The following is a 288,358-nucleotide window of genomic DNA, read 5'->3' as shown; positions in this document are numbered from 1 at the left end:
GCAATGTCTCTTAATTTTCAGTATGATTTGTGCTTGTAAGTACTTGTCTCTTAGAGAGATGAATTTCCGCCACTCCAAATAATTCACCTTTTGAAAGGCTCCCGATTTTACTTCTAATCATATACTCCAACTAGAGGGGGAAATATATTGCCGTGAAATATTGGGAAATTAAATGTCACAAAGACCAGATAATCAGCAACAGAACTTAATGCCATTGACTTGTAGATTCTTATATCAAAGACAGGTTTTTAATTGCTGCTTGTTAAATCCTTGGGTTTCAGACTGATATTGGAGACTGTTTCTTTGGCCTGACATCATCTTCATTTTATGCCCACCACAGCAAGTGACAGACTGTGATCCTGATATCCTGCCCTGACTCCCAGTACAAATATGGCACTGCAGTCTCCTCTTTATTTCATCAGTGTAAGTGGAGAAACTCCACTGAAATGAATGAAATTATGTCACTGCAAAAGTTGTGCAATATTAGAGGCAGTCTGAGAGCACTGCAAAGCACAAAAAGCAAGTTTTCCATAAGCTGATACACCTGCCTCACCTGGTGTTCTGCTGTATATTTATGTGTAACTCTGCCTTTCAATCAAGATTGTTATGTATAGTGGTATTTCCAAATAAAATCCTTTTCAAACTATGTGTAAATGAACTTTTAAAAGTATTCAGTTTCATGACAGAGACTTTTGCTACTGGCATGAACCAGACTTCAAATAAGACTTTACCTGAGACTCTGAGGATTTAACAAGCAGCAGTATTGGCTCAGTCTCCAAAAAAGCATTGATACAAGATGATCTGTGAAATAGAGCCACTGTCTTTGTGGTGGAACTGTGAGGCTGCTTCCAAATCTTTGTAGTGTTGCTTAAGTTTGTTTGGCATGAGCACTCTGACCTGCTGCTGTACCTTGTGGGTTGTGTACAAGCTGGGATCCTCCAAAAATGACCTTTTACTTTCCAGTGTTTGCTCATTCCGTGATCACAGAGAGTGTTGAGTGAGCATCCACAGAAGTTCAGGATGGGAACAGAAACACCAACAAACCACCAGCTGTAGTTATCCTGACAGCCCCAGATACAGCCCCTGGATCTGCTGAAGACAATCCTCTCTGCTTTCAGCTGTATTCCATATTCCATCCTGGGACAAGGGGGAATGAATGCATTGTCATGCTCCACTGGTTCCACTTTCCTCTTACACTGCACATTATTGTTGTCACCTCTGACTTTCTCTGTGTTTCCTCTGACTTCCTGCAAATTCTTTGGGGTCTGAGCATATTGTTTGGTGTTCACGTGTAATGCCATATGTGCTGCCACATGCCTGTACTGCACACTAAGCAATGTGTGTTTTGTATTCTGGTACCTCCAGCAGTGCCCTCATTTTAGCATTTAACTGTGAAATACAGCAAAAGAAAGCTTCTTATTTTGGTTGGCTCATAAATCAAGTTGTATAGATATAATCATTAAAAACAAGCATTGAATGCCTTGCAACTGTTTACCCACAATTTGGACATGACAATTTTTTCTGAACTGTGGAGAAGAGTGAAGGCAGTGCTCTTTTATGTATCTTTGGCTGTCATCCCAAATCCCCTTTTGTTGATACACAAAGATAGTGCTTGATTGCACAGATAGATTTTGTACCTTTCTTATTTGAGAGACTGAGATGATACTCTAGGAGTAAATTACTGCCTTCTGAATTTCTACTCCCAGCCACTTCTGAATTTTAGATATCCTTTCCCATTATTTCTTTTCCTATTCAATGCATTCTCCTTTTCCACAGTTATTTGATATGTTAAGCAGAGACTGGCTTAAGATGAATGGAAAGCTAATCAAATATTTACATCAGGGTGATTTGAACATATGCAGTACTAACACACTGTGTGTTTCTCACTGGTTGAATTAAAAACTTCTGTTGCAGAGGTAGTTAATTAAAGAGGTTTGCTAGATCAGCATTGATAAAACAAACAAATTTCTGGTGTCTTCCTTATATGGGGCTGTCTGTTGACTGTGTGAAGAGCTGCCCCCAGGATTGCAGCTGACAATGCAAAGGGAAAGTGCATTGCAGCTCCTCTGCAAAGGGAATTGAAAAAAATTGATGGTGGTTTTTCTATATCCCTGATGATGGGAATTCTCTCTTCTTTAATGCTGGGGGAAGATGAAAATGTCCAATGTTTAATGGTTTTCAGAGAGCTGCCATAGCAAGCAAGCTGTGAAGACAAAGCCCTCACAAGTGGTAGCTAGAACAAGATACAGTGAATTCTTTCTGTTTAGGGGATTTTTAATTTGTTTAGGATAATCAATTTACTTGAGAATTTATTCTGTGAGCAAAAAGTATTGCATAGATAAGCATTTTTATAACCTATCTGCCATATCTCAACAAGATCTAAAGATTTAAAAGCTTCACATGCATTATAAAAGTCTTGCTTATGCCTAGGCAATAATTTTTCAAATTTAAATGTCTCTGTTAATAATGTGTTTTTTACATTCCTAAAGGGCTTTAGTTCGTCTGAAGAACCAACTAACATCAGATTTCGTTTTTTAAATGGAAGACAACTATAATTTTAAAATGCAGTATTTACTTAGCTCTCATTTAACTTAAATTTGATGCATTTAGAAGCCTCCTAATTTATATTCAGGATCACCATTTCAATACCAATGATCAGAATTTCATACATATTTGTGCTCAGCAGCTACTGCATGCATACTGATGAGTCCTTTCCAAGGCATTCCTGTGGCACTAACATTTGCAAGTGCTGTGCTGCCATGGCTGTCTTGCAGGTAAAAAACTGCACATAGGCTCACTGTCCCCAGACCATTCCAGTGATATGGATGCCTCAAGTTTGAGGCATCAATACTGTCAGCCCAAATCCAAGATAAAGTAGTAAAAATGAGATGCAAAATGCAGGAGGGGGCACAGAGTCCACCCTACAAATGCCTGTGCTTGCAAGCCTGTATCTGTAAAAGCAGGCTCTTCTCTGTTTGCTGGAAACTGAAGTCGTGGCAGTTTTTGCTGCAGCTGGTTACACATATGATTGAGAAGTTTGTATTTTGTTAAACATGCTTCTCCTGAGAAGGAAAAATTCAAGGCTTCTCCCCAAAGGGAAGTTCATGTTCCACATGCCTCTGATCTTTATCAGCTACATTTAAGACAAGCAGTGAGTATCACCCCTGCCTTGGGATGAAGCAAGGTCAGCCCATTCCCCCACACACCCAGCCAGGCCGGTGGCTCTGGGTTTCACTGTCAGTGACACATCGAGCTCCTGCTGAGATCGGGGCCTGCCGTGGGAAGTGAAGCATGAGGGCACCGTGACTGCTCCCACCTCTGAGAGTTCAACCTTCTCACAGGAGGCAGAGAGGAGTAACTGTGAGCACCTCCAGCAGGAATTACTACACACAGCTAGAGAAGGGTTTCTCAGAGCCACCTGTCACAGCTTTTTGAAGCTCACACCAGAAATCAGCAGTGAGGAGCACTGAATCTAAAGCTGGATGAACTGTAAGCCACTTGTGCCCTTGCCATGACTTATGAACTGTCTGTTAAGTCTCCCTTCCCCAAACTCCACACTATTGAAGGATCTCTCTCACAGGATACTGCTTGTTAGAATTCACATTAGAATGTTTAATGCTCACCTAAAATAGAGAATAATTGCATACATTTTTTTACTGTTTCAGGCTCTGCTGTGCAGAACAAAGGCAAATCTACTCTTTAATAATGTAATTTCAGCTGCACTGTTGCATACACAGCTTTGCACTCTGTGACTCTGTTCCTCGTGGACTGATATATCCGCTTATCATTGTATCACAACTGGAATGCTTTTTAAATTCTTCTCTCTCTTTCTCTATATTCTACACAAAGAACTTAATAAAGGACATCAAGCTGCTTAGGTGGCAAAAAACATAGTCAAGATCCTTCCATTTTATTTACAGAAAACATGACTTCTTCAGCCATACTAATTTCTAATACAGAGCTAGGCTGACTGCCTGTCATTTTTGCTTTGTTTTAAAGAACGGCTGGTGAGCAGAGGCTGGTACTAGGAACTGCAATCCAACAAGTTCACTCTTACCATAAGAGTGCATATTTCCCAAGGGATGAGGAAAACCAAGCTGGGGATTTCTGCTGCCACTGCCTCCCTGTCACTCAATGTCTCCTCTCATAGCCAGAGCCACGGATGCCCCAGGATGGCTCTGCCCCAAGACTGCTGCTGTGCCACAGCAGAGAAACATGAACTGTGTGAGTGGAGCTCTGGTGTTTTGCAATTCCTGGCTGACTGTAACCACTGTGACAGGACCCTTTAGGAGTTACTATACATTGAAACACTGAAATGTTTTGTTTTGTATTTATTGCTTTGTTTTGCAGAGGACTGCCACAGTACAGACCCCAACTTGCACATTTGCTGCTAAAAGCTATTTATTACTTTCACAAGAATCTAAAAATTGACTAATAACATTGCCTGTCAACTGTCTACCTCTTTAATAAAAGTAGTTCTCCAAACATAACATTTGTCTTCAACAGCTCCTTCTACAGAAACTGTTTTGGGCAAGGGTAGGAAAGCATTTCCTGTTTTTGCTGAAGATCTTAAATTACAAAGCTTCTCCACACAAGTTTATGAGTCCTTTTTCAGCAAAGTTTCTGGATCTGTGGATTTTTTCCCTGTGGACCTTTCACAGGAAGATGGCACAAGGCAAAGGATATGGGGATCTCCTAGTGCTCATCAAAAAAAATCCTCATTTTAGCCATTTATCAGTATTCTACCAGATTTTTTCAGTCCTGTGTAGCTGCTATATAACAAATTCTAACTGCATAGTTACTTTTTCAAGCAAATTTTGCCTGTCTGTCTCAATAATTTGCTCTGTCCTTCCATTCCCTGATATGCAGCTCTGCTGACACCACACAAAATCTCATTACAAATTGCCTTGAGTAGACTGATGGGCTCTCCACAATGGTGCAGCTCATTCCTCTTCTCTGGGAGGGGATCAACGCTATTACATCTTCCATTTCTAATTCTATGTACCAGTAGGATTTATACATTGGAAAACTGGTAAAAAAAAAAAAAGTTCTATTGATCCTAACCCACAATACCACAATATGGGGTTTTAAAAAACCACTAAATAAAAGGGAAAACATCTGTACAAATTAATAAGCTCTGGATTGCAGCCTTAGTAAGAATCATGCTTGCATTTCTTTATATACCTCACTATTGTCCCATTCAGCTTTGTTTTCACTAACTCTGCCTTTTCCTTTCATTTTGTACAGTCCCTTCCCTTTTTCACATTGCACAGCTGTTCTGAATACTGCAGGAGCCTTAAATTGTGTCTCAGAGGAAATAAAAACATTCCTGTTAGATTCAGCAGAGGAGCCCTGCCAGGTAAAAGAGAGTTTCTTAATACAAGGCAACACAAATTCAGCTTTTTCCCTCACATCTGCAGTGGTAGAGATGAGCAGGCACCTGCCCACCTGCTTCAGCCTTTTTGACAGGCTGGGATAGAAAACCCCCAAAATACCTGATCATTCAGTCCTGAGTTAGAGTGCCATTCTGAATTCAAATCCAATTATTCTGCATCTATCTGTTAGCCAGACAAAATATTTTATTCTTTGCTTCAGCTTTCTCCTCTCATCTGAAGTTCTGCCCTTGTCTTTCTGGGCTTTTTGCTTTCCTGGGAGATGCCAATTCAATAGAGAGATTTTGAAGGATATGGGTCCAGCTGTCAAATAGAAGGATCAAAGCCTGAACACCTGTTTTCATCTCCTGGTTCTATCAAATGGGCACTCAATCTCTTCCCATGGCACTTAGCCAATAAGATCATCAATGGGTCACTCAAATGTCAGCATCTGAATGTGCAGAGCTGTGTATCAGCACAGCCCAGCAGGTCCCTCCTTGGCAAAATGAGATTTTGGGGAAACACAGCTTTGAGAGGACCTCAGTGCAAAGCTATCAATGTGCAAATGCCTCAGTGCAAATACTAATGTAGTTTGGAGAGGTGTAAAATAGCAATTACTGGCATGTGCTGTGAATAAGATATTCCAGTTCCACCAGCTGAAATATGCATAGATTTGGGTGCATGTTTTCCCTCGGATTTCCCTGGCTGGTTTTTCCTGGTAGTGCTTTGGCTTTTTAGCACTGCATAGGGAAACGACCTAATTACTGCTGGATTGCTCACCTTTGGTTCCACTGATAGGTTAGCTTTGTATGCCACACTTTTGCTGTAAAATATTTGCATCTCCTCTAAATGATACCTTGAGGATCTGCAAAATCAAGGTCACCAACATCCTCTTCCCTGAGCACCAGAGCTCCCTTTCTCCCTCTTGCTTTCTATCTAAGCATTCTACCATGTAAAAAGCTGAAGAAGAGACCACACAAAACAGATTTTCCTTTGCAATACAAAGCAGCCTCAATTAAAAGGAAAAAAAAAAAAGAAGAAGAGTTCTTTAATAAAGAGTTGCAGTGCTGAGTTCACAGTTGAAAAAGATCATATTTGCTACGCCTTATAGGGCATAATAAAGAGCAAAATCCCAAACATCTCCAGGTGAGGTCCCTCCTTGTGCCTTAAACTCCCATTTAGGAAGATGTAAAGGTAAGTGTGTGGCAGGCTCCACATGGATCTGGTAAGAGAGGTGTGAGAATAGGAGGGAGTGTTCCTGCTTTCTATCTCCTGATGGCCATTTTCCTAATCAACTTCTATTAACTTAGATTTTCTGAGTCCAGCCTGGGAGCTGCAGTGCTTTAAACAAGGGTTTTAGCAGCATGAGCTAAACAAAACAAGGATGAGATTTTCCAAATCATTTCATAGCACAGAGATACACAGCCAGTGTCACACTTCTCCAAGCAGGAAAGTCACTGAGTCACGGAATCACAGAAACACAGAATGGTCAGGTTGAAAGGGACCACAGTGGGACATCTGCTCCAACCTTCAAGCTCAAGCAGGGTCATCCCAGAGCACATGGCACAGGATTGTGTCCAGACCATTCTGGAGCATCTACAGTGAGGGAAACTCCACAAACTATCTGGGTCATCTGTTCAAGATATCCTGCCTGACTTTCCTTGGACCTAAATATCTCCTTTCCCTAAGCTTGGAAAAAATTTTAAATCTACCTAGTAGCATCTAAGAACCACTGCAAATCTTGTCCGTTCTACAGCTGATTGAAACCACTCAAATATGGGCTGAGTATATGGGGACAGAAACTAATGCTTTCCTAGAGTGACACCTCCCTCACAACTGGGTAGATCAGGGAATGGGAATCTGTCAGGATTTTCAGTCCAGCACCGTGCATTTCCTTTTGTCTTTTCTTCTGTTGGAAAGCACTGACTTACTTACTTACCTTTACCTGGAGGCTTAGCCTGCATTTCTCACACAAGCTTGTCTCTGTTGCCAGCGCATTTTCCACTCATAAAGATAAAGCTTGTGGGGATGAGTGGGCTGTTACAGCAGAGCTGTGCTGCAGGGTCTCCTGTGTTCTTCCAAGTGTTCTGTGGTGGGTGTTTGTTTTTACTTCTTTCAGAATCTATAATGATTCCATCCTTTCTGCTTTTTCCCCAGCGTTACCCACTGCACATGAAAGCAAAGTCAACAAGATCAGTGGAACTAATATCATACTGAGTTCCTGAGGATAAGTAATCAGAATTCAAGCCATCAGGAAACAGCCTAAAAAATAAGATGCTCCAAAATATCTGGCAACAAAAGGTCTTCACAGATACAAACAAATAGCTTTTTCCCCTCTGTGTTTTGAACACATTTTGTTTTAATCTTTGGTGGACCAATATGTAAACCCAATTATCTTTGGGGGGAAACATGGATAATAAATGGTCTGATGCCAATTAAATCCTAACATTAAGATGCTGTTAGGATGCCTCTTCTCTGACTGGAGTGAACTGGCTTCCCTGATTATACCAGGAGAGAAGCATTGTGAAAGCTTTTTATGATCTTCCTAAAAAAGCTTTATATTAAAATAGTAGTTCTGTCTGAAGTCTGGTGCAGAGGTTGGATTCTGCCCTGATTCTGAACTATATGGATATTTCTGCATTAGGATTTCTTCTGTATTTTCTCCTTGCCAGGATGGAGAGGATTTAATTTAAACTCAGGCAGTGAAGATTTTAATGCAGAATTCTGACCTGGCAAAAAAGCAGTGGAGCAGACCCATGTGATGAGAGAAGAGGGTTACAAAGTCCTGCCTTCTATTAATGGATGAATTTAAACTTCCCAGCTATTTCCAGGTTTTACTGATAGGACTTCATCCTTTCCAGACCTGAGTTAAGTGGGCCAAATCTATCTCTGGTGGAGGCCCACTAAGACTGTGGTATTGCTGTTCTGTGACTGACATGCTGCAGAATCAGATTAGGCACCAATTTCTGCAGTGCCCAAGCCCATGAACTGTCATGCTGCCACCCAGACTTACAATCCCTGCTCTCTTCAATGTAGGACTCCATTTTACAAGGGTCCTACAAATCAGCAGTTTGGCTTTTGACTGAAATGAGCAGAACATAAGCTATTTTTCTCACCAAAATTGAGTTAATTTGTACAGTACATTCATTAGCTATAGCATAGCTGCATACAAAGTATTTAATTGGTCTTTGGGATGTAGGAAGCAAAACACTGCCCAGTTGGAATACAGCTTGAAAGACATTTTCCTGATTAGGAATATAACTGAATCATGGTTCATTAGCAGATTTCTATCTGGAAATGGAATCTGGAGAGGTAGTTTCTAAATTATGTGGTTTATATTAATGCTGTCTAGCCAAACAGACAGTCTGGCTGTATCTCTGTAAGTGTTATCACGATCTCTGACAGAACAAAGCTTGAGTAGGTATCTCTTAGTAATTACTCTGCAGAGAGAGAGCTGAGCTCTTTTGCTTTTTTCTGCCTACAATTTTCTATTGAAAATGGTATCATTTTACTTAATCTTTTCTACTGCAAAGTTGGATGGAGTTTTTGATCAGCTTTTTTATGACACTTTTTTCGAAAATGAACAGCTATATTCCATTTCTTTATTGTTCCAAACTGTTTTGAATCCTTTGACAGACAAATTTATTTCTCTTTCATTATGTCTCTCCTGTAGATTACTCCTTGTTACAGCTTTTGCCCTCTTCACCACAAGAACTGGACCTGTCCTTACCCCTCTCTAAGAAATGGAGTGCAGGGGATACTCTACCCAATTATGTTTTCACAGGATTCAATCAGTCGAGCTATGCTGATTTCCACTAGCTGAGGTCTTGGATGACTATCTCTGAAATAAGCTGTCTCCTTGGTCAGAGAGATTTCAGGCATATTATTTTACATGGGTGGTTTTTCTCCAGTAAATGAGCCTTGCCTGTCTATCTTTGAAGTTTTAGTCTAAAGTGGATCATTTCCTGAACTATTCACTGTATTATCAATGCTATTTCCATTTTTAAAAAACCCTGTAAGTCTTATCAGTCCATTAACATTTGCCTTGAAATTCCAGCTAAAGCTTAGGCCAGCATGCAATTTATGAGAGGAGCTGGAATTCTGTTGCTAGATTTGTTTCCTTATTTCTTTGCTCTTCCTTAATTCCCTTGAAACCTTTCCAGGGAGAGATTTCAGTACTGCAGGATGATAAATGAAGACTCCAGGATTCCCAAGCAGAAAGACAAAGGAGGGAGCAGTTCTGTTATGCAGTTTTGTGCTTGTGCTCTTTGCCTCTCTCACCTTCTGGCCAGAGAGTATTCAGTGTCTGTGGGTCCTGCTGAAAGGATGTAGGAGATATTTGGGATATAGTGTCCTTTTTTCCTGTTCTCAGTAGCACAGGGGTCTCCTCCCCTTGGTTTTTGCCTCCTGTTGCTGCTAGATTTTGGCTCAGGAGTGGATTTTTTACTCACGTTAACAAACATGTGACAGCAAGTTCCCTTCAGTGTCTATATACAGCCTGTTCCTACTCAAGAAAAGCTAAATAAGTTGTACTTGGTTTTAACACTTTTGCCTGGGACTGCATGTTTAAAATGCTGGACAGGCTTGGCCTTGGGGCAGGTGGTGCAATGAAAAAAATGAACATTCAGCATCTTTCCAGGAGAATTTCTCCTACAGCACTGCTTATAATGAGAGCTTGCTACTCTGCTGGTTTATGCCAAGTGGAAAGGGAAATGTCAGACACTCCTGATTTAGTCTATATTGCCTTTTCACCTGTGAAGCTTATAGTATCATTCTTATTCAGCTTACTTCTCCACTTTGTGCAACCAAACTCAACTTGAAGCAATGAAATGTTTTAAATAGAAATCATTTCACTATCTACTTTTCTCCCTGAAGGTGCTGTTCAGCAGCACCAGAGACTGAACCAGCTCTGTTGGGAAGTTTGCAGTGGAACTCACCTGTGCTGGCTTAAGAACTCAAGTTCTGTTCCATAGCAATTTCTTACCAAAATCCTATTACTTCTCTGCTTAAACTTCATCATATTCATATCTGTCCTTTCTTTTCTTCCAAAAAATCCCAGAGGGTTTTAGAAGATGGAAATTTCACCATTAATGCGTTTCAGATCTCAGTTTAACTGACAAGCCATGCTTCTTAGCTCTCATCTAACTTACAGTGTTTAACTTGATAACTAAAAATAACAATCAACACTGACAGAATTTCCAAGGGTTGACAACCACCTGTGAGACTGGACCACTGAAGGCAAGCCCAAAGGCTACTGGATTCTGCAAGCTGCTCCCCAGCCAATGCTCTTTGACAAGGTTGCTATTGCTATTTTAACCTCTTTAAAAAAAAAAAAAAGAAATTCAGTATACATGCTTTATGTTATTCCCAACAGAGCTAGCTCTCCTCCAAGGCATAACAGAAGAATGGGTTTTAATAGCAAAGCTGGGCTGCAGTCAAAAACGTTGCTAAAAAAATCAGCTACAGTTCTGATTAAAGTTGCTGCCCTGCGTACCAAGGTTTACAGTTATATGGAATTGAGTTTTCAAACAGCAGAAGGTGTTTTGCTTTTCCCACCCAATTAATTTTTTGAAGCCTTCCCCTTTGAGGTCTTTTTTTTTTTTTACTCAAAGATTTTGGTGAAAGTTAACTTCAAGTGGCATCAATGGAAATCCTGCATGAAGATCTCTTGGGGATTTACAGATCTTCACAAGCTCAGCCAAACATTTCCATAAATATTGCAAGGAGGTCGCAGCAGGTGAACTCGGCAGAACCTCAGAGAAAATTTCCACAGCAAAACTCTAGCAAACATAGCTCAAACTCTAGCAAACACAGCTCATGCCCAGCTCCTCATGTGCAGCATGGCCCAAGGTTGGGGGAAGGGGGGAGCTGGTCCCCTAAATCGCTGCCATTTTGCAGCAGACTCAGAGCAGTACAGACACCTGCAGCAGGGCCTGCAGTGTGGGGGGAGCAGGGAGCTCAGTGAGGGGCTCTGTCCTCTCCAGCTTGACATTGTTCCCATGGGAAGAAACATTATCTCAACTTTCACTGTCAGCTGTGTTCTCTAATGAATGACCTCTCTGAGAAATATTCATAATCAATCTGTGTCGCATCATTCTCGCTGTCAGCCTGCTCTTCTCATGCTGGGTTTCATTCCTTCAAGGGAGCAGGAAGGTAAACTGCAGTGTGAGGTGCAGCCTTGGCAAAATCACCAGAAGGAATTTAAGTGAAGATGGAAACAGGTCCCCAGGGTGTGTGATCCATCATCTCAGCAATTCCTGCTACTGGGCTTCACAATGCTGGATGCCAGCATCTTCCCATCACCTGCCTAACATTTACCATCCCTCTGAGTGGGAAGAAAAGCAAGAAATCTTCCCTATTGCAGCCAAAGTTCAAAGCCCAGCCTATTAGCTCACATCACTGTTCATTTCATTTTACATTAATATATAATATGGCTAATGCTTCTCTGTGGATTTCTCACATGCCAGAAGAAGCAAACACATCTTTAGTTAACTAAGAGGATGCAAACAGAGTCTCAGTAAATTAATATAGAGTAGCCCTGGCTTCACTGGTACTGCCTGAGCTTATCAGAGAGCCAAATACAAGACAACACCAGCAGCATTTCCCATCCCACGTTGTGAACAACAGAACATTAATTCAGACTTAATCCAGGTTTCCTACAAGAGTCAATTCTTAAGTTGTTGTTGATCTGCAATATGTGTGTCATTCTCACAGCCTCCTAACTCTTCCTAATTTCACTTACCTGGAAAGAAGCTGCATGGCGATCTTCTTCCTATGTTCTAATTAGTTTCTATCTCTCTTACAATTATTTTACCAAAGCTCAAATTCTCATTTAAAAAATTGTCATTCCTTTCATATGCTCAGTAATTTAATTAATAACTTTAAGACCATTTTTTTGTGCCCTGGCAGTTAATTTTACTGCCGTCACAACAAAAATACTGTTGGACAACTGCATCCTGTACAGACACTCCATTTTAAGGTGGCAATTCTCACTGTTGATGTTCTTCTGTTATCAGGAACTCAACAATCTCCTCTTCCCAAAGTTTAAAGGGATGCATTTAAACATTGGGGACAAATAGTGTATTATGTGAATGGTGGAGGTCAGACACAATTTAATTATAATGAGAATTACCCTGAAGTAGAGGGTCAGATTTTTGAACAATTATTATAACACTAAATATAGACTATAATTTGGGATACTAAAGGCCAACACAGTAAAGTGGGAAAACCACAGAAATCAGTGCTACTTGTCCATATTATATGGGGAAAATGCAGTGAATTTAAGAGGGTTAAAAATAAAGCACATTATCATAAGCAGGTTTCTATAAACTGGATTTCTGTAGGCAGCTGAAGAAAAAGCACTGTAGCCAAGAGTATATGTATGACTTTGGCTATCATTCAGTCTTCTAAACACTTGGAAAGACACCAGAGAGATCTGGCAGAGAGGCACAGGATTAATTTTATTTTTCTCCCTGACAAACCTCCATGTATGTATGATAAGATTTAAGGAATAAGATGTATAAATCCCAAGTGATTATTTAAGGATATCATTTAGCCTTGTAATTACTGTGGTCTCTTAACAGCTGTTATGTTTAATTGATTGCAACGCTCCAGGGCTGGAACGATTTATCTTGGAGCTCCATCTACTGATCCGAAGGCAGCATGACTTTGTTAGGAACCATCCATCCCACAGCTTTCAGATCTGAGCTCCGGTTCAAACCTGGCTAAATCCCTCTGTGAGGAGGGACAAATAAACCTCCCTGAGAGCTGCTGGGACGCACAGTAGGAATCAATCAAAACAGGTTTAATGTGAGCTCTCTTTACAAAGAACTAAATTGTTTCATCAAATAAGTTATACCAGAGTGTTACAGAGAGACTAAGGAAAATTAAACCTGTATGAACCATAACAAGGCGTTTGGAAATAGATATATCTGAAATTCCAAACACTGAACCATAACAAGGCATTTGGAAATAGGTGACATCTGAAATTCCAAACGGAAAGAACAAACACTTTGAAATTAACTGTATCGAGACAGAGCAGTGGCTACATGCTGAGATTTGCAAATAAATTTATCTTATTGTCTCTTTATTCTAGAGAAAGGATGCCTGAGATGTGACTTGAACCTCCCTGACGTGGCACCTTGCATTGATTAGAGAAGTTCTAATAAATTCATTTGATTGCAGCAAAATGCCCAAATAAAGCAAGGTGCCCAATTGAACTCAGTCTTCTGCCATCTTGAACACAGCTCCCAGTGTTAAGAGTGGCCCCAAAAGGAATATTTATCACAGCAGTAACAGTGAAGGGATGGACAGCAGCAACACTTGGCTCCATAGCCTGGGGTGCCCTGATCAGCTCTGACTTTTATGAGGAATCCACTGCAGGAAAATGCATGGAAATGTTCTGGCTGTGCTAGCACTGCACGCAGCCTGCTGGTAACAGAGAGAAAAGGGGATGTGTGGGGTCAAAAATACTCCATTTTTTCAACAGAGAAACAATGCTACAGGCAAGTGCAGTTACACCTGACAGCAAAATGACCCAGCCAGGCATCAAGTGCACTAACCTCTGTCCAAGCTGGATTCTACTCAGAGGAATAACAATATTCAAAGAGAAAAATTAGGACAATAAAAGTCTTCTTTGGAGATTTGTTCATATAATAAAGCACAACAGAAATCTTTCTGTAGGCTTCTATTTCTATCCTGAGGTCTTTACTGGCCATTAATTAAAAATGTATTGTCTGCTTAGACAGACAAAGATCTTCTGGAGCTCAAGTAAATGATAAAGAAAATAGACTCCATATAATTAAAAAGAATTCTGAAATATGTTTAATTATGTATTTTATCCTCTCTGAAAAGCAATTTAAGTACGTTTCCTTTGCTATCAGTAATAACATTAATGAGACGATTTTCAGCTCTCTCAAGAACCCAGTAAACCAAGGGCCCCTGGGGCACAAGTTCTGTAGTCTGAAATCCAGGGTTGTGTACACAGACCTTGCATGCACAGAACAGCAGCTTCCTTTGGACATGGCTGCAATTCCTGAAGCAGTGCTTTCAACTCCATTCCCTCCAAATGTATTGTACATGTACAATTTTTTTATTATTATGCCTGATGCATTATAAACACTAAAAGCTCTGTTGATTTTACAGGTCACTGAGAATACAACCAACAACAGGACAAAGTTGTCACTGCAGCCTTTTCTTTCTCCTCACAAGTTTTGCTTTGGCTCTGTCCTTGCACTGAGAACACCCACCTAATCCATAATATTCTGCTAATTATTCCTTGCCAAGAACACTTTCATCCCTATGAAAATTCCACCTGCCACTGTGACAGAAACAAAGCATAAAAGCCTGGCATAAAGGAATAAAATCTAGCAGGAGCTGATAACATTTTCTTGACAGAACTGTCTAGTTTAGTTTGAATTTGTAGAAACAGCACTCTGCTGAGAAAGCATAAGCACCCACCTCCCCTGCAACCCATTCCATGGATTCTTTATCTAGGTCCACCCGCCACACAGAGAAATTTTTCTCAAGCTTTCAGAGAGTTCAAGCAGCAGCACATCAGCTCCTACCAGGGAGGGCCCTGGCCAGCAAAAAGGACCTGGCAATGCCAAGGATAAAGCTGCTGGTGCCAGACTCCTGAGCAGGGCTAGTGATGCCAAGGGCTGGTAGCCCTTGCTGCCCTCCTGCCCGTTCCCTTTCACCCTCAAAAGAATTTATAACCACAGCACAGAACAACTCTGCCAGGGCTAAGGAGGTTGAAGAAATCTCCTTGCCCAAGGTTGGGCTGAGGAGTTGAGGGCTTCAGGAGACTTATTTTCTGAGAGAATGTAACCACCCAGCTTTAGTCTGGTTCCCTCTCCCCCTCTCATTTTTGCCCCTTAGTTGTGGTAAAAGAGCCACCACAGCCATGTACTGTTGCCCAGGCACTACAAAAACAGCAGGCGCCATGACGGTGGCTGCAGCCAAGAACCCTCACAATGCCGGAAGAGCCAGAAGAAAGAAACACCTCAGTTAAAAAACTAACCTTTTCCTTGGCGGCTTCTTCCCCTGATGGCTGGGATCCTCTCAGCCTGGGCTTGCTCCTTGTGGGCACTGCTGCCCTGCACCATCTGCCAGGCTGGTGGCAGGGCTCCTCTCGCCGGGTCACCATGTTGTGCTTCCCCTGGCACAGCACCTCCTTGAAGGATGGGTTCATGCTTCTTTTGTGGAAGGAATGCAAGGCCCACTTTAGCTACTCCATATTTTGTGTCTATTTTTCTATTTCTTCCTCTCTTCCTGGGTGTTTTTCCCTTCCAGGTGTGCCACACACAGCAGCAGTAGCTCTGGGCTCCATTTTTCCCCTGAGGTGACCATGTTATTTTTTCGCACCTCAGCCCCTCCTGAGGCGCAGGGAGGGTCCTGCTGAGACACCTGGGCTGGCAGGTGTGCAGGGACCCCTGAGCAACCCCAACGTGCATAGGAGCAAGAAAACTGCCATAAAAATGTCCCTTGCCTTGCTCTGAGGTGCACACCAGCCCTGGAGCCAGAGAGGCTCAGCTGAAGGCCGTGAGGGGAGAGCGCTCTGCCCTCACACCTCTGAACACCAAAATGGCGGCCACGCTGCAGGGCGGGAAGGGGCCCGTGAGGGAGGTAAGGCAGAGCTTGCTGCTGCTGCAGTGCCATGTTCTTTACGTGGAACTCCTGCATTTGTTGGATCCAGGCTTCCATTGTGCAGACACAGAGAACAGTCAGTAGTGAGGGCACCCAGGCCTCAAAGCTGCAACATGAACTGCAGGAACTCTGCTTGCCCCTGCTGAGTTGGAGGAGCTGAATCTGAGGGGGTCAACCACCCTTGTGGTTCCCTTCCCAGCATTCTGACTAAAATTTCCACATAATCTGTGCACAACTTCCATGTTAACATAGAACCTTTTTTTCTTTTGGAAAATGCCACAATTGAGGATGTTCCTTGTCTTTGCAGTCAAGTCACTCTGGTACATGAAAAGATTTAATAAAGCACCAAAGTTTAGGAAAAAAAATAATAGAGCATGTACTGAAACTCTCCTTTTAAGTCTTCTCAGAAATGATGCTTTTAGGAGTCATTATTTGTGCCTGACTGTACATGTATTACATGCAAACGCTGTCTGCCTGCACATGGACATCTGTGAGCCAGACTCTGCCCTGCTGGAAATGCACACTGGTATGATTCTTTCATCAGTTGTTTTGGTTTGGTTTTTGGTGCTTTTTTTTTTTTTTTTTGACAGTACTGGTACCAATTTAGTGCAATTTCATTAAATTTAGTAGAGCTTTTTTTTTGTTCTACTGAGAAGTAAGAGTGGACTCTTCTGTATTATGTCAGTCTAAAATGATCATACATAAGGTCAGATTTTGTCTTTAATAATTTTTGTTTTCAACAGTCTTTACTGAAAAGAGATAGATATCAACCAGTTTCTCATTTCTTCTGGTTTAACACTGCCTAAACTGCATATCCACAGCACAAGAACCGTTATACAATATTTCATTGCTGATTGCCAGCTAGACAGGGGATTTCCTTCTAGGTAACAAGTCTACTGTTTCCTTTTTTAGTTCATTTTTGGAAATCTTCTTATGAGCATAAAGAAATTTAAAATATAGATTCACTCCTCCTGCAGGTTCCCAAATAAATTTTCTTTTTTATTAGTCATCTACTGATTTAAATCAGGCTGAAAACCCTGAACATAATATCTCTCATGTTCACTTCATTCTGTAAATTCTGTAAATAGCCTCTATTTTTTTCTGCCCTCTTTCACTTTTTTTTCTCAGATGCACTTTTTCTTTCTAAATTATTTTAATTTACTCCATTTTCAGTCTGTCTTCCTTCACCACATACTTTGTTCTTCATCATTTTGTTCTCGTGCTTTTCCCCCTGTAAACCCCACTGTCATCATGGAAACCAGTGTAAAAGTGAGACACTTTGCTTCGTCATTTTTCATCTACAATTGCCCAGAGTTCAAACCAAGAAAATGAATAACTTTGAAACCTGTGTGTAGTTTTCTGCCAGGTATACAGTCTTGCAATTTCTCCTTATTTCCCTGTTATTAAGTAGAGAGTAAGTAAACTTTGTACATCTGTGAGGTTTTGTAATACCCAAAACATCTTATTCTGTCCTGTGAAGCTTGGAGGGAGGCAGTGCAGGCTCCTGAATTAAATACTCTGACAACAGAATGAATTCCTTAATCCTGCAAGTCATTTAATTGCAGTGTTTCCTGTTCAGTTCTGCCATTTGTATTTCACAAATCAAGTTATTTTCAGATGCATTTGTACTCTGAATAGTGCATGGTCTGATAGTAGTGACATTGCCACAGAACTATTATATGCATAACATACATGTATGTGTAACTGCTTCTTTCTTTTCACAGTAAAGTTTATATATCTAATTGGTTGTAAAAAAAACCCCACAAATCCTAAAACTATGGGGTTTTAATTTGTTTTGGCAAAGCCCTAATAATTCACATAGAACTGTAATTTATCAAAGGACCTTTATAATGAAAATAAATCCTAGTAAGAATTTCTTTGCCAGGGACTTTGCAATTAAAGATAAAACTATCTAAAAAAAAAGTAACATGTAAATGTAACATGTAAATGTAAATGTGGATACCGAAATGGAAATTATTATATGTGAAGTAAAAAAAAAAGAGCTTAAAGCACTGAAATTGGGAGGACAGGATAATCTCTGTCCCTAGGTTCTGAAAGAACTGGCACATTAAATTGCATGTCCAGCAGCAAGAATTTTTAATAAAGCTGCTGACTGGTAGCAGAGCACTGCTGAAAAGCAAACCTCTCACCAGGATTTTAGAAAGGGGAAAAATGTACAGCCAGAAAACATTAGAGTGACCTCAACAATATTCAAGAATTTAGGTTTTTCCTTTAAGAAAAACATCCATGTGAGTAGAAAAAAAAATAGAAAATGGAACAAAATGCAAGCCAAGTTTACCAAAGGTGAAGCAGGTTGAGTGAATGTATCTCTGTTGATTAAAACCATTGGTTTAATCAGCAGAAAGTGATGCAGATAAGATCTATCTGCAAAGAGGCCTCTGCAAAGAAAGTTGTGAATAAAATGCTAAAGCAGGAAAAGCCCTTGGTTGTGCTAGAAGAGGAATTGTTTTCTCAGGGGAGGGTATTATTGTAATTCTTGAAAGATCAATACTGGAATCTGCCTTATTTAATATTTACAGTAATGACTGCCACCAAAAAGTATGCTAATGAAATTCTGTAGAAAGCAAACACTGAGAGATATTACTACCACAGAAGAGGATTAAAGGCTCAAACAGGAAAGAAATAGATATTGTGACAACTGGAATAACAGAAATGGAATTAAATTTAAAAGCATATAATATATGTATGAAAAACCAACAGCAGGAGCTCAGTACTTGGAAACCAAACATGGAACAGATCCATTCATTGAACAGAGGCTACCTGTAAGTCACTGCTGTGAAGACATCTGTGGCAAAGGTGAACAAAATCTTAAAATATTTTAGGTTTTGTATTGCTCATAGATATATGAAAATATCAATACAGCTGTACAAGGCATTCCCGAAATCTCACATCGAACATTAATTTTTATTCTATGTCTGAGGTGTCTGCTAGGTGGAAGTGTGCTGTAAAAATGGGAAAGCTTCTCTTACTGAGATAATGAACATAGGTAATCTTCTTTCCCCAGATTTATTATCAAGGCATTAAAAATCTATAATATTCACCAGTTCATCAGTTTTGAATCACAAGACTGCTGGATTGATCAATGTCATGATAATGTGGCCAATAAATCAACACTAAAATGTGTAATTTTGAGAGGATGGATACCTAATTATTTTCCTTTAAAGATCCACATTACTCTTTATTTACTACCTCAACACAAATATTCATGATAATCTCTACTTTTTACATCAAGCAAAACTCATTTAGATAAGATTTCCTACAGATAATGATGTTTTTATTTGCTTTTTAACAATTTGTTTCTAAAAGGGTAACACTTAACAAATAACACTTTGGAAAAGTGAAGATTAAGATCTGTGTACCAACTGAGACTTGTCTGAATTAAGAATGGACAGAAATATTTTATTTTAGTTATGATATCTTATTTATTAAAGAAAATTAATTCTTTTTCTTAACATGTACCTTTGTAAAAGACAGATATTGTGTCTCACTGGTGCATATATTACATCTACTCTTCTATCTCTGGTTAATAATTTAAACTGCAGTACAGATTTGTACAGTACAGGCATGTATAGATTTTCTATTAAAGAACAGGAAACCTTTGGATGCCTGCCAGTAAATATTCTGTGAACATTTCTGCCAACTGCAAATAAGAGTCACTATCATTAACACTTCAAATTTAAGAATACAGTGTGCTCAAGAATACCAAACTTGTTTGGTTTTGTATGAGTTAGGAGGTAAAGAATGCTAAAATAAAATATAAATATTGTTAATATGCAATTTCAATAAACTTTATAGATACTTTATTCAGGAACACTCATCTTTATGTGAATGTATTAATTCACTTTATTACGTGTATTCATATTAGTGCTTTCATTCCATTAAATATTGAAAGAGAAATCTTATATTAAATATGTGAGAAAGTTTACTATAATATTTAAAAACAGTGTGCTCCAGATCAACATTTTCAGATCCATTATGCAAGGAAAACAGGCATCATATGTTAAGGGAATCTAATAAACCTTTAGAGAACAGTCCTGTTGTGTGCAAACTGATTAGAGTGTGAAATCTGTGGGCTCAAACTGCCTTGAAGAAAACTCAACTTTGGGAATAAGGACATTTCTGGTGGTGGAGGCTGAGGATAGAGCTGGGACACTGTGCATGAAATCCACTCCCTGTCCCCGAGTTATTGCCCCGGCATGACAAAGCAGGCATACTACTCCCTGCCAGAAATGCACCTCCTGTCCTCAGCTTAAATGTGTGATTTTGATAAGACTTCCACCCTCCAATGTTTAATTTTAAATAAAAGTGTGTGTGTTCGTTGGTGCTGGTATTTTAAAGATGACAAGACACGTGTAGAAAGAGACAACTGCTGCTGTTCTGCCAAAGCTAGGGATCATAAGCAGGATCATTGCTCATCATCAACCATCAGGTACCATGACTTCCCACCTCTGCCGGCCTTGTATTTCCTGTTATTTCACACGTACAGGAGAGGTCTGAGACGTTCCTCTCACCTGTGCTCTGCATGGGTGAAAGCTGCATGATCTGCTTCCCTTCCCTTCCCTTCCCTTCCCTTCCCTTCCCTTCCCTTCCCTCCCCTCCCCGTGCCGGGGCTGCTCGAAGCGCTGCTCCGCAGGGCCGGGGCTGCGAGCCAAGAGAGCCGAGCAGCGGCCCAGGGGACCGGGCTCAGGCTGCTGCCCAGGAAAGAGCTCAACGAGAGGGTCTGCCTGCAGCAGCCGCTGCTGTGGAGGTCAATCTTTCCAAAAGCACAGCCCTGAAGCTGCAGGCAACCTTTTGTGACAGTTGGGTCCCACAGCTCCAGGGAAATTGAAGAGATGATTTGGTGTCTTTTTCTATTTGTTTTCTGGAGTTGATCAAACTAAACTTTCCTGACTTAAAATCAAGTTTGATTTAGATTCAAAGGATATACTGCTAACAACCTATTGTCTGATTCTGTTATTTCTGTGCTTCATAATAGCTAATCTTGCAAATATTTTCATTTATTGTGATGAAAGACAGTCTGATTTCACGCTGGCAACATATGAAATGTCAAAGAAATATGCCTCTTTGGTTTCCCTCTTGTTTCTGCAGTGAAAATGCTTTAGTATGGCTTCACACCTGTGCATGCTTATCATTATATCTGTCAAAGCTGCTGGTCAGCTGTCCGCTACTTCCATGTCTTCTTTGTCCATAATCTCTGCTGCCACAGGTGATTTGCAGCCCACTGCAATAAGGGGACTTCTTTATTCAACCAATAAGTGGTTGAATAAGTGGCCTTCTTTTTTAGTTTGCTGTATCAAGGAGGTAGAAAAGAGGATGATGTCCTATCAGTGCATTGATTTTATTTCCTATTCTACTTTCTACCTTGTGTTAGTGGACTTTGAAGTTCCAGGAGCTGGCTGAGGTACACACAAGATTTCATGTTGGAGAGAAATGCAAGTTGTCTTAACACAGCAAGGACATAAGTCTGTCAAGGCAGGAGAGTTTTACTGCCTCCGTTTGGAGACAGGCAGGTATCCTTTCAACTCTTTTTATGTTCATATTTGCAAAAGTCCTCTCCTGTGAAAATGTATCTCCAATATATATACATTCACTGTATACGTAATCTACAAGATTATATTAAATTGGAAAGATTATCTTGTCATTGTCCATAGAAAAATTTTGTGGAAATAACAAAGAGAAGGAATGCTTCTTAAAAAGCATCCTTCAGTACACCTGGCTGGAATGAGCTAATGCAAATTCATCACTGTTGGTGCTTGCATTCTCTTCCCTACTACAAACCAGTTTCTCTCTGACATACAGGTTCAAGGAGCCAGCAAGAAGCTTTATCATCTCACTGGGAGTCTATCAATTCCCAGAATCATCCCCAAAGACCAGACAATGTTCTATTGGTGTGAATACCAGAAATCAATTTCAGCATGCATGCCAGAGATTAATCATCACTACTCTTGTCTGTTCTGTCTCCAAGCTAAACATTTTGATGATAGTCTCTCATTCTATGCTGGTAAGTAACTGCCATTTGGTAATTTCATTTTTATTGGCTTCACTGAAGTATCCGTGAAGGGTCCAGACTGAAGAGGAAGAAATTATGGCAAACAGATGGTTTTATTTATTTTGCATTGTTTAAGTTACTTCAGATACTCTGAAATCTAATTCAGATGTGAGGTGGAGAAATGCATTTAGAAAATGTGGGATATGTACCAGTGTTGACAATCACAAATGGAATCCTGCCCACAGCAAGTACACTTGATGTTTGTAGTGGTCTTTCAGCTGTCTCCTGCCTTATCCATCCATTAGCATTGCTTTAGGCTTGCTGACAAGGTAATATGACAATTTCAGCACAAAATAGGTGCTAAGCAAAGATGACTCTAAACGGGCCACCTACTTACTGTGGAGAGCGTGACTGTTTCTGCATGAAATCCTTTTTTTGCTGTTTGGGAGAATTCAAATGTGATTTTCTGTTCTTTTTGTCTAAGATAATATGACAAGAACTATAGCTGAGGGGAAGGAGAATGAGGACTCTGGATTAGAAATGTGTTTATTTCTCTAGGCAGAAGACTGATTGACAAGTTGAGTGCTATCCAGTATAAAACTCACTAAATTTGGGAGGTTACTGAAGTAAAATAGTCCTGTAACTAAGGCACCCCTGCAGCTGCCATAGCACTATCAGAGTAGACTATCCTCTGGGTTTTCAGTTACTCTTTTTCCTGTTAATACCTACAAAGGTGACCTTTTATAGAAACAAAAGATTTCTTCTGAAGGGATAATTATTTTCTTAGACGTGGAAAATAAGCAAACAATCAGGCTGTAATGATACAGCGCTCTTTATTTATTGCAAACTGACTGAACATCTCCCACAGAAGTTTTTTTACCATGGATCTATTTTTTTTCTAGATAGGGATCTTTAAACACTCTATCATTTATTTGGGGAAAGCACCTGTATGCATGCATGTGTATTTATGTCTGTCTCACTCTTTTCCCCTTAATGAATTTTATTTCTTGCTTATATGAGAGGTGTACTGATGCAGAATAAGAACTGCTACGTGTTTAGTTTCCTTGCTGGTGTTCATTTCTCTACAGGTCCACCCCACCCTTCTGGAACTCATGACATAGCCAGATCACACAGCTTCCAGTTTAATCACTATTTCTTTTCTCTTAAATAAAGATCTTGTTACAATAAACAAACAGCAGTGTTACTAATAAAGTCTCTGCTGTTCATATTTAAGAACTGTTATATGTTAAAAAGACACTCAATTTTAAGTACTCAAGATTTATTTTAGTTGTGTTTGTTAAAAAAACCAGAAGTGCTTATATAACTTTGATACATTTTTAAGACTTTAAAATACGTATAAACTTCATCCAATTTTCTCTGATCACAGCATAGACTTTTTTGATACAGCAGATGAAAGTCAACATCTACTGGTGCTCTGGTTAAAACTCCACACACCTCAGTGGAATTCCTGCTTGCACTACAGAAGACAACATTTTAAAATAAAGGAATTGGTGCTGAAATAGAATTGAAAAGTTAAATCTGTTTATTTCAGTTTAAAGAACTTAACTGCAACCAGATTTTTAAAAGGTTTAACCCAAACACATTTCAGCCATATCAAATTTTAAGGTAGTTAGAATATAATCATATTGCACTGTTTCTATGCTGCATTTCCCCTCACACTAAAAAAAAAAAGTTTACTACAGTACAATTTCACCCTGATTAGAAAAGTGGAATATGCACTGTACAGAAGTGCCTGGAAGAAGTTTATTCATTGTCATGTAGGCTTGTTTGGGGCAAGATCAGACAACGTCGTGAGCTTGTCAGCAGAGAGCTGAGCCCTGCAGCTCTGTGGCAGCACTGATGGATGTGTGCTGCGGGGAGCTCAGCAGCAAGAGGGGATTTGGTACTGCAGGTCAGCCAGAGCACGTCTGCAACTCTTTCATATCTTTTATAAGGAGCTTCTAACTATGAGGATGCTAAAAATATGCTACTTCTTAAAATTATAATTTGGGACAGGTGAAGGTGAGAGTTCTTCTTGGGCAGTTCTGCCTCTGCAGCTATATCTCCACATATTGATTATGCCCTGGCTGAGCTGTAAATACAGTTCTGGCACAGTTATAATGGAGAAGACCTGATAGTAGTACTACTATATCAATTTTTATAAAATAACTTATGACAGTCCATAATGGATACTTCCAAACTACAAAGATTAAAAGGTAATTTTTGAATAGAGGATTTTAACTTCATATGTGATGTCTTAAAAATTTGAAAGATACTCTCGATTTTTTATGTATAAGAAAATGTATTTTGACCGAGTGTGGAAATATTTATTAATGGAGATCTCAGACTGAACAAATTTCTTGATTAAGTTGCTGTTGCTCTCTGAAATGTCAGAACAATTTTCTTGCGACAGAACAATTTTCTTGCCAAAAAATATTTCTTGTATGAATATTAGCTGGAAAGTCTGAGAAGGAGGAAAAAAACCCCAAACCCTCATTTTCTGCTATTCACTTTTATGACAGTTTTTTGATTTGTTCCCTTTTAACTAAGTCATTGCTTTTCCTCACTGTCTCATGTACAAAGCAAACTGCACACCAAAACCACACATTTTATATGATTCAGAAGGTGGAAAGGAGTAGAGATATTATTGCTATTTATTTCAATAACATTAAGTCAGCAGGTTGCCTTCCTTTCATTTTGGCAAGATAATAATTCTTATAAATGCTACTTTAATACACAATTCTTTACACACTTTATGTTCTGCTCCCACCATATGTTACATTAAATGCTAGAGAAAACTAAGTTTTGAAGAGTCTTTATTGAGCCTCATTTTCTTTCAAATATGAACAGAGAAGAAAATTATAATAGACATGAAGCTGCATCCACATACAAGTCTATACTTAATTCCAAAAATGTGTTTAGAAATTGTTTTATCTTCTCTCTATTATGGTCTTCTTACAGTGTGTGATTAGGCTAACTCAAATACATATACAAAAACATAACAGGATTGGAGGAACAGAATTCTCTGAACTGCCTGCAGAAATAAGGATTTACCTCACAAGCAAAATAAAATACAAAAAGCAAGTCTAGTAATGTTTGAAATAAACTATATGGAGAATACAATAAATCTTGAATGTTTAGGTGGAAGTTGTTCAAAAGAAAAATCCACATGACTTTGAAAAATATGGTTTAATTAGTGAAGAAACTGATACAGCCCGTGGCTGGTACGCCATTTTAGAAAGAGAAGAGGTACATTTCTGTGTATCTGAGTAAATGTCTTGAAGAATATGATTATGTGACTCAGAATAGAAAATTACTGGGGAAAATACATGTAGCCTACCTTTCTCCCCCTCTGCTCAAGTATCCAAAGGAACACAGATTGGGTATCTATTAAAAGATATAATTACAGTTTTTTAAAATGTGTCATCTATCCTCTTTCATTCTACAGCTAAATTAGCACAACCCGAGCATACAGTAAAAATATGGAGCATAAAATTAGGAATATTTTATCTATCTATATGTAATACAGAATCAATATTTAGAATGAGTATGGGAGATCAAGGCCTTGGCAGAATCCTACTGGAAATCTGTAGGATTTAGGTGCAAAATCCTACTGGGTCTTCTGCAGATGAGAAGGCTGAAATCTCAGCCGAGCTTTGGCGGGCACAGGGGCTGGCTGCTCACTGCAGACAAGAACACTTGTTGCCAAACCACACTGTTGCCAAATCTCTAACGGGCCTGCTCTGCTGGGGCCTCACCCCCCAAGGTGCTGAAGGCTGCACAAAGGCTTTCCCGGATTCTTTGCACCAAGGGAAGGTTTCTTCTGCCAGGTTTGTGAAACAAACTCCATTGCAGCTAGAATTGTTTCAGAGCAAGCAGATAGATGCTACCCGGTTCTCTTGAAACTTAGTAGAAAGCTTCACTACTACTTGGTGATTAAATTTTGTCGTGTTCTCTTTAAGATAGAAGCTACATCCACCTTAAGATTTTGAAACAGCTGTTTTATAGGCGAGAAAATTCCACAGTGTTGTACCTTGCAAAGTGGGGAGTTTTCTCCTGAAATGGGCTACTGTGTAAACCATGGGTTTGCCGCTACCAGCAGTAACAAATAACAAGTGCTATCAAAGCAGTACTAGAACTGGAGCATTCCTGTATTTCTAACTGTAAGCCTGCCTTTGTTTCCAGAGAATAAGGAATTCTGAGAAAAGGAAACAGGTCTTTGGCATGACATATGCTTTCCACCTTCATCTTAGTACCTTCTTTTGAAAAACAGAATGATGGAAGTGTTCTTTTTCTGCTGAGGCAGTCACTCCTCCTCATCAAGAGAAGCATGCTGCAAATTGGAAACAAAACAGGAAGTCCCGTGCATATTAAAACCGAATGCATGAGGTGTATGAAAGTGGGTGCAGATGTTAAAGTGCCAAAAGGGAAAATTATCTTTTAGGGCACTACTGTACGGGACAGCGCATTCCCGTCCGTGCACACCGGTTCCATCCAAACCCCCCACCCCGCGAACACCAGCACGGAGCGACGCACCCGCCCGTGGGGCCCGTGCCCCCCGCAGCTCCTGCAGGCTCAGCCCCCCATGGCGGGGCTCGGCTCCCGCCCGCACCAAAGGGCCCGGGCAGGGGGTGCCCGGGGGAGCCGTGCCAGGCGCGGGGCAGGGATGCCGCGGGGCGCAGGGCGCTCCCCCCCCGCTGCCATGGGCTCTCCTGCCCCCCGGCCCCGGTTGTTACATGCCGGGCATCCCCCCAGTCCCCTATAAAAGGCCAGAGGGCGGGGAGGGCCTGACGGGGGGTCCGGGCGGTCGCTGTGGTGCCATGGAGGCGGCCGAGGCCACGGCGAAGGCGCTGCGGGCACCCAAGTGCTCCCGCTGCCGCAACCACGGCTTCGTGGTGCCCGTCAAGGGCCACGCCGGGCACTGCCGCTGGAAGCTGTGCCTGTGCGAGAAGTGCTCGCTCATCACCGAGCGGCAGAAGATCATGGCAGCCCAGAAGGCGCTCAGGCAGCAGGAGACGGAGCCGCCGGCCAGGGCGGGCGCGGAGCCCGTTCCGTCGGGCGAGGGCCGTGGGGCGGCTGCGCGGGAGGACGGGGCCCCCGAGCACTGCAGCCACGAGAGGAAGAAGGGCGCCCAGCCCGACAGCGGCGGCAAGGGCACGGCATGCTGGGCGCCACCGCCACCTCCCTTCAGGGACGACGGTAAGGACCTGTCCCAAAGCCTCTCCCCAGCATCTCCCTCTGTTCTCTTTCGCCTGTCAAAGGCGCCACTTGTGCATTTCGGGGATTCCTCAGGCTGCGGCTGCCCGGAGAGCGCTCGCTCCTGCATTCTGTCCCGCTCTCTTTCCCCGGAGGCACTGGGCTGGCATGTGCCTTCTGCAGCCTCATCCCGTCCCTGGCAGCTTCGCAGCGCGGCGCGGGAACTGCGTGCTCGGCCTCGCCGCCCCTTGCGAGCTCGAGGCTTAGGCAGAGTGGCTTTTCACTGAGAGGGAAGTTAATCTGGGAGTGCAACAAAACTGGACCTGCTCCGCTTGTTTCTCTGAGCGCTGTCACAGTGTTTATAAACTCACAGGCACAAAATTCCAGCAACAAAAGTGCTAAGAAGTTCAGTGATAGCATGTAAATAGGTAAGGTACTGCTGCAGCTGTCTGTAGCAAGCATTTCATGCTGGCACTAAAAGAAAAAGACCTTTTTGCCTTAATTCATGCCTGTAGCAAAGACTAAATTTGGTTGGGATGACTTGATGTAAAAGTGCATTTGGTATTTAAGAGCAGGGCATAAACTTCTCAGGTGGAGCAGTTGTGTGGTCTGTCATCTCTTAAATGGCTTCCTTTAATAGAATCTTTAATGTGACTTGTCTAATTTATTATAGTAACTCCATTCTATTACTATAAGAATGTTGCAGAAATTCTTACTGATGGCAGTAGTCATGAATCTGAGCCTCTGGAGAGTTGGTAGTCTGTAAGACAAAATGTTGTTCTGAGAAGACTTATTTTGGACATCTGCAGTCCCCAGAGAATACTGTCAATAACTTACCTTTTTGGCTTTCTTTTGGAATAAAAGTATGTTTATACATGACAGTAGTGATACAGATGTCTGTCAGTCCTTCTCTTAACATTTCTAACCTGCTGACCAACTTCAAAAAAAGATTAGGCACAAATTACAGCACTCCAGAAGTAAACCTTTCAAAGGAAATTCTTTGCCTTCTCTGCCAGTCGGAGGATGGGGCAGACAAGAGGGACCCTATTTACACTCAAATAGCCACTCTTTCTCCTAAAATTTCAGAGAGGCCATATAAGATTCAAGATGCAAGATAAAAAGTGAAGTAACTAATTGCTGTTTCTGATTTGTTTGTGTATGACCCTAAAACGGAGTGTGCTGTAAATTAACCTAAGAAGTGGCAGATAGGACTGCATTATTAGAACGCTCGAAAGTTAGAACTCTGCTATTTCTGTGGAATTTTGTTTTAAGTACCACTAGAGTCAAAAGTTAAGGTAGGTTGTTTTGTTCTTGTTGAGGTACTGAAAGAATAAGATTCTGCAGCCAGTGCTTTACTAAGGATAAACTTCCCAGTGCACAAGACAGAAAAGTTCTGCAGCTACTTCTATGTAACTCCATAAAATTACATGGATAATTTTATTTGTTCTTTTCTCATTATTCCCTAGCTCACCCTGCTTTTCCTGCAGAATACACTGTAAACCCAGAATACCTGGAGAGAGAAATCCCAAAAGTGTACCCGGGGTGTTCTGGGGTATATCCTTACCACCCATTTTCCCTGGGATTTGCCATCAATGAGTCAAGCAGTGGGGAAGCTCCATCACCTCCAGGGATATCACTTCAGAGAGGATTCCGACACATTCCTAGCAGCTATGTGCCAGGGAATGCAACCACTGTATCAGTGAGTAGCATGCTTTTAATTACCTGTGCTAATACTGCTTTATTTTAGCTGCCTTCTCTCTGGTGAAGTAACCATGAAGAGTCTTTTTCCTTATCAGTTACTTCCATAGCATTTTGATACATTGCACTGAAGAAAACATTAGCAAATAGTGATGTTAATAATCTGACCTGCTTTCAGTGCAATTAATCAGTTGATGTTAAGGTAGAGTGATCTGCCTCAAGACAATAAACAATAGATCTATTATGCTTGTATAGAAATTCCCTGTCACATTTTAGGGGTTACTGAGAAAGAAGATTGCTGCTCCTGGTTTAAACCAACTACTCCAATGAGATGCACGAACAGGTGACAAGTATTTAAAAGGATCAGTTTTGCTCTGACATGGTCTGAGAAGTTCTTGCTCCTCAGTTGCAGCATATTATCCTGTGCCCAGGCTTTCCACATGCCAATATGTGCACTGACATGGCAGCATATGGACAAAACCCCTGATAATGCAGGTGTATCCTGGAGAGAGTCTTTAGATGGAAGGTGATCTGCTTCATGTGTTTCCCCAGGTTCCAGATGGAGCTGGAGATTTCCCTCAAGGATACTACACTCCTCTGCGTCAGTTCATCCCACCAGGATTTCTGACAGGCATTCATTACATCCCAGCTCCGGTTTCACTGAACATCCTGGCTGAAACAACCAAGGAAGTGAATGGTAAGAGAAAGTCGCTGTTAACCTGCTTTCAATACCTAACCACAGAGATGGAAACCCAAGAGACCCTGATCCTAGCTAGTTTTGACCTCTGTGATTGAAGCCCTGACTCCTGGGCCAGACTGTAGAGCTCTGGGAAGGGCTGACCCAGGGGAGGCAGCCTGGCAGGCTTGGGCTTTCCAGCTGACAAGCACCTCAATCTCAGGCAGATGTCAAAGGCCCCAGGACTCAGAGCTATTCCAGAAAATTATCTCTTGATGTTCTCAAAAAGAAAATATTTTGCGACATAGCTAGTGTGCAGGGCATATCTTAAAAATTATTTGGCTGTGTTTCAGTTTAGACAAATTGTTAAAAAATAATGCAGACTAACACTATGGACAATATGAAATTTCTTGCTCATATGAAAATCCTAAATTTTAATTGCTGGAAAAGAAAGATTGAATCTTCAGAATCTCTGATTCCCACAGGATTTTAAATTTCTGTCATAGATTAAGTCTTTATGCTCCTCTATTTTAAGTCTCTTTCATGTACTGTGCCTACATGTGGACATATTTGTGATTATATTAGCAAGTTTCTCATTTGGCTGCAGCTAAGCTCTGACCACAAGAGGGTAGACCTGCTCAGAGAATTAACCACTAATACTGGATGTGTAAATAGCCAGTTTTATTTTAATTTTTTTTTAATTGTAATTTTTTAAAAATGAAGATAAATAAATATAACTTTCTCTTCTTGAACATGAGAACAAAAACCATTAAGTGAGCTGTTTATGAAATAGATTACAACAATCACCCACTGAAAAATCAAGAGGGAAGAGAAAGAAGTGAAGTAGAATGATCTCATCTTAACTGAAAAGATTGTGGTGGTGGTGGTGATGTGGGACAAAATGTAAATTGGGGGTTTTTGGCCTATTTTCTCAACAACATAAGGCTCATGCAGCCTCATTTTCTTGTAATGTCAGTCCTCTCATAACTCTTCAACCCATTAGCTATTTTCAGCCAGGCATATCTGTTGTGATCACATGCCTGCACACTACTGATGTGCAAGGGCAGTAGATGCCTCCCACTGAAGCATTTGGTTGCAGCCACGTTGTGGTGCAGGGCTGGCTGTGACCCTGCACTCAGTCCCTGACTGGGGTGTGTGTCCCTGGGCCAGCCACAGGGTGCCTGCCAGCCAGCCCAGCAGTGGGGATACATCCCCCCAGCACTCGGGGCATCCCTGCTCCTTGTCTGGCTGGAAAGCCAAAGGAAAGGAAGCAGGAGATGTGCTGGACAAGGGCAATGTGGAGAATATGGCAGGGTGGGGGTGTACAGACATTATAGAAATGTGAAGTTATTGGGAAACAGAGGAAGTCCAGTCCTGCACTGGTAGGGTGAAGTTGTACTGGCCAAAAATTGATGAAAACAGCCAACTGGAGAAGAAACATCAGTAGAGCAGCCTCCCCCAGGGAGCAAAATGCCATCTAATGACCTCAGGCCTTAACACACACCAGGGAAATCACAGCCCAGGCACAGTGCCATAGGAAACAATGCATCATGGATTGTGTTGCTCAGAGAACAATCCAGTTTCCTTAGTGCTATGGAGAAAGTAGAAATTAATTCTACTGCATAGCATTTGTGCTCCAGGATATGTAGGAATTTGCAATTGTAACCGAGTGAGGGGGAATAATTCTGCATGACGTCATGCAAAATAGCCTGGCAGAAGATGCAGATGTAAAGGGAAGAGTGAAACTAATAAATTCTTTCTGGAATTCAAGATGCTTGAAAAAAGAGAAAAGCTGTTATGTGTAATGCATGAGGATGTGTTAGGATTGCATAATGTCTTTTCTTTTTTCAAAATGGAACTGACTCCAACCTGCAGTTAAACTTGGGGACATTCTTTCTCCAGAAACCTCCAGAACTGAGGTGAAATGGGCTTTCTGGCAAAACTGTTGCAGGGAGATGGATATAGAAAGCCCTAGCAGGGTGACAAGTGGTGAGGAGAAGTATTTCTGATCTCTGTCTGGAAGGAGATCGCAGATAAAAACAAAAAATTGAAAACTGGATGCAAGTGTTACCTGAAAAAGATGCTCCTAGGGTAGAAGATGCTTCCAGAAAGATTTGAGTTAATGAGGCCAGTTCAGTTTACAGGGGTGGTGTGAAGTATAGACATGTTGTTAGACAAGTCCATGCAGTATTGACTGGTTGTGTTACAGAGATTGACAAAATAAATACAAGGTACGCCCAGTAAAACAGCCGGTACAGCATCTGATGGTAGACTCTGGTTGCAGATGGTTGGCTTTCTAAAAGAGCAAGCCACAGAAAACCAAACCCAGGTTGCCTGTGAAGAGATGAGGGAGTTTTTAATGCAAATTGCCAAGTAAATACTTTATCAAATAAAAATCCCTAGTTGGATTTTAAAATGGATTATGAATCAGTCTGTGGAGGCCTTTGAGAATTCACAGGAGTGTTAAAAAGGCATGGCATAGGTTCATTGTGGGTAAGTGGGCAGAAGTGTCTGCCTCATACTTCTATTCCAGTGCAGCTTCAAATGTGGAAATGTGATTGATTCCAGATGTAACAAGAACTGAAACAGAGGGTTTGGGGTTTCTGCTTCTTTATTTGTGTTTAACTCTGATATTTTTCCATTCTTCATTTTAGCCACTGAAGCTGACAGTGAGGATTCAGGGGTGGTTCATGAATGTGGCCAACCTCCTTCTTCCCCAGAATAAACAGGAAGAGACCAATCCATATATTATACACAATAAATGGGCTGGAGAAGAGCTGAGAGCAGGCAACACTGTTTCCATTTCTGAGTGTTAGTTAATGAGCGTAGAGTGACACTTAATCACTGAGCAGTCACAACAGCTAGAAGGGGATTAGTCCCCTGCCTCACTTTATGATCAATGTTCGAGCTACCAGGCTCACAGCTCTGCCTCCCAAGCACTACAAAGCCCATGTTCCTAAAAGGTTTTTCAGTGGAAGCAACAAATGATTATGACTCTGAATTTGTTCCTCTGCTGAGGTTACCTGGCTCCCAGACCATGTCTCTGAGCCATGTGCACTCTGCAGCATTTTCATGTTCATGACAGTAGTCACAAAGATGTTGTTTGTATCAGTTTGCTACAAAGGAAATCTGGTTCTCAATGTTACAGAAGAGTTCAGGATGTGGAGCCTGAAGACTGTGAGAGAGGATGAGAAGCCCAGCCTGGGTTGCTGATGCACTTGGTGCCTAGGAACATAACTGAGCAGGGCAGGGATGGGTGGGTGCTGTTTGGAAGGACACAGCAGGAATGTCTTGAAAGGCCTGGTGCCTCCACATTGCTTCTGGCTCCTCTAAGGCACCTGCTGTGTAGGGTGGGGACAAGTTATTTGGGATCACCTCTTGTCACAACAGGCTTCACATCTGACATTTTGAATGTCCTTGATGATTTATCCATGATTTCAGTGTTGTTTAACTCAGGTCAGCTGAAACTGAGCAGTGCTGTTTGTTTGTAAAGGGCTCCTGTAGACAGTTTTACACGTGTGTACTGGAAGCGCACTGTGGCATAGCCAAGGTATGGAGAGATTTGCCCAGCACAAAACACCAGTTACAATAATAATTAGTCAAATCCATCCATACTATGATTTTCAATTATAATCTTCAATTAAAAATGAATGGCATATTCCTCTACTGTTTTTCCTGCATTAATTGGTTTTGTATCAAGTGGACAGTTGTTAATGTTTGAATAATTGGGGTGGAACTTTTGTATAATTAAAAAAGATGCATTAAACTGTTGTTATGGTTTGATGTGTGTCTGCATGTAATTTTTCTAGCCAAATGTCATATGTTGCCCTGAACAGCTCTGTGTAACAGACTTGTCTGGAGAGAGATTTAGGCCTCAGTATTTTTTTTCCTACATCTTTCTGCTTCTGTAGAGGTGAGCGCAGTAAAATAAACAGACTTCTTTTCTGATGTTTGTAAGAAGGAAAGAAGTTCTGCTAAGCTGAACATTTATCTTTTGTTTAATGTAGTAGGTGATCTGCTGGAATGCTTTGCAGTGCAGTGTTCTGGCAAAAACGTGAAAGTGGCAAATTTAGAACTGCCACAAGATAAAACCAGAAAAACTCATTTATCTAGAGCAAAGAATCTGATGTACAACTTGTTATAGTTTAGATTTACAATAGGATCTTTGCTGCCCAGAGCTTTCCAAAACTTCTGTCTGCTTGGAAAGCTCTGGATACCTCTTTCTTTTCAAAATAGAATAATCTACAAACAGAAATACCAGCAGTGCCCACAAAGCAGGTTCCTCTGTGGATGGAGGCTTTGGTTTTTATAACATAATTATTTAAGAAAATAGCAATGTTCAGGATGAATACTTGAACCAGCTCCTTCCCAGATATTTTTCTAAAGTCATATTCAGTGTTGTATTACTCCTTAAATCCCAAAGCAAGGTGGATTCCAGCCCATTTCACTGACTGTAATGCACAGTCACTGTAGATACACTGCACATATACCACTGTTTGCTCTCTGTTTTACTGGGCCAGTGACTGCTTCCAGATTGCCAAGTCAAACTCCTTATTTTCCTTTTCCTCCATCTTTCTGAACTATCATCAAGTGAACCAAAGCCCTTCCTTTGGCTGCTGGAAGGACGGTCTGGCAAGGGTCTCCCTTGCTGCACTGCTGCAGATAAATGGGCATCTCCAGAGGGAAGTAGCTTAAGAAAGAGCAACTAAACTGAAAAGATGGAGAAGTTGATCATAGGGGGAGTCTAAAGTCAGTTTTAGAACATACCAGGTGTGGCAGAGCAGCTGTAAAACCATTAGCAAACCTTGCTACTTTATACACCTGAAGAAAAAGAAGGTGACTGGGGCAAAGGGTCAAGTGATTTTCACAGAATCACAGAATGACCAGGTTGGAGGGGACCTTTAACATCGAGTCCAACCCATGCCCTAACAGCCCAACTGAACCATGGCACTGAGTGGTACGTCAAATCTTTTTTTTAAACACATCCAGGGATGGTGACTCCACTTCCCCAGGCAGATGATTCCAGTACTTTATCGCTCTTTCAGTGCAAAACTTTTTTCTAACATCCAACCTAAATCTCCCTTGGCACAGCTTAAGTCTCTGTGTTCCTACTGTAGGGAAACAGTGAGACCAATCCTGCTTAATATGCTTAATCCTGTCATCAGTCAATTGTGTGTGGTGTCATTTCAGATTTGTACACTTCAGGAAACTTGTCCCCAAGTTCTTGCACCTATCCCTGCCTAGAGATGTAAATGACTTGGTAAGAGAATTGAAAGTGGGTAACTCTCCAGCTGACAGGGTGGAGATATCTTACGTGGATAATTCAAGGTTTCATTCTTCCACTTTGTGCTCAGCTTGTCCATTTTAACCAAGGAAAAAACCATTCCTTGACAACTGGCATTTCATACTATGCACTTAAGGACTTCAAAGTGAGCAATTTTAATTCCAAACTTAGTGCCAACTAGTGTTTCCAATAATTAAACTCTGTGATCTCTTCTGACTCCATTTATTTAAATAAATGACTTAGGGATAATGAAATCAGTTTGGATTGAAATGGAATTATTTGGGTTAGACAAGTCACTCAGAGGTTGTTCCAGCCTAAATCATCCCAGAATTTTATTGTTTTTTATTAAGGCTGAATTGACACAGACTTTGGCTGAATTAATAAAATTTGTGAAGGAAAAGGAAAGGATTCTTTTTGCTTCTGAAAACTTTTTGCATACAAGCTGCTACTGGATGCAGTAGGAAATCTGTATATATGCAGTTGTCATCATCACAATTTTCAGATTTCTGAGGATTCACTCCCTTGAGCTGAACTCCTGCAGGTGTGATTCCTAACACCTGACACTTCTGTCAGTTCTCTGTCCTTGCTGCAAGTCCCTGGGTCCTCACAGAGCCACAAGCTCTTTTTTGTTCCTTGAAGGAGAAAACCTGGAATTAGGAGGCAGCTCTTTAACATTTACTCCCACCACTAATTTCATTACTTTCAGTGGAATTCCTTGTGAGGGTAGAGAGAGTGGACAGCATTGGTTACGTATAGAAGTTTAGGATCCAGATTTTATGGAGAGGTGTCTGTGACACTCAGACCTCTCAGATTGTAGATCTGCTTCTTTTTTTTTTTTTTTTTTTTTTTTTTCTGGTAGGAGCTTTAGAAAAATGAAAATAAACCCAAGAGATTCTAGAAGGATGGTATAATATGTCCATTCTGCAAACATATGTAGGATTCATCTGTCATTTCCCTGCAGCAGATTGCTCAGTGTTAACACTCTTGGACTATTGGCTTCTACATCTGGACTGAAGCAGGTTTTCATATGACAGTAATTATAATTCTCCTTCTAGGTTTGTTTTTTTTTCTTCTTGGAATTAGATGCATCCAGTTGGAAACCTCTGAGTCCACAGCAAGACTAAAGCTGGTTTTTCCACATTAATGAGTAATTAATTTTGAACTGCAATCCAAAGAAATATTTAATTGCTTACCAATAAAGTCCTCTTGCAGCAAAGAAAAATTTCCTTCCCCTTAAAAAAATAGTTTTCATGACAGAAAAATTCTTTATGATGTGAAACATAACTATTTTAGAACAGTGAAAACTTTAATTAAATCATTCTTATAGGCAAGTGGGTCTGCTTTTCCCATTTTTTTGCCTAATATTTTACTACCACAACATTAGCATTAGTCACAGAGTTATGTCTCCGCTTAGCTTGCCAGAATGTAAGGGAGAAATCCAAATGTAAAGAGAGACCTTGTGGAAAGTGTTCCTGAAATCAGAGAGGGACTGCCTGCCTGTTTTTCTGCAACCCAGAGAGAGCTCCAGATCCACCGCAGATGCCCAGGCAGTGCCACACACCCACCTTGCTCACTTGACTTTTCCATGTATCCTTACAGGTACATCTTACCATACACAAGTAAGCTCGGCTTCAACAATTCTGAAAGAGTCCCCACAAAAACAGATTTATTTTGGCATTACTTTTAATTACAATGGGTGAGATTTTTCTCATTTCTTCTTGCTGGTTCTTTGGATCTTCTCCAGGCAACATTCTTGGTGACCTTGCTGCTGATTAATAGGGTGATCTCCTGTGGATCTAGTTGTGATTCCACACAGGTTTGTTTTGTTTATTTTTTTTATTTTATACAACTGCCTTCAGTAGAGGCATTTCTGGTTTCATTTAATAATTACTGTCATGGTTTTGTAGCCTTACTGGTACAAGGGACTCAAAAGTGCTCAAGCCACATAAGCTACAGCAAATACAACACATTTATTTTTACAAAATTCTTCTTTTCAGAGAATGTGGTTTAAATAACAGCTATATACATAGTTCTCTGGGAGAACCTTCCCATTTTTTTTACAAAAGGCTCTGTTTTTCATTAAGAAATGTATTCTTTTGATCAAGGTGCAAATCGACTGTTTCTCATGCTCTTCCAACAGTAAATATACACTTAAATTCCACACATTCAAAAGCCTTGTGTACCTGCAGATGGCTGACTTTCCACATCCCCTTCCTCATGGAGCGCCTCACGTTGCGAAATGGCTCCTGGCTTCCCGCTGTTCCCCAGAGCTGGCATTACAGATCCCCCCTGCCTGTTCCCAAAGGCACAAAGGCCGAGGCCGGACACCTCAGTGCCGGAGCTTTGCGGGCCGTGCAGAGCCCACACCCGCCCGGGCCACCTTCCCTGCTGTCCCAGCCTTCAGCCGCGCTTTGCTTTCCCTCAAAACACCTCATCAGAATTTTTCATGCTGCTGCAACAAATGAATCAGAGCCAAACCTCAAAAAAAAGTTCAAGAGGGATAACAATTTTCACCTTCTGACGCAAAGCACCTGGCGTGCTCCAATGGAACTCCGAGGAGGGAGATGGGAAATCAGAATCCCGGTTCGTTTCCTTGGAGTTTGGGAGCGACGCACGGAGAAGTGGGAGTGGGGCCGGCCCGCCGCTAGGGGCGCTGGCGAGGCCGCGGCCATGGCGCTCCCGCCTCATGAGGGAACGGCTCCTCCCCGGGTCGTGCCCGCGCTCCCTGCCCGGGTCCCCGCCTCGGCTCCCCGGCAATGGACTGTCCTCTCAGGCCACTGGGCAAACAGGTACAGGCTCGGGGGTTCAGTCGTGAGTCCCGTGGAGTTTTGCTGTGGTGGTAGCCAGTCATGGTGCGGATTTCCTCAGTTTGGGTAGAGGCCAGCGATGGTGCTGGGGCGGAGCTGCTCGCTCACAACCTGCGCTGCTGAGAGCTGCGCTGCTCAGAGCGGCTCTGCCAGCTCCAAGCCTCGGCTCTGTCCCTGCCTGGGCCAGTCCCTTCAGCACTGGACTCCATGGTCCTTGTGGGCCCCTTCCAACTCGGAATATTCCGTGATTCTGCAGCCTTGACTGTGCTGAGGAAAATTTCCATGGAGAAGGTCCCTTGGTGTCTGATAACCAGGGTAGGGCAAACAGTGCACCCAGGCCAAGCCAGGGATGGTGGCAGGATCATGAGTGATAACTACAGTTAAACCCCAGTTTTGGATGGCATTTATGGCATTGACTTTGACAGTATAAAATAAGCCCAAAACACATTACTCATACTTGATACAGCTTTATATTTGACACCCATTCAAAAAGTTATTGCTTTCAGACTATTCTATTTGAGAAGTCTAAATATGAAACCCACCAAATCTGTAGCATAAAAACAGGAAAGGGAAACCTTTAAGACTTAACCTAGAATGCTTTTATTTTTTAAGTAATTCAACATAGTTATTCATGGTTTTGGATTCCTTGGACCTAAATTTAGCTATAATGGATGTTTAGCCCTAATGAGACTTGTGCTGATTCATTTTGGACTTATAGTCCAAGATTCAAGGTCAAGTGAAATCTGACTCTTTCAGACCAATTTGTGCCTTTACAGTGCTTCATACTGGCTAAACAAATCTGGCTTGTTGGCACCAGTTTCCAAGTTCAAAAGTGAAATTTTAGAGGAGGAGAGTTAACCAGGGGAACAGATTGCCAACAGGGTGGTGTGAATTTTCCATTACTCTAAGTTTAAACCAAGTAAGCAAGTTTCTCTAGAAAACATGCAGGTGGGTTATGTTGAAGAAATTGAGGTGAAATGTGTGTCTCATGCAATAGATAATCCAAACTGCTCTTGGAGCCACAGAAAGGACTGCAGCTCAAGAAGGCACTTGCCCTCTGGGGTAAGCAATTTTCAGTCTGCCTGCTGAAAGGACCCAGTGCTATAAAAAGGGCACTGCAAGCAGGAGAGTGCTGTGCCTTCAGGACTGTCCATTTGTTTCAGTATGATTGTGTTACCTTCAGCTCAAGTCTCTGTTTTTGAGGACCTCTCTGCATGAGAGTTACATATATTTATACAGCAATATAAAGAAATTAATTTCTTTGTGTAACTGTAGGAAAATAATTGGTCAAAGTCATTTTTCTACCAAGTTTCAGGCTTTCCCCCTCCAAGCTCAAGCTTGTCAAATTGATTAGTGATTATTACAGTGTTTAAATCATCCAGATTCTAAGTAAATGTTAAATAAGCTAGCTCTTAGTGGGTGATTCATGAGGCAGGGTGCTGCAGTAGTTGAAGCTCAGTCAGGAAGGCTTTGTTCAATACCTGACCTCAGTCCTACTGAGTAAAGTCAGGCAGTTAATTCTCTTCTTGTCCCGGTTTTGTCAGACCAATGGTCTTAACCTTTTTTGGACTTGAAATGTTTGCAGAAAAATGATGTCTGAGAACTGTTTAAATTATAGAAACCCGTGGAAGCACAGCCTGTGTACAGACTTGGTGTGCATGGTGTCCCTTGTGCTAGTGCTCTAGAGCAGCAGGTTATTATTAAAGGCAGTTTTAATTTATTTTTCTGCTTGAGTATGAACCTCCCTTCCAAGAAAAAGGCATTCTGCTTTCAAAGTTGAGTGAGAGAATGAGGAAATCAAGAATCTTTGCAGAAACAGAGCTAGAATGTATCACAGTGTAGTGGGATCTCCAGCAGGGAAAACCAGAGTAAATAGAACTCAGAGCCTCCAAAGACCCAATGGAGACCTTGTAGCAGTCACACAAATGTATTTAATGTTGGCCACAGTTCACTTCTCAACTTAATGTATTTCAAGTGTGATTTCCTACATTATGTCTTCTGATACATTCAAGCACAGCAGTTCTACAAGATTGACTTCATCCATACCAGACACAAGACTTTCTTCTTGCAAATACAAATCTTTTGCATCTGACTAAATGAGAGCCACAGCTGAGAGAAATAAATTTGGTGAAGAAACCAGAAACTTGCAAAGCAAATTACTGCAGTTGGAGGGCCAGTGTTTCATCCAGTGAGTTTAGTTCCTCTTGGAGAGATGTGCAGTGAGAGGCAAGAAAAACACAAGCTAGCTCTCAAAAAACACAAGGAAGATTGAACATTGAGCTATGACCAGAATGCAGGCTCAGAACCTTACAGATGTTTGGTCCCTAGGGGAAGAGCAGTGTGTGATCCTGAAAGCAAAACTGGAAATATCTCCGGCAAAGGACAGAGGAAATGTTCAGCTGGAATATCCCAGCAGTGTTACTCTGTAAGGAAGATTCCAAAGCAGAATTACCATTCTCAATAGAAACCTTGTAAAAGCATAAACCACAGGTGCATGAGGATGGTGAGGGGCAGTTCCTCAGCAGGAGCAGGAATGAGACTCTTTGGAGAACACACAACAAACTGATTTAGTCTGAAGTGTCTGACTTTGTGTGAGCTGCATCTTGCCACAGAATCACACAATGGTTTGAGTTGGAAGGGACCTTCAAAAGGTCTAGTCCAACCCTCCTGCCATGGGCAGAGACATCTTCCACTAGACCAGGTTGCTGAGCAGGTAAAATAATCAGACTGTGTTTAGAGTGGATGATAATGTGCAGGTTTTTTGAGTGACTGGTGATAAAATTGTTCAACCTGAGCTGTAACTAAAACTAAGAGGCCAGACTGGTATCTTCTCTAATGATAATTTCTGGATCACCAAAAATTAATTTTTAATTCTCCACAAAGTGATGTATCCTCAGGGAATAGTATCTGTGTGAATAGATACTGTGTTTATTTACATAATTTAGCTCATGTTTGAGAGGCTGGTTTTAGTGTCCTGATTGGGAAAATAAGATCTTTTCCAATCGGTGGTTAATTTTTCATGTGTGTGAGCAACATCAAGGAGCAAGTTTAATTCACTATTTTAGAATGCTACCCATTAAACAGAGCTACTGTATATTTTACAGCTTACAAAACTGTCTTGTCAGAAAAGCAGTTTTTAGCTATCTTTCTATTCCTTGGTGAGGAGCATTTTACAAGATATAAATGTATTAGGAGTAGGGTACTGAATAATAAGTGAGAGTGAATTGAAATGGCTTTGCATTTTTAGAAATAACCATTTTAGTCAAATATTCATGAACATTTCTAATGTTTGCAGAAGTTCTGACTGAACTGGTTGTGGTTGATTATATTAATTTTTCTGGACCTTGGTTTTACATTAAGCCAGAGCTCCATGGCCTTCAGAACACTTTTCTCTGTAACTGGTGAATTAAGTGCTGAAACATTAAAGGACTAAGCATTTCTCTGCTTTTTCTGCAGTGAGCAAACCAAAGTCAATATCCCCATAACAAACTGGATATTTGAATGCAAAGTTTGGTCTAAGCTGGAGAAGGATGGTTCTTCCCATCTACAACAAATTTATTTGTGTTGAAAAGTAACAACCTGGAGCTAAAGGAAGGAAATTCAAAGTTTTAATATGTAGTCTATATATGTGTGTGTGTATATATGTATTTAATCTGTCCCTGTCCTTACCCCTGTGTAGTAAGTGAGACTGCCAGGCAGAATGCAAGAAAATGCCTTCAGAAGTTTGGAGTTTAACCTGTTTGGGATTGCCAGTCCTTTAATTTTGCCCATTTTTTGTTTGTTTGTTTGTTTCACTTGAATGTCATGATACCTGGAAACACATATGGAAAATCCGGGCCCCTTCTGAAGGGTATGTACAGAAATACTGATGATGTGTAGCTCAGCACTCTTCCACTGCCCTCCACTCCTCTTACAGATTCATGTTGCTTATTCTCTTAAACAAGTGAGGACTTGACCCATTAATGAGCCTGACAAAAATTCCATGGTTAAATTGAAAATAAAAGCCAATTTCTTCAATAATTAATCACAAGAAACATTGGCATTTCTCTGAAAATACTTTTCCCAACTAAATAGAAATGTTTTAGACAGATTTCCTAAAGGCAGAGACACAAATACTTGTCAGGAACTGGAACAAGAAAGACCTACTGGTGTAAAGAACAAACTGCAATCTGCTTCTATTTTAACTTTTGGACGTTTGTCCATTTGTGCTGATTAAACACTCTGGAATATTTTGTCAGGTTTTCCAGCATTGTTGAACCGAGTTAAAATGTAATTGACTTAAAACAAATAGAACAAAACCCTTATGTAATAAATGTCAGGTTCATGCTGACTGGAAAGAAAACACCTTGTTCCTGCCCTGTGACCCTGTGCTTGTGTTAAAGCACAAAGTCTCCAATCATACAAGTGGAACATAAAACCTTTCACTATTCACTTTCTCCATGTAACCAGGCAGGTATGTGGGAGTGTGGGCAATATAAGAAGCTGGCTTTTTATTTATGCAGAAATTTGATAGTGCACCTCCCAGAGGAGCCTGGTGAAGGCTCGGCCAAAGATAAGACTCCTAACTGATGAGCACCATGGTCCAGATCCTGCAGAGTCACTGATGTGCAGCACTGGTTTGGAACATGGGACACACATCTCTCTGCAGGTGATGGCCAGATGACCATGGTCCAGATCCTGTAGAGTCACTGATGTGCAGCACTGGTCTGGAACATGGGACACACATCTCTCTGCAGGTGATGGCTGGAGCTGTGGCTCCTGAGCTGTCAGGGTTCTGCCTGCCTCGGTGTGCAGCCATCCCCTGGCTTGTGAGCCCTGCACCTTCCTGCAGGGCACACCTGAGCTGCACTACAGTGGCAGTGGTCACATTCCTCAGGAGACAGGCAGGGAGGGAATGGCCATGATAACAGCACTGTGATAGCTGAGCCCTGTCTGGCATTGCTGTGGGAGATCCCCTCCCTAACAGGGAATTTGGCATTTTGCCATGCCGTGGCACAGCTTTCATGGCAGGGGTGGGCAATGCCTGTTCTTGGCTCTTGTTTCTCCTTTGGGAAGTGTGTGTAAGTAAGCATTCACGCCCCATTTAGTTCAAGTGGTCTTGGGAGACCAGCTGGATGCAAGGAAATCCAGAAAGAGGCATGGGTTGAAGCTGCCTTTCAGTAGCATCTTGTTGAGGAGAAGATGAGAGCCCAGATTTGTAAGAGAAGATTCAACAAATGAAACTTTCAGTGGGAATATCTTCTGTTGTTGGGTCTGACCTCCCTCTCCGAAACCCTTGGTGTTTGAGTGCAGTGGCAGGCAGGTAGTTTGCCCTCTTGCTGCCAGTGAGGAATGTGCTGGTTCTGTAGGTACCCCGCTGTGTGCTTTTCCAGTTTTCCTTTCAGTGGAGCTCCTTGATTCCAAGCACAGCTCCTGACCTTCCCCTGAGCACTCTGCCTTGTTGTGCGCTTTCCCCCTGCTTTGCACTTTCTATTTAGACAATAAAAGGACCGAAGGGAAAACAGTGTTTCTTTATGTTAGAAGTACAGCAGCCTCACATGTCAATATTTCTTTTCCCCCTGTGCACTCTGACTTCGTTTATTTTTTTAAACACTTTGGCTTCTTTTGAGGAGATTCGAGTTCCAGAGCAAACCAGTTTGCACAATGTGCTCAGCTTCATGTTGCATCGAACTGATCGCATTTGTTATGTCTACCAGCTGATAGAGTTTTCTGAAAATATTTAGCCTGTAATGTAACGCTCCCTGGTCTTCTGTTTTTATTACAAACATGCAATTAATCACCCTAATTGTTCCAATTACCCAGAGGCCCAAGTGATTATGAAAATTAAAAAAAATAAATAAAGATAGTGATGGCGTAGTGTGGCTGTAGGAATGAGGTGAGCATTCAGCACAGCTCAGGAATCTTCCACTTGTTCTTTTATGTCCTGGAAGTGGCTTGATGCACATGCTGGGTGTCACATAATCCAGCCTAGATAATCCCTGCCTTTCTGGTGATCATTGTGTGCTGCTACCCAAAATGTTACTGCATTTGGCATCAAACAAAAGTGAACCAATGAATAACTACATGGAAAAAAGTTGAGGAAATAAGCACACATTGGCTTAGAAAATGATGTTTAAGAAACACTTGCATTGACAAGACCAACATCATTTACATATATATATTATATATATATATATATATATATAATATATATATATAAAAAATTCCTGAAAATATCTGCAATCAAAATGAAACCAAAGGGCTGTTTCTGTTCTTTGTAAATTAAAACCAGTGCAGATATTTTCCCTTTTAAATAATTCTCATGCTAGGAGCCTGAGGCTGTAATAAGTTTCGCTTGTTTGGCACATCTTCAGGCCCAGTTAAAAAATCCTTGGAAATGGTTCTAAAATTAATGTCCAAACACAAACCTGTGGGCACTGAGCTTGCTTGGTGTGCCAGGGAGAACTCTGTGCTTCCAAGACTTCTGAAAATTTCCACAATGACTCTGAGCAGCTCTGGGGAAAATAAAGCCAACCATAGTCTGAATTTCTTCTGTTAAGAAGGAAATGGTGTTTTAATGTTCCAGAAAAGTGCAAACCACATGCTTTGATTTTGCTACTGAGAAGCGAGAGGAGTTTTCAATGTTCTTCAAGAAATGTATATATTTTATTTATTTATTTATTTATTTATATTTATATGTACATATGAGGATATAATTCTTAGCTCATATTAGCATTCCATCACTGTTTTATCTATCCTAAATCAGGGTCAGTCCTGAATTACATTGCTGTGAATGCAGATGGAGCTTGGACTACAGCACAGGTCTGAAATGCTGTTTTCTGATAGGATTAGTGAGTCATTTGTGTCCAGATGTGGATTTGTTTGGGGGAGGGGAATGGGGGTGGGGTGAGGAGATGGAGTCCCGACTTCAGCTCCCCCCAACATCCGTGGGAATTTTCAGCACTTTGTTGCCCATCCTTGTTTCCATGCTAGGGAGTATTGAGCTGGTTGGGACTCAGAGAGGTGGAAATGGATGTAACAGAGATTTACACAACCCTAATCACCAAGGAGCCAGCAAATGCAAAACAAACTCAGCGGCAAAAAGTCAGGGGACCCCAGGGTACATGCTGTTGGGTGGCAAAAGATGAAATTATTTCAGTAGGAATTGGATAAAAGAGCAGGGAGAGGCCCACAAGAGCCATTACACACCAATATCCAGGGCACTAAATAGGAGTTTCATTGGTGTGACCCTGGATTTAATGCTGATGGTGCATCTCCATGGAACAGTGATTCCTTGAAAATCTTTCTCATGGGCAGTTATGGGCTGGCTATTAACCACTGTAATTTCAGTGTTTTTAATGAAGTAGGCAGAAGTCAAAGGGTACAAAAATCTTTATTATATGGGTTTGTCTTTGCTTGTACTCTATAGGCATCACTTGCAGTCTCTGCTGGCTGTACACAGCTAGCCCATCACCTGACAAAGAATAATTATATCATTAATATGGACATGTATATTTTATGGGAAAAATTAGTATGCCACCTTGTTAAGTAAATATTTACCAAGATCTGTAGTGTAGAAAATGCTGAGGGACAAAACAAATGCCAGTTAATTGTGTATACTTTGGATCCGATTTCAGCTGCAGTCAGTGCCAATTACAAAACTGAATGGAGTGACACAGTATGTGAAGGAACATATAATTTGTCATACCGTGTCAACATTGCTGGCATTCTGTATTTCTTGAGGTGGCACTTTTGAGGCAAGTCTTGTAAAGTGTCCCAAAATCTCATTTAGCATGTCAAAAAGTATATTCATTGTTAATTCTCTGAATGATGGAGAAACAGCCATTGTGATTGACAGCTTCTGACAATCATAGCTGGACTGGACTAAACCTCTTAGTGTGGGATTTTGCCTGTCACAAGTATGCAGTGTTTGAAGCCAGCCCTGCTAGAAAAGGCTGCTCATTGCCGTGACTGGAATAGCATTTTCTTGGAATGGTATGTGGGTATCTTCAGACTGACCTGCTGTGTGCATCACTTAATCTTAAGAAAGTCAAAACAGAATAAATCACAACGAAATAGGCAGAAATTCACATTTTCTAAGAACACATGCAAACCCAAACCCTGAAATTACTCTTTATTTGATGGTTACTAGAATTGGAGTCCTACAGTTCTAAACACATCCTGTTTATTTTATGCCACTTCTCTGTCCTGTGTCCCCAATAGCTGAGACATCTTCAGCCTGAAGTGTTTGACACTGAGGTGTCTTTGTTACCTAGAGCTGGGTGGCTCTGCTGTGGTGTGAGCACTTTTTGTGCTCTTTTTGTGCTCTAATCATGCCTAAAGGCCAAAGTCAGCTCCACATCTCCAGAGGTGCTCAGCACTGGCAGGGGAAGGCAGGCAGGGGCTTGATGCTGAGGACACAGCACGTTCCTCCAGGAACTCTGTGGGGAGGGAAATGGAATGGTGCTGACTTTTCCAGAAAAGGTGAGAGTTTGTATTTTTTACATAATATTTTATTGTGAGACTTTGTGACGTGTGAGAAAGCATCAGTTGGCACCAGGGAGACCAGGGTGGCTTTGCTCATGCTGTCCTTTCCGTGCTCTTGCACTCCTGACTCTTTGAATTCTCTGGTGTTGCAGTGTGATTTCAAGAACTCAGAACATATTCATCCTGCACAAGCATAGTGAAATTGGATACCTTGTTTTTTAAATTAAAAAGATGAAGTTGTTTTGGCTGCAGTAAAAGCTAAGAACAATGTTTTACAATGAGGGAGAGATGTATGACATGCAGGCCTTTTTGTAGTACACTGTTCTTACACAACTCATTAGGGGACCTAAAAGCCCTTTGTATTCTGGGCTAAACCTGATTGCTATGTTTCTCCTATATAATATTTTATAAATTCCCATAAAAGAAAGAAACACTAGTCTAAATTAATGTTTTGATGTACTATGACTTTGACTGCAAATGATGAATAGGACTTTGATTGCTGCCTAAAAGTTACAGTCTAAAATGTTATTTTACATGCTATCCTAAGTCAAGGCTTATTTTAAAAACAAGCTTTTGACAGCAGAAGTAAATTCACATCACTATCTGCATAAGGCTGGACACATTTTGTGATGATGGTTTAAATTACCATCATCTTTTCAGCACCTCCCAATGCCATGAAAGGAAGCTTTCTTCACTGCTTTTCAATGCAGAGTCTGGCACACTGAAATATCAGCCACACTTCCTAGGAAGATTTTCCTGTAAAGCAGCTACCTGTCAGTGTAATCAGTGTTCCAAAGCTTTGGGCCCGAATTCTGCCACCTACATGTACTGGCTGTGCAAATTCTTCCACTGAGGCCAACGTGGCTTTTGTGCATAAAATAACTTCGTAAGCCACAACATAAAATTCTCTGAGTTACTACATTGACTGTGTTTTGTGCTTTCCACTTGGGCTCCATATCGAAAAGATAGTTAAAAATTCAGACAAAAGAATAAACCTCATAACTTGGATCAACTTTTATTTCATTTTTGAAACTTTTTAACAACCTGCTAAATGACAGTTAGCAGGAGTCTTCCTTGACATATGCTCTTCGAAATCACAACTGAATGTGGGTCCTTGGTTTAAGGAATTTTTATTGACTTTTCATTACTTTTTTAATTACTCTGTTACTTTTCTGCTTGGCTGAAAGGAAAAAGCTGGTTCTAGTCAAAACACTGACATTAAATGTTCTGTAATGCAAACTCGTGCATAGTGGGAAGACCTGGCAAGTAGTGAGACACTTCACAGCTTAATGTTTACACTTGGCTGTCTGCTTGTGTAACAACTGTACCAGACACTGAACCAGCCCAGGCTCAGATATTGAATGTACTGAAGCTTCTTTGAGCTTCTGACTTCATTGTATCATTGTGCAGTCCAACCTTTACGTACATCCTGCTTGTGTGCCCAGCCCTCCATTAGGTAGAGTAAAACCCCCCCAAAACAGAAAACAAAACTCCTTTCAGACAATAAAAGGTGGAGTTAGTTGTGGGCTTTCTAGAGATTGTCCCTCTGGGATATTGGAGGCAATTGCACCACTCAGTATTGGCAGATACTGGGAAGAAATCTGGAAGCCTGAAAATGGAGATTTGCACCTCATCTGGGACCAGGAATAGATCATTCACAAGACATTTGCATATCAGTATCATAGATGATTATTTGTGCTATAGTAGCGTGCACTGAGAGCAAGTCTAAGACTCAGTTAAGCCACTGCTGCAGCACCATCATCCTTTTACTCTAAAAAATTATATTGGCAAAATGAACAAAGCCAGCAGAAGACTGAAGAAACTAACTGGAAACAGACAGAAATTCCAGCAGGATGCTGAGAGCCAGGGTATCACTCTGGGCTTTGTTCTGCATGTAGTTCTGTGGAGTCTGCTTTGGGAAGGAGGAGCTAAGGTTTCCTTAGGGTTGTTCATCAGTTTGTTTTTAATGCAAAAAAAATTCATTTGCTCCTTGTGGCAGCATGTGCACAGTAACCTGTTGCCAGCCTTTGTCAGAGAACTGATACTGCATTTCCCTGCATTTTGGATTCACCCCTTTGGCTTTTCCCTCAGTGAGGCTTCTCTGTCTCTTTTCCCACCTTCCCCCCCAACTTTCTCACAGCATTGCAGCCATTTGGGGCAGTTTGTGATTGTGTTCCTGCTTTTCACTGGCTCCAAACACCAATGCTGCATCCAAAGTACTTATCCCAGGGAGAACCAGTGCCAGCAAAGACCCTGCATTTTCTCTTTGGCTCTCAGATACCTCTCTTTTTCTTGCATCCCAGTCAGCTGTCAGCCTGTTACCAGCACTGTCATCACTTTGTGACTCTGCTGGAGCTGCTGGTGTCTGTGCAGCCCTAAGCCTGGTTCATCCAGTTTATTAAACCAGTTCTGCAGCTGATTCATTTCATTTTAGAGGCCCAGAACTGCTGAGCATGGGGCAAATTGCTGTCAGCCGTGGGGAGGGGAGCATCACTGCCAGCCAGGATCTGGCTGCTCTCCCCTCCTGACACATCCAGCAGCCCATGAGGAATCACTTCTGCTGAAATTTCTGGTGAGGAAGAATTCAAGCTGGCCAAGACCTTAAGATTAAAATTCGTCTTTCTTACTTTGTTTTATGACGTAATTGCTGAAAAATAAATGGTCAAGGTTTTGGTTGTATTTCTTAAAAGAAAGATTGTCTTTACAGCAGCTCAATTTCCCAGCACCAAACTGGGAATTAGTTCAACACAAACATAGGAGGAGAGTGTCATATTCTGAAAAGCTGCCTGCAGAACCTTTTCTTTTCTGGAGGGTTATGTGTGGTGGTGTTCACAGGGGTCCCAGGATGAGGGAAGAGATGCGAATCTTGACTCCATGTTTCAGAAGGCTGATTTATTATTTTATGATATATATGATATTAAAAGAAAATGATATATTAAAACTATACTAAAAGAATAGAAGAAAGGATTTCATCAGAAGGCTAGCAAGGAATAGAAAGGAATGATAATAAAATCTTGTGACTGACCAGAGAGTCTGAGACAGCTGGACTGTGACTGGCCATTAATTAGAAACAACCACATGAGACCAATCACAGATGCACCTGTTGCATTCCACAGCAGCAGATAACCACTGTTTACATTTTGTTTCTGAGCCCTCTCAGCTTCTCAGGAGAAAAGGATCCTAGCAAAAGGATTTTTCCTAAAATATGTCTGTGACAGTTATGGAGCTGGGTGCATTTTGTGTGCATTCTGAATAAACTTAAGAAAACTTGGCTTGAGTCTAAAGAAACTTTAAAAGCCCCAGTCCCTAGTCTTAGCTCAGAGCCCTCTGCTGCAGGCTGGCTGGGGAGCAGGGATGGGTCATTCTCGATGGTTCCTCAGATGCCCACTTTGCAGGAGTATCTTTCTTGCTGCTACACTGGCTCTTGTACTTCCAATCATGCCCAGTATGGCTCAGTGTTAATTCTGTTACCTCCAGGTTTTGGACAATTCACATTCAGGTCCTGCCTTTCTGCTTGTTCTGGCTCCCCCCAGTTGCTCCAATTTACTTTCCCACCCCCCTTCCTGCACCAGCCTGGCTGCTTTGAGCCTGCCCTGCCTATGATGAGCAGCTCCTCTGGGACTCCTTGGCACATCCCACTCCTCCCAGTCCCTCCCCATCCTGCACTGTCCCTTCCTTTCCCAGTCAGTCAGCTCAGCAGCCTCTGTGGCTTTATCTCAGATCACATTTTTTCCTCTGAATTTGCCCACTGGGTTTTCAGGGAGGAGCTTCACTTGTCAGTTTTGGTGTTTAAAAGCTGTGAACCTTCAGGGCCTGCAGAGCGTCAGTTAAAATAATAAAGGCACTAATTAATTGACAAGATGTTTTCACTCCAATTTAATCTGCCAGGATTTAACTCTGCCTAGAGGACATAAGCTGTCTTCCCTTTCCTTTTGGTTTCCATACCTTCCAGTTCTAGCACTTGTAAGGCTTTACTTAGTCTAGTGATTATTGCTGAGTTTGAGAAGCAGTGTGAAAACAGACACAAGTATCAAAAGCATGTCACCTTTTTCAAGGTGTCTTTGTGCCTTTTGGTTTCTGTTTGAAGGAGCACGGTCTGACAGCAGCATTTCTAAGCTGTCATATTGTATTTCTGACTGTTTCAAAGACTCTCCAGGAGGGAGAAACTTACAGCAGTATCATAGCACTAAAATATCTTCAGCAATATTGTTTATTTTTCCACAACTTCTCTGGGAACCTTCTTGCATCACTGTTTTGGCCTTAAATTAATATTAACTTGCTAGATCTGAAGCAATTGATTTTAGGATAATTTCTGACATACAGCTATTATTAAGTTGTGTTTAAATGTTGTCTAATAATACATTCATTAAAGAAAGCTGTTAGCTAGACATCATAAACACCCACATACCAGTTCCTGGCTTCCTTCCACATATCCATAATGCTTTTTTCCCTCCATCTTTCTTGCATTGCCTTTAATTGTCTCTTGCATTACCCCCAGTGCTAATCTTGTCTCTTCTCTGATGAGTGTTCAAAATTTGCTGGTTTTGATATTTTGAATAGTTATTGACTTTACCTGTTACTTTTTAAGTGGTTGTTTAAAGACATGACGAGGTAATCTGAAGCAATTAATTATGTTAATAGTTACTGTCTAGATTGATAATAGTTGTATGTGGAAAAGCAGTCTCTGCAGTGTTACCCATTTCTCACTAAAATCCCCACAAATCTGCTGCTGTAAAGAAGGAGACTTATTCACATTACAAGTTTTCAACTTTCCAAAATGCCACTTCTGCTTCAGGTAGGGCCCACATGAAGATTAAATACAATGAACATGGAGTAAATGTAGTATATTGTTTGGGATAAGCAAAGGCTGTAGAGCACACCATGGATGTAATGTGGTTTTCATTAGCAAAATATCTAAAAGTGAATTGGAAAATAACTTTTAACAATTATTGCCCTGAAATCAATCAAATTTTTAATTAAATAAACATAAGCAGGCAGTTGAAAATGAGATCTGAAATCTTTAGTAATGAGCACCATGACTAGTAAAATACCACATCAGTGTTGGTAATTCATTAACAATACTGGGAGAAATCATATAAAAATGACAGTTTCTATTTCAGAAAGAAGTTGATGAAATGTTAGAAAATATGTGCTGCTGAGAGAGGGGGGATGTATCCCCCTGTGGCAGCAGAGTGACTAGGAATGATTTTCAAAGACCCAGATAAAAAATGAGTCCTAGCTTGGGGCTGTGCCTCGGGCTCTCTTCCCAAATCCCCGTCCCTCATTTCTTGTCCTGGTGTGCTGGGCCTGGGTTTGGGAACGAGCCCTCCTCTGGCCCTGGTCTGCTGTTCCTTGCCCCCAGGCAAGGCAGATGGCTCACCAAATGCATTCATTGCAAGATCCAGTAGGGAAAAAAGCCTTCCAAAATTAAAATGTGCTTTTCTGGTTGTTAATGAGTGTCCCCAAGTGGGATGTCCAGGTATCTCCAGGTATCCTTCACTCTAGCAGGGATGGGCTGTGAGGTTTTTCATTTTTGTTCACTGTGACTGGCGCAATGAACCTCAAAAGTGCTAATAACAAAACTCATGCTTCTACTAAAGGTATTTTTTAGAGTCTGAACAATTCAGAGAGCAACATTTGCTGCTGGTGTACATCTTAAACCACCACCACCTTAGGGCAGAAAATGCCCAAAAAGTGAAGCAATATTAGGACCTTGTAGGTCACTTCACAATGTAAGGGAAAGGCAAAAAATAAAAGTCCCCCAAACCCCAGAGGAAATGAGAAAATAAAAGATGAAATAACAGTCGGAAGCCATCTGACTGTGTACAGCACACAGAAATGCCAAAAATACCAGAGAAAGGAACCGCAGTTCATAAATTCAAGTATCTGTTGCTTTTTAAAGAAGAGAAAAGCCTAGGACTGAAGTAATCTAAAAGTGCATGAAAAAGTGAAAACTCATTTAGCTGACACTGAGCTGAGACCAAGTGCCTTACACCTCCATCAGTCTGGGAGTGGGATTTTGTGCCAGGAGATTGCTCAGTGCTGTGAGCTGTTCACCCTGGGCCATCCTGGCTGTCCTGGCCAAGGGCAGGGATGTCACAGAGTCCTGGCAAATCCCATGGCACAGCCAGGGCAGGATGGGGCAGAGCCAGACTGGCTTCCAAACAATTTCCAGACTTTGGGAGCGAGTGCCCAGAGATGAGAATTGCTTTGTCCAGGCACATTGCCCTGGTTCTCCTGGGACAGGATCCCTGAAGGCTCAGCTGTGAGGTTTGGGGAGCACTGGGCGATGTGCTGAGCTGCATTAGTTCTAAAATCCCATATATAGAGGGGAAGAGCTTTAACTTTGTGTATGTTTCCTTTAGTTTAGCCAGTGCAGAACAGCAGGCTGTCCTGATTACCCAGCATTTCCCCTGACACAAAGCAAATGGCTTCCAGCTTGAGCAACTGTCTGTTGAGCCCCATGTTTATTATAAATCCAGGAGATGAAAAAAATTATTTCAGTTTCTATGTTTTTTACAGCATTTCCCACCAGAGAACACTAACACTTGTAAAACAATAAATGCTGTAGTATAACATAGCAGGACTGTAAAATGCTGAACAGTAGATAAAATTATTTACAGAAGACCATTATGGTTTCTTTTGGAGAAATAATACAGCATTTAATTTTAAGATACATGTGGTGGGTGTAGTTTTTAGATGCTACAAAAAGGAACATAAATACAGAAGTGCACACGTGCAGTAAGGTACATTCATGATTTTAATTACTTCTCTCACTAATTTGCTTCTGTGATTGACTTCATCTCTGCTCCACCAGTTTCTGAAAAGCAACTACTTTGCTAAGCAATTCAAGGGAAAAACATCAGCATCAGAACTTCAGTGTCCCACTTGGGCTGATTTTCAAACAGGATTTCATGGGAGGACCAGGTTTGCAGAGGATCAGAGGGAAAGTCGTGTTGTTTTGGTGCAGTGAATGGGTCAGGGACATTTCTCCAGTTAGGCTAATTTGTTCCCTGATGAGTTTTTTTTCCATCCTTGCTGTAATACTGAATTCCAGTGCAAATGTTGAGTGCTGCTGCCACAGGATGGTGGTTGGAAGGGAAATGCTTGGCGCTGCCTCCTGTTCCTCATTGTGCAGTGAAGTCCAAGCCAGCTTGCAAGATGGGAAAATGCACATTAGCATGAAGAAATCTAGTCCTGAAAGCAGAGCATTGGAATCCATCTCCTACCTGGGCATTTCAGCCTCTTTTCTCCTTCTTGCTATAAAACAAAGGCCAGTGCCTCCAATGGCAGAGAGGTGATAGCTGTGTTTCTAAGGAAACTTGAACTCTGCCAGCTTTTTCTGTTCATATTCCCTGCAGATGATTTTCTACCTCTGGAAAAGCAAAAAATGGAGACCCAGCACAACAGGCTCTGCCACTTACAAAGCCCACAGAGGTGGCCAGGCAGGCTTGCTGATTGCTCCTGGGGAGCAGTTGTTTTCACCAATGTAATCCCTAAATAAAAAATTGAGGTACTTTCAGGCATATTAGAAAATTATTAATTTCCCAGCATAACACGTCTGGATTTGCCAGTTTTCCTTTGATTTTCATTGCATCATTAAGTAAACAATGGTGCAATTTGCTTGGCTGTGTTGCAGCTCTACCTGGGCCTGCAGCTGCTGGGGCAGTTTCCATGGATCAGTGTGCTGGGAGCACAGGCAGTGCTGGGACAGCCAGCTCACATCAGGGATGGCAGTTCAGATACCCCTGCAAACTGCTGGAGTAGGGACTCAAACCTCTCTTGGCGAGGGAATTTTTCTGGCTAGAACACACTGGAGCTTCAGCTCGGAGCTGACTGGAATTCAGGTAGCTGCTCCATCACATGCAATCAGCCAGCTGAGCCTTCCCCTAAAATTTCAAATTGGAAGGGGAATAAAGCGACTCAATACAAGCTGCAGCACTTCCTTTTTTTTTTTCTTTTCCCCAAAGCGAGTTCTACCCTTTTCTATAAACTTTGATTTTCTATAACTGCTAGAACCACTTTGGCAAAAAGTTCAACATTTGACAGTTTTTATTTAGATGTCGACATGTGGTTTTGATATTCTTAAGTTTAGAGAGATGGTGAATTCTGTCGTTTTCAAATGTTTAACTTGTAACTGTTGGAATCTGCTGGGTATTTAAAATGGATTTGAGAAAGGAAGTAGGGTATTAATTTTATTGGGAAAAAGAGAAAAAATATTTGAAAAGTTCCTTTAAATGAATGTTTTTCTTACATAATATAGGAAAATGTATTTATATTGATTGTAGTGTTTGATACTGCATAATATAAGTGCCAGTTGGGAAATATTGCTGCAGTGAAATATTCTGTATTTATTGTATAATGAATGTTCCACAGAAAAGGCATATAATGTTTAGAAAAAATAAAATAGGATTAGAGGGAATGTATTGCATGGCTAAAGCTTTTATGTTGTGCTAATAGTACTTCAAAAACCATTTTGTATTAATAGACTGTTGCATTTGTATTTACCCTAGACTATGAACAAAGTGGGTATTTTTAAAGGCAGAGTTTATCATTGTCTGAAGAAGCCTTTAGCCAGCACCAAATTCATATTCCCACTCTCAGTTAATCATAGTCTTAATTAAACAAAGCCGAGCTGAATAGGAAGGCAGCAAGATAATTTTAGACCCTTAATCCATGGATATGAAATCCTTAATCCAGGGATATAAAATAATTTTCTGAAACCGGGAGTGAGCATGTTGCCATGTGTGACATGAGGGAAACTGAGGCAGACCCTGGGGCTGTGCTGGGGACAAGGCAGAGACGCTCCTGCGAACCTGCCCGAGCCTGTGCTAGCAGGCGAGCAGCAGCCTTTGAACAACTTGTTTTAATTATGCGAGGAGCACGCTAGCTTTCCACAGTCGCCTTTTAATCTTTTTTATATTTCTGTTTACACTCTGTCACAGATCCGTGCTGCAGTTAATTAGCGCGGCTCGGCTCGTGTGCGGTGCTGAACGCGGGACGGGGACGCGGCTCTTCCATCGCCGAGCCGACCCCTTGCCTTTACCTCAGGCTCAGGAAAATACGGAATTCTTTGGGTTGCTGGTCACAGAAAATCCTTGCAGACCTACATTTTCAAGGCAGATCTGTTGTTCGGAATAAATCCAAAGGATTTGCAGCCCGTCCATGCTTTGCGTGACAATTCCCGTGGGATGTCCCGTTGTCAGTGCCCGATCCAGTGCCTTGGGCTGCGCGACCTTCCCCGGGCACTGCGGGGCACTGGCCCCGGCCTGGGTCATGCCTGCGGCTCATCATAATCGGTTTCCCTAAAAAGTAGAGCCTCCAGCACATCTCCCCGCTCCCTGCCTCAGAGGAGCCCTGTGCAGCTGGTTCCATCCTGGGGAACCTTTTCTGTGTTCCTGGAGATACTCGGGACATCGAGGTGGCAGCGCACTTCATGGGCTTGGATCTGTAAATAATTCTGGGAGCAGCAGAGGGAGCCCAAGGACATGCAGTCTCAGCTGTGGATTTCGGACCAACGCAGTTTTTTGGGTGCTGAAGTGTTTCTGACACAAACTCTCTGCCTCTGAGTGTGGCAATAACTTATTTTGAAGCCCCCAAACTGTGCAGCGGCTGCGTGGGGCCACCTGGGTTGTGCTGGAAGGAGGAGGGCTTAGAGGGAGAGTTGTTACTAATGGGAATCTCGTTAGGGAAGGGACTTTTTAAAATTATTAATAATGAGATCAGCACAGAAATCCCAGGTGTGCCAACATCCTCTGGTGCACCAGTTTGGCTGACCTGTACAGATTTGTCCATAAGTCTGGGTAAGAATCAGGATTGGATTTGGATAGAGGGAGGGGTTTAGGTAAACTGTGCAAAATGTTACTTTACCTGGAATTTGCTGTGGGGTCTTTGCATTAGAAAAATCCTGAAATGGACATTATGAGGATTATTGGTATTATTGTTCTATAACTCCATTTTATTACTTCTGACTGATCAGGTTTCATTGCTCAGCCATAACACTCATCTGATTTTTGAGGAAAAAGTTTTTAGACAATCATTCCACTTTCTGGCATTGTTCAAAACCATCGAATTCACTTTGAAAATTTCTAAAAATGACAACTTTCTTCATCATTGAAATTCATGTTGATTTTCAAGTGCTTATTGATGGGTTTATAACTGCAAAAGGAGCCCTGCAAGCCTGACCTTCAACAAGAGATGGGCATTTTCAGAGGCAGCAGGGCCTGGGCAGGATGTTTTCATATGGTTATGCCAGAGCTCCCTCTTGTGAGAAAGAAAGATCAGAAAAGTCCAGGACTGTCAACTGGAAATGTGCAGCGAAGGTGCTGTTCAGCAGGGAAGCAATTCCCCATAGCCTTTCCTGTAAGTCTGCACATACCTCCATCCACTGGGACAAGAAAACAAAGGATTGAAGCTACCAACTTGCAAAATTGGGAAGTGGCACCATAATTTGTACTTAGCTGTGATGTGTCACCAAAAATGCTTGATAAAAATGTAGGACTATTTTTCAGTGGAAATAATTCCTCTGTTCCACAACCCCCAGTGACTTTTGTCTCTGGCAAAAAAAAAAAAAAGGCCCAACTTTATGTCAGCTAATAAAAAGCAGAAAAGAAATGAATCTGTCAAAAGTGATAAATTCTGTTTGCATTTTTGTGTTCTCTGTGCTCAGCTTTAGCTGTGATGAATTGGTGACTCTGCTGCCATCCTCAGCACAGAGACCCAGAGCTGGGCTCCCTCGTGTCCGTGCCAAGACCATGTCCCATGAGAAGGGAGGAGTTTCCAGCCATGCAGTAGCTGCTCAGGGAATAATGGGGTACATTATCCAGCAGAATGATATTGGTGACCCTATAGAGGTCTTTAGGTGTATTTTAGCTTGGGAACATTTATGGAAAATACTTGGTATTTTGTGCGATCTGGTACACTTCAAAGGGGAAAAACTCTTTCAGAAGTATTTTTATGAGCTTTAGGATTAAGTTCTTTCTGGCAGGTGTGATTTAGTAGCAGCCAAAGGGGTGACAGTCCCCAGCAGCAGTGTGACTTCACTGGGGAGAGCTGAGGCAGGGCCTGGGCAGCCCATCCATCATGAGAGCCTGGGAATTGGGGGTCCTCCCCCCTTCCTGCTGGGGTCACACTTTGCCCCATGCCCACTGCCAAGGGGGAGCTGCCCCTTCCAGAGAGAAAACAAGGGTTTAAAGAGCCTTCTACAATGTTTGTTGGTTTATTTTGCTGTTGATAAATAAACAGAGCTGCTGGGTTAGCCATTGGTGCAGCTGCTATGACTTTAATACCACAGCTGAAGTATTTGGTTTGCTTCCTCCCACCCCATCCCCTCCAGGACCTGTCACCTCTGTCCCTTTTTCATCAGGGAAAACTCTTGCATCTTACAGACTGTCCCCCAAAACCAGGGTGCACCCAGGTGATGGCACCTCCAGGGACTGACACACTGCTTTTCCAGGATGTAGTTTATTAAATCAAACTCTCTTCCCTCTGCTTGGCAAGAGTTAATTGTGCTAGTATAAGAATATTATTCCACAGGATTATTTAAAAAAAAATACATTTTTCTTACAGCAGGGAACATGTCCAATAATTGATGTGGGAATATTAATGCAATATGTATGTTATCAATTTAGAAAAGCAGAAGACATATTTCCTTAAGCTTCTAATCATTTATACATATGACCTTCATTTATACAGCAGAAGGGCTCTTCCAGAAGGCTACAATTTGCTTCAGATGTTTAGCCTGGGTATTTTACTTTACCTTCTAACTGCCAAGTTTGGGATTATTTAGCAGTAAAATTAGAAATGTGGATTTGAGTATGTACCAAAGTCCTGACAGGTGTTAATGGAACTCAAGTTGAATATTTTATTCTTTAAATAGTAAAATGTAAACCTGCATTTGTTTAGCTTTGCCTTCCTGCCAACTGTATCAGGTATCTTGTGTGACTAGAATCACTGTTTTCTGTACATGGTCTTCATGGCAGTTTCCAGTGCCTGTTCCCAGCTCAGCCTGTATTTATAATCCTAACAGATTTCAGCTCCACAGAGAATTCCTTAGGCAAATGTGTGATTCTCAAAGAGAATCAAAGAGATAGGAAAGAAAACTCTTCATGCAGCATAGGCCAGATTTGAAGAATATGCCTAAAGATGCAAATAGATGGCTGAGAGGATTTCTCAGAAGGACAAAAATCCTGGAGATGAAATGAAAGCAATTTAGGGCAGTTGTGTTAAAAACAAACAAGCAAACAAACAAACCCAAACCACTTAGTCCTTTTCTTGTCTTGTTTTTAGGCTTTCAGACACCTTTAAAAATCTGTTCCTCAGCCCATTGCAATTCAGCAATGTCACTTTCTCAGGGCAAACTCCAGGGATTTCATGTGGTCCCAGTGGTCTCCAGGTTTGCTCAGATTGCTGTGTGGGGCATGCTCTGTTTCAGAGAGGAGCACTGGATGTTCAGGAAAGGACGTGGAATACTGGCACAGGCACAGCCTTCCTTATCCCAGAAGCTGTGCTGGGAGGTGTTTATTATGTCTGCATTTTGATGTCCATCAGTGGAGACAGTGGCTCCTGAACACCTTCCTGGGACAGACTGACACCCTCTTTGGAGGCATCTTTTCCTTCTCCGTGCCTGAGAGGCAGCCAAGGTGCAGGTCTGACCACTCATGGACAGCTGGAGTAGGGGAAAGGAGCCTTCCCTGAGTAACTGAAAACCCTGGATCTGCTGTCTGACCCACACACTGATCCCGGGTGCTGGGAGGGGAGGAGCAGCCCTGGGGCTCTCTTGGTTACCCTTGCCTGAGGATGGGCATGTCCTGCTGCCCTTCTGAAATGAAGGGAACCTTAAAGTGTGGGGAGATGGGGCTAATCCTCCAATAAAGCAGCACAGTGTGCTCCCTTCCCAGCCCAGTCCCAGGCCAGTGCCTCCACAGGCCACGTCTCTGTAGTGTCCTTGTGCCCAGCAGCTCATTCTGGTCCAGTGTCTGCCACACAGGTGCACTCGGAGGGTTGCAGACTCTCAGAAGGAGGGAGAAACTCTGAAATCAAGAAGGCCTAAGCTTGTAAGAGTATTGAAAAGTAGCCTCATGCTTTTCTTGGTGTCCTTGATGAATCGAAGAGAACATCTGTATAACATAGGGCCAGAAATGCACTTTTAAAGTTGAGTCACTTGGTTTTGAATGAGAATTTGTGGCACTGGCCAGAAAATCTGTATTTGCCCAGAAGAATTATTTGATTTTCTTCTGGCTTCACCACCACTACAGAAATAATTTTGCCAAAGGAATGGGCAAATTTAATCTCAGTAGGAATCCAGTAGAAAGCGCAGTCTTATAAGGCCTTTAGTTAGACTGGGACTTAGTAGAGTTTCGATGGTTTAAAGAAAAATTCTGTCATGGCTGAGTGGTTTTCAGCCCATGGAGCTGAAACAGGCAGCCTTGCAAGGCTGTGACAATCTACGGCTGGAGCCCTCCTTCTGCTGACTCTGGGCCATGGACTCTCAAATCACCTCAGGGAGTTTGCAGTTTGCTTTGAAATTGAAACAGAGAGGAGCTTTTAGTGTAACTCTGCAGATCTCAGAAGGGCTTATCTCAGGAGGAAATATTCCAATGGCTTTGTGCTGTCAGTGAATTAAATTATATAGGCTGGCTATTTTTTCATCTTCTGTTGCACTGACCTAATTTAATACAAATACATTACTGGAGAGCTGAACTAAAATCGTGTAGGTCTTAATAAGATCAGAACAAAACCCATTGAAATCTTTTTCTCTTATGCAATTTAAATTCAATTTACAGTCACTGTTTATTTTCACATACTTGGTTGTTGTTTTAAGCACTGGGGTTTTTTTGCACTGCTTGCGTAACTCAGAGCTATTGCAGTATCAAACCGGTGCTCTTAATGCACTCTGGAATTTGGCTTTTTGGACTTTTACCATTTAGAAAATGTATCCAGTTGAAAGGACAGTCTCAGAAACAGAGGAGCCTTTCCACAAGCAGTTCCTGCTGTTGGGTGTGCAGGTAAGAAGAGATGATGATGTGAGAATAATGCCCTGAGTGCCTGTGTCCTGTCCCTGGGAGCACATCCGAGCCCTGAGCAGGCTGTGGCCATTCCTGCTGCACACCTGAGCCTCGGGGCTGCACACCTGAGCCTCGGGGCTGCACCATTCCCGTGCCCCACATCAGAATGAGGGCATTGCAAGGCTGTTATTTTGTCATTAAATGCCACACGTTGGACTCGATGATCATGGTGGTGTTTTCCTGGGATTCTTGTGCACATCTCAGCAGCTCACCTGCAAAGGCCCCTCTGGCAGGACCATCACTCTGCAGCTTGTGAGGTGCTGCAGCAGGATGGGAACAGAACAAGCATTTTGGTTTTCTATATAATGAAAAGCCTGAGCTTGATTATATTAAAAGCTTTGAAGTCCTGCTGAATGTTTGGCTTCCAGCCCAGCTGGTGGAGAGTGCAGAGAAGTGCTTTTGCTGTTTCAGTGTCAACTTGAAATTAATTTTCTCTCTCCCAGCTTGATCAGCCACTGAAGGTCATCTTATTTCAGTTGTTCCTAAAGCATCCTGCATGCACAGAGTACATGCACAGGGGTAACTGGGGTTTGCATTCACTGGGGAAATGATTTGTAGCTATTTTCAAGGAGTTTTGTAATTTATTAGTTGAATTCTGTTGCTTAGATTGAAAAAGTATCTGACAGTCAACTGGAACCAGCAGTTCCATTTTAATTCCACAGGGTAATAATTTTCTACTATTATATATAAAGCCTTACCCCAGTTATTATACATATTAGTTGTTGGGGTTTTTACAGCACCACAATGAGAAACTTGCCAAGCAATAAATTCCATTGAAAGGTTTCTTTGTGTCTTTAGGAAAAGCTTACATGAGATACTTCCCTACTTACATGTAATAAAAGGAAATAATAAGGTACACAGCACACGAGTAACCATTAACTTGTGCTATTGTGTATTTTACTGGCTTTATTATGGATAACTTTCCAAACCATACAGACTCAAACAAGTGCCTTTGCATTTCTCTGACTCTATCCTTTTAATTTACAGAAAACCTGATTCACACAGATTGTGGAATTAAATCATCACCCCAGCTGCTATGCTTTTAAGTTTCCCAAACCTTTGTGAATCATTGTGTGGTTTTGAACAGCCTGGTTGTTGTGACATAAGAATTTTTGTAATTGATCAAATATGTTTAGGATTGGTTGGTTTATATTTTTAGCCAAAAAAGTTGTTTTTAGAAGAATTTATTTAATTTTTAGGAAATTGAATTAATCTTGTTTTTAAGTCACGATTTCCTTTTTGTGTTTCCAACTAATTGCAGCACAGGAATTATTTTGATTTTTGTCTCAGACATTACAGCTTTGTTGGGCTTTGGACATTTTTTCTAATCTTCCTTCAGAAGCCCCAGTTCTTCCTGCTTGGCAGTTGTTAAGCTACCTGCCTCCTTATTTAATGTTCTGGGAGAGAGTTCTGCCCACTTATGTCTGAGACCAAAAAAACCCCAACTCTGAGGCACCAGAATAAACAAACAGGATAGAAAGCAAATGTGGCCGTGATCAGAAGCAAAGCCACGTGTGTAGGCTTAGAGCACAATTTGGGGCCTTTCTGCATTTGGGTTCCAGGAGAGCAATGATGAGTCAGTGCTGCCAGAGCTGCTTGACCACAATTAATGGGTTTGCAGCTGGCACTGGGTGTCCTTGGGAGCCTGAGAGCTTCAGGAACCCTTGCTAAAACGGTGGGGTCAGGTCATGTAACCCCAGGAACCTTGTTCTGTAGTGACTAAAACTTCCTGAATGTCTAAGTTTCATTCTAATTTCTGGAGGACAGAAAGCTAAATTGGATACAGAGGCCCCTTCAAATGCACTAACAAGGTGCAACCAGGCCCTGGAGAAACAAGTGCACTTTGCAGGCTCTGTGGTTACCCCGGATCAGCCCTGGCACGGGGGGAATTTCTGTGTTTGCAGAGGCTGCAGGGGCTGAGGAGAGGCACCAGGGCACCAGGGATCCTGATGCTCCCACAGCAGCAAAGCTGTGGGGTCCTGGGACTGGGACACAGGCACTTGAGGGACCTGAGCTGTGTCCCACATTTCTGGGGAGGGAAGAGATGAAAAAAGGAAAGTACCATCCTCAAACTGGGTTCAACTCATCTTGGGCTTTTCAGTGGTGCCCTCTGTAAGTGAACAGACATGGATTGATGCAGGGACTGGTCAGCCCTTATTAAGCCCAACTGGCAGTGGTTTGTAACTGAGAACTGCTTTTTCCAGTTAGTTTTCCCTGACTGTTCTCCTGGAGTGCTGTGGGACACTTCAGGAGCTCAGCTCTGACAGACCTGCTGGGCACACCCTGGGGCACCTGGCCCTGTGCAGGATGTGTCTGCCAGGAATCCTCACTATGCTGGGCAGTGCAGCCACAGTGACAGGGAACCAAACTACTGTAGGGGACCCTGTTGCACTGGGAGCCCCTTGGTTTTCTTCACATACACGTGGGCTGTTCTAATGTCACAGGGACTGAGATGTCACTGCTTTGTTAAAATCCCTCTCAGGCGTGTTAAAAATGCAGTATCAGGGAGCCCAATGGTGTTAAGAAATGACAGTACACTTGTTTCCAGTTTTTAATGCTTTCTTGTAAAACTGAAAATACAAAACCAGCTGAGCAAATGTAGATCTTTATATACATGAGGTCTCTGATTAAAAAAATCCTTTTTGTTAAAAAAAAAAAAAGAAAAAAGGGAAGACCGAACCAACAAGTTAAATGAAAACTGATTAAAGGGAACAACATTCTCAAATTGAAGCATACTTTCCAGGAAGGAAAACATCTCCTTTACAAGTTTATTATATAACTTACATTTACACTTTACTGAGAGAACTTACAAAACAAGCTGCTTGAAATGCTCCTCATTCCCTTAAAGCATGAATTTCAAAGTGCCACAGCAAAGGAACAGGTTCCAATATTATCTTATACAGACTATTCATGTATAAAATGGTTTGGTAAATGTGAGGTGTTCATTTAAATGAGCACATATAGGGATACAGACTAAATAAAAGTACTGAACAACACCTTTGTTATTACATACGCAGTTACAGGTATAATAAAGGAAACAAGGCCAGCACTGCTCTTAGGTATCTGTGTAGATGGAAGGAATGTGATTCAAGCAGTGATCAAAGGCACTATTCTGGAAGAATCCATTTTCATCCGTTCCATTGGAGACCATGTCTTCAGATACACACTGGGCTTCAGAGATCCCCTCATAGCCTGGAGAGGGACAAGGACATGGACACGAGTTAGTGCCATGGTGCACGAGAGGAGGGAAGCACAGCCTGGGGCCTGGGGGCCCACAGCACAGCACAGCACAGCACAGCACAGCACAGCACAGCACAGCACAGCACAGCACAGCACAGCGTTAATGGAAGGACAATAGTGCTCAGCATCAAAGCCTTGCCAGGAGAGGCACAGTTTTCAGTGGGTGTTTGTGTCATCATAGCTGGTGCTCCCTTTCATTTCTGGGCAAAGCTGTGCACTTGCAAGTGAAGTGCAAGAAACAGAGCACAGCTCTCTTGGGACTCAGTCATTATCTGAACAGGACATCAAAACAATGAGTGGCCAATGATCCTGCTAAGTGTGCTACTAGAAGTGATGCAGTCCTCTTGGTTTGGGTTTTTCCTTTTAATAGCACTTTGAAAAAATATTCCATGTGTCTCCCAGCTGCTCTTAAGATGCAGAAGAAATCTGGATCCTACATTTATTGGCTCTCCACATAGTGCAGGTCTGAGGAAGCTTGGCTGGGGCAGGTCAGGCTCACAGGACATACGGAAAGAGCTGTGAACCTCAGCCCAACAAAGCCCACCAGCCCAAGCTGGTTGCTGCTTGCCAGGCTACCAGAAAGCCACGACAGTAGGGGAGAATTTCTCTGTCCTTCTTTCATAATGCCAAAGCTCCACAACTATTACAAACCTCCTGAGCTGCACATCCCTGTGGAAAGGAGCAGGTTTGCCATTCTACCAGATGCTATGGCATTTATTGCCTACTCCAAAGGACATGAAAATTTCCGATTATGACCCCCTATAGGCTGCTTTTGCAACTGGCCAGTCAAGGCCCACATGCACAGGTTCATTTCACTGCAGGAAAACCTGTCCACTTCATTGTGGCTATTTTACTATTAGGCATGTTTTTATTATTTGAGATCAAATTCTCTACTTACTTACATTTCTGCATTTGCCTATGACTTATTAATTTACTGTTGGTTTACAGGTCAGATTCTGCTGTCTGCAGAAATCTGGCACACAGTGAATGTCCAGAGGTTCTGGAGGATGACCTCAGCATGTTTATCTGTGTCGGGCCAAGTGGAGTGACCAGTATTTTGATAAGTTTTGTGAGTGTTTATGTTATGTTAATTTCTATTTGATGAGCCTGTATACAGGGTGGATACAGAACCACAGATGGATAAAACCCAAGATAAGCATACACCCCAGAAATCATTATTAGATTCCAGATAGAGTAAACTATCCAAAGTCCTGAACAGAAAATAAAAATTTATTGACTGTTAATGTGATTCATGGAACAGCTGTTTGCCAGTCACATTGGGCATTCCTGTGAGATGAGATCTCATTTAATATTAATGGTGCTATAAAAGCCTGAAAAAAATTAATGCATAGCCTTGATGAATCTTGCTAACCTGAATGGTTCTATTTTACACACTAAAAGATGAGATGAGATATATATATTTCATACATGTTTATGTTTCAGCCTTTTAAGTATTTGCATGCCTCAATAACCACTCTAAAAACAAAAATACTAAACAGAAACATTTCATGATCGTTTAGGCCCAGACAGAAAAATCAACTGTTGTTGAAGTTGGTGTCTTGCCACAGTATTATTCTTTACTGCTACAATTTCTTTTGGAAAGTTTATTTAGTCTGTTCTTTAAATATTGCAGGCTGTCAATCTAAGCTTGAAATTTGATGTTAACATGAAAAACCCCTATGTTTTAGTAGTATCAAACTTATGAGTAACACTAAAGAATTCAAAGTTGAAGCTGAAACTTCATCTTAAATGTTTCCCTTGTGTTGGTTACTGATGCATGCACTTCCCAGAATGGAACGGCAGACAAATGCGTGCACACTTGCTCTGAACAGAGTCTCCTTTAATACAAAACAAACAAGAAAGTCAACTCTAATTTTGTGGTCTGACTCAGGCCCCAATTCAAAAAGCACTTAAACATATGTTTTCAGTATTGCCCTTAACCGAGGTGCCCTCCTGAGTGCAGACATGAAGAGAACTTTCTTGGAGATATGTAAGTAAAGATTGCAGCAAATGGTTGTGCTTTATGGCTCTGACAATACTCATGTTTTGTTTGATTCCAGCAATTCTGTCAATTATTAATTTTAAAGATAGAAAAAAAAAGAATACTATAATAGTGAAGTACTGTAGTAATGCAGCCATTATAACTTTGACCTGATTATAAAAGCCTTCCTGAGCACACCTGAAATGTGCAATGAACAGACCACACAAAAATGCAGGCAGTGCCTTGTCAGCTCTCCTGAAGGTGGGTGCTGCCTATGGCATCCAGCAGAATGGAATAGACTTTGTCTATCAGTCAAATACAGCAGGATTAAAAAAACAATTTGCTTTCCTTCTGGGGTTTTCATAAATGAAAATTAATTTCAGGGCTATTTTTTATACAAACATGTTTTTGTCATAACACTGAAAATAAAATGTGTTCTTTGCCCCTCCTGCTACGAATATCATATGGATAATTCCTTACAGGTGGAATAAATTACCTGTTGAAGCTAAAGGTGCATTGAGTATGTGATAGCCATTCTGCCTCAGAGGATTGAAGCAATGGGATTCCCCTGTGAGCACATCACCGCTGACAGACTGGTCCATTGTTCTGTAGCAATCTCCGTAGTGGAAACAGTTTTGTATGGAGTGAAAGCTGCCTTGGTAACCTGAAAGCAGATATTGCACACAATTCAATCCTGCAGTGGTACTACCTCCACTCCTGTCACAGCATTTCATTACTGTTGGGGGGTTTAGTTCCACAGTTTTAACTTTGGAAAAATGATCATCCTGTTCTGTAAAGTGCAGTTACAGAAGAGCTGCATCAGACTCGGTCCCACAAGGTGCTGTGGACTGTGATCCCCATCAAGCAAAAATCTCAAGGATGGGCTTCATTTCAAGCAATAGATCAGCTGAACACAGTCAACAGCACCCTTGGATCCAAGGCAAGTAGTGACCCCTCACTGGATCAGGTCCAGGATGCTCAGCTCCTAAGGGAATGTCTCTGTAACGAATCACTGTTAATTTAAATACAATAATGCACTATTTCAATAAATAGCATTGCTTTGTTTTCAGTTCAGTAAAGTCTTTTGCCATCCAGAGTGTGCTGTGCACTGCTGGAGACAGCGCTGTTTGTCCAAAACACCCTCACAGGTTCCTCAGACTTCTTTCCCAGACTGTTCTTGATTCAACTGAACCCCCTTTCACTGGACACAGGGGACCACAGTGTGCAGGCAATGACCTAGAAGTGCAGGACTGACTCCAGATAGTTGTCAGGTGAAGAGTTCAACCAGAGGCTCTCCTGCTTCTGGAAAGTGCTGAGATAGATCTGTATGGTCTCTGCTTGCCTCAGTCATTCTGCTTTTGGGGCATGTTCAACTTTCATCCTCCACGTACCAAACATTCTTAGATCCTGGGGTTTTTTTCCCAAGTGTTGTATTATCAGTACCCAGCAGTTTGGATTTTGCCATCAGAATTTGTGAATGAGTTGTAGACAACAAAGGAAGATATTTAACAGTAAAGGACAAATGAATTCCTGAGGAAGGAATTTTGCAATTTATAAGTTGTTCCAACATCCTAAAAAATTGTAATTTGTTCCCAGAAGGATGATCTCAAAATACATCACAGTATTTAAACTAACCATGGCCTGATTTAATTCTCTTCCTTCCTCCTGCCTCAATAAGCTCTTCCTTATTCTGGGTGCAGTGCACACTAACTGCACATTCCTATCAGCTACCCCTTTTCCTGCCTTCTCTGAAACGATTCTCCTTGCCTTAAATGCAACTGAAGTCAACCAAATTAAGCTTAAAGTCTAGCAGAACGTGCTTCAGGACTTTCCTCCAATTGCCAGAAAAAATATAGAGTTGTTGTCTTTCTTCTCTTAGTCTTACAGAGAGTGAAACATTTCCTCAGGAACTCCTGCAGAAGCTCAGGGCAGTTCAGTGAATCCCAGTCCCAGCCACGTTTCCCCGTTTCCAGCTGACAGCTCGGCCCCACTCACAGCAGAGACCTGCCCTGCTGGGCTGCCTGTGCTGCTCTCCAGTCTGTTTGTTCAGAAATTAAATCCTGTGCCTGTCCCCAGAGCAGCTGGGGCTATATGGGGTGAACTGTGAGCTTGAACACCCTTACAATTCCTGCAGTGTGCAAGCTCTCTCCTGTTCAGTAAGATCCCCCACACTTCTCTGTGTTTTCCCTCTACTCCCGAAGTCTGACCAAGCAGACAATACCAGGCAAAGCTCGGGGTCTGGTCACTTCATATTTCCTAAGTTAGCAATAAATAAGGCCAAGTGAGGCAATTCTTGAGTAGAAATGTAATCAATTCATTGAGTGATGAAAGATTTGCTCTGAAGCTTCCCAGTTTAAGATGTGCTTTGACTGAATCTGCAAGGATTAGATGCTTAATTTCTCGAGAACATATGATCCACTACAAAATACCTAAATTAGTGATGTCCACAATTAGTGAAGTCCTAATGGATGACTCTTAGATAAAGACAGTACACACTCTGTACCAAGGCTGCTCATACTTGCTGCTATGGCAAAGGCAGCCCAAAAATGTGGAAAGCTGAGCATTAAATGATGCATGTCCTTCCTTGGAACAAACAGCCAGCCACCTCTGTTTACTGCCTGGAGAGTCTGGCTCAAAGAACCAAGGAGCTCTTATGAGAGGTAGCACAGCCCTCTTTTGATGTGGTTTTAGGTACAGTGAGTTATTGATTGGCTTTGATACTTATCCTTTCTGTTTACAAAACAAACTCCTTGCTGTAAGCCTTCTAAAAATACAGCCTTTGAGATGAGCAGCGAAAAAAAGAGACAGTTGGCTTGAAAGGAGGTTCAACTGGTTGCAGAGAACACTTAGATGCATTGCTAGAGAAAAAAAATGAGCCTTTTCCAGAATGTCTGCTACAGACATCACTTCTAGGGAAGGCATGACGTGTATTTTCTCTATCCCTGTAGCTGCTGTCCTTCCCTTGTGCTCCCAGGCTTGCCTTTGTTACATCAATTAAAAATCTTCATGATCTACAGAGCTGGCACAGTGGCTTAGAAAAGCAGAGAGCAGCCAAGCATGACAGAACTGGATTGAAACTAGTCACATCCAGGGTTTTCCCAAGCCCTGTGGGGAAAGGTTATTTTGAAGTGTTTTGAGTTACACTGTCTGGAAATACCTGAAGCAGAGAACTGCCTCAGAATCAGTCTGGAAAAGAACTGCCATGAGCAATGAAATCCTCTTTTGGATTGCAGTGTTTATCCCTCGGCACCACTGTGAGATAATCTGAGAGGGCAGAGGGAAAAGTTCCTGGAACCACCCAGTGGTGAGGGGGGTGTAGGAAAATCCTGGTGCTACTGCACTGCTGACTTTACCAGGAGCTGATTTCTGCCAAGCGCTTCACAGAGAAATACAGAGAAATGCACCTTCCCTGTTCTAACCTGCCTGCAAGGTGGGATAAATGCTGGTATGAAACTAAAGAAAATACATGGAATGAGGAAGGGAAAGGGTGCAGATAGAACAAAGCATCACACTAAAAATGGGATTTCTGACCCTTTGGGTTCATTGCCTTTAGTTGCGGTTCCTTTACATTTCTTTAAATGCTTCACTGAGAAAATATGGGGAATTAAAATATTATTAAAATCCCATAACCAAGCGTTGGGTTAACAACCACATATGGTTGACTGAACTAAACAGGGAGCATTTTTTACAAGTTCTTAAAAAAGACTCCCTTCAGGGGTTAAAATACAAAGTAAGCAAGAAGGCTGGTCCAGTGCAGACATCCCTGCTCCTTCTAGAGTGCAAATCTGTAGTACCAACTTGGCAATAAGTGTTTCACCAATATTTTTTTTGCCACATGGATTTCAGGTTTTCCTTCAGTTTTGATTTAAATCAAGAATTTTCTGAGGTTATTTTCAAGTGAAGAATTTACTAAATGCCCTGTCAGTTTAAATGATCACTGTTAAATGTTTTATGTACAGTAGATGTAGAAATATAACAGTTCATAAAGGAATAAACTGAGTTCCAAACATAACATTTAGTTAAAATTTTGCTTTGAAATAATTTGTGGCAGAAAAGCTGCACTTAGCCACTTCACACAGGGCACTGGCTGCCTCTGCTTCTCTAAGGCACAGCCTAGAAAACTTCAAGCAGCTTTAAAACGAATGATGTAATGAGCAAATAATTGGAATATGGCTATTAAATGCCATCTTGTTATGTCATGTCATTTACATGTATTTGCAAATAAATCTCAGCTTTTCAAATTCCATAAAATTTCTGACAAGAAATCATGTCAGGTATAAATAACTACAGGATTCCATTGCCTGCCAAATTCTTTCAGCATGTAATGATTTCCATGTGATCTTACTACAGCTAGGTTAAAACATATAAATAATGTCAGCTTGTTCTTTCATTATCAATATTTCTGCTACCAGCCTGACGAAGCTGCCATCTCCTAAAAATTCCACATCCACACTGTTTATGTGCTTCTGTACAGATGCCTGGTTCTACACTAAGTTTATGTGGTGTACCTTTTTTTGGCAAAAATTCAAAACCCCCAAATTATTACAGATTCCATTAGAAAATGTGCTATTAATGAACTGAGAGGTAAAAAGAAAAGAAAAAGTAGAGCAAGTACAGCTAAGTACAGGTTACAGATAATTGGTTTCAAAGGCTGCTAATCAAAACTGATTTTGGAATGACCACTTCCATAATTAATTTATAATAATACTTCAACATTTGGCCAAAGTGGAAAATTATTGCTTTTTCAAAACCACATGACATAACACTTAGAAAGCAACAATTCATTCAAAAGGAAATGTGGTTTTCTTAAGGAATAAAGTCAATTTATTTAAGTGGTTCAAAACTTGTTCTGTCTATGCATTTGTTTCTGCCGTAGTAATGAGCTGCTAAACTTTCCTCTTGTGGCTTGTAGTTATTTAGCTCATTATAGCAACATAATCATATATCATTATATGCTATCATAAATCTGCCACTTCTCCCTTACAGAGTTAATCTTTTTAAATTGAATAATCTGTTGAGCATCAGGTTGAGTTAGTTTTTCCTTCAGCACAAATCATTAAATATAATATGCTTTAACTTTTCAGACTAAGCCTTTCCAAGCAAAGAGCAACAACACTGCTCAGAAAACGAGGGGCAGAGGGAACTGCTGGGATACCCAACCCCATCCCAGCTGGGAGCTGCTCAGGGGTTTGGGCTCAGGCTCTTGCAAGCAGACAGATGTCCTGCACACTTCTTTATTGGGAATATTCACCACATTTTAGCAGCTCACCATCTGGATTGCATAACAGATTTCTGAAATATGCAAGCTCCTGTTACTGGGAGAATCTGTGATAATAATATCTCTTGCTAATTTGTGCCTCAAAAATTTCAGGAACATTAATTAGTTCCCACAGCAGAACTCCAGAATAGGTATGTAAGCTTGCAATTAAAAAGGCTGAGTAATTCAGAACAAAAAATGTTTTAAATTAAGCTGTGGGACAGCTGCCTACTGCTCCCATTCCTGTCCTCGAATCCCACAGGCACTCTCCAGTTGTACAGAGTGCATTTACATGTTACTGTATAACATAAAACAAGCCAAACTTCCAAATAATAAATGAAAAAATGTTTGCTTTCTTTGTCTAATTCCATGTCTTGTGCATCACTATGAGTGGACGGAGCAGGACACTGCCAAGGTGTGCCTCAACCCTTGTATTCTGGGAATGGATGGCTCCTGCAGGGTCACTGCAGGCTGGATGACCAGTCAGGGGAGGTGCATGGCCAGCAGCCTTCTACTGAAGAACCTGAATAAATGCAATAAATCTGCTGTTGGGACAGCTTTCCCCATTATGATGACATATCACAGCATGGACCTGTCTTAAAATTTCCATCCGTATGTACATCAATCCAATTTAAAAACTGGAGTGCCCACTGAAATGCTGACACTATTAGCCAAATATGAGAAAGCAAAATAAATTCTTTCTCTCCAGCTAGAAATTAGAAAAGCTGTAAAAAACAAAAAGAGGGAAGAGTTACCTTGAGATCCCTGCTGTACAGACTGGTTAGGAAATGGGGCGTACGGTGTATTTGGTATCCCAGAAAACTGCTGCCCGTTGGGTGACTGGCTGTGGGATGATGGAGAGCCGTGTTTCTGCAAGAGGGAAGGTGGAACTAAAGCTTTCAGGGGGCTGACAAGTGGAGAGATTATGTTGGGAGCAAGCCTAGAAAAAGAAAATAAAGGAAAACTTCACATATCACATCATAATATGGCAAAATGAAATACTTGTATGAACTACTTCCATAATGGCCAAACTATAGAGAAATCTGTTTTGCAGGTACAAATTATATTGAAAAAAGGACAACAATGCAGTGCTACCTTCAGATATTTGCTAGGAGGCAAGAGAGTTAGACAAGGAATTCTGTTCCTTAACACTGACTTCCTGCACTTGCCATAAATGCCAGATCAAAATGACACCACTCCTTAATGAGCAACTTAAACACAGCTCCATCTGATTTAGAACTTTGTGAGCTGAGATACATGTCTAGAAACAGAAGTAGAAAGTGTAGCTAGAAGGGGTAAATGCTAGAGAATTGTTTAAGTGCCTTCATAGCTGTAACAGGGTCAAGATGCAGCCAAGACAAAGAAAAGCATTCATTTCACTCTGAGAACCTGAGAAGGACCTCTTTGAGCAGCACCAGAACCTTCAGATGCTGCAAAATCCACCTCACTGTCTGAGAGCCACCCTGTGGAAACTTCCCAGCTACAGAACCCAAGGAAAAAAAATAAAACAACCTCTGCAGGTTGTAATAGATGTCACCGAGCTGGAAAAAAAGTACTGAGCACAAACCGTTGGAGGCAGACAAAAATTAACTAAATGAAAACTCCAATCTCTCACTGGTGTCTTCCTCTACCCCTGCACAAGCTGTTCAAACACCATAAAGCATCATTTCACAGGACGGCTTCTTGGAGCAGTTGGACTGACCCTGGGAGCGAGGCTGTGCTCCAAGGAGGGTTAAGCACTACATGAGAGTGTGCAAGAGGTAAACAGAGGGGAACTGTGAATAAATGGTGACAACAGCTTAACCAAAGTTAACATGAGAGGCACAGGAATGCTGCCAAAAAGCTGTCACAGTGACACTAAATATTAGAAGGAGTTTAAATCAACCAATGCAAGCCCATCCTATGCTCAGATAATTCCATCTCCCAAAACAAGGAAGCAAGTCCTATAATACAAACTACGAAGACTGAATCTCCCCAGACTAAACTGAGGAATTAAGCTAGTGTTGTTAAGTGGGTGAAGGGAAGGATATTTTCAAGTTAAATAGCAAGAACTAGAAAACTGTCAGAGACGTATTTTCTGAAAAATCCTTTCCTTAGGATTTTTCCTCCTGAGAAGCTGAGAGGCCTCAGGAACAAAATGTAAACAATGATTATCTGCTGCTGTGGAATGCAACGGGTGGATCTGTGATTGGTCTCATGTGGTTGTTTCTAATTAATGGCCAATCACAGTCAGCTGGCTCGGACTTTCTGTCCAAGACACAAGGTTTTGTTATCATTCTTTCTTTTTCTATTCTTAGCTAGCCTTCTGATGAAATCCTTTCTTCCATTCCTTTAGTATAGTTTTAATGTAATATATATCATAAAATAATAAATCAAGCCTTCTGAAACACAGAGTCAGATCCTTGTCTCTTCCCTCATCCTCAAACCCCTGTCACAGAAAAAAATTTTCTTTTGCGAGAAAGATACTCTCTCCAGTAAGTACTGATCAGTAATATGTAAAATAAAGAGGGCTACTGCCAATATAAAGGAGCCAACATGTAAGGAGAAAAATATCCTATTTGTTCTGGTTTGGAAAAGGCCTGGGGCTGCAGAGGTGCCAAAAAGGGACCGGGGGTCCCCTGTGCTCCGCCCAGCTCAGGGACCAAACACTCCCTGGAGCTGCCACCGGCCCCTGCTCCAGCACACAGCCACAGGGACATCGTCCTCCACCCGCCAGCAACGCTCTTAGAGGCCTGGAAATGCTTCTATCTGAAAGGAGATTAAAAAGATTGCAGTTGTTTTAGTTGGAAAGATAATAGCTAAAGGGCTCATGATAGTGACATTTATATGGGTAATGACCACACACACATTTAAAAGAGAAACAAAAGATGTACTAAAAACTCCAATGCCGGGATGAGCCAGAAACCAGTGCTGGGATGAGCCAGAAACCACTGTGAATAGGGGAGGGAAATGCTGCTGGGGAGCAAGTCCTCTGCAACTGCCTGTGTTGGGTTTCCTCTGCCTGCTCTTGGAATGTCTTGTCCCGGCTACTGCTGGGAAACGCAGCACCCCATAGAGACCTGCTGGACTGCTACGAGTGCTTTGTTAGGATGGGCCATCGTGTTTCTAAATTCTATGCAATCATGCTGCTTTGTCGAACAAAAATGGTACACTTAGGTATCCAGCTGTGGGAATACTGAAAATCCCAGCTTCTCTACCCAGTTTAACTACTCCCAGAGGCTACTTAAATCTTAACCATGCGAGAAGAATTTAAGTTTTTATTGTTATTTTTAAAGCAATGCTTGTCCCCACTCACACTCTTGCATTCCTGTTTTTCCTGTGTGTGAGCTCAACAGGGTTTGTGCCTCGAAACCTCTGAGATGAGTGTTCAGGGGTGGAGAGGTCCCCTGCCAGGCCAGAGGGGTGCAGGCCCTGCTCCAGCTGGGAATGCTGAGCGGTGTGTGGAGCTGCCAGCTCGCTGCTCCCGCCGGGCACGGCTGCCCTGGTGCTGGAGCTCAGCAAACATTGCTGGCTGTGGGCAGCTGTATCCTGGGAGCAGGAACATGAGCTGAAACCCTGACAGCTCCGGGGAACACTTGAGCATCGCTGCCTCCTCTGCATCAGAAGAGTTTCACAGAGCTGAGCAGTTCACCATAAAAATCTGCTACGTTCTGCTCGAGCTCTCCCAACAAGGAATTTCGTATGTTTCCTGGAAGTTAAGGCACAGTTTTCAGCTAGGAAAGAACTTTGCTCAGCAGAAAAATCTGGCTATGTTCACTCAAGTGGCCAATACGTAGATCTGTGTCCTTGAAATATTCATCACAATCCCTATGGCTCAAGCTGGTCCCTAAAATATTACTCTGTGTGTGTGTGCATGTGTGAATGTGCTCTGGCACACTCAAGGGGAGATTTTCCTCAGCCAAACTGTCCAGTCTCCAATGCTGTGTTTTTAATTCTCTCCTGAGTATCTGCCTACTAATTCAGTTGCTGTGATACTCCGGTTGTTAAAAGAGGAGGAATCATTCCTGATACAAATTAAACAGATAATGCATTAGAGCCTAAAAGGTGATGCCTTCTGTGTGGAAGATGAAACACTGAAAGACTTACAGCAGGAACTCAGCTGGATACACTAGAATTCCCAGGCAGCAGCTCAGACATGTGTGTTTCAATAACTAATAGCCTGCACATTTCCTGTTAATACTGTACTACAACCACAGTTTGCTTTGGTTTGGAAAGTAATAATAAATATATACCATATATTTTACCTTAATTGTAACTTGCATAATTCAGTAAATTTGCAGGTCCTTTGGGGCCTTTTAATATATATCTGTGCCTATATATAGCTATATATAAAGAGATATAAATACTCTCACAGGCATGAAAAAAACCCCATATCCTTCCTTAATTCATTACATTTGAGGGCTCCTGGCTCTATGGAATATTTCTGTTGAGGGCCATACAAGGGTGTGATGGGGGAGCCTCCTCTCCACCCTGTCCAAGACACAGGAGCAACAGGACACGCACCACGGAGAGAAGGAGCTTGGATGGAAACAAAAGGAACATTTTGCTCACACAGCATGCCCTGGCCTGTGCCATTCACAGCCACAGGAGCCACAGAACCAAACAAAATACCTATTTTTTTACCAAGGGACTGAATAATTTAATGGCCAAAACCAACATTTCCATGCTAAGCGAGGGGTAATCACATCTTGTGCTTCAGGATGTAAAGTGATCGCCTGTGGAGGAGAAGAGGAATTCTGCTCTCTTCACTCACCACAGCTCAGGGTGACTTACACGTACTGGGGCCTGTTCCAGTTCCCCCTGAAGCACCCTGGAGGATGGTGCTGGAGATGGAATTCCTGCCTGAGGGAGCTGGGATTGCAGGTGGGATTGCAGGGCCAACACTTCCTCTGAGGAGGCATCAGCAGGCACTCAAGGAAAAGGACTACTCAGAAAAATCCTGTGTGATTCACACACACAGCCAAAAGGAAACTTTGGGAATAACTGAGCCTAACTCAGTAACCACCTTGTCTGTGGCACTGTGCACATTTCTGCACCAACACTGCCCAAAAAGGCCCAGCTCCACAGCCCTTCCCACAGGAACTCCTGCAGTCAAATGGGACTCTACCCACAAAGAATCATGAAACCAAGCGGCAGTCATGGACAACAAACCTGTTCCTCAGCTCTACTGGAAAGCATTTGTCACATCAATGGAAATACTCAGAAATCTTGGTCCTAACAAAAGGACTTTTTAAAAGGGAAAATTAAGTCGAAACATAGAAAAGATTGATCTTCCTCTCACTTTCTAAGTGCACACCCTAGGAATCTCAACCAGAAATCCCACTGAAACTTTTTATAAACTTTCTTGTGATCATGCTTTAACAATAAGTTTTGGATGGTGGAAGTTTATATGAAATTGTAAGTAAGGCCTGTGTGAGGGAGCCACCTGTGTATGCCATGAGCCAGCAGTGACCTACAGAAAACACATCTAAAGGCTACAAGCACCATGGCTTTGCTTTAGAATTGTTGATCCTGTCTGCACTCTCAGCCTCCCCAGGCAGGCAGGGGTGTTTAAGGCTCTCTGTATTCTCCCAATGCACACCAAATGTCCTGTTCCAATAGCAGTGCAACATAAAGAACCAAAAAAATAAATTATGTAGATGGACATGGATTGTTCTGAGATTTCCATCACAATGTCTGGCTAGGTGTTTTCTATATATCCATAGTGCTCAGTCTGAGGAAGAAATAGATTACCCCTCTGCTTCAGTCTTTGTTCAATACCAGTTCCAGGACAAATTAACAGAATAAGAAATTATAAAGCTTCTTTAAGATAAGAGGGCTTGACTAGACCTTGACTGCCAAACACTACATACAGTATACTTAGTAAATACTGAATGGAACTGAAAATTAAAACGGAAAAATAATAAAAATTAATTCAAAATAAGATTTTTGAATTATAAATAGGAATGAAGTATAACTGCAAATGGAAATATGTAAGACAGGAATGTTTCCAATATGAAAACTGTCTGGTTTGTTTTTTTTTTAATGGTGTGATGGCTTGATTGGCAGATTCCTCAGCCAGACAAAGAACCTCAACCCATATCCCATTAAGTTCAGTGGAAAGGGGACCAAATCCAGGCTGAAAAACATCTGTCCTTTATGTCAAATCATTTTTTTGTATATTTTGGGTTATAAGACCATTCTGTAACAGTTCCATGCACAGCAGTACAGCCAGATTGAACAATCATGACTTTTGAGAATCATGACTTAAATCAGATTAACATGAAGAAAAATAGCAAATAAAGCAGCAGAGTAAGAAGCACAAGCCAAAGCAGCTCCACATTTTATCTGAAGTGCAGCACTGTAGCCACTTACAGGAACTGAGAGTTTCCATGAGATGAGGTTCTCCCATAAAACCCAGCACTCCAACCAGTTCATTCATAAAATCTCTCCCCCAAGCATCATAGTCACTGATACTGTGAGAAAGTCCAATTCAGTTCCAGGACCAGGAGATTATTTTTTTTTAATGGGAAAAAAGTTAACACGGATTTTCATCTCTTCCCATAATATTAAAAATGATGTGTAAAGCTCTGCTAATCAGGTCCCTGGATAGAGCCCAATCTCTGGCCACGTGTTTCTGTTCTGGGTCTTGCCCTACGGGAATTTCTGTCAGCACATGCTCAGGAAACAGTTACACCGTTCACTCGTTTGGACTTTTCTGTAAGACAGACTCTATCTGAAGTTTGGTGAACCTTTGCACTAATCACTGCCAGGTGCCTCTCGCTACGTTTCTGGAATGCAAGGAATCTTTTCCTTCTCTCCCTCTTTTCCTTTCTCCTCTTCCCCCCCTCTCTCTGATATATAATAAATCCTTCAACACAGATCACCTTGCTGGGCATCATTGCATTTCTTACCTTTTCCTATAAACAATGAGCACCCAAGTCCCAGGGCTGTGACACAGGGCTGTGACTCCAGGGTACCCCAAGGTACTCCAAGGCACAACACCTTGTCTCTGGTTTTCCTACATGGCCAGAGGCTCTGTCCCTGCTCTGCTGCAGCTGCAGCCTGTGACACACCTGTGTGTGGCATCCTCAAAGTACTGCCAAGGCAATGGCAGCCTTCTGGCTTTTAGACAAATAAAAAATACTAATTTTCACTCAAAATTCTGCCTTGGATTACCTGGATCCAGTTCTGCACCTTCACTCACCCACACAGAGCCAAGTCCACAAGTGCAGGAGCTGCTCTGCTCTAAGGAGTAAGAGGGGCTTAATAAATATTATGGAGAACACTATCCACAGCAACTTTCATGTGACTGAAGAGTCACAGGTCATTTAACTGCTTTAGAATATTTTTAGTGATACCAAAAACAGTGATATTAAAGCAATTTCATGTTCAGAATCACAAAGGAGCCCTAGGAGTCCTCTCCTGGTTCACTCAGGGGTTTTCTGTGTGAGGCTGCTCTTGGCCCAGAGGAGCTTCCTGAAATACTGACATACTCCCTGTGTGCTCTAACAAGTACATGTGCACCTCTGAGTGGGCATAGAACATAACTCAGTGTTTGTCACACATGTCATCATCTACACAAGCTCACAAACCACACAAACACACTCTGTGTCAAATGAGTATCTCTACAATCGTTCTGACCTGAGATGTGCAACTTCTGCAGAGCAGTTCCTCACAGGGATCATTATGGGAACTGTGCCATTCCAAAGGATGTTTGTATTTATAAGGGTTTGTTTAATAACCTCTGAAATGAAGCTGATGAATCGCTACAGTGGAAGTCACTACATGAGGGAGATTTGAAAAATTAGTCTAGTTTACAATCTAGCAGGAAAAGGTATTTTGGAGTGAAAGAAAAGCCTTATTAATAGGATCAAAGAAATATAAAAGCATATTTAAATAAAGGGCAGTGCCTTAAGTTCAAGTGATTGCCAGGAAGTGAATTAGAAAGACATGTAATCAAACACAGAGACTGTCTACTCCAGATTATCTGGCATATGCTGCATGCTTGACTGATCTATCCTATTTCAGTCATTTAAGGTCATTATTCTCTGGCAAACAGGCAGCAAGATGCTTCCAGGTGGGTTCTGTACAGGTCCTGACATCTACTGTCTTCAGGTCTGCCAGGCAGAACACACTACCCAATAGTGGGAGATGTTAAAATAGCTTCATTATTTGTTACACCATGATAAACTCCTGTGTTTGGTGTATACGGTTTGCATCAAACTGCAGCAGTTTTGCTTAAAAACAAACAAAATTTGCATGAAAAAAAGGGAAAAAAAAGCTTTACAGATGTTTAGTGTAAATTTAACTACAGATAAATTGAGTAATGGCTAAAATCATTAATGTAATGCAGAAGAGCTCTGGCTGAATTAATTTTAAATGCTTTCTGAGTTACTCTGACCATCTCCTTTAACCTCCCACCTTCTCCTGCAACTCTGATTTCTCACTCAGTTTTCCTTACAGTGTCTCCTCTGGGCAGGCACCTCAGCCCTTACTTTGAGAGGCACTGGTGGAGGCTCTCAGGATCCTGAGTGTCAGTGCAGCCCTCTCAGAAACTCAAATGAAACACTTGCCCACCTATTTCTGCTGATGGACAAACAGTATTTACCCCAGGATGCAGCACCAGGTTATCCTCAAGCATGTTGCTGTTGAAGTAAGCTCATGCTAATGCTAATTTTGCTTTAAGGGGAGGGGGGGAACCTGTACAAGCCTATCTGGACATGATTATGAATGAATTCTGATCCCATTTTCTCCAAGGAGATAAATGACTTGGGATTTGAAAGCAGATGCTTTTAATTACTGATTTGCTTTGTTTGGTGGGGCCCAGTGCAGCACCTGTACATTGTTCTTTCTGGACAGATGTACTGATGCCCCTTTTGCGTGCTCAGATCCATAACACTGAGATAAATTATGAAGGGTTCTTGGCTTCCTCCATTGAAAATGTTTTCAGCTGTCAGAGATATCTGTTTCTTGTTACTGGTTTTAGTGCTTTTGAAGGGAAGACTAAACCACTGACTTGTGTATTCTGTTATAAATGAGAGTATTCTCCGATGGAATCCACAGAGAATGAGGGATGGATCTCCTTGGTCTGTTAGAAAAGCTGTGCAGGTATTTAGTTTTCCAAAGTACTTCTAGAGAGTAAAAGTTTCTTTCCTACAAGGATCCTAACATGTCAATTCCTAGTCCACTGATTTATATGAGCTCACAAACTTAATTTAAAAGATTAATCAATAAACAAGGTTAATAACAATCAGATATAAGTGGCTAAGACACCTAATTGCCTCTTAAAGTAATGAGAATTAGGGCACAAATGTATTTTTTCTATGTGGCCTGGATCCTGGCAGCTCAAGGAGATGGCACAGGAAAGAATCTCCCCCGTGTAACTGACGAGATTTTATCCTGCATGTTTAGTTTCAAGCTTAAAAATATCAGGGATTTCAAATCTGGTGTTCCCTGGTAGAGCAGAAGGGAGGCTCTGTGTACCTCATGTTACTTCACATAAAAAGAAGTGAAGGACTAAGTTTTTAACAGAGAACTCTTTACACTGAAGTATTCCTGTGGTATTTGAAATAACAGGTGCTAAGAAGCGAGCAAACAAAAACTCTGATGTTTAAGCGCCCTGATTAAAATGTCTCTTTTCACTTGATAGTTCTTAAATCCCATTTCTTGTGATTTTTTGTGGGGGTCAGTGTCACTTCAGGGGGGTCTGGCCCCTGGTTGGAGCTGGCTGCACTTGGCTGGGGAGAAGCCCAGGCAAAGGGAGTTGTGTGAGCCCTTCCCTCTAACCTTGCTTAGAGCTAATCCTTTATATTAAAGGCTCACCAGATTTGGCTCAGAGTCCTCATTAATCACCACCTCTGCCCATCACAGATGTCTTAATCCTACTACTTCTTCATTTACTGGTGTGTTTACAGAGCAGAAACGACCTAAATTACCACAGGAATATTTAAAAAATGGTTTCACTTTCCTTTCCCTTGGAGACACATCACCCTCCCAATCAAGTCATTATTTGTCAGTGCCCCAGCTCCTGTTGGGAACAGAAGTGCTGTTTGTCACAGCACACAAGTGACAGAGAGCCTCAGTCACACACACAGGGATCGTGTTCAGCTCCTACAAAGTGACCTTGTTGGGCCATTGCACTAAATTGGTGCAAATCCCAAACTTGGTGCCACCACTCAAAGTCACTTAACTTCAGTCAGATCAGTTTCATTAAAGCTGATAATTTATCACACTGAATATTCTAAATTGCAATTTACGGAGATGGTCTATAAATGAAACTAAGTACATTTGCAGATGACTTGGATAATAACAGCTAAAAAAATAGTGGAAAGCAAGCCAAGTGCAACATTCACCCAAGATTTAATAGTAAAAGCTGTTTTTCTGTCCTCCCTCTGCTACAAATCAAAATAGACTATTTTTGCAATGGGCAGAATGAAACCCAGTTTGACATTGTACATGGCAAATGCTACAAGAAATGCTAAAATAAACTCTTGCTACCTGAAATAAAAAATAAATATACATTTTCATCTGGATCATGCCAAGCCCATTTTCTGCATGCTGAAGTGTTTCTCAGCCAACCACTTTTAGCTAAATTAATATCAATATAAGTAGATTTTTTTAGCGTAGCATACACTTCATTCCAGAATTTGAAAAAATGTGCTCCATATTGAATAAAGCCAGTATAAATACATTCGGTAATGAGGTCAGATTTTGTTAGAACATTTTCAAGTGAATTAGATAATTTTGTCAAACTATTTAAATGTCTCAGCAAACCATTTGGGAAAATTGACTGCTGCACTTGGTATTGACTTTGGCAAAGGACAGTGTAACATAGGGCTTTTTTTGTTAAAAAAAAAAGAAAAAGCCTTTAAATCAAATTCTGAATCTCATGTCAAACTTGAGTAGACTATTTGTACTCTGCCTCGTGTAGTTTTTGGCATCTCACACATTTGATGACTCAGTAATTAGATTTCTTGATAGTAATCACTTGGTTCCTGCCACAGACTGCCCGATGTGATCCAGCCTTGTCACGGTCCCCATCCCCAGAGCAGGAGTTCTCTGCAGACAGCTGACAATGGGGCAAACCCTCTGTGTGTGCCACAGCTGCAGCAGTGCCATGCAGGGAGGCAGGGGGAGGGCTCCCTTCCCACTGCAACCCCCAGGTATATTCCAGGAGGGATGGCACTGCCAGGAGCTGGCCAAGCTGCCAGCATGCCTTAGCGTTGTGAATTTGTGTTAAGTGATTTTGCCCAGTTAAACGGATGGATGCTTTCAACAAAACTCTGCTAAATGAAACTCAAGGATTATTAATTAGTTCACACAAAGTTTCTGCACTTGCAATTAAGATGTCATGTATGGGCTGCATTTCAGCAGTCATGAATAATGTAAGCATAAAGCACTAAATACAGCAGAAGGATCTTGGACTGGGAATGACAATGCTGAATGAAGATTATTTTGAGTTTAGAAAATGGTATTTGAGATGCTGAAAAATTCCAAGTAACTATGTCATGAAACTGGATGCCCTGTTTTAAAATAACTATTCAGCAATACATTCCAGACTCCACTCCCTGACGTTTGGCTCATGGCTAGGAATCTGTTATCTCACTCCCCCATTTTGTCACAGGATATTTGGGCAAAGACTTTACTTAGGTACATGAGCACTGAGATAAGAAATCAGCACTGTTGTCTCCTCAGAGAAGGAATCCAAACTTCACTAAAGCTGGAATTGGCAGAGACAATTCTGATGGAAACTCTGGTGTGTCTGCAGCGGGAGCTCAGTGAGAGGCTCAGCCCACTGCCCATGGTGCTCCTGCTGGAAGGGAAGTGCTGTGCTCTGGAATGGAGACACCAGGGCCAGGAATGAGAATTCATTTGGGGGCTTCTGACCCCTCAAGCTGCAAACTTTTCTGTTGCCCTCACCCTGCTCAGGCCTTTGCTTTCATTTCTTATTAGCAGCACCAGAACACAAAGTGCCTTAGAAACAAATCCACCTTCCTGACAGCCTGCTAAATCCTTCCCATAGTATATCCTTACTTTATTTCATTCTTGGTTGGGATTTTTGCCTTAACTCCCCTAGGAACCAACTCCAAGAGGAAACAGCTGAGCAGCACACCGGGAGCAGTCAGAGGGAGGGTTCCCACTCCAACAGGCTCAGGCAGTCCCATTGTGCAGGAAGAACAGCTCATGGATGACCTTCACTTTGGAATGTCTGTCTCCATTCCTATTTGATCTACTGCCTTCTCTGCTACAGAAAACTTCCTGTTTATCTGGAGTAACTTCCAGTGCCTCCTGTTGGCCACGATTCTGCCATGGGAATGAGTCTGCCAACAGGAAATACAAGGTTGGGAATGTGGCAGGGCAGGAGCAGGGCTGGGCACAGGCATTTTATGGGACAAGGACAGGGTAAGTGTATCCATCATACCGGGAGGGGGACACTGGTACTGCTACTGGCCGAGGTCAGAAGAGAAGGCTGAAGGAGCAGAGGGCACAGAAGCTCAGCTTGCTGCAGAATTCATTCCCCAATTAGGAAAATAAGAAGGACTAGTTTTCTCCTAATTGAATTTCCTCAATCAGATTGTTCTTCAACCACCCCAGGTGTAAATTTCCTCACCACACCTCTTCCATGCCACACACACTCTGCCTTCTGCCCTTTGCTTAAAATCCTTCTGGGCTTTCCTTGCACCATAAAGAAGAAGGGAAAGGTCAGTCACTGGAGGGGATGGGAAAACTACATTTAATTGCTATATTTGCTAAAGGACATCAACATGTTCCTAGGGAAAGAAAATCCTTTAATCTTTCTGTATCTTAAATTCCCATCAGTAATGTCAAAACAGAGTCTTTTCCCCATCCAAAGTGCTGGGAAGTAAAACTCTAAGTATGAACTTGAATTTGTAAGTATGAATTGAATGAGGCCAGGCACCAAAGAAATCTGAGTAAAAAGGTTAGAGCAGTTTTGTGGCTTGCAGAGATTCTTTACTGTTGAGATGGTATGAGAGCCTTGACACACGGTGCTTTAGAAATCTCACACCCTGCAGCCATGCAATTGTACCCCTGCTGTAGCAGTGCAATCCTACAATCAGTGGGATTAAACACCTTTCCCTGATTAGGATCTGGCCTGCTGCTCAGAGGTGCATTGCAGAAAACCTTATCAGAGAGCAAGGAAGTGAGAAAGCTGTGGGTCTGACACTGAGTGAGCCTTACTAAGGCAAACACAGCCTGATTCCTGAGTGAGTCATAGTTCGGGTTTTACCCTCTGAGAGGTTTCTCGTGTTAGCTGAGAAAAATTCTCTGTGCTTCTCCAAACCTATGAAAAGTCATCCAGCAAGAATTAAAAAAAAAATTAAAATCTAAATGTAACTGCATGCTATGAAGAAAAGAATCCCATTGTGTTTTGTCAAAGACAAGGACAAGGCCCTGAACAGCCTGATAATGATGTCCAAGTTTGCCCTGCTTTGCACAGGGCATGGCTGACATGACCTTCTGAGGTCCCTTGAAAACCAAATTATTCCATGATTCTAAAACAACCAAAATTGCTTTGTTTGGGCCAGTGTTTTCTTTTGAACAGCATCCATGCAAAGTAAAATAAACAATTCATCCTCCATGATCATGGCAGACCCAGGCCCAGCACGTCTCACATCACACACATACCCGTCCCTGGCACTCTCCAGCGGCGACTGGTGGTGATGTGGGCTGGGCAGGGCGGAGTCCAGGGGAAGGTGCCTTGAAGGAATGTCATGAGGAGGTGGCAGCACAGCTGGGGAGGGGCCGTTGTGGCTGCTGCTGGATCCACTGTACATGCCTGGAACACACAGCAGTTGCAAAACAAAGTAAGCAAGGAAGCATCAGTAAGACCCGCAGAGTCTCCAACTCCTTCCCTATCCCCCTCCCGACCTGAGCAGCACTCACAGCTGGGCCATGGCACTTTGGCATGTGGCTGTCTCCTCTCTGACCCGCCCAGGTGCTCCCGGACTCTGCAGAGCCCTCCTGACAGCCACGAGGGCTTGGTGGGACTCCCACTCTGCCTTTGCCATAGCTGTGAGAGAGAACCCGCAGTGCGCACGGGATGGAGCTCACACAGCAAAACAGACCATGGTACCCTGGGGTTTTGCTGTTCATTTCAAACTCTGTAATTTGACTTTCCATTACTAAGCTGCTGGACATCCCAGACTATTTACAAATATCACATATCGATATAAAGGAAACCCCAATAAATTAAATGCAAAGAGGAACAAGGAAAATTTTTTAATGAGATCATGAAAACAGGTTTGCTAATACAGAATTACTGAAGGAGTACTATTTCTGGGACTCTCCTCTACCAAGGCACCAATAGCCAAGTGCCTACCCATTGTTGAGGAAGTTTTGTCCAGGGCTCTTGGATGAAGATGCTGGAATTAAGTTTTTTTTCTCCCTTCTGAAGAGTGACCATGCACCAAGACAGGTCTCTGTGGTGACAGACATCACAGGACTGAAAGCATGGAGCAGGCAAATGCCACCTTATGGCAGGGGAAAAGGGCTGGCTCCTTGTCATGTTGCTCTGGGAAAAGTGTACTCCTTGTCCTTCCCTTCCCAGTTTTTCTGTCTTTCTCATCTTCAAGTTTTGCCCACAACACATCTGCTGCAGTTCTGTCCCATCCTCCCAGGGAATGTGCACATAGATGAGGACCAGAACTGCCACTCACATTGTGACCTGAAGGCTGTGAGCAGCGAGTGGGGTCTGCCAGCTCCCAGTGTCCAGCTCTGGAGCACAGAGACCCCTCTGGGGCCTGTCTTTGCCATATCTCCTCCTGTACCACTCACCTGTTCTTCCCCACTCAGTGTGTGCAGAGCTGCACATCCAGGACAGAGCCATGTCCCAGCTGTGTCACTGGCAGGGCTCAGGACTGCACCTCTCCCAAACCCTCCCAGTGACATGAAAATCCAGAGCTGTGGGGAATGTGTGACACCCCTGGGGGGGAGAAGCAGCATCTGAATGTCAGCATCTGTTTCTGTGTGTGACTGAAGAGCAGAACCACCAAGGCAAGATTCCAGCCACCTTTGTCAGGGGCTTCAGATGAGTCAAAAACCCCTCATGAACAATGAGTCCTCAGCTGCTGACAGATCTAAAGCAACAAAACTGAACCACATCATCTCTGTCTCCAGCTAGACAGAACATTTGTCAACCAGCCAGTGAAAACAACTTGCTTTCTGCACTGCACACCAGACAGAAGGGGCTTTAAGAAATCAGATGTTCCCAGGTGATGCAAGGATTTATTTGTCAAAGCCTCTTCTGGTAACAGTAAGTCAGTAGCAAGGATGCTACATTGTGGAAATGCTTTTCCACTGGTGGCTTCAGTGCATTTCACAATACAACAGTTTCCACTTCCCTCAGATCCTCACTGTTCATACATTTGATGTCAGGCTTGAAGGATGAGCCAAATTTGACGTCGACTGTTCAGTGTCACTTTGCACTTCAGCTCTATTTCCCACAGCATCAGGTCAGGTACACTGACAGCACAGCCTGGAGGAGAGTGCAGACCCTACACCAAGCTGTTCATGCTCTAAGGCTCCCACACTGCTGGCCCAGCAGTAACTTGTGCAAAAAGCTCCAAACCCCACAGAAAAGGGTCATCTTAGCAGTGTGGTGGCCAGCAAACACACTCCATGATTTATCTTTCAATGCCACCTCTGAACAGTTCATGCATGTTCAGGATGTCTCTCTAGCCTGTTCCTTAAGCTGATGAGAAAGACAGAGCAGCTGAGTACCTACAATCAGCATAACCCTCTAGAGGAGCAAGAAGATGTTTAAAAACTACCCCACAACTCTGTGTGGGCAGCAGCCAAGTCCCACATGATCCCTGAACTCAAACTCACCACATGAGAAAACCAAATTAAACTAGAATCCCTGGCACCTCCAGTTTCTGCCACCCCCACCCACTCTGCAGAGGAATTTACCCATCTGTGGAACTGCTGGGGTGGACACCCAGTGCCCACTGCTGGGCTGGAAGAGTTTCTAGCTGGGGACATCCTCTCCCAGATCTATCTTTGACTTCCTGATCACACTTCTCAGGGAAAAGGGCCCCTGCTTGGACCTGGGCACTGAGGCTCTCAGGGTTTGTCACCAGTGAGTTCTCCTGTCCCTACACCTCTGTGCAGCACTGCTCACACCCAGTTTGGCACGTGGTGTCCCTTGTCTCCACATCCCCCCAAGCCATCCCTGTGCTGCCTCACCCAGCTCCCTCCCCACCAACAAGTCAAGGGGGGAAAAGCAGTTACTAACCCAGTCGCAATATAATTTTCAGTACTTCCAAAATTTCTTTGACAGTTTTTCTTCCATTTCTTTCAGCACAGAGCACTAATATTCTGTGTACCTGAAATCACCCAGAAGCCTTTGGAGCTGCTGTGAGTGACTCCTGCAAGTGCAGCTCATGCCAGGCCTGTGCACCTTGGGCCTCTTCACACATTGACCACCTCAGCTTGTAAACAGAAGTCATCAATCAGTATTTTAAATGGCTTGGCCTTTAACCTTAACATCTGTGGCCAAAACAGTGCCCTGAGCATCTGTGACCAGCAGCCTTTTCCCCCTCAGCTTTATGCTGAGAGCAGGCAAACAACAATAAAACCCAGAGAAAATGCCTGAGTGGGACCAGAGTGACACCAGCTCTTGTCCACAGGCAGAGTTAAATGTGTGCAGCCACGATGCATTTTAGTTATGAGGAGGGAAAAAGGAGGAAGATCCCAGCAAACAATGGGTTCCTCTGACTGCAGAAACATTCCTCTGCTCACTGTCTTACCTACTTTGAAGTCAGACACAAGGGATGGGGCCTTTTTTAATATTTCGGTTTTTTTCTGTGATGGGCTTTCATCCCTGACATATTTAAAATGTGCTTTAACTTGGAGAAAGACAAAACTGAAATTCTCCAGGAATCCAAGAGATCCCTAAAGCCCAGAGCTCTGCACATTAATAATGTGGTTTCTTTGAAAAAAATAACACAAAAACCAAACTCAAAAGCCCAAACCATGAATGTTTTCATATTTCAAGTGGAATATGAGGACATCATACACTATATTTATCCATCTATAGCCTACATACAGAATTATAACTGATTTCTCAAAAAATATTACCTCAGCTTATTTGAAAGAGCACATGTGCAACCACTGCAGACTATAGGTGGCAGCAGGAATGTCCTCATGCTTTAATTCTGTAAGGATCAGCACTTTGGTTTATATGCCCTAAATAATGACACAGGAGCAGTTTTGTCTGTGGATTGTACTGCACATAAGATGAAGCAACTTCTGTTTCACTGTAAAACAGTCTTTCAAATCTTGATTTATTTTTCCCTGGCACTTGTTCATACTGTGCATTGATGGGGTCTCATATGGAGTGACCTGATGGAAGTATCAGGGAAGATTTACAGTTTTTTTACAACATCCTGGTGATGGATTGATATAATCAGCACAGAAATCATATTAGACAAAGCCAGAGTTATGGACAGATAAAATCCTTCATTTCACAAGAGATTCTCTGAAATGACACTGAGGGGTTAGGGATGGTCTGTTTATCTGTGAGCTAATAACTCTTTTCCTGTTTTATTGTTGTCACTTGAAATCTGAGGCTGTTTCTGAAGTGCAGCCTGCTCTGAGGAAAATGTCACTGCTCCTTCCTGGAAGGGGGAGCCAAGCCATGCTCCTGCTACACGGGGCTGTCAAGGGGACAGCACAGGCCACTGCTGCCCTCACAGACCTTATTCAGAGCAGGTGGCATAGGCAGAGACTGGAAATTAACCCCAAATCCCTCCAGCTTTCTCCCACTTTTCAAAGAGCCACATGTAAGCCCTGAGTTCAGACTCCCAGGGCAAGTACATCAGAATGACAGGGTATTTCCCTTTCTACTCCGTTCTGTTCACCACTTACATTCCAACATTTTAGTGCAATCTGAACTAGAAAAGAGGATAGGAGATGTTAAGCAAAATGCATTTTTTGTTTTGAAGATTTGGAGTAATCAAAAAAAGTAGGAGATTTTGGCAGAAGGCAGATTACAATTACACTGCTGGCCTTTGGGAATGCCTCCCTCTGCCACCTGCACACAGGACCTCAAAATGCACATCCCTGATTCAGGATCCTCTGCTGGGGTTCAAAACTGTGAAATTATATCTTATTTCCCACAGAAGGGAATGGAATCCTCTTTTTCTCTTCCTATAAAATGTATAGAAGTGTCTAAGGTCCCTGAAAAGGACCAACTCTTGTTCGAACCACAAGAACAAAAGAAAATACAGAAAGAAAGATTAAATACTAGAAAATGTTATTAGAACGTTTGACATTTCAAATTCAAGTTTTCTCCCATTCATGTATCACCATATTTTTTGTTATGATCCAAAGTGCATCACAACACTCAGCCTCCTCAGCTTTCCTGCAGCTCCTGAAGAAAACTCTCCTGGTGGGACTCTGTGCCAGAGCATCCACCTGAACTTAGCACAGCTGCTGCACCTGCACTCTGCCCAGGCCAAGGCTCTCTTTGAAAGGAGAACACATGGATGGAGACAGACTCTCTGCAGGGCTGCTGCCCCTTCATATGAAATTAACAGGAGCTATTTCTCTGACTAATGCTGAAAAACCAAAAAAAGCAAGGCCTTAGCAAACAACTCACTTAATTATTTCATATTATTTATTGGTCTGGAGTTTTTATCACCTTCCACAGTGACAAATCTTTTCTGGTTTGAATCCTCTGTTGTATGATGTATTTAGCACCACACTTATTAGAAGTATTCTTACCTGTAATTAAATCATGAGGACCTACAGATCTGCCACACTTCCCATCCAGGATGTGTTGTGAAGATGTGTGGAGCTGTTGGACAGCTAAGCACTCACTGAGTACATCTTGTTCAATATCAGTACAGGACTTTAACTACAAGAGGAAGATAAAAGAAACATTGTGTTACATAGTAAAACCAAATTGTTTATAATTAACTTCATATATCCCCTTAAGGGTTATATATAGAAGAAAGAAATGCCTTTCTTAGGAACTCAGTGTAATTAAGGATGTGCCTAGTACTTGGCACTTGTAATTAGATATGACTTTGGTTTTCTGAAGTGCACAAGTTAAGTGTGCTAATCTTACATGAACAACCAGTTTGCTTCAAAAAATAATGTACCCTGTGTTCCTTCAAACCTTCCTGAGTAATTGAACTGCACATTTTCAGGCTTTCTGTAGTTTCTTGGATTCTGTGGCAAAAGGTTTGCATCACCCTGTAACTGTGACACTTGGAAAGGCATTTGATAGAAAAGAAAAGCGTTTGTGCTGATGAGATTGGAAGTGGCAGAGCGAGGCTGTCGGTGATGGGAAGAGATTCCACTCGTGTCAGCTCTGCTCCATGGAAATGAAAGCTCTGGCAAAAGGCTCTGAAGCAAACTCTCAAAAACCACAATGTCCATCATATTAAAAACAGCAGGAGAGGAGAATTAAGAAAGAAAAGCATTTCTAATTCTCTTTCAAACATGCTGATGCTGCCAAGCTTTTGTCATAACAGAGTGATCGCGTTACACAAACAGCCATCATACTCTACAGCCATTAATAAATAGTTATTGTCCTTATGGGTACAGCCTCACATACCCATCTCCCCTGGGCTTGGGTATTCTAAATAAAGGGCCCAGGCAAACCTTCTCTGAATTCTGCTCTGCAGCCATTTGTGGGTTTGAGATAAACATCTGACATTTGGATCACAAGTGCATCTGCAGCCAATTATACTACTACTAAATTAACAGCTAACTTTCTCCTGTTTTGTTTCTGTAAAGCCTTTCAGAACAACCAAATATCACCACTGCACTAATCCTCTAAGCTATGAACAAAGTGCTCAGGATTCCTTTGATACAAGTCTAAGCTCAGGCATTTTGTTTTGTATCAGAGATGGCACATTCTGGTAGCATGTCTCAACCAAGACATGTTGGCAGAACAGCTTGTTAATTTTTCTTTCTTGGCTAGGTCATTTCCACTCAGAACTCTTGGGAAGTTGATACCAACAGACAACTGCCTTTCCTGAGTTATAACCAAAAACGAGCAAGTGAGTATAAACAGTCTTTTCCCTTTTTTCCTACATCTGAAATCCAAAGTAGGCTGTTCAGTAACACTGGGATTTACTTAGTTGTGAAAGGTGTTGGGGTTTTTAAATATATTTAAGTGAAATACTTGGGGGGGGGGGTTCTTGTTTCTTTATCAGCCAGGTTTGCTTTGATCCTTTTTAAGAGAGCCTGACCAAAACACAAACCACAAAAATCTGCTGCTTTTTCAGGTGCCTTTTCATTCGAGGAAAAAAAGTCACAGGATCAAGTATTTATAAAGTTATCATGGATAAATGAGACAGGAAATCTGAAGATGATTTCAAACCACTGGAGGAGTGCAGATTTAGACTGGTCTACCAAATAAGGTGTGGGAGGCAAGTTACTCACATTATTGTAAGATAGATTTGATAAGTCTATATGAGGCTGTGTACACGCACAAAGGAAAATTCCTCAAGGCAGGAGATTAAGTGATATGAAACCCTGGATATTGATGTCTTAGTGCATCCAAGCAGCCTGAGTTTGCAGCTGCTGTTAACAAATTTGTCCTGGATGGATTCTGTGCTTCAGGCCTCGGGCTGCTGGTGCAGGAAGTACTTTGTGCCCTCCCACACAAAGTCTGGATCTGGGGTTTTTTCCCACCTTGCTCTGCAGAAATGGAACGAGGCCTCAGGAGGTGCCAAGGTGTAACACTGGGGACTGTCCCTAGATGTAAGGACGGTGACATGTTAATGCATTCAGCTCAGCACACAGAGATGAACAAATGACACCCAGGTTTGGTGTTAGGAAGTAATTCCCTCGTTTCTCTGAAGTATGCCAGAAACCACCGGAAGGAAAAATGGGGAAGTTCTCTTCTTTGGAATAGGGAGCACAGTTGCTTTCCACAATCTGCTGAGAATTTCATGTAAGAAACCTTCCTGTTGCAAAGATTTTGCAATTGTAGAAGACTTTGGTGGCACGGTCACCCTCTTTTTGTGGCCAATTACTGCTATGGCCTTCAGACTCTTACTCTCATTACACAGAATTAACTACATAGAATTAATCAATTACTGCCATGGCACTCTGACTCCTACTCTCATTACAAGCTAAAGGTTAATCTAGGGAAGTGTTGGGAATTTTGTGACCTGTTGGACACACGTGCAGAGCACATCCTGGGGAACCTTCTAAAGCTGAGAGCTGTAGGGAAACCACAAGGCCTGGTAATACAAAACTGGGATGGTAAACTAGGCAGTGGCCAGGCTAGATAAAACTTTTGAGTGGAGCTGGTATGTGCACAGACTTGATTCCATGGACACCTGAATGGCGCTGGGGCTGTGTGTCTCCCAGGCACAAAGCTCACCATGCAATGAGTGATCCCTGAGTATTTGACACAGCGTGCAGAGCTCTGGTCACTGATGTGCTGGGAATTGCTACTCACACTGCACACATCTGGCAGGGAGAAGGGTTACAGGGAGAATTTGGGGACACACAGCTGTCCTGGGAAAGGGGACTCTACGTTCAAACTGCTGAAAACTCTACAAGAGGAGCAGCAGGAGGGAAGGGGGCATGGCTGACACAAGGACACCTCTTCTATTCCAAGTCCTCTTTCCTACATTTCCACTGTACCCTGGCTTAGTTTCATTTGTGTTTTAGATGATTTGCCAACATGTACTTCAGTAAATACCATCAGTTAGTGCTGATTGCAGAGACTCAGTGCATGGACATTTTATGTGAATGACAGCACAGTTTGGGCATGTGTGTAAAAGATGAACAGGAAAATAAATGCTTGGACAGAAAGTGTGTGGCAAACTGAACTTTGGGTGGCAGCCTTTGAAAGTGCACATATATAAGGCGGTTTGCTTAACAACAGCGATTAAAACCAGGAAAATCAGCTCCATTTAAGTTTTCTTCTGTGATATTGCTGAAAAACCGATCTGAAAAGACATGAATTAGAGGTAAATGAAAAATGACTGCATTGAGGAGCTCTGGGCTTGCCTTCTCTTGCCTGCTCTTACCTTCTTACGCACCTGCTGCTCTTTGGCCGAGTGCGCCTTGACATGCTTGCGCAGGGAGCTGGGGTCGGTGTAGCGCTTGGAGCAGCCGGGAATCTGGCAGGCGTAGGGCTTCTGGGGAGGAGCAAAGGGACACGTGTCACACCCCAGGACGGGCACACACACTGTGGGACACATGTCACACCCCTGTGCCCGCCCCAGCCAGCACAGGGAGCACACACAGTGTGAACCTGAGCTGAACACACTCAGCTGAACCTGAGCTGTTCCCTCTCTCTGCTGGGCCCATGTTTGCTCTGTCTCCTCTGAGCTCACCAACCAGGCACGATGCAAACAGAAGCGATTCTGCACTGGCACACTGGATATGGTTCATTGGGCTGAGCTAAATGCTATTGAGGTAGAACTGAATGGGACTTGAGAGCATTTCTTTATTCCCTCGCCTTTACAGCAAACAAAATTATCATGGCATCACCCAATATAAAGACAGACATTCTGGTTCTGAGTTCTCATGACAGGAAAAGCATTGAGGGGCTGGAGCAGGTCCAGAGAAGGGCAATGGAGTTGGGGAACAATCTGGAGAACAAGGAGTGGCTGAGGGAGCTGGGGGGGGCTAAGCGTGCAGAAAAGGAGGCTCAGAGGGGACCTTCCCAGTGACTGAAATCCTCACCAAATTCTTCTTGTGGCTATGCCTATTGCTAACAAATGGAACACTATCTCTGGGTTACAGAACAAACTCCAAATGAAGGTGCAACTGCCAAAATGAGCAAAGGCATTTTTTATTAAGTGACCATTGTCTTAAATGCCAGCAAAACAGTGCTGCATGGCACAGCTCACAAAGCTTTCAAGTTGAATGGAACATTCTTTTGTTCTCTGTTTTCTTGCCTCATCTATCAACATTACCTCAGCCTTCTCACTAGGACTAGCAAATCTTTTTGGTGTCTTCTCAAAGGTAGAAAACTGGTTTGCCATGACCTTGATGTCACATTCTTTAATCCCCCTGATTTCAGAAGGAGGATGCACAGAAGGGAAAAAATCCCACCAGTTTTGGGAGAAGTGACTGTGAGGTCCTGCAAACCCAGTTGCTCTGCTCCTGGAGGAGTGCTGATGTGCCCTTTTTACCACAAGGACAGACAGGTTCCCTTTGTTCTGCTCCTGCCTAGGAGAAGGAAATACTTCCAGATGATTTAGTGGGGATTCCATCAAACCAGCATACACCAGTAAGTGAAATGATTTACAGATTCTCCTTTGGAGAAGATAAATGGTGGAGTGACCTGCATTGAGAAGCTTTAAAACCAATTCCAAATGCACTCAGTAAGGAAAAAGCAGCCTATATAAACCCCCTTTCTTTGTAAGTACCTCCAGAGGATAAGTATTGCTGCTCTGTCCAGCCAGCAGGAAATTTCTGAAGGAATAATAGAATCATTCACCAATTCATGACCTTACAGGCTAACACAGCACCTACCCAGAAAGTTACAGGGCAAAGGAGATTTATTGAGAGTGTCTGGAACACAGAGAACTGACACCTGAGGAAAAGCTATGGAAAACTTTAACAAATCCCTTGGCAGAAAAACTAGCAGAGTATTTTTCAAATCACTGATGTCATTCAAATTAGTGATAAAATCATTCAACTCAGTCATAGGGAAACTAGAGGAGAATGTGATCACCCTTACAAAGGTTCATGGCTGTTTGCTCTGACATTCCAAGCAGTTGTTTGGTGCAGCAGCACCATCCTGTAGCTCTGCTATTTTTCATGTTCACATAAGCACACAATTCACTGAGCTTAAACCACAGGGCTTCAATTAAATCAGGTAAGTGGAACTCAGTTACTGTGTGCAGGACTACAGAAACAGTTTTAGAGAACCTGCAGTGGAATAGCGTGGAGGATGTTTTTAGATATTTAAGAAAGTTATTAGAAAATTATTACTGTACCTTTTTCCTGATTTATGAGCATTTCAGATAATAAAGACAGAGATAAAGGGAGAAGAGAAGAAAATAGAAAGTTAAGACATTTGTCTTCAATATTGCACAGACAACACACACAAAGAATTTGTGCTCATTTTAATAACCATGTCAGTTCTCTCTTAAAACTAATAGATGGCATTCAATTTGTGAGTTTGGCTAATAAAAAATATATCTACTAGATTCAGGCAATTAAATTAAAAAACTACATGCAATTTAGTATATCCACTTTCAAAAGCGATACAAATCACAAATTCAAATATCTCAGGTTGACTTTCAAATAAATAAAACATTGTTATTTTAAGTGTGCTTTGGTTTGGAAAATGTGACTGACTTGCTTCTCTTACTTGTTTGTTTTTGCAAGGCATAATGTACATTAGACATTCCTTAATGCTGCACTGTCTGAAATGTGTAACTGCTTAAAAAGTAAATATCAATTAAACTCAAAAGTTCTGCCCCATAAACACTTGGCCAAACTAAACCATGTATTCACTTCTTTGAAAAAGACAAAGGAACAACTCTGCCTGTTATTCTTTACAAGCTTTATGCTGAGGACATGACTGGTCTGCAGAGCTGTGTCATTGCTTTTTTTCCCCCTAATCTGGTGATTTCATTTCAGTAGAGCCCAAACCACTTGACAGGCTCCTGTCCTCTCTGTGAGACAAGGGAGAAGCTGCAGAGTCAAGCCAAACCTACCAACTGCAGAGAATAAATGAACGTGTTTCTCACAGTTAATCTCATGGAGGGTACTTAACCATAGAGTTATGAGACAGATTTATTTTCACTTTTTACAAAATTACTGTCCAAAAACTGAGGTGCATTTACCTTCCACTGAGAGGTCTGAAGAGCTTTTGCATTCACTCAGAGCACTCACTGAAGGGGACAGGAAGTGAGACAATGACACACATTTGGTGCAGCAGCAGTGACTCAGCTACACCTTACTGAGCTACTGCCTCCTCTTACTGGAACAGGAACAATGGCAGAGTTTGCTGAGTAACTCCCTCCTGCGTAATCACTCCTCAGCACGAGTAACACAACATAATTGCCTCTCTGTGATCAAGACTTTCTCATTTCTCAGAGCACAAACAGTTCAAAACCAAATCCACTTGCTCCTAGCTGAGTGCTCTAAGACTCTCCTAGTGAAAAGGCCAAGCCCCCTGCAGCAGCAGCACCGATCGTGTGCCAGGAGCACTGGAACACTCGGGGCAGCTCCCAGTACGGAATGGTGCTTACGGTGTCCAGGTGTGTCCTCTGGTGCTTTGCCCGGTCACTGGAGTTGCTGAAAGCTTTCTGGCAGCCAGGGTGCTGGCACAGGTATGGCTTCTCCCCAGTGTGACTCCGGAGGTGAATCTTGAGGTTCTCGAGCCTAGAAAATGCCTTGTTGCACCCTTCAAACTGAAAAATGTCATAAAAAAATCATTGTAAGGTTCTATTAAATAAACCATGTGCAGCCACAATGAGAACAGTGTAAGAACCAAGTTGGACGTGCAATAAATCAACCAACATTCAAACATCTGTTGAAATTTATGGATGAACCACAACATGTTGTGCTGTTCATTTAATCTGTCACCGAAGACATGGTGTGCAGCTCAGTAATAATACAAGGGTTATAAATATCTCACACATTCTGTCTGAGCTGAACACTTAAAGACATGGTGTCAGAGCAGAAAATTTAAAGAAAGAACAAGTGTTCTGAGGAGTCCTCTGAGATGTAAACTGGCACAGGAGCCACTGTGGGCAATAACAATTAGCTGCTACAGGCAGAGAGTAAGAGAAGCTGGTGGGTTAGAACCTGGTTTCAGGTGTCTGAAATATTATACACTGGAGCAGATGAGCACGGACTATTACAGGAAGACCTGATCCATTTGAAGATCAATCCAAAGGAACTCTGCTGTTATTCTGCACCCTTTTCTTTAGTAGCTGTATCATTCAGAGCTGTTCTCAGCATTTATACAACCAGTAACCTGAGCAACTCTGACTTCTTAAGCACCCGTTTCATTAGGGAGCTCAGCAATAAAACACTGCATAGCCTTCACAACAGAAGTCACTGTTTCAAATTAAATCTGAATAAATATGTAAGTAAAATTGCCAGCTACTAGGCCAAGGGAAGGGTGTTTTGTGTTGCTCAGTGCAAAGTTTCAGTGTTACAGACAACAGGCAGTGGAGGCACTGTCTGCAGGATGGGAACTCTCCCAGGCGAGCACAAATACTCGTGGTGTGCACATTTGTGCACCTGCACACCCACAGAATGCACTCAGATACTTGCACATGTTCAAATATTTGCATACAAACACTAAAGTGATGGAATGCATATTCTTTGCCCACTCTGCACATATTGCTGTTTCATGGCACATCTTCTTATGCCTCCACATAGATAAAACCCCGATTCCTCAAGGATCTGTGATCTCAAGGAATGTATTTGAGAAACACAACCCAATCCACCTTCCTGTCAACACTAAGAGCAATTCTGAAATATAGTAGGTGTATCTTCATACAATGGTTTGGGTTGGAAGGAACCTTAAGGGTCACTTAGTTCCAAGCCCTGCCATGGGCAAGGGACACCTTCCAATATCCCAGGTTGCTCCAAGCCCTGTCCAACCTGGCCTTGAGCAATTCCCAGGGATGGGGCAGCCACAGCTTCTCTGGGCAAGCTGTTCCAATCACTGTTTCTAGAAGCCATAGCTTTTTCTATGATTCTTGCTCATAAACACTGAAATCCTGACTCTCACAAAATCAGCAAATGCTTTGTCACTTCCTCATGCTGAGTAAAGATTTTGTTCAGCAGCTTTCCAGGAACCTGTGGCTCCTCAGATGTCATCACAGAAATCACCACCCTCTCAATCTTGCTTGTCACATACGCTTCAGGGTATGCAAACTGGAGAGATGGGAAGGGAGAGCAGCTGCAGATGGAGGAGCACTGAAGGTGCTACAGCCGGGAGGCTCCTGATCTCCCAGGGCCTGCCTAAGGGGAAGGAGAAAAGCACATCCTGCTCATCCCAGGGTGTTTTGTAAACACCTCAGCACAGCAACCACAGTGGTTCTGGAGCCAGCACTTCACACTGCAGGCCATGTCCTGGCACTGGATGCAGATCAGCTCTGCACACTACAGGCAGAGGGGTTTCTGGCACTTCTCTGCCTGTCCCAGCCCCTCACACACCAAAGGATCAATGTGGCCCTTACTGCCATAAATATTTCAGTGCCCTGAGCAGTAACCTGTCTGACTGGCATACTGGGTATGTGTACAGACAACTATCTGATGTGTATATATTTTCCATCTTTTCCCATCACAGCCATTGTGTCAGATCCACAAAATCACCTGCAGACATGCAGTTTATGAGTTCAGAAGCTTTGTTTGGCCACGACCTCTGAACACTTGAGCTGGTGCAAGGAGGCAGGGGGGTTTGGAAGTGACCAAAGCTACCAAGGCTTCAAAAGAAACAAACTTTCTTCACAATCATCACTAAAAATCTGACTAAGATTCAGGATGGAGCAATTTGAATTGTGCAAAAATGCTGAAGTCTATGAAAAATAGAGCAGAGTTCAGCAAATTCATACTTCTCATAGGACATTCCATAAAGCTGAGTGAATGTTCTGAGGTCCTAAAGATCACTTTTTTCCTTTTTGTTCCCAATCTTCCTCCTTTCCAACCTCCTTTGATTAGTGTGCCCACAGTGTGGCATCCCTTTGAAGTATTACCCCTTTCATCTCTCTTCCAGGTTCCCTTCAAGCACTGAGAGGCTGCTCTAAGTGTCCCTGGGGCCTTCTCCAGGCTGAACAAGCCCAGCTCTCTCAGCCCTTCTTCTCAGAGGAGATGTTCCATCCCTTGGAGCACTTTTGTGTTCCTTTATCCCCCAGCCTGTGTTGATACCAGGGGTTGCCCTGAACCGGCTGCAGGACCCTGACCTTGTTGAAACCCCATGGGCCACTTCTGGAGCTTGTCCATGTCCCTCTGGATGCCATCCCATCCTTCAGGAGTGTCAACTGCACCACTCAGCTTGGTGTCACTCACAAATTGCTGAGACTGCACTTGGTCCCACTACAGACCCCAAGGGACACCACCTGTCACCCACGTCCCATCTGAACACTGAGTCTCTCACCACCCTGGATGTCACCATCATTCCTCCTTCCCTGAGCACTCCAGCCATCAAATCCATCTCTCTCCAATTTAGAGAGAAGGATCTTGACCCTCAGAATGTTTTTCTAATGGATTACCAGTCTTCAGTTCCATTCCTAGAGACAAATGCAAAGCAGCAAGGTATGCAGAATAATCCAAACTCACAAAAGGTCCAGCTCCACTCTCATTGATGTCAGTAGCAAAAATTCCAACAGCAAATGTCCTCAAACATCTAAACACAAGCTTAATTTAAAACACATGAAAGCACATATGTTTAAGAGTTTGCTGGATCGACACCTCAGGGAGAGAAGGAGCAGGCCCTACCAGAAATGCTCAGAGCTGCAGTGAAAGCAGCAACACTCAAACAAATATGGGCTTATTTACAGACCCTTCTTCTGTGCTCAGCCGCCTTCTCCTGCTAAGTTTGTCCAATGCCTTCAGCAGTAAGGTTCCTCCATCACCACATAGGCTTGGACATTCAGAGCTTTTCTTATTTATGTTATTATTTTCTAATTCACATTATTTGTATTATCCAGCTCTATTAAACTGGGTAACAGACAGTGGGATGGTCCCAATGCAGTGATAAACTCAGGATAAACATGTCAGGTGGAAAAATACACCAGCAAAGAGAATGATGTGACTGCAGTACTCAGATTTTCAATTTGGCAAAGGCTGTTGGTGAAACAAGAATTCCATTCAGGAGGAAAGCAATGGAGACAAGAACCTTGCCACAAGTGATGAGAAGAGAGGAAGCTGAAGATGAAAGGTCTCAAAGGAAGGGAGGGATGGAGCTGGTGCAAAGAGCTGAGCAGGGTGGGCTGAGAATCCACTGAGAGCTGCAGGAAGAGCTGCACTTTGAAGGACTCCTTTTCCAGCTCTCTGATTTCTGATCTGCTGACTGTTTATCTCTCACAGTCTGTCCCTACTGAAGTTCATATGGAAACAGCTTCCCTTAAGTGGTGTGACAACTTCAACTGGGCTGCTGTTGTTAAGACAACTTTGTAAGGTAGTGCTTGGGTTTAACTGCTCCTCACCAATTCTTTTAACCCTTCCACCTACTCTTACTACTTGGAGTGTATTTACATTTACACTATATAAAACTACTCTAGGAAAAATGGGGGATCATTCTCCCTCTTAAATACCCTCCAGGAAGATCCAGCCATCCCACAAGTGTCTCAGCTTCGACTACAAAGGACAAATGTTCAGTTTTGAAAGGGCTTCAGGATGGAAAGAGCTATTTTACCAACTGAGAAGGCCACTTATGGGATCTCCCAGACATCTGGCCCCAATCTGCCACTGCTTAATCCTACAATCCTAAACATTTTGTGGACGTTTGATGCCTGGGATAAGTGTAACAAATGCTGCACGATCCTCAAAGTCTGTAAATGTCAACAGAACTCTTAAACAAGTTTCATCAATAAAAATAATAATTATATTGCAATTACTACTTTTGTCTTTGCTGTGAGATCGTTAATGCTGCACACACCCAAGCACAGACACAAAACAATGCCACATGATTACAGGAAGAACACAATGCAGTTATTGGGTTTTATAACTACTGCTGCTTTCAGAACAGGGCTTCTACCAGGAAAAAATACCTTGTAGAAATTTATGTGTCTGAACTAGTCTGTTACCATATGGAAATACATATGTTATCTTTATTTCACACTAAAATCCCACTGCAGTGTCGCTGTTGCAATATCACACATTCAAAAGCCATATTTATAAAAACACAGAATTATCTCACAGTGATCTAAACACATCACAATTTTCCCAACAAAGCAGTTTAATCTAATAACTGTAATTGCTTAAAATGTTTTTTCTTTGCTTCCAGATTATACTTTGAATGCACCTGAGAATGCTGCCACGCAGAAATAACAGCATGTTCCCAAGAGGGTTTATATTATCAAATGTTTACCATTTTCATGAGCGTATTTAATCACGGTCATGTCTAGCATATCTGTCAGTGGCACAGATCAGAAGAAATAAACTATAAACTAACCAGCTCAGACCATAGGGTGAAGCAATAACTGACATTTTCTTAGGAAATGAGTTATGACTGAAAAAGAGAAGCCTTCACAGTCGTAGTGCTAAATAGGTCCAGTGTGCCATTAGAGCAAGCTCATTAATATACACCTCTGCTCTCTGCTGCAAGATCAGTTAAACAAGCTGCCTTTTATTTATAGACCTAAAAGGGAAAGAGCAGGTCATATTGGCTGCTGACATCTCAGACAGCCTACAGATGGAAAACCCAAAACATTTCATTCCAAAGCATTTAATGCTATCAATAGGAAATCTGATGTCTGGTCAAAACATCCACGAGCCTTACGAACATTGTGAAATGTTCTTTCTTCCCAACTGATTACAGAATTGGGAAAATTTTACTGAAAAACACGCTAGGAGAAAAAGGATCCTGTGAGGCTGCGTATCCCTTCTGGAGGGGAGGAAACAGCCACACCACTCTTTAAATAGCATCAATGTTTAACAGCACACTGAGGCCAATGTTGGGGCCGTGGCTGGAAGCACACAGGGCTCCGAACTGTTATGAACCTCAGGAACTTAAAACACTTGAGTTGCTCCACCCCACACCACAATCAAAGTATCTGTTTTGGTGCTTTGTTTTTCCCAGCTAATTCCTGATTAGATTAATGTTTAATTCGCTGTTGTAGCTACAATGTAAAGCCCTGATCCTGCAAATAGTCGTGCATGAGCAACATGGCTCATGCAAGGAGTTTTATTAAACTCAACAGAACTATCTGAGTACCTAGCAAGTCACCCATAGGAAAGAGACTTTAACATCCTAAAGAATCCCAATTTATTTAGCCAGATTCAAACGTACAGATTTAAATTGTTGAAGCTGGGTTTTTTCCCTTTGTGATTATAATACAGTGGAAGGTAACTGTAACATAAAAGGAACTGCCAATTTCCAGGTTTGGTTTTATTTCTGAAGCCTGAACAGTTTATCTTTACAAAGTGACACTACATGCTATTTCGTTTCAGTCCTGGGCAAAAATGCTCATGCTTTTAGTTATTTGTCTTTAAAAAAAGCATTTAGGGCTTTAGCCAGAATGTTGTACAGCTGCGGGTGTGTAAGACAAGAAAAGCTTAAAAGGTTCAGAACAGGAAGAAGAGTGAGCCACAGTATAAATGCAATACATCCTCCACATTGTTGGTCTTCAGGGTAGTTGTGGCCAACCATTTGACATCCACACACTGTCCACCAATAAATAGCTCATTTTTCTTTATGCTGTTAGACAGATTGGGTATTTCCTAATTACCACGAAACTGGGAAATATGAATACACTGAGAATTCCTGGAGGAGGTGTCTGAACATCTCTGACTTAAACAAGACTTTGGGCTGTCCCTTTTATTTCAATTTTATGAATTTCTAAGCCCCTGAGCCCCCTTGGGCAGCAGCAGGAGTGATGGATCCATGAGGAATGCAGACCTGGCCCACGAAGGACTCCTTTAAGTCACGCGGTTTCGAGAGTGACCAGGTCTGGCTCTGCCCATGAGGTGATTCCCACACAAACACACCCCACCTGCCTGCCAGCATCCCCTGCACAGGGTAAATGTTCCTTCCAGCACTGGAATATTCACACATTGATTTCTTCTAGTGCCAGCAGGTCACCCACCTCAGTCGTCAAGTAGAGTTTTCCAGAAATTTTCCAGCAAACCCAAAATATCTGGGAAACTATCAGAGCATCCTATCCTTTTCACAAGACCTGAATTCTAGTATTAAAACTCTTTTTAGTAATTCTTCTTTAATCAAGAAGAAGTATAAACATTTGTCAAAACAAGGGTTGTTGCATTTGTTTGCTACAACATATGAGAATGAACCAGGAAAGTTGGGAATTTTTTACTATCAGCAGCTTGACAGCCACAGATTTTGCCATAAGGTTTTGCTAAATATGTCATTTGGAAAGCAAACAATTTTCTGAAACCTCATTACTGTTGGACTGAATGCAGTATTATGGCTTGCAGGCAAAAATAACATTACATGAGGCAACATTTTAAAGAACAAAATGCAAAATTCATAGGGTCATGTAATAAGCAAAGAAGACACCCCATGTCAGCCCCTTTACTTCCTCAGATGTAATTGGTAAACTATTCTTTATTTGGGATTTTTTGAATAGCTTATAAGCTATTTGAAATTAAAGGACAGCACACAACCCAAGATTTGCTGTTCTAATATCTGAAGCCAGATCTGCTTGTTCTGGGGACAAAATTAAGATTGAACAAAATAAATTAAAATCCCTCTCCATCCATGCCAGCAAAGAACCACAAATAAATTAAAATGCTTCCCTCCAGTACTTTTTGATTTTTTTAATAAAAAGTATCATTTCCTACATGTACTTCAAAAACTTGTTTCTCTGGATCAGTAATTCATTGTCTTAATTTCCAAGGAAACATTTCCATTCCAGCTTGCATCTAAAGTAGAATCTATCTGCACCCATCTCAATCTTCAAAGAACAGTCTGTGCTCTTGGCCTGGAGGGGCCAATTGCAGTGCAAACAGTTCTGTCCTGACAAGCATGGTGAGAAAGGTGCTCATAATCCCCTTACAGGTATGAGGGTTTGGAAGTTTGGAGTGAAGAATTAATTTGCTTAACATAAAGAATGCAGCCTCAGAGCAAAGGGAGAATCCATTACGATTGATGTGGACTAACCAGTTGGGGTAACAAAAAAGAAAACAGAAAAAAAGAAAATAATTAAAGAGACGACAGCAAAAAGAAGGGGGAAAAGTAATTATAAAAAGAAAAAAAATCCTACCCCAAAACTTATGGCTGATTAGCATAGCCTAGCATCTTAAAAGGCCAAAATACCACATGTGTGGCATGTTACAAAAGAAGATTAAAATAAAGGAAAAAATAATCCAGAGAACCATGAAGTCTCAAAACATCTGGAGTTTTATAGTAACAAGGAGGAAAAAATCAAAAACATAATTGAAAAAAGTCCACTGCGATACATTATTGTACAATGAAGCTTAATGGAATTGAAAGGAGAAGAGATGAAAAGGCAAAATAAGGGGGGCAAAGAAATAAAAGAAGCAAGAAAAGGCATTTATATTTTAAAGATGTCACTGAGGGTTTTTATCCCAGTTATTAAAAATTACACACCCTGCTTCTGTAAGCTGTTCCTGTGATGTGTTGAGCGCTCTCTTTCAGCGCAGGACATTCAGCACGCTGGGGAAGCTCAGCAACCCTTCTGTGCCCAGCACAGGGCACTTCTCACCTCTGGTCTGGGACACACATCTGCAAAGAGCACAGCAGAGAAGCTGCCTGTGCTGGTTTACATTCTGAATCCAATGGGAGATTGGAAGAGAGGCAGGACAAACATAAATTAAGAATGTTTGCTAAAAACAATGCGCACATTCAGGAATTAAGCAAACAGTCTTAAGCTGTTATACTGGCATCAGACACTATTGAAATACCCTCAATGTATTCCCTAACAAACACATGGAAAAAACCAAAATGAAAAGCTTCCCGCTTTATTTCATATTTTCCTTTCTTTTTAATGAACCAGTAAAGGAACAAAAAGATCCTCACATAGTCCAGTCTGCCTTTGTAACATGCCAAGAGTGTGTCTAGGAACAGGATGAGTTTCCAGTGTACCACAGACAGAGCAGCCTGGGTTAGGTCTGTGCTGTGTCTGCCTCCAGTCCCAGGAAGATCTGAGCCCAGCCTGTGACAAACCTGTGTGTCACAAACACTGTGTCATCTGCCAACAGTGAGTGTCCATCCTAACTTCCCACTCATTCCCCCTGGACTCCTGCTTTTTTATAATTCTGGAAAACCCAGCTCCTACCTTTGTCAAGACCAATAAATAAATATGTTTTACAGTCATCGCTTGTCACATGTCATCACAGCTTACAAAGTGGCTCCTGCCCTTGGCAGATCAAACAGAGGAGGATCCTGTGGATGAAATCTGATCTACAGTGGGAAATTGCTGGCTACAGCTGACTGAACTACTCCAGCACAACCAAATTCTCTTAGGAAAGATGAAAAATAGCAGCAAGGTAACTCTTTGCCCATCTATGTAGGTTTTTTGTTGCAAATCCAACTTTCTGTACGTGGTTCAACACAGCTTGTTCATTTTTTTCACTAAATGTTTCAAAAAGTCCAGAGTTTTATTGCTGGGGTTTTCTTCCATTTTAGTTAGGGTGGATTTTTTTAAATCTTAAAACCTACTGTCCTTCCCATACTCTGCCCGTGCTCATTTCTACAAGTGCATAATGGAGCTTTTATCTCAAACTGTTATTTCAGCTTGAAATTCAGCTCAGAAGAGTAAAGTTTCCCTGCAAATTGACAAACTGCATGAACTTGCCAGCACTGGGTTAATCTGCACAAAGCAATGAGGACAACACACAATTTTCCCCAAGGTTGTTCTCGGCAGTGGAGCAGAAAAGCCAGTGGGACTCTCAGTGCTCAGAGGGGTTCCTGGTCTCTCTGTGCCATGCTGGGCCAATCTGATTGTCCATAAGGGAAGACCTGTAATCCAAGGCAGGCAAGGGATCTGCTCAAATGACTGTAGCTGACACTCCCTCACATGTGTAAAGCCGAGCTCTGCCAAAGAGCCCTGTAAGAGGGGCTGGTGAACCACTGGGAAGCTGAGTGATGTGATGGGGTGGGAGCTTGTTCTCACTGCAGGGTTGGTCACCTCATTCTGCTCTCCCTTGTGCCATGACTGTGGAGCTCTCGGGCAAAAACGCTTGTACTTTTTTATCATTTGTTTTCAAAAAACCATTTTTTGTCTCTAAAACATTAAAGCACTGGAATCCTGAAGCATTTGTCTTTAGAACATTATTATTTTTTAAAAAAGCAACTCCAAGAAACACAGCTCTCTCCTTCACCCATGGACCTGCTCATCACACTACAGCAGAATCCCACAGAGCTCAGGGTAACACATGGAGAAGGATAAATCTGAGAGAACCTGCTCTTTCTCCCCTACAAATAAGAACTCATCCTCACTTTACCCCCAAGTCACTGCCTAGTCTGGCAGTGTTTGCATTTTGTCTTGCTTGGCCATGTTTGTTACATGAAAGAAAATCTGAGAGACTTATTCCTAGGAAAATGGCTTCAAGACCTCAACCTGCTTTAAAGGAAGTCAGTTTTCTCTCCAAAGCAGATGTTAAATCCAGATTTTGCTAATGAACACCCTATTGCTATCTTCACTCAGGGTGATTTTCCACACCCACTGCACTGGTGGCACTGACACCCTCCACCAAGCCCTGCTCCAGTTTCAAGTGCTGGAGCTGCCTCCAAAGCCTGTTGAGAAGATGAGCTCTGCTGAAGAGCAGTGCCAGGTCCTTCCATTCTCTACAGCACTGTGGGATCCTCTGGATAAAAGACTGTATAGCAATGTTCTTTTCTGAATAGCACTTAATGTTTTCCCACAGTCTTATTGTTTACAGGGAGTTTAGCAAGTCACTTCACTAATTTAAAATAGATTGTGTCCCACATGGGTGGATAACAATAACACATATTGGTGAATCATATGGCTTTCAAATGATATGTATGAAAAAGAAGTACTACACATATTGTCTGAAATTTTATTGTGTGAAACCACAGCACTTAGCTCCCTACCAGCTGTGTCAACAATTCAGTATAATAAACTAATACAATTGTAGAATAACAGCAAGGTTAGTTCTGAAAATTAAATGCTAAGATTCAAAAAGAAATGCAAAAAGAAGATGTAAATTAATACAGATGAACATTATTTCAGGTGGGAAAAACCTGCCTCACAAATGATGGGACCTCATGAAATTTATATCCCATGGCATAGGTTGCAGTGTAAAAGCCAAGGAGGAAAAGGGATTGATTACATGAAGGAAATTATTTTTAAAAGTAACAAAGAGTAGGTTTTGATATCTGATGAATCTGTTATATTACATTTTGTGTGACCACTGCAGGAGCATCCCATCTTACCACAAACTACACACCCTGGGTCAGCTTTAAAATGAAAGAATAAAAACCTTCCCTGGACTTTGTTCCAAGGTTCAGAGCAGCTCCCCATCCACGAGAGCAGCTCAGAGGAGCTGCCTCACACCCATGACGAAGCTCAAGGCCACTGCCAAAGGACATTCCTGACATACTTGACCAATGGCAGCCCATGCACAGGAATGGCTGAGTGAGCCAGGCTCAAATAACAAAGGTTCATATTGAGCTGTCTCACATAATTTTTAATATGCTGCTAAATAAATAAAAAAATAACTGAATAAAAGACATTTTTTAAGATAATATTTTGAGGGAAAACTGGGAAAGGAGCTCAACGGAAATAGGTTTTAAATTGAAACGTTGAACTGTAGCCCAGAAATGACAAGAAAATTAAATCTCTTTTTCTCCTGAACCCCAATAAAAAAAGTCTTAAACACTCTCAGTAGACCACAGTTTTGAAAGAAATGAAATTATGTTATTGTCATGGATGATTATTAGAAGGTATCTGCAAGGTTTTCCTGAGAGTTATCCCTCTATCCCAGAACCTAGCAGGAAACCACAATCACTTCTGTACCTTACGTGGAGGACTTTGAAATGAAAGTGCCTCAAAATCAAATATAAGCAGCTTTCAACATGTGCATTTAATCTTCCTAGGTTAAGAAACACCCTGTGGCCACCACACTAAAGAACTGAAAACGTAAATTGAAGAAATTATATCCATATGATTAAGTAAGATTCTTAAAGAGAAACATGTTGTTAAGTACTTCATTCAGAATAAAATGAAATGCAGTAAAATAGAAGCTATTTGGAATAAATCACTGACGCACATGCTTTCTATGCAAAATGGCAGTGTTCAGCTCAGAGTGGACATCTGGAGCAAATTAGCATTATGTTGAGAATAATATAAAATTAAAACATTTAGTTTCAGCTTCTAAAATTAAATATAAAATCAGAGACCACTGTTGTGTTGGACAGCTTGCCTTGTTGACTCTGATAGCAAGAGTTTATTTTGTTTTTCAAGTTGTTTATTCCTGCTATGACTGTCCTGCTAGCCCTGATGCTCCCAGGTACCACCTCTGCAAAAAGCACCAGGCACAAGAGCCGTGTCTCACCACGTGCTGCCAAGTCCTGCTCTAGGGCTTCAGAATGAGGAGTCTGAGGCCAAGCATGGGCCAGAGCAACTTGGGTAAATCAAGAAGAAATGACCCAAAACTACAGGCAGAACTTGGACCACACCCCAACCAAACCTCCCAGGAACTGAATGGCTCATTTTCACCTTTGCACTCTGACTCTGCACCTCCTGGCCCTGGAGAGGTCCATGTGCTGAAGGTGCTGGGTGACTTCAAGCCCTTGTGCAGCTCCTCTTCAAATTTGCTGAGCTCCTCCTGGCTGCTCAGTTCATGTGAGGTTTGGCAGAACCAACCCACAGGAGATCTCCCAGCTCCTTCAGAGCTGAGGGAGAGAAGCCTCTGCCCCTGGGACTTGCCCTAATTGTTTCAGGGACAGTGGCTATTGCAAAGCTCCTTCCACACCCAAACAAAGCTTCTGCTCCAACTCCTGTCAATTCTGTGTGCACACTCCAGGTGCTTAAGACAAGCGAGCATTTGTACTTCTGCTCTCACTTCTGGAGAGATTAACTGGGATAAAGGAAGTGTATGGGGCTGTAATTCCCTATAATCACTCTCTTCCCCAGCTGGGTCCTCTGTGTCACTTGAGGGAAAGGCACTTGAGCTGCATGCAGCCTTGGACTTGCTCTACATGGACCTGGCCTGTCCACTTGGGTTCTGAAACAGGAAAAAGGGATGTTTCTGCTTCCTTGGAGTGCCAGTCTTGGCACTTGACAAGACCACAAACTTCAGGAAGACATAACTTTTCTCCTGGACATCTTTCCAGATGTCCAATTTCAGCACTCTGCTCCAAACAGCTTTCCAGAATTTACTGCCTTATAAAACTGCCCATCTCCAACTAGACAAAGCAGCCACTAGCAGCAGTATTTCTGAAAAGCACAAGGCATCAGCAGCCCAGGACACTTCTGAACAACTCACACCTGGTCCAGGAGCTGTTCATGCCAAGTCAGTGGGTGACCCTGAGCAAATCACTTCAACGCCTATGCAGAGTTTAGTCCTTCGTGTGTTGTGTACTCAAATGCCTCCTCAGCAGGGACTGCATCACCACTTGTGAGGTATTTTTCGAGTATCCTGAACTTATCAGTCACTGGGGCAAAGCCTCTGAGCCAGGAGCAGAGCTCTGGAGAATCAGAACTTCCAGCAGAAGATCTATAACCATAACACTGGAGAGAATGCTGGACACATCAGCATCTTCAGGTCGTTTTTACTGTGTTTTTATGCTAATATTCTCCTAGATACTTGAAAGTAACATTGAACAAGCAACCAGCAAATAGTTTATGTAGCATAGAAATGACCTCTTTATAGTATGGCTTATCTCCTTTTTAACACCATTGGGAACAGGCCAACCTTGCCACCTGTTCCTGGACTTCCTTTAAGGTAGCCCTGTGTTTCAACATGAAACCTAAATTGGATGTGCACAGCCTTGTTCCTGCACTCTGCAATGTAAACACCTGCACATGTGTTTTAAATAGCCTCACACCTCTATATGTAAAATTTCACACACCTGTGAATTGGCCTTAAACAGCCCCACTGGGTTTTGTGGATGGAGAACAACTTCCAGGTGCAGATGAATAAGGTTATTTCAAGGGCACATGCAATGTACAGCCTCCAGTCTGAGTACGTACAATACTGTATTGCCAAACTCAAAGCAACACTCTTAAATGTGTCCTCTCTGTGACTCATTAATCAACTACTAAAATAGGAAATAAATGCATTTTGATCTTGCTAGCTTGCACTGAGCTCTAATTCACTGGGGCTTCAATTCTGTAAAGCACCTTGAGATCTCTGCACTGGGTGAGCACTCCTCAGATAAGGACAGTTCCAGCCTTGCTCTTCACACAGATGCCCAGGAAAGGCTCATTTTCATCAGTTTTAGGCCACACTGCTTTGTGATTCTTCTGCAGGGCACTTTCTTACCATGATTCTCTTCTGAAATATTAAAAAGATTAAGTTATTTTATTCCAATTCTACCAGCAGCTTCACAGAAGAACCTCACAGCTCATTTCTTATTTCAAAATTTTGGTCCATTTTGGCACATCATTTATTCATAAAGAACTCCGATAAACTTTTTCAAATGATAGGCTATGTGAATAAAGGCTGGAACTCTAAATTAATCTACAGTATGTGTTTTTAAAACCCTACCTATCCTCTTTCTTCTTCAGTCACCTCGTAATTGAGAAAAAAATGTTTAAAAGTTTAATTTTCTGTGTAATAGATGAGTTCTGAAGCAAATTCGCTTTGATTTCATGGTAATCTTTGTGACCACAATGCGTTCTTTGAAAAGGAGAATGAACTTTTTCATTTAATGAATTATTAGTCTTTTCCCAAAAGCTGCCAACATTTTTTTTTAAAAGCCGTGTCTTTTCTCCTTCCCCAGACGAATATCCAAAACAACCTCAACTCTTCATTCATAGCAAGCAAACACATATTTTAATGACAGTGAGGAAAGGTTTGCTGGGAGAAACAGTACCTTTTATTAGCCCAGCTAATACAGAAAAAGACAGAGAGGCTCTCAGCACAAAAACCTTTCTTTGAAGATGATCTTTAAGATCCCTTCCAACCCAAACCATGCTGTGATTCCATGTAAAACTCTCTCCAGACTGATTGCAAGGAATTGCAGCCAGAGAAGGAAAAGAGAGATGCATTCAGTTTCCACTGCTCTACAAAGAAAGGTCTGATGGGCACAGGGGGCTTGGGGGCATTTCCACACTGGCCTGAGCAAAGAGTGGCAGAGCTGCCCCCTGCCTTTCCAAACAGGTCATTAATCCAGGCTGAGGACACCACAGGCAGGCAGTGCCAGGCTTCCCAAACGGGCACCACCCAGTGCAGAGGCACACCATGGAGCCAGGGACATGGCTGCTGGCAGCCATCCTCAGGGCTGGAGTGGGAATGCCTTGCTTTGGACAGAGCACCCATGTGAAACAGCCTCTGCCTAGGACTGTTCCACTCTGTTTTTCACCTTTTACCCTTGGCATGGTTTTTCTGATCCCTCCTACACCAACTCCTCTCCCACTGACTGCAATCCTGAAATGCCAGGGCCCATAGGAATGGAGAGATGCAGCCTTTCTTTCTGTCCAAACAACCCTGGGTCAATATTTTGTGTGGACAAAAACCCTCATCATCTTTCTCGTGAGCTTTATGAGTTCTTTTCTCACTGCCAAACATGAACCTGTGAAGCAAAAACTCTTTAAATTTCATACTGGAGGCTGGTGCCTTTTTAATTAGTCTTTACTTACAGAGAAGTTAGGAGCAGACAGGCAAGTTGCAGTTGGAAAACATATGCAAGGGAAATAAAAGGGGCAGGAGTGACCAACCTACTCGCCTTTCCTGTTCTCGTGACTTTTATATACACATGATCTCACCAATTACATGATGTGACATCAACAGGGCCATTCTCTCTGCACTGAATGTCTTCAAAACATTCCTAGCCAGAGAAATTTATCTCTGAAACCACCCACTAGCATCAATCTTTTGCCTCTCCTGAAACAGGGACTGCACAGTCGTGCTTCTGTCATGTGATGAGAAGCATAACTGGTTACAGAGCCCTTGTATGCGCGACCACACACACCACTACTGATGCAGCACTAAATCAATCTCTTGAACTTGCCTCTTTCAGTAGAAAATGTGCAGAGATCTGCTCTGAAAGCTGAGTCTTGAGCTACAGGATGGCAGTCTGCTACAGCAACACAGAGAGCTGGGGTTCCAGCCAGCACCAACAGGATCCCCTGCTGAGACACAGTGCTACAGGTGCTCAAAATCACTGCTTCAGCTCTGGCACCTAGGTCTGTCTGCCACTAAAGCACAGCCAGAGTGATGGACTCCTTAAATTGAGAATGGCTCATCACCATTAGAATGCCTTTTCCTAATCCTCACCAGGAGCCAGTACCTGTACACAGCCAAATAATCCACCTCTTCAATCTCTTCACATTTTCCCACCAAGCCAGGAAAGCAAGAGAGCTCAGTTTCATGGAGGAAATAAGGACAAAGGGAAAGAACGGTGGCATCCCTCTGGGAGGACAAGACCAAGCCTGGCTGGGTTGGAGGGCTGGGAAAGGCAGGGCATGGGGGGGTTCCAGCTGAGAAAATGGAGCAGTTCTCAACCGAGTCGACTGCACTCACTGTCTTGCTTTCACTGGGTGGGGGGCACCAAGAAAACCAGACTGGCAAGACAAAGGAAGCAGAACAAATGCTGAGCAACCCATGGGGTTGCTTTTTACCAAAAGCACATAATTACTGTGTTCATTTGCAACCCATGGGGCAGGCTGTGCCCACTGAAAAGATTTTAAAATTAGAACCCAGGACGGTGACAAAAAAAATTACAAAAAGGATACAGAATACTCCTTCTGCCTCTGATCCTGTGTACAATGAGTAATGTGCCAATGATTTTGATGTGCAAACCTAGTTCTAATCAGGACCAGTCACGTTCATGCACCTAAATACCCTGTGTCAAGCAGCACAAAACACACCCCAATTTTTCTTTACTTTGTTTGGTTCTCCATTGATATTTTCCACCATAACTAACACATGATTTTCCCTCAAAACTTACCATGACAAAATCACAGCTCTTAAACATAAGAGTACAGCCCGCAGGCTGAGCTAAAGCATGCCCTGGCACAAGGAGGACATGCAGGACACGCTGAGCCACAAAGGATTACGCCAGCAGATTACCACAGACACATTTGTGAGCTCACCATTAAAAGCCACATGCAGCAATCTCTGGCAAACAACACCAGTGACAATGTAAATGCTCCTCCATCACACACAGGGGAGATTTGGTCAACAAAGGAGACCCTGTGCAAGCTCTGGGTTAAAGCATCTTCTCCGCAGGCTGGCCTTCCCTGCACGTGGCTGAACCAACAGAGAAGAGTGAACAGTCAGGGCTAAGTGTAGGAAGAAATGATTTTGCTCTTACCAAAAGCACGTCATTATTGTGTTCATTTGCAGGTTGTTCTGAAAAGTCATGTTTGTTTTTTAGCAAAACAAGTTTTGTGAATCCTTTCTTGTTCAAACAGTCAAGTTACTCAGCTCTCCCATGTCCCACAGACAAGGATGAATTGGGTGCTAACTCACAGGACTGGCCTCTTCTCTGTCTGGAATCCCACTGACAAACAGCCCAGCACATAAAAAATGCAAAGTCCACTGGTCCACACACAATGTCAACAAATCCAGGCTCTCACCAGCTCACCTGGGATATCCTGCCTTTCTCCCTTAAGCTGTGGGCTTGGACTATTGGCAAAAAGTTGACACAGCTGTCCAAGATACAAACCCACTGGCACTTCATCTGATATCTTAAAGTGACAATAAACAAACAAATCCAAAAAGTTTTAATGCCAATCTCAATAGTCCAGCTCCAAATACAGGCTAACATTGATGGGAGGATCAGGGATCTAGAGGCAGGGATCAATCACAGTAAATAAAAAAAAAAAGATTAGATTTTTTTTTTTTTTCTTTTAATGCCAGCTGGGAAGTTGTAAAAAAATTGAGAAATTCTAAACTCTAGGCACAGCACAATAACGTCCAAATTTCATGCCCTTTCAGTGCTGGGTAGGTGATCAAGGATGTAAATGGCAACATAAAGTGGTGAAGTTAAACAAGACAAAAACATGTAATCCTGCAGAGGAAAGAGAAGTCATTATGACTCACTTTTTACTGTTGGCCACTGTTCAGTAACTGGCAACTGAGCCACGAAGGAGCCCATGGATCTGTGATGTGTCAGGAACAGTTCTCAGCTGAAACACACAGTTACTGCTATTCTTTGATCGGCTCTTGTGTATGGGATGCTATACTCTGGCTGTGTGCACAGGAATCCCAACTGGAAAAGTGCTCTTATAACACAAGGACCAGACACTCTGTACTGTAGTGCTCTGGTTTGTTTAGAATATTAACTGGTCTTTTACTTTACTCTAATCCTCCAAATTGACACTATCAGCATGCAATATCCATGATACACATTTCATCTGGTAGCAATCTTCTCCCCCCAAAAATCCCTAAATTCCAACTAATCTGAAAGTCATTCTACTAAGGTGATAGAATGTGAAAGCAAGCCCTTTAGAATTTAGACCAGAATTTGGACAATGATTTTAATTATTAAAAATAATCACTTTTTTTAAAAGAACTCCTTATTAAGGTTCCTCATTAACTGCTTTACAACTCCAAGTTCATTTGAGAAATAAACTGAAACAGAATAAAGAGAGTACAAACTACTTGTCCATCAAATCTCCTCTTCCAGATTAACCTAAAACCACACCACACTTCTTTTTTAGTAGCTTTAAGTGTGCTTAAGAAAATCTAAGGTTTTCTTTTTGGAAAAAAAAAAAATTCTTGTTCATGTTTTCCGTATTATCTCTGCGGACCTAAAATCTCAGAACAAAAAAAATTGTTTTGTTTTGCTTTTAATGAAAATGTAGATTCTGGCAACCATACCTGTGCCAAAGGATCTGGAAGCTGGGAGAGGAATTTGCCTCATTGTATGGCTACCTCTTAAGTTTACTTATCTCACTTCCCTGTGACCTAGCAATTGCTATTTCAACACATTAATGGATTTATGTGTAAAACAGAGAGAGATGTACATATTTTTGAATCCAGCCCAGTATGAAACAATCATTTTCAATTAGCATGTCCTCAGATGAATACAATAAGCCAGTGTTTTTCATTTCCAATTTTGTTTTGTTCCGTGCAAAAAGAATTAAAGAGATAAAGGACATACAAAGACTGGTCCCAGATGCAGCTGTAAAGCAAGATTTATCAATTAGCATGTTAGAAATATCAGGCTGGCCACCATGCCATTCAGATTCCCATCTTTTATTTGTATCAAGTTTTCTGCTTTTAGTTAAATATTGAATATCAGGCTGGTTACTTGAGATAGCATCAAAATAGCAGCTGCACCCCAACACTGTTCAGTGACTGCCACATTCAGTGTGATGCAGGAATTTACATTAACCACCACAATCAGAGGGAAGAGAAGATGCACTGAGTAAAGGTCTCTTTCCATTCCACCTCTAGAGGGAGGAGCTTCAGAGCACTAAGTACACACAGTTTTATGTTTTCAAATAATGCTGTTGTACCTTCAGCACCCAGCAAAGCCGTCCCATCACTGCCCTCCCTGCCCAGTGTGACACTGGCAGTCACACCCAGCACTGAATGGTGCTGAACACCGAGTTTTCTCTCAGAGCAAACAGAGCTTGGATGAGCTGCACTGCACTGAAGTCAACTCTATTTGTCACATATCCAGAGATGACAAAAATCCATTTTAAGTGTGTTCAGCAGGTGTCACCTCACCCCAACTCAGGGCCCAGTGTCACAAAGCAAGCACTTTGGTACCAACACTGACTTCTTGCCCCTGTTTTTACCCTTTTTTTACTCATTCTTCCATTGTTTTGCATGCCTTCAGCTCAATCATGGCAAGTGTTTGCAGAATCATGCTGTGAACCAGACCAGTGACTTTCCCAGAGTAAAAACCAGAGAACATCAATTTTAATCACGTCTGTTCAACTCAAACTGTGGATCCCATAAGACAAATAATGGAAAAAAGGGACAGCAACATTCAAACGCTGGTTATTTATCCATATAAATAGCCAGGGAAAACTTTTTAAGCCCTGCTGAAAGCCCATGCACTGTGAAACTGTGTTTGGAGTAGCAATGGCCTAATCCAGCCAAGGTTGCAGGGCGCTAATCGAAAGCACAGGGAATCACTTCCCAATCTCTTAAATAAACACCAATTACAGAGTAAAACTGCAGCCTGCTTAACACTCTGATCCTTGCTCAGCTCTCTAGGATCTCTCTTTTCCTACCCTAAACCACCAGAAGTCTCCATGCCCTGCAGTGTTCCACAGGCAGTGCTCCTGACCTGTGCCTTGATGAATCTCAGACCTGTTGAAATTAGACTTGACACAAACATAAGTGATTGTCATTTTTACAATTTCTATTAATTTTCAAGACCTTACATTTTCGCAGGTACACAGACATCAGGCTTCCCATCCTCTGGCATGCACAGATGAGAAATGTCTGCTAAATGTAAAAAAAAAAGTCCTGGTAATATTTATCATTCCATACAGTAACACAGAGAGAGAGACTCACGCGTACATCTGCAGTGAAATCCTCCTGTAGCTACAGAGATCAAGACTGCTAAGAAACTTCACATTCCTCTCTTATTTTAAGAGTGAACTAGGTCTGGGTAACTGACACCAGAATTCCTCATGTCTTAAACCTCAAAGGTGTAAGTTTAGCCACTGGGCAATCTTGACTCTGTAAGCAGAATTCTGTGCCATTTAATTTCTTTGATTTTAAAACAATAATTTCTCATCACTCTCATTCACTCTACACTCCCTCAACCCCTGGGCAATGGCAGCCACAGCCACACAATGCCCATTCTGTCTCACTTGTCTGCTTTTCTCTGCCTCTCCAGTGCTGCCTGACCCTCCCTCCTGGAGCAGCTTCCTCCCAGAGAGACCAGAGGAGCTGGGAGGTGGCACAGAAATGGTGCAGAGCACGGGGTGCTCTGTGAGAACGGTTCTGACTTTTCATTTCACCTCCCACAGTGCTGAGTTGCACCAACTTCCATGTTCTCTCCAGTGCCTCAGTGCCAAGGGCTCAGTCCACACAACCTCCCTGCAGCAGCAGTCCCTGAGTGGAACAAACTGCAAACGCTCAGATACTCCCCAGTGCATCTACAGAGACCACTCCATCTGTAATTTATTACCTTTCAAGGAGGTAAAGCCTCTCTAAAGCCAGCCACGCAGATTAGGAGGTGAATCCCTACACACACCGAATCTGCAGAGTGAATCTGATCGCAAACAGCAGAGGACACTTGCAGGGGAGGCCAGAAGACTGTCAGAGTTCTGCCAAGAGAAACAGATATGGCAGCAGAGTAATTTGTCCACTTGATTTGCTCAAGTACTGTGACCACACACAGGCTGAAAATTCCTCTGCTTGGTCTTTTTGGTCTGCACCTATGCAGCCAAATCTTTCCTGCTGAAGAAGTATTTGGAGTTGTATTCGCAAGAGTGCGACAGAAGTGATGAATTAGGCAAGACAAATCTCGAAAAAGCGAGAGCAGTCAGGGTGGGAGGTACAGGAAGTACAGTTTTATGCTTCATGAGGCTACAAATACCCAGCAAAAGCACCTTTTGGATGGTAAAATTCATTTTTCTGGGTACAAGGAGGAGGACTTAGATCTGACACTTTTGTGACATTCCACACAAACAACTCAAGTCTGAAACAGGATTTATCTAGCAAGCCTGACCTCCAAGTCCCCACAAAGACACTGATGAACATCAACCAGCTTTTCAACAGGTCCAGAAAAACACCTAGAAGGTCCCACCTGCTGAATTCATAAAATGCCAGTCTCCCCTCCTCTCACATTACCACAGTATGGATGCAAGACATTACAGAAGCATTCTGTTTTCAGAAGTGTATTTTATCAAGAAAGATACCATTTCACATTGGCTTAGATACTGAAAATCAACTTAACCAGCCCCAAACACTTTTGCTTGTTGAGATATTTTTTCTCTAAGTGAAACATCAACCTGCTCAAGGCCAAGTTCCCAAACATAATCAAGGATCATCTGCAAACCTAGGCACATATTCAGCATATTTCTACTTAACAGAATTAAGTAAAGCTAGTTTAAAAATGTGAACTGGTTTGCCAGAAATAAACACAGGTATTTTTGTGGTACTTTCACTGCAAAACTAGAATTCAAAAGCTCAGAGCATGTAACTCCAAGCTGCAGAATTACACATGCACGGGAACACAGGACGGAGCTTGTACTGAAACACTCAGGGAAGGGCCAGGATGTTGGCAAGGGCTGGAGAAACAATCAGAATTAAAACTCCCAATGTTCACCCAAACACCGTGATCATGATCTGCAAACCCTGAATTCCTCATTGCAGCATCAGTGCTGAACAGAATAAAATGTATATCCATGACTGGGATTTTAAATCACAAGCTTTGATACAGCAATGGCTTAAGCTGCAACAAAACCACTTTAATTCCTACCTGTGTTTTCCAGAAGAGAAAGGCAGTACCTGAAAATCTGATCCACAGGATCTCTGGTGTCTTTTGCAAGAGCAGATGCATTAAATAGAACATCCTGGCCCTAATCACAATCAGCCCTGCCATACAGGTCTGCATTATTAACTGCTTCCTTTTATCCTGCATGTATTTCTGTTTCAGCTGTGTTTTAGAAGGCTGGAAAGCTGCAATGGGATTATTCAGGCTGAAAGATGCTAGACACTGTAGGTACAATTCCTCGATATGCACAGTAGCCACTACTTAAACATGAATTTCTTAACTAGTTTTAATTCTTTTTAATACTCAAAGGCACCAGTAGATGTTTAAAGCTGTTTGGGGGCTAGAGAGTCCTAAAAAAGGGAAAAAGAGTTTCTGAAACAATTAGATTTCTATTTCACTCGTCACTCTTTTGCAATCTGAAAACAGGCCTGTCAGTAAACCAAATGCAGTTTAAATAAGGAAAGCAGTATGCTCTCAGCCTGGAACCCTCTGTGCCAAATTATGGCTTGCAGTAAAGTTTTATGAGCAAGTTATAAACCCCTGAAAAATGGAGCTTGCAGCAGAAACACTGGAAGAGCTATCACTGCAGCAGCCCTAACATGTTGCTTTGCCCTTGCCGGGTGAAGTCCAGCTTCATCCCCTCCTCCTCTTCCTCAGCATCACTTTGGCTTCTCAGAGAGACCTGGAGAATCACTGAAGTGCTGCACCTCCCACCTCCACCTCTGGGCACTGGAACTCTGTGTTATCCATTGTGTGTCCTGCCCCCTGCTCTGGTTTCTGTGCTCACCCTCAGGGAACACCTCTGTCCCTCTCAGATCTGTGCTTTACCCTGTGCTGTCCACCTTGGCAGCAGAAATGTCCTTCACCCCTCAGTCACTGCCCACAAGGTGACTGTGGAATACCATCTGCAGTGAAGGAAATTCAGAGGAGGCAGAAAATTCTGGAAATAAGAAAACTGTAACAGAGAATAAGCAAGTAACAGATGAGTGCTCATGATGTGATTAAATTGGCTGTTTCATGAACTTGGCAATATAAAAGCTATAATGGGAATACACTAAATTTGCCCAGGATTTTCACCTGAGCTGAATAGAGAACCTTGTCATCACAGAAAACTGGGAAAGGGTTCCTAGCCACAGAACAGAAGTAACTCAATTTCTTCACAGGCTAATCCCTACTTACATGGCCTGTCTGAAAACACCTCTGCACTGACCAAAATCAAAGATGGGCTCCAGGGCAACAGCACAGCCTGGTGAGGAGAAAATGTGCAGGTTTACAGGCTCTGGAACTGCTGATATGGTTGACAAGTACAGTTGGGTTTGTTAGCTCATGTATTGACACCCAGATGGGTGAAAACCATCTCAGACAAAGTGATGTACTATTAACCAAGGAACCTTCAAAGCCTGGAAAAATGTATTTAATGGGGAAAAAGGAACACTGGTCACATAAATAATTCTCCTCAGTGATATCTTACATTCATTGTGAAAACTGACATTTTTAGTGCCTAGAATGGTGTGATTTTTCTTTTCCACCTCTGATTTAAAATTACATTTTCCCAAATCTGAAAATGCTTCTATTTTTAGATTTTTCTACATATTTGTAAAAGGATTTTCACAAATTTTTAAATATTCTGCGCTGTTTGCCCTTCCTATTTTCCTCTTCCATATTTTTCTTCTTATCATGTGTCGCTTCTCCTTTTCCTTCTTTCATTACTGATAAAGGAGGGAGGAGAGAAAACAATAAAAAAGCTCTGTATTGCATTGGGCAATAAGGACATTCTTTGTTCAGGAAATGCTGAGGTTTTTTATGAAGCATACCTTGACTCTTTTGCCAGCTCCATTCTGTGACCTTTTTTTTTGCTGAACAGAGACCTTGTACAACATTGCCTCATTCTCATCAGGTTCAAACAGCAGGTTGGGAGCATCTTCCACAACCTTTCTTAACTTTTCCTATTATGTCACCACAATGAGCTGGTTTTAATCCCTCATATTGGTCTGGATATTTAACTGAAGTGAAAACCAAACACAATTAATGGATTAATACCAACTGTCAGGACTGTACTTGGAAACCTGTTTGACAAAAGTGCAGTCACTGTCGTGAAGAACTCCCTCCTTGCAGACTCCTGTGCTCCCTCTCCCAGCACACACAGTGAGAGCTGTGTGTGGAACAGCCTGTGAGAGCACTCCTGATTTTCCCATTGTCTCAGTACATCCTCCATGATTTAATTACAGATCTTGGCTCTACTTTGATTTCAGTTTATACTAATGATATTTGATTGACAGTAACTTAAGAAAAATCACAAACTTATGTTAAATTACTAGATTATTTATGTATTTTCTGCTGTACTGGTAACAATGACTTCAGTGAAACATATGGAACAAATAATGAGATATTTAGAAATCAGGAGTTTATAAGAAACTGGAAACAATTTGATATAAACCATTTAAAAACTATATTGTGCTTCATTAAAAAAGATATATATTTACCTAGTCTGTCTGGTATTACAGGAAACAAATAAGAGAGAGGTACTTGCAACTGTAATTGAAGTGACAACGTATTTCATGGTAGCTGGAGATTTCAACTATCTCTAAAGACTGGACTCACTTTAAAACTACACAGTCTCCTCACATCACTGTCCAACTTCAAAACGCACCTAACATTAAGAAGAGTCGGCAATGTATTCCCCACACCAGGAAAGTACTTTGCAGTACTGAGGGGCACAGTTGATTTTGATTATCCTGTAACTGTCACCCTTCAGGCACAGCTGCACAGCCCCAGGCCATCATTCCTTTGGGGAGTGAGGGAATCCTGGGTCAGTGAGATGCAGGCTGGGGCTGGCAGTGCTGCCCAGGCACTCCTGGGGCAGGTGAGGATGTGACCTATCCCTGCATCTCACCCTCTTTGGTGACCTTCTCAGAGCTCTACCAGCACTGAGCTCCTGGGCTAAAACTGTCCACAAAACAAATCATTTCAACCTCCTCAACAACATCCTGTCCCCAGGGTCCCAAAGCCAGAGATCACCAAGCACATGCTAACAGCAAACATGGGAGAAAGCCAATGGCAATTAAAGAGAGCCCTGAGGTGCAGTGGCAGAGGAGTGATTAACACACTGCCAGGCACTAATTAAGGTGAAGTAATAATATGTTGGCAAGTCACATAATTAATAAATAGCTTGGTATAAATACAAAGTATTAAAAAGCAGTTTATGTGCACTGTCATTTTTAATCACCAGATTTATGAACAATTATGAGTAACGATGCCCCACAACACTGTGAAGTAACAATAGAGCTGCGGTCCAGGCAAAGCAAAAGCAGCCATTTGTTAGTCCTGGCTGCTAGAGAGGTCCATAGCTCCTACAAATCAGATGTGCCTTAAGTACAATCTCCAGCTCCCATTGCAATCCAACTGCAAAGCACACCTAATAGGCATCAAGGATGTGTTTTCCACACCAGAGCAGTTTCAGTGCCACTTACAACCCCACTAGCAAAGCTGGTCTAGAACTGGTCACTATAATTCTCTGGACCCTTTGCCAGCCAGTGCATAAATCCCCTCCACTGTTATTCTTAAATCTGACTTTCATTTGTAGCAGTTTTTCTTGCAGGAAGGCTGAGAGGAACAGTACTGACAGAAAGGCTTCATATTATGTATTCCTGTGAGAAGACAAACCTTGCTGCTGGGTAGCTGGGAGGGAGTATTTGGTATCACTCCACAAATTATTTGATATATGAAAAAATTCAATTGTAGTTAAACAGCCTTAAAGAGAGACTGCAATGCATAGCTCAAGACCTCAAATTGCATTAGAGCTTGAGGCCCCCAGCAGGATTCCCAGCACCACCTGTATCCAGCACTGTGTTCCTGCCCTGGGAGCAGCCCTGGGAAGGCACCACAGGCTCTGTGTCCTACCCTGCCGAGCCTGAACAGAAATAAACTCAGTGTTTTATGACATGGGCCTAGCTCCTGGCTCCGTGAACACAAGATACATTCCACTCTAATTATTCCTAATTGCCATGACCTAATGTGTAAATATTTGCAAGCACGAATGTAAAAGTGCTTCCATATCGTTGGTAGGGCCCCATTCCCAGCTGTGAGGAGCCTCTGCTGTTCTCCAGGCACAGCTCCTCAGCTGACCTGGGGCCTTTGAAGTGAGGGCCTGTCTTGTGTTGTTGAGGTTTTCAACAGATAATTGAATGGGAACTAATGCAGTTCTGATGCCCCAATTTGCACACACCATCTTCCCATAAATCTTTCTTCTATCCATTTGTTATTGTTTTCCACAGCTGCTGGATGCCCATCATTGTGCAGTGTGCACCCCACCTACCCTAAATCTTCCTTTGCCCTGTCCTGACTGCTGCCCTGGCACTTAATATTCTGTCTCTTCTCCACCCTGCTTGCACTGTTCTGATTCCAAGGTATTGGAGAACTTCATCTGGAACAACAAGACCAGCTGGCTACAGAGCAGACATGACCCAAGTGTGTTCTTCTCAAATTAGTCCCTTCTCTTGGTAGAGCCAAACCTGCAGAGAGAGTCAGAGACAAATTCCAGGGTGGTCAGGGAGGGAGCTGAGCAGTGGGTGGCACTGGGAACAACCAAGACTTTGGCTGCCAATTCCAGAAATTACACAGGACGGTTCTGGAGGCAGCCATCCCAGGGCCAAAAAGCAGACAATCTGAAGGTTACCCTGAAATGCTGCAATCAAGTTTTCCATGTCCATCAGCGCTACACCTCAGGTGGGCATGCCAGGGCAGTCTGGCAGCAGGAATCCCTGTCTGCACAGGTTGGATTTACTGGCTGCACCGAGTGCCATCAGCCATCAGGCTCTCCTGAAGCTGGAATGATTCTCAGCCCCTTCCACTTGGACCAGTAAATCGGAGCAGCTGAGACACTGCATGCACACAGTGCTGTAACTCACTACCAACTCCCCTGAGGCATCTTGGGCCATAATTTATGCAGCTCTGAGTGCTTTTATATTATATAGAACTGAGAGCTCGAATGAAAACCAAACAAAATGAAACAAAGCAAATGCAGACAATGAATAGCCTGAGAAATTAAAATAGCCTCAAAACTTGAAGAACCCAAACTGTCCCCCTAAATGACTCACACTAAAGAAGATGCCTCATTTATTAAGTTAGAAGAATTGTAAAAATAAGGACAGATTTAAAGAAAGAGCAAGCTCTCAGGAGCTTCGTAGGTTACAGTTTTTCTTTTAATTATAATCTCTTGATCCACATTACACTGCACAGCCATGTAGCTGCCCTAAGGCAGGGCCTTCCAGCTGGTGCTGACAGGGCAGCCTGCTCTTCCTTCCTTCCTTCCTTTGAGAATAGGGAAGGTACCACATAGGACTTGGCATTGGCCCCACGTAACAATCTGGTTTTTCCTTTTCCATCCCTCAGGAATAAAAACCTCTCCCCCAAAACCTGACATGGAGCATGTCCCACACCAGGCCTTGCTAAGGGGCTGAGGAAGAGGAGGGTGAGACAGGACAGGCAACAGAGCTGAGGATGACAACAGCCCAAGTCATTCTCACTGAATCCTCTCCTTGTCCACTCCCATCATACAGAACTCACAAGGTTTTGGCAAAGTTGAAATAATTTTTAATGAACAGTAATAGCAAACATGAATTAGTCTAATAAGGCAAGATTATACACATAGAGTCATTCATACTTGTCACAGAGAATACAATGCACACACTCTCCTCTTAGTCTCTATCCATGCCATTTTCCCCAGCGTTTTTCTGCAAGCTGAATGGAAGTTTCCTTCTGGGACTAGCAGTCCTCAGCAAACTCTGGGTAATAAATAATAATAAATGAATTGCAAAAGCCCCGGAGCAGCCTGTTTAGTCATCTCATAAAGTGTTACCAACACTTTCACAGTGTTGGACAGGCCTTAGTCATTCCCCCATTCCTGTAAAAGACATGGTTTTCTCATCAATAACCCTCTGCAAGAGGACTGGAAAGGAATTGCTATGAACAGAGCAAGGCGCTCCTCCCTGCCTTCTCCCACTGCAGGACAGCACCTAAAGGCTGTTCTGCACTTCTGCCATTTCTCCTGTTGATTTTAACTGTAGGACAAAATTTAACTAACCATTTCTCATTATCAGTCTGCTCCCACATCAGCAAAAGTAGCTGGAGCTCTGTCTTTGGTTACAGAACAGCATGAGGAGATGTTGTGTATGAGCTGGTGAGGCACTACAATTTGCTTTAAAAAGGAGCAAAAGCTTTTTTCCTTTTATGAAAAACAAAGGGGATATCATAATGACAAGGTAAAAAATAAAGCAAGCAGTAACCCTCAAGAGTTTAAGTTTCCAGGTGCTTTGAAGATAAGTTTCTAAACTGCTTTTTGAATTTTAGAGGTTGAGTCACATGATTGTGCTGTATCTGACCAGAAGTGTTAATCAGAAAGACCAGTAACAGCCTATCACAATGGCAGTAAGTACATAAATATTATTTGACATACTTTTTCAATAACCTTATATGTGCCTTTTAACAAGCCTCCATAACACAGAGAACATATGAGCCCTGCTAGTATATACTGAACAGCAAGGTAGTTAAGAATATATTGCATTTATAAACTATGCACAACTTTATGAGTCTCTAGCTATAATTTCATCATAGCACAGTAATTGGAAAGTCTGCATAATTCTGGAAGGATATGTGTTTTAGTTAAAAGAACACTATTATTGCTAATTGGATACCAAGCTTACATTGTAAATCAGAGCAAAGTATGGGCTCCTAATTACAAACTTTTTTGAAACAAGCACTGTATGTCTTTACATTATTTTTGGCTAACAAGTGACTTAAATAATCTTAGTGTTACAAAGTCCATAAATCTTTTCTTTAGCTGTGGCTGATGAAACATTACAGGATAAGAATGTGTGTTCCCAAGGTAAATATCTGGCTTGGCAGCCTCATCTCCTACAGTGAATCAAGGTAAAGGAGTATGTAAGTGACTAGCACTGGCACAGCCCCAAGCAGAAAAGGTAAGAAGTAAAAAGCTGGAATTAACTTATGTAGCATGTTGCAGCTTAACACATTTTAAACAGGCTGGGATCACTCTCTGGCATCTGGAGCTAAAAACTTACAGCCGTGTTCTTATGTGGAATGAACTTGTGTATTAGAGTTTTACAACACCAGCAACAAGCTTTTATGAACTTGTTAAGGTCCTGAATCCAGAGCTGTTATGCAAGGCTCTTTTTAAAATTATTTTTTCCAAACAGCTTTTCCTCCGCACGCCTTGATCCGCTCTCGGCACACCTGTGGCAGCAGAGACAGCCCTTGCTGCTGAGTGACAGACACCTCAGGAAGAAATATGGGACATGATGCTCTGGGAGTTCTGCTGGGCTGACAGAGTTCCTAAAGCCTCTTCCTGTGAGAATCCAGGAGAGAAGAAAACACTGAAGAGAAGCCATGATGTGCAGGAGGCAGGCCCTACACCCCAAGCCTGTAGCCAAAGTGCACAGAAGATGGTTCATTATTCAGATAATGATCTGAACACACTGGTTTGTTTAGCATGGCCCTAAAGATCTGCTGTCCATGTCAGTTATAGACAGAGTGAAAAGCCTTCTGCATTAAAAGGCATGAGAAGGACACAACTTAAAAAACTGGACCTCTTGGAACATGGAATGTGGCCTAGGAAGATGAACAATTCCAAGTCTGATGTCTACCTTTCATTCTCTCCCCACTGAAAGGAAAATTCATGCCTATTTTCAAAGTTATTATGAAGATATTAATGTACTACAAATCTCTGGAAATAATTTTGATTTTTCCTTTTGATTCTCTACCTGTTTATTAAAGAAAAATGTAATGTAGACTTAGGCATGGTGATGCTGTTCAAATGTCAGCCTGCACAGAATCAAGACAGAGTCCATGTGTTCCAGATTTAAAAGCTGTATTCACTTTGTGATACACCATTCAGCAAGGACATGCTGTCAGATGAGCCTCCTAATCTGTTCAGCATGTTTCCACCTCTTCTTCTTCAGGGAACAGTTGTGGCACATCTCACCAGGCTACTAAGTAATGGTGGTGTCTTTACAGCCAGCTGGAAATGAAGAGGTCTTTAATAGTCCCAGATAACCTATGGATCTCATCTAGGCTGAAAAAGTCCCCAGGGTCTTGGAGTTCAGCAGCTCTGCAGGGTGTCTGTATTTAACCTTTCATCCTGGCCAGGTTATTAAATTGAGTTCAGTGAACTTGATTCCAGAAGAAAAAACAGAAGCAGCATGCTTGCACTGTTACAGATGAATAAGTATGGCTAAGTCCTGTTTTATGACCACCGTAATTCCTTTTCCATAAATTCCCTAACCTCAAATCACAACTGTGAATGCCTCTGACAAACAAGACTTGTCTGCATGGAAGCAGAACATTGCAGGCTCCACTTGGCTTGTTCCTATTTGTTAATGCAGGACCTGAAAATTATTTCTGTCACAAATTCAACCACAATCTTCTCTGTCCAGGGTTAACCTAGGCTCAGTCTTGCAGTGTAGATGACCCAAAATGTGTGACTGGAAGCACAGTGCTACAGGCACACTGGCCATGGAAGCTGGCTTGGAGCCTTCTCACCACCACCACACCATAGCACAGCTTTACTCAAAAACCTGCATGTCTAGGATGGATGGTCAGACATGAAAGACAGACAAAGTCACACTGCACTGCCAGAAAGAGAGACTTCAAATTAGTTTCTCTGTGTTGATTTGATCACCTTGTTCAGACTCAAGCCTTTAATACCTAGAATCAGCCTTTTAGGACACTCCTGATAACTGAAGATAGCATGACAATATTTCTACTGGAACAACTGGATTAAGTACTACAGTGTGGGAAAAGGTCCTTTGTGAAGCTTTTCCTCAGTGTCAGGTTGGCAGGTGTTTCTCATTGACCAGAAGAACTGGGAATTATTCTGGAACAGGAAACAAATCCTTTGAGACAAGAAGAAAATGTCAACTGGAAAGTTTTAGCAGGAAAGGTACAGCAAGCCTTAGACTGAATCATTAGAGTGTGATTATAAAAGAAGAGAAAAGAGGGACAAAGTCAGATGTGGACATCTAGAACAGACAGCAGGACATGACTCATTGTCTTCTGGACAACTTTACTCTTAATCAGAGTCTCCAAAGACAATTCACCAACTCAAGTAAGAACACATTCCCATGAAGCTGAGCACAACATGTGCTCTTCATAACCTACAGAAACCCAGGAGGGAGCGGGCACACAGGAACGAGGGGCAAGCACACACAGCTCAAACCTCACTGGAAGGCAATCTGTGTCCACCTCACATCCATGTGCCACCTCATGGAAATGCTCTCTGAGAAGTTCTCAACTCAGCAGCAGAGGGCAGATTTACCGTACCTGGCAAATACCTTTCTCCACAGAATTTGTTGTATTAATCAGACAGCCACAGACTGCACCTTCCAGCCTCCACGGCAATGAATATTTCGAAACTTGCAGGTAACTTCATTTTATGTTTTTATTTTTTTCTGGTATTCTGAAAAAAATTATGTTTTTGTTTAAGTCTGCTTGAAGTGATTTCAACTGAAACTAGACCAAATTCTTCACCTAAATTGTAATTTAAACACCTTTAGAAGTAGTCTGTTTTTATAGATGCCCAGCACTTTGAACCTCTGAAAAAAACCGAGGTATTCTTCATCAGACACCACTTCTCTCTTTAATCAAACTGAGTATTTCTGCCAACTTGGAATACTTTCAAGTAGAAATCTGCCCTCTCTATCCTTTGTGCTGACACTTGGTTCAGTCACTGGCTGTTTCTTAACAGTTTTTTGGAGGCACAAATATTAAAATGTCCCTGTTGAAATAAACATGTTCCTTTTCTTACAGACCACCTGAGCACAGCAGCGAGGCCAACCTCCCATCAAATAATGGGAAGAATTGCTTCAAGGCTGGGTCAGGTGAAGCGGGGGAGCAGCCCTGCATGTGACAGAGCAGAGAAGCAGCAGGAACACAGCTGAGTCTCTGCTTTGTGCAGAATATCCTGAGAGCTGACCACTAACTCTGCTTTCCAAACAAAGTGAAACACTTTGCCAAGAGGGGTTGAAAGCCAGCTATTAGATCTGCCATGTGCATGTTGTATGTGCATGTTGTAGGCTATGCCCAAGTAACACATGACATTCCCATTAGCTTTTGTTAACTTCTGCATCAGAGCAAGCCAAAATCTTAAGAATATTAACCTTTGTTCCTTCTAAGTGTTCCTTAATTTTTATTAGAACAATTTTGAGGGTAGTTTTGCAAGCTTTTTTTCCTCCTTTGGATGGATACAAAAATTTCTCTGATGAAAGCTTCAGGCTTTTTTAATTAAAACCAAAACAAAACAAAAAAGCCAACAAACCCCAACCCTGTAACATTATTTTCCTTAAAGAAACTGCCAAAACTCTAGGAATCAAATTACAGAACAGAAGAAGATGTCACAATTCCAGCTTTGCTCTACCTATCCAGGGAACCTGAAAGCCTCTCTGAGGTGATGAGTTGATGGGAAACAGCACAATTCTGCACTGAGAACGGAATTTCTACTTGTATTTAATGAACTTGGTGAAAGTGAAGCTTATGAGCATATGTAATGGATTTCTGTGTTCTTAAAAGATGGAAAATAATTCTTTTTGCCTACTGATGAATAAACTCCTATGCACAAACCAACAGCCACCTCAGAAAGAAAAATTCTGGGGCTTTCCATCCATGGTCTCTAGAGTACTGAGGTAAACTCTGCAAGACTGCCAAAAAACACCATTACAAAAAGCTGACAACTAGTGGACATACATTTGCTATCCAAGAGTCTGCAATCCTATTCAACCATTTTTTCAGAAATCCATAAACAAAACTACTTCAGGGTAACAGGGCCTGATTTTGGCCTTCTTCACTCATGATACTGTTTCTGCTTTCTTAATTGACAGATATCCTTCATGCATAAGCATTGTTTAAATGGCCATTGACTTCAGGAAAATAAGTCTCTGTTACATTCAATAACTGCTAAACCCATTTATCCAACCAATAAATAATCCCTCACTCTCTCCTTCCTCCTCCTCAACTCCCAGATTATTACACTGCAACATCTTGGCTCTATGCCTACTTAATCTTGGCAATAATGATCAAAACCAGAGTGAATGCACAGATCTCAGTACCCTGATTAGGATCACCAGCCAACTAAACACAACACACAGACTTCATTAGAAAAAGAAGGTTCTGCCAGAGGTTGCCATATTCTATTGGAACTCTTACATTTTTTAGGATCTAATGTTATCATCAGAAGTTTAGATCCCACTGGACTTTGAATGGCAACATTTATTATGGTTTTTTTCCATTGATAGAGGCAAATGAGAAAGTGGGGCTTTTTTCCTTCATGCATTAACTTATGCCAGAATGATGATTCTAAAAAGCCATTAGTGAGCAGGAAACGCAGAGTGATTAGAGTACAATACCTTAAAACTGACAGGATTCTGTTCCTGCTCCAACAAATGAGAAATGCTGCTAAGGCTTCACAGTCACATCTATCAAGAAACAGGACAGACCCAATACGATGTCTGGGTGATGTCTCTTTGGTGCTTTTTGTGGTGGCACTTAAGAGTGCACTCACAGAGGACATGACACAATGGCTTTCTGTGACAGTGGCCAAACATCTACTGATCAAAACTGTACAGCCTAAAGGTTTCATTTGCCATGTTGCAAATAACCAGGACCCAGGTGTCCAGTCCAGCTTACCTTGGCAAGGAGAAGATGGCAAACTGATTTATGCAATCCAACTACCACCACCACCAAGTCTTGCCCTCTGATGTGCGACAATAGTTAACATTTAAACAGCAATCCTCAGTGCTTGCTCCCAAATCAGGGGATAGGCAAAAGATTCACTGTAGTTATGTTGCTTACATCTTAAGGTAATCTATCTCTCAGTATGTGTGGGAAAGCCAGGAATTAATTGGGTTCCAGTGCACACTGACTGGGTGATTACTCTGCAGATGGGGATTTTGTTGGCTGGCAGGGACTTTTCTTCCATTGATGATGTGCTGCTACATAAAAAATATAAAGCCTGAGAGGTTATATGCAGTTGTTAAAAGTGGAAAACACAGAGATATATTTTAAAATAATGCTTTGCCACAGTCTTGCCTTCAGTAGATTTAAAACAGCTTAGAACCCTCCTCTCTTTTGCAGGGTCAGTGTCAGCAGGACTCAGGGTGCTGACAGAAATACCAAACTGTCAGCCTTGGCTGTAGATGGCTTGGGATACCTCAGTTTGTGCTGACATGTCTCTTGATTCGTGGCCACTCTACAGAAAGAATAATTTATTTTATCAATAGGTTACCTTAATGAAAGCAACCTGGCTTTCCTGAAATGCTTAGGTGTGCAAGAGAGACAGACTTCTCTACACACAAAGAAAATTCCAAGCAAAATGACCAAGGATTTCTGGTTACAAAGATATTAAGTTCCTACTCGTTCTTACTAAAGTTGGCAGCTAAGTAAGGGGGAGACTGAAGAAAAGGCATCAGTAGATGACTATCTCTTCCCAGATACTAGAGAATCCTCTCAGTCCTAAGACAACCAAAGGAAAATGGGCTGTATTAGCTCTGCTGTCCATAGATTTGTTTTTAGGTAAACCAATGTATCTCCTCTACAGATACTAAAGAATCCCTTGGTGTAAAAACGTCTGTGGGATGGGATGATGCTGAACCAAATGTTTCTGTCTGCTGCCTCTGCCCATAGAAGAAATTAACTCCCTTTGTCCAGGGGACACTGCAGGGAAGGGGGCTGGGACGGAACTGGGGGAGGGAGGGATTTGCCTGTGCGCATGGGTTAAAAGACATTTAATGAATCACAGAAAATAATAGCTTTACACAGCAAAAGCATTCCCTCTCCCTGCTTCTCTCCCTCTGCTTTTCCACATAAATTATGTGAACATATCATCAAAACATGATGATTTTTATTTTCATAAATAGGGCCATATGTCAGTTAAAATAGAAAATGTGTGCTGAACTGTGATGTGGGTTACATGATACACTTTAATTGGATGTCACTTTAATGTAAACAGCTTTACATAAAACTCAGCCTAGAAGAAACTTTTTTAAATTGTCAAATATTAGTTGCTAAACCAATGTGATGCTGCATGTGTCTTTTGCATTGTTTAGTCAATCAAAGGATACCAGGCACAAAGGCTGCATTCTGATCCCACTTGTACCAAAGCAGCCACAGAGACCTTGCTATGGTACTTAGAATATAGAGTCAGGAACAAAATACTTTTTTGCATAAACATTTTTGCCAAAATTTTCCATATAAGAGGATTATGTTTTTTATTGCAAATGTCATTTGTTCATCTTAACATTTAACAAGTGCAGTAAACTTGTGATCAAGTCTGTAGGCCAACATCCCTTTTTGCAGTGGGAACAATTTTATTCTGAAAAAAATCCCTAAAAACCCAAACCAAGTACTATATACACACTTACAGAGGCAAAACAGCCAACTTTCCCTCATCCAACACACAACTGCAGCTACCCACATGGAAACAACCTCCATAAACAGCATACTACCATAATAATGAACAGCTGAAAATGACAGGATTAAACAAAATTTTAAAATGCTGCTTTGGAATGCCGATAAAATATCAACCACTTATATTGGGGAACATTAACAAATCAGCATTTGCTAGCAGATCCCACAGGGTTACCACAGCCATTTTCTGTGTATAAACACAGGAAAAAGCAGTCATGTCTCACCTGCTGCTCTGTGGTAGATGCTGGCAGAGGCTCATTCCTTGATGCCCCTGGCTCTGCTATCACAGCAAAGCTCAAATGGGACCTTTTGAAAGACACCATCAAGTTCAGCTTCAAGGGACAACTGATTCTTACCACCTTGCAGCAACAGACACACTTGAGTATCAGACTTGCAGCTGGATAGCACTTGTGACCTCCTAGAAGTACTAATACATGTCAAACAGAACTGCTGGCATCAACACACTGTCACCATAAACCACTGCTGGGTTTATCAAATACCTTTGGTTTCTTGTAGCAATCCATCAGGCTTGCAGGCACACACTGCTGTGCAGACACTCTAATCTTCAATGTTATCCCCAACACTTAAGGCAGAATCCCACAGCATGGTTAGAAGCATTCCCTACAAGCCACCCCAACAGAATCCATGGGCTGCTTTGTAGGAAAAACAGCAGCTACTGTTGCTTTGGCTGCAGGTTTTCCAGTGAGTCACTGCACGTCAGAGCACTGCAGGAGCCCACACGGGGCCACCCCAGACCTGGATTCTCCTAAACCAAAAGAAGATGCACAGTTCTCTCTGAGAACCATCTAACACATTCTGGAATGATTTCTAGACCACCAACAAAGCTGCTGGAGAAAAAGGGGAGCAGTGTTGCATTACAAAGCTTCTGCTCACAGTTCCTGTTACTGGTTATTGGACGTCATTACCGCTCTTGTAATGATGGCAGCATAAATCAGCAGGCAAAGGCTGAATAGAATGTTCTATCCTTGTCTCCCTGATGAAAATTCTTGTCCAAAGAATGGATAAAATAATATATTTGTTTTAAAGAATCACTTTTTCCCCCGAGTTTATTTTGGTTTAATTTAGCAGAATGCATAAAAGAGGGATAAAAAAAATCATAAAGCCAAGAAAACCACAAAATCCCCTTAAAAATGAGATTTATGTTCAAGTTTGAAATGGCATAAACAGACACTACAAAAATCATCTCTGTTCCAATCAGAGTCATAAAAATTGTCTTAAAAATTATAAGGCTGTAAAAATTGAAGATGACTGGTTCTGCAGCTCAGTTGGCTCGGGCTAACTCAGTGTTTGGGGTTCAAATGTAAGTGGCACTGTGGGTTCTTCCCGTGCTGCCTGTCCCTTAGGCTTGCTCAGACAGATCACAATGAGTGTAAGAGGGAAGCAAGTCCACGTGGCTGCTCCCAAAAAGAGTGCAGCACTCAAGCTGACCCCAAATGCAATGCCAGGGGACAGGAGGGATCACACAGCCACCTCCAAAGCAATGTGCCTCTTGCACTGGCTGATGTCTAAGGGAAACTTCTCATCACAGAAAGGGAGGGATACTGCTCTAAAGCATCATTTTGCACATGAATGTCTGCTGAGATGGAAATCATCTTTAACCACATACTGGGGAATGCAAGAATTTTTGAGAATCTTATTTTTCTGGCTACACTGAACTGGGCATTATCTCAGCCCATAAACTACAAAAAAAAAAAAAAGGTAAAATATTCATCATCAAGCTGCTGTAGCTGCAACAGCACAAATAGAAAAATATCTGTGCAAGGAAGACTTTTGCCCTGCACCCCCAGAGAACACCAACTGTTCCCTGCAGCTGTGTCCAGGTATGTCCATGCAGCACTGCCCAGCTGCCCAGGCAGCTGCTCCACCTCCCATCTCCCACCCACAATTCAGATGGATGTTTTTAACAAAATCTCATTTACACCAGCAGAATATAAATCCCATGCATGGGGGTGGGCACTGCCCAAAGCAGAGTCTCACCAGGGATGGCTGTTGGACACAATATTTATCCCAGACACCCAGAGCCTGCAGCAGCCATCCCTACAGGGGTCTGTCCCAGCAGTGCTGCCAAGGCTCATAATGGGAGAGGCATTCTGTCTTTGTCCCTCTGGCCCAGCCCTGCTATTCTTTTATGCACCTTTTCATCTAGGCAGCAGGATCCAGCATTCCAGTGTCAGGGAATCCCTCTCAGAATGAGGGTTATGCTCCAGTTGCGCAGGACTTCACAAGGACAATGAATTCAGACACTGCAAAACACATCCCTTTTCAATTATTTTGGAAGTATGGGAGAAAACAACACCTACTGGAGCTATGGAGACTCATCTCTGCCTCCAACATTATCTGCAGTGCACAGAGGAGAATGAGTACACGAAGATGTGGCTGCAGGTGAATGACTGAACTCTGACTTGGTTGTGTGTTTTGCACAGGTGGTGGGATTTGCCATGTGAAGCATGACCCTAATTCAGGGAATACACATCCCCTTCCTTTCTCAAGAACCAGGCTGGGGAAGAAGGTAGAGGCAGTTTGCACACACACCCCCATATATATATACACACACATATATACATGTATCTATGGGTATGCTTACATATAGGCACACCTGTATGCACATACATGTTCACGCTTTAAAATATGCCCAGAATAAAATACAATTGTCTGAAAAAAATACTAAATTTTCTCTCCCTTATAGCAGCTGCCAATCCAGCACCAGGCATTCCATCTTTCATATAGAATTCAGTAAACATATCAATCCAAATCCAAGAGCCATAGCCAAGGTATCAATAACAGTGACATATTATGAAACTTTCATTCCCTTTCCCCCTCCCCTTCTACCCCAGTAATAACTGTCAGGCGATCCTGGCAATTTCACAAGCATAGCAATGATTCAGCTGGCAGATTTCAGTGGATTATTGTGGCCAATTTGGAAAAACACTCTAATAAGCATTACTTTCCAGAAACCAATATAAATCTGGAAGAGGGGATTATTAAACCCAGGGAAACTATAACAAAAGACATTAATTGCATTTTTGGAAGGAGCTTTTGAATTAAATTATTACCTGCTAGTTTATAAGGAAAATATATACATAAACCCCACTACCGTGACAAGAATTTATTTATTCTGGCCACATATACCATAGGAAATTTACCTACCAACACTTTGCTCATTTATGGCATTATATAAGCATATGTATATTTTCAGACAATTAGGATTACGTTGTTTACTCTCACATCCACACATATGCACACAAGTGATGGTAAGTAAAGCAAAAGATCAAAGGTAGGAAGGATCACAATGAATTCCAAGCCATGTGTTTCTGTATTATTATACATTTTAAGGTTTCTATACAGTCTTATAACAGAATACAGCAGTTTCTTAAAACTACAGGACTTGGATAAATTTCTCTAACTTGCTTCTAATTTGCTGCTTACATCTGTTTTTTAAAAATCACCATCCTGCTCCAAAGTCTGTTGAAGTACATGAGGAGCTTTCTCTTGACACCAGTAACTGCTGGATCAGCCCACTAATACAGAAAGATTAATCACTGTCTCTAACATCTGTGTTTTTGGGAATTGTGTGAGAAGAACGACGGAACGACCACAAGCCATTCTGGAAGTTCCAACACTAAATGACTAAAGGATTCATCCCACTGTTAAATAACAGTTTTGAAAACAAAATAATGTATTCTTACAATAACATGATGTAACCTCTGATTTTCTTATTTTCCCTTTGCGAGACCGTTAGCTTGTATACGTGTTCTTCACATTTTGTCTGTGTTCTCCTTTATTTGTCTTTCCAAACATGGAATGAGTAATTCTGGAAGTAAAGGAGAAAATCTCTCCTTTGTCACTGAACTTATTCCTCAAAGGCAGCAAAAAGGTACTATGATGAGCAAATATTTTAATAACAAGGGATCTATATAGCCACAAAAGACTGAAAATGGTCACAAAGACTGCATTTGTTTTGATAACTCAAAAAAACAAGAGCTAGGATCTGACACTCCATTATTATTAATTAATAGACCCAGAACAAACACAGGAAGCCAAGCTCCAAAACAAATACTGCGTAGGACACTGCTGCTCAAACCCAAAATACCAGCCAAGGAGGCAACACGATCAGAAATATCCAAACAAAACACACTCAGGGCCTGTGGCTGAGCCACAGGACTCCCACACAGCTACCTTCTGCCTTGCTGAGGGGGAAACAGAGCCCAAGTCCTGAACCCAAACATGACCACCTCCTCTCCTTGCCAAACACCAGCTCTGTCTACCCCTTCTCTGGCACTTCCAAGTCTTTAGGCTTCAATTAAGAGAAGTGCTCTTCACAGCTCCTTTCCTGTTCTCCATCAGCTTCCTTCAGAGAGTGACCATTACAAAATCTGGGTGAAAAAAAGAGTATTAGAACTCTCTGCTGACCTCAGTAGTTGCCAAGGTCTCCCTACAGGGTCAGTGGGGTCAGACAGCCCCCATGGATGCTCACTGTCCCGTAGCATGTGTCTCCTTGCCAGCTTAAGGTGGTATCACCCAGAGGATACTGATGGGATACAACTAAAACATGGGCCCTAGCACCACTATCTGCTGTCAGTTTTATTAATTCCTGAATTAACCAATACATTGTGCCAATATATAATAAACCATCCTTTTCCCACTAATTCTTATTCAAATTTTTCATTTCCTGGCTGCCCCAAGACCAAAAATGAAAACAAATTCCATGTGGTAAACTTAAAATTCTGCATCCATCATGAAACAGGGCTGGATTTACAAAGGAAGAAAGGATAAAGGAGTTGCTCCCTTTCTTTTCCTTTTAGCACTGCATATTGATACATCCAGATAAGACATGCCCTCTCCTCTTGTCACTTCTCAATTCCCAAATGACCACCAGGCATGTGGTGCCTGCTGAATTTGAGGAACACTTGGCTTTCAGTGGGTTATGATTGGTTGTAACAAAAAGCTCCAATGTCTTACACTGTTTTGCCTTAAACATTGCTCTAACGTGCAATTACCATAGAATTCACTGAGAAAACAAAGTTCCTGGGTGATTCATGCTGCATATTTTCCCTAAACCTGAGCTAAAACCTTCAAAGCCTCCCAAAGTGAATCACCAGCCTGAATCACCCTGTTTCCAAAAGCGTGGGGAGCAGCTCAGAGGTGCTGTACACGGGAGCTGTGGAAAGCACAGCCCAGGAGGGGGAATTCATCCCCCTCTGCAGCAGAACCACTCAGGATCTTGGGAAGGGGATTGATTATTGAGCTCGTATCATTCCAGCCCTGGTTGTGCTCCTGCTTGTTTGTGGTCAATGGGAATTCTGCCCCTGCTTTCAGCACAGCTGAAATTTGCCTTTAGAATTGGCAGAGGCCTGAAGTTTGCAGCTGGGAAGGCTCCACGCAGGTGCATGAAGGAGGGAGATCCTGCTCTGCTTGGAGACCCCAGGTGGGGACATTGTGGGGAAGCAGAGGTGTCCCTCCCTCACCAGGTGCTCCAGAGTGGACAGGACAAAGCCAAGGGCAGGGGAGAGAACAGCTACAATTCCACCTGGGAGTGCAATGGCCACTCTGGCTGCACACCCAACAGCAGAGCTGACTTCTCATCAGCAAGTATTTCTACACTTTTAGCAGAAGAATCAGCCCCTTTGCTCTCAGCCCTTCCCATCAACCTCTCTTTCCCTCACATAAGCACAATGACTTGATGGCCAAAATGATGCATCCATAGTTTCTACAATAACATAATGAAACAGGTCTCAAAATTTATCAGAACCAGACTCAGGTCATTAATAAAGCCACTGTACACTGATAATTGTTGTAAAGAACTAGGAACTGGGATTTAAAAGCTCAGCGTTCTTCATCCCTCATAATCTAAGTGAAAATTGGCTGCAATAAATCCTAGAAATTTGACAGTCTAAATATTATTGTTTACTCACAACTTCTTTTAAGCTACATTTGCCAGCATTCCATATTTACCGTTTTCTTAAGTATACACCAGCGTCTGTGACTGCATGGAAGGACAGAGTTGAAACAATGAAACATTTTCAGTGCAGCACTGCAACCAAAACCACTCAATTTAATATCCAGGTTTGACAGTCTAAGGTGTTTTGTCTAAGGTGGCTATTTTGCCCAGTTTTTTTTTTTGTTTTTCTAGAATGACACACTGCTATGTTTTTTAGGAAAATATGGTGTTGTTTAGGCTACAATTAGATGCTTTCACAATTTGTCTCTGGCAAACCGAGACTAAAAACTCCAGAGTCAATTTGTTTAGTGTGAACTGAAGTAACATCTATCTTAGTAAAGAAAACTTTACAACAAAAGAGTCTTCATCATAGTAAGACCTAAGAGCTTTCCCTCTAAATATGCAGGGCTGCCATGCAATTCTTAACTCACACCAATTCACGAGGCTACGAGCCATGTATTGTTTGGAAGCCATGGGGGTAAATCAAATTATCATGAATGACACTAATGATCCCACACTTGCCTGAACATAATGCACCTTATACAGTCTTGCCTTTAGGGATTATTTTTTATATATACAATTAGTACAAATGGCTTACTCTCCCTCTTTTGTTGACTTTACAAAGAAATGCACTCAGGTACAAAGTCTGCCTTTCCTGGGTTAATTATGGGAACCAAACCAGCCGTGCCTATCGTGTGAGAAGTCCCCAGGTAATACCTGGGAAAGCCCTGAGTGCAATAAATGGAAGAGCAGATCATAAAATGCATAAAATTACTACCCTCTACTGGATGGAGCCAGAGCAGCTGAGCTGTGGCAGTGGATCCTCAAAGCCATGATTTAATACAACTCCTTTCACAGGGCCTGGGCTGGGTTTGGGTTTGCACAGCAGTGGATCTAAATGCAGTTGTTAAAAGGAATTCTTGGGCAAGCAGGGTATGCTGTCCTTGGGCAAAGCCAGCTTTTCTGCTAAGCACACGTCAATTATAAGCACAACATAGAAAAAAAGTGAAGGTTTTATAATGAGAGAAGAGAACCATCACAGACTTTCAGAAATCGAAATGGTTTCTTTGCCTTGCACTTTTATTTCCCAGCAAAATCAGGCCAGATCCCAGCTGGTAAAAACTGGCAAATTTCCATTAGCCTGTGGGTCATTAACTCTGAAAAAAGGGCAGTTTCAAAACCAGTTTTGTGTATAGTGTTAGTTTCTGTCAGCGTTGCTATAAACAATCAAAATTGAAAGTCTCTGGTATGACTACGATACCCATTTATTTCTCTTGCCATTCAGAGATGTGGTCCAACCCCGATTTTCACAAAACAATTGACACGTATCAGAAGCTATATCTGACAAGCTGAAATACTCAACCCTAACTTCTAAGCTTGCACCCTCCTGTCCACGTATAAAAATTTATGTGATGGTACCTACCATCACTTAAATTCTCCATGGCAGTGCTTTAAGCTGCTAAAGGGAACAACTTATTCAAAATGGCTGGTGCAAACAAAGAGCAAAAAATTGACCAATGCACGCCCAGATACGGATTTAGCAGAGATGCCTACAAAGGATCTGGATTCTTTCCCTCTCCCCATGTTTTGTTTACCATCATCTGCCTGTGCTCCTGTGCCCAGGGCTCCCTTCCACAGCCAAACACAGACCCAGCCCCAGGGCTTTGGGACACCCACCACTGCACACCAAACAAGCTGGATCCAGCACTTGAGCTTCACTAGCTGAATTTTGAGTGAGTTGGACCAGGATGCTGCAGGTGAAGCTGCTGCTGTGCTCAGCAGTCTCTCTCTGCCCTGTTTCACAGCAGAAATAAAGCATCCATGTGTCATGGCACAGCGTTTCTGGCACAAAGCTCCATGAGGTGTGTTAGCTTTCACTGGAATCAAAAGTGAGACTTTCCTACATGGTGAGGAGAAACTTTTTGTTCTGTAAAGGTCAAACCTGGTAAAGGCAAAGCAAAACAAAAGGTATCTTTCTTGGCAAATGGACTCTCTAGCCAGTCATCTCCTACTTCACACCTGCCACTGTGAAATGCAAGCACCTGTTTGTGAGAAGGTCTGAGAGTTTGGCCTGGCTGGACAGTGGGGTCCCCAACCGCAGGGATGCTGAGCACCCAGTGCTCTGCATGGGCACCATCCTCAGCTACCTCATAGCAACATCAGCAGGACAAAAATACACAAATAATACATTCAGAGTACAGGCATCTGAAGGCTTAAACTGTATCCCTGTGCCTGCTAATGCACTTCCTTCTCTTACACCTAGTAATGCAATAATCTGTGTTCAGAGAGTGACAGAAATGTGATGTAATTTTGCTTTCAAAATTATTCCCTACAATTTATTTTCCAATTTTGTAAGACAGCTTATGTTACTCATACAGTTGGGCATCTTCTATTTCCACTACGAAATTATTCTACTCTAAAAGAGACCTCATCTTTGGGAAACCTTTAGTGAAAAATTAAATTCTCCTTTGCCTGATTTTGCCCAATCATCCCTACTTGTTTTCTATTCTTTCCTAAACAATCCCTCCCTTTTCTTTTCTCCCCACCCCAGCCTCAGTTTAATTCCTTTCATCTTTCCTTAAAAGACAGTCTCTCTGTCCCCTTAATCATTTTTTAATTTCCCATCCTTTAGGCAAGTGCCAAAGATGTTAAAATGAAAAATGGATGCTTGCCATAAAGGAACAGAACTCCTGTAACTCCAAAACAGTTGAAATCATGAGAACTTGCAGGCCATTACCCCATTATGCGAATGGTATTTTTACAGCACTAGAAATGAAGTAATGCAGTTACAAATATTCATGTTTTAAATGTGCTGTCATTCTAGTGGCCTGGCTACAAGTTGCCTGAGAGGTACTGAGAAAGGCTGGGGGTATCACAGTCCCCTGAGAAGACCCAAGCTTCACAAAGGTTCCTTCCATTCTGATCCATATAACTTTGCTCAGTGTTAAAAAGTCTTTCCTTTACAAAGTCCTACATTTGCTGCTTTTCACTATCCATCTGTGAGGAGAGATGATGCAGAATCCCTCACCCAGCTTTTCCCATCATGTTCACTGTTACCTCCAATACCTCTCCCTCCAAATTCAGCAAAGTTCACACCTGAAAGTATTCCTGAGTGCCTCCTTTCAAAATCTGAACAGAAATGGTCAGTGGTCAACTGAGACAACTTTGTCACTTCAGCTCAGAAGCAAGGCACATGCAGGAGGAGGTTTGCCAATCTGAAATGTAAAACATGTTATTTATAACCTACGTGGCTGAAAGAATTACTCTGACTAAGCTGGTGTGCCCTGTTCATCTGATGCATGTCTGGTTCCTGGGTGTTGTCAGCTTTTCACTCCTTGGCCTTGAAGACAAAGTATGACCTAAAAATGTTCAGCTGGACCAAAGCACTGTAAACAGGGAACTCTGAGATCGCCACGACCATGCAATTAAAAATGTCATTACATTTGAGGGTATGCAGGAAGATAAAACCTTGCAAGTAATTGTGATACTTAAAAGTATTTTCACACAATCTGCTTTTTTTCCTGATCTCCCATGTCTTTTCTGAGGGGACAGTTGATTACATGGAGGCAACTGGGCAACACGTCAAGCAATAGATGTGGTTTTGTTGAGAGCACCCCACATGGAGTCAGGTCTACTGCTGTTTTGTCAGTGCAAGTAAGTACCACAAGGTATCTATCTCCTGCCAGATCCCTTCTCCCTGCAGTACTTGAATGTATTCTCAGGCATCATGACTTGCACCATTCCAGGAACATCCCCCTGGGCCTTGTTTTATGTTTGCTCGAGGTCTGCAGGGAACCGGGCTGAGACTGTGTCTCTTTGTAAGGAAAGCAGGGTAATTCCTACAGCTGGCGGCTCCTGAGCACAGGCAGACAAACGTAGCTGTACCCAATTCTGAAATCAAGGGGGAAAAGGGCAGGATTTGTTTCACATGACTGAAAGGTCCTGACTTACAAGCCACAATGTTGACAATACACCTTTCCTGAAAGCAGGGACAGAGGGGTGCTCTGTGCCTCTGGCTGCACTGAAGGATTATTGTAAGGTGGTGCCTGGGCTCAGTGACACAGATGGCCCCACCAGTTCTGCCTTGTGCTTTCCTTTTTGTAATACCGCATCTTCCTCACTCTCTCGCTGAAGCAGGGTGCAATCATATCAACATGGATACAGCAGATTAGTTTTACAAGGTTCCCACCAGTCTGACATTCATCAGCTTTCTAATCTCGTGGTAACACAATCCCCTTTACAAGCAGGCGCTCGCGCTCTCAGGCCGAGGGCTGCAGGTTAAACTGATACCCAGGTCCTGCATTCCACCAGCTGCTGATTGACTGACCCTGATCCTGACATTCCCAGGGCCTGGCAGCCCTCCATGCAAGGGTTAAAGGGAAGTTGTAAGCAACGGTTCTAAAACACTTGGAAGAATCTCCTTGAATCAAAACCATTTCATAAAAGGCTCTCTGCCAGGCAATAAAATATTTTTTGATGGACTCTTATTTTATCATTACCCATGTAAGAAAAATGTATTGCAAGAATCCCAACACAATTCAGGGAAGTAATCATTTGCAGATTTAGTAGGCATTCTCAATTGGCAAAAATGAAAGATTTATTGTAGGCATGATGAAACAAAGAGCAGTTGTGCAAACTTTACTGAGCGGGATTATGAGAACATGCTTTTTCCATTTCCCACTTTTAAATGCCTTGGATGCAGTTTCAAAAGACAGATCAAGATCAATTATTTAACACTGCAGCTCCACTGTACCTGAGCAGAGGATCTCTTCACACATATGTTATCTGTACACAACAATAAAAGAAGGAGATGGAGGGAAGACACTGATATAGACAGCTACAGGAGACTTTGAAATAAAACTCCTATTGTTCCTTGACTCCACAATCAGCCAGGGATGTAAATAGAAAAGTCAGGCACTGACAAATGTCTGTGATTAAATGCACAGCTATTTGAAATACAGCCATTTCTGATTTACCCAAATACAGAAAATACAGGTGTAAGACAGAACACAGGGCACAGAATTCTCTACAATGGTGCCATTTTCTTTGAAAGGCACAGTACAGCTGAATAAAATCACTGTCTTGCACACCTCTACTCATGAGAATAATATTCTGAAGTAAAAGGGTCTTTCTGGTTAGCAAAGGTGCACAGTCTTACACCAACTTTACAAAATATATGAAAGAGAAAATACTCTGGGAAGGAGGATATCTGTTCCTTGCCTTTTCCACCAGACATTTCATGTGTTCTTTACAATGACACCAGTTTAAAGAGGGAGAGAAAGCAGCAGAGTAATTTGTCTTAATTCAGCTGTATCCAGAACTTGGGCACAAGAGTTTTCATCACACAGGAAATGCTGTTGGCAGGCAAAAGCTTCAAAGAACTTTGGGATTCTCAGTAGAAGGAATGATTAGATGCAAAATAGCATTATGGGCACATTAAGTTATTTGCCTCAGTACCTCGCTGTGATTATTCACCCCCACTATGCTCGAAAGAAATTTATTTCATTGTACCTGTAAGGAAAAGGAGATCCAAGGTGACAATATCCCGAAGTGTTCACGACACTTCAGTAACTCAGTTCCTGGTCTGAGAGGAAGAGGACCTCAAATTCAGAGGTGCAGAGCAGGGCCCCTCCAAAACAAACCTACCCAAAGCCAGGCCTGCTTTTGGAAATGCTCAGAGTGAGCTGTCAGATGCCAGCAGGTCACATTTTGATATATTCAGCTTAACCAGCACATTGTTTTTTACCAGGCCCACTGGACTAGTTGCTAAATGAGCCAGTGAAGGTTTCAGAGTGTGACCCTGCACTGTGCAATGATGGCTTTTCATTTCTCATCTGGTATTAAAGGCCAACTGCTGCTGGTTTGCCCCAAAGTAACAAACAAATGCATCACATTGAGAACTGAGATAAAACTGCATAAATGACTGTATAAAGTTTTTAATGTGCACTAAATTCCTCTTTCTCCCCTGAGACTACACTATACAGCCTCTCTGTTGCCTACAAATGCAGATTAACATTTTTATTAAATGACATAGGTTTCACTAATAACAAGTATTAAAATGTATTGGCCTAATAAGAAATATTATTAAGTATATCACTGGCATGGGTTTTAAACAATATTTAATTTTATGGCTTTTTAATTTGTCCAAGCCTTCTGCCAGGTGATACAAACTATTTTTCCTTCTTGAGGTTAATCACTGTTCAAGAGAGGCTAAATCACTGAGAGTTCTGAACAATTCCTACCACTTTTAATAATCCCCACAGAACACATACAAAGGAATAAAATAAAGCCAAGCACTTAACCTCAAGAACACAAGCACAAATACTTTGTCTAAAATTTTAGAACTTACAAGTTTTGCACCAGGCAGCCAAGTTGTCCAGTAAATAACAGAATTAATAATATTTGGATGCAAGGGGTTTTTTTATAAATTAAATTTCAAGGGGTAAAAAGAAAATTCCTCTCTCATTGCTTGTAGATATTATTCAAATCACTGAATGCACCCTGCTTTCCCAGATCTTCTGGAGACAACTCACCCTCCCAAAATCATGCTGGATCCTGCACAATTATGGTTTTAGGATACAACTGCTGGACACATCTTTGAGGTACTCTTGAGATGTATTAAGGTATTCCTACAGCAAACAGGTATTTCATAATTACATTTCCTGCTCTGTAAAAATGAGTACTAGAGTGGAGAATACATCTGACCAGTTGAGGGTGTATCACTTATCTTTACTACTGAGCAGATTTAAACAGTGAAACCCATGGATGATTCACTCCAAGGCAGGGGAGACAGTGAGAAAGAAACCTTGTCACACTTTTGCTGCATGGGAAATGGTGAGCTGCAGAAATCCTGAAGAGTTATTGCAAATACAGTGCTTAGAGACTGGAAAGCCTTTCTCTCTTTTTCCTCTTCAGATGTGATTATTTGATAAAATCCATTGATCTGCATGGCAAAGAAAGTGATCTTGTGGTGCAGCTGGAATGAATTGGGAGTTAGGAGGCTGTTTGCAAGATATCTCAAAAGGTGATGCCTCATGAGACGTTCATAGGGCTGTGCTGAGACTGGGGTTAGAATAAATCTACATGCAGAACCAGGCCACAGCAGAGCTGGAAATAATTGTGAGTGTCTTAATATGAGAAAGAATCACTACTTGCTGAGTCTTATGGGACAAGAGGATAAAGATAAAAACATGGTATCGAGATGTCATTTTCGTATGCAAACTGGGCAAAGGGAAGGGAAAGGAGCCTAGAAGAAATCTTCCAAAAGAGACCTGGGAGACATGCCTAGAAGTTTGTCTGGCAGCCAGACATGGCAGGTCACAACTAATAAATTTCACTTTTCGAAGCTGGTCATACTTCAGCCCGTATTATTTGACAAAGAAAATGAATGCCTTCGCTTGGTGTGGAGGAGTCCTGGTACCAGTGCCCATCCTGTGTGCCACAAGGGCACCAGCAGCACAGTCCCTGGGGAGAACCACTTCTAGTACAAAACTGTTCCCTACTTGAGATGTTCTCTTTCAATCAGAGCACTGTCAGGTATTTGTCAAAAGCTCAGTGTTTAGTATTCTGACAAATATTTGTGGCTTTGCAGGCAAATGGATCATCTTCCTTGTACTCAAATCAGGTCACAGTTGGAATTGTGGTGAAAAATATGTGTTTCAGTAGCCAAATCAGAACACTGAAGAATGAAGAGAAGATAAATCAGTCCAGGATGAGCTGAAATATAATTGTTTGGGGGACTCTGCTAACAAAATAAAAACACTGAATAAATCAAATGGGAAAAGCTTTTAAACAACAACAAAAAGAAGTGTCTTTGTTTAAACCTTATTCATGCTGAAACAGAAAGTAAAAAATTATGGGTTGAAATACTGAAACGTTTCCAAAATAGCACATTGTCTATAAAATGTCAATAGTAACAAAATCCTCTTGTCCTGTTCACTGTCCCCCATCACTTCTTTTCCAAAATGAAGGTGGACCCAGATTCACTAATGTTTTTTTCTCAAAGCTCTCCTGTGATCCTGCTGCTGGTTTGAAAAAACTGGTGGAATGCCTAATAAAATTTCTGTCATGGAGGATGGAAATGAATAACCATGCTTTTGTCACAAGGCTATCTGTTCCCTAAACCACTATCTGCCTATCACCTTACCTTCAGCAGATACCAAGTATTGTTAGTGGAAATTATCCAACACTGTGAGAACCATAATAGTGGCAATTAATTACTATATCCTATGGCAGGGAGTTTCACGGGGGGAGTGCCCACTGTGTTGTGGTGACAGGACTGCTAATACCCCACTTTGTTTCTTATTTAACACCCTGAAGAGCAATATCTACACACAGTCACCAGATCTGCACAAATGTATCAGGAAATCTTCAGGATAGTATGTTTTGAACAGGTCCCAAATTACTTAATAATTTATCAGGTCAAATGAAATTAAACCTTGTGGAATTAAATATTCTTGTAGGATATAAAAAGTATGTATCTGAAAGCCTCCTCCATAGAAGTTTCATGCTATACCTCTATTCCATTTCTCAGATCTCTTCAGCGTCCTGTATAACATTTTTAAGGCAGACAAGTGAACTTGAAAGCCATTCTGGATTCTGGCAGCAACACTTGGAATTTACTTCATTTTAATTTATTTAGATTTACGCAAAAAGAACCCTGGCAGTATGTCAGCCAGACCTAACCCGTATCAGACTGCTGGAAAGCAAGAGGAAAGGCAGCCAGTCCAGCTTGCTCAGAGCAGAATCCCACCAGGTCCAGCATCCTCTATCATTTTTATATCAGCCTGATAAAGGAGATGCACATCATAGAAGCCCAACAATCCCAGGACCAAACTGGGAGGCTGATAATCTTTCAGGAAAACCCTGGCAGCTCGCCCCCCTGCAGCCCAGCTCAAGGCAAGGTCCCAAGCCCCCAAGGGCAGTGCAGGGCCATTGCACTGTAGTCATTTGCAGTTCTGTTCTGCTGCACTGGAACACAGGACAATCCCACTCACAATGGAATCTGGGCCCAGTAATTTCTGCTGCTTTTGCTCTGCAAGATCTGTTAGTGTGGAGCTTTCCTGTGGGCAGACACGAGTTCAAATTCACCAGCTGGTTGGGCATGAGGAGAGAGAGCCAAGCCTAAACCCTGTTGTTGGCCTGCCCTCCAGTGCTGGGGCATGCTTAAACCCACTTGTACTGCCCTGGAATCTGCAGTGGGCTTTGTAAACAAACAAACATTGTGTTTCCACAAAACCACTGAATTGCTGTCTACTCCTCTAATCAGAGTGTTTTGAATGCTGATGTTCCTTGACAGTATCGGGAAATGCCATCAGAGCCATAATAAAAAGAGAGATCTCTGCTGAGGCAGCTTTGATAGAATGGATGTTTCCTACTACTGACTTCAAAGGAAAGAAAGTGAGCCCAATATTATTGTTGTTCTTTTAAAGCACTCCTTTGGCATCAGTGCATGACACTCTCCACTCCAAAAGCTGAAAACACTTTCCAGACTTCCACAACATTCCCTCGAGTCAGGCATGGAAACTCATTGTTTAGGTGAAGTAACTCACAAGCGGATAAGCTGCTGCATGCAGGCCCATTTTCCCCACAGATGCAGGGCTGTCCCTGAGACTCCTCTGTAGCTGTAGCCCTGTAGAGATCTCATTTCCCACCCTGCATTGCTGGACACACACTCCCCATGGACTGCAGACAGCATCAGACTCGCCCTCTACTGAGAACAGAGATGCCACACTGGTTTCCTCAGAAACAGAAGCAATAATACTAATCTGCTCCACAGGCCTTCTCCTGTATTCCCAATAACCAGGTCGCTGCCCATGAAGTGTTACAGATGCAGCCAAGCCTTCTGATGAAAGCTCTCACACACTCACATCATGTCAAACCACCTGCGTCAGAGACGTGCAGCGAAAAATTAACAGGAAGTGCAGCCAGAGCGCAATCTTTTGTGCAATCTGTACAAAAATCTGTTTCACCAGTAAATTGCAAATTGTTAGATTGTGTGAAATGGTGATTGGAACACAAGATCTGCCCTGGAATGCTGGAATTGCCTAAAGACGCCCTTAGGCAAGTTACTTATCTTCTCTGTCTCAATTTCCCCATGTTTAATGCAGTACCTTTGGTGTCTCAGCCTTAGGGATTCAAAAGAACTGACTACAAACAGCACAGGTGCTGAATTTCACTGTGTACAATACAGCACCCAAATAATTCCTTTCAGATTCCTCCCAAACTGAGTATGTTGAATATATACATGAAAAGATTTTGGCTTCAAAGCCTTAACTCTCTTAGCAAACACAGAAACAGGTCTAGAACACACAGGAGACATTTGTTTCTTTGAAATACAAAAACTAAAGACATTAACCATAAATATTATCCCTGTCCAGCTCCTTTCATGGATGTCACATACATTATGACAGCCAATTTCTATGAACACTAATTACACCTGTAGAAATGACACGAAGATAAATCATTTACCTTGATCCTGTCTGGGGAGGCCCCTGAGCACACATGAATGCGATGATGGGAACATTTTTTCTACTCGTTATGAAGCCACAGGAGTACAAGAGGGTAAACTAATAAGCCGAGTACAGATTTGTCCAAATCAAACAATTCTAGACAACTAAATGAGCAGCTCTGTATTTACATTTGCAAGCAGAGGCTTAAACCAAGGATGCAATATCTGGAGATCAGCATGCTTCTACTCACCGAAGTATTCGAAGAACTGAAAGGCAGCAAAAGATGCAGCTATGAGAAAATTTTTCTCTTCCTTTTTTTAAAATAAAAACCATTAAGCTTGCTAATTTTTGCTGTCTCAGACAATCAAAATTCCAATTGTCTGGGACATCAAATCTAAAAAAGCATGAAATTAATCTTCAGAAGTTAAAGTCTTAAAGGCATTGCATCATTATTTTTGTTGGATATATTTTTGATTATAATGCAGATGAACCCCAAATTTAATAAAACTAAAATAACATGAGTTAAGTATGAAACATAACAGGATATTGCAAAGAGATTAGGTAGTTTCCTTTAGACTACTTGCAGAGCCCAAGGAAAAACCAAACTGAAGGACGCAATGACGAGAAGGCACCACTTAATTAGAATATTTAACAGAATATGAAAACAGAATACTCATAGTACCAGCTTTGGCAATGGAACACGGTGAGCAGAATATGGACCCAAAACATCAGCAGTGCTCCACAGCAGATCCTGTTTTGCCTGTCGCCTGTCTGTAGTAAAGAAAGAAGCAGGCTCGCTAAATTCAAACCAGCTGCAACGATGAGAGTGTTACAGTTGGACTGAAGGAAGCTTACCTCATGAAAGTATTGTGGAAACTGCTGTTGGAAAGATAATAAAAGGATTAACTGCAGTTTTAGTGAACCATTTACTTTTCAATCAAAATGTCTCATGTATTTCCTGTTCTCAAGTAGCCTGAATTCCAAAATTCCTTTGTCTATTACAGTACATAGTAGCAAAGCCTGTCATAAGAAATTAATAATTTTACATGGAAAAGTCCTTTTATGTATGAGGGCGGGGTGCTGTTCACTGTTAGCTTCCCCTGAGCAGTTCAATACCTAGTCAGGCAGTAATCTTACAGGCAAGAGAGAAATCAAGGGCTTAAAAAGAAAGTGCAATGGGTAATTGTGAACAGCAAAAGAAAATCTCCACTACAAATACAAGAGATGCAAAGTTACTTTAACAGAGCTACAGCAAAAACACAACAAAATCTCAGACCTCTATCTACAGAGAATGAATTGCCTTCTTAATTTGCAGGAATAAGAGCACAACTATTACCACATCAAAAGAAAAGCCATCATTTAAAATGACATTACATCACTGCACAACGCAACACTGCACAGCAACCCCTGTTTCACATGGAATGGAATTCACTGGGCAAATAATCCCCACTTGATATTAACAAATTCAAGGAGCTGTACTGCAACTTTGGATCCTGCCCCTGCTAGATCAAGCTGTTTTCAGGGTAGAAAACTGAATTTGCAAAGAAGAGATGGTTTCTATGTATTCTCTTGGATCCACTTCCCTCCCTGCAGAATTCCAGACTGCAAGGTTTAACACACAATACCTCTGCTGACAGTGGATGGCTCTTACTGTGGGAAGAGAAGAGTTAACTCCAAGGTGAGCAATGTGGAGCTCCCAGTCCTGATTGGGCTGTTCCATGTATGGGAACAACTACAATATCTGCTCCAGTAAAAGAGATCTCTATATGCTTACATGCCAAGGCTATATAAATATGACATAAAGGCTGTCTGCAGTATCAGATGCAGAGGTTTTTCCAACCTATTCACAAAACCTTGACGTGTTATCAAAAGCTGGAACTTTACCGCAGATGAAATTAATTGAAAATAGGACATTTTTAGCATTTACTAAGATATTACAGCATTTCTCTGGTTTACCAAGTTTTCTGTAGGAATAGGAATGTAACATTAGAAGTCTGCCATACAATACCTGTTAAATATGCATTTTTCAGGAAAAGAGACAAGTTCCTTTATCCACGGAGTCTAGTGATCTTTCAGCACCACAAGAAACTAATCAGGGCTTCATGTTTTGAGTATGCTTTCAATTTACTTACCTATGCTTTTGTTTGGAAAGAAGCAAACTTGCATTATCCTTCGATAATTGATAAATAAAATACATCTATTCAGGGGAAGTTAAATTCATTTGTACATTTAGAAAATGTCATTGAGCTACTTCTGGAATAGAACCACTCAGTTCTTGCATTCAAAGCAAAAAGAAACACTTAAGTCTTAGAGTGTTACCATTTTATCTTGGACAATTTGATGGTATTCTCTAAGTATATGCACTGTTTCCAGTATTATCTTAAGGAAAACCCACTAAACTGTGCAGACATTAAGATAATGTTTTTCACTTATCCAATAGGAGTAAAAAGATAATCAGGACAATCACTTACAGCAAATTTTTCTCTGCAACACATTTTGAATATTCTTGTTTTCTTCCTTCTCCCTTCCATAACCATTGCAGGCCTGAAAGCTTTTTCTACAAACATTCTTTCCTATTCCTCCACAGAAAGTACAGCTTACCATGGAAAAGTTTGTCACGATCTAACATCCTTACAAGCATTTTCCATTGCATCATGCTCTGATCAAAACAATAAAATAGACATATAGCTGAAAATTCTGCCTATCAGGAACCCCAACCTGCTGCCATAACCATTCCCTTTGTCTGCACTTTTCTGTGCGTGTGCATGCGTGCACACGCGTGTGGGTGTTACAAATGAGACTTTCCAAATTTCATGGCCCAATTTGGAAGCTTATGTCAAACTTGTTTTGCTTCATCTGTTTCAGTCAGGGTCTTGTATCATTGTTGTTTCAAACATGTGGAAAGCTTAATGGAAGTCATTAACTTTTATTTTAGTTTGGCCATATTGTCATCATGGTGGGCAGATGCAGAGATGGTGTTATTCCCAAGATCCTCTTTTTGGAACACTGCTGTTGTTTACATCTTCTTGATCAGAAGAGAACAATGGTTTTTACTTATTTTTAAAGCTCTGTTTTGCAAATTAAAAAAGCCCCTAACAACCTTTGAAAATGTAATTAAATATATTCTTTTTAGTCTTTTAACTGTTTAAAATCCTTTAACAAGTTTCTTTCTTTTGTCTAAACTACATTTGAAGCTTTTGCACTTACAACTCTATGGGTTATTGTTCAGCTGAAGGAATGAAAAGAATTTCATTAGATGTGTTTTATGCTTCTTGATTAAAAATGTCACCCGAGGCTCAGTGACTTTGTTTTACGTTAAATGACGGCTAGGTGCTTTGATCATCACTTTATTAGTGGTTTAATGAATATTAAAAAAACAAAGCACTGTATTAAAAGTTAAGCTCTCATATAAGGAAACCGAATCCCTTTTCCAAGAACTACAGTATTTTTTACTCAATCATTTCCTTCTAGATTAAGGTTCTCTCCAATTCCCCTTTAGCCTGCTACAGACTAAGTTACAGGAAAGCACAACAATTATATTGGAATAAGATCGAAGAGAGAGCAAGAAAGAGAGAAGAGCATTTATGTTTCTATTCAAACAAATATAATCCAGACTTACCATGCACTTGTTCGGTTTTTCTCCAGAGTGAACCCTCATATGAATCAGCAGTTTGTAACGAGCATTGAAGGGTTTATAGCGACGGACACAGCCTGCCCAGAAGCAAGTGAAGTCCTCTCCTTTCCTCTGGTCAATGTGAGTCTTTTCTATGTGTCTGACCAGTTCGTCTTGTTGGTCGTAAGTGGCACTGCAGTCAATCCACTGACACACCTGCTTGCCACTGCTGAGGTCCTGCTCATCGCCGTCGCTGGGCTGCAGGGACTTGGGAGACATGGAGGTGCTGAGGTGAGGCAGCGTCCCTGGGGTCTGGCTGAGCTGCTGGTGGAGGTGGTAAGGGGGAGGCAGCCCCTGGTGATGGCGGAAAAGATCAGCACTGGAGGAATAATCGTCAGCCGGTTCTTGTTTTAAGAAACTCACCTTCTGGGTGCTGTGCGAGGAGTTCTGGTGAGGAAGGCTCGTGCCATTCATCATAAGGCTGAGGCTGCCATTCTCCTCGACTTGCTGCATTTGGATCTGCTCACAGTCACCTCTGTCACATTCAGTAGAAAGAGGTACAAGACATGCTGGAGGGGAGGGAATACTGCAAGGGTTTCCAGGCTGAGAGCAAGACTGGGGCTGAGAGGATTTTTGAGCACTGTGATGACTGATCTCCACAGGATGAGAGGAAATGCCAGCTGAGTTAGCTCGCAGTCCATTCACACAGGTGACCAGTGACGTCTGCGACGTGCGGATGATCGCTGTAATATCGATTCCTTCGGCTGAAGACGGCACAACAGAGATGCACCTCTTCTTCAGGTTGCTTGTTTGTAGCCTGGCCGAGTGCTGAGGGGTGCCAAGTGACAAAGGACCCAGGGAGGAGCTGTGTTCATTATTAAACAAGTAGGATGAAAGTGAATTTGTAAAGCTATTATTCATTAGGTCTAGTTCAGGATGCAGACTACTGGAGGCTCTCAGCTCCATCCCCTCTGTAATCCTCCTATGTGTGGAAGCCTCAGACAGAACCTTATAATCACTGGGGCATTCTTGTTTAATGTGCTGAGCCGGGTGACTTCCATTCAGGCATGGAGCAGCAGAATCTACTGAGTCTTGAAACCTGGGTGACCTGCAATACAGTTTTCATTAAGCATCGCTAACCACCACAGGGTTTATGATTTTTGTACAAGACACAACACTCGTTAAGCCCTGCAGAATGGAAGTACTTGCTCTCTGCTGATGTTGCCTGTCTAATGCAGCAATTACACTAAAAAAATCTGTAGTGCTTCCTCTCCAACCTGTGTAAAGACAGCATCACTTTACACAGGATTAATTTGACACACTGGGTTACACATGGAACAGAGAATCTTCACTGCTACAGGCAGTTCATCAATCATGATTGAGACTTTCAATACATAATAGATTGGGCAAAACAATAGCTGAGAATGAAGTCTGAGAACTCTGGGCATTTCTGAATTATTAAAATATTGTCATTTTCCTCAGAGCACACTGGGGAAATGCCTTGGCATTCTTGTTGACACAAAAAAGGCTAGCTGAGCTTTGCTTACATGTTAGAGACATGCTTTCCTTTGCTAAATTAAAAAAGGAGCCATATCACTGAAGAAAAAAGGAATACAGCAAAAGAACTGCTTGCTTTCAACCAGCATTCCAGAATCAATGAGAGATCTGCTGAGCATTTACTTCCACAGAATAAAAAGTTCACAGCCAGTAAATTTAAAATGGCAGCCTATGTATTCCCATCTCCATTTTTCATAATAAAGAGTGCATGGGACTGTAAATCACAGTTCTGTTTAGAAGAAGTGATTTTTCATCATTTTTCATGTGTGTTGAATCCATTCATTGAGGAAGCAGAACCTTGAGGAACTCCACAGAAGACTTTTCAGAAAAGCACTGCATTAAGAAACATTTCCTCCTAACATTTTCTTCCAAGCAGTTAGCAACTGGTTTATGGCCTAAAATAAAACATTTTATCTCAGCTATAAACATTTACTGTGGATGATCCAACTGTGTGTTTTTTCTTAGGAGCAGAGGGTGTTCCTTACATATCCCTAAAGCACGGGAGGGTTTAACCTATGGCTTCATCGTGCCAGACCAAGGAGAGGAAACAGTACATCTGTGTGCAGGAAAGCTGTACCTGAGCTAATAAACCCTCCAGAGAAGTGCCCCATGGCTCTTAAGCTGACATGTTCCACTTAAATGAATTTTATGCTTTTATGATGCTAGCACCACAAAAGCTGAAGAAAACCCAGCCATGTGGCAGCTTGTGTGTGACACCACAGCTAAGACAGGTCTGACACATTTTAAAGCATGAAACACATGTACTTAAAAGTACTTTGGACACTTATAAACTAAAATATGAAGCTGCTGAATAAACTGCATTTATTTTACACTTTCGATTATTTTATCACTATTATTTCCATTAATCCATCACTAATATTAAGATGGGAAGCTGGGATAACTTCTAAAATTTCCTTGGTAATAGCCCTCAAAAGAACAAAAAGGGATGGAGAAAAATAACAACAATCAAAAGCTTCAAAAATACTTCCTTCCCACGAAATTAAGGCTGTCAAAAATTGGCACTTGTCTGAGGCACACAACTGGGAATACTGCATTCACTACTGACAGGTTTCTAAGTTCCAATAGGGCTTAATGTAAAAAACCTCTTTAAGATCATGAGAGATGTTAAATTCTCCACCATTCACTGATACAGAACAATCAGATAATTTGCTTTCCACCAGAAAGTTTAAAACAGTACATTAAAAAAAATTAGAGGTTTCCATAAACCATTGTTTGTAATTTCTCCCTTTAGGTTTGCACAGTTGGTCTCTGGATAAGCGTAAAGCACCTGTTTCTGCAGATGGCAAATTTATATTTTAAAAAACCAAACCAAACAGCATTCATACATTATTTTTTAACATTTACAGAACCATATGTCTGTAAAATATGTGGCATAAGTATATTTTTATTGCATATGTTTGGGAAGCCCTGCTCTGTTTGCTCAGTGAAAGATTGGTGTTTTAAACTCATTCTGAGAAAGGCTTTACAGCATGCCATGCCAGGCACAGCATTTCCTATTACTTGGTTTCTGCTGTACAAAAACTCTTCTAAATAATTCAGTTTGTATCACAGTTTAGTGGTCCCAAAGCCTCAGGCAAAAGTAAACTCAACACATTTCCTACATCATATAAAGCTAACCCAAGCCTTACATTTCAGCCTGTGATAATTGGTGTTGTATTATTAAGCTTTATGTAAAGCTCCCATCTTGCCAGAAATCCATGAGAGAAGTTTGGTTTTTGATTGAGCTGGAGTCAGTGCAGAGTACCTGCAGGATGGACACAAACATCCTTGTCCTGAGAAACACTAGGTTTCCAAAATCCTCAGGAACAGCGACCTTTCCAGCAGAGGATCTTACTCAGAGTCAAGATTGTATTGATAAGATGTTGCAGTGCAGATTCTGTGACACACAAAAGGGAGCTCTGAACCACAAGGCAAGCTGGAATGCCTGACTTCAAAAGCAAATGAGATGAGGGCACTAAAGGCATTATTCCCATTGCCACAGATGAGTCTTATGTATTCTCTGCCTACAAAATTATAAGCACAGGCTGCGTGCGCAGATCAGAACCAAGTCCTCTCCAGGATCTGCAGTTTTCTCTGTAGCACTGTATATTTACATACATTATACATCCCATATTAGTTAACTCTGCTGGGAGAAATCTGACATTTCTTCAATTTCCTGATGTTTGAGTGTTGGGGTACCTGATGTCAACGTGCATTAATACAAAGTTCCTGTATTCCTGGCAGAATTTTGCCATCACTATTCTAGAGAAAGTCACACTCATTTCTCCCTGTCCTGAGGAGTCTGAAGGGAGAAGGGGCACAGAAACAAAACCAATGCAGGATTGACACAAGGTGTCTGGCAGCCAGCTTGCAGGGGGGCTCCCCTTATACCCACTGATTCTTTGCCCCTGGCATCTTTCTCTTACAGCCACGGAGCAGATTAAAGGTCTGGTACCCACAGGCTGTGCTGGCTGTAAGGATTTCACAATCTCTGGACAAATATAGATATAAATGTATATGAAATAAACAGGTAAGATGAGAGGGACACGTGGACCAGCATGAGCAGCTCTGCAAGGGCTTCCAGATAAACAATCCTGGAAAGACAGTGGGGTCAGGAGAAGAATACACCCCACACACCTCCCTTCAGAGGGAGCATCCACACACCAGGGATGGACAGTCTGAGGGAACAGAACTGCCTCTTAAGCTCATGAAAGCTGAGTGTAAGGCCTTTGAAGAGTAACAGCAGCCTCTCAGAGGATAGTGAGGCAGTGTTTCCTAAGAGACTCCCTTACGTGGTAATTGGAGCCAGAGCACGAGGCCAGTAGCACCATGCCAGAAGCACTGCAGTTCCCAACTGCCCTCAGAGGAAAAGATGACTGGATCTGAAATCTCCGGATTATTTACAAAACATACATGCCTTCAACTGCCACTGGAAATGTGCACCCGGTGATAACTGACAGTTTTAAGGAGCTGGAGGGGATTGTTGTGCTGCACATCCAGGGACCCTGTGCAACACTATCCGAGTGCTCTGATGCCTTCCCTGGGTTTTACACTCCGAGCACTGAGGGCAGTGTGGGCGGGTTTGCCGGAGCTGATAATGGATTATCTGACAAAAGGCCAACATTAGCTGTGTGCTGCCTCCAGTTGTGGTGAGGAAGGTATTGGGACTTTTCCAGTCCCACACACATTGCATTCACAGATAGAATGTAGCAGCAATTATGCTGCACAGCTTAAAAGTTATTAAGTGAGTGGGGAAAAGGGGCCAGAAAGAAGAGGGATCATGATCGTTGGACTAAGGCAGTCATCCCTAGAATACAGTTCCCAAGGGAAAACAATTTCAGGGAGAAGCTGAAGGAGATAACAAGTTTCAGCGCACTGAAGTGGAAAAAGGACAAAGATAACCAAAACCCCAAACCCTAAAATAAGATTTTCTGATTGCTAGGGGAGGTGCTCCCTGGTTTGTTTGGCTTTTCCTTGGATGTTCCATAACCTAGAAATGCAAAGTGGTTCAATGTTCTCCCCAGAGATATTGTTTGAATTTATGTCTCCCTTTATCTCTGTGCTGGTCATTAGAGCTGGCCAGAACAAGCAAAGAGAGTTTGCCCTGATGTCCATGTGCTCCAATATCTGACAATTGCAGCCCTACTTCTCTCATCCATTTTCTGGTGAAAGCTGAGATCTGGGGAGGCACAGAGCACCCCTGGCTCCCACTGACTTCACTCCTCTCCTGGGCATCACTCCCAGCTCAGTCACTTCTGAGTCTCTCATTCTCCTGTTTTCAGTTCTTCAGGGAAGGAATCTGTTTCCTCTTACTTGCTTGTCAAGAATCTTCAGCATCACAAACAACATGAAAAGAAATGGTCTGAAATGCTGTCCACCTTCTCTCAAACGCCAAGGTTTTGGCCCTCTGCCATGTGTCTCATGAAAAGCACTGTGATACAAGGAGGCACTGTGTCTGTGAGGACCACAGAGCAGAGCTGGGCATTGGCTTCATCTTGCAAATCCCATGCACACAAATGCACTGTTAGCCAGGTGGACATACAAGCAGAGCATGACCAGTGGGATACAAAACAACCTGTAATGTCCTTCAGGATATTCTCCAAACATTTCCAAACTGAGAGGCAGCAGAGTCTCAAGGCTTTAGACCATGCCACAAACCAGATGGAGGGAATCAGGCCTATCACCTGCTACTTTCTCATGTTATGCAGTCAACAATCCTTTATGTTGTTCTGGGAATTCTCTTCCAAATGGAGGCTGGAAGGGGTTCATATTTCTGAGGATGGGTACTGTGATGCTAGGTATGAAGGTATCTGTCATTTCCCCATTATAAAATTTACAAAAAGGTTCAAAAAGATCTAAGCAGAGTATTCTCTTCCTCCTTTTGTTTGCTCCTGCCCTAATTATCTTTGTTTCATAATTGTCCTCACTGACAGAATGAAAAAAAACGGTTGATAACTGCCAGTCCCACAGTGAGCCATAAAGAAACCAGGAGCGAGCAGATTTACATCCAGCTGCAAAGGCATCTACAAATCCATGTGGCAATAGGGGATTATTTTGTTGTGGCATGGATATTATTTATCCTTTTCAAACAAACAAGCAAACAAACATGAAAAAAAGCCTTTCCACTTGCTTGCCACGTTACTGTGCCTCTTTCTCCTGAAAACACAGATGTTCTTAAGCCACCAGTAAATTGAAAAGGGGAAACAAGGCATGAATACGTATAACAAAAATCAGGAACAGTCAGATTTTCAAGACCAAGCTGTAGGCCATATTTCCCCTTGCTGTGACTGTGGAAATTTCAGAGCCTGATAGGCCCATCCACAGAGTGCCAAGTATTCCAAGTACCTAAGATAAAGGCTGCAACTTTATTGAGGCTTCTCTTTTCTACAGCTCTTCAAAAAGGTCAAGATTATTCCTATTATATACACTGCCAAAAAGCAGCATAATTAAAATAGATGGATAGATTTTAATTTGTAGCAGGTTTCTGTTCACAATGGATGTCTGTTTGGGGTACTTGTTTAAAATCTGGTAATGTTAAATTTGTAACAACAACAAAAAATAATGGAGTTCTGTGTTTTCATATAATTAATTTATAGCAAATGTTTAAATAGAGATTCTGTTCATAGCATATCCAACTACAGTGTATATATCAAAACCAGAGACCAAATTTTCACATTATGGCCTTAAAAGCAAAAACCAAGGATGTGGCTGTATGGGAACTTTGCAAATACTTCATTAAGGGAAATGCTGCAGAAATAGAAGTGGCACTGGCTTCCTGTAGGTTTGGTGGTGGCATGCCAAATCACCGTGTGGGGGACACTGGGTTGGGTGTAAGTATCATCCCTGCCTCCCAGGCAGTAATTTGGTGATACCATGGCACAGGGGTGGAGCCAAGGGCACGAGCTGGTGAAACCTGGAGCAGTACCTGAGATCCGAGTGCGCCAAGTTGAGCTGGCCCACGTGCAGCAGCCTCTCCCGGGACAGCGCGTGCTCTCGCACCAGGGAGTTCCCCGTGTGCAGGAACAGACCCTGCCTGCACACGGGCACCGAGCCACTCGTCATCTCCATGTCCATCATGTTCTTCTTCTCAGAGATCAAATTGCAGTGACTGTAGCCACCGTTCACTGTCAAAAAAATAACCAAAAAAAAGACAAGGTTTTGACTAAGAACTCTCTCCACTGATGACTTTGTAAACTCATTTTGGATTGGCTTGCAAAATTCTCCATTTTACAACAAGGCAGTGGCAATGAAAGGTTTCACAAGGAAACAAAAATTAATTGCCAAGGAATTTGGATCTGTTGTAATGAAGCATCTTCTGGCCCGGCACAGTCAGTTGTATTCAGTGGATTTAGACTGAGGTGTTTAAGATCACTTTGGATGCCTTTCAGCTTATAGTGGGTCTTTCTGACTATCAGCTCTGCCCTACTAGCAACCATGACATAAATTATCATTGTATCCTCTGGAGTCTACAGCTCCATCAGGCTTTATTCCATTCCTATTCTGGCTTTATCACATCATAATTTAACTCATTACAGGGTCAATACCTACCTTAGCAGGACTGCTAACTGGGGGAGATGAATCATATTTGAAGGGTATCTAAATACACTGTTGAATACTGTGAATAAGTTTTTAAAGGCCACACCACCAAGAGAAGAAGGTAAATCAATCATATTACAATACCCAATTCACAGTTCCTCTCTTTCCACCAGCAGAATTACCTGGAATACAGTCAAGATGTATCTTCCCTCCAAAATACTGTAGATCCTTTTTAAGTGTTTAAGATTTATACTGGACTTGTAATAAAACACTTTCTTTCATTCCCCAAATGACACAAGTCTGAAATTCATTAGGGCTTTCTAAATATGTACTTTACCAATTTTATCATATTATCAAAACACAGAAACTTGAAGCTTCCACCAAAACTCAGCAATACCAATTGCAGCACACACTGATACCTGTTTGTGTGAAGACAGAGATTTCCTAGAATAACATGAACACTATCCCTGTGCTGTCAAAAATAATTATCTTCTCTTGTAGCTGTCAAATCAGAGAACACATTCGCTCCCTGCAAAGGAACAGAACACTTATGCTAAATCCATGAAATTCTGTGTTTCAGCCAATCCATTTGCCTTCACAAAGTACCTTACAGATTAATTAGTAAGAGCTAAAAATTTTTTGCACAACAGTGCCCTGAGTGCAGTTGCACTTGCACCAAGGCCTCTGACATGTGCTCACCACATGTGAGCTGGAACAACGATGGACAAGGAACAACACCAGCAGCTCATGGGTTTTTTCCCCCAAAGCAACTAAAAAAAGAACTGTGAGATTATCTCCAAACACAGACAACCCAAGTGTTCAAGTGTCCAAGCACATGCGAAAGCAAATTCATTACCTCTGAAAAAAAAGGGAAAAAATCCACTTTACACCACTTTAACTGAGAACAGAATCTGGCCCTTTGACAACTGGCTGTTCTATACAATATTAATATCACTGGCTGGCACACGTAAGATTTAAGCACTTTCCATGTCTGGAACCAGATCTCTTCTTTCACTGGTATCGAGGGGCCTTTAACCTACATTCTGTAACTTACCAGTAACAGATGAAAAGAGCACACACTCCCTTGCCTTGACCAGAGGGTTCACCCTGCTTGCACTATACCATAGCCATTCCATAAATCCATATAAAAAACTAATCCTAATTTACAGAGAGTAAATCTAATAAAAGCAGAATGGTTTCCAGAAGGATCTCATGGAAGTGGAATCCATCAAGGTAACTTTTGTCTTTTTGTGTCCTGCAGTTTTGATTTATATCTTCACATTTAAGTGTTCACAAGGGAACGGAAGCAGTTGATACAGTAGTGTGCAAAGGCTGCAATCAGGCAATTCCTTCCATATGAGTAATCAAGTTAGTTCAATTTTGGATATCTTGCTTCTTTCATTTTGGGGTAACTGACTTTGGGGGAGTTTTTTCTTGATTTATGCCAGATTAAGTCACGTGACAATTGGTCCCATGGACTGTGATGAAGCTACACACCTCAGAAAGGACAGCTCACACTGGTCAGGACCTGTAGGGTCAGCCCTACATTTCTTGTTAGGGGTAAATTCTCCAAGAACAAAACAGAACGTTTCCTTACACAAAGCCAAACCTGTCTGTCCAACAATGAGATCAGCATTTAAAACACCCCTACTAAAGAGCAATAACTCTTTTTCTTCCCTAGGGAGCACCTTGTTTACCATTCAGGAAGGCTTCACCCTTACTGACAAAATTAGCTATTAAGGCTAAGAAGATAAGAGCAAGAAAACTTACCAAAAGGGTAATTATTCAACAATAAACGCATGCTGCAGTGCTTTGGAGTTTACCTAATTAAGACCAACGAACAAATAACTGAAAGATGTCTAATTGAAATGACTCACATTTGAAATAGAGACAGATTTGAAATATTTGCCTAACATACTAGATATCCCCAGAGAGTTGTGGGTTTTGCGGCAAAGACCAAACTAGGTCATTTGCCTTTTTTTTTCTTACTGCTTATTCTCTTTAATTACTTCTTGTTAAAAAAAAAAAAAAAAAGCTGCCATTCTTGGTTTTGTTTGGATGTGATGTCCAAAATGTACCACGACAACACTGAGAAATGGAACGCCGTTACTGGCAGCTGGATGAGTCACGTGAGAGGAGTGAAAGACCAAAGAGCACCAGATTTTCTCAAACAAGTGAAAATCATCCACGATGGAAGAGGCCACCACATCCCTCCACTGAGAGGAAGTTATTAACTCAAAAGCTGCCAACACAGCAAAGCCACGGGAGAGAAGGTACCATACCCACACTCAGCAGGTCATTCCATGTGACAAGTCCTGAATAATCCACAGCCCTGAATGTTTGGGGTGGCTGCCACACCTCCTACACAGTCAGTAATTTAAGGCCATGCACAGAGATGCACAGCACTATGCTGCTGACTGAAAGCTCTAATGAACAAACTGAGTGCTTCAAAACACAGAATCTTCAAAGTGATTCATGAAATAGGCCATTTTTGACATTTTCAACAATAACAACAAAATCAACACTTTGCTCAAGTTTTTTATGCTTGTCATGCTATTCTCTATGGTGAACGGGAGGAATTGTCTTAATCCTATGACCCCAAGCCTTAGGGGCAGAAAAGTAGCAAAGGAAAAGAAAGCAAAGGATGGGAAGTAGATAGTTGTTCTTACACCCCTTACAAGGCAGGCCCAACCGTGTGACTGTGGAGACAGATTTTTCTATGCCTTGTGGAAAAAACATGGCTTCTCCTTTGTTTCAGTGAACCACTATTAGCAGGGATATGAGTTTGGGGTCTAAATTTTTCTATTATGGACACAAGAGAAGGAAAAACATTTTAGATGTAGCTGGAGTGATTAGCCACAGACGCCATTACAGCCTTAGCAGACTTTACCCAAGTATTTTCAGTTTTTTCAGTATTTATCCAGGTATTTTCAGTTAGATCTTAGAACAAGACATCCTAAACAAGGACTTCCAGATCCAAAAAGAAGGAATGCTCAGATTTTTTCTTGGCCTGTTTCTTCACAGTCATTTGCACCATCTCATACACAACAAACCTCTAGACATTTGGGCTTTTCACTCCTTCACAGAGGAAAGTTCTGCATTCTGAGTCTCTTTTGTTGCTGTCTGCCTTCCTTGAGGACTGAAATGGTTAACAGTAGCAGCACTAAATTTTCACTGTGCATTCAAGAGTTCCTATGTCAAAGAGGAACAAAGCAGCTCACACCACACCCCAGGTTCACTCTGGATCTCTGTATCAGTTACAACCTGTTCACATTTTAAAGTCTGTTTCATACAGCTGATGGAGACATGGCTTCATTTATTTACAATACTTGTACACTACCTTAATAAAAACACAGTGAGAGAGCCAAAACATTCTTTATCACTGAGCAGACCATACCACATAGTGAGAGTCAGGTGAAGACCAAAATTGTCATGCATTGGTGTTTCAAAACAGGGGTAGCAGATCCTCTGCCTATTTCCAAATAGATACAGATGACAACAATCTGTAAAAGATTAGGATTAAAACTAATAGCACTGAATAAAATTAGAATAAAAAAGAAAGGTCTCTTTCCTCCAAGTTTTTATGAACCATGCAATAAAATCCTACAACAGAAATACTTATTTCTTTGCTTTCACATTGATGTATGAGTGAAGACAGAAGGGCTAAGGAAACCCTTGTAAACTAAAACAACCCAGATAGAGAAATAATTTGTTGAGTATCAATCTTGAGAACTCATGGAAGATAAATACAAGCCATGTGTGTCTTTCTAGTAAATTCTGGACCCTAAGTGTTGGCTACATCCATATTTGTTATTTCATGTTCAATTTATTTTTAAAACTAGTTATTTGGATTGCATTATATTTCTGTTCTGGGGAATTTATTTTTGCAGACTACACACAGTATTTTAGGAGAGTGAATGTGTATGGTCGGCTCTACTGAATAAAGCAACATGGTTAATTCTATATCACTCCAGCTTAACACAATTTGAAAACAGTTCAGTAGTTTATAGATCTGTAACCTTTTCACTTTCAAGCATGTGAATATATTTGGCTCCCATATTCGACTTTATCATGATATTTTAAAGGCAGCAAAGAACACATAATAATCTACTACATCTTTCATTGCTAAACCAGCTGCAATATTACAAAGTTTAGATTTCCATCTGAGACCTGCATAACACTTTTTCAACTTAGCAAGTACAGCCAAGATTCAGGAAAACACATGCCATGAGCTTTTGTTCCAGTGACTTCACAGCCTCAGCTGATGTTCTCAGTTAGACTCTGCATGTGTAAGGACAGAACTGTTTCAGCCAATAGCGAATAGATTCTCAAAAAAAAAAGAGAGAAATACACTGTCTACTGTCAAAAAAAGTCTTTCCCTACAAGAAGGTTTGAAACTCAACATTCCTGGCTTCTATTTGGATCTCAGACCTTTAAATTATACACCCAAACAGAGGTAAGAGCAGACTGAAAATGACCATTGGCCTCTTTTGTAACAATTAGGACAAAACCTTTCATAACTGGATGAAACACAGGTCTTGTCATTACATTCATTGTTACAGAGTCTCTTCGGCTTGGAATCACCCTTTTCCTGTTGCCAGGCAATTTGAAAAATATTGTTCTCAGCACATCTGGCCTTTTTTGTGGTCAGTTATCTTTCCTCACTACTTGGATTTTAGTAACTGGGGGGAAAACATTAAAAAATAAATGTTTTAGGGAAAAAATTAATCTCAACAAACATTATCTTAATTAAAAGGAAATCCCCAAACCCTCCTAATGGGCACTTGGAGAATATAAGCTGGATGTAATGGAATTTGATGCACTACTTTTTTTTTTTTTAAGAAGACCATGTTTGGAATAGGTTCAATTCTCAGTATTTCTGATAGGTAGGATATCCACACCCCCCAAATAAATGCCATTGTGCTTTTGGTGTAAGCTTTAAGACAACTATACAGTGTTTAGGGTTATGTACACTCTCACCTGCCCTTGGCCCCCTTGGTTTTTCTTTTTTGCTGCTCTAAAAGGACACACCAGGGTTTTCACAGCACTGTCATTAGGCAGAGCCTGTAGGCTGAAAGAAATCCAGCAACTCTTTCAAGACAGAAGTTCACACATTCTGAGATGAGGTACTTGAGCTGCTCCCCTTGTAAAGATGCTTTCATAACTGATTGTGTGATTCCATTGGGAATCAGGATCTTTCCATACATGCAGAGAATGAGAAAATCTATTCCTTTTCTTCTGTCCTCTAAGTCATTTAATTCCCTAAAAGCCAGAGCATGCCTACTATGAACTGCATGTGGGTTATTGCTTTCCCATTTACCTACTAAGCCCTGAACTTTTAAACTCCCAGATCTCCACTCCCCTATATTTTACTTAGCCCATTTAGTCTCTCTTTTCCATGGAAGTTCTAGCCAGCAGACCATGTAAAGACTCCACAGGGGTACAGGCTCTCCCAAACATTTGAAACACAAGGATGTGCAGGGAATGAAAGCTGGGGTTTTGCCATATGGCACCTTGCATATGTCTTATATAAACATACTCCAAGAAGGAATTTCATGTCTGCCTGGCTCAGCAGTACACTAAATACATTAGAAAGGAAAAAAAACCAACACAACAAAAAATATTTCCATCAAGATGTTGGGTTCAATTTTTCAGGAGCCCAAAGTGTCACTAAGTCAGTAAGAGCCACAAAGACAGAATCACTGTAGATCACCTGGGGTTACACAGAAAAATAAACTTTGAGAAATGGTGGAAACCGGTAACTAGAAAGCATTTTGTTCTTTTCAATGCAAGCTGGGTGGAGGAAGAGGTCTGGTGGGATGTGGATGCACATTTGGTCTTGTGGGTGTAATTCTAATACATAGATTTGGAAACCGGTCTACTCACAGGCAAAAGAGACAGAAAATCAGTCATAATAGGAATCAAAATGCACTGGAGTCTACAAAGAACTGGCCATGTTGCTATGTGACAGGAATCCTCCAACATGTACAGGGAATACAATGGAGGGGAGTCAGTAAACCTGCTCATCACTGCCAACTATGGGTTGTCTCCCATTTGCTGGTCCTCCCAGAAGTGTGAATTAAGCTCTTTTCCTATGAGATGCTTCATGAGCCTCTCCTTTCCATTGCTGTCTTTGCTTCAAGCTCACTTGTTGCAAGAGCTTCCACACATTGTTTTCTGGTTCTTTAGGTATCAGGGATGAAAAGCTACAGCCAAAATGCATTTGGTTGCTGAAGATTACAAATTCTCCTAAAATACTTGCTCTTACAAAAAAGGAGACATCCTCACACACAGCCTCCAATCCAGACTCACTGCAGACCTCTCACACTTAACAAGTAACCCACATCCCCTAGCAACATCTTTGTACTCTTACATAGAATATTATTTTACAATGAAAACTCAAACTGCTACTACATAAGAGGCAAACGTTCCACCTATGCCATCTCCTTGATCATTTAACACTTGATACCTAATACAGTAATGGCCTCTTTGCAGCTTACAATTAACACTGCCAGAAAGAAAATTCAAGACAAACAAACAGTTTCCACAACATATGCTGAAAAGAGCAACAGCCTACCCCTGCTACTTTTCATTTGCTGTTTTCATTGTTTGACATTTCTTTCTGCCAGGATTTTGGCATTATTTCATGGCTTGATTTGAAATATATTTAACATCAAGTGATTTGCAATGTCGTTTTCTATTTTACCAGAACTATGCTTGGGACTAATTCTACTCAAATTGAATTTACCCTTCTGCACTCAGTGCCAATGAATGGGCCTCTTGCAGACTCTCCTCTGACTGCAGTTTTAGGGCTGCAGACATATGCAGCGCCTGTTAAACACATAACTTAATGTATCACCAGTAAGCACAGTCTGCTAAGGACAGTGTCAAACATATGAGTTCTTGGTGCAATAAATATCTATATGCCATGCAACACAGAAAAAACCCTCTACTCTGTGACTTTAATGTAACTAGGTCAGGTGTCTATCCAAAATGGGGCAGCTTTGGACAACAGCTGGGAGGACTGAACATCCTGATTGCATCCATCTCTTCCAAATGTCAGATTCTGGGGGTAACCAAGGCACCCCCACCAGCACCTGCTCTGCTGTGGGCTTTTTTAGCAGACAGTGGAACAAGATAAGAAAAAGGCTACTGTGGAAGCTGCTGTGAAGAGGTGAAGGCACAGAGAAGAAAAAAAGCAGAGATATGAGGATGAAGAAAAAAATTAAAGGGTACACAGAATGCTATAAAAAAGGAAAATATTCTCACTGAAGGGTGCTGTCTTATATGAACACTGGATAAACAACAATGAGAAGTTTAGCTCCTGCTAGAAGGCCTCTGTGAATCTTCCAGTGATGACAGTGGGCAGTTGCTATGCATTAGGAGGTATGTGGAGTACTCTCTGTTTTTATTTAGCAGTGCTGCCTTCCATAAACTGGGTCTGCACTTCCCACACAAGCCCTGTGAACAAGGTATCTCAGGGATTGCATGAAGCTGGATATGCTGGTGAAGAAACAGATACAGAACAATCACTGTAGCCGTGAGAACCCCTTTGCCCTGACAAACACATTATACAATCGTGAAAAACAGGGCTGAAGGAGTCTTCAGAACATGATTTACTCTGTCCTGTATCCCTACAGCATAATCCAGCCTCACAAACTTAAGGGGGTGTTTGACCAATCTACTTTACAGGCTCCAGCAATTCCCCAGCATTTCCAGCAAACTATTCAGTCATTTCACTTGACTTAGGAATTCTTTTCTTCATGTCTAACTTAAAAGCCCCTTAGCACAACTTAGTCTGTTACATCTTGTCCTGTCCAAACTGGACACGGAGAGGAGTCTGTTCTCTTGCCCTCCATAGCAACCTTTTATGTTTTTGCAGGCTGTCTCCACTCAGTCTTCTCTTGCCAGTGTTACACAGCTCTCATTATTCAAGTTTTTTTCTCATAAATCACGTTTTCCAGAGCTCTGATCTCTTCCCTCTGTCTCTCTTCTGAACTGTCTCCAGCAGTCCCTTTTCTGTACTTCATACACCTTTTTTCTCTACACTTTTCACTATCAGATTCTGTTCTTTGCAGATCCTGTTCTTTCCCTGAGAGCCTGCAGCACAATGGCAGGCAGATCCAGCAGTTAAATCTTACCTGGATTAATTTATCTTTTTTCTTGGGTAAGACAGAGAATAACGAGATTAATGAACATACTGCTGTTGGTTTTTACCGGTGCATCAAACTGCTCTCTGAAAAATGCCTTGAAAGCCCAGAATGGAACTTAGCAAATGCACACATGCAGAGGTAAAGGTTGCTTCCATCAAGGTCCCCTCATACCAAAACACAATTTAGCAGCATAAAACACTAAACAAAAACCCTCAGGAACATGCACATAGTTGCACAACATCCAGACTCTGGCATTAGAGAAGTCTCAAAACTCTAATTAGGGCTGACTCTTCAGATCTACAGCACTTCTGCTGACCATCCCTGCCATCAAGAATACGTGAAAGGCATGAAGTCATTCTAGCATGCTGATCCAACCCATCCCATGGAACTGAGAGTAATTCATTAATCATATTGTCTTTGAGCCCAGTTCTGTTCCTGTCTGGTTGTCAGTCAGGAGTCTCTGCCACAGGCAGTGAAATGAACAGCACTACAAAACTAGTAAAAGCAAGATCAGAGTTAGGAAGTCTTCCAGAACTGCGTATCCAAAGATGCACACAGAATTCTGACATCTGCATTTTAATAGCAGTGTTCAATTAGAGATACAAGGAGTGCAGCCAGGAACTCAGTAAATATTGTTGACTAACCAAAGTGAGAGGAGAGCCATGGACAGAACAAACTTCTACTCAGACTAGATTTGAGGGTCACAGAGGAAGTTCAGCTTATTAAAAGTCTGGGCAAACACTCCATTCCTTTCCTTTCGTCTTTACCATCACCTTAGCACACTGCTAACCTTGATCATGTGCATTTTTATGTGACTTTGGTGCTGGGAAAAAAAGGCCAATTAAGAGCAATGGAGATGAAAATGGTCACTGCACACAAAGTGCGGCCAAAAGGTGTGTGAGGTTCCCTAAATGTCAGGACCAAATGTTTGTAAGAACTATTTCTAAGTGAGAAACAGACCTCGAGGGTGAAGTGACAGAGTTTGTCAATATCAAGCATAGCACTGGAATAGAGTGAAACTTACAAAGACCACACAGTTTACAGGCTGAGCCCAGAAAGAATGTCAGTGTGCCTGGTGTATTGTATTTCCTCCGGGATATCTCCATCTAGTTTAACCACACACTGCTGGATCTTGAGTTCATCTTTTAACAAGACATCAAATCTCATAGTGGAATCTTTAAATGATGGAGAATTGCTTCAGTAGCAGTTTGTTCCATGGCTCTCAGCATGAATTTTAAGTAGTTTCAGCTTGTTTGACTTCAGTTCAGACACTGGGTCTCACATAATGACTTTGTGTGCTAGCTGAAAACACTTGACATACCTGGTACTCTCTCCCTCTGTGGATAACTTCAGCCTTGGTTCCTACCTTCAGTGATTGTCTGCTTTGTTCATTTTCTCACACTACAGTATATTCTCCAGATCACGAATCGTTTGTGTGAATCTTCTCCTTAACACAGCCAGTTTTTCCAAGGAACCTTGTTAAATTGTCAACACTAGAACAGCACAGCACTAGAATCAATAACATAAGACAGCAGCATTGTTTTGCTACTTCTGCTTAATATGTGCCTAAACACAACGTTACAAATTCTAATGGTCTTTTAACGGGTCCTTTAGAAGATCTTTAAGAGGTCCTTTAAGACTCTCAGCGTTTTCAGGAAGGGAGAACGATGGTTATTCTGGTTTTGTGTGTGCGTGACTTTAATACAAGTGTCTGCTAGAAACAGAATAAAGTCACCAAATTATACTACTGTGCCTCCGAAGTTAATGACCCAGAATGAGTTCTGCTGTCGATGGGCCTAACTCAATAGGCACCACTGAAAACAATGGAGTCCCCTAGTGTGTGACCAAAAAAGAAATAACAACTTTTTAAGGAATGTAGCAACTGCAGAAGCTCAGTAATCACTTATGAAACTGGGGGCCGGGGGGAAACAGCTATTTGAATTTTTTGTTTACAGGCAAAAAGAGCTCCAGCAATAGATTCAGTGAGTGTGAGGTTTCTGTTATTTTAATTAAGCCTTTCTTAAGTTTGCCATGTTTGGTTTAGCACTAGTTTTACAGAATAGATCTAAACCCTATGGCTAGGTTGCAAAAAAAAAAAAAAGCAGAGAGGGAGTAACTAAAGCCATTTAAAAAATAAAGGAGCTGGAAGCTGAATGTGTGTGTCATCTGAGCCCCATGCTTAGCCATGGCCTTTTACAGCTAAAATGATTGCTGACTGAACAGACTACAGCTCACAAAAATCCCTACTTACCTGGCAGAAATCCATGTGATCCTGAGCATGCTGACTAAGAAATTAGCTGAGATGAGGGGGAAGGAATGCAACCTCTGGAAGTTCCCAAAAAGAGAAAACCAAGAATTTTTTCCTTCTCGTTGTCAGCAAGTCAGCAAGAGGGAAAGCATGAGAAGAGCACAGCTCCAAAATCACTCCTTGTGATACAACAGAAGCAAGTCTCATGCATTATTTGCCCTGCAAATCATCAGCAGTAGCTTTCCAGTAAGCAAAGCAAGGAAAGAAGACATGAGCAACAGCCAAGCTGGGGCTCCTCACAGCATGCTGCAGGGATGTCTAGGCTGGTGGGACTTGCTCCCAAGTCCTGGTGCTGCAGGGGGATCCAAGCCTGCCTCCAGCGGCTGTATCAGCCTGGGCCAGGCTGGCACAACTGCTCCCAGAGTGGTTCACAGGCCAGCCCAGGTCAGGCACTGCACTGTCAGCCACAGGCACTTTCACAGGGGAGATGCTTAGAAAGCACAAAACTCTACTGAACCAGCTCATGTGCTGCAGAAACCAGTCGCACATAAGCAAGAGTGGCTTCTCAAAGCTCAAGCCTACATGCCCTGTACATCAGTGCATTTCCCTCTTCTCAGTCAGTGTGGAAAAGCAAAGTATCCTGTTTCTGTGAAACTGAACCCCAGCCATGTGTATACAGCTAATGACTGGTTACACCACCCATAATGAAGAGTCACGTTTTGCTAACTGCATAGAAAATAAACAAGCTAAAAAAGAAAACAATTACTGGCTTTGGTGAGGATCTCTCTTGACCTTCCTTCAGGACTCAGACCCTTGATGACTGCTACGCACTACAGTCACATGTAGCACCTGCTTCAGGTTTGCTTTCCCTTTAAAGCCATTGCTATTTCTCCACTCTCTGCTGCAGAACATCCATCCAGCAGAGGCCAGAGCACTGGAATTACTGTGGTCTGCTCAGGACATTCCATGGCCTCTCTATTCTCACCTGACTGAAGTGCAGTCACACGGAAGGACCTATGCCCAGCTTTTGCTTCTGAGGCACAGGCGGTGTTTGTCCAAAGCACACAGAAATGCCATGGCAGAGGTGTCAGGGAACCTTAGGCGCTCCTGCCCCTCAGCACCAGAGGGGACTCTTTGTACATTCAGTGAGAACTTTCTACACCATATCCTGATATTTATTCATTAATACTGTCAAAGCACAAAGGACTATAATGCCATTGCAGTTTACTGTGCACAGGAATGACCAAAAATGTGGCTCCTGCCTCAGGAAGTTCACAGCCTAAGAGACTGACAGATGTAGGCAGCAGAGCACAAGGGAATGGTGAGGCAGTGCCACTCAGCAATGGCCTTGGCACAACTGTAGCTAAACTGTCTCCATCTTTTGTCTGCATCATGGGCCCAACACAGCACATCCAACCTCTCCAAGTGCAGGAGACAAGGGTGGGCTCAGGAATGGTAGTGAGGACCAGCAGTTAATGGTTGGCAGGACAGAAAGTAGGAAAGGGACCTTGAGAAGAGGCAGGGCGAGATCACGCACACACACAGCCCATGGTCTGCCCCTGCAACAGGGAACCTCTCACACTTCCCCTCAGTGCTGTCAGTAAAGAAGGAAAGTAACTTCTGCCCAAACATCCTACTGTGCAGTGATCTGCTCCTCTGCAGCCTAAGGCAAGCCCAGTGCCACAGCAATGAGGTGACATGGTGGCCTGCACAACCCCGCCTGGACGGGCATTGGGCCCATCCCTTCCTTCCAGGGAAGCAGTAACTAATCAGTTATTTCAGTCACAGTTGGACTGGGACATTTTACACTGACAAGTGGGTGGTGAGGATAATGACCCCAGTCAGAGTCCTTGTGTTCTTATAAAAAAGTCTCGACAAACCCCAGCATCTGGTAGTTCAGCTGTCGGTTTCCACTGTTTATTTTTCTATTCCAGCGCTCTCATCCCCATGCATTGCCTGTGCCTGGCTCTGTTATAAGCATTCCAAGCTACAGAGCATAATTGAAAGAATAAAAACCCCAGGCTCAGCATCAGGCACATGCAGAAACAAACGAAACTGCTTAAATCCTTCCTTACATTGATGAGAACACAGGCAATAATCCCCCAACACTCATCTGAGGCAAGTGCAGACCAGGAGTGTCAGCCTCAGCAGGCTCCTCTGAACTGGTGGTTGCACACATCAACACCAGGGTATTCTGCTCTAAGTGGTGGAATCATGACAAACCCTGTCACAGGGAGAAGTTACTCCAGTGAACTGTCCAGAGGATAGATCCTGTTTATTTCTCTCTTATTTTCAAAGAGCTTTAGTTCTTTCTCTGTGTCTCTTCACCTTCACATTCAATCTGGTTTGTAATCTCAATTACAAATCCAAACATAACGCAATTATGCTGCTTCTACTGACAACTGTCTGCCTACCAGCACTTTAGAAATTCAGTCTCCGGCATTGCTTAATAGATGGTAAATCATCACAGGCAGCTCCCACCAGCTGCACCTTCAGTTTGCCTTTCTTTCACTCTTACTTAGAACAACCCCTGCCAGGAGGTCTTCATAACATAAGCTCCACCTCTGACTTGGAACTCACGACCCTCACTCCACTTCCAGGCCTTTCTGCAGACTGTTCCTAAGGCCCTTCTAATCTACCTGCACTGTCAGAAGATCCACCCAGCTTCCCTTACCCTTTTTTTCTAATACATCCTCTCATATGTGCTTTACTCATGCAATATTCCTTTACTGATAATCATCCAGACTAGTGCAGGAAAGAACAAATACACAGTGACAGTATGGTGAAACCATGCAAGATGGGGAAAGGCTGATGAAGGGAGCTGTGATAAAAACTAGCCTATGCAGCTGTGATGAAAACCACAGGCACTACAGGGGACTCTGGAGCTCTGTGCACCTGGCCAAGATTTCTCTCTTGCCCTCTCTCAGAGCTGCACCAGTGCTGAAGGTCTCACCTGATGCTGAGCTCCATCGTGCTGGAGCACCCTTCCCCCTGCAATGCACTCCTTTCCCACTATTCCAGCTCAGGTGGGAGCCGGGAAAGGAGCAGAGCTCAGTGCCGGAGAGAGAGGCTGGAGAGAAGCCAGAAGCTGAGGCTCTGCTGGGGCAAAGGGAGAGCAGGAAGCTCTTTCAGCCCCAGAGATGCTGAGCTGCTCTGCACTGTCTGGGCCAGGCCTGAGGCAGCTGTTAATGCCCCATCTGCAGGAATTCAACCTCTGAGAGTAATTTTTAACAAAATCTTTTGAGAAATGGCCCATCTTTCAGTATAGGGAAACCATGTTCTGCATCTAATCACCAAGGCCTCTGGAGCTGCTAACTGTAATTGGTGATAATCACAGGAGAATGTTACTCTGTGACAATTCATTTTCTGTAATTATTACTCTATTCTTCTAAGTTACCTAAACGCTGTGCCTACAGCTACAACAAGAACATTCCCATTGCCAGCTCTCAAATTGTTTTCACTTTGAGAGATGCATAATATTGAAAGCAGATGTACCAACTTGAACCTTTTTTTCTGCAACATACTGTAAATGTTTTTAAAATGTGACTCTGGTACAATGCATGTCAAACAGTTGAATTCAAGGTAAAATGTGCTGCCAAAACCAGAAGACAAATGAAGTTTAAAATCAGTTTTGACAGATAAAATGGAGACACTTTGAAGCCATAAATCAGATGGCCAGTCTCTAGGAAGTCAATAATGAATGTATCTTTTCTCTATATTTATTATCCTGAAGATATACAGAAAAATAAGCTGACAGCAAAAAGCAAATTTGGACCTCATTGTCTAAAATACTTTACCCAAGTGGCAGTAGAAGTATGAGCAAGTTCATCTCCCAATATTTGCCTGTTCTGAAGACAGATGAAAGGCTAATATTTGTACATCTCAGTATTCAGAATCATTGTCTAAAATAAACATTTCAGCCTGATCCACTTTAAAGAAAGTGCAAACCCACATTCACAAACCAGCAGATATCTGGATTATATTTTTTAATATTCATTATGAACAAATCATTGACTGTTTCAAATAGGGGTTTTTATTGTGAACTTATGTTCCAGGAAAGAAAGGACACAAGCAAATGAATTGTGCTTGTAAAACCTTTTTCTACCTTTTGTGCAATCTGGTTGGTTACATTGGGTCAATCTCTTCACATGTAAAATGATGCATGTAAATAAAATCAAAACAAAGAAGGCAAAGCAAAATGTTTTCCAAGTTCTGCAATAGAGTGCTTACAGTGTTTATACAAATACTAAAGTCTGGCTAAAACAAGCATCTGACAGCTCTGTGCTGCTTTCAGACACATGACTCCTATTTGCCATTTATCCCAAGGAGGCAGAACTGGGTGCCCAGGCAGAGCCCCAGTGAAATCCCTGGGGCAATGCATGAATACAGAGTTTTACTTGCACTCATGCCATTGCTAGATTAGATCTTGTGTGCTGTGCACTCCACTCCACGCTCACTCAACACGCTCCTTCTGAAGCCAAGCAGATCTTGATATAAACTCTTCTGGAGGAATTAGTTACTAAAGAATACATAATAAATAAAGGCCCAAGAAACTGGTGCACTGAAAAATAACTTTCACCTCCTGGTTTTTTGTTTTGTTTTTTGGTTTTTTTTTATTGTAAATTATACTCTCAATCTGATGCCACACATTCTGTTTGGACACCAATGAATTACCTAAAGAGAGTGAGGTCTCACAAAATGGATTCCCCAACATTGGTCACTTTTAAGATTCAGCTGGTGCTAGGCCATCTTGTCTATATTGGATATCAGGAAAAATTCCTTCACCAAAAGGGTTGTCAAGCATTGAACAGGATGCCCAGGAAAGCTCTGAAGTCACCACACCTGGAGGAATTTAAAAGCTGTGTAGATGTGGTGCTTATGGACATGGGCTAATGGCGGACTCAGCAGGGCTGGGTTAGAAGCTGGATCTTAAGAAGTCTTTTCCAAACTAAACAATCCTATGATTCCTTGAGCATGCTCTTGCCAAAAATGGTTGGACCAGATGATCCATGATGTTCCTTCCACCCTGGTATTCCATGACTCAAAATGCAGCACCTGATAGTAAACTCAGCAAGATTTAATGAGGAAGTCTCCAAAGGCTGCGGGAGAAATAGCTCTCACAGCAGCCTCCTAAATTGTCAAATCAGCAGGGAGAAGACTGGATTTGCACATAAGTATGTCAATATGAATGTGCCAATGCAAAAATTAGCATGTGGGAATACCTCATGGATTCAGGACACTCTGTAGAGATTAAGACCATTACAATAATGTAGACATACAAGAAAGTAAGACTCTCTTCAAGTAAACTTGATACTGATCCATGAAAATGGTTCTGCCATTTGTCTCAAATCACTATTCCAAGTTTTACACCTTCTGTAAAAAAATAAAATCAGGACTAATCATTAAATCTTACCAGACTATCTCGGAAACCAAGATTTTGAATTAAAACAGGCAACATCTTCTTTTAGCTGCTTAAGATCCCAGCGCTCCTTTTAAGTGATCTCATGCATTACTTACTCTAAACTGCTTTTTATAAACACCCAGCCACACCAGGCAGTGAGGAGCCTTTCACCAGCAGCTGGATCTAGCAAACAGCCATCCCATGCAAAAGGACTTCATTCTCTGAAAGGCCATCCACAGCCAGTATCTATTACAATATCTATTATCTCTCCTTGCTTTGGCCCTGACATCAGGTAGTGTTGGTTCTCCTCCCAGTACAGGGCAATGGACATCAAGGATTACCTCAAATCAGTATGCACCATCACTGGCTCTGGTAAATACTGCCAAATTCTCCTAATCTACAGAGATTAGCATTTAAATGACAGATGCTTGAGTTTTAATCCTATCACACACATCTCTATGTCAGTTCCTTTGGAATTCAACAAAACCGCCATGAGGCTTGTGAAAGTTACTACATAAATCATATGGAACAGGGGGGAAGACATGCAACACTGGGACAAGCAGAACTTGTTTTCTTAGTAAAACAGCATCTTCCATAGTTTGTGGTACCACATTCTCCCATTCCTTCGGATATTATGTTTAAAATACAGCTAAGATTTTTGTCAATGCCAGGTTTTCCTTCGCAAGTTCTTATCCTACAATTTATGCTATTTTATGGATCTCTGAGCTGCTGCTCACAAAACCAGCCCTGAACAATATGCTTTGTAAAATGCAGAGAACACCCAAAGCAACCCATTCATTACAAGATCCTCCACCTTGCCCACAAAACACTGCAAGTACATGGGAGCATGTGGAAGGCAGCAGGGCCCCATTTCATTAGGATCAAAATTAATCACTCTGCAACATGGAAACCTGTTGGTTTAGGCTATTTTACAGTTACAGCAGTCAAAGGCAAAACTGGGAACATGAAGTGTTCCCTCTCTAAACACTGTTGCTTAGAAACCCTGTATTTTTAAAACCCTAGCACTCTAAATTCAGCATTGCCTGTCAGGATGGGATTTCAGCACAAAACATGAAGGTATTTTGAGGCCAGTTTCCTAATTTGCACTGTGCCATATACAGAGTTCTTTTTCATAGCAATACACTGACACTATCAATTGGGATAAGGAGACAGGAAACTGAGTACTTGTTCATTATTCATACTCACCTCTGCCATAAAGTCAATTTTCTTTTGCTAGTGATGTGCAAACAAGACAAACAAGCCTAAACCTCTCACAATGTACAGAATAGGAGACTAAAAAGGATACAAAGGAAAATGCATTTGAAAAATAACATAAGCACAAAACTTAAAATATTAAATAAATAGTAAAATTAACCAAAAATTAACAGCAGTTATTTGGTTTAGCTAGAATAACTTGCTTGAAGTACATCCTCTGTTCTTAGAAAAAACAAATGGCACAAATGTAACTACACTCTGCTAAGTCATACCTGACAGCTCACAGGATGCTGCTGAAGCACAGACACATCTGTTTGTAGTATCTTTGTTGTGTTTTATTATCTCCATCCTGCTGCACTGCTCCTTGCCTCTTAGATTTTTAAAGTTTAGAAGTTTTATTTTTTTTAGAAGACCCTTCAATTCAAGCAGTCTGGGCTGCACTAAGGAAAAAGTCATTTTTATAAAATTAAACATCGTTTCTCCAAGACAATTGTATTTTTACAGAGATATGCAAACATCTGGGGATGAGATTTACATTGATAATGAATTTTTGTAAAAGAGAAACATGGGACAAAGTTCCTTCTGAAAAACAAGAACGTGAGGCAGAATCAAGAAGTTAATTCTCAGCTCTCAGTGACTTAATCTTCATGTTTTTTATTAGAAACTAATTAGGAACAGTAATTTAAAATACTTAGCAAATCAAATCCGGACCTTGCAGCCAAAACTTTATCTAAAGTCAGTGAGTTTTTTATTTAAGAAACAACAAAATCAGTAAGAACTACAGGGATTGGGTTTTCATTCTTTGAGTTTTACCTTGACTACACTTATTTTAATTATCCCTGTTTTCCCTCAGGCACTACCACCCACCACAGACCTGTGGTCACATCCCAACACCATTTCACCCCCTGTAACTCTCGGTGCAGCAGGCCAGGTTGTGCTATAGAATGTGTACAATATACTATTCCTAGCCCTAAAGGATGCATCGTTCTCCCAAGGATGAACTCAGCTTTACCTATAAATGTCCCTTCTCCTCCTCATCCAAAGGGATGGCAAGGCTTGCTGTCTTGCCAGAAAAACATTGCGTCTCCAAGCTGACAGTGACTGTGACCCTGACCCTCTAAGGCATGTTACATCTTGTTCTCCAGCCATCAAGTTTTAATGTCTCTTGTGTAATTCACACAACAGTGATGCTTGCAGGAGATACCAAAGGCCACGGTTTTATTGCAATGTGACGTAGCCTGAAATCAATGGAGGGGCCTCAGCTTAAACAAAACAATACTCTTTTACATATAGTTTATAGGGTTTAGCACGGGGGATCTTACTTTACATGAGTGTGTAGTGTGCCACAGACATTTCTGAGCATTTCACTGCTAAAAGTTTCCTAACGATTCTCCACTGAAATGCTGGTGTTTACATGAACAGAACAATGAAAAAAAAATGGAAAAAAAATCTGCAAGACAAAGTTTGTCTTTGTTCTGCTGCAACAACAGTCATCACCACTGTGGGGTTTTAGCTCTCCCTCTCTCTACTGGTGAAGTGCTTGAGACCTCTCTGTTGATTCCTTAATAAGGATATTGGAAAATAAATTTACAATCAGTTAAGGCAGTCCTTAAATATTATCAGGCTATTTTTCTGAGAAAGGTCAGTTGAGTTATGTGAATCTAATCTTTTAGTTAAGATTGCAGATTGGCTCAGTGACCAGAATAAGGGGTTGTGTAATGACTGCCTTTTATTGAAAGCAAGTAGCAACAATGGACTCGTATATAAATGTAACAAAATGCAAAAGAAAAAGAACTCATCATGCCAGAAATTACTTCTTTTTCCTTAGGTTTTCATCCTGCCAACTTTTTAGTAGCTGGGATAAGTCTGAAGATTTGTTTTTTAATTAACTCAGTTGAAGTTTAGCAGAGACTACGGGTTTTTCCAACATAGTCAAATTTTCTTGAGAAGATACTTTATGTGGAGAAAAACAATTGCTAATTCCCCAAATATTTTTAAAATCTTCAAACCCACTCAATTGTTTGCCAAAGTGAATGGAGCCAGAATTTCCTCAGATGCATCAGTACTGTCGCTGTCCTAACTCATGCTTTGAACTTGACAGGACTTGCAAGCACATGAACATGGAACAGTCAGGTTTGGTGGGAAATTGAAGTCTCAGGCACCAGCAAGTGGTTCTGACACCCAGCAAGCTCCACCTTCCATTGCTATTGGTGCCTTCTGGATGCTCCTGGATGGAATTAGTGTTATTAGATGGTAGGATACCAATTTTTGACCTAAATAGCAAACAGAGGCCCTGCTTATACAAAGTACGTGCACATGAAAGCACAATTAAGTACTATTTTCAAAAATTAGCTTTTAAACAATTACTAACTGCAATTCTGGAAGACTGCACTCCTTCATAAGAAGAAAAAAAACTACTGTAGGATTGCTGTAACTCATGACATTACAGGAGCAAGAAACAACCTCTCTCTCAGTGAACTACGCCCAATAGAACAAGGAAACCAGAAGGCATCACAGGCTGTTCAAGCTGCAAGTTGTGTAAATGTGACTGTCCAGAACAAACTCCAGCATAGACAGATTTCAGCAACATGAAATAAACTGTACAAATTCCTCTAAGTTTGACTGCATCACCTCAGTGATGCAGGGAACACTTGTATAGGCCAATTAACAAAAATGACAGATAGGACTGATATATTTTCAGGTGATAATGGAACTACTCCTCCATATAATTCATACATTTTACTATCCTTTCAACAATGGCTCTTTACTGTCTGAATCTTTCAGGCTTCCCTATCAACGCTTCCATCAACACCTCCAGCACAGTTGATGTATTCTACTGTTGTTTTCTTAGGACACCTTAATTAAGGTAATGTTAGGACACTTTTAGCTTTTCCTTCAACAGTATATGATTTATCTTAAAAGGCTGTGGTGCCTACGTCTACTTGAAGGCCTGGAAGGTGGATGGTCCTTGGATTAGAGCGAAGACTGAAACACTGGAGGTGATAATTCACATTTTAGAAGGCCCTCAGGCAAGTCATTGAGTTCAGCCTCCACTTTATGGCTTTCTAGTAAAATGGGAGTAACAGCATTTCTGTATCTCATAGGGAGACTAACAAAATAAATCTATTAAAAACCAAGAGATACCCAAGTTCTGCAGGACCATACAATCACCCTACACAGAGAAGTTACTGTCAAAACATTGCTGTCTGGCCACCCCCATTTCAATGTTTTATGTATTTGCTGGCAAGTCCTAATATGAAGCCTTCACCAAGAGTATCTTAAAATATAGCCAGAGAGCACACAGGGGATTGCATGATCTTTGTCAGGAAGAAGTCTGAATAATTCAAACAGGCTCCAGAATTGCAGAGACATATATATTTTGGGATACTCACTGGAGCTAAGCCTGAACTCTAAACCTCCTAAGCCTTTGCTGTCACTGCCAGACAGGAGGAACCTTCATGGTTAATTTTAGAGAACAGGAAAGGATCATCAGAAGGAATCATCCATGCGAGTGTACCTCATAGACATCCTCCTGTAACAAATTGACTGGTGCAAAGAGAAAGGGAGAAAGAAAGCTTTTCTGAGTAGGCTGCTGTACCTTTTACAACCTGTCTTCATTTCTGGCAATTTAGCTCAGAGTGCACAGTAAGGCCCATTCCCCAAGAGATCACCCACTGGAGAAAGGACAGGTAGCCAGAGTCTTGCCAGAGCACATTTCAGGGAGGCTTTCTGGGGCAAGTAAATTGAATTTAGCACTCACAGGATAGAAAGACTGAAAAATGCTTTCTGAGAATTAGGGTTTTGCTGGAAACTAAGCAATAGCTCAAGCCAAGGAGCAGTCAGAAATCAGGCACAATGCAGTTAGCCCCAGGCTCAATCAGATCTTAGATCTGGCTCTATACAAAAGTCAAGCTTAAGACAATAATTGAACACATTTTCTTGTAGTATCAGATTTCAACCACTTCCCATTCACCTTAAATTGTGGCCTACTCACATTTTCACCGTTGCATTGACAAAGAAAAACAAAAGAAAGGGACAAAAGCAAGAAAACTAAGAGGAGCCCTGGAGTCCCTGTCAACACTTTCTCCCTCCCTTTCCCCAGCCTGTTTGCTGTTGGGTCATCCCAGCCCTCCCATCCCATCCCATCCCTCACACCCTTATTTCCAAGGCCTCAAGGCCTGTCATCACCAGGGAGGCAAACTGGCACATCCCTCCCTCCAGCCTGCCTTGGGAATCTGGGATGTTTGCAGTTTCCACATCCATCCCAATGACTGCTGCCAGCTGACCCTCACAGGAAGCAGGAATGGCTGCAGGATACACCCTGCTCCAAGACTAAGGATATGCCCAGGCTGGCTCTCTCATCATGAAGCTGCCAACAATCCTTTACTGCTCTGGATTCGAGCTCAGGAGAAAGGCAAACACCTCACTCAAACACAGTTTTTAGCCAGGACTGGGTGTAGAGATCTTCAACATGGCTGACATTAGAGTAGGTGGGAAGCTTTCTCCAGACTCCAGTCTCCACTGCAGATTTGGCAGTGCTCATGGAACAGAAACAGCTGAAAGAAAATACTTGCTTAAAAAGGAAGACACCTTTCTTCCCATTTCAGTTCCCTTCCTTCTGCTTCATCCAGTTTAGAAGACTTAGGTGGCATCAACACTGAGTTTCAGATCCTATGTTCTTTTGGACAAACACCATAAGGAAATCAGCCAATCGAATCAACAGAACCCAAGGAGAACTTGCTAACTTTTTTCTTCTTTTTGAGCACTCAGGAAAGGAAAAGAAAGATTATTTTTCTGAGGGGAATGCTATAATTTGAGCATGGAAATTAAATTGCCAAATTTTTATGCTACCACAAATTCTCTCAGGAAGGGTATTTTCTTCAATAGAACAGAAAGAGCAGTTTTGAACTTGCAAGGAAACTAACAGGAAGATACCAAAATGCTCTGAAGTCAGAAATAGATGAAGAAAATTAAAGTGGTTTTGATTTCCTTTTGAACTAGAAAAAAAATTACTATATTTAAAGTGAAAGGAAACTCAAAAGATCCAGAATTCCACCACACTGCAAGGTGGCAAGTTTCTACTTATCAACCACTTCATACTGTCTCAGATAGGCACTTTCCTGAAGTAAGTGCAACCTAATTTAAGGTAGCTCTCCTTTCAGAAAAGAGATCTGAAGTACTTTTCACTGACAAGGAGGTGTTGCAGGGAAAGAGTGTGCATGTGGTTACTCACAAGTGAGCCACTGACACGAGGTGATTTGTTACTCTCTAGTAATTTATCCTGATGCCAAAGCCCTGAGGCCCAGTGCCTCCATGAACACATCTGCTCCTATCCACGGGCTCTTTAAAACAGCCGAAACATCAACACAATAGTAATTTGTCTCCTAGCAGAACCAGAGACATTTATGCACCTCAGGAGCAATGACTGTACACATGGAATGGATATTCTTGGAAAACCTGTAAAGTTCAGAGAAAATCTTGTGAAGGAAATATTGCCTGTCCAGCCATGCTCATGCTGTGCTGTGTGAGACTGACTTAGCCAGGATGATTCTGTGGATCCAGCTGATCAGAACACAGATCCCCAGAACTTCTGCTGGTGCCTCCATCTACTGACACACAGCACAGCCCAGTCAAATCCTGCTGCTGGGAGACCATGGCACAGTTTCTCAGCTCATGCCAATCACCAAAATTCCCTGCACTCCAGCACTGACTCCAGTTCCTTTTGCAAAACAACTCAATTTTAGGACCAATGAATAACTCAGCTTTCATATCCTATCTGCTTGTTGCAGCTTCATGTGGTTCCTGACTGCTCAATTCTGTGATTTCACTGGAATCTCCGTTAGATCCTACACTACCAATCAGCCAAAACCAAAGCCCTGAATCAAACAGAACAACCATTTTTAAAAGCAAGGACAGGTTTGCTTACCCAAGTTCAGACAGAAATATAAGCTCTTCACATTCCAGGACAGCCTCTCAGTATTTTCCATTTTCATTTACATACCTTATAAAAATAGCCAACATTTCATGATATATACTCACAGAAGTTAGTCCCTGAGGACAGATGCAATTTTTGTTTACATGGAAAACCTGTCATAGGCATTAAGGGATATATGAGCGTTACTGTTAGCTGTTTGAATTGTGTCCAAAGAAAAAAAAATTAACTTTGTAATTAAAAAAACAAATCCTGCCTGAGGCTAGGCAAGGAAACCAAGAAACAGTGGAGTAGATGCTCTGTACTGGGGAAAGAAGCACACTGTTCAGCATGGCATCTGGCAGAGCCCTGATAAGCACAAAATGGAACTATCTAGAGAAAAGAGCAAAGGGAAAAAAAAATCCAAACCTTTCAGGGAAAGCAGTAAGATACACGAATAACAAAATGTGCCCTTGAACTCAACACAGTTCAAGTGCTCTAGGAGTTCCTTCTAACATCCAGCTTTCCGTGAGTAAATCCCACAGAGACAAAGTCACTCCAGAGCCCAACTCAGTTTTCACATTTCTCCAGGGAGTTCCATCACCAGTGTAACAGGATGGTCCTTTCCTTCCTGCACAGTACCAACAATTCACAGCACTCACTAATGTCAACAGCAAAGTCACTACCACTCTGTGGCAAATCCTGATCAATCCTGCAGCTCCACTGGAGCAGGTGCTGTAGAACATCCTACAAAACCTAAGAGATATGACACAAAAGAATAGTCTGGAGATACAATACCAGCAAATGCCCCACTCTGCGCTTCTGGATTCATTTTAATATAATTAAAAACAAGTTAAAGAGTTCTTGATATCAGCAAAATATTTTAAACACAAGGTAGCTTCTGGATGAACTTGAAACTTGTGATGCAGAAAAATGCAAATCATCTTCCCTCCCCATTCATTAAGTAATCTGTTTAGTATTTAAAAAGGTCTTGATATCTCACTCACCATACTCTTGACTTCATTACAGGTCATAAAATATATTTCCTTCCAAGACAGGACTGGACCAACCAAAATACTTTTGTAAGCAAAATGTGACAGTATGAGATCTCTAAATACGAAAAGCTATTCCAGCAGAGTCTGCTAATGCACAGAAATATCAGTGTTCTGCCCTGCTTTATATGGAACTCCTTAACAGATCCTCTGTAACTCAAAAAACAGAATAAAATAATTTATGTTCCTTGTGTATCTATTGGCAATAATACTTACACAATTTTAATGAATTTGCTGGTAAATCAATAGCTCTGTTTCTGTTCTGCATTACAAGTATTACTGCATGTCAAATAAATCATTGTAATGAAGTTTGATGAGCAAAGGGTTTGATGGTGGTGTTCCATAATTATAAACATCAGCAGCAAGACTTTTTCAAATCATGAAAGGAAAAGTGCTTTGATGATTGCAAGTAAATTCCCTGATTAAAATTACTTTAGACATTGCAGGCAATGGAAGTCTTCAAATCTGGCCCTGACCTTTGCTCTTCAAAATACATCTCTTCATTAGTAAATTGCATTACGTTTAATCATCAAATAATAAAGACACTGAACATCACAAAAGCCACAGTACACAGTTGATTTATTTATGCAAATTTCAGAGATGCAGTTGCTTGAGCCATTTTAAAGGTATCCAACTTCTAAAGGAAAGAAAAAGCTGTATCAACCTGATGGAAGTATTTGCTGCCTTCATATGGAAAGAATCAAAGGACTGAAGAAATAAAGTATCAGCTGGAACAGACACCACATTATCGAGACTATAAAACATGACTTATTTTCAAGTTTCTCCTTTACACGAGTGTCAAATTTAAACCTATAGCTAATGCTGGGTCAGGTGCAGGACTCAGTAAAATTCACCTTCACCATTTCTACATTTTTTCATCAGATTCCTCCTATCTGCATATTAAACAACTCCCTGAATGTCTTACACGCATGAAGAAACCAACTGACCCAACTAAATAGGTCTTGCTGTGAACTGTAAACAATTTAGGTGTTCCCATCAAAGAATAATAGCAAACAAACCTGGACAGTAACATCAGAACAGATGTGCAAATTGCCTGCTTGGAAATAAACAGGGTTTACATCATTATCCAACAGAAAAAAATGGGCTCTTACAGGAGAAATCTTTTTTTTTTGGTCACTTCTTAACATCCTGAAATACTTCTATGTATTCTCAGCTATTATGTTTATTGTTCTTGGTTACAACAATACATTCCAGCTACACACCAAAGACATTTTCCCAAACTCACAATAACGTGAAACATTCCCACTGCTCCTCCCTCCTTGTGTTTGTCCACGCCTCTAACCTCACAGGGTCTCGGAGGGCATTTTGGAAAAGGCATACCAAAAGAGCTGATATTTCCAGTCTTCCCAAGATTTCAGGGATGTGACAAATGGCACATGCTGTGAAGTAGCTGCCCTCTGCTGCATTAGCTCAACTGGCACCTACACAGGCTCAAAGAATTTGGAGCAACAGAAACCTAATGAAGAGACCTGCATTTAGGAACATCTCCTCCACGTTCCTGATACACAATGGCAGTAAAGGAACTCAGTGCTCCTCTGGTTTTGTACCTTTCTTACAGATTCCTCTGGGATTTGGGCAAGCACAAGAGCAAATCTCTCCTGAAAGCAGCATTATAAACAGAGTGATGACAGAGGAATGCTCCATGAAGCAAAGCTAGAAAGGGAATGCAGCATTCCTGCTGAAGAGTGAGAAAGAGATCCAGGGATCTTTCTTCACTAACCATAAGCCTGAGGGGAAAAACAACTTATGAGAGAATGCAGTTGTATTTAAATGACAATATCATACCTGAGTGCCCCCACCCACTCTGATCTTCAGCTGTATTTCAAACATGCAGAAAGGAACTTAATGTTTATTCTGAGAGTTGCTCCACAAGCTCTGCATCCAGAAGGTTTCCTTCCAGACCAGCTGCACAGACAGCCCACCAGGAGCCTACAGCTGGAAAAGGGAACACATTCTTCATCCTTGAGTCCACTTCAGGTGCCCTTCTACACATCAGACACAACCCAACCACAGCAAACCCTGAACAACTTTTCTAGCATAAAACTCAGAATATACCAGCAGAGTAGCTGAAGACATTTCCCTCACAGATGAAATGTCAGTGACAAACAACCTCACTTAAGAGAGCAGAATAGACATCGAACTGCAGCAACCCTATCAAGACAATAAAGAACATGATGTACAATGGGTTTGGGCATGAATTCATTATCACTGACTGCAAATACAATTCATGCAAAGAAAACAGCCCGTGGAAAGAAGACCAGATAGATGGAGAAAGGCAGATATTCAGGCATCAGCTGAGATGCTGTCCCTGAATGCTCATCCCTGGGAAATTCAAATAAATAAGGGAGAGGCTTTGCTGGAGACAAGACTGGCCCTTCAGCTGGCTGTAAAGGCATGGCAGGCAGCTAATTCCAATTCCAAAGGGTGGGCAGCAGATTGGAAGGGATCAACAGAAAGGAATCTGTTGCTTTGTCTGCCAGAAAACATTGGCAATACATCTTCATAAAAGCTGTCTCTTTTTTTTCCCTCCAACCAGTAATACCAGTACAACGAGAGACAAACTAAACCAGCTGCCCCTACTGCCATGTCCAAGACATTCTGCAGAGCCCATGGGCCAAATCTAGAGGTGAGCATAACCAAGGTTACAGGAAATCTACAGTGGTGTGACTTAGGTCACCTCCAAGAGTTCTGAGCCCGTGTGCCAACCCCCTGGGACTCCCTCCAGCCTGGTGTGTGCTTCTCTGTGTCTGTGGCTAATCCAAAAATCTCATCTCCTCATGCCCTGCCTGAATTTGGCCCTCTGCATACAGACCCCAGCAAAGGATGTTTTGGGGAGCCCAAAGTCTGGGTTCTGATAAGACAGCTGAATGTTAAACACGTACTGGATCCCAGAGGGGGAACAGTGTGACTCTGGGAGCAATTAACTGCCATGTACAAGAGTGTAACTCCCAGACGGGAAGGGACTGCTTCACTTACAGCAAATAGGACTGGTGTGTGTGTACATTAGTACATTATAGAATCTACCATAAATCATCCTAAAAGCAGCTACATTAGTGGGAGGTACTTGTGACATGTCACCTCTGGGTTAGTCCCAACTTCTGCCAAGTAACAGGGAAATCCTGAAGTTTTTCTGAGGCGGTTCCCAAGGATATTTTGGTGCCTAACCCAGGGGTACCCAGCTGCTGCCTCGTGCAGTGCCCACGTGTACCCAACCCAAAGCTTTCCATTCACCTTCCTGAAGTTGTGCAATGCTGAGTGAAACTCCTCACAGCCTCTTGTGCACTGCTTCCAACATCCAGAATCATTTTAAGTAGCACCCAAAAGTCAGCCAAGTGAGCTAACATTTTCCTTTGAACCCAGGAGCCTTTAGAAAGGTCAGTAAATTTTTATACAGTATAGAAGCATGGTGTGCTTGCTACTTAACAATCCAGTTCTGTGCTGGATCTGTCACCACTACAGTAAAAGTTTAAGTGTATCGTGTGCTTATAATAAATACTTTGCACAAAATTATTCATTCCACAGATGGACAAAAGGGACTTTAATGCTTACTTTGTTTGCAGAATTGCTATATAAACCCTGCTAGTTACAGGCAAGAATATGGAAACCGTTTTGTTCTATTAAATAAAGGAAACAAGGTTCACGTTTTAAAATTAATTCAATGAAAACTATTAAGTAGCTGGCTGCAAATGCTTTGGGAATTTATATATACACACAGACATATACATTTTTACCTGATACTAATTTCCCTCCCCCCTTGCCTCTTAAACAAACACACTGTTAACCACATAATTCCCAAGGAGTTCTGCACGGGAATAGCTCCAAGTGAAGATGGCACAGCAGCATTCATTACCCAAATATTGCAGCCCTGCCACATCTTCCAGCAGGCACAAAGGCAGGGTAAGCCAGAGGGGTTTTCTGCCAGCAGATGCAATCTGATCTCTCCCACAGTCATGTTGGTTTAATACTAATAGCTGAGGAGGAACAGCCACAGCCCTCTTGTGTCTTGGCAGTATCAGCATCACTTCGGGGATTAGTGCAGACTTCTGGCAAAGCAGTGACTTCTGAGAGCTTCTCTGTACTGGGCTTTGCCTTGACTTCAGCTCCCTTTGCTGGTTTCAGGGCAGCTGAGCTTTTGTCCTGAGCTGAGAACAGCCTGACAGCCCCATGCCTTCTGCAGCCTGTTCTGAGCTTACAACACAAACCTAAGCAAGAATTTTAACTGCTCCTTCCCCAAGGTTCTCAACTTTCCAAGAGCAAAGGTGCTGGCTTGAAGGTGTAATTTCCCTCTGTGATTACAGACTCTCTTTTTATCCTCAACCACCTCTTTAGTTTTCCTACTTAACAACAAGCAAGATGTGTGATAACATTAGTCCTAAAAATCCCCACAGCAACAGGGTGAGGCCACAAATGACAGGTTGAGCATCCAACTCACAAGAAAGTTGAGGGTTTGAGGAGAAGAGAGCTTCAGTTTAAATAAAGCCAATTGTTTATCAAGAACCACAAACCAAAACGACAGGAAAAAATATTAGAAAAAAATAATGCACATAATTAGGAAATGTCACTGGTTTTTAAAACCCTTTCATAGAACTTTATGTATCTATGTTTCTCTGAGCTTCCAACAACAGATTTCCAATCTCTCACAGCACAAGTCACACATCATAAAAAGTAATAATAACATGGCTGGAGTCAGAGATCCCTGCACCACTCACAGCTACCCTACTGTGGAGCTTTTCATTCTCTCAGACGGTACTTCCCATGGCTCCTATATCTCTCAGAGCTTCATACTAACTCCAGATACGAATTCTGACTTAAATTAAGACGCCTGTATCAGGATGATAATTATGCATGTCTTTGAGAACTGTAAGGATAATGTATCAAATATTTTAGCTGGCATGTTTTATTCTACAGCTTCATCCCTAATTTACTCTGATGACCTGTTTACTCTCTGGACTCTGTATAGTCCACAATGGTTTAAATTACACACCTGCTTGCACTTAAGCATTTGGCTTCTATAAAATTATAGGTAAGTGAAATGCAAATGTACTTTCCCATGATCAATGCCATCCGTGTCAAAATCTCAGCTGGTAAACACAGTTCAGGCACACAGATTTATGCCACCTTTAACAGAACCATTTGGTGAAGATCTGTGAAAACCTCTAATAGAGATATTAGTTTTTACTCCTGGATTTATCTAACAGAGTTTTTAGCACAGGAATCTTCCATGATGTATTTTGAAGCTCAGACTACTAAGCCACATCAACATCTTTAATGACAACACAGCAACCTTTCTGTGCAGTCACATTAAAAGCAGCAGGATATGGTTTTAATCCAATTGGCTTGAGCACATGCAACATTTGGGTAACTCCAAAATTGTATTCAGCTCATTGGATTTCATCAGTAGCTCAGGAGTTCTCACGGTGACATTAACACCTGCAACTCTCAGGTGTACAGTGGGACATCAAGGCAAGACCCCAGGTTATTTTGCTACGTCTTGCTGGAGCACCTTGACTCCAGAAACTTCTGAGTCATACATATGCACAATCACGCGATGTTCCAGCATAGATTGCCTCTGTTCTTACTGAGATACAGCTCAGGATCCAAATAAAACTGAATTAGCACATCCAGCAACAACAGGTTTACTTACCAAAATGACAACACACCCCAAGCATTTGAAAGGCAGACTAGATCAGTAAGACCATAAGGAATTTTTCACTACCCATAGGATAAGCATCCTGTTCTTATCAAAACCATACAGAATTTTAAGTGATGCTCTTTTTTCTGCAATAACCATGTGGCAAACCTGAGAGATGCCCTTCAGCACACAAGATATATCAGTAGTTTAACTTCATGATACAAAATGGCAGGGAGAAGCAAACACAGGAGAAAGAACCAGAGAACTACTGTTAGGATCATTTAGCTATTCAGAGAAAGAGAAAGAAAATTCAAGCATGTTTTCTTATGAAATAACAGTAACAATTGGCTTTGTCAGCTAATTCCCTACAGGTTTTATTGGTCTCCAATAGAGCCTGAGATGAAGAGCATCATGCAGATGAACTCAGTGAGCTGGCATGTGTTTGGGAAACCCAGCAGAAGGAAGGCAGATAGCTGTTTGAGAGAGGAAAATTACAGTGTGTGAAGGCACAACAGAGGGAACAAGAGGATAACAGGATGAAGTGATAAAGTGACAAAGGATCAGGGACAAAGCAAATTATCAACTTTCCTGAAGACAAAGCAAGAAATATTATACCCAAAGCAAAGGAACATTGGAGCAAACAACAGGATTTATTCAGGACGTGATAGGATCTTATCACTGGAAGAAAATTCTGAAGATTTATCCCATCTATCATTTACCCACTCAAAAAAAAAATCATTAAGAAATAAGGAGTTTCAGCTCTTCTTGACTAGAACAGAACTCAGACTTGCCTCAGAATAATCAGAGACAAAACCTGCACAGAGTGAACCACATAAGTGAACAGGAGACAGGCCTGTTAAATGTGAAACACTTTATTAATAGAAGGTCGGTCAACAAAACTAATTTGTGCAAGACTGACACAAGGAAATAGAAGTATTGCTTTAGTGTTTATGCTTTGGAAATACTAAAGGACAAAACCCATGGAAATCTCCAATGCCGTTTTTAGAACTGCTTTTCAGGGAGGAGCTGCCCTTTAAGTCTGAGTGACTAATGGCAACGAATGTAATCTGTTTTTTATTTGCAATGCCAGGCTCATTTGGCTTGTGTAAAATGCAACCCTTTGTTTGGTAAACAAGCAAATTAAACTGGTGATCCAGAGAATCTTGGAAACTTTACTTAAATAAAGGAGCTTCTCTCTCTCAGAGTCATGGCTTAAAGTTGTAAGGTGTGTTTCCAGATTATCATGGTCTTTGTTGTCAAGATCAAATACATCAAATCTTCGCTAATATAGTCATGCCATATTAAAAATAGAAGGAGCGAATAAACATCTATTTACTCATAAAGAATCAGCCTCAGCTCCTTATGAAGCCAGAATAGTGCTGCCTGATGTATTATAACTTAATTAAAATAATTACATCACTGGAAATACCCTCAAATATGACAAGTATCTATACCAATGTTATGATAGGAAGACTATTAAAAAAAAAAGGAAATAGGGAAAGAGGAAAGAAAAGTATGCCCAGCAAGAACAGAATAATCCCTCCAAATATTGCTAAGATTTGGAATCTTTGGAAAGATAACCTATGTAGAACATTGGGGGAATATTCGATGTGAGAGGTTCCTCCCAGGCAGTGAACAGGTCCATGGCAGCCAGGGTGACACACTGGCACCCCAAAAGGCAGAACCACACAGCATCACCCTGCTCCAGCTGAACTGTGCCCACTGACTCACTGCCAGCCTGCCTGGAGCAGGAGTGCAGATATTCCCTGGGATTCACGGCAAGCAGCAATCTCCCCGTGTATCCAGGGCAAACACTGCTCCTTGCTGGTAAAGCTGCCTGTCCTGAAAGCAGCCAGACACAGCAATGCAAGTGCAGCTGCTCGTGCCAGTAAGAGTAAAGTGCTTCGCTCTGCCCAGCATCTCTGGGCAGAGCAGAGGCTGCAGTGACAAAGCCTGAGAGTTCTGAGTGTGTCCGAGGCTACTGCAAGGAGCAAGTCAGTGCCTCCCAGGCACTATTTCCAGACCATGGAAAATGCAATACTGAAAAAAACTCGTTGATTCTCGTGCTGCAAAAAAGAAATTCTTCCAAAAAATAAATTATGCAAAAATGACACCCTCTGGCTGGTTCTTCCAAAAAATAAATTATGCAAAAATGACAGCCTCTGGCTGCCTGGACTGAGCTGGTCTTTAACATCTTAGACAGGCCTGCTGTCAGGTACTGACAGAATTTGGAAAATGCTTGCTACAGAAACCAAAGGCTGAACAACACAGGGGGTCCAAGGACATTGTTGGCCAAAACACTTGTTTCTCCCCTTCCTGCAGAACTAAGGGAGCAGAAGCCAGATTCCCTCTGCTGCATTATCAACAGATCACTGTGCTGAACTCCAGGCAGTTGCACATATTTAAATGCACAATTCAAGATTAAAGGAGCTAATCTTGACCCAGTGACACACAGGGTGAAGTAACCCGTTCCTGAAGACCAAAGTTTGTTTGAGAAACTGGCAGTCAGAAAACACATCTTTCCATCTACAAACGGAATAAGCTGTTAAGAAATCAGAGATGTGGTAAATCTAGAAACCCTTGCCATCATTTTCACAGGCCTACATTTCACAGGAAGGCTGGAACTGCCCTTGATTCATGCACAAACAACACATAGTCTGACAAACTGAAATATGCAAAATGAGATAAATTGAAGCAGGTTCCTTCTGAGTTGAGACATCTCTTCCATCTCTAGCGAGTAACACAGTTGAGTACACATGTAAATCCATTTTATCTGCTATTTCTCATTGTGAGGTTAAGCTCAAGACGGCAATAAACTCCCTTCCGAATTGTTTTGATTTTGTTGGTTTAAACTTGATCCTCGGTGCTTGGATTTTTTTTTTATTTGATTATACACACTCTTCCAGGAAGGAATGCAGAGGGCTCTCTCCATCTTTCAGTTAGGATGATGAGATTACCTTGAATTTTGTAACACTGCAGCTGATATGTTAAACTGAAGATAGAGTAGCCCCTTTGCCCCAAGGTATGTGTGATTTCTAAGAATCTACATATGCCAGTATCACTGTTTGGATATTAACTCAATGCAAAATCAGCAGCCAAAACACAAATTAGAGTTGGTGGTAAACCAACTCCCAGTCTGTTTGGGACCGTGCAATGAGATCCCCCAGGAATTTGCTGTAATATTTTGGCTACTCTAAGCCTGCTAACTGTGAACGTGGTCACAAGCAGAGAATCAGACCAACACCCTAATAATAAGCAAAATATGAAATACCATGATAGCTTGAGATAAAACTCTACCACACACTCATGCACTCGTTGCTCTTTTTCCTTCACAGATAAATCATCAGCTGTTAGGGGCAGGGGGGAATTTATACCTTTTTATCTCCTGGATCTTCCCTAACCCAGCACATTGCCAACACCATGTTAACGGTTTTTGAATATGCCCCTGAAGAACAAAGATACTCCTTTTGCCAGATCCCAGTATTTACAAGCAAGCCCAAATCTGTGAGAAAATTCAATTGAACGCAGATGGCAGGAAATTCCTCTAAAATGACAGTGGCCAAATTCAAACCACAAGACATGAAAATAACCCAACGTACTAGACATGAAGAACATATCTTATAGATTTTTCCTCATGCAATTCACAATCTGTGATTGATTACTGGGAAGACAGACTGCAGATTTATTGGACTTCTGTAGAACAAGTATTCCATTTGCAACAATTAAATCTTATGTGGTTGAAAAATAGGTTGGAGGAACCAGTGGATGGCTCTGACACTGAGGAATGCATTCCTAGGTTGTCCGTAAGACTGTAGCTTGTTTAATTTTGCACTACATCCCACTGTGCACTGATTTGTTAAGCGTAATTAAAAGGATTGACTCAAATTTTTTGTCACTGTATCAAAAAACTAGACTTGAAAAATATTATTTGTACTATCATAACTTAATTTTTTCAACTACAGCTGTCCATCTTTTTTGTGATTTAACAGCTAACTTATTCCTTTTGTGACCTTAAAAAAAAAAAAAAAGGTGCTACACACATGGCAACCTGCAGATGGAGGTTGGACAAACTAGTCATGCTTCAAACTCTATGAGGAGGAAGATAGGAAGATGATGTAGTTTCCATGCAAAAGAGACCAACTACATATTGGTGGCTGGACTAAATTCTGGAAATCACTCAAACACCAGGAATGTGTTCTTCCCTCTGTGTCTGCTGTAAAACTCTGTGGCAACCTGAGGACAGAAAGGCTGGGTCTGAAATCAGACAAATCCCATCAACCTGCATCACACGAAACAGAACAGCCATCTTCTTTCCTTTTGCTTTGCCTCAAATCCAGGTGACCAGGGAATTCAGAGGGGCAGCATTCACCCATTATATTTCTGATACCACTTGTTCTTGTGTAGTTCTAGCAAATTTTCAGGATTATTATGGTTTGTATCTCAAAATACTCAAAATAATTACTTGCCCTCCCGTTGCGGGCACTCTGGTTACCTAACTAGAGACAGAAATGTTATCAAGCATTGCTAACATTGCCAAGCAATGATATCAATGAATCAAGCACTCATAACATTGCCATAGCAATACCAGGAAACATGGGAAGACCTTGCTGATGAGAGCAGGGATAAGTCTTAAGGCTACAAATGGCCATCCCATTAGGTACCACCCAGTGCCCCCAGTTGTGCTTTCTTCTGACCAGCCAGAGGAATTCAGCTCCTTCCCCTCCATTCCCTCCCACAGCTCCTGTGAGGACAAGACAGGCAGCAGAGCCTTCCTGCTGGCCCTCGTGGCAGGCAGGGGCTGCATCCTGGTCCCACAGATCGTGTTGTACACACAGCAGCAGACAGAAACCTGGCAGCCCCTTCACTCTGCACCGAGCCCCAAAGCCCTCCCTGGGCTCTTCCCCTGCACTCCATCAGTGTTCACAGGAATTCTGCATGCAGAAGATCCTTGCTGAGCCTGCAAAGGATACTTGTCCAATAGCACACAAAACAAACACAACCTATTTTCAAATTAAATACCATTAAATACCTATTTCAATTAAATACCATCTCCTCTCCCAGTCACTGGGAGTAAAGGCAGCATTTGGCCCTGATGAGGGCTTGGCAGCCTCTCCCCCCAGGCAGAAGGAGATAGACAGTGTGGATAATCTACTCCACAATAACCTGGTGAATTGCTCAAGCACAAGCTGCCCAAGGATGTTGTTAGGCACCACCAGTTATGCCGATTTTATGAGCAGCAGTAAGTTCTGTGCTGGGGCTAGGAATACCTCTTCTTTAACTTGTCTCCAGGTACTTTTTAATGTAGGTATGAGAGACTGGAAAACAATCTGCCTTGCAGACAAGCTTTCTCTCTCTCTGCCTTCATTCTCAACCTTCTCCCCACATTTCCTTTTTCAAACTAATTCTTTAAACTCGAAAGTCCAAGGAGATATCTATGGAAAGAATAGCGAAGACATGAACCAATTATGACTCAATCATGAAAATATAAACAAGCCTGATTCTGATCTTTCAGTAAATTTATAGGGGTAGAAATACATCAAATTTATTGCAATTGTTACCAAATGACAGTGGAAAATGCAATGTCCAAATTCTAATTTCTATATCAGCTCTTGGAAGGATAATATGTCAAATAACTAAATTCCAACGCTTTGAAAGTGCATCAAAAGGGATGCCTGTATAAAAAGGTGTGAATCCCTCACACTTGATATCTGAACACTACCAAACCAGAGCACTGATCTGGGAGTAAAAGTAATGCTATTTTGACTCACTCATCTTCACTGAAGCCAATGAAAACCCTCCCACTGAGCAAAATCATACCCTTTTAAGGATGACAAAGAAAATCTGGTGAAGGTTGGCAGGAATGTGATATGATTAACATCTGCCTTTAGCATCCATGAGAGAAAACTGGCTCTGTGCCTGACCCTGTGCTTTAGGTGATACAATTTTTCAAGACTTCAGTTTTTTTAAAGACTGCTGGACCTACTGAATCCCATTGCCTGACCCTGAATTTCTCTCAGTTACTCTGACCCTGTAAACTCAAGCTCTAGCTGAACACAACTGCCAAATAAGCATCCAGTCTTAATTGCAGGAGGCAAAGAACCTTCATCTATTCCAGGGATGCTTTACATCTCTTATTAAGAATTTATTACTTTTTTCATTTTATTTATTTGAACTCAGTTTCCAGCCCCCAGTTTTTGTTATGCTTTTGTTTCTGCTACATTAAGAATCCTTTCATGTACAGAGCTCTATTGTAATTAAGTCACTCAACTTTTCCAGTAAGATAGAAGGTAAAGCACTCAGGTCCAGGAATGTTTCTTCCTCTTTAAAGCACTTTCTCCAGCTTGTGATGTTCTACTGGGAGCAGCATAAAACTCTCTAACACCTCAGTGTATGTACTGCCACTGCTGCCCAGAACTCAGAACCACCTCAGGAGTTCAGGTTTTCCAGGACAAGGTGTCTCTCCTACTGCCCCAGCAGTATACAGTACCAAGCTGTGCTAAAATATTTTTTTCTCAATGGGTTCCAACTTGTTAAATGACTGAAAATGTACCTGTTACACTACTCTGCTCTCGTCATGATTCAGCACTGAATCCACCTTCACATCCTGCAGGAAGTTCTATCAGCAATGGTTTAGGAGCTCCAGCCTCAAGTGTTAAAAGGTTTGACCACTGCATACACAAACCCACTGGATCCACCTCCTTTGGACCTGCTACTGTCAATTACTCTGAGACAGCACTTTTATCTGTTTAGCAAATGTTTGAGCAACATCTCATGATGTGTGTTGGGGGTTTTATGGTTTTTGATTGTTTGAGGGTTTTTTTAAGACAACCTCAAGCCATTAACCTCATAACCTCAAGGAAATCTGACATCAGATTTCTTGGACAAGATGCACTTTCCTTACAACCATGCTAAACTAACTGCATGCCTGTTTTTCAATACTTCATCAAACCATGATACTGCCAAATATTAAGTCCCATTAACTGCCTCAACACCACCCCATGTGTTCATTTTTATGTGTTTTGGTCCAAAATCCATTTCATGCTAGTTTTCACAGCGATTCCATCAGTAAAAGTTTGAGGCATAAGGAAAAGAGCCACTCCAGTGATGTGACACATTAACAGCAGTGTCCAACAGCCCCAGAAGCCATGGCTCCTTAGTGCCAGAAACAAAACAGACACCCACTGATTTTGTACCCAGTAATCAGACAGAAAGACAGCAGAAATGGGGCAAGGTGGAGGAAAGGAAAAGAAGTGGAGTGTGAGCCTTGCTCACAGTCAGTCTCAGTAGCTGCTCTAGATCCAAGGAACACACTGCAGAGCAGCTGGGGCTGTCAGAACCTCTCAGGGCTATTAAACACCTCAGGAAAGCTATCCTGTGGTTTTAGTAATATGATTCATTTTAAGAGATAAGAAGACCTCTGAGATCCTCATTACCCTTTAATTTATTCCTCTGAAGCACTGTTTCACAGTGAGCCTTGTGACTCCTTCTCCCATGCTCAGCTCTGAGCACCGGGTAGCAATCTCAACTCCTGCCAGCACTGAACTGCAGACAGGATGAGACATCTCCCAGCTGTGTGCATCAAGAGGATGAACTCACTGCAGACCTCTGGGGTCAGCCTGGGCTTCATTCAAACTTGTGCAGGAGTCAGCAAAGCCAACTGAGTCACAGGCAATCTGCTTCCCACAGAGCCATCAGCTTTTGAGGATGAAGCAGTTGCTACTGCTGCAACACTGATTTGTGTCACACTTCTGATCCCATGTGACTCACCCCCACGTTCCCCTCTTATCCCTGTAGTTTCTTTGTCCCAGTCTGTCTCCAGGCCATGCTGAGGGCAGCACAAGACAGCTATGTGGCAATGGTTGTCCAGTCACTCACCTCCCACTGCTGAAGAAGAGAAAGCACCAGAACAGCTCCTGCCCTCAGAGCAGACGCCAGGAGAAGGAGGGGATCACTCCAGCTAGTCAGAGAAACAGTAAATATGGAGAGGAAAGGCCTATAAAGCGAAAAACTGACATTAGGTCTTGAAAAGCAAAGTTTCATTAATCTGAGGAGACAGAATGGAAGATGCATCCTAAGAAGGTGGTTGGAGGAAGGCAAGTAGACCGGAATGATCCAACAGAACACACTGTTATTTGTTGTTTAAAAAGGGAAACACGAGTGTAAGTGCACAGGATGAAATTAAGGACAGAAACCAGGAAAATACAGTCTGATCAGGGAGATCTATTCTGTTAAACACAAATTTCTCCAGAAAATACAATCCTTGGTCATATGGAGAAATCACTAGGAAACCTGAAGTACAGAGAAATTCCAGAGTGGCAGAAGCAGCATTTAGTCAAACAACTCTTCTATGGCAGAATTTAGGATAGAGAATATTATACAACACTTCTGTACACAAGGATCAATAGGAATGGACCAAGGATCTGGGGACTCAGCCTCTGTTTCCCCACTTTGAAACAGGGGTAACTTCATGCCACAAGGGTAATGCAAAGATGAAAATGAACCAGCCGAGCCTGCAATACAAGATGCTGTGAAGAGTAGAGAATACTATTGCTAAAATGGGAGGAAATCTAGTGGAGCAAAGACAAGAAGTACCACCCAGGAGCAGAAAGAAAATGAAAAAGTGTAAGGACCTAAAAATCCTGACAAGCCCTACAAGAGCTCTGCTGTGTTTGCAGAATTGCCTTGTTAAGCTCTTCAAGGGCAACACACTTACTGTAAGTGATGTCTAACTCGTGTGTGAATCACCCCTCTCTCCATTACCTGCTCCTTGTAGCAAAAAAAAAAAAAAAAAAAAAAAAAAAAAAAAAAAAAAGTGCATACTTCTGTCATGCTCTTCACACAAACTATCTACTTGGAGCTGTGCTGGCTGGACATTCACAAAACAAATTCTTTCCACTAATGTTGCTCATGGTGACAACCCCTTCAGCATCTTGCTGGAAGCCCTGTGGGGCAACTGTTCTACCAGGAAAGGTGAAGGTAAAATCATCCTCTACAGTCAGTGGGTTTGATTTCACCAGGTTTTTCCCTTCTCCTGCCTTGAGCTGCCCCCTGCCCAGGTACTGTCAGCACACCCGTGGATCTTGGTAACCCTGGTAAACACTCAGCTATTACTAGAAAAAGAAGGATACAAATAACTAATCTGATTGACAGCATAGGCAATACTCAAAACATAGGCAGCATAGGCAATACTCAAAACACCCGGGTGAATAGAAATCCAACAATGTCTGTGCCCACAGTGGGTGGGATCTCCAGGATCTCAAGCCTGGAGCCAAAAGATACATCCACTGCATGAATTACAAATTGCTCTTTAGGGAAAACAAAACAAAACAAACCCTACCTTTAACAAGTACTGATGATGCATATCTATCAGAGGTAAAAAAATTCAGAGGCAATTACAGATCCCTAGAGGGGGGCAGATAAAAGTGAACAGGAAATAACCAGAGGAATGCCAAAATCCTGTAACCGGGAGGAAGATTTCTACAATGCACTGCTCGAAGGTCAGCATGAACCAGCACAAGCAGCACAGTTGCATTTAAACCTTCACACATTACTGATGATCTCGATCATATGCTGGAGCTCTGAACTGCTCAGGTGAGCTGGATCCATCAGCACAGGCAGAAGGCAGAGCCTGGCAGCGCTGCGGAGGTGAATGATGTTACCAGCAGGGTTTGCTGTGACCGAGCACTGAGTCACTCTTCCTGGGGTCACAGGGCAGGGTTAAGTCCAGCCTACAGCCGTGTCTTTGGTGACAATGCCCCTCTCTGTGCCACACAGCAACTGTTTGATGGGGCATCTGCCCAGCAGCCCCCGGAAGGGTCTCAAGGTCACGGAAATTCTGCCTGGTCACACCGCCGTGCTGGTTCAGTGGCAATTTAAAAGCAACATTCTCTCTCGAAGTACTCCTGACGCCATTCTCCTCTGCACGAGTAAACAACAAAGAAGTCATTTCAGTTTCTGTAAACATGTTTTTCTTCATGAGCTGGCTGCTTGGTGTGCATTACATGCCGTGCTGGCACGGGCTGAGATGTCTTACAAAAACGCTTTCCACTAATACTGGAATCTTTCTACTCTGAAGGAATGCTGGGTTGCACAAGAGAGGCATCAAGAATCAGTTCTGCCTTTTCCCCCACAATTTCAGATACCGAAGAATTGGTTTTATGTTAATTGCACATTCCAGTTTTACAAAGTCCTTGGGTGAGTCAAAATTTTAAAAGAACTTTTTCCCTCCATTTTTTCAGAGGAGAAGAAAATTATAATATTTAAATAAAGCTAAATGAGTACTTATTAGGCTGAAATAGAGAACATTGATTGTTCCAGACTAGAACAGCCAAATTCTGTTCTCACTCTAACTGAATAAATAGAATAAATACAGTGCATGCTATGACAGCGAATGAAGAGAGATTTTTACCCTACAATTTAATATAAGGAATAGATCAGTAGGTAACTGGTGTGGGAACTTGAAAATAAGCAAAGCAGGAAAATACTTTGTTTAGCAAATGGGATGCTTTTCCACATCATAAATTGGAGTTATGATTGACTCCACTCAAGTGTGCTTTCTTTCCCCTCTAGTCTTCTCTAGGCTTGATTCTTACAATTCTTTCAATGGAGCTGGCAGATGATGTCCCTGATATGATTTTGATGAAAACCTGTTAAAATAACTGTGTCATTTTTGCTCTCTAATAATGAATACTCTGAAGCTTCCATTGGGGATCTCCTGTCACATTCTGGTAAGAATCCCTTTTCTTCCTAGAGAAGTGAGGAAAAGCATACAGCACTTACTTCAGACTTGTTGTGAGCTGAAAACTTCAATATATTAACCAGCACTGCAGCTAGACTGTGGATCTCCAAATGCTGCTGGTTGCCAAGATAAATGTATTATCAAACTCATCCCTCCCCTGAGCTGTCATTCACCTGCCTGGTACAGATCATTACTAAGTCAGCAAGGCTCTACCAAACACTCTGCAGTAACCAACTGATCAAGAGGACATTTCACAAATACAGGGACTGTGGTGCACTGTGGGCAGTGGATCACAGAAGGAACTGGAATATAAGGTCCATTAAAAGTCAGCAGGATTTGTACTGTTCCATTTAAGAAATATAATTTTTGGAGCAGTTTTGATTTAATGTGTACTTTACAGTCAGCCTCTATAGAGATTCTCCATGTCCATAAAAACTCTTTATCCAGCCCTTTGTGCCAAAAAGTACCAGCCTGGCTTCAGCTGCTTTGATAGCTAATCAAAATCTGTGCCTAATTCACTACAGCCTACCCTGAACTTTACACTTAAGTTCAGTCCCGCACTTATTCTGTCTAATTTGGGAGCACACGAGCCTTTTACAAGAGTCAGGAGAGACACCCACAACTTCAGATCTTAGGTGGCTGAATTAACCTTTGGGAAGTATCTTTGTCTCTTCACTAACTGCAGAACATGCCCACAGATCTGGCCTCTCAGCAGAACTGGTTTTAATTTTAAAGTCTAAATTTAGCTGGGATGCCACTAGTAAGATGTCTTAGTCCAGAGGGACTTTATGGTACATTTGATTATTCAACTGGAATATTTTTATCTCCACAATCACTGGCTCGTTTTGTTTGTTTTAAATTAATAAACACAGGCTACAATTTTCAAAAGCACGTTTTGCAGCGGGCATCTAAAGGGGGAAAATTTCGCTTTCTGCGAAGCTGGCTTTTGCTGCTAAGCGCATGAATGAATACGACGAGCGGGAGCCGGGTGCGTTTCGGCGCGGCGGTGCTGCCGGCAGCGACATTGCTGGGGCGGAGGCTGTGCCGGGGAAGCGCAGCGCCCCGACAGCAGCGCCGTGCCGCGGTGGCCGTGCCGAGGTGGCCGCGGTGGCAGAGCCCCGGTGGCCGAGCCCCGGTGCCCGAGCAGCGGTGGCCGTGTCGAAGTGGCCGTGCTGCGGTGGCCGAGCCGCGGTGGTCGAGTCGGCTCCGCGCGTCCCGGAGCCACCGACAGAAAAAGCAGTACGAGTTTTGTTTTCTACCCCCGTTCTGCCACAGGGAACGAACGGCCCTTGCTCTGCTGCTCACGCTGTCCTCATTACCCATTCCCGGGATCAAATCCTTAGGTCGCTGTGTACATGATCTGATAACTGCAGGCAGGAGCTTTACAGCCCAAAGCGTTTCACGCTGCTCTGAGATGTCACAGGTACTGTAACTCAACTCAGCTTCCCGGGATCACCTTTCCAGCATCCATTATCTTATCTATTATCTTTGCTCTTTAGTCTTAAATGAAGTTAATTCCAGTCAGACTGCAGAATTTACTACAAAAGCATCTTATTTCTTGTGAGCACATTCTTTGGGCCACCAGAGTGCTTTATGCCAGATATGCAGCTCTGCACAAAGTAATGGGCTTCATGAATTATAAACCTTTATGAAGGAGTAAAGCAGTCTCTCAACTGCCCCTTGAAACAGTGAATGAAAACGCAGCAGAAGAAACATCTGCCCACTGGGCTCATGTCCATGCTGTGCTAGAACATCTCATCACCAAGATCAGCTTGGCACTGCATACAAGAAACAGCTGTAAAATGCTGAAGGAGAAATCCTTGTTTAGAGTGCAATTAGAATGTGCTTTTCTTGCTTAAACAGATTGTGATGTAAAAATAAATATACACAGGAAAGCTCAGATTTACTGCTCTGTTAACTAGACAGGTCTCCTATGGCTTGGATCATTCAGTGACAGCCCTGCCCTCCCCCTACACTCCTCTCTGTTCTCAGCATCGGTCTATAGATGGGGATCACCATATTTCAAAACATCATCTTCTGTCTTTTTGTCCTTTGGCATGATGCAGCTCCCGCCCCGCAGACCCATTTCTTTGCCTCCCAACCTGAACATCACTTGTGTCTCCTCCCCTCAGGAAGGCCACTGAATTCCCCTGGTGCAGATTTAAGTTATCCAGGAGACAAAGTCTTATGCTTGGAACACGAATAACCCACAACAAAGGCCCCATGGCAGTTGTGTACCTCTACAGAGAATTACTGGCTCCTCTTCCATTTATTCAGCAAAAGACCACCTGTGATTACCCCCAGTGTGCCTGCACATCCGACAGCACAAGAACATTAACTCACAGTAACTCTGATATGCTCAGAGTGGGACAAGCTGACTCTATATGCCCTGTAATACTTCCCTGAACATGTCTGCACACCTAAACAGCCAACAGCACTTCAGGAAACCTCAGAGATGTCCCCCCTTTTACCTGGGGAGAATGTCCTAGAAAAGAAAAGGGAACAAGTGGGGCTAAAAAGTGGAGCTGAGCATCTCCTCAGCTGGAGATGCTTTAATTACTTTTGGCCAAGCTCAAAAGTGTTCAAATTCAAAGGGATACAAATAATGACAATATTTTTAGAGCTCAGCTTTTTGCTGATATTCACGAATTTGCACTGCCACCTGCCCTCCACAGCTCCAAAGAAATAAAGCTCCTCTTCCAGATGCTTTTGTGTGATTTTAGAAGTCTCAGTATCTTCTTTCTTTCAGCACTTGACACAATATTCAGTAATTCACAGCCTAGCTGCAGCGACCTTATTTCTCAGTTATTTAAAATATTTCCTTTCTCTTCCCATGAAGTTTCAACCTGAAACAATCTGGTTCCTCACTCAGACTAAAAATTAAATACAAGGATCAGGATGGATAAGGTATGAATGGAACAAATACACAGAAGCATGCCTGACTGAATGAAGTACTTACTCAGACAGGTACACGGCCACAAGCTGCACCCACGATTTTCCAACATGTGTGGCTGGTGAACAGGCTCTACTTCCAATCAGGAAAAATGTGTGATTTGCCCCCCCAACCATTCCTTTATCAAGTACCTAAAATGACTCCTTTTGGTTATGGACTACGGACTGTTTCAGTCCATGGAACCTCAGAGGATGGCACATGCCCATGCTACAAACTCAATGGAAGGGCACTCAAGGGCTGCAAACAAATGGAAATAGCAAAAAAACCCTCTGTTCAATGTATCCATGGCTACCCTTTCTCAGGACTGCAGTTAAACTCCAGCCAAAAGGGACACTGTACAAACAAGGGGACAGCAGACATAAGCAAAGGCAGAGAATGCACCTCAGAGTAAGAGATCCCACAGAGATCTGGAACTTTATCTCAAACCCAGAGATAACAGGAGGTGACCAAGCTACATGATGAATGGTATAAAGGTAACCAGGGAATAATTCTCACCTCCTTGTGATCATCTTCACTAGAAAATGATCAACAAGACTTCAGCAGAAAGGAGCTACCCCATAACCACAGCATCTCCCCATCACTGCAGGCTGAGATGGAACTCTCCAACCACTTTGACAAGGCCTTTATTTCTGCTATCCTAAGTTATCACTCCTAAAGGAAAAGGTTTTTGGTTTTTTTTTTTTTTTTAAGTTTTCATTTTCTGAGTTGTTTAGAAGCTAAGAGGGATAGAGCACACAAGGCTCCTGTCACCCAGGGAACAGACAATATCCTCCCAGGGGCTGGTCAATAATCACAGCTGTATTAACTGGCACCAGCTAACAGTTACCTTAAGCAATAAAACAGTCTCAAAGCTGGAAGAGTCCATTAGAGGGCAATTACTCAGAATAACAGGGAAGGTAATAATTTTCCATATCATACCTTCAAACTTTCAGACACATGGCACTGAAATCCAGTACAGCTCAACTGTAAATCAACTGTGCATCACAGGACTATTAAATGCTTTCAAACTGTTCAAAAAGTGTTTTCCCACCGCTTGGTACAAATTGAATCAAGATGTATTCACAGCTGTATGGATATCAGAAGGAATAATAATTTATTTTTTCTCCATTTCAAAATCAATTTCTATTGGCGTATCAAATTTAATAGATTTTTTTGGTTCAGTTTCACAGAATATGGCTGAAATGCAGGAAAGAAAAATGGTTGTTGACACCTCAAGCAGGCATCTTTAGTCATGAATGGAAGCTTATTGTGCAATAAAAAGAAAAGATCCAAAAAGATCTTTAAAATAACTTGTAAAGCTTTTTGGAAAGCTTTCAGTGATGAATTTGCTGCTTGTTTACTAAGAAAATCCAGCTTAGATTTAAGATGAAAGTGGTAGAGAAACCAGATGTTAGGACAAATATCTGAACCTAACACAGTGCAAAAACAATTTAGTACTCATGTTTTTAATGATTCCCCCCCACACTTCTCATTCCATTTTGTCCATTTTTACTTCCCTGGAGCATGATGGCCTCTTAAAATTATCTCATCTTACCCAAAGGTCACGCTATAAAATTCAAGTTTGAGTTTTATACCAGCATTATACTTGATTTCAATCCTGTGACAGCTTTCCTTCAGGACAAGAAGTGACAAATTTCCTTCCCTAGCATGCCATTAAACATTGTGCAATCCAAGCAGTAAAATACTACTAAGCAGCACATGGATTATGGACCATTCCACTCATGTTCCTGTAAGGTGCAAAGGAGAGGAGGCACCAAATGCAAACATCATGTGGCAGTTTCTGTGTAATCATGATGTGTCAGCTTTTAGTGGGGATTTTCACTAAAACACAACTAAGCTATGAAAAACCATCAGAGAATATTGGAATATTGTGAATGCATATGTTCAAAAACCTGACTAGAAAAAACTGTGGTAGCCAGACAGGTGAAGAAGGTCTGTAATACATGAGCACTAATTCAAGACGTCCCCAGGCTGCACACTATCAGTGGCAGGAAGTTTGACTACATGTTTGACTCCTTCTGCTCTTCCTTCAGCATTTGCTGCCACTTCCATTAATATAGAGAATATTGAACTTTAATTCAGTATGGGTGTTTATACATCAGGGAGCATCAATCAAATTTATCTGTCTCATGGAAAAGAGATTAGAAGGATCCCTAAGATGTTATCTTTGCAACTCTGTAAATTGTGTCCAACTCTTCCAGCAGAAATCTTCCCAGGCAGGTGATGATTTCACAAACTCTCTGCCCTTCAATACATCAAGGTCTCACACCGATCTACAAGGGCTGATCTAGCTGTGTGACAGTCCCAACCATGTCACCTCATGCTGCTAAGAGCCAGGCTTTCTACTGCTTTTCCTTCCCAAGCAAATTCAAGTCTATCATCTCTTACTTAGCTCAGCCTTGCCCGCTAACCAGTAAAGCTGCAGTCAAACCTTGTGCCTTGGGCACACAGAAACCAGGAAAAATGTTACTCACCAATTTATTTTAAGATTATTACTGTTATTATTACTACTAAAAGTAACTGCGAGTGGCAGTCATGTTTACTGCCAGAGACATCCCTAAATTCACCTTTCAGATCAGGGGGAACTACTGTAGCACAGTGGCACTAAATGGCTGTGCTGGCTCCACATCACACCCCACCTTGTTTTGCTCTGTAACATACACAGAACAGGCACAGTCGTTTCACAGACCATTTCATGAAAACCAAGGACACACCAAGCCCTAAACCACATTTCCATGATCCCAAGCCTTCATCTTGAAGTCAAGTATTACTAATCACTTGGTGTTGTGGAAGACTAACAGAAGGATTTGAGCAGCATCAACCTCCAATCAATGGGGGATCTAATATAAATTCTCCCGAAGCCTAAAAGCATCTGAATAATTTTAGGTAAGGCTTATCTTTGCCTTTACTACAGCAAGAAAAACAAAGTTCTGAACCCAGATCTCAGAGTTTTTCTTAAAAATGTACTTCTGAGACATACATCTCAGAGAGGAAAAGAACAGGCCTTCTATACAAACATCCTTACAGTCTCCTTTCACACAAAGGCCTAAACCACTGTGTTATCTAGATACACCACAAATATAGATTTGAAGCCTCTCTATCATGGAATCATGGAATACAAAAATAAACAGCTGAGTTGAAATTTTCTGCTGGAAAATAATCCTATTAAGTACAGGTGGGAAAAAAATATTACTTTTTGCAATCAATAGGGTCTATTTTCAAGTTCAACAATTGATTGTGTCCATACAATCAATCACTGCAGGACCATGGGTGTTATGGAAGTCATGACAGAGTTATGCCAGCAGGGAACAAGTCCTCTGCTCAAAGGATGTGCTCTTTTCCTTTGGTTCTCAGCCAATCCATTTTTCCACAGTCATCAAGGTAACAGTTTTAGCCAATACACAGCAAGCTTAAAAATATTCTACTTTTTGCATTAGGTACATAAAACAAATCAAACTCTCATTAATCTTTTAACACTTTGGAATTTTATAGTTTTATTTTTTTAACTACACCTTTGAAAAGTTACCTCAATTTTTTTAGAACTTTTTTCTCTGATTCTGCATTTTTAAAAGGTACTTAAAATGCAGATCAGATTGTGTCTTTTGATACTAAGTTTTCTAGTTGTCACATTGCTTTGATTATTTCTAACATCTGGGATCAGCATGTGCCATTTCAAGGCATGAAAAAGTTTGTACAACAGAACAGTCAGTTCTGAGCAAGAATTCTGCAGCTTGCACTATTGATACTATGCACCTCAAAAGAGTCAAAGTGCACCGAAAGCACTCCAAAACCACATTTCTTCCTGGCTTTTCTCTAATTCCAAGCTCTGAAGACATAAGCAGTCAGCCAATAAAGCCTTCTAGCATCAGCTCCTAAATTCTACAAAAGGCATGTTGGGTGCATCAGCATTTTTCTTACAGCTGGACTCAGGATCTGCCTGAGTGAGCAGCAGAGGTCCTCATGTGTTTTTTTGATGCATGTGATTTGCCATGAATGCAGACATTTGTTTCTATGTGAAATTGTGAAGGAGGGCAATGGGAAGAGACAGCTTTAGTAGAAAAGCTGATAAACTATTTTCTCTATGAATTAAAGTCACCAAGATCAGTCTCTTGGGTGTGCACTTTGCTGTTTTCTTTAATTCCAATGAGTAACTTTTCAATGTTGTCTGCTGTTTCTTCTCCCATGGAGCCAAGGGCTCCTGAAAAACCCTGTGAGTGGATGGGCCTTTTCTGCATCCATGTCTAGATGCCTCTCTTTTTCCCAACTGGAAGAACAATCCAACACAGCCTTTCCACTTAAGCCTGGCTGAAGTTTACTGTCCATGTCTCCCATTTCTTCTACACTATTTTCCTTCTCTCAAAAATGGCTTTCTGTGTTCTCTGTGTTCCCAAGGATACCCACTGGGTGCTGTAGGTCTGGCCAGCTTCCTCTGCTCCTCCCATTTTTTTCCTTCTGTCACCAAGCTCCAATAATTACGTCTGCATGAGGAGTGACCAGCCAGGCAATGGTGAGACCATCATTTTTTTAGTGACCTTTTGCAGCCTGAAACCCCACAGCCAAGAAATTAAAGGGTTTCATGCTTCCCTTATGGATGTTTTCATTTTCTGTTGGAAGGTATTGCTCTTCTTCTACAAATGCTGCAGTAATTCTATAAAACTTTCATTTTTCCAGACAGGATTACCTAATGGATAAACAAACCACTATTGTGCTGTATCACTGTGCTAGCAGTGATTGAAGAAGCACAAAAATCACACAGTGTAACTTCCAGATGCCAAAATGAAAATCACTTAAGCTTTCTGACTGCTGGGCAAAAAAAGAAAGAGAAAAAACCCACCAAACTTTCAGCAAGATTCAGCTTCTGGTGATTGAAGTTCTATCCAATGTTGTCTGTAGCAGAATCCAACTACAGCTCAGCAAGAAAAGTATTATTTCTCTACTTGACTGGGTGCTCATATCCCTAATTTGAGGATTTTTAACAGTTGTCTGGTTTGCAAGGTGGTCACAGCACACAGGGCTTCTACTGTTGTAGCTTGCACCAAAGAACTGCACTTTTGACTAACTACACAGATGAACACATAACCCTGTTATGCCATCCATGTTTTCCAGCTGGGAGAAAAAACAATCTTAAAATCTATCTGAGATCATTGCAAAGCAGCTGATACCGTTCAGAAGACCACAAACATGTGGGTGAAATGCTAAATTTTCAATGCTCTTTAAAGAAAAAAGAAAACAGGAAGATCCTTATGAAAACACTAAGTGGAAGATATTATCTTGCCTGACAAAGGCTTACACTGCAAGACCACTAAACTAAAGAAACTGAAAATATACCCTTTAGCAAAGAATAAAGTTGAAATCAATCTTAACTATCTTGTTTGCAAACGGAATCTGATCCTCATATTTCAAAGTAGCTGAAAATGACTCAAGACAAATTCACAAATCCAGTTACTCAACATGAGATAATGGAAATTATGGCTCTATAACTCATAAGGGATGCTTCTCAGAAAATTTCTGGAAAGTGCTGTACAATTATGGATGATGAAACAATGGATTTCTCCAAAAGACAGCTAGTGGTTTTATGTCTGCAGTATGTGGATGACAACAGGAACATTCATACAGAGTTCGCCAAATCCTGCGATACTTGTGATGAAATCTCATCAGTAATTAGAATGTTGTGTGTGGATCTAAGGGACATCCAGTGGTATGGATAATGCTGCAAGGGTGCTGTTAAAATGGCAGTCTTTGCAAGAGCCTGACTACAGAAGGAAGAACTGTAAGTCATTAATACTCATTGCACAGGAATTTTCCCTTATCTAAACAGACGTTTCTGAAAACATTTATCTTTTTTGGTAATTCCCAAAAGGGGTGAAGCATATTAACAAGGATTTGTTGCAGACATCACCTTGCCTCTGTGCCTTCTATCAAGCAAGAGGAATCACATTCTGAGAACTTGGCACACATGAAACTTGGGAAGATGTAAAAAGTACAGTGAAAGATCCTGCATTAATAGCACAGCAGCTCAAATGGGAAAGCCTAATACCCCCTTTGGCACTGAATTAACAGAGTCCTGGCTATGGTAAACAAGCAACCTTTACACAGCCCTGCACGGCCTGGATGTATTATTAGCGAAGGCCACTTTCTTACACAAAGACATGAAATGCCTTCAGCCATCCAATTGGGATAAAAGTTACAACTTGTTTGTATCCAATGGCTTTTCACCAAAGATTGCTCGAATGCCCCAACGCAGTTACAGAAAATTAGAAGGGAGTTGTCTAAGTGTATCTGTGCTGAAGTAATGTTTTTATAGCACCCAGTATTCAATCAATTTCAATGCAGAGGCTTAGAAAATGATTCAAAATCTTTAAACTCACATAACAACTCCAAACAAAACAGAAATGCAAAAACAAAAAAGTCTTCAAGAGGCTGATTCTGATTTCAGCTGTAATTGCCTGATTACTCAGAGCCTTCTGCTGCAAGCCAACTGTAAGCTCACAGGAAGGTCCTTGTAGTCCTTTCAGCAGTACCTAAGCTGGCTCTGCCAAGGCTGGAGTCCAGAACAGCACAACTGCTAATTTTGGTGTTACCAGCTGTCAGTGCTGTAAGCAAGCTCAGTTCTAACACTGTCATGTTAAAAACTGAGCTTCAGTCCAGGCTGAGTCACTTACTGCTCCAAGGTTTTGTGGTTTTGAAAATGAGAATAAAACTAATGACCTAGAGCTTACAGGTATTTTGGAAGAACTCGTATCAAGGAAATGGGGCAAATAGGGGTGACTAGAATTTTGGGGTTATAATTATAATAATCCCTTTTTCAAAGGGTCTAAAGACCTCAGAACCTCAATTTATTTGTGCCTCTGGTGGTTCTAGAGCTAAAGCCTTTGAAGTTAACACCATGAAAGGGACATTGCTTCAATTCTTATAAAACCTGCAGTTACTAACAGCCTAAATTTTGCACTGAGATACTCAACTTGGTCTACAGGCCATGTATTACTGTTTTTAGAGCCACAATGACTACTCAGAGCTAAGATCAGAACATCTTTCAAGGCGTTTTTTGTTTAGAAATACTGGTCTGGAGTCCCTCATTCCCTGGTCAGCCTGACACCAGAGGAAACCCTGAGAAAGGGCCAGTCTTCTAGAAATAAGAGTGTCCATTACATACCCAGTATTTCTGTCCCTGTAGGACATCTTCCTAGACTGATGCCTTGACTCTCTTTGCCAAAATGGAAATGCTTAAGATACACAATGCTTGATCCCTCTGTGTCCCCAAGGAACTACTTCAACATGAACAACTCAAGGAACTAATTTGAGTTCCCTCCTCCCTCTCAGTACAGAAAACAACAAATACAAAAAATCCTCATCAAGTAGTTTGTCAGAAACCTTTGGCTTTATCATCAGAACATATATTTGTATGATTTGCAAGTATTCCTTCCTTGTAAGAAGTCTGACTTCATAGTTCAGCACAGTTTGATCCAAAGATAGTTGGCATCTTTACAGTGAGTAGATAAGTAATGTTTTCATGCAATGTGACAGTAGTTACTGTGCGTATAGCAGAGTAAAGTAATTGACTCTCCTGATTTATTACAAATGCTATCAACACAAAATTCACAGTAAGACTTTCATTATACTATGTTTTCTGTATAAACATCTCCATGGGTTTTGTCGATCCATTTTACATCCAAAAAAACGTAACAGCAGGGATGCATAAAATATAAATATGTCTGAGTCTGTATTTTGACTATTTCTAAGAAATATGCTTAAAGCAATTAAAATGATAAATAGAATAGGAAAGGAAGCTACTTCATTGTTTAAATCCAACATTTCATGCTCAAATGATTTCACAGGATCTTTCTCTTCTTCAAATTGTCCTTCCATTTACCTGGATTTCGCCCTGCCCCCAACCCTGGAGGAAATGATCTACAGACAGTTTGGGGGGAGATCAGATTTATGTGTCTTAAACACTATAAAGACTTATTATATATTGCAGACAAAAGTTAGACAGTTCCTGCCAAAAACCCAGTCTATACATCCCTAGCTGCAGACTGAGTTGGTGCCATAACCTGCAGTTTGGAATGTGTTTAAATCAGGCATTACCCAAGGTACAGATCAGGTGCTTCCAACCACCCAAAGAAGTGTGTACTGAGTGTAACCGTGTGGATACTGCTGGCTTTACACAGCTACAGTGCAATGGAGAAATTCACATCATCTGGTTTATGACACCTGACCCATCTGTAAAATCAACCCCCCAGGGCTTTCTGGAGGTGGACTACTCCTCTCCTGAAAGGCATCTTCAATTCAAAAAGCTTCAATTGCAGTCTCTCTCTTACAAGGTCAGATTTAAAGCTGGGCTTTCCAAGGACAAAACTGAGGGCCAGACACAAAACACGTCTCTGTATTCACGCACCTGTCCGTGCGTCAGGTGAGCATGAAGACTGAATACCTGGGAGGGAGCAGTCTACTTGGGTATTTACATGAGCAAACTGGCTACAGTCCTCTGTCATGTTTGGCTGTCAAGGTGGGAAAATTCAGTCCTCAATGAGACAATGCTTTGCTTTTGCCTTAATTGTGAAAAACCTTTACACAGCATTCGGGTTAGATTTTCAAATATCACTTCCCTGGATGGCAAAACATGAGACATTCATTAACTGCAGTGTCAAACAAGCAGATGAAAGTTCTATCACTAAATATTTTTTCCAATTCTACGGTTCTTTCAACAGCTATAAGCAAACAGTAGCACTCTTGTCCATCAGGAAGAGTCTGTGGACCAGACAGATCCTATTGGCTGGAAATCAAGATAACTCCCATAGAGATTTTAAAAAAAAGTAAATTGACTCTATTCTAAAACCTTAAAGACATTTGTTGGCAAAGAAAGTACACATACTGTGCTTGCATCTGAAAAAAAAAGATCTTGCAAATGTTTACTTTGCAAAACAGCCATTTCTTCTATCCCCACTTTTACATCTGTATGTCAGCAATTAATTGAAGTATTTATTTGCAAGTTATTATTTTTAAATACAGGTAGGAAGTTGCATGCATGACTGTGGATGCTGGTACAATAGCCTTCTAGAAAAGCAGGGCTTCTATAATCCCCACAGACTCTACCTTTAGAGTCCTAGAATACCTTGGAGTCACACTCCTTTTTAATTTGGCTTATATATTTACTTGCTTACATATCTGAATGAAATACAAAGATGAGAGCTGGGAATTCCTGTAATTATCAAGAACTATTAAAAAAAATACCGCTTTCCATACCTTTCCTTCTTTGTGCTGTTTCATGCCTTCTGTAGGCCAAAACTCCACTTAACTCTACCATGAGTGGTAGGAGGGAGAACAAACACTCAGAGGGCCTAACCAGGACATTTCTTTGTACTTCGGAGACAAGGATTGAGCTGATAATCTATAGTAAAAGTCCATCAGTAGGGCAGAAAGGTTCTCTTTATGGTAGGTCAGTAAAGCTCACTCCAGCATAGTATCATTTGTTTACACAGCATGTCTGGTTTAAGATTGTCACATTATTCTTAAAATAATTTCTTATTATCTTCATGAATGGTCACTGTTTGCTACTCAGATCTCCAGAAACAGGAGTTACAAGAAGAGATCTTATTACCCATTATTGCAAACAAAATAAAGCAAAACTCTCTTCTGTAGTGGAAGGAACCATACTCATGCAGTCAAATCTCCTTAGCCCCAAAGGTGTCTGCTGGTGTGATCTTCAATAGCTGTGATCCAGGGCATGGCACTTGGGCCAGACCCCAGCAGCCAAATCTCTCTGTAAAAACCAGCTTGCAGAATGCACACAGCCAGCGACGCGTGCCCAACCTACTCGCACGAAACAGCTCTCCTGTCACTGCCTTGTTTAGGCCTAGGTCCAATGACAAAACATTCTGCTAATGAAAACAAAACATGACACTCAATCCTGCCTTCCCACAGGCTCAGAGTGAAACACTGCTTTGCAAAGTAATTATTGCCACCATTTTAGTCATGACAAAATGAGAGTTTGATTCCAAAAACTAATCCCTTGGTTTGAATGAAATTAATCACTCTTGTGTCACTCATGTTCAGAGAAGAGGTTTGTCTTTATTAGGCTGCAATGTTAAATCAGACACTCATTGGAAAAGCTTCCTTATCTATTCCAAAAGCCAAAATTAGCATAGACACAGAACTGGTGCTCTCATACTGGATAATGTTACAGGGCTTATCCTCAGAAACAACCATTACAGAATTACAAACATTTTCTACTTTTAAATGAACATAAGGTGGCAGGAAGGACATTCATCCTCTTTCTGTCAGGCCAACACAGCTGTTCCCTGCTGTCCTCAAACCAAAACCTTTCAGCAAGCAGAGCAGGCAGGACCTCTGGGAGCTCCTTGCCAGACCCCAGGCTTTGCTGAGGAACCCAAGCCCCAGGCTGGAGTAAGTCAGATGGAGTAACTTCTGCAAATGCACCTCAGTACTGACCCTCCCAGAGCTTTTATTATTCAAGCTCCCAAATTCCACTGAACACAACTGCTAATATTAAGTGAGACTTCAAGGGAAACACTATCTCCAGAGTTCTCCAGAGACTGCACTGACTCTGCACTGTCTGGCGAAGTATCATGGTAGCTATGACTTCCTGCCTTTTACAGGTGATGGAAGACAAGGGGCTTAGGAAATCCAGGGCAGGCTGCCGGACTGCATTCAGAGTCCTGCTCTCCCTCATGCACAGGGCTCTCTCTAGCTGCCACTCCCTGTGTTATGCCTCAGAACGTACAGAAGAAAGGACAACTTTGTTCTTAAGCAAGTCTGTCTTCATCCCAACTTGTGCAGAAGTGGAACAGTACTGCTAGGGACCGGGATGGGAGCAGCTGCTCTCTATATTCACATAATCAAGATATCCAAATGAAAACATGCGGTTGTAACGGTTGCCATTTCTGCCTGCTAACTTTTCCCCTGTTACTGCATTCATAACTCAGCCTGCCTGACATGCGTGTGTACATGACAGTTTTGTATTTGCCAGAACACTTACAAATCTTTCTATAGTCAAAGTATCTCCGGGCCCCTACTGAGATGCAGTGTCCTTTGTTTAGATAGCACACACAAGCTTAAAGACAGTTCCTCCCAAAGGCATTTCAAAAAGAAGTGGGTGAGGGAGGGAAAGAGGAGAACTGAGGCACTGGGAGTTCAAGTAACGTGTTCGCAGTTGAACAGCAAGCCTGGAGAGAGTTGGGAATTAAAGCCAGACCTCCCAGGGCCCAGCCCAGTGCATTAACCACTAGACCCTCTTTCGTGAAAGCCTACTCCCACTTTCAATTGCATAGGAAATTGGAGCACTGAACTAATACTTGGCACCAAGCATCAATACTGATGGATCACTTAATTTCCCAATACCTCAAATCATCACTACGCACATCGTGATCTCTTGCTCCACAGTATATACAATATATAGTCTATTTTCACAAAGCCACAAGTAATTGTTGCTTCATCTGTTAAAGAGTATTTTGGCTGAATAGAGGTTTTTTGTTTTGTTTTTGTTTTGAAATCCTGCCAAGAAACCCTCTTTGGTGGATAGTAACACATTTAGGGACTTGTTACATTACAAGTTAAAAGGAAAACTTGATTAAAAATTATATCAAACAGAATAGAGTTGGCTGAAGAATCAGAGCATCAAAGAATGGGAATCTTTCCCAGTAAGGCCAAAGTTACTGCCCAGGGTCCATGGCAAACAATGGAAGTATTCATCAGAAGTAGTGCACCTTCCCCGGTGAATGTTTGTGAGAACGTAGAAAAGCAGAGCTGGCCCTGGGATCAACAGGCCAACTCTGTCTTAGAAAAAATTACAGTCCAGAGTCACTCACAGTGGCCACGATGCATTTCAAATTTCAGCTGTCCTTCACAAAATCAGGCAGATCATGTTTCCTGAACAACTCAGAGTCAGCTCACAGGCTTCCAGGGCAGCTCTTGCAGAAGGCAGCACCTGAGGGTTTCACATCTATCCATGTATACACACACAGACATCCCTAATGCAGATTTCTGAGGCTTTCAGGAGATCTGCACACATACCAAGTGCTGCCAACATGAGCCAAAGCCCACAAACCCCAGCTCTAGGAAGGACTACACACTGTGCCATTGCTGGAGCAGTAGACAGCAGCTTATCACAACTGCCCTGGGGATCCACAGGTCCCCAAAATCTCTTGAGAGGGTCTTCCATGTTGTTGCTGTCTTTGTAAAAACAAGGGAATGATTTGGATTTCATACGCAAGAATCTCTTGGATTGGAAGATGCCCTTGGTTTAAAACAGAATCCAAGCCAGCTGTAGGTAACATCAGCAGCTCCCAGCACCGAGCTGCAACGGCTCCATCACCTCAGCAATGCAGCCAGCTCCTTTCACACTGTGGTTTAACCACACATGGTAAAAATACTACTCAGTGGGGATAAATTTAACAAGGAAAGGGAAGAAAGACAGCCACCATTTTGTGAATTTAAAGGAAGGCGCAACACTTCTGCAGGCACTGCTGCAAGTGTGTCTGTTACGTGTGGGTAGGAAAGCCATTCACTTCCCAGTCATCAGAAGAGCTAAACCCACATCAGACAGAGCTGATCAGATGGTGAGATACTGTGGTCCCTTCCTGGCTGGAAACCTCTGTGAAAGGACCCATTTCCCTGCATCACACCAAGAAGCTGCTCTTGGAACTGAAGCAAAGGATCAAGGATTGAGACATTCTAGGAAAAAAAATCTACTGGCCTGCTTCAGAGGGAAAGAAGATGTTCTGAGTCTGTGCAAAAATGCAGTGGATTATCGTACAGATCTGTGAACCCTTCCATGTGGATCCATGCAAGGCTGAACTGCTGTGCTGCCATTACCAATGTGCTCTGTGCATTACAGACGTGTCTCAGATTTGCTCATCTGTCCATGTGGTCAGATCACCACAGCTCAACAGCTGAGCCATTCTGGCTGCTCATGGAAGAAGCATTTTTAGCCTGAAGCAGGTGTGAGATCATTCCTCCAAGTATTTTTGCCATGGTGAGCCAAACTCAGTTATATTGTCTTTCCTTTCCCACAGGCCAAGAACACAGTAGGGGACAGTCATCACAGTGTAGCTGGCACATGAGAATTTTGATTTTGAAAAGTGAACAATAGTTAGAAAAGCAGAAGACATTGTCCACTGTCTCTGCAAAAAAAAGAAAATAAACCCCAAACCTGTCTAAAACCCAAACGTGTACATTAAACAGGGGTGTCAAGTAATGTCACAATTTTAACCTGTGGTTGAAAAAAAAAAGAAAAGTCAAAAACCAAGAACACTTTTAGCGACCAAGCCCAGGACATTTTACAGAAATCCCAAGGCAACATGAAGAAGAGCAAACAACAAACTGTGAGCACAAGCTGCTGCCAGTGGCTCAGCTCAATGAAAACTGTGGCTGTATATGTGAACACTTCTTCAGTGAAAGAAAGATCAGGACACTTTTTCACAGCTCTAATGGAAAAAACCACAGATTTAGCCATCTGTAACAGCTGAACAGCCACTGGTCTAGTTCCAGCTCTCCATTTTTCTTTTTTTTTTTTTTTTTCCACACTAAGCTGATTTTTATAGCAATTGAATAATTTTCCTAGCCTTCAATGCATGCTGCAAACATCAGTGCTACAGCATGGACATTATGACTTTAATAAAACTAGAAGCAGCTAATGGTTAACAATAAAAAATAATATTTTTTCTTCAAGCAATTAAATTGTAATATAGGGCTCTCTAATTCCTTCCTGTCTGGTCCCACGGGCCTAAGAATAAGGCAACACAAGAAATAAATAATGTGTTGCTGTTACACTACTTCAACCAAGTCTTAAAGTCTCTACAGGAGAAATATTGTCTCCCTCATTAATTCTGAAATCCCTTTTATGGTTTCATATATCAAGTTACCTTTCTGCTAACCTTTTATTTATCCGCTGGTTTACTGCTTTATATTTCCAATTCAGCATTATTTTAATGAGTAATTTGGCTTTGATAAGTCTATGACACATCACAGACAAATCCATGTTACATTTAGCCCAGCAAACACTCCAAAATAAGCAGGCACCCAACATTCAAAGAGCTTGCAACATTTTGCAATCACACCTTAGTTAGTTCATTAGTTTGTTTTTATATATTCCCTTCCAAATGCAAGTAACTTCCCAGCTCACTTTAACAAAGAAGTACTAGCAGCAGACAAGAAAGGGATTATGTTATGGGGAGAGGTCAATAAGCATTTAGACATAAGTATTATAGTATCACAGTTTGATTTCTAAATCAGACCCTGAATAACCTACATGGAATGAAAGAAACAACCTCAAACCTGCAACTTCAACATAACCTGGAACTCTGCTTAATCTACTGCTGGGGAAGATGCAAAGGATCTAGGCAAGATCAGTCCTTCAGTGCTGGGTGCTGTATCAACAGAGAAAGCCCTCTTCTCAATGTTTTTATGCACATAATGGATGGGAGGTATTCAGGTATCAGAAGGCTCTAGGGGCAAAACAGCTTCTCAAGCCTACAAAGTAATTTATAAGCATCTGCAAGACTGAATAATGTACAGAGAACAAAGAATAACGTACAGGGAATAATGAAAGAATAATGTACAGAGCACAAAAGGGAAACCTCGAAACATGCAACCATCACAACAGGCTTTGCACAGGCAAGAGAAAGAATCTGTACCTTGAGGTGACATCAGAAAGGGACTTAAGAAGGTAAGATGGGAAAAGGTTCAAAGTATCTGCTGGGATAAAAGGAGATGAGAAAACTTCCAGTTCAACTGAGTGTTTTCTGGTTTTTAAAAGCTGAGAGCATAAACTCAGAAACTGTAACCCCACATTGAACCCAAAGCCAGTGCAGGCTGGGGGTTCTGCTTTCACCAAACCATCCTCCAGAGCTCTTCTACCAGCCACTACAGGCTGTCCCTGCTGAACTCTGTTTGTCCTGGGCAGGAGGCACCTGATCTCATTTACTGTCCCCACCAGGGACACGCAGTGCAATGAGAAATGGCCCTCTCATGCCACCTGGGCTGCAGATCTCCTGCATAATGTAACCCTGATGTTACAGAACCTGCATCATGAACGTGCACAGAATGTATCACTGCTCTTCCAAAATAGGGCACATCAGTTATAAGGAAGTATTAACTCTCCAATACTGTAAAAACATCATTATCCCAGGTCAAAATGGGATGGGAATAAAAGGGGTTTGGCTCAGTTTCTGCTTTTAACCTGACACATTACCTTTGCAGGAGCATGTGAAAACCACACACTTGGGAAAGCATAAACAGCACTGAGCAGAAAAGAGTCTACATTCTCATTTCAAAGAAACTGCATTGGGGTACAGATCCTAAGGCACCAACTTAATGAAAAAATGAAGTTTTTCGGTGCTGGCAGATGTTTGAAGTACATGCCTGAAGTGAGTGTATGTTAACCAGCTTAGCTTTGCTGCAGACCTCCTCTGTCTGCTAAGACTCCCTGGTACTTCACAATGACACACGTGCCCCGACACCCACACACACCACTACCATCTTCAGTAATAATGATGTGTGCCCTGGAAATACTAGTTATTGTAGCTCTAAGCCCTGCACTTTATGAGCTTTGAGTAATTCTTAGCATTCATAAACCTCATTCCAAAGGAGAAGAATAACAAAGTTTAAAAAGAAAAAAAAAGGAAGGACGGGTAGCAGTTGGCATGAACACAATTGGGAACCAGAAGTTTCTTTCTTTCTCCCTGCACATAGTTTTATTTGCATGTACAGGCTGCTGCATTCAAGAGCTTCACCAGTTCCACAGTAAGTGAAATTCTACCTTCTGATCACTCTTCCAGAACACAAAGCTCTAACAACCTCTGAGTTGCAATAATTACTTATATGCAGTGCTCTTGAACCACATATTCTCCTCCCAGTCAAGAGGTACTGTAGAAAAGCAGGTACCACCAGCCTGATTCTGCAAGCAGCAAGCCCAAGGCACTGAGGGGGTTTCTGGCTCATTGGAGATTCTAATGATGAGCCAAGGCAGAGCCCCTAACTCAGATCTGACCCATGGCCACATCACCAGACTTCAGCACTGAGAGAGATGTCGCTCAGCTGGGTTATGCACCACACACTCATAACAAACCTTACTGCACTAGGAGGCAAAACCTGTCCCCTTTGTTGGCAAAATGCAAATGCTGAATAAAGGACTCCATCTTTAAACACTGCCTGTGAGACATTCCCAGGGATGTCCCTGATCTGCAGCTGAGGGAGGCAGTGATGCTGTCAAGTGGCTGCAGGTCTTAGTCAGTCAAGCTACAATATGTAAATGATTTTATCCTTAACCAACCTCAAATCCTAATCAAATGTATCTCAAGCACTTCACAGGCAGGTCTGTGAGTCCAAGCTAAAACACACCCATATAAGTAGACCTCTAAGTCAACAACGCTACTCAAGTGCACAAGGACAATTGTGTAGAGTATGAGACTGATCTTTCAGGAACTAAAATAGCTGCTTTCTATAGTATTTTCCAAAATGCAGAGAAGCACTGGAAATTATTAAATGTAAGGATATTTCATATCACTGAATTATGTCTCCATTTACACAGCCTCAGCTTCACCAACTTGTTTTCATTTAAAAAATAATTCATTTTTTGTTTTCCTTCCCTTTGCTTCTCAGTTACAAGTATCTACTTAGGAATGCAGAGAAGACATTAAAAATATAATGAAGCTGCTTTTTAAGAGAGAATTATTTGCTGCTGCTCTTCAAAGTTGGTATGGTTGCAGTCCATTGTAGGACATGTCTGTATCTTTGATTCACAAAAAAAGGTTATTCATGCTATACATGATATATATTTAGCTCATATTAATATGTAAGTATATAAGCATAAATACTACAGTACACATTGAACTGTTTAGATAAAACATTTGTCAGAAAGGACAATGTCTCACACCACACAGAGCTGAACAGAATTGTTTCTGCTTCGTGGAGTGTTTATTCCATTCCATGAAACTATTATTTCTCTTGTTCTCAGCTGGGGCTCAGAGTGGTATCACTGTCACCACGAAAACTCTATCTACAAAATGCTCTGTAAAAGCCTGAGTTATAATATCAGGGTTTAATCAGCCCTAACTCCACTAGCTTAATGAGGAACAATTGTGTAAGTGGGAAAATGATTTATCTTGGGACTGTGAAGGAGATAATTTTGGTTAAATTTTTCCAGATGGCTTCAAACCCTGAAAACTAGCCAAGCCCTTTACCTACCTACTTAAAGAGCTTGGATGCCTTCCCTGGCTGATTCATAAAAAGAACATGTTGCATATAATCTATATGGTATGACACCCCCATTCTTGGCCACCAGCACAGGGATATAATTAATCAGTATTAGCTGATACGTGTTTTTCTTTCCATTTATATTAGAGATACAGATTAAACACAAACTTCTTTGGATATGACATTCTCCCAGTGAGCTCTGATGGCGGGAAATGGGAATCTGCTGCCTCCCAGCAGCACCAGAGCTCTCTTTACAAAGCAACACTACAGCCAATAGGTCATCCTTGCTTCTCAAGCACTGGGCAGGGAGATGCTGATGCATGATTTGGCCATTTTAGGCATCTCCTAAAGGCCTCCTGCCTGGCCTGTTTAGCTGCCTTCAGCAATGCCCCAGCACCACCAGTCTGCATCCTCCACAGCAAGGACATGCAAAAACACAAACTAGCAGTAACCAAAAATATAGGCACAGAAAAAGCTACAAGTGAAAAAGGAACAACCACTGGCAAAGCATGGCAGGAGGGAGACAAGCTGGGAGAACTCAACAAGAACCTGTTCAGTATGAAGCATGTTGAGAGGGAAGTTTTAACTTCAGGGCTTCCTAGGGCTTCCTCCCTGGTGGCCTGGTACCAACGGTTTGACTCCAAGGATAATTCCTTTATCATACATAAAATCATTAATAGTGCAACTAATTTTCCTAGTGAAGCAATCACCTATTGGAGCTAAAGGAATTCAGCTTTCCTTCAATTTACACAGACTTAGAAAAACCAAAGTCAAGAGGTGGATTTCTGGATCCAGTCCTGTCACTAGCATGACAGCATGAAACTCTGAATGGATTTTGCTGAGAGAAGTGAAGCTTCGCAAACAAGACATAGTTTGAACATCAAGGAAAGGGCTGTGAAAGACAGCTGAGCATGAGGACAGAAGGGACACAGAATCTCAGTTCTTCATGCTCGGTAACAACAGACTTGGCAAAGACCTACCAAAAATTGTGTGGTAAGCATTGATCATTGTGGGAAAACAATCATAGAAACATGCAAGGTCTTGGGCTGGAAGGGACCTTGAAGTTCACCCAGTTCCACCCCCTGCCATGGGCAGGGACACCTTCCACTAGCACAGGTTGCTCCAAGCCCTGCCCAACCTGGCCTTGGGCACTTCCAGGGTTGGGGCAGCCACAGCTTCTCTGGGCAGCCTGTGCCAGGGCCTCCCCACCCTCACAGGGAAGAATTTCATCCTAATCTCTGCCATCTCTTGAGTGATGGTCATCACCCCCAGCCAATTTCACTGGTGACTACAAGTGCTGTTTTTCCAGGAGAACCTGAACCAGCTTAGAGAGCAGAGCTGTGATGCCCTTACAAAGCTTAAGGGTACAATTACCAGCATAAGACAAAACACAGTAAATACCCTTCTACCTGCCCTTCCCATTCAGTATCCATTTTACCACTTGAAGATTCCATCTTTCTAAATGTGATCAATTTTTCCACTTTTTATAGGACTCAGAGCTAAACTGCTTCTCTTCTCCAAAATCACACTTCCACCCCCCCACTTCTCTTTCTTTTATTTGCACACTCTGAATCTTTGATCTATATCAATTCTCAACAAAACCATTCCCCTTCTTTTCTGCCTCAATACACTTCTTTTTTTTTAAGTCTCTGATCTATTATTCAATCCATCTTTGAAGCTTTTTAAATTCTGCTAAATCTTTTAGGAGGCAAAATACTAATGTAACAACATAATATTACTTCCAGGGCTATTTTCTATTCTCTTCTTTTTATTCTCTAACATCTGTTGTTTTGGCTTACACCATATGCATGGGGAAGGAGGGCTGAAATCTCTATAGGGAAACAACTGCATTATGAAGATTTTCACTTCCTAATGGGAGAGAATGCTTATTCTAAAATCTCAGGGAGGTAGAGGTGTTTTAGTGAGCAAGTTGGGGAAAACAAAAATTTAAAAAAAAAAAAGGAAGAAGAAAAAACATAATTACCATGGATTTGTGGAAAGCAGAAGTGCACTTTAGCTAACAGCTTTTCAAACACAACTCACTCTGATGATATGAGATGCAAGGTCACGCCTTAACTCAAATTAAGTCACACAACACTTCATAAAAGCACTTCCATTCACAGAAAACTGTATTTCTTACACAGTTTTCTCATTTTGCAAGTATTTTTAGTTTCTACCCTGACAATTCCAAACAAAAGCAAACCATAAATGCGCCTATAATTTGCATTCCTTCCCTGGGGAAGATATTGAAGCAATTTACTTATTGAAATACTTGAATCCTACCACTTTAACACATTTTACCATACCTCATCTAGCAAAGATAATGCTTTCAGATGAGAAGTGAAGAGCTATTAATTTGGCACAAGTCTTTCAGTTACAAAAAGGAGGTAAATACTGCACCACAGCATGAAATGACTTAGCTGTAATAAAAATTTATAGGACTTAATTTTTTCTTGTATTTGCAGTGAACATCACTTCTGCAAATCAAAGCTGATAGGAGCTTTAAGAACTCAAAGCTATCTTCTCTTGCAGCAGTTTTTTCTGTTCCAGACAAAATGCAGCTTTAAGGATCCAGGTTAGCACAAATTCAGCCACAGGTTAAAACTCAGCACTGAACATACTGCACCAAGCCAGAGTATGTCCTCAGATCCATCTGTGCAGCTGAAATCAGGAAACATTCCACGTTTGCACCTGTGTAACTGAAAATAGAAGGCAGGTATCTGCTTTCCCTTTAGTCTTGTAAGCCACAGAAACAAATTCAATCTGTTCCCACTTGCTACATTTAGGAAAATCCTCCAGTTGCTCTCCACAGGAAATACTTACAGGATACTCTTAAGCTGACATGCAAAATACTACCCGGGGTGATTCCCTACTAACCTGTTACTCAGAACTCTGCGCAAAGCCCCAGGAATCAGGTGGGGACCCCATCTGACTGCTGCTGATTCACCCCATTTGCACCCATCTAAGCAGAATTTAGAGCATGTTTACAGAGCAGTTTTTAGCAGTGGCACAGGCTGCTCACACAGATCTGCTGACTGAGAATCCTGAAGAATACAGAACGCATGTATGGCCAACATTACAAGCAGAAGGCCACAAAGGGTCACAAGTTCTTATGCAGAACTGAAAAAATTCACTTGAAAAACCAAAAATACAAGGTGGCCGGTGGCTTACAAAGGGAGAAAAAAAAACCAACTCGAACTTTCTAAAGAGCCAGAGCTTATTAATCTTTTTCTGTTCAGCTTCTAAAGTTTTATAACCACATATCTCACTTATAAATACTCAGGCTAAGACCAATATGTCTTGTTCCGTGTAAACTCCCCAATCAATGCTGCCTCCTTTTCTATTAATCCACTCTTTAAAATACGTTCTTTTATCAGGTTTTAATGTCTAACATGATTTAATCAAGAACACATGCCTCATAAATATCATCTGTCATGTTCCATTAGTTTCATGTGGAAAAGTACAAGTCAATAAACAAAGGTTGTGCCATAAATCTGCCTTGAACACATTATACCTCAAATAAGAAAATAAAAACATGTGTGTCCTTTGACCTGGATATTCTTAAAATGGAACTTCAGGTATTGTCTTATGCCTTTAAAAATGTCTAAAGCATTCACAATTAATTGCGTACCTAAGCAATTTCAATTTACATAATGTTGATCTGGAGACGGTGATTAAATAAGCACGATGCCTTTAAGGCACCTGTTAAATAACATCACTGCCTCTGGGTTAAAACTGATATCCCGCACTGCACAATGAAAACCAGGCCCCTCCACCATGCAACTGTGCAATAAAACCCCCTCGTAACTCAGAGCAGCCATTGGCTTCAGTTATTAATAGAGAGAGGGGAAGAAAGGAAAAGGGGGGGAGAGGAAAGAAAAAAGCAGCACCTTCTCCTGTGCACTGCCTGGAAATGTGGCTGCTGTAAGCACCAGCAAGGCCAAAGGATTCCTGGGAGCTCTACTCGGCCCCTCCACTCCAGCCTTGGTGGGCACCAGTTTGCCAGCACTTCTCCAATTGTCCAAGCACACAAACAACATGAGGTACAAAGTTTTGGTATTTACAGTAATGATCAAATGTGATGCTTGGGTCATCTGGGAATTTTTACTTAGGGAAATTCCCAGCCTTTCCAGGGTTGCAGGCAGCAGTCAGTGCTTTCAACCTCTCCTGCTCTTTAAGGCACACAGCAGCTTGTGGTTTTTGGTGTTTTTCACTACTGATCTCAGTTTGTTACAGGCTTTGTGGGTGGCACGGGACAGATGCTCCCTGCACTGAGCACCAACTGCCTGCAATAGCCACAAACTGGATTTGACCCTCCACAGGGGTCAAATGCTCCTTCCCATCTTGCTCCTAGCACCCAGTGGGCTTTGCCTTGGACAGCCTCCCTGCCCGGCCTTCTGCACTACAGCAGCACAAACAAGGGCCAGAGACTTCACTGAGGTCCCTTATCCGTGCCTCAGCACCTTTCTCTGCAGCTCCCACTGAGGCCTAGGGGACTCACTCAAATGTAGCTCTGCCAGAAGCAATCATCTTCTCCTGAGATTCCTCTGACTTCTGCAGGATATGGAATATGGTGGACAGTTCTGATTCCTGTCTAAAACCAGGGAAACTGGACTGACAACAGCTCTAGAGGCCTTGGGACAGGAAGTCAAATGTTTTCCTCTCATGCACTGTGAAATCTGAGAAACAAGTTCACAACTCAAGAGTTCAATTCTGAAGCTTTACAAAGAAAATAAAGAATATCTAGGTCTTTTTCTTTAATGACTACTTTGATCACTCACACACTTACATCCTGCAAGTCCCATTTACCTCTTTGTGCAGATGGGCCTATACTCATGTCCAAAGAAGCTGTGAGTCTGAATGCAAGGAAGAGGCTGACAGTGGGGATTCCAGGAACTTCCTGGCTCTCCATCACGCAGCTGGCCGTGCTACCAGAACTGTGGGCCCATACTGAAAGTGCCAACTGCACAGTATCACAAGAGTGAGACAGCACCCAGAGCAGGGATCACCATCACAGCACCCTGGTGCAGAGCAGCCCTTCACAAGTCAGGGTTTAGAGAACCAGCCCAAATGGCTGGGCAGTGACTCAGCCCTCAGCAGTGTTTCACAGGGCACTCTGGAGTACACAAAGTATTTTAAGTGAGAGGACGCTTCGTGTTCTCAGTGCCAGACACAGAACCAGTGTATGGCAGGCAGTTCCCAAGTGCTTACTCTCAGGCTACATCTAACCTGGCTGAACACCAAGGCCCTTTGCTGGCAAAGGAACAAGTCTCTTCCAAAAACCTACTCTAATTACAGCTGCTCTCAGGGCCCTTATAAACATCAAGTCCCACTTCCCAGCTCTTGTGTTTCCTTATTCTTCAGTAACAGGATTTTTAAAAGAAAGGCAGTTTTCTGGGTCAGAAGACTCTAGGAGTCTACACATTAGAACATTTTGATAGGAAAGTCATAATACTTTCAATTCCCTGAGATCTTTTATCTTGCACATCTCAGACAGACTCCAATGGTATCACCTGGCAAGGAGCCAAAAGAGCTCTGCTACTAAACCAGCAAGATAAGATCAGTGCTGAGTGGAGGAAACGCCGACAAAAATCTCCCACTTTTCCCTGGATTTTCACTCAAACAAATGAGTATGTCACTCTAGTTCCCCACTCAACAAAGTCACAGTGCCTGAAGGTTGGCCCCATCCTCCCTCAGCCACAATTAATAAAAGTGCAATGTATTTTCTCTGACTCACTCTCTCACCCCACTGCTTGTCTAGTAGGCCTCAACTCCTTGGTGGAACAATAGATTATCACATGGCACAGCTTTCTAGGCAGCTGTCTGCATCACGTGCTGCAACTCACAACAGGAAAAATTCAAAATTAAAACTACAGCACCACTCACAGAAGATGCCTTAAAAGGAGACCCACAGAAAGCAAGAACTGTGTAATATTCAATGCCAGAAGACCAAGCACCAGATCCAGAGAACTGTTTAGGCACTGAATTTCCACAGATGTCAATGGGAGTTAGGTGCTCGAATGCCTCTCAGCATTGTGCCTTTAGTAAAGCAAACTGTAAGGCTTGATTTTCCAGCAGTTCTACAATTCCTACAAATTCTTCTTCACCTCCTTTGAGAGGCAAGTCCTTCAAAGGAGTGTCTAGGAGAGTCATCATTACTTTCCTGAAAGTAGCCACCCAGTTCTCAAAGGAAACAGGCTGGACTTGATAAATGCATGAAAATAAAAAACAAAACACCACCTTTTATGACATTGTTCAGGTGCTTGCCCTTCCTAGGAGCCATTTAATTCCATGAATCTCTGAAGCAGGATCCTGTCTCTACTTACAGCTTACAGAGTGGCAAGGAAGCATCTGACAGGTATTGCACTGTGGAATACTTGAGAGACATTAGCTGCTCCTTAAGACTAACAGATTGTTTTCAATCAACACAGGCACCATTGAATTTCACTGGTTCTTAAAACAACATAAAACAAAAGCCCCAAGCAAATCCAAAAAGGCTACCACATTAACCAAAAAACTGACAGGATTCTGCAACTGAAAATCTATAAAGAAACTGAACTTAGCACCAAAAGGCAATCACTTGCCTCATTCAGAAATATAAATCAAAGATACCACCCAAAGGAAAGGGGAAGGAAAAAAAGGCCCTTGTGATGACAGTTCAGATTGAAATTAATTTCCCCACTTGCAGAAATTCAAAAGTGTTTGCTCTTGATTTTTCATCTCCACCACATGGCAGCTGCTTTCTCCCAGGGCACACACTCACACTGTTGTGGGCTGTAGGAGCAAGACAGCCAACACTGGGAATAGACACATCCCATGGTGGCACAGCGAGGAACAGGCACAGCGGCCACTCCACGGGGTATGCAGAGCCCCAGGTACACAGACAGACAGACTTGTGTCTGGCCCAGGGACTGACAGAGGGGAAGGTGTCACAAATATAAATCTCAGGCCAGGGAGCCAAAGAACTCAGCTGAATTTTAGTCACATGGGTATCTCTCAGTTTCCCTTGGCTGCCTGGATCAACTGTAGCCCGAAGTTGTAAAACCTGCCCACAGCTGCTCTAGTCACCCCCAACCTGATGTTTCACACTGTGACTTTATGCAGGCTTGTTTGGATCTAACAAGGTCCTTATTTTTCTACAATGCAGGAAATAAGGAAACCAGCCATCAATTATTAGAAGCGCAGCAGATCTGAGCCGCGTGGCTGTAAAACAGATTTTTCTTTAATGAAACTGAGCTGGCATTTGCCAGAAATAACAAGTGCCCAAGACCAAAATGTAAATCAAAACTAAAGGAGAGTTTTCAAAACTTTGAATCATTGGTAGCAACAGACAAGCTCAGAAGGAGGTTGGTATGATTTTGGAATGTCTTAAAAATGTGTGACTAATATGACTTCTAAAGACATTATTTGTGAGTTAGTATTTCAGTCTCCCCACAGAAAGAAAACATCATGACCAGAGAGGGCCAAAATGTTTGCTGTAATAACTGTGTTAGTATGTCACTATTGCTGGGCTAGGAAGGAGGCTGAACCTTTGTTTTCATTTCAGAAAACAAAGAAAGGGAAGACATTAATGTTGAAAATCATCAGTGCCTGGCAAGAGGCTATCACAACCCTTATCCTTTCCCCACACGTCCAGGTTTTTAACCCAGCACTTGGTTTTAGCTGGTCTGAGCCCAGGTCCTGGCAGACAGCAGGTTCCATCACCCATCTCTGAACAGACTTGTCTAGTCCAGGAGGAGTGGTGCTGTTTGCTGAAGGGACGGACATAACAAGAGAAATGAAAGGGCGGGTTTTGAGGAAACAGTTGCTAGTGATTCCCTTGCCATAACTACTGTCCAAACTGTGTGACTGTGGTTGTGGCAATGCTCCTCCTTCCCTGTCTGTCCCTACTCTTTGTCACAAAACACAGAATGAGGGCATAAATTTGGCTCATCGGGATGCCAGGCCCATGGACTGCAATGCAGAAGGCACACGAAGGAACTGCAGCACCAGGTCTGGATGAAGGAGATGGCCTGGAATCCAGTCTTTACAGATTGTAAGTGGAAGCCCTCGGCAAGGTCCAGCTTCTCCATTAGTGATTCTGCCACTGAATGCAATTGTCTGTGGTTGATATTAATAATTTCTTCCATAGAAACATTCAGTGTCTCCCAATACCAGAAGGTTTATCTTTTACTAAAATGTGACAGGTTTGATTACTCTTGCAGTCAAAAGCTCATCTTCCTTCTTGTTTTATTCTTCTCAGTTTCCATGAGATACCATTCTGCACTCAGAAGAACCCTCAAGTATCACTTACTTTCTCCTCTATATATCTCTGGAACAGAGCAGATTCTCTGTAATCTTCCATGAGTCCATGGGTACCACACATAGGGCAGCATCTTCCAGTTCTTCTCAAAGTCCTTCGATTTTTCAAAGCCATTTAAGAAAGTCTGAGCATTAACCTATCTTCCTGCAACCAGAGTGATAATTAACAGAAGAATTACATCTCTTCCCTAAGCTTTTTAATAATGTATCATATCACCTCATACCCTATTACAAGTGTTATTTTCTCATACCAGTTAGATGTCACATGCCAATGCTTTTCAGTGTCACTGCTCCAGAACATACAGCCTCCCACCTATAAAAACAGTTTATATCCTCCATGCCAAGGTATTGCCTCAATTGCATGACACAAGAAAAATACCTGTTGTAAGGTTCCTGATGACTGCTCAAGAAATCCACGTCAAATGCCAGTCACTTCCTGATTTTTATTAAATAAAAACCTTCCCTTAAAATGAAGGAACAAACTTTACTGGTAGTGGCTTTCTATATTCTGTTAGGATTTCAGCAGAAACTATTCAGTATCACTGGGAACAAAACCCAAACTTTCAGAGCTGTATACAAAACACTGTCACTGTACAAAATATTTATATCTGGTGTGCATCTCAATTTCTATAGAAGTCAGTTTTTATTCCTCTCAAAAGACAACAATATTGTTTCCTATACCATTATTTTTCTGCCATCAACATTGAATCTAACAATTGAAAATGCATCCCAGAAGTCTTATCTACCAACACATTTACCTCTGCCAGCCTCACTCTCTTGTTACAAAACAAGAACTAATTTGATGAACTTTTAAAAAGAATAGCTTCCTTCAGCTGCTCTGTTAATGCAAATTTCTGCCACATTCCATCCCCAGATATAAACAGCCTAAGTTCCACCTGGACCATAAGGATGTAGATACAACCAACAACTGAAGGTCAATAGTGCTGCAGGCCCTTCAGCTAATTTTTGTATTTGAAAAACAGGATGCACTGCAAATGAATAATAATTCAATGTGAGCCTAATTCAGTATCAATAAGGCTATTTCCTTCTTCAGAACAATGGCTGGCATTTTCTATCCCCAACAGGCAATCATTTGTTAGCAATGGCATGTCCCCAGAATGCCACAGAACATTTCACAACTGCTTTGCACATAAAATCAATCATTTTCCATGCCCAGTTGTCCCACCACTGGCTCTCCCAACTGATGTTCTTCGAGCCCTTCACTCAGCCTGGTTTTTATTGCATGCCTTCTCAGTGTTTTCTTGACAAACAAATGAGTGGCCAGAAACACCAATGTTAGACAAAGAGGGATTTGAACTTTGTTCAGCAAGTGAAAGAGGATAGAAGCCTGGACTAACAGCTTGAGAGACTTCTTCTAACTCTCTAGTGCCTAAGCGGTTGAGTGTGGGAATTAAAAATGTCACAGAAAAGACAGCTGGGCCCAAAGAATTACATTTCCATCTAGCCAGTCTTTAAAAACTCCAGTGATAAACAACTTATGCCATCCTTGAGCACCATATGTCAGAAAAGTAGTACAGTCCTAGAAGGTATCTTTCCTACTGTCAAGCCCACATAATCCCTGTGGAAGAATAAACCAATCTAGAAGACACAGAAGTGCTGACGATCAGGTTCATTTTACAAAATGTTTAGTTTCCAACAGAGAAAACCTTCAGCCATGCTCAGCTCAGAAAGGATGCAAGAGGAGATTTCCTTCTGGAGCAGCAGAACACGAGCAGTGCCTGACACACAAACTGTAACTCTGATCTACAAATCACTCTGTGTAGAAGCTCCTTCCCATATATAACATCTTCTGAATCGGGGCTGCTCATCAAACTAGCAAATGTTGCAATCAGCAGCCTTCACACTGGAACCTGTATTCAATCTCCCAGATTGATTTCTCTAGTGGTAGTTAGTGTCATAATTCATTTTTATCTAAATGTTAGCTGGCTACGAGGCTATTTTTCACCAAGTTTTCTCTCAAGTCTTATTATCCAGGATCCAAAATGACCTCCCTGTCTCTTCAGAGGGACTGCCTGCTGCAGAAACATCTACCCCACGCATAAAACTTCTTTATCACCTCTGATATTTACTGTTCTTAATTTTCAAGTTTTCCAGCAACTTCTCCAGCAGCTAATAAAAAATCTTTTGTTGGCATTAACACTAGCCCTTAGCAAGGAAAGTTCCCCAAGCAAGTTAGTCTCATTTTGAGAAACTCAACCTGGGTATCACTGAGGCTGCAAGCCTCTGCAACACACCAGTGTTTTCATTCTAACCTGTCAAATAAGCTGCACTTGTAGCCAATGCTATCGTACATTTCAGCTCAAAACACTGCTGATGATTAATCATCCCAGCGGTCTGCTCTCACCTTCTAGGTTTTGGTCCCTTTACATTAGCTTTCTATGACTAATATTGCAGAACATAGCCACTTGTAAAAGTATCTATGGAACTGGCAAACATAAAAGGAACATAAAAGGTATAGAAGTGCATTTTGACAAAGCAGTTTGAGTACTTATGCCAGCAATCTCTGCCTAATAGCTTCTGACAGGATGCAGTATAAGAGAAAGGAGAATTCATATGAATAATGATTCCAATAAAAGCCAGCCAAATCACCCTGACAGATTTCGAGTATTTACACATTCAGCAGACCAAAAGCTATTTACACCAGTTGCCATGCTTCCACTCATTTAGCCCACAATTCAAGTAAGTTACAACCCTTTATATATACATTTAAAAATAAACTAACAGCACAGTGGCTGTAAGGAGGCCAAGAGAGTAGAAAGAAAAGGTCACTAAGACTCAAGGGCAGGGAAAGAGCAAGTGGGCTCTAAGAGTAAATATCCCCTTAAATTTCCTGCATATCCATCCAAATCAGGGAGATGCTGAAATGCATCAGGATCTTTGTTCTGCAAGAACCAGCACTGTCAGTAGCTTATCCCCACAAAACTACAAGTCAGCAAACCTTGAATAACTCAAGAACTCAAAGAAAAGGAATAAAAGCCAATTTGGGGTAAGTTGGCAGGAGGAAAAATAAGAACCAAACTGTTCAGATTAAAAGCGTGAGATGTCTTTTTCTTTTGCCAAGTGAACTGAGTCCATACTTGGAGGACAATATTTTATGCATAAGCCCTCCAGAGCTCAAGTCTGCCTCCTTTTTATCCACTCTTGGATTTAAAATGGCATCACTTCAGATTTGCACCAGAGCTAGGGACAATGGGATCAGGCCAGCTCAGTTTCAGTTGAACATAAACCAGCTCTGATAACTTCAAGGAAACTGAACATTACAACAATCAGATATCCAGAAAGAAGGAATTTAGTGTTGCTTTTTCTTGTTCAAGTCTCAGCTGCATGCAAAATCTGTCCTGCCAGAGTGATGAGGATCTTGGGAACCTTGTAGTAGCCACCTGCACCTCAAAAGCACAGGGACACACAGTCCATTGGGTGATTTCTGCCTCAAGAAAAACGCACCCTAAGAGACTTTGCCATCTGCTGGGAGGCAAGAGCAACCCAGAAAACTGGGGGTTGGGGAGTAGAAATTTTCCTTCCACCAGGTACTTTATTATATGTCAAACACTGATCCCTTAATGTAGCCTTCTTTCCCTCACCTCAGCACATCAAGCACTAAAATAAATGGGAGATTTTGTTCCTCTGCAACAATTCTGCAACTGGCAGCACAATCCAGACGCCAAACAGCAACAAGCCCAGTTAAAATGCTACGTTAAAAACCTTACTCTGCCACAGATAACAAAGATGGATTTTGCACTTTTCACCACTCATGCTCAGAGACTCACCAACAAGGGCAAACAGCAGGACCTTCATGTAGCCAGGAGAGAAACCCAGTCCATGCACACACTCCAGCAAGTGCCACCCGGAGCTGATACAGCCACACACTGCAATGCCATGTCCTGCGCCAGCACCAGATCAGACCTCAAACAGACCTCAAACATCCCATCTCTGCACCTGAACTAACAAACTGTCTCTCAGCACAGTAAATTAAGCTGGCCCCGAGTTTGCCCAAACAACTGCCTTGTTTCTGGTTCCAAAACTGGCTTGTCCTCCTCTACACCATATTCCTCTATGCTCTCACTGTAGAAATATCATGATCAGTACACAGCATTGCCTCAAAATGATACAAACAGTACAGTCTAGAACAGAGTTCAAGCACCCTTGTTCTGTTCATCCAAAATATTTATATACTTGGCCATGTTGGCTGCTGGCACAATCCTTCACCACTTCTGCCTGTTTCACATACAATGGCTGATCACACCAGCTTTACACCCTGTATGGTCTTGAATACAAGAAAAATTGAAGGTGAACGCGCCGTGCTAACTGATCTTGGCACCTGGGCTACAAGTGCTTGCACCCTTTTTTCTCCAGGAGAGAATTTAACATTTGGATCTTCTGTGTCTCAAAGGAGTATGGAAGAGTTTTCAAAAATATTCAATACTGGCCTCTTCCTGAAGTCAACACCCTGCTATTTCAGCAGGAGTAGCAAGGCAAAGCAAGAGTTATGAAACCTTCTGTTAAATCATTTCTGGGATTTTCCCAGAAAATACTGGGTAATAAACCAGAAATGTCCTCTTTTATCTGTTCTCCCTTTAACTCTCTCTTCTCTGTCCAGCACAGATGGGGGTTGGGAGGTAGGCAGGACTTACGTAAGGAACACCAAGTGCTGACGTAGGGTGAAGTGAGTCCTTCTGAAGTTCCTGTCCTATTTAGCCTTCTCTCTTCAGTCACTACAGAGATGTTCCACCCAAGAGCACAACTCGCAGTCATCGTGACTGAGCACTCCCTCTCTGGGAAGGATTCAGGTTAAATCAAAGCCAGCTGCTTTAGAGAGGGGCAGGAGGCTAAGAAGTTAAACAAAATAATAATAAAAAATGCAATCTAGAACCTATACAGATAGGAAATCTGCTCTTGTGGTTCAAATAAATAACTCTAAGGTATTTAAGCCTCATGCACAGAAAACAATTTTGTAACTTTTTAAGTCATCCTCTTGCATTGTTGTTCTGCCCTAATAACTCTGAAATGTGCTACTCATCTCTCCCAGTTAAATATCCTGTTTCACAAGCCCACTCCTAGATATCTGAAACTGCACAGCATTTCTATCTAGCTTTAGGCATCTAGCATTCCAAAGAATTAATATTTAAACTTATTATAAAGGAATGGGGATTGCGTTAAGCATGTAGTATTTAGCAAAACATTCATACCAATAAACTGCTGTGTTGCTTGTCTGAAGCACATTTATTATCCTTTAAACTCAAAAGAAAGATTATGCTCCAAAACTGACACATGTATCTATTTTCCTTTTAATACAACCAAGACTCAGATAGGATTAGAGAGTGGAAGCTATCAAATTTCAATTTTAACAATACACTTAAAATTATATTATCTTTCTTTGCCTAGGGGATTGTTGACTTCAGTATTTAAGTGACTTAACCATAGCAAATTGTGAAAAAGCACTGAATCACAGCACTTATTTTAAATAATCCTAGACCCTCTACCCCTTCTAGGGAAGAGCCTCATGTTAATATTTTTATACATATTACTGCTCTTATATCTCTTGATTATATATATCTATGCATGAGTAAAGAAACTTTAACCTGTTGGAAGACATCACTAATTGGTATTTTTCCTCTTATATTAGCCTTTGATTTACACCTCACATACGTTCTCCCAAGCCAGCACATGTAATTTATTTACAGCACTGGAAGGCAGGCAAAATACATCATCTACTGTTATACAACCTTCTACAAGGTATTAAAATACCAGGCCTCTGGAGACACACTTCATATAGTTCAGCAAGTTCCAAAATAAACCAAACCAACCCCCTAAGCACTTAAAACAACAATGGACATCTGTATTAAAAAGTTAGTTTTTTTCTGTATTTGATGATGTCGCCTTAGTGTCATTTTTCCCTCTGGCTAATATGCAAACAACATGTAAGAATGAATTTGCCTACTCCTCATTGTAAAACAACTAACAACTCTATAGCTCCCACAAAGCCTTCTTATCACACACATAAATGCCAGAATTAAGTGTAGTTTATGATGTTTTGCATTCATTTAACCCTTAGAACAAATTTGGTGTCGTAAATTCAATCACAGTGCTCCTTACCAATCCATTCAGCAAGATAACCACATATACATTCAAGCATAATGATGGAGAAGTCAAGCATAATTATTAGAGTTAAAGCAAAACAGTTGCTTTAAATAAAAAGATGTTAAGCACTTTGAGTTGGGATCAACCTTGTAATGCTCAAACCTCAGCACCTTGGGATCAACCTTGTAACGCTCAAAACCTGAAAATAACCTAAAATACAGAATTTGGATCAATTTCCTACTGCAGCTCTGGAAATGTCTCATCTGTTTTACAAGCAGTCCTCTGCCTACAAATAATCATTAACAATCATTTCATATAGTCAAGCTAATGACTGTAATAAAAAAAAAGTCCTTGTTCCAGGTAATCAGTGAAGCACAGATTCTCAGAACAGAAAGTTCAGGTTCCAACCAAGATTTCACATACAGGGTGCCAGAAATGGAACAGGAGGGGAAGGAAAAAGGGGAACTCTGCCTCTGTTCTTCAAAGCCTGTGCAAAAGGTAGTGCCACGCTGGTGTGCACCGATGTTATCTGAATGGAGGGACCGGCCCTTGCTTTTCTTTACACGCCCCATTTGCAGGCAATAAAACGGCCCGAGTGGTTTTAACTGGTCCTTCTATGTCACTGTAACGCTCCCTGCTCCCGGCAGAAGATAACAGCTGTGCCATGTTCCCAAACACATACTTTTGCTATTGTTTGCACATTTGTGGGGCAAGATTATGCTGCACCACAGCCAGTGAGCGCTGCCCTTGCTTTGGAACCCTGTATTCTGAGTTACAGCAATGTGCTGGGAAACAACGTTGGGTGGCTGAGGGAAAAAAGAGCAAACAAACCCCAGACTATTAAAAGCCGTTTCAGGCACTGTGAAATGATTACTAGATTGCATGCCTGGTTCAAGCTTGTTGACATACAATGATAGAAATCTGGAGTGCAAAATGGAGTGGTTTACGTCTATTTTCCCTCTCCAATTACCCTGCCATCAACATCTTCAACAGTTCTAAAATCACTAAACAGCAGAATTTCTAGAATAATGGTAATTACGGTACTGAGCATGGAAATTATATTCACAGTACTACAGATTTCTCTCATAATCCATACGTTATTCCACTTCCTAGCTTACAGATGGATTTAATAGAAACTTGTTATTTGCTCTACAAGCTTTTCCCTGTACACAGGAAAAAGAACTCCTGTAATATTAGGATTGAAATACTGACCCACCTAAAGTTAGTGGCAAGACTCCTACTGATATTAATAATTTAGGGTAAAATTTTGTCCTTATTCAACAAAAAACCAAACCACTTTACTACAATGAAGCAGTACAGTGCCCTTGAAGACATTCACTTTAAATTTAGCCGTTTCACAAAAAAGAATCTTGTAGCCCTCCCAGAATATAATCTCAAGTATACTAAAGATTCTCAGCATATACTTAACAGTTTATGCGTATACAGGGTTGAACTCTTAAGATACAAATAACGTATTCAGTTATATCTAAATGATAATTTAAATTGGTCTGTGTCCAAAAATTTGTAGTTGATGAGATTGCTCACAGGAACAGTAATGTACATACCTAACCACTTGCAAGATGTAGACTTTCATTTTTTTCCTACTATAAAAGAAAAAAGGATATTTTTCTTCTCACTCCACTTAGCCCATCATATAATGACCTCCATTATTGTAACATTTTAAAGACAGAACAAGTAATTTCTTATTTTTAACTTCTATTCCTTCAAACAAAACTCAAATCAAATAAAAAATTTTCTTCCAATTATTGGACTTATTTCCTTGTTGAGAGTAATCTGACATTATCTGTTATTCCATATAATTCTGCACAATATTAAAATAGATACAACATTTATTCTCTTCAGCTTTTCCAGTAGCTGTAGTTTTTGTCATGAAGCAGAAAAGAGTTTATTTGCTTTTACAAGTACTGAACGCATTTATATGACTGGTTGATCATTAGATTTCCTGGTTTGTATTTGCTAAATATTCTCCACTAATGATTCTTAAATTACAATGGATTTAATGATTAGATACAATTAAATTATTTTAAATTAAATCCATGAAAGTCCCATCTTCAAGTCAGTGACTGATTTTGCAACACAAATCATTAGAACTTCCTTCAGCAGCAAGTAACTGAAAGTTATTTGCCTATTCAAGACAAGTAAGCATTATAGGCAGTTTAAGGGAGGAGAGGACAGCCACAATTTATTCCAAATGAATTTATGAACACATTCTCCAATTTGCAGTTTCTTCTCCTTTCTCCTCTTACAAAACAAAATTAGGCAAAAAAGAGACCATGAAATAAAAATATAGCTCTGTAACTGCACATTCTGTTCAGACCAACCTTTCAATTCCTTTTTGTAGCAGAGTTCAAATGCAGCAAGGGAACTAGAGCGAAAATAAGAAATAATTACTACTGCAGTTCTACCTAAAACTGAGAGTTTAGAGATCACCATGAACCTGTCCCTGTCTCATTATCAGCCCATAACATATTTATCAGCTCTAGGCAGTCACACTTGCTCCAGTGAGATAATTCAGGTGAACACAGATAAGGTGTAAGAAAGAAAATGGCAGTCAGGCCCAAGATCAGTCAATTCACCTAATAAATCATAAAACCAAAGTATACACTTCTGCTTAAGATCCCAACAGTATAAGCTGTTACTTTCACAAGGACAGTCCTGACAACCAAGGAAACAGTCACAGGGGGATTAAATGGCAAGATTTACCCCTCCTTCTCAACAGCAGAAGGAAATTAATACATTTCAATACATTGGTTGGGTGTTTGCTGAAAGCAGCTACAGTTAACAACAAACAAAAAAAAAAAATCCAAGCCGTTTTCTCCTTGTCTGAATAAAACATACTCTCAACAAGGAAGCATCCAACTACTGCAACTCGACCAGCTTATTGTTTTGCCCACTGTAAGTTAATATCTGAAGTGGTTGCTGCAAAGGTCCGGGCCATTTGGATGATTTCCCAGTGGCACAGCTAACAGGATAAATCTCGTCATTTCTACTGAGTCATGAATTAGGTACACTGAACAAAACTGGAAAAGAATGAAAAGGAGAAGTGTTTCCTGGTAACAACCATAATCAATGTCATTTAGAAACTGAGATGTTTGGCATCTTTATAGATTACTCTTTTGTCACCACTAAAGCCTTCCCAAAAGCTTCTTTCCTGTAGACAATAAGTATTTTGCCGTGTTACTTTCAAAACTGTAATACCATAGCATGAAATTCAACAATGTGGAACCAAACCCACAGAATCCCAGGAAAACACCATAAAATGGACTTCATACCTTATGGTACAGTTATTCTAAGTCAAATGCCTCAAAAAAGCACTGTCTGTATGCAAATACTCTGCCTTGTTACACACAGGGAAATCAATGACCAAGAAAAGTGTGGTGCCTATCACAGCTAGCCACATCAGAAGGGGCTGGCTGGGTGAGAACTGGGCATTTATTTTAAACAGCTCCCAAACAGAACAAAATATGAAGCACAATTCCAAAATAGTGGTAATTTCAGCAAACAACCAACAGCTCCATCCTGAAAAGTTTAGACCCAAATAATCCAATTCCCAGAAATAATCCTCACCACAACCCCTCAACTTTTTGTTTGGCTCTTCAGAAAGTCCAAAAGACTTGCTCAGGCATGGAAGCATTTTGCAGGATCGTAACTTAAACACTGTGAAGCAGCACAGTAACACCACAGAGACACTGCAACAGCAGGATACTTCTTCCCCATTGTGATTACTTCAAAGCTGCCCTTTTTATTAGTAGAGCAGTGTATCATTTTGATTCATTCTTTTTGCAAAAAAAAATTAGAAAGTAGGACTTGTTTAGGAAAAAAAGACCTTACAGGCAACTATAAAAATCTGTTTTGCTCTTGTTAGAGAGCATCTTTTACACTCCCTACTTGCAGCTTTCAACTGTGGATAAACCAAAACCAGGAGGCACATTCTGTAATCTAACCCAGACTGCAGAGGGAATTACTGGGTACATGGCACTCTGGGGCTGGAGAACAGGAGACACATGGCACGATGGTCTGAATTCAAGCTGTCATCAGTTTCCTTCCCAAAACCTTTCACTGGGTGCATCTGAGTATTTCCCTCACTTCCACATCTTAGCTTTATCTTGGTATATCACATCCACATGCCATCCCAGTCCTTTATCTTCCTCAGAGAATCAGGGTTGGTGGGAGATGGTTTGCACAGCTCCTTGAAAGAGCAGCAGCTCTGCTGTCTGCAGCACAGCCCGCTTTAGATACGCTCTGATTTGTGAGCTGGAGCACAGTGAGCACTCCAAAATGCCCCAGTGGACATTAAAGCACTTGCTGACACCGTCCAGGTCAGAAGGAGCAGCACATCCCACACATTTTTAATCAGACTCAGAATTTTACTTTAAATTTTACTTTCCCTAACTCCTCCTAAAAATGTCTTGTTGGGGGGAAAAAAAGGCAAAATCAAACCAAACAAAAAACCCCAAAAACAAACAACAGGAAGCCACCCAAAACACTCAATGTTGCCATCTTTGGAAAAATCCAACATTATCCATCAAATCCTCCTGCTCAGTTAAATGAGCCCTCTCCTGCCCCTGGACACCTACTTACTCCCATGACTCAAGTCACCCATACACAAAGCAACCACAAGGTAACACCCTGGACAGAAAACATACTAAACAAAAACAGCAACAAAATGTAAAACACTTTTTTTCCCCCAGTGGTGAAAATGGGAAATTGATCAGTCAGGAAAGATGAATTAGGAACCTTCTCCCATGCCCACCTACATCTACTGTAAAAGTCCAAAGTGAATGTAAAGTTAAATTCTTCCTTTTTCCCTCCCTACACTCCTGCCCTCTGCAACAACAAGAGGGATATGCATGGAAAGAGGGCTAAAAGAGCTCAAAGGAAAAAAATATTTTAAAAGTATTTCAACAGTCTTCCTGGACAGGGCAATGCATGGGCAGGATTTTAAGCTAGTATGAACCCTGTCAAGTGGCACCAACCTCACCCGTGGGATCACAAGGGACTGGAACAGCCCTTGAGTCCCTTCCACAGGCAGCAGTTGCAGCAGGCACAGTACAAGAGCTTGTAGCTCTCCCTTTATACTACGTGAATCCTCCTTCTCCCCCCTCCGAACAGGAGCCTGTGTAACAGACCTTCATTTCATTCCTGCCAAACATTAACAACCTCTTTTTTTTTTTTAATCAGGAGAGAAGAATTGCAGCATTAACAAACAGAAAAATAAAAAAGGTAATTTATAACCTGCTGCTCCACTCTGTCTGTATTCAGTGGCGATGAACAAACACATCCTCGAGGCTGTAGGACAGACCTAGCACAGATCGAGGTGTTCATTAACATAACTTCGTGGCAATGAAAGGTGCCATCACCCTAGGTAACAAGCTCACAAAAGAGAATGTCACTAGTCCAAGGGCATGCAGCCTACTTTTGATTTTCAGAAGAATGGACGGAACTGGAAAAAATCCCAGTGAGAACAGTCTTACAGCAACAAGATAACTGCACTTACATATCTAAAATAGAGAACGGGAATAGACTGATAAGAAGAGAAAATAGAGAATTACCTTTTAACATTACAGAAAACATTGTCTTAATGTTAATAACTTTAGGTGTACGTATGTCTCTGCAAGCGACTTTGCAGCATAAAGAAATGCTCCGATTCCCTCTGAGCCCATCCAGTGACACCTTAGAGGGATTATTTTAAAACTGAATTTTGATTAACGAATTTCAGCTGAGTTAACCAGTTCTAGCTGAAAAGTGTAATGAACAGATTTTTAGTAGGCAACTCCTAACCCTACTTCAGTGCCACTTCTTTAACGATGGACAGCTGAAAACCAGGCATTTGCTAACTAGCAGAATTTGACCTTTCGGGCACCAGGAGTTCCCAAGTCTGAGGATTCACCACCTGAATCCAGCATTTGTGACATCTCCGTGAAATACAAACTATAAAATCCAAGCAACCGTGGTGAAACTGCTGAATAAGAACCAGGCATTTATTGTCAGCCAGGCACGCTCACAAACAAACACTCCACACGAACTCTCTGGCGCAGGACAGACCAGCCCAGTCTTCAGCACCAAGCCCAAAACAACCACGTTTGAGAAGCAACCGCAGGAGCAGCACCGGCTTAGGACAACTAAAGAAGATGCTGGTCTCAAGATTTTTTAAACACAATTTTTTAAATACTATTGAGAGACACTCAGCTTCACACTGGAAAAGTACAGTCTGGTTTATCCTGTCCCTCCAAGGTGCTCAGGAAAAAAAAAAAAAAGTTTTAAAGCTTGAAGTTAAATAAACAAGTTAGGAAATACGCTAAAGACCAGAAAGGGAGGAGGGAGGGGAGGAAAAAAGCTTGTTACGTTTTTATTCGTGTGGTGAATAGGTTTTTGGTGATGGCAGTGTTTAGTTCATGCATTTTCAAACTCACCCTTCACGCTTTGATGTTTCTGCTGCTGGAAATAATCTTTCGAGCCTCTAGCGCATCGCAGCTCCTGCGCCCTGGGCAGAATCGGAATCCTCTCAAATATGCTGGGTCGTTTGGGGATGAAATCTAGCAGAGGTGCTGACATTTCAGGGGGGCTCTGCTGAGGCTCCGTGTGGTCACCGCCGTTACTGACAGATACTTTAAAGGACATCTGAGGATTCGAGTGGGCTTTACCAGCGCCGGGACGAGTCACCCGCGGCAGATCCTTCGGAGACGCTCCCTGGCATTTGTCGCTCACCTCGACGCGGGCGCTGCCTTTCTGAGCCGCGGCGAGCTCACAGTGCATGTCCGCTTGCGGCTGCTGCTGCCAGGGCCCCCGCCGCTCTCCTGCACCGAGCGGCACACGGGCTGTCAGCGCGGGCGGACCCGCCGCCTCAGCCCCCGCCTCAGCCCTCTGCCCTCCGTGCCGCCGCCTCCCGCCTCAGCCCCGCGCCGCCAACGGCCGATAACCGCCGCGCGTGAGGCGGCGCAGCCCGCAAACCTCAGCCCGCAGCCCTCAGCCCGCTGCCCTCACACCGCGGCCCCCGCCCGCTGTCTCACACACACCGGCCGGACGGGGGAAGACCCGGGGCGCTCGGACCCGGCGGCGGCTCGTCCGTGAGAGACGGGGCGGCCGATGCCGCGCGTCGGCTTCGCTCCCTCTCTAGGCAACACTGCCGGGCTGCTCGTAGCCGCTCCCGGGAAGGCGAGCGCGGCCGGGAGGGGCGGGGAGGGGGCCAGGCACACGGGCGGGTTGTTTGGCCGCCGGTGCCTTTCAGCTGAGGCATCCGAACAGCGGCCGCCCCGGCAACCACGGACGCGGTGGCAAAGCGGGTTCGCCACCGCCGGGCTCGCCGCGGCCCCCGAGTCACCGGTCCCCGAGGGAAGGAGGGAGGGGGGAGAGCCCGGCCGGGCGCGGTGACAGCCGCGCCCCCGCGCTCCTACCTGGGAGGGGCCGCCCGGGGGGACGCGCTGCCCGCCGGCTCCCGCCGCCGCGCCGGGCGCACGGGCTCAGCCCCCTCCCCCGCCGCAGGGCCGGCTGCCAGAGCGCAGGCGGCCCGGGCCATTACCCTGGCGCGGCGGCGGGGCCAGCCGGGGCGGGCAGGGGGAGGGCTGTGCCGCCGGGGCCGCCCCTCGGGGTTTGGCAGCGGGGTACGCCCGCTGGCCCGGTCCGGCTGCGCGTCGAGGAACGCGGCGGCGGGACCGCGGGTGGCCCGTGCTTGCCGGGGGCCAGTGGGCCAAGGTCAGCCTGAGAATACGTGTGCCCTGGGTCCGCACCTTCCTGATGCGGAGAGTCCCTGCAGTTGCCCACTTGCCTCCCGAGAGGTCCGTGATTTTCCCTCTCGCGGCCCCGCTGCCATGGGCCCGGACCCTTTCCCTTTGCCTGCTGTCGTCGAGGATCCTTGTGCCTGTCCCCAGGCAGTCTGCTCAGGCGTGCGGCTGCCCCGGCACTGCACATCCACAAGGCAACCCGCCACTGAACAGCTGGCAGTGCCCTATAAACAGCTCGTGTGCGAAAGCCACAGCCACTGCAGTGTGTCACAGCAGAGCAGCAGGAGAGAGCACAGCCTTGCCAAGGACAGGGGCTGGGAAGCAGGAGATGTGTTGGAGGTGGGTACAACCTGGCCAAGACATCTCTCTGGTGATGCAGTTCCAGCCACATTCAGCGCTTCAGTCTATGGATGTGCCGCATTCCCTGCCTGCCCTACAGGTGCAGGAGCTGGCCCGTGCCCACAGAGACAATTAAGCTAGTCAGAACAAGCAGCACAGCATAGTGACATTTGCACTGGCTCCTCCTGGACCAGCTTGGGTCTGGAAGCAATCTGGTTGGGTTTATTAGCTTGGGCCTGGTTCCAAGCAAATGCAGGCTGAGCCACGATGTGCAGCTTTGCAGCAGAGAGCTGTACTAGCCCACACTTTTCTGGCTCAGGGATGTCTGCACCCTCCTGCCCTACATGCTGCTGTCAGCACAGGTGCAGCACAGCAGGTCTGTAACACACCAGGACAGCTTGAAGATAGGAGAGACTCGGAGTCAGCCCTGATTTACATGGGTGTAAATCAGACAGACATCTGGCTGGAAATCCTGCTTGTTCACAGCAAACCTAAAGGAGAGGCTTGGGAGATTTAGCACAAGGAGGAGAGACAGCTACTGAACTGGCATCTTGCTACACCCCTCCTGAGGAGAGTCCCACAGTGAGACAAGAGATCTTCATCTTCTTGTAGCACAGATGCTGCGCAGAGTGCCTCACTCAGAGTTTTATCCAACCCTTAATAACGCCTGCCACGCTGCAGTGTACAGAGTACAGGAATGGTCAGGACAGCAGGGCATGACTTTTTCTTGGCAAATGCTATGAATGTTGTGGATTTAGTGGGAGGGAAGCAACTCTCAATAAAAGATACAAGATCTTGAGATAGAACAAGTAGTTCTGGGAGAAGCAGTACTAATGACTCTCATTTGCAATGCCTCTCCTCATTCCTGCCTAGTGTGGATGACCTGAGGTCTACCAAACAGGGAACTTGCCAGCCTTTCCCCTCAAGAACAGCAGTAATAGGGTATTTTTCTTCTGTAAAACCACATCTTAAATTGTCACAAGTTAATAGCTGTCTGTCAAATGTGGTTGAAAACTGGTAAATGTCCTCTGAATATCTTAGTGGGAACAAGAAGCTACAAAAAGGGAGAAAATCCCCACCTTACCTCTATGGGAAACAAAAGGGAATATCCACTAGCTGGCACAAATACTGAATTGGATGGTAACATCCTAGGGATTTATGAAAACAAAGTAAAAATTTTCAGTGTACGTTATCACACCACCTCTGAGTGCTCTGCTAACCTATGCCCCCATTCCCCAGTCGTGTCCATCCATGGGGCCCTCAGGACCAAGCTGTTCTTTTTCTTTGATTTGGAAATGCTAAAGGTACCTGGCAGTGCTACCACAAGCAGTTATTATTTAAGACAGAAATACACCACGGCAACAGCCTAAACCTCAGTTGACATGAAGAAGCAGTCAAATTTACAGAGGGAAATATTATTCCAGAACACAGTGTAACCAGAGAAATCCCACTGCTTCCAGTGCAGGAAATAAATAGCATTTAGGTGGATCTTGAACGTGGGCTCATCTTGTGCAAATTATTACAGCTATATTGATACATGCTGCCCCAATATCTGGAGGGAGTTTTCTAGAAAACAGGGAGTTTTGGATATATTGTGTACCTTCCTGGAGGGATTTGCTTTTGTGGTTAGGGATTTTCCCACAGCAAGCAGGGAGAAGCTCGTTAACCCTCATCACTGCATTCTGTACCTGAGGTCGTGTGTGTCCTGCTCTGAACCGCTGCTGCTTTCTTATCAGCAATACCCAGAACTTTCTGCAAAATACCGGCAGGTGCCGCCACTGGCTCAGCAATCGCCCAGGGCTGGGCTGTTCCACGGGCAGGAGCGGGCACGGAGCCTCCTCCATGTGCTGGGCACCCTCTACAAGCCGGGAAAGGTTCAGACTGAAGCACATCACAGCTCCAAGCTCCACACAGAGGGTAAAGGCCCTTCATACCGAGATGGATTTCTCCGTGTCACAGAAATACAGACCTCATAGCTCAAGCTGCAGGTATCCCCGTATTCCTCCCACAGGAAACGAAGCCCCATGGACTCAAACCTGCACTCACAGCGCTGTTTCCTCAGGTTTGGGTAAGGCATCTGGCAGCTGCCCTGTCTTTAGTGGGACTGTGCAGCTGGGGATGCCCAGCCCTGGCCCTGAGCAAGAGAAACAGATGGTGGATTGACATTCAGAGCTAGATGTGTCTGATAGAGACTTGACTCTTAGAGCTGTTGAAAAGCAATTTGGTCACTCTGGTGAGTGCACAGACGTGGAGGAACAAGTGCTGGGAGAAACAAATGCTCCTTGAATAACTGTACTAAGGCAAGAATTAAGTAGTCCCTTTTCTCTCCCTACTGAATCAGAAGACACTTCATGTTTTGGTTCTGGAACAAAGGTCAAGCAAGTGCAATCATGGCTGCTGAGACTGTTCCATGCCCTGGGTCACCACGACTTTGCTGCATGCACGAGCTGTACAGCACACTCTGATTCACCCAATGTTGTCACTACATCCATGAGCTAGATGGGTGTCTCCCTTCTTGTGTCCTTGGGAAAACCAGTCATTGGCCTCTCTCCCCCATGACAGCAATAGTCTGCCCTTAGGAAAGTGGGGGGAAGATTTCTCTGTATTGGCCTTCTTGTTCAACATTCCTGCTTGTCAAGGGCCGTGGTTGTTGGTCATGGCATGGCCACAGTTAGGCCACTTTGCTCTTCTCTCTATCAATGATGTTACCATCAGCAAAGCTGAGGCAGACAGACCCTCTTCAGTCCCTGCTTCATTCTGAGTCACATATGAAATGTGGGGTTGCAGTTTGGTGTAAAAAACATCCAGAAAACTGCTTGCCTGAATGTCCTCTGTCTGGGTCAAGTGGGTAGGACACTTGACTAAGGTGCTGAGTAATTAGAGACTTGCCCATCTGCCCATTCAGTCCTAGCTGGTGACCCAAGAGAAAACAGGTAATAGTCTAAGGCTAGCTTGGGCCAGAGTGAAATTGTACCAGTAAGGAGGAGAAGTTTTATTTTAAAGTTTGATACATTTTCCCTACTGACACCAGCCATGAACAGATCATTGCCATGAGAGTGCTTTAAGGGCCTACAGGCGCTTTTGCAGATACTCAACAACCTCCTTGCTCTGAACAGGCCCTGTGCTCACAGCTGCACAGGCTGTGTCTCTACACAGTTTCCTGCCTCGAGAGCTGGATACACAGGAGGACAGTGAGAAATCATCTGTAACAGGAGGGGGGAAAGGCCACTGCATGAAGGAGACTCCACCAAATGCAGCCTTCAAAGCTCTTCACCTCTGTCAGGAAGGGACGGCTGTAACCGGCCGCCACCACAAACTGGATCGTCGAGAAACTGGGAGCAGCTGAAACCTCCCGCTGCCCCAGCAGCTCTGTGGGAGGAGAGGAATGAGGCAGAACGGATACAGTTAAGGTGAGCTGCACACAGCAAACAAGCAGAGGTGAAGTATTAATCTCTAGTTCACATATTGAAATCATCTATTCCAGCAGGCAACAAAACAAGATTTTAAAAGGACACAATTGAAATTGCGAGAACTTTGTGTAATTGCTGCAGTGCAGACAGAGGTGGGAGGTGTTACCATAAGCATTCTCTTAATACTGGGCAAAACAAGGTCTCTGGTGGGAGAATAACAAACTTTATTATAAATAACCTGGTTGCAAAGGAACTGTCAATTTACACACAGCAGTTTATTTACAAAGGCATGCCAAGTCCAGACTTGTTTTTGCTTTAATTTACTGCACCACAGATAGCAAAAAAGAAACAACCAAACAAAAACTGGGCCAAAGGAATTGTCTCTGTGAGTATGCCTGTTTCTTAGAGATTGTCCATATCCCTTTAAGGCAGCACAAAGCCCTTCTTTATAGTGGTTTGAAAATGACCTCCTAAATTAAGGCAGCAGGGTCAAACTGACCACACATTATCTAGTGATGGACTCAACTATTGCCTCATAACTTACAGATTTGTTTATAGTTCTTGTAGTTAGAAAAAAGAAATTCCTCAGATCATGCTGACTTATCTTTTAAAAACAAACTTCTACAATAGCATATTTTGGGAAAATCACATGGTAATCTTGAATCCACCTTTGTCTTGCAGAAACTGCAAGAAACAACCATCATCTCCAAAAGCCACTGTAACACTACAGATCCCTCCTGCCTCTCCAGTTAATTGGCAGATCATTCCTGTGAACTTTGAGGAAAATGCCTCTAAAGAAGGGTCCAAGCAGGATGTGGTTGTTTACACCTGCAGTTAGTTTCCTCAACATTCAGCTGTACTGTTTCTCTGCATCAATCCATAAATAGATCTGTCTCTCACATCACATACACACAACACAGGTAGTAAAATAAAGTTCAATCATAAACAAACAAAACCCCCTCAGAACAGCACAACTTAAGAATGTTCAGCTTGTAAAATCCAGTCCTTGGCACTGGGATGTGGCAGGACTAGAATTGCTGGTACAAACTTGACTCATGCCTACTCTAAATGAGTTACAGGACTGGAGTTATAACATGACCTCCAGTTATTTTGCCTAGAGTTCCATATATTCAATGCACTGAAGAGAGTGATTGCTGAATGAGCAACTAGTCACTCTTCATTGGCACAGTGCTGGGCCACACAGTGAATGCATTTACTGAACACCAGCCAAGCCCTGTGCAGAATACTGAATTATTCATTTACTCCAGGGCATTTCTTTGGTGTCCATCACTGCAGCAGCCTACTGATTTGGACACCAACATTTCATTATCACGGGAGATGAGGGAGGGTGGGGTTAGGCTAAACCCCATTTTACAACAGGGGCTCAGAAAGCCAAAATCTTCAGTTTGAGTGCTAAACTTGTGACAAAGATCAACTGCTTCCCTCACTCTTCGCTCCAGGTTATTGAGGATTTCCCATCATTGTCTATGGCAAAACTCATTTCCAGTTCCATTGGTTAAATTCAGCCCTTGGTGAACATGCAGAATCTGGGAGACTTGCAAAGTGGCCACCTGTGAAAAGCTGAAGGGCTGCACAGGATCTCTATGCAAAGCACAGAAAAGACAAACCCATATTTCCCTGGCAGTTTTCAGCTTGCACTAATTACAAGAGTGGACTTTTCTCCCTAAAACACACTGTGGTTGCTGATAAAGCTTTCCCAGAACTGACTGCAAGTGTGTGCAAAGACAAAAACCCCTCAGTACCCAACTTTGAGATGCAGCCATGCTCAACTCAAAACTTTTACCACCCCTGACAAGGTCCATAGCCTGGATCTGCTCAGAGCAGTGACCTCTGGCAGTGAGCAGACAGGAAACCGATTGCCTTACAGAGCTACTGCCCCATCTCCCTGCTCCTCAGAGCTTGCCCTGGAGGTGGGCACAGGATCTGTCTCTTCAGCTGAAACTTCAAACACTAGTAAGCCCACAACTGGAACGTACTTAGCAAGAGCAGAGAATGATGCTTACACATAACCCTCAACAATCTTTGACTCACAGGCAGTTATATATTTCCATTCCTAATTCCTGCAAAATTCCTTCAGGGCTCTTGTCATACCTTTTCAGACAAGATGCAGTTATATACAACAGCCCACCCCAGCTCTGTGTTTCAGGAGTCAGATTTAAAAGTGGAGTTATTCAAGAAGTGAAAGGCAAAGCCTGTCATTTTTTGTGTGTTTTGGGCAGGGGTAGAGAGGAACTCAGAGTACACTCAGGACTGGTTCCTTTGATGATTGCATGAGTACATACATGTGGCCTAGGCCAGTTTTCTCTGCAATTCTTACTGTAGGAACTGACTCTTTAGGGAGACAGAAAAAGAAACTGAAGAGGAAATTCCTGTGCCATCACCATTTATTTGATGAATCAGCTTGCATCTGCAACAGAGAACTATTCCCGCTTGAATTTGTTCTTTGTTCATGGCAGGCTCCAGAGACGCCGTGTTCATCTGTCTCCTGACTGACTAGCTCTACTGTAGTCCCAGGATTTTTTAAGGACAGAAAGGTGATATCTTCTCTAGGTTATTATTTTGTTTTCTGAAATCTGAGCATGGTGCAGGCTTTGCTCCCTCAGACACAATGAAGCTGCACTGTTTGTTTATTCTGTGCCATTTGTGGCCAATCTGCCAGATGCAAATCTCTACCGTGAGTCTGCAGCAAAGGAAAGCAACATTCTACATCCCCTTACAACACAAGAGCTTGGCAAACCACATTCCAGGCATGTCCACAGCACCCAAATGCATTTAATCCACACAGCAAATAGATGAACACAGTACTGGTGATGGAAAATATCAGACCACAGAGGGAGGAGGATATGGGGATAGTGGGGAGGATTCTGAACTTGCAGTGTGGTGTCTGTGATGATTCCACACAGACTTTCACAGCTGTATTGCACCTTTGGGGTGAAGTGGTGATGAGAGTGGTGGGAACGTGGCTGCCATGGGTGTGTGGAGCCCTGCAGCTCCAACACACCTGCTTGAACAGGGAAAGCACTGCGAGCTGCCACCATTCATCCCACAGGGAAAGGAGAGAGCACTGTATGTGGGAAAGCACCTCCATAGCCAGGGGTGCTCCTGAGGCCACCTCCTATGGATTCCATACCTCCACCCACCCCAGTGCATCAGCCCTCCCCATGCAGAGCACCCATGCCACGGGTGCCACGGGCAGGAGCTGGGGGAGGCCTGGCAAGCACAGAGCCTGCAGCCTGCACCACTTGCCTGTGACTGAACGGGTACCAGAACATCCATCAGCAGGAGCCTGGCCCTTCCCTGGCTGCCCTGGGAGCTGCAGGAGCAGCTGGGAGCTGGGAAGATGGCTGCTGCAGGCCTCAGGACACCGAGCACGGCACACACAATGTAGCCTCTGTTCAAAGCACGCAGCAACAGAATCGAAACCACTTCATTTCAAGGGGCATTCAGGCCTGCAGCCGCGACTGGCACCGGGACAATTCTGCAAAGTGGCAGAGCTCCTGTTGAGGGATTAAGTCCTGCCTGCCTCCTGTGGATACAGCAGTGTGCAGGAGCTTCAAGGAGCAGGGCCTCTGCATTTGTCCACCCACAGTCTGAATTTTCAAAGCTGTATCTCAGAAAATGAAGCAAGATAGGTTTTTTCAGATTTATAACTGAATGCTTAAGAGCTTAAGCCTCTGTTTCATTACTCCACTGTAATAGGAACATGGATCTGAACCATCAACCATGTACCTCTCCAGAGCTGCAGTGGATATTATTTCAGGTACTCTTGACTGCAGTTCACTTGTGGGAGAGGTAGGTTGTTCACAAGGTTACCAGAATACTGTTTCACCTGCGCATGCAGCAGGCAATCCAGCAACAAGATGCAGCTCAGCTTTGAGATGATTAAACAGATGAAAAATATCAGGCTTGAGGAATCCACTTCAGTTGCAGCTACATAGAAACCAACTGTAAAAAGGCTTTATTTTTTTCCTCAGTACCCAGAATGCAGAAATGAACTCAGGAGACTATTCTACCTCACAGAGGCTTCACAGACTGATTCTTATGTTAAGACAAAAGTCTACAAAAGGACTTGAAATACCACCACAGTTTGCCAGGGGAATAGAATTATTCCCAAAGCCAAAACCAGAGTAAGATGTTATCAGTTATTCAACTTCAAAGGGCACCCAACACACGCTTTATATTCTTGTACACCGTGATTCACAGGCATGAGATATTGTTAAAGATGCACTTTTAAGTTAAGGCTTAAAAAAAAAAGTCTTCAGCTCTTTAAATATTGGAGCTGTTAAAGAAACCACAAAGCAATCAGCTTTTGAAAGCTTTTCTGTCATAGGGAGAATGCTTTGAATCACACACACATTAGCAGATATGTGCAAATCTCTGCTGCAACACAAGGACAGAGCTCAACCACTTTGCCATCAAAAAGTCATCTACATTTTAAGCCTGTTGTTCAGAACTGTAACACTTAATTAGAACTTGCAGTTTATGGCTGTGGGAGTGTTGCAGAAAATACCACAGCAATAAAAAAAATACTGCACCTGTTCAAAACTGTGAAAATTTATTTGAAACTTTCAGCTGCAGTATTTGGGTTACCAGTTACACCTGAGGTACCAGCTAAAGCATCAGGTGCACATTGCAATGCCAAAAAATATGCAAAATAAATTATTTAATAAGTCAGACAAGTCAAAAAGCTTCTACCTGTGGTAGAAGTCAAGCATGGGGAAGCTTTAGCTTAACCTTTAAACATTGTGAAAGGCTATCTATCACCTTAGTGCCTTTGCTATGGGCCATCTCAATGCAAAAAGAACAATATAATTCTCATTTTAACTACCAAATCTAACATCTGCAGTGTCTGCACTACAAAAAATTACCTCTCTGTACTGAAGAAAGCAATATGCAGTTCTCACTGGAAATTCAGGGGTTTCTCTTTTACCCAAACCTTACAGACACCCTATTACTACACAGCTGCATCACACCAACATAACTAACATCATGGCCATCCTCAAATCTTGGGTCCTCTGTTAAAAAAAAATAAACATAAAACCACACAATAAGAACTATAGAATTAACAGCACTGAAGGAAAATTATATTTTTGTTTCCCCTTATCAAACTAAATTCATTTGCAAGACCATTTAGCTTACTGTTCTCATCTTCACACCCCACACATTTTCCAATATAGGTATCACAGTAACTGGAGCCTGTTTAAAAACTGAGTAGTTAATTTTCAAATTTTTTAGATAGGTTTTCAGATTAAAAGCTTTTAAAAAAGCAATATTTTTCACCAGAATCTACCAATAATGTGTACCATTTTGAAAAATTTGGATGTGCTGCAAACATCCTTCCTATCCCCCAAACAGAAAGCTGTTGATCTAAACTTTAATTCCCAGTATCATTACTTGGGAGTTTTACTAAATGCAGTACTGTATCCTGTAAGTTTCTGTATAGATCAGAACTTGGTTTGCTAAGTCACCTTAAAGATAAAATCTGAGCTGCTCACTTTCCAGGCAGTATTTGTGTGCTAATAATGCCTTTCTGCACACCCATTTTACTCTGAAGGAACATTTCCAGCTTACAGAGGAGCAGCATGTTTTATTCCTGGGCACATCTGTTTCCTACACTTAAACTCCACTCTTGATCTTAAAGTGTTATCAACTAAATTTATGAAGCACTTAAGCACTAAGTATCTATGTGAATCTCTCCTCAGCCCCTTAACAGAAGAGAGTAGGGAAAGAACACAGTGTGAAAAATAATGAAAGATCTGAGTGTCAAAATAACTCTGGCAATCTTAAATGTCATAGTCTTACCTAGAAAGAAGAACTGGCACTTTCTCATTTGTAAGTGATATTAAAAGAAGGCAAGATGAATTTTACAAGTTTTATTGTACAAAAAATGATCCAAACCCATAAGAACTCTTCTACAGTTCTCAAAGTTTTGTTCTGCAACTTATACTTCCATATGCTTTTCCAAAAAGCCAAAGTAAAAAGCTTCATTAGTCCCACTTTCTTCTTAGCAAAAGTCTTGGAAAAAACCAACTGCAGCTGCATCAAAATTTATTCTTTGTAGTCCAGGAATTGCTGAAGTCTTTTCTTATGTTCTGTAGACACTTGTACAGCACTAGAAACAAATGCAGAACATTTTACATTAGAAGTAATACAGCACAAAAATAAAGTCTCATGCCAAAATTGAGTGTACATTGAAATCAATTACACTGAAGCTAAATTTTATGAAAAACCATCTATGTTCCAAGACAAAGAAGCATATTAAGCCTTGAAACTGTCAATTCTTATCCTCAACAGCTTCTAAAAAATACCTATACCAGGAAACCTTGCCCACTTCCTTACCTCTAAACAGCAACTGATTCACTTGCAAGGATTATTCAGGTAAGGAAGAATCTCCTAAAATGATCCCTCCTGTATACTGAGCACTTCTAAACTGAGGGACATTTCATCCCCAGAGGGAGAGATGGGCAGATACTACAGGAAGTTTCAGTCCCACATATTCTAAGGCCAAGTATGGAAGTTTGCCTGCTGAGAGAGTGGCTGAGGAAGAGCTGTTGGACAATCAGGCAGCAATGGAATTTCATTATTTGGACCCCTCATAGGATTTTCTCCCTGCAGAACAATTGCCTCTAGCTGATTTATCTTCTTTTCAGCAGCTCAGATTTATTAAACAAGTGGTATTCATGAACTGCTTCTAAAGAGTTCATGAAAAGTCACTAAGAAAAATTGCCCAGAAATCTATGAATACTGAATTTGAAGGGGGACCATATATCTACACAGGAACTTTTTAAGGTTCCACAAATAAAAAAAACAAAACTAAAATACCACATTATAATAATGACCAGAAGGGATTTTTTTCCCCTAAATTTTGATTTTTCACAGGTCCTACAATAATATTAATTAAACTAAATTTAACAAGGAAGCAATCATGAGGAAGTTCTTACTTCAAGTGTTCTCCAAAGACAGTAGTTATCCTGTAGAGGGCTGTTTTCAGAGATGCTCTAAGTGCAAATCGTAGTGTTTTGTAGGATGTGTCCACCAGGCTCCCTGAAATCCGGGGAGGTTTGCTAGAAACATGTGGCAGTTTGAAATGTCTGTCTACGACCTGATTGAGAAAAACAAACAGATTCCTGTCATCTGTTCAATTCTTTCATAATGTAACTAGAGACATGTTTGTGTCAAATAAAGCAAAAACAAAGTGCAAGTTCAGAAATTCCACCAAGACACAAAAATGTTCTGGAGACTGAGCATTTCCCAGTCATCAACAGGAACACAGAACCAAGTTTTTGTGAAATTAGATTCTCTGTTACTGAGTCTTAAGCTAAGAACATCACATGCTGCAGGAAAAACACAATTCTATCCTGTATTATGACTTGTTTCTTTCACAAACAAGGGCATTGGCTTTCTTTTCCCCTGGTGCCTGTTCTTGGAATAGATGACTTGCACTGAAAAACTTTAATAACCTCTAAATTCTTTCCAAGAACCTCCATTAGGGCAGTGTGAAATGGTTATGTTAATAGGACATGGATAGCCTTGGAAATAAATCTGGATTTTTTAAAACACATTACACAAACATCAGTAATTTGAGAGTAGTGTCTCACTATTAGCAGAGACACAGATTTTATCTCTTGAGATTTGCAATGTCTCCAAGTGCTCCATGTTGCACCAGGAATTGTGTGCAACAAATAAAGATTAAGTTCTAACTCTGCAAAAGATATGGTATTAGAATTGCTGCATCCCTGAAATAAACTCTTCAACTGAGCACACAGTAGCATTTCTTTAAAATTAAACATTGCATATTTTCTCCTTCCACATTTAAAAAAACCAACAGGTTTTTTTTTATTCAGCTGTTTCATAGTGTACATAGTGGCAACCAGCTGTTTTGGTTAGATTAACTGCAGAAGAGCTCTTTTAGTGGCAGCAACTTCAATGTTATGACTAGTCAGCAAGGTTATTATGTAAAATCAACAGGACCCCTCCTCCTCTCCTAAACTTGCCTTGCAGCAAGGAAAAGTTAAGTTTTACCTCCTGAAGAGTCAGTAATGTATTCAAGATAGCTGGCAGTGTAGTTTGGACAACTCCAAACTGGTCTTCAGTGAAGGAGGCTGCTACCAAGTGAGACAGACCTTTAAAAAAAAAAGAAATTTGTTGTAATTCATGCTTCAAAAGGTGAGAATTCAGTATCAGAGATCATGGTGTTGCCTGAAGGTTACACCAGTGTGCTGGAATACCTCAGGACTTGCTGCTGCCAGCTGAAAGTCACTTCAGCTCTGGACCACTCACTGGTTTGACAGGTGTATAATAGCTTGAGGTTGGTAAAGCAAGAGAGATTATATAAAAATTATGTGTGATTCTCATCTCCAGACTGTACATCCCAAACCATCACCTTCAATCTGACACAGCATGGCACATCTGCCCATAAAACACATCACCAAGGAAATTGATCAACTTTGCACAGTCAAATGTAATAGAAGATTCTATCAATATCAGTATTTACTCACAACTTTGAAAGAAACAACAAAAATCCAAAATGTAATTTCATACTGTCATTGTTCTTCTAATTCTCTGCAAACCATCTTTTTGTTTATTTGCTAATTATTATCTGAGTGCTTCCCTCAGCTCTCTGATAAACAAAGACCCAGAGCCTTTAGTCAAAAAAGCTGTTGTAAAAAGGCATCATAAACCTGTCACTAGAAAAAATATAAAAGTGATACATGGGTTCACATGAGAGAGAAGCACCAGAAATCAAGTTTAGGAATCTGTACAGAACATAAAGTAAGATCTCACATGGGATCTCAAAACTAACAAGTGAATGACACTTTAGTCATGTTGGTGTCTGAAATGCAGTTGTGTTTTTGTCAAAAGCATTTCAAAGATTTTTATTGGTACATTTATAAAGCACAGAGCCCAGAGAGTTTTCCATGAACCAACAGAGTGGATCACCTGGAAACCACTTACCTTCCAAAGCCCAGATGTGCATTTGGGCATCACAGAAAACAGCCTGGATGGAGGCTTCTGGGTGCTGAGAAAGAAACCAAAGTGCTGTGAGTGCACTTTATAAATAATATTGCCAAACTTGCAGCTTTCAGAACAAACCTGCAAAGCCAACAGATCTTGGGAAATAGCTAGAAAAATTTGATCTAAAGTAAAATTCTTTTTGGAGAGAAGCTGCCCACAATGCTACAATTGTAATTGAGGAGGGAAAAAAAAGAAGGGGAAAAAAGGATATACACTATCTTGTGTTCAAGGGCTAAGAACACTTTAAGTAAAATGCAGTTTCTAATCAGATGAGTTTAAAAAAGCATTGTTATTCTTATTTTCTGCAGGTATGGGACAATCCTGCTGTGAAACCCACAGCAAGCAAGAAGTTGTACTTATGGAAAGCTTTAGATGAAAATACAGGATTTAAAGTCATTACTTGTGTCTCAAACACAGGACCACCCTTACCTTGCTGAAGAAATACATTATCAACGCCCGTTTGGACAAGAAGTTTTTTATCTGAAAAGAAACAAAAGATTAAACATATCGTCTGCATTTATTTAAGGCATGCACAGTTGGTCCTTCTCAACCCTACCACCCTCACACAGCAAAAAGGCATTGGGAGTGGAGGGAAGGATTTGTGGTATATAAGCTAAGTAGAGAAGGAAGAATTCATTCCTTAAAGGGGAAAATTCTTCCAGAGAGGTATCACCTAAGCTGCACCCCCTATGCACTGAAATTTTACTCCACCTGTTCTTGCTTGTTCTGAAGCCATGTGTAAATAAATCTTGGCTGCACTGCCTCACTCCCAGTTCTTGCAGCAGGGAGCACTGGGGAGGGTTCATGGTGGGAACCATTCATTTGCTGATCTGCAAGAAAAAAAATACACTATCTTCAAAAAAACTGATTGCTGTCCCCTTAATCCTCACAATGCAGCTCTCCACTGACAAGGCCACTACACTTATGGCTCTGAGGCTCAAGTGCTGTGGTAGAATCTCTACCTGAAACCGACGTCCACAGCTTTGGTCCCCTCCTCGTGACATGGGGAGTTTGGACTGTTCCATGCCAAGGAGACTTTACATCCACAACTCCCATCTTGTAACTTAAAGCAGGAGAGCTGAAAGGTGAACCAACATCAGAGCCAGGAGATGTCTTCACAGGCATCAGGGATGGCTTAACCAGGGGAGACATGGAGGCTCTGAGAACAATGTTGGACCTCTGTGACTGGAATGACATATCTTCTATCCCAGCAGCTCCTAGTGACAAAGAACACACTGCATGAAGACAACAGGCTGGCACAGTGACACAGGAGATGGGTTTGTTATTTGATTGCTATTTCAACAACTTCTGTACCAGAGCTAATATGAAAGGACATGGTTAGCACTCTGGTCTTGCAAAGTACACATCAACATAAGCACAGAGCGTTTTCAAAGCTCATCAGCTTAAAAACAGCAAGTGATGAGAAAATAAATATAAAATATAAATATAAAAATAATTTAAATAAATCTTCTGGATTTATTTATTTTACTCCTGCTAGCCAATATTACAACACCCTGATACCTATGTACATAAAGTGGGCTCTTAGCATTAAGTACTAGAAAAAAGGCTGTCCATAGAAGAATGAAAAGTCATTCTGATTGGCATGTAAGAAAAAGCATGTCTGTCTGCAAATCCAAGGATCAGCAGCACGAGAAGAAATTCACCTGTGACATACCAACAGTGCCTGCTGTTGCCAGGGCACTGCCTGCTAAGGGATTCCATTACCTGGCAGCCTTGTGCTAACACAGCTGTGTTGCCAGGAATGATGCCCAAGTCTGGCAAGTAAAACACTCAAAATGCCTGGAGGCTGCTCACAGCTCAGGAGTCAGACTGGGCTTTCCCCACTCTACAGTGATATTAGTGAATCACACAAACATAAACAGAACCTAATTTTACCATCTTAAACTAATCATAAGAGCAGTTATGCAAATTACAGAGCATCTCTTGGCAAGACTTAAAATTCTCCCTGTGCTGTGCTGAACCACTTACTGAAACTGTGATAATCAGACTTTTTTTATTCATGCAAGTATGGAAAAAATACTGTATTGAATATATCATGCACGTAAACAAACTGAGTAAACATGATAACTGCAAGTTTTCTAGCTATTTTGGGAATACTTCAACACAAATTGGGGGAGGATCTTTTTTGTCTGTATTTATTTGCAGAAATCCCTCATTTTCCTCATAAAATATAATTGAGACGAAGGTATCTATTGCTACCTTCATACTTTACAAACCTTTATGAGCACTTTCTCACATACCTGGAGTCTGTGGAGGTACTTTCAGCTCTCCCACTGGTGGCTTTGCTCTCCCATTTGCTGCTGCTGCTTCCTGCTGTGCAATCAGCCTCTGAGTCAGGTCACTGAGGAGACTCAAACACTCCCGGGATATTGCAGTCCAGTTGTGTGGGTGCCCACCTGGCAGTGCACACAAAGAGCAGAGTTTAACCCAGCTGCTCCTCCCTGCATCCCTCTGACAGCGCCCACATGCTCTCAGCAGGAGCCTCACTGTCACAGTGCCACTCAGCTTCTAAAACGCCACAGGGCATTTCCACTGTGACAGCTTGTTTGTAGTGAGAGAAGATGAAAACATGGACAGAATCAATGGATAACTCTAAAAAGAGCTCAGTGAAACCTGCTAAGCAAGCAGGCAACACAGACAGTTCGGCCCATCAGATCTGAAATCACTGAACAGCGAAAATGAACAAATACCACTGGTGATGTCAACACAGTTTTGAAGCAGTACAAACACTAGAATTCCTGATAAGGCGCTACAAAAAGTTCCTGAGGGCTTCTAAGCAGTTTTAATTGACCCCCTCTGCCATATCTGAGTACAGCAAAAGGACTGTGCACTAACTGAAGTTCCAGCCAGTGTTTGCTCTCACAGCTGCAGTGGTGACTCAGTATTTGTACCTGATTTCCCCTCACTCACACACACCTCAATATTCAGCTTCCATACACATCTGTTAGGTTATCCAGTCTGGACTGACCGACTGGTGGGGTGAAGTGGGCCTTGCTTTCAAAATCCTAAACCTGTGTTTCGTCCTGGCTGTCATTAAATCCAACAGACACCATAACTGGTTAAGTTTAGCAGGTGAAACAATATGAACATAGATAACTAAGCAGCCTGTTGGAAAAGGCACCACAGGGAAGAGGCTCCTGGCTTGTGCAGCATACCTTACAACATTACATCATTTCTAAGAGTGTTTGACTAATGATTTAAAAAAAAAGAATCAACAAAAATAATTTTTATAATTACCTGGCTGACTGAGGCTAAAGACTTCCTGTCGGCGAACAGGAGAATACTGAGAAAGTAACATCAAGTCTTGCAAGGCTAAAAACTACAAAGAAAAATTATTTTAGTGCATGCAAAATCCACTGCATTTGCTTTAAACATATGTAGTTATCCATACAAAATCAATCCTTACCAAAGAATGAGTTCACACTGCCTAAACCAGTCATGTAACAGAAAGAGAATGGAGGCAAATCCCCAAAACCACCCTGGGTGGGGCTGCAGAGCTGGTAAGAGCTTTAGTGATATGTCAGCTCTCAGGAGTTCAAGAAGATCTAACACTTGTTTTATTCTAATAGCTCAGGCAGAAAGATATTAAGACACTAAAAAGTCTAAGAAAAGAACCGTTTTTGCAAACCAGAACTCAACTATAGTTTTAGGGTCAGTGCCTTATGGGACCAACCTACCACTGCTTTTTCTTGTGATTAAGCAATTAATGTGCTAAACTAAAAATAAACCAGATTTCTCTCAATATTTAAAATTCTATTATAAATTGGACATTTTAATGATATCTGAGATAATGTATTAGATTTCCTGTTTCTTCAATTGTTTGTGCTCAACTCTTCCCCACCTATCCTCAGATAATGCATCAAAGCTTAAAAAGGCATTGCAGCCAATTATATGTCCAGCTTTATCAGAAATCTGTAAAATCAGTAAAGGTAGAATTTGCATGTGCAAGTGAATATTCTTATCTTTATTTACATAATACATTTTAAATGAGGTCTCCAATTTCTAAGTGTTATAATCAGTAAGTCCTATTAATGTTTACTATAGACAAAATTCCTCTTCTTTACTCAGAGGTTTTAAGTAGCTTTTTACTATTGCCTTTTATTAAAAAAAAAAAAAAAAACTTCCAACCTAAATATGGATTTATTTTTAATTTCAAGAGAGAACACACATGTTAAGAGCTCAAATATATGTTGCAGGGACAAGATGTTGAGAGTACAAAGGTTTGAGAAAACACCTACTTATGTGACAAGACTCAAAGTTGAGTTACAAAGACCTGAATGCCACTAAGCTGCTGGTTTTGCATCAGTACACACCATGAAACTTCTGCTGCACACAGATCTAACCTCTAACAAAATGAATCTTCAGCTAACAGCAACAGCGTGGTGAGCACCAGCAGATGTCACCACTAAACAAATTTTCATCATTAAATGCAACAGCCTGTGAGTGCTCTGAGGCAGCTTCTCAAGGAACTAACACCTCAGTGACCAGAACTGGTACCTGGAAGATGTGACTGGGTGCTCTGAAAAACACCTTTTCAGCACACACCTGTCAGGAAGAGGCAGGAGTTCAATTACCTTTATAAGGAGGGGAGGATTGCTGTTTAAGATTTTAGGCAGGCACTGGTCTGTCTCCTGAGCAAATGTTGGTTGAATGGGAAAATGATGGCTCTAAATACAAACATCAAAATTTATGTTATACAGAGGAAAGCACAAGAAAATCTTATGAAAGACCAGTAAACTGGCCTGGAATTTCTAACATAGAAACAAAAAGAGTTTACTCCTTTCATTTAAAAATGAGAAATCATAGAAAATCCAGATATCTTTATCTTCAAATAAATGTGCTCAGGTGGCTAATCTGACAATTTCTTTCCTGGCTTTTCAGTTAACACTACGCAAATATTTAAAAGCAACTTTGGAAGTTATTTAGCTCATTAAGAAAAACAAAACCACGTGGATAAACAAATCTTTTTACATCAGCCAAAACGGCAAAGTCCATTTTAGACTTTCACAGATGGATGATTTCTTTTGTCTTCCAGTTTTATAAGCAATACAGTAATTAGAGATGTTGACAAGGTGTTCATGGTGCTTGTTATTATCCTTTGAGACAGGTTGCTCACACCTCAGAGCTGTTGTCATGTTTGACTCATTGTTGATTTTTTTTCAATGTAGTCACAACTACACCTTTCTAATTAAAGCTAATTAAACACCCCAGCAGCACTGTATTTGCCATTTCATTCCATGAGTACATTGCACCAATACATTGACCCAGGATTTACACCTCACTTTTTTTTCCTCTTTTATCAAGAGTCTCACAGTGTTTTAATTTTAAAAAATTAAAATCAAGTTAGAGGAACAATTTTCTCCTTTCTAAGGAAATATCTGGAAACAGAAACAGAGGTGTAAGAGGAGGAGGCAGCAGGAACAAAACATGAATTTTGTAAGGAGCACAGGTCTTGCTATGAGAAGAAAGGAAAAGTCAATTAATGCCAGGCCTCTCTTGACCATTCAGTTATCAGCTACTATCTGTAGTGCATGCTGTGAAAATTCAAGAACTCACAATGAGTTATTTCCTAGTAGAACTGCTTTTGAAATGGAAGAATTATCTGTGCCACACTGATGATGTAACTGGAGCACTGTCACAAGTACTGACCTCTGTGGCATAGATTTTGAAGAGCAGCCAAGCAATGTACCAGGTCATCAGAAGGAACACACCACTCAGCCAGGTATGGTAAAACAAGGAGAGATCCAATAAGCCACTCAGGCTGTCAAGAGGATGTAATTTACTGCAGATAAAATAACCAAGAGGATATAAGTATTTTAGTATTCTTATTAAGAAAAATTAATGAAAATAAATATTAATTAATAATGATTATAGTTTTAGCCAATTAACATATTAAAACTCCAGCCTCCCTATTTTAAAACAGACAATAGTCATAAGAAAATAAGGCTGTTCCCCCCTTCTCCCCCCAAAAAAACACCATAGAAAATCAGATAAAACTCATAGACACAATCTGGAGTGTTCCCCCTTTCTAATACTTTAGAGACTTACAGAAAAAAAAAAAAAAGGTGATTTCCTAATTATTATCTTAATGACAAGATGGTTCCTACAAGGGGATGCTGGTTCCTTTAGGATTCATTTCAGAAGAGCCCAGAGCTCCCCACATTCTGTGTGGGGAGGCAAAGAACTGAGTCTGCTGCCCAGCTGCACTTCCTCAGCAAAGGAACCTCTCTAGAATATTCCAGTTTCCAACACAATGTCCTCCTACCTGTCTGTATGAAGACCCATCGTGGTACATATCCATACCTTTGGGATATAACCTAGGGGTTCAAAAAGAAACTCTGAAACAAATACAACACTACAAAACACACACACAGTAGGCCAAAAAAAAAAAAGATAAAAACAGAATTCATGCAGAGACAAGAGACTGGTCTTCTAACTCACGTGGACAAGGAAAGACTCTGCCTTTGGGGTTACTTTGTTTCAAGAAACACAAAAAAGAGAATGAAAAAAGGCTTCAGGCTAGCAGCTGTACACTGAGAGATGTAGACTTCCTCTTTTATTGCTGCTTCTCAGCAGTGAGTTAATTGTGTTTCCTCACTAACAAAAGAGGGTTAATAGTAATTTAATATTAATTTTCACTACAGCCCAGGCAGCAGCAAAGTGCTTTTAAAGACTTAATGGAATCTGATATAGAAGCACCATACTTCTAATTTATCCCCTGATGTAAATAAAGGGATAACAGTTCTTGCATATTTTGACATCATTTGGGAGGATAATTACAACCCTAACAAAGAATTCCTGATTTTTACAAAGTCCAGTGCAATCATCTTCATCAGCACAGATTTTTTTTTGCCATAGACCAAACTCCATTTTCACATGGGAGGGAGCCATCCTGCCTCCCTCCAAATAATATAAAGGGCATCTAAGAGCAAAGCCAAAGTGCTGATCTTTGCCTAAAAAAATGGGATGGGACAGCAACATTACACATTACAGTGAAGTCCTGGCCACAGCTGGAGTGCCGGGCTCAGCTCTGGGACACCACAGCTCCACTACCAGGCAATGGAAGCAGCAGTCCAAAGCCTGACTGATTAAAATTTTCAAACACAGGAATTACAAATTAAAAAAATACAGAATTTCAGGAACCCTTACCAAAAAAGTAATATGTGACACAGAAGTTTCTAACAAAATATAGTGATTCCACACAACTGTGTTTTATCAGCAGAGGCAAAGATCTTCTGAAACGTAAATACTTGTATTGCTAAAACCAAACAAAATAAATAGTTTAGTATTCCACATGCAGAACTAATCAATGAAACAGTTAATAAAAATAATACAACAAAAAAGAACAAGGTACTTCAAAGCTTGAAGTCTAGATCAATTAAAAACTAAATTTAAGGTAATTCCAGGTGTTACATTTATTAATTAAGTTCCCAATCTTTCCTGACATTTTATAATAATTTCTAGTTCTGTTTCCTGCCTGTAGCAGTGAAAATGAAGAATAGGGTAGACTGACTCAATACACAAGGGAACAAACCAAAATAATCCTGTCTAATGCAAAATAAAGGGGGAAAAAAGGGCATATTTAATCTACTAGATTTCATTTACATTCTAAATGTTCAATTAAAATGTAGGGAAAATTCAGACAAGCCTGAGTTCCAGAGTCAGTAACCCTCCAAGCAGCAAAACCAATGTAACATTGATGCTTTCCTCCAAATAAATGATATATGTTTCCAAATGATTGAAGCAACCCAGCTGACAAATGAAACCACGAAAATGAAACTATGCAAATGCAACCAAAGTGATTTATTTTTTTTATTTTACTAGCTGGCATTAGGAAAAAAAAAAGAAAAAAAAAAAGAAAAAAGGGGGAAAAAACCAAAACCAAACTGAAAACCCAAAGAAACAACAACAAAAAAAAGGAGAATTAACAACATTGAAATAGATTTTTTTTTTAATATTCTAACTACAGCATTGCCAAAATGCTGCTTGGTTTGCTGATGAACTGAATGGTCAGCATAATGCAGCTCACATGTTCCACTATAACACAACCAACCTTGGTTAAAGACATCCCTTGCCAAATTGGCTGGACTGTGTCAATCTGGGAATCAGGCAAAGTTAATGGCTGCTGGGAGGCTGCAGCAACAGAAATATTTTTAAGGTGATGCTTCACACTGGTAGAGATTTCTGCAGGACTCCTCCAGAGGAATTAATGGGATTTTAGTTTCCATAGTGCTACACACACAAAAAAGCTTTGGATGTGGAGCTCTAAGCAAGATTTAATGTGCTACTTAGACTTGAACTGAAGGGGTTTTTTTTTTAACTGTCAAGATTTTCAGCTTTTAGATGACCCTTGTTGTCAGTTCCTGAAATTGACACTCAGTTTGTGCACATTGTCTTTTTCCTGTAGTTCACCTGCCACCTCAGCCAGCTTTTAACAGGCATCAGAGGGCTGTAGGGTAAATGTTAAGAGTCACAGCATCCCAGTTTCTGTGTTCACTTAAAAGGAGCTGAGCAGGAGGAGTAGGATGAACAGTGCTGGCACTTAAAGCTGGGTGTACACTTCATCTATCAGTGACAGCAGCTGCACACAGGCAGCTCCTGCTGCCACACTCATAAATTATCCAGGCTTTTTTGAGCACTGTTTCACTTACACATGTCTTTCTACAAAGATGCTTAAAGCTCTTACCTGTATGATTGGAAATGGCAAATAATTCATGTTGTTAATAAGAAAGAAAAGGCTGTAGCTGTATCCCAAGAAAGCTCCAGAAAGAAGAAAGAAGAGGTGATACTCATTTAGGCACATCTGAGGAACAGCATCTTCTAGGCTAAAATAGAAAACTTAGAATCAATTCTGAGTTCAAAACAAAAAGCTGTTCAAGCCTTAGGAAACTCAATTCAGAATTTTCATTTTACTTTCCTGATCAGTACATCTGATGATACCTCAGCAAGTTTTTTGCTAAAGTAGGAATCCCACCTCCTGTTTTTGTAATTTATGCATGAAACATGCCATTAACCACAAGACCAGGACTTAGTTCAAGTGACAACCAACTTGTCATCAAGAATGAAGAATCCATTAAGAATCCTGGAAATGTAGTTTTTCTGGTCCAGTTCTCTGTGCATTGTAACATTTACAAAGGGGAGCATTTTTTGTCCTTTAATAAAGAAAATCAACATATAATTGCTGAGGTTTTAGAATACCCAAATTCTTGAGATTCTTTTTGAAATAAATACTCAGTGAATACATTTTGCAATAAAAATGCTTTGTTTATCTTTGACACACACACAATTACCTTTCTGAAGGTGTGCAGGACACAGCAAGGAACTGGAACCTCCCTTTTGTCATGACTGTAGCACACCAAGCAACCAGCATTCCCATGATAGCATGAACAAAGGAATGGATCACTTGCTGAGGGTGAATAATTTTCCCTATCAGTGCTAATCGAGAGCATGGTATCGATGGCACCACTGTAAATAAAAGCAGAAAAATAATTTTTACTTCTTACCAATAAAATCTTTCATTAAAATGAAAAAGAGAAAAAACCCCACGATTGTCAAGATCAGTCACTAAATTATAAATGCTCATCCTATCTAATTTAGGTATCGAAGACAGTTCAACAATTTACACAACCCACCTGCATAAAATTCAACGTTGAAGATGCTTATTACTATTATCACCACAGACATCAGGAAGATACAAAAGATGACATAAGAGGTATACAAATCATTGAAAGAATCTGAAAAAATAAAGATATTGTTCAGAAAATTGCAACAACACAGCAGCAACGCAGTAAGTAACAGAAAAGAGCACTTAAGCAATGGAAAATAATCCACTGAATGCCTAAAGGGGAGTAATGGTCAATGGACTTTCTAATCCCACATGAGGTCTGCCCAGCTACACAACACTTCAGCACAAAAGCAAATTTAAACTTCATAGAAACTATCTGACACGCTTATAACTGGTTTTCTTATAAATCAACACTCAGAAGTTTGTTTAAAAAAAACCAAAACATTAAACTGTGGCTCAAATATCACATTTCCATTCATTTACGAAAAGCTACAGCCATCCAGCCATGCCAAAAAGGGAAGAAATGTCTTACAGTGGTTCTTTTGGGCTTTTCTATTTCCAAAGGAGGAAGGAAGTCAGTTCTCTCTGCCTGGAGTAGCTCAATGATCACGGGCATCGAGCTTTCAGCTAAACATCTCTCTATTTTCATTGCAGGCACTCAGGGGAAGTTATTCTCACCATGCACGGTGCCTGCTTCAGGAATTTCTCTTAGGATTCAATGCACCGGAGAGAAAACTGAAGCTGCCTATGGAAACAGCAGCTGCACAGGGAGGAAGGGGAAGCGTGTCCAACAACTCAGAACAGACAACTAAAGCACTTAACCTGTTTTTTTAATTCTGTGAGGGACAGACTCACATGAACTTGCAACACTTATTCCCACCTAGGGTGGACTGTGGCTGCTGCAGCTCTAACACAGAAACATTTCAATGGTCAAAGACTGTTCGAAATATAAGTGTAACACAATGCCACCGTCAGTTCCCGTTATCTGGGACTGAACCCAAAACAACAGAGTGTAGAAAAAAAAAAACAACCAAACAACCCAACAAAAAGCCAGAAACACAAACGCGTGAGAGCAAAACCAGGAGGACGCGGCCGGGCACCTACTGGAGATCCAGCGCACCGGGTGGAACGGGTCGAGGCCGCTGAGCACGATGAAGGCCGCGGTGCAGAGGGGCAGCAGCAGCACGGACCAGGTCACGGCGGCGGCCACTCGCCAACCCAGAACCTGCGGGGACACAGCGTGAGGGACCGGAGCCCGCCAACCCAGTGCCTGCACGGTGACAACGGAAGGGACCGGGAGGGGACAGGGACCCGCCAGCGCAGCGCCTGAGGGGTGCGCGGCGCGAAGGGAGCGGGGCTCACCCCACAGAACCTGAGGGGAGACACAATGAGGAGGCCGGGGACCGACACCATCCGCCAGCCCAGCGCCTGCGGGGAGAATAGAGCCGGGGCCGGGGAGGATGCGCCTGAGGGAGCGCAGCCCGAGGACCGACCTGCCGGAGCAGCGCCCGCTGCCCGCCCGCCGCCCCCTCCATGGCCGCGGCCCGGCCGCCCGTTCAAAGCCGCCGCCCAACGGCCCCACGTGCGGGACCCGCGACACTTCCGCCGCGCGCCCAGGCGGCAGCCAATGGGAGGGCGCGCACGCCCGCTGCCCGGGAGAGAGCGAGTGACGTCACTCGCCGTGAAAACTACAAGTCCCGGCGTTCCCCGCGCGGCCATGGCCGCCTGAGGTCGCCTCTGTGTCTAAGGGGACAGAATGCAGCCGGGCCGGCGGGAAACGACTTGTCACATTAGTCCACGTTACGTTCGTTTATTTACACTTTGAAAGCCTCGCTGGCGGCACGGGCCTCCCTCACGGGGGTCCAGTCCTATCACAACACCAGGCCTTGGACCAAACCCTCCCCACAGCTTCAGAGCGTTAGGATGCTTTGCGCACAAAAAGTACAAATCACATCACCTTCAGAAGGCTTTATTCAGAGGCAAAACAGTGTGGCGGGCACAGAATTCAAGAAAAACAAAACATAAAATAATCCCAACGAAAACAACAACAACCCCTTTCTGTTCGAGGCTGGGATCACTGGTTCACTCTCCTCCTGGAACACGGAGATGTCCATATGTCCATGGGACATCGCTGTCCGTCCTGCTGCAAAACACATCCCTTGTCCTTGATGTTTCCAAGGTCTTCAGTGAAAAAATAATCTAAAATAGAAACTACTGTCTAGATGGAGAAACTGGTGCCGTCATCTGAAAGAGACAAATAATTCCAGTGAATATTTCAGCTCCTCACCAGAGGACACAACAAGGCACATATTTAAGTCTCAATACTAAAATCCATTACGGTCATATTGATTCTAATAAGGCATCCGGAATGAAAAAACTGATTTTGCAGGAGGAAAAGCCACTAAAATTGACTTGCATGATTGGATTATGTCATTTTTTAATGTGCCTTTCACTGGGCACATTTGGCTATTTTTATATTATTTATTTTAAATCTAATATAGTTTCTATTCCGTAAATACCCTGATTTTCACAAACACAATTGAGGCTGGTGTACTTGGAGTGGCCTGGCTATTAGGCTGTTCCTGGACCTCCTCCAGAGAATTATCCAACAGAATTCAAATGTCATCTGCTGCTGGCAGCAGGCCTGGATGCCAGGAAGCAAATGCTCAAAGCCATCCCAGAGAAGGAATGCAGTGCAGAGGGATGGATGGCTCAGCTCTGAGTCAGCCCTGCCCAGAGCCTACACACATGTCCTCACACAGGGCTGCTGCTCTGAAACACTGTCTCAAACATCAAGGGGGAAAAACCCAATCTGCTTTTTGTATTAAAAGGAAAAAACTGGAGTCTAACGGTTTATTGCTTAAGTTTCACTTGTGCAGAATAAATTCAAATAAATGCTTTGGGGTTTTTGTAAGGGAATGGCCTCTGGGACTGAGTATATTATTTGTTTACATGTGAGTTTCTTTGCCAAGATCAAACTTCAAAGAAAATAACATATCTGTTCCTCAGAGTCTTTTCAGTTTTTACATCTGCACTTAAAACCTACAACTGAAACAAAGTCAATAAATTTTATTTATATAGAGACCCTATTTAGCAAAATTAGTCTGTTAAACCCCTTTCCATTCAACCATAGTGATGGGGAAAAGTTTCAAGATGTCTGTGATGACTGCAGAAAAAGGAAGTTTAGATAGGGTTCTCACCTTATTTAGTGACTCTTTGTTATTACTGTTGTTCCATTGTGAGCAGGGATAATGGGGATAATAGGTGCAGGAATATCCAGTTCAGGGGCATCAAAAAAGTATGCCTACATTATCACAGAAAAAAAATATTTAGAGAGAAACATATAATGCTGCCTCATCCCAGCTCTTTCTTTCCACACCCATCAAACACAGATACACAGATCCATCTACTCTGGAAGCTGTGGAAACTGAGGCCTGGTGACACCCTTCTACCCACTGCAATAAGGAAACAAATCATTTAAATCTTCATTGTGTATTTCAATGGCCTCAGGGTCTTCTGTTTTTTAACACTTACTGTGTATGAAAACAAACCTGCTCAAACTCCTAAGCCCACACTTTATATTGAACATTTAATCCTTCTAAAGCATATAAAGTGCAACTGGATACTATAAACATTAAGGCTTTGCTGGTACTATGACGAATTCCAGGTGAATTGGACTCAATGATCCTGATGGGTACCCTCCAACTTGGAGATATTCTATGACTCCATAATTGATTATTAATTTTATTACCAGCACTGTCAGCGTCACACTGGTGTCAATTTTTGCTACCTTTAAAATAATTGCAATTTTTACACTGGAGGTTTGTCACAGACATATTTTATGAAAAATCCTTTTGCCAGGATCTTTTCTCCCAAGAAGCTTCAGCTTTGGAATGTGTTCTGGAGAATTGTTTACCCAGCATGTGAAATTGTTTTTACTTGATGACCAATGACAGCCACCTGTGTCGAGGGTGTGAGCAGTCACAAGATTTTATTATCATTCCTTTCTATTCCTTGCTAGCCTTCTGATGAAATCCTTTCTTCTATTCTTTAGTATAGTTTTAATACAATATATATAATAAAATAATAAATCAGCCTTCTGAAACATGGAGTGAAGATTCTCATCTCTTCCCTCGTCCTGGGACTCCTGCGAACACCACCACAGAGGTTTTCCTGTGACCAGCCAACCCTTCCTTCCCTGTCCCATAACACCACCTATCCTAGGAAATAAGAGATCAGGGAAAAGGACTGGCAGTGTCCCACCAAGCATCCAACAGCCAGCAGAGCATGCAGCAGCAGGATGGTGGCCACGGTGGCCACGGCGATCCGGCGGCTGTCGTCGCGGACGGCGGGCCAGAAGGTCATCACCAGCACGGAGCCCGAGAGGCACAGCGAGAACACCACCAGCACCCAGCGCACCACCTTCTGGGGGATGATCCACAAGATCTGCAAAAGGCAGCAAAAGGCTTGCAAAAGGCTGGCAAAGAGGCTGTGTGTTCTGTGACACCGTCGTCGCTTCCGTTTGTGCACAAATAAACTCGTGCCTAAATCTGACACATCTCTTACTGGAGGAAAGAGTAAGAGCAGTGATGAGTTCTACTCCCAGACACAAGGGTGAATCCCAAGTTATGCCACTCCCTGCAAGGCCTGTCCCCAGCCAGGGAAACTTGTCCTTGGAGCCATCAGCATGTGTTCCCTGGGGACACAAACATCCTGATTCCTGAGGCTCACCAGCAGCACCTTGCTTGGTTTTGCTGCCTCTGGGGAAATGATGTGTCCTGGGCTTTTCCAGCACCCACAAAACACCTTTACACTAGACAAGCTTCAAGAAAAGGAGAAAAAGATTCTCCCAGTCTCCAAAATTTCAACAAATATCAACAATATTATAAGAAACAGCAGACCTTCTCAGGCAGGATATGTGAGAGGGGCACTCTTAGCCATACGTACCGCTGTGGGAATGTAAATGAAGAGGGAGTAGCCATACACACACACTATCTCCAGGAATGAGTAGGAGACAATGTTCATGACTTTACTGTTCCTCCACATCAGGAATCCCCAGAGAGCAAGGGGAACAAGCCAAGCGTATGCATAAATCGTTGTAGCAGCTATGGACACTGGAAACACAACAAAGGGTTTAATGTTCTACTTTGAATCCTACCAGAATCAAAGGTGTAGAAGCATTCAGCATAAAAACTAGAAAGCTACCTGGGAAGATACTTCCAAAAGATGAAGTTTGAATTATTAATAAACTGAGAACTTTGCATTTATATCTAGTTTATACCCAGTGCTCCGCCAGCACTTCAAGTAGGTGATAGCAGTGATAATCTGACCTGGTCATTTTCTGCCTCAGGCCTGCAGGTTCCTGGGAGGCCACAGATCCAGCAAGGCCCCCACCAAAGCACCACAGTGCCCAATGCTGGGCTTTCACTCTCTGTACAAGGAGACATTCACAAAGGCTAGAAAATAACTAATTACTCCTGCTTGCTCTTCTAAAACCCTGAAACTAGCTTATGCTCTGAAGAAACAGGGTTCTGCCAGTCACAGCCCATTTTAAGGGCTTCTTTCACATGTCTAAAAATTTAAAAACAGCAATCAATCAAAAGACTAAAGTGTTAAATCAAAGCCATGACCTGGTTTTATATTACTTCATTTGCACATAAAAAAATACACCAAAAAACCAAACCAAACCAAAACACCCCAAAAAAACACCAACCAAAAAAACTCCCACAAACGACTACTTACAAACCTTTTCTGAACTCAGGCACATAGCGGTACGTTGGTTTGCCCAGATGGATGAAGAAATTTGAGAGATTGCCACTAACAGCAATGGTGAACACGAGTGTAGCACATATCCAAAATGGACCTTAAAAGGAAAAAAAATCAATCAATAGCACCTCCTCTGCTGTCTTGCTCTCTAGGCCAGCAAGTAAAAGTGTAATACAGACTCAAAATATTTAGCACAGCAAGTAACTTCTCCCACCTCACACCTACCATAAAGGTCAGGATTGCTGCGGATATACAGCCTTACAAAGTTCTTCCCAGGAACTGGGAACACTGACCCTTTGATTCTGTCCAGGACCTATGAAACATAAGGATTTGTCTGACTGACAATGCAAAAAGGGAAAAGGCATAATTCAGACAATAGTTCTCCTCTGGAGCAGAGTATTAACCTGGTATGTGTCCACATCGAAGAAGGTCTGGTAGTACTCAAAAGTCCAGAAAGGGGCACTTTTCTTCTGTCCTGCAAGCAGCTGGATGGTGGGAAAGGCAACACGGAAAGCGTTACAAGCACACAATTTATGCATTACTAATTCATTTACACAGTAGTCACATGATTTTGGTACCCAAACTGAAAACAAACATAACAGGATAGGATTATGTAATGGTTTCCCTCTTCCCCTCCAACAGCTGTCGACAGCCAGTCTCTTATCTCCCCATAGGCAGAACCACGCACGGCCTGAGGTTGTAAAGAGCAGCCTGCTACTCCCTGCTGCCACATCATCTGGAACACACACCCTCACCACCATGACAAGTTCCTTTTGCTGTCAGAACCACAGAACGGCCTGTGATTGAAGGGGCCTTAAAGATCATCTCACTCCATCCCCCTGCCATGGGCAGGGACACCTTCCACTATCCCAGGTTGCTCCAAGCCTGGCCTTGAACACTTCCAGGGATGGTGCAGCCACAGCTTCTCTGGGCAACCTGTGCCAGGGTCTCACCACCCGCACTCACAGGATAGAATTTCTTCCTAACACCAATCTAAACCTCTTCTCTTTTAGTCTGAATCCATTCCCTTGTCCTGTTCTCTGCATGCTCTTGTAAGAAGTCTCTCTCCATCTTTCTCACGGGCTTCCACCATAAGGGTGAGAGCATTACCTCTGTTTTATCAGAGTCATCAGTGCCCAGTAACTCATCATCCTCTTCCCTCCCCGGCTCCTGCAGGTGGCTGTGCTGATTCTTGGGGATTTCAACTGGCTCATCGATGCTTATGGTGGTGGCATCAGGATTTGCTGCAAGCAAATTAGCTGCATCGTCAAATTCTGCAAATAAGTACATTACAAGACAGGCGATGATCAAGACACTAAAATTTTTGTTCTCATGGCTCAAATAAATGCATAAATACCTTGAGACAGATTAACCACTAGTTTAGACATGTTGGGTACGATCTGTTTCCTAAAGTCCAAACTGACACGGATCAAAATGAGCATGTAGTCAGTTGATAAAGCGTGAGTCTGCTTTTCCTGCCAGTCTGCCTGCAGGATGTGACACTGGCAGGACTGGAGCCTGCCTTCCTGCCCTGCCAACAGCCCCCAGCCCAGGGCCAGCAGGTCTCTGCAGGGGAAGGGAAAGCTGCCTCCTAGAGAAAGGGGTACTTTTAATATTCTCCAAAAATTGACGTGAAGTTTTTCATGAAGAATTAAGGCAGTCTGAAACCGGGGCCTTTTGCAAGTTACAGAGCAGTCTGCCCCTCTCCAGCTGTCACTTGCTACCACAAAGGATTTCAGTCCACGATTTCCGTCAACACCGGTTACATTTTTTATCTGACCAGCAGCACAACTCCATCTCAGAAAATTCAGGATACCTGACCCCATCCTGACGCCACAAACAAAACTCCCAGGACGTTTTTCTTCCGCGAACGCTCAGGAACGCTCCCAGAGCCTCCAGCGCCTGACGGCTCCCCCAGCTGGGCCCAGCCCCGCGTCCGCACCTGCGACACCGCCTTTACCTTGGAATTTGAGGTCGTCCGCCGTCGCCATTCATCCGCCTGATGAGGATCAGCTCCCCGGGGCTCGACCCTCCTGCAAGAGGACAAGGGCAGCGCTGGGGCGGGTGCGGTCCCCGCCCGGTGCCCCGCGGCCGCGCCCCCCGAGCCCCGCACCCGCCCGGGCCCCGGGCCGGGCACCCCGCACACCTCGGCACCGCCGCGGCCCCGCAGCCGCCGCTCCGCTCCCTTAAAGGCGCCGCGACCGCCGCGCGGCCCCGGCCAATCAGCGGCGCCGCTGAGCCCCTCTGCCCCCGCCCCTCGGGGAGCAACTGCCCCGCCGGCGACGCGCCTGGCACCGACCAATCAGGGCCCGCGCGGCGCTTCCGCGTGCGCGGCCGCCCGCCCCCTTAAAGGGCCCGCGGTAGCCCGAGCGCGGCGATGGCTGCGGTCTGTGAGGGCACATAGTGGGGCTGAGGGTGATCGTGCGCTTGTACAGCTGTTACAGACGTACAGTGCGTGTTCTGGTAAATGAGAGTTTTACCAGAGAAACACAGAACGGTTTGCGTTGGAACGGACATTAAAACTCATCTCATTTAATCTCCTTGTCATGGCAGGGACACCTCCCACCCGAACGCGTTGGTCCCAGCCCCGTCCAGCGTGGCCTGGGACGCTCCCAGAGATCCAGGGGCGGCCACAGCTTCTCTGGGCACCTTGTGCCAGGGCCTCAGCACCCCACAGGAAAGAATTTCTTCTTCGTACCTACTCTAAACCTGCCCTCAGTTGGTTTGCAGCCATTCCCCCTTGTCCTGTCACTGCTGCCCTTGTCAATGGCCTCTCTCCATCTGTCTTGTCTCCCTTCAGGTGCTGGAAGGGCACAGTTAGGTCACCACAAAGCCTTCTCTTCTCCAGGCGGAACAGTTCCAACTCCCCCAGCCCTTTCTCACAGCATCCCTCTGATCTTGGCGTCCTCTTGAGGCCCTGCTCCAACAGATCCATATCCTTCCTGTGCTAGGGACCAGCTGGATATTATATATACTGGAGCATATGATATATATATATATATATATATATATATATATATATACTTTTAAATTTTTTTTTTAATCCTTCAGCCCCAAAATGCCGAACCCCGGAGTGCAGCAGAGCCCCAGAGCAGTCAGAGCAGGAGGAACAGGGCACTGTTTGCACAGTATCTTGCATCACCCCAAGGCCTCAAGCATCAGCACCTTAGTCTTTACTCTGGGATTCAGGGAGAACAGCCTGATCAAGCTGCCCTCATTTGTACAGCACAGCCCACATTTGTGGATAAGCCTCACAGCTCTGCAGCGAGCACCACAGCCCCACCCTGGCTGCACTGACTGCCTTTGGTGCAGCCGGAGAGAGCACTGCTGACGGGATCCTTGCTCACCCAGGGACTGAAGTGCAGGGACAGGACAGTGTGCAAGGCAAGGCAGAAACTCAAACACGTGAATATTTTCCCTCCCCCTCACCCTCTACCTTTGCCCCTGCCTTGCATTGTGCTCGCCAGACCTCTCCACCACCATGTCAGGCATCAGGGTACTGCTACAGAAAATCCTGATCCTTCTGCAGGTTACTCTGTCTGTTGTGGTGGGCAAAACACTGATGATACTGTTCCCCAATGCCATGAAAAGATACATCCTAAAGATGGGTGAAAAGAGCAGAATGAACAAGAATCCAAAGTTCAGCTACGAAAACTGGGGCCCGACTTTTTTCAGCTTCAAGTATTTGCAGTTTGTGCTGAAGGTGAAGTGGAAGAGGCTGGAGGATGAAGCCTACGAGGGACACCCTGCTCCCAACACACCAGTGGTGACCCTCAGCGGGGAAGTTTGTCACCTCCTGGATTTCATGAAAGGTCAGTAATTGAGTCGGTAATTTCAGTAATTGCTGAGAGCATAAATGAGGAGATGCTGCTGAGGGAGCAGGGACGGGCAGCTGGCACCAGAGTGCATCATGTGCAGACCACCAGCACCCACCTGCTGGAGAAGATGCAGCACATTTACTCCAGCTGCTTCTTGATTGTCAAAAATAACCTGCATTTATCACCCTGTCTATGCTATCCCTTCACACCACTGAGCTTTTGCAAGAGCTGGCTCTGCCTGGAAACACTTTTTGCTGAAAGCCAAGGTAATAATTTGTTTTAGGGAGAGAAGGCCCAGAACTGAAACGTGTGCAATGATTCCTGAGTGTTGGCTGTCGTTCCCTGTCCACACAGAAAATTCCACACCAGCTCCCTTAGCTAGCCTAAAGCCTAGAAAGCACGCAGTGGGTTTTTCCACATCTAAAGTGGCTGGGAATAAAGCAGAAGTAGCTGCTTTGTATTTTGTCCGCTGCCTCCCACTGAGATCTCAGCAGAACGTGGAATTAATCATTAAACTGCAGCCTCCATCCCCACGGGAGGGATTACATCCTTCTCTCACTCTGCATCCCTAATTATATATAGATATTTATGTAGAAAATGGGCTGCAAATTTGGAGAAGAGAAACACAGTATCTACAGGAAGGTACCACTGTTATTTAATTCTTTAGGATGTGGATCTATGGTTAGCAGCAGCTTTTAAGTTAAGCCATGCCAGAAAGGTCTTGGACAAATTTAATGGAATTCAGCATAACCAGACTAAAAGAGGTGCTTAAAAATCCTGCAAGCTCTCTTAAATCAAGGCCTTGCAAACAGATGCCAACATAAACACAACACTGTGTTAATTTGTAAGCAACTGCAGATACTTTTGCCAGTGTAAGGTTAGTTTAATAATAATATATAACCAGAGTTCTGTTTGGACAGGAAATTGCAGAAATACATTGAAAGCATGAATGCCTGTGATGCATGACTGAAAACTCTGCAGTTTCCCCTCAGCTCAGCTTGAACTGACACATCTAAAAAAATCTGGACATGAAAAGGCACTGGGACTCTGTCCTCAATGCCCGCCCCGAACCACTGTCCCTGGATAACCTTGCAGAAGGCCATGTTTAGTATTTTTGAAGTTGCTCCATACTAAGGACCTCAGGGAGGCTGAGATGCGCATTTTGGATCAGCACTCTATCCCAAAAATGTTGGTAACTTGCTAATTGGCTCTTGTGATGAAGCAAAGAGAAGCTGTGTGACTGCAGGGTGCCTCCTGCCTGTACTGGGCAGGGTTCCCTCAGGTACTCCTTGCTGGATGCAGCACAGACAGAGCCAGGCTAGGAAAAACACTTTTATGCCTGCTTTGCAGAGATGCAGAGGTTCTGCTGCTGATTTTACTGACCTAGGAGAAGTTCATGAAGTGACTTAGTGTTGTCCAGGAATCCCTGCACCAGAGGCTCAGTTCAGTGTATTTAATTCTGTCCTTACTCCCTTAACCATAAAACTTCTTTTTTTTCCCCCCTCAGATAACCGACCTTTAATCCTGAACTTTGGAAGCTGCACCTGACCTTCATTTATGCTAAAATTTGATGAGTTCAACCAGCTTATCAAAGATTTCAGTTCAATAGCAGATTTCCTTATCATCTACATTGAGGAAGCTCATGCAGTAGGTACAGTACAAACACCACAGTGATGCCAACCACAGCTACAAATGTGTCACTTCCTTTAGGGAAAAAAAAGTGTGCTAGCAAAGGAGGGGGCTGCAAACAGCACAGAAATCTTCAAATCAAGTGGCAACACCACATCTAGGCACCAGTTTGTGTCCCAAATTCTCCTGAGATTCTACTTACACTTCTGACTTTACACTCAGTTACTCATGGGAAGGACACAGTTGTGTTTTTTAACAATTGCCTCTCAATGTTATACAGCTCCTTTTGGAAAGAGGAAGAAAAGATATTTCATAAAACAAAAGTGTACAATATGTTATGTGTTGACAGGAAAAATAAATTAGTTTTTAATATTTTCCAAGAACAGGATGCAGACTCCAATTTGAAAAATTTAGCAAGCAAACAAACCACACTTGTTTATCTGCACTGGATTCTAGGTAACACATTGGCACTGGTTTTATTCCAGGATTAAATGTTTTTCTAAAACCTAACATTTATAGTTTTCTAGTAGTATGTAATTTTCAGCAACTGAGAATTAGAAAATGACTAAGTCAGTCATCAAACCCTTTTACTAGTTTCTACTTTACTGGGAAGAGTTGTGTGCAAATGTTTGTTTGCATAGTTCTGATAAACAAAGGTGTGGCTTGGCTCACATTTCACTTCTCACAGACCTATAATTTTGGTTTATAGGCTTAATGAGTACAATCAAGCAAAATGAACAACACTAACAAACCTTACCCAATACGTGTTCCCCACCTGGTGTCTTTCTAGGGTAGATCTATGTGGGAAAATTTCAGCTAAAATCCATCAAATATTTCTGAATCCAGGGCAAGAAGAAACTACAGTTCATGAGGGAGAAAAAAACAGATCTTGGGACCACTTAATAGAAAGCTCTAGTGCTGCCATAATTTGAGGAGGGCTTTCATTTCATGGCAAGTTCTGATGTTGGAACTTATTACAGGAATAAACTGTAAGATTCTTTTAACCTAGTTTTGGGGTATGACACACAGTACATGTCCACCCTTGTACCTATTCAAAACCTTCACTGCTAAATCCCTTCCTCATTTGTTTTAGATGGATGGGCTTTTAAAAACAATGTCATTATTAAAAATCACAGAAGCCTTGAAGATCGAAAAATTGCAGCACAATTTCTTCAGAAAAATCACCCTCTATGTCCAGTGGTTTTAGACACTATGGAAAACCTGAGCAGTTCAAAATACGCTGCGCTGCCAGAGCGACTCTACATGCTTCAGGGAGGGAAAGTCATCTACAAGGTAAAAAATATCAGCACCAATGAGCACAGTGTACAGAGATTCTTAAATTTCAAGGTGACTTGAGACTGCTTTACATTTAACAGTCAGTATTTAGTTCTGTTTGAGAGCTAAACATTTCACAATGCACTGTAAATGTGGAGAGAAATGAAAATGCAGCAAAACCAGTCTGGGCCTTTATAATGTACACATTTAACGTACACCTCAGTCTTGCTCAAATATTTATCCTTTGGCTCACTAGTAACCTGAGGTACATCTAAGCTGTGAAATCCAGGAACACTTCCCACCTCCAGGATCCAGACATTGGCTCTATCCCAGTGACACAGCAGGGTGTAACCAGTGTGTAACGATCTCCCAGGGATGGCTCCAGTGGAAAGGGAGCCCAAGGCACACCTGCCCACAGTTCTGGTGCAGCTGCTGTGCTCTGAAGGATTTCTGCTCTGCCTGCTTGAGCATCACTGTGTCATTTTATTGCCTTTGCAGGGAGGAGTGGGGCCTTGGAATTACCACCCCCAGGAAATACGTGCCATCCTGGAAAAACTGAAATAGAAAAAGAGGACTTCAAAGCAAAAAACTATTTGGATAAAGAAGTTCAAAAATACTTTGTCACAGACCTCAGTTTAAGGAAAAAAATAGAATTTAAAAACAGCCATAGAGAGAAGAAAAGAACAATGTTGCATATGCAATGTATATGCAAGGAGCATCTGGAATGAGGTTCATTATGTTTGCCTAGAAGATTTCATGTGTCATCCCTACAACACCAACTTCTGTTCTGTAGTAATTTACTACTCTTATACAACACGCAGTAATGTGGGAGCTGGGTCCATTGAGCTCTGGATACCAACATTTACACTTGTAAGGAAACCTGCAGGATGAATTTCAGGGCGGTGACATTTGCAAGAGTCCGCTAGTATGCAAAGCAGCTGATTTCACATTACTATACACATTGCACTTGTGTATATAAAATGTTCCCTTTCACTGACTTCAGGAGGCTTCTGAGCAAGACAATCTCTATCAACATCTGTTTCCATGAATATTTGTTATGATGGTCCCAGCTTAAAGCACTAGTGGCTGTGACCTGATTCTAGAAAATATTTATAGAAACAAGGGATTGATCTACAATTATTAAAAGTCTATCAAAACACTTAATTTGGCTTGAGATTATTTCCCTTCCTGCCCTGCCTTTCTCCCCCAAGTTATTTCTAAGCATTAGCAGATATTTATATTCATTCTAATAATCTCTGAGTTTGAGCTGATCAGAAATGTACCAATTTAAGGACTTTTGAAAGACTTGTTTGACAGTAGGAAGTAATACATCCCACTTAAGTAGCTCACACTTTTTTCTTTTTTTCTTTTTCTATTTAACTCAGAGTGCAAGGGAAACATTTTATAGGAAATTGAGTTTTAATTAATGTATTATGTAAGCCTGATATAAATATACTACCTTAAATGGACTCAGTTATGTTCGGGTGTTCTAGGCTGACACTTTAGGTTACAAAATGAAAAAGCTGTTACTACAATTAACAACTGCACTGTGTTGAGGTTGGACTTGATCATCGTAAAAGTCTTTTCCAACCTAAATGATTCCATATTCTCCTATTCTATTCCATACATTAAACCAGCAGGGAATACATACCACATCCATACCTTCAAAAACCACTTTAATACAAGGTTCTAATAATAAACATTCTCTGCAGTGCAGCTATCAAAATGTAACTTCCTTATAAAAAAATAAAAGTGGAGGCCCAAATTTAAGCTGGGCTCAAGTGTTCTCTGCTGTGCCCTCTGCCATCACCCGGTGCACTGACACAAAATGATCAAAGGCAGATTTGATGATGAAACGCAAGTAAGTGGCCTGGAACTCAGGAAGCTGCAGGAGAAATAAAAATAATGTTATTGCATTCTCTGTAGTAACAAAACTACCCAAGCACATTTGCAGAAGTTTGTTAAACACAAAGATCTGGATCTTTCAGTGTCTGTTTTTTGAACTGCACATAAATCAAGTTCTTTGACCTGCAACTCAAAAAAATCCCATTATCTCCTGAATTCTGCAGCCTTAAGGGCAGCAAGTGAAGGAGGGAAGATTGCCACACTTCTGGAAAGGGCCCTTGCCCCTTGTTAGGAGCACTAGGCAGGTGCAATTTCACAGCACAATCTACAGAGGAGCAGCTGGGAAGTGCAATTTCACACCACAATCTACAAATTCCTCTCTTTAACACCAACTGAGCAATAATTGTAAATAAAGACATGTTTGGTTTTTTTATGGTTTCTCCCCACTTAGTCCAGACATCCCATTTCATGAACACTACTGATGTACACTGTAAATACTCACTGGAAATTCTTCCATTTGGAGCTGCCCTTCTCTGTGCTGCAAATCTAGAAAATATATTTTAAGGTAAATAATGAAGAATAATGTGCAATGCAGTGAAGTTTTCACTGGACTCAGAGTTCAAGTGAGTTTAAGGACAATGAATTTACACTGCATATAGACATTGTTCTTTTTTACTTTTACAGGTGATTTAAGAGAATACTTTTTTGCAATATCCCAGTGTGTGTGTATATATATATCCCACTCATTACAGTGTTAAAAAAAGTCACCCAAGAGGCACTAAAAAAAGCCAATCCCCAAGCCAAACAATGCAGGAAATGGCCCTCTATTATACTATGTAAGCCTGTTTTTAATTTTTGGAACATAAAGTGCACAAGTAGTGCTTTTAGCCCTTATACAGCATTTTACTCTCCAAACTGCTGCAGAGACCAGCAGTGTTAACAAAATTCACTCAAACGTGACTGTCACATTAATGTCTGATAAAACAATCATCACCCCACACTTTACTCAATAAATAGATGAGGGGTTACAGGGATTCACTGAAAAACACCAACATTGCTCCCACAAAACGCCACAAACTCAGTCTTACCTTTTTCAACACACCGTTCAAAACCCACAGGGTCTTTCGATGTGCTTCTTTCAATCCTTAAGGTCCGCACTAAAATATATATCAATTCAAAATATCAACACAAGTTCTGATTCTTTATTGATATTGATATTTATTCCATCACTTTACGACCACAAAACACTTTCAGAGCATTAACTCATTTATTTTTTTCTCTAAGCTATGAGGATTGTGGATATGAAGCACGATTGCTTTGTGAAAATGAATCTTTACGCAAAATTAAATCTTTATGTGACATTAAATGTGTATGAATCTCTTAAAAGTCGCTACATACAGACTAGGACACTACTGTGGGAACTTTTATTAAGGCAGAGACACACGTTTTAACATGGCACATATTACCTACTGCAAGACACAAAGTCTTACCCAAATAACACTGGATGGCGACTTTGCTGATTTTTACACATTTGGGAAAACCAATAATCAATTCCTGTGGGAACATGCCTGTCGTCGTCCAAAATGTTTTGGAACTCCTGCAGAGAGAACAGGACAAAACCCTCAACCGCAGCTTTCCATCTATAACCATCTTGAATTAAATTTATCATAGAAAAATACGGAGGTGAAAGGGAGGGAGAAAGCTGAGGGGAAGAGGGGTGAAAAGGGAAGGGTGGAAAAACAGGGGGACAATGAGGAAGGGGAGGGATGAAAAGCAGGAGGGGAAAGAGGGAGAAAGGGACGGGGGAGGCATTTTTATTTGGGGCAGTTTCAGCAGTGCCCTGTATAAGGACGGGCAGCTCTCTGGAGGCATTCCCACCTCGCCGGGCAGGCTCCGTACCCGGGCGGCCCACAGGAGCGTGCAATGGCGGCGGGCCCCGAACAGTTCCATCCGCCCTGTGGCGACCCCAGCGTGAGGGCGAAGGGCCGAGCCCGGGCCAGCTCCGGCGGGCTCCGTGCGGGAGGAGCCGCTCCCGCCGCCCGCGCCCCCGCCCGGCCCTCACCCGTCCGCCACGCTCTCGGCGGGGTGCTCGGCATCGCTGGACGTGGCCAGGACCAGGGCGGCCCCCGTCGAGCTCCGGCACCAGTCTGCGGCTCTCATCGCGCTGCCGCTCCCGGGCAACGGCAGCAGCTCCCCCGCTGCGGCCGCTCCCGGCGCGGGAAGCCGGGATCGCCCCTGGCAGGGCGGGGGAGGCCGGGCGGGACTCGCCGCTCCCGCCGTGCCCCGCTCCGCCCCGCCCGCCGCCCGCCCCCCGCGCGGCCCCGCCCGCCGCCCGCGGGCGCTGCGGGACGGGCGGCGGGAGCGCCGAGCCCCGGCCCGGCTGACGGCGCGGCCCCTCCCGGGGCAGGTAGGTGGGATGAGGGGGGATCGGGGAACGAGCGGGATTCTGGCCTCCCTGCCCGGGCGGGGACCCTTCCCCCCGCGCCCCCTGCCCTTGTGCCCTTCTCCCTGTGCCCCTTCCCCTGGTGCCCTTTCCCTTGGCGCCCCTCGGAGCTGTCCCCGCTCGCGGCGCGCTCACCCCTGGGTACAACCCGATCCCTTCACAGACCCTTCCCAGCGCAGCCCCTGACCCTTCTTCGGGTTGGACTCGATCCCTTCGCACCCGCCTCCCCATCCCTTCCGGGACCCCGGCCCCCCTCGGGCAGGGCCCGGTCTCCTCCCGCCCCGCAGGACCCGATCGCCAGTCCCGCAGGCCGGGAGCTGAGAGGATCCCGTCCCTGTCCTGCCCCTCGCCATGGCAGCTCTGGGCTCTCCTGCCCCCCGGCTCTCCTGCCAGGACCCTGCTCACCAACCAGAGCCCCCCGGCACCGGCTGGGGAAGGGGCACCGGGAGATGCCCCCCCTGCCAGGGAGGGAGCTTCCAGCAGGCTCCATTGCCCAGCTGCAGTCAGACATGTGCCCTCCTCTTCCTTCTCCTCCTCCTGCTCCTGCCTGCAGCAGAGCCGGGCCTGGTTGTGGGGGCACTTCCCACTCAACCCCAGCCTCTCTCCTGCTGCCCCATCTCCGTCCCCGACCTGGGATCCATCCCGGGCCTCTCAGCCAGCCCGGGGGCCAGTTCCCACTCGGACGGTGTGTGTGGCAGGCAGCTCACATCCCTGCTCCACACAGCCTGCCCTCCTTGCTACGTGGCCATGCTCAGGGCTCTAAGGGGAGCTGCCAGCTTTGGGGGCTTCCCTGGGTCATGTTTTCCTCTGTTCTTCACCTGTCTGTGATTTGTTTTTACAGAGCTGGTCGAGGGGAATGTCGTACTGTCTCCACTCAGAAAGCCATTTGGATACTGGGCCAATATACGTGCGTGAAAATGGGAAGCTGCATGTGGTAAATCAGGGTGCAGGCGGCGTACAGAATGTCACTCCTAAAGCGAGACCTTTTAGTCTGTTTTCCAGAACTTTTTCAGTGGAGCTTTGCATGAACAGGGAGGATGATAGGGCAAGGAGGCAGAGGACTGATCATTTCATCTTCACATACACCAAGGAGGGGAACCTCCGCTACTCAGCCAAGTCCCTCTTCAGCCTCGTGCTGGGTTACATTTCTGACAATGTAGATCACATTGACTCGTTGATTGGTTTCCCAGAGCAGATTGCTGAAAAGCTCTTTTCAGCAGCAGAAGCAAGACAAAAGTTCACAGAGCCAGTGACAGGACTGAGAGCTTTGCAGAAGTTCACTGAAGCCTATGGCAGTTTGGTGCTGTGCTCACTCTGCTTGCGGAACAGGTAAGTGTGTCCCCTAACAAATCTTGTCTTCTGCTAGCACACTTCAAGCTTCCCCTAAATTAAATTAAAAATACATTTCGGGCTTACAACACCACCTAATTTTAATGAAATGCCCTGAGCCTTATCTGATTCTTGTGCTTGCTGCCTTTTGTCCCATCCCTTTCCTACAAGTGCAGCTGTAGGTTTCATTTTAAGATAAAAATCGTAACAGAGGTAGCAGACTACATCTGTTTTAACCAACAGGGGATCTTATGTGGAGGATTAAACCTGCAACTATTTTTAACAATAATAATCAGCACTTCTGTGGAAATCCATGTGCTTAGTGCCTTCTCAGGCATTTCATGGAATGTTTCTGTAATTGCTATTTAAAAGCTTTTCAGCACACTTAGCTGACTGTACAGATAAAATACACCCTTGCAAATTGTTCGGGTTTACCAACTATAAGCTTGCTGTCATGTCTCATTTTGGGGGCTCAGAAGAAGATATAGACTCGTGGGTAAGTTGCAGGCTTTGAAATCAGGCAGGTTTTACATTAATTTTTTATTGTTGCCACCCCCATATTGGCTGTACTTTAACAAGGTCTTGATTACAGCCCAGCACTAGTTTTTCCATCTTCTCAATGCCTACATCTTTAACTGAAAGAGTCTTGCCAAGTTTAAAACTGGATTATGTTTTTAAAGCCTTGCTCCTACTGAAGTCCTTCCCAGTAATAGAACCCTTCTCTTCCATCTCTACACTTGAAAAAGGGATGGTTTATCCAGTTTAAAATCAAAGTACTGGCATATTCATCTGAAGTGCCAAGGGTGTTCTGAGCACAGTAGGAATGTTTGAGTAGAAGTCAATTATCCTTTGTTTTATCCTTTAAACCTACTCCCTTTTTATCTCTAGCACAGATAATTTTATGGGCTTAATTTAGAAATTAAGCTACTTCTGGCATCTTTTGCCATTACAGAAAGCTGAGTTAAGTATCAAGTCTTTGAAATCCAGGAAGTGAGGCATTAAGGCGTTTTCTGATGACTTTTATTTCTAAAAGAGCCCACTCTCCTCTCCAGAACCCCCCATAGCTAATAATCTCTCTCAAGAGCTGGCTTATGCTCTGACTGTTATGTTGTGCTTTCTGCAGAGCCAAATTGCACAGGCAAGGGGTGTGAGGGGGGTGGTTTGATGGGTAAAATTACCCTGGGAGGATATTATGGTCCTCTTATTTGCATGGACAAAGAGGTGTTCCTGCAGGGATCAAATTAAAAATCACCCCCAGTTTATGCAGTGAAGATGCTGACCTCAGGGTGTGCCTTGCCATGGGGAATACAAGGTAAATTCAGGAGAGATCAGTGAATTTGGAGCCACAGGGACAGCAAGAGGTGACTGCAGGGAGGTATTGAGGGCTACGTGCTCATTACTGCATACTCATGCCTGCCATTCTTCAGTGGTTTGTTCCCATCTCTGAGCCTCCTACTGAATGGCTCCAGCACAGATGTTTGCGTGGCTGCTGAGTGAATCAGAGCAGGGAACCAGCACAGCTAAAAAAAAACCCCACTGAGTAACTGCTGCACAGGGTGTAGCCCCAGCTCTGGCCAGCCCTGGACTTCTACCCCTAGTCAAGCATTTTATTGACATACATAAAAAATAAAATGTTGCCACTGACAAGCTATCCTGTCCTGTTTAAAATCCACATTTGAGGTGGATTTTAAACCTGGATGAATGTGGGTTTGTCTATACCCTTCTTAGACACTGAGGAAGAGCAGTTTGTGAAGCTGACTTGTGATAATCCGGGATATTTTGCATTATTCTGAAATAATACAGCAATAATCTGTAAAGAAGCTCCTAATAGCAATATTTGTAAGTTGAAGTCTTGTTAGTCCAATATTTTGCATCAAATCAAAACCATGACAGTGATCTAAGGAGAAGACTGGGAATTCAGACATGTTGTGTGCCAGCTGCACATGAAGAGGTACTTGGTGCAGCTGGGTAATTTCTGTCAATTTTCACATAGTACTTGGCAGAAATGAGTGCATTGTGCATATGACACTTGGGGATGTAGACACCTCCTTACATGCCTGAGCACTGAGGGCTTTTCTTTTTTTTTTTTTTGGCTTTGCAGATACCTGGTTATCTCTGAAAAGCTCGAAGAAATTAAGTCTTTCCGGGAGCTGACGTGTTTGGATCTCTCCTGCTGTAAACTTGGAGATGAACATGAGCTGCTGGAACACCTCACCAAAGAGGCCCTGTCTAGGTACCAGCTCCTTGAGCTAAAAATGACACTTTCTTTCCTACCACTAAGCAGTTCAAAGAATCAGGCTGAGACTTTAAAGGGAAGTTTCACAGGCTGCAGAGAGTAAGGTTGAAGATTTTGGTTGTTCATAAAACCTGTTCTGTAGGTAAACAAAATACAGAATTTATTGTACACAAAGCACATACTGAATCATAAAAAGTACTAAAATTATGCAAGACAACTTACTGTCTCATATTCTGTATCAACTTTTTATAATTTTCATTGTCTGGGTAAGAAATGCATCTTAACATGTGGAACAGTTTTACATTTCCTATTTTTAAGTGGAAACTTTTTCAGCTAAATTTTCAACCAAACTATTGTTCTACATGAAGATTTCTGCAAGCAGGAGGTTGATTATTTGGCTAGTTAACATCTCAAAACAGTAAATTTTGTAATTTTGTTTGGTACCAAAAAATGACAAGTACATAATTTTGGAAGCATTAGGTAGGATGACTGCTAATTAAGGATATTATGTTGCTGTAAGATTTTGGTGCATTTTGCATCAAGGTTTTATATTGAAGTACTTTGAAGAGAGCACTTCAATTTGATGCTTTTTCCTGAGTTTTGTTAATCAGTGCTATAAGACCTCATTATTTTCTTAAAATCATTGCTTATGATCACGTATCGAATCTGCCCTCTCTCAGTTTGCCAAGCATTTTTTCTTAGTTTTGAGTGCATTTCGGTTTGGCAGCCTTGGTATAAAGAACTTCGGGGTATAAAGAAGCTTATTGTCTCTGTTGGCAAATGTTTGGCTCTAGGATCAGTTTGTCACTAGAGCTGTGGGAATAGCTGCTCAAGTAGTGCTTCTGTTGAGCTAGCAGGGAAATATAAAGGTATTTGTTACTCCTGCTAACCCAGGCTCCTTCCTCACTGCTTTTTACAGTGACCCTGTAGGGCTTGGCACAGGATGACCCCTCTGACACGGAGTTTCAGGAGATTTTGCAAAACTCTCAGAAATAATGACCATAAACTCCACGTTTGTATCTCTGCTGGCAGTGTGAAGAGGCTTCTCCTGAAGGACAACTCCCTGTCAGACGCCGGCCTGCGCAGGATGACAGCGCCTGTCCGTGTGCTGAAAAAAGGGCTGGACAATCTGCTGGTGCTGGACTTGTCCTGTAAGTGCTCCATGTCTCACAACAGAAGAACCTGTGTCCTCTCTGATAAAGAATTTATCCTCCTTAGCACTGAAGGAATACAATTAATTTGTTGATTCCCATGAGCCAAGTGCTCAACCCCAGATTTGACCAGCAGCCTCCCAGAAGGCACAGGGCAGACCTGAGGTCTCAGGCATTTGCTACTTACATAAATATTTTTAGTAGTTTGAGAATTTGTGTTGTAAATATTTGCATTTTGATAATTACAGGGGGAAAGTCAGTCTTGTTCCAGTATTAGCTTTTGGAACAAATACTTCCTTGGTATTTTGATAATTGTTTTCTACAACATGTAACTTAATTAACTGTACTTGGCCTTACAGGTAACCCTAAAATCACAGATGTGGGAATTGGATACCTTCTTTCTTTCAAGAAATTGAATTGTTTGGACATTTCTGGGACAGGTCTCAAGGTAAAAATCATTAGAAAAAGTTTACTGGACAAGTGTAGTAAAAGCTCTTGCCCTCTGAGCGCTTTATATCCCTTTTTCCCAGGATGTTGATGCTGTCATAAAGCGGCTTCAAATGCAGATAGGCCTGGTTCACTCAAAAGTGCCTCTGAAAGAATTTGATCACAGTAACTGCAAAACAGAGGGATGGGCAGAGCAGGTAAGGGGCGTTAAACCTGTTTTACTCTCTAAAAACTTGCTTTACAGAATACAAAATTGCTGAATGGGAAAGAACAGGGGATGGAGTTGTTTCCAACTGTATTTCTGTAAATTTTGCAATACACATTTGAACTGCTTCATTTGTTCTTTCAGACAGTTCTGCAGTGGGAGCAGGCAGTTTTGGAGGCCATGAAGCCCCAGGACAACCTGAGATCCAGAGTTACAGCTCTTCACTTCTGTACGTAACTGCATGGACACCACAGAGTTGATTTATTTTCTTTTCTACTGGGACTATTCCCATACTTTTTTGGGTTATAGTACAAATAGCATCTCAAGTGTGCGGTTTCAGCCCTTTGTGTAACTGCATTACAATGTACTTGAGTTTTTTCATTTGTTAAACTTCTGGATAATTCAAGTACAGCTCATATAACAACTGAGTTTTTTCCTTAATATTCTGAGTCCAAAATATAAATGGTATTTTTTTCCTGTGCACATTTCCAAGTTGGCTTGGCCAAAACAGTTTGTACCACAAAGTTATGCATTTTACAGCATAATTCTGTTTTTCCCAAAATCTAAACTTGATATTTTTGCTTGTAGATGGCAAGACACACAGAATAGAGGAAGTAGTCAAGTGCACACTGGTGGAGCCAGAAACTAAAGCATCTGGAAACTTGCAGTTTTATAAAGAAAACGTTGAAAATTGCCATTTACCTTTGAAAAAGGAGGTTGCAGGCAGCCATGAATTAAAGAACAATAAAAAGAGAGCTTTGGCTGAACAAGAGAGAGAAAGGACTTCCAAACAGAAGCATCTGTGCCTCACTGTGGAGGACTGGGATTTGTTAAATACCTACTGAGTCAGAAAGAAGTGGGTCTTTTGTTTGTTGTTCTCTTGCTGATGACAGGATTTGGGCATATTGAGAGGGAGTGACAAAGTACTGTTAAATCTGGTTGCTGTGACATGCCTGTGGGGTAGCCTGCGCTGGGGGAGGGATAGAGACAAGAAGGTTGGTAATGCTACTGTATATTTTCAATACATAATAATTTTTTCAAATAAAGTTTTTGTTGTCATCCTTAACTAACTCTTCTGATGAAGGTGTTTTTCACCAAAACAGCTGGTGCTATCCCTGCTGCTCTCCTGCCTCTCAAGGGGCAGGACACAAATCACAGCAGCTCATCTGAAATGAAGCTGCACTGGGCTTGTCAGTGCCATGGGATGTTTACAGTGCTGCTAGAACAGAAACCTCAGCCTGAAAGCACCAGGCTGTGCTGATGGGGCTGTGCAGAGGGAGGGAGCACAAAGGATAAGCACAGACCTCTGGGAAGGGAGGCAGAGGCAGTAACACCTCAGCAACAGCCATTGCAGAAGCACAAAGTGGAACACAAGTCCCTTTTCTTTCTCATTTTAGCCCAGGAAATGAGAGCTGGAATGAGGTTACTGTAGAGATTATGCTCTGCAGTTGTAATTTGTTCTCCCTTACAAGCAAATTCACTGCATTTGAGATCATTCTGTGGTTTAAAATCCATTTTCAGTGTGCCTGCAATACACTAACTGTGCTTCTCCATCTGACAACACTGAGGGGCATTTATCATTCAAATATTAATTATGCAGATCAGCTGTATATCACCTGGACACTCAGACCTGTTCTGTGTTGGTGTGTGCAGCTGTAATGCTGTAGGTAACTGTTAAACATTGAATTCCTGCCCTGAGTGTTTCCGTCACAACTGGCTGAGGAGCACAGTGCTCATCACTGTCCTTTAAGGCCTCATGAGGCCAAGGATTTTGTCCAGGTTTCCCCTACTACTGCTTCTTCCTTTTAACTGTTGTCTACCATAATTCATCACCAAGAAAAGCAGCACATCCCTGGAAACCATGAAGAGGCCAAGAAAATGAACTTCAGCTCAGAAATGCATAAAGAACAAAACCCCTTTGTCTTTTCCTTACTGATGTTTTTTTTCTCAAAGAAGGACTACACACAAACAAAACAGGCACACTTGCATTCAAATCCTAATTTCTTTTCCCAGAAACTCAACGCTATTAATACCTTCCCCTGACAACTACATCAGCTCTCTGCTGAGACAAATTATGGCAGAATTTGTGATTCAAAACAGTGGCTCAGTGGGGAGGAAGATGTGCAATCTTCCCCCTCAAGCTGTCTCTGGTGCAATTGCCACCATGGAATTTTTGGCCACCCCTTCCACCATTGGAGATATGCTGATCTGACCATGGAGAGATGCACATTTTT

General features: G+C 42.2%; 7 protein-coding genes across 13 annotated transcripts; 3 read left to right on the top strand and 4 right to left on the bottom strand.

The window, feature by feature from the left end:
- The first annotated feature begins 26,765 nt into the window (after positions 1-26,765).
- DMRTB1 (DMRT like family B with proline rich C-terminal 1) lies at positions 26,766-32,823 on the top strand. Its single transcript, XM_030953544.1, has 4 exons — positions 26,766-27,228; positions 28,692-28,924; positions 29,476-29,620; positions 32,254-32,823. Exons 1-4 carry the CDS (start codon positions 26,766-26,768, stop codon positions 32,322-32,324), a joined length of 912 nt encoding a protein of 303 aa, XP_030809404.1. The 3' UTR covers positions 32,325-32,823.
- A 29,965-nt stretch (positions 32,824-62,788) lies between these two features.
- On the bottom strand, positions 62,789-241,339 carry GLIS1 (GLIS family zinc finger 1). 5 transcript variants are annotated; one of them, XM_030953190.1, is made up of 11 exons: positions 241,283-241,339; positions 240,302-240,685; positions 158,322-158,520; positions 151,346-152,447; positions 95,891-96,052; positions 92,705-92,815; positions 89,430-89,562; positions 84,330-84,480; positions 71,456-71,640; positions 65,940-66,107; positions 62,790-63,414 (listed from the first exon to the last, which is right to left on the bottom strand). In XM_030953190.1, exons 2-11 carry the CDS (start codon positions 240,642-240,644, stop codon positions 63,278-63,280), a joined length of 2,691 nt encoding a protein of 896 aa, XP_030809050.1. In that variant the 5' UTR covers positions 240,645-240,685; positions 241,283-241,339; the 3' UTR covers positions 62,790-63,277. The 5 variants fall into 5 exon arrangements, with proteins under 5 accessions (XP_030809052.1, XP_030809050.1, XP_030809049.1 ...); XM_030953189.1 differs by lacking the exon at positions 241,283-241,339 and adding an exon at positions 240,905-241,214; XM_030953191.1 differs by lacking the exon at positions 241,283-241,339 and adding an exon at positions 240,905-241,214 and having other exon boundaries at positions 92,717-92,815.
- An 8,223-nt stretch (positions 241,340-249,562) lies between these two features.
- On the bottom strand, positions 249,563-265,532 carry NDC1 (NDC1 transmembrane nucleoporin). Its single transcript, XM_030953895.1, has 18 exons — positions 265,474-265,532; positions 265,085-265,205; positions 264,048-264,149; positions 263,706-263,880; positions 263,102-263,240; positions 261,565-261,673; positions 260,681-260,732; positions 260,065-260,197; positions 258,990-259,082; positions 257,653-257,734; positions 256,656-256,811; positions 255,357-255,611; positions 255,106-255,224; positions 254,824-254,874; positions 254,335-254,398; positions 253,402-253,502; positions 252,321-252,481; positions 249,563-251,491 (listed from the first exon to the last, which is right to left on the bottom strand). The coding sequence occupies exons 1-18, from the start codon at positions 265,513-265,515 to the stop codon at positions 251,428-251,430; spliced, it is 2,019 nt and encodes a 672-aa protein (XP_030809755.1). The 5' UTR covers positions 265,516-265,532; the 3' UTR covers positions 249,563-251,427.
- A 396-nt stretch (positions 265,533-265,928) lies between these two features.
- YIPF1 (Yip1 domain family member 1) lies at positions 265,929-271,962 on the bottom strand. 3 transcript variants are annotated; one of them, XM_030953390.1, is made up of 10 exons: positions 271,893-271,962; positions 271,707-271,779; positions 270,857-271,020; positions 270,151-270,231; positions 269,972-270,059; positions 269,727-269,843; positions 268,928-269,094; positions 268,244-268,426; positions 267,181-267,284; positions 265,929-266,224 (listed from the first exon to the last, which is right to left on the bottom strand). In XM_030953390.1, the coding sequence occupies exons 2-9, from the start codon at positions 271,735-271,737 to the stop codon at positions 267,186-267,188; spliced, it is 930 nt and encodes a 309-aa protein (XP_030809250.1). In that variant the 5' UTR covers positions 271,738-271,779; positions 271,893-271,962; the 3' UTR covers positions 265,929-266,224; positions 267,181-267,185. The 3 variants fall into 3 exon arrangements, with proteins under 3 accessions (XP_030809250.1, XP_030809251.1, XP_030809252.1); XM_030953391.1 differs by having other exon boundaries at positions 266,164-266,224; positions 270,857-270,990; positions 271,893-271,955; XM_030953392.1 differs by lacking the exon at positions 271,893-271,962 and having other exon boundaries at positions 266,164-266,224; positions 270,857-270,990; positions 271,707-271,858.
- A 1,265-nt stretch (positions 271,963-273,227) lies between these two features.
- Positions 273,228-277,032, top strand: DIO1 (iodothyronine deiodinase 1). Its single transcript, XM_030953885.1, has 4 exons — positions 273,228-273,558; positions 275,072-275,215; positions 276,287-276,486; positions 276,967-277,032. The coding sequence occupies exons 1-4, from the start codon at positions 273,228-273,230 to the stop codon at positions 277,030-277,032; spliced, it is 741 nt and encodes a 246-aa protein (XP_030809745.1).
- A 1,095-nt stretch (positions 277,033-278,127) lies between these two features.
- On the bottom strand, positions 278,128-280,589 carry HSPB11 (heat shock protein family B (small) member 11). The gene is made up of 5 exons (XM_030953886.1): positions 280,376-280,589; positions 279,804-279,910; positions 279,402-279,470; positions 278,816-278,859; positions 278,128-278,353 (listed from the first exon to the last, which is right to left on the bottom strand). Exons 1-5 carry the CDS (start codon positions 280,471-280,473, stop codon positions 278,246-278,248), a joined length of 426 nt encoding a protein of 141 aa, XP_030809746.1. The 5' UTR covers positions 280,474-280,589; the 3' UTR covers positions 278,128-278,245.
- A 65-nt stretch (positions 280,590-280,654) lies between these two features.
- LRRC42 (leucine rich repeat containing 42) lies at positions 280,655-287,190 on the top strand. Its single transcript, XM_030953432.1, has 8 exons — positions 280,655-280,720; positions 281,598-282,085; positions 284,187-284,318; positions 285,354-285,472; positions 285,832-285,920; positions 286,003-286,116; positions 286,269-286,353; positions 286,713-287,190. Exons 2-8 carry the CDS (start codon positions 281,613-281,615, stop codon positions 286,967-286,969), a joined length of 1,269 nt encoding a protein of 422 aa, XP_030809292.1. The 5' UTR covers positions 280,655-280,720; positions 281,598-281,612; the 3' UTR covers positions 286,970-287,190.
- The last annotated feature ends 1,168 nt before the right edge of the window (positions 287,191-288,358 follow it).

The sequence above is a fragment of the Camarhynchus parvulus genome, chromosome 8, assembly GCF_901933205.1.
Source record: "Camarhynchus parvulus chromosome 8, STF_HiC, whole genome shotgun sequence".
In the NCBI taxonomy this organism is placed as follows: domain Eukaryota; kingdom Metazoa; phylum Chordata; class Aves; order Passeriformes; family Thraupidae; genus Camarhynchus; species Camarhynchus parvulus.
Note: the sequence above shows the minus strand (reverse complement) of the source record. Positions and strands in the feature narration are given on the sequence as shown.

What these genes read in the sequence shown, in the direction of transcription:
- DMRTB1 (XM_030953544.1), top strand. Translation starts at nt 26,766, where the DNA reads ATGCCGGGCATCCCCCCAGTCCCCTATAAAAGGCCAGAGGGCGGGGAG. An exon ending in ACCTCCCTTCAGGGACGACG is followed by an intron (nt 27,229 to 28,691) that starts GTAAGGACCTGT and finishes ATTATTCCCTAG; the next exon opens with CTCACCCTGCTTTTCCTGCA. An exon ending in AACAACCAAGGAAGTGAATG is followed by an intron (nt 29,621 to 32,253) that starts GTAAGAGAAAGT and finishes TCTTCATTTTAG; the next exon opens with CCACTGAAGCTGACAGTGAG.
- GLIS1 (XM_030953190.1), bottom strand. Translation starts at nt 240,644, where the DNA reads ATGCACTGTGAGCTCGCCGCGGCTCAGAAAGGCAGCGCCCGCGTCGAG. An exon ending in AAAAACCGAACAAGTGCATG is followed by an intron (nt 96,053 to 151,345) that starts GTAAGTCTGGAT and finishes GACATTTTTCAG; the next exon opens with TTTGAAGGGTGCAACAAGGC. An exon ending in CTGGAGAGTGCCAGGGACGG is followed by an intron (nt 71,641 to 84,329) that starts GTATGTGTGTGA and finishes TTCTTTTTCTAG; the next exon opens with GCTTGCTCCCAACATAATCT.
- NDC1 (XM_030953895.1), bottom strand. Translation starts at nt 265,515, where the DNA reads ATGGAGGGGGCGGCGGGCGGGCAGCGGGCGCTGCTCCGGCAG. An exon ending in TGCCATTTCCAATCATACAG is followed by an intron (nt 261,674 to 263,101) that starts GTAAGAGCTTTA and finishes GTTTGGTTTTAG; the next exon opens with CAATACAAGTATTTACGTTT. An exon ending in CTTTAGCCTCAGTCAGCCAG is followed by an intron (nt 256,812 to 257,652) that starts GTAATTATAAAA and finishes GTGCACTGCCAG; the next exon opens with GTGGGCACCCACACAACTGG.
- YIPF1 (XM_030953390.1), bottom strand. Translation starts at nt 271,737, where the DNA reads ATGGCGACGGCGGACGACCTCAAATTCCAAG. An exon ending in GGACGACCTCAAATTCCAAG is followed by an intron (nt 271,021 to 271,706) that starts GTAAAGGCGGTG and finishes ACTTATTTGCAG; the next exon opens with AATTTGACGATGCAGCTAAT. An exon ending in ATGACTCTGATAAAACAGAG is followed by an intron (nt 270,232 to 270,856) that starts GTAATGCTCTCA and finishes CCCACCATCCAG; the next exon opens with CTGCTTGCAGGACAGAAGAA.
- HSPB11 (XM_030953886.1), bottom strand. Translation starts at nt 280,473, where the DNA reads ATGAGAGCCGCAGACTGGTGCCGGAGCTCGACGGGGGCCGCCCTGGTC. An exon ending in GCCGAGAGCGTGGCGGACGG is followed by an intron (nt 279,911 to 280,375) that starts GTGAGGGCCGGG and finishes TTCTCTCTGCAG; the next exon opens with GAGTTCCAAAACATTTTGGA. An exon ending in TCCAAATGGAAGAATTTCCA is followed by an intron (nt 278,354 to 278,815) that starts GTGAGTATTTAC and finishes TTTCTCCTGCAG; the next exon opens with CTTCCTGAGTTCCAGGCCAC.
- LRRC42 (XM_030953432.1), top strand. Translation starts at nt 281,613, where the DNA reads ATGTCGTACTGTCTCCACTCAGAAAGCCATTTGGATACTGGGCCAATA. An exon ending in TCACTCTGCTTGCGGAACAG is followed by an intron (nt 282,086 to 284,186) that starts GTAAGTGTGTCC and finishes TTGGCTTTGCAG; the next exon opens with ATACCTGGTTATCTCTGAAA. An exon ending in TTTCTGGGACAGGTCTCAAG is followed by an intron (nt 285,921 to 286,002) that starts GTAAAAATCATT and finishes CCTTTTTCCCAG; the next exon opens with GATGTTGATGCTGTCATAAA.